The sequence below is a fragment of the Xylocopa sonorina genome, chromosome 9 (genome assembly GCF_050948175.1).
Source record: "Xylocopa sonorina isolate GNS202 chromosome 9, iyXylSono1_principal, whole genome shotgun sequence".
NCBI classification, from domain to species: Eukaryota; Metazoa; Arthropoda; class Insecta; order Hymenoptera; family Apidae; genus Xylocopa; species Xylocopa sonorina.
The window spans coordinates 5,310,241-5,596,078 of NC_135201.1; the positions used below are offsets into that span (position 1 = coordinate 5,310,241).

Here is a 285,838-nt window from a genome sequence, read left to right on the forward strand (position 1 = left end):
GCGTCCGCGCGTGTCCACGCGTCGAAAAGGGGTGCGCGGCCGAGCGAGGGGTGCGCCGTTCGTTTTCTCGTTCGGTTGCCAGTTGACCCAGTGCTCTCGTTATTTTCTCAGTCAGAATATTAAGTGGGTGTTGCAGCCACGTTTACGCAACGTCTGTGCCTCCGCAACCGTGAAAACGATCGCGTTACAAGGACCAAAGGGAGAATCTACCGGTCGCTTCGAAGTTCGGCTGTTACGAGGCAACATCCTGTGCGGCGGTTTCCTGGACGCTCGATAGATTTCGCGAATTAAATTTTAAGCCATCGTACACTCTCTCTGAACGAGAGATTCGTGCGCTTGTCATAAATTTCGTACGAGGGTCTTCGAGATTATCGTTTTTTAATTGTCTGAGAAACGGTCGCTTGGAATTTACAATATTATTGTTGACTTTCTTCTTTTTTAAAGATAATTGGTACACTTTAATCGTCGACAGTTCTGGAATTACATTATTCGCAGGGTTAGGTGTCAGAACAGTAATTGCCAAACCTCCACCATTTCCCTATTGTATTCATCAGGCTGATGCAATAAGGACGATTAATTATGAATTCACGTCGCCTATTTTTTCTTCGTAGGACTCCGCAATAGGCGTCCGAGGTTATAACAGAAATTAGCATCACCTCGGAGAAGAAACTACAGATTTTTGCGTGCCATTTTGAAACGAGAAATCTGACTCGCGTCGAATTCGATGCGCTGTAGCGAAGTCAATGGGTTGAGTGTTTGTCCAGGAAACAGGAAGTAACAAAGTGGTTCGTTACTTCCGATCGGCTGGCATACAGAACAGACGGAATGCCAGACGAGATCGAATCGTTCATTTGCATGCCGCCTGTTTCATCTTCCTACGAGCAGCCCCTCAATTTTCGACGCGCGTTCAGTGCCAATTACCGCCGGCTAATTGCTAGCCGCGAGCTTTTCGAGATCGACGTGGAAACGCCGCGGAATTACCCGTTCCATAAATTAGATAACGAACGACCCGTGTCGTTGCTTCTTCATTTTTTCTCTTTTTCTTTTATGCAATCGTCTCGCCTGTTGCGATGCAAAAAAATGTCAAACGTTTGCTTGCTTTCCAAAGTGTTTCCCGCGCGCAATCGTCCGCCATTGCGAGTAACAAGGCTCCCTTTGTGCCTCGCGTAATCGTATAATTGTTTACACGCGGAAAAACAGAGGGAAAGGGGCGAGGTGGAGGTGGATAGGTGTCGCTCTGAATTAAATTATCGTTAATTACATATCGGGGGCTGTTACAAAATCAGTGTAACATTCGTGGGAAGGTCTGTGCCTGGGTCTTTTAAGATCGAGAACAGCGAGGAACCGTGCCAACGTAGAGCAGCATCGTTTGCGTAGATAAAGGGAAATTTGTGGCTTCTTTTTGTTAAGAAATCAGATATTAAACCTTTCTTATACTGAGGGTGTTTACAATTACGATTCGTTTGATAGAAAAAGAATCTGTCATCGTTGCGTGTGTGCCTTGATATCTCAGCCGTACGACTGGTCCAACGCGAAATGGCGGGCGCGATCGCGCCGCTACGCCTCTGAGAACAGCGTCGACGCAAACACATTTCTGCTTCTTTTTTTTTCTTATTTTCAGGAAGCCAATCAAAACGAGACCATCCGTTTTTAATGGACACTTTCGTCAGACGGTTACTTTTATATCCCGACCGTTCACACGCTCAGCGATGCTCAGCCCCGCTCTAAGCTTTCGTAATTTCATAACCAGTTGACTTCCGAGGCATCTTTCCTGTCAGCCGCGTACAAAAGCGACATGAAAGTCTTTCTCACGTTTCTACCACTGTCGGCCGATTAAGCATTTAATTACGGATACCGCGGGGCCATAACGCGGTTCTCCATCGCGAATCGCCGCCAGGTTTCAGCAATCGACGGATCGCCCGCCGCCATTATGGTCCCCGCGCGCGGTCCCTGCAAACAAATCTCCTCGACACTTTTACGAGCCCGCATTCGGCCCCTGGCGTCCAATTACATTAATTGATATCTCGATTTTTATCCGCATCTCTCGCTACCTGCGCACCACGCGCACACAATCGAAGCCTGGCTATCTTTCGGTTACGTAACATGCTGACTGGCATCGCGCGGATTTTTTTTATTGTATCCAACAGTTACGCAAGCGATACAACATCAATCAGAACGAATCCTAGGAAGCGGCGTCTAATTTATCGCAGCCGTGCGTTATTATTGCAGATACGGGTCTCGTTTCGCGCGATTGTCGAGGCGGGACCAAGTTCCTCGTAGCCTCGTCCGGTGGCATCGTTGACCGGTTGTCCCGCGCCTCCCGAGCCGCATCGCAGTCAACCGCTTCGCTCTGTCCTACATTCTGCCACGCGACACCTGTTCAACGGCTAATTAACGACTACCTGGATCTGCATTGTGCAACAGCGCGAGAAACGCGTTGCTCCGCGATTTTCTCGTTCTCGCGAACGAAATCGATCGCACTGACCAGTAAGAAGATGAAATTGGGGATGGCCAGGGTTCTCCCTCTTTCAAATTTCGTATCGAGGACTACCATAACCAGGTCACATTACTTCTGGTTACGCAAACTGTATAAAGTTCGCTCGAGAAGAGTTGGAAGTGGTACCGCGACACCTCTCCATTTCGAGGCAGAAACGTCGGTTCGCCAAAAGCAGACTAGTCCGTCGAACGATCGAATCGACTCGAGCACACACTCGAGGCTCGCTCTGAATACACCAGAGCGCACGCTATCTGCACGGTTGCTTCAGATTTATCAAAAGGGTACGCGATAATGCGACACGGGCGGTACGCAGGCGTGCATCGTGGCGTCGCGGCGATGGCGGGCGGCTCGCGGCCCGTATTATCAGTCGACGGGTGCACGGAGCGAGCCGCGGACTGTCCCAGATTCCCGGCGGCACAACCAGGCCTCGATCGGCACCTAGATCGGTCCATCCTCAGAACGGTTTCGCGGTTGAACGAGCTCGGATCGGCCACTGGCGGCCGGCGTCCATGGCCGCGTTTCCGGGTGCCCAGCCGCGTCGCGATCGCCCGAGGGAGGCTCCTCTGAGTCCCGGTTGAACGCTGCGCCGGTGATGTCGACGCTTGTGCGCGCCAACCTCGTGCAGGTAAATAGAATCGGGTCTAACGAGAGGTCGATCGAGCATTCACGCGCGCCATTGTCGATTTCAGGGCGTCGCTGCGATATACGCGCAGCCAGCCACTTCCGTTCTATCTCGCGGCTTCGATGGCATTATCAGGGACAATAATACCTCGTTATCTACCGTAGTAATATTTGTCGCAGATAAGCGCGATATATTCCCCGATTACTCCTCTGTTTTCTCGAACGGAAAAATCGGTTTCGTCGGCTGATCTTGGCGGACGGTTCGTTCTTCGTGCACCGCGAGTCGATCGATCCTGTAGCCGTCGCCTCGCGACAAGTTCTTCTTCCGCGTTTTTCTCTCGCGTTTTCATCGACGACGCGAGCAGTATCTCGAGTGGAATCGTGGGAGATCGCGTGAGGAGACGATCGATCTGGAGATAGGAGGCAGGCTGGCCTGTTGTGATTGAATTAAAGAATCGTTAACGATCGAGGAGAGCGGACAGAGGTATGGTTCGAATTCCAACGGCGCGAGACACGCGTGACACGGGTATAATGGCTTCCGGTCAGACACCCATCCCACTGCCGCTTCCGGTACCGCTGTTACCCTCGCGTCAGCTCGCCACGGAAAGGGGATCGCCCTCTTTCTACGCTTGAAATTATAACCATCGCTCTGGTCGCTCTTGTTTCTTTTTTCTTTTTATTTTTTCACGTTGCAACGTTCGCGTATTTCGTAAGGAGCGTCGAGGAATTCGCTTCGTCGATAGATCGAGAAAGTTCGATATCCCGAGGCGTAACGGAAACGTCGGAAAACCGTAATAACGATCAGAGATTGGCCGCGGTTCCATTTCATCCTCAGACGATACCGTTATCGCGATTCCTGCGCCATTTTCCTCCTTTTGCGTGGATGTCGTTGCATCATCCTGGTGGATCCTCGCGATTTTATTGGATGCCTCGGACACCGTCGGTGAAACGTGCCCAGGAACTGGTTCGTGGGCTAGCTGGCTCGTTTCGGGACACCCGGTACGTGGACACGCGTGTTAACAGCTTTAGTATTGTACGCGGGTGTAATTGGACGACAGGTGTACGGACGCTGGGGGTATACAGGGTGTTCGAAAGTGAATTCGATTTACTTTTCAAATAGCAACATACTTTATCGTTTAAAAGATAATCGAATGCCTTTGTAATATTGTTATTTTCGGTTTGAAAAATTTTATGAATTTTGTCGTTCAAGGGTTTGCTGCATTTTTTATATTTCTCACAAATTTGCATTAAGAAGTGGTAAATTCTTTTCATTTCTGTTAATCTTCAAGGATTAATTATTCTGCAAATTAAAATCATTTCTGATAGAAGATCTTTCTCAATTCTTCTCGTATTCTCTCAAATCAAGAACAGCTGCAATTTCCCTAAAAATACACAAGTATCATCTCGATCACCGATCATCTCGTTCTCCAACGGCCTCCGTCATTCCAGCGTTAAAAAATTCGTCCCTGAAGAGGTTAACGGAAAGCTCGTTATCAGGTTTCATGAAAGAGAGACGATCGTACGCGGAGTAAAATTTCACGAATATCTTTCCGTCTCGAGCAGCTAGTCGCGACCTTCGTTCTTGAATTTCCTCCCCTCGCCGCGCGCCATATGCATTTTCGAAACGGTAACACGCTTTCGTATTCCCTCGTCGAAACGGGATGGCCACACCTGACGGAACGAGCGAGCCAGCGAACGAATTCATTAACGAGGAATCCCTTTTTCCACCTGACTATCGGTCACCTGACTCACTTCCGGTCGGGGGACGCGTCCGCGTCGACCGCGTCGCCGCATCCGTTTCGTGCGATCGAGTCCGCGGACAATGAACGAGCGTTTGTCCGCGAAATAGGGCAGGTGAAAACCGTGGGCCCGTGTTTCGGGTCCGCGTGGATCCGCGCCGCGGTTTTCTGGACTTGGAACGTAGTCGCGGACGAGGAACCGTCGTGGCGACCGCGCCGGGTCGGACGGAAGGCGAGCGCAAGGTGCAACACGTGCCGCAGCGACAGCTGTTTTCCGGTTCAAGTCGGGGGAACGTCAGCCGCGTTTTTTAATCCCGCGTGCTCTCGCGTGTAACGAGCCTGATAATAACGTTCGCGAGTCTTTGCGCTGCTCGTACGACGATTCGCGATTAGTGGATCGTTTCGTTTTGCTACTCGTGCGATTTCTTTCTTGGTAGATTTCAATTGCAATCCTTTATGGCTTTGATCTTCTCGATTTTACAGGTTGCTCTAAATGAATTTTTATATATTTTTAATTTGTATTTCGTGGGATTTGTTTCTTCGAGCACACTGATATATATACGTGTATATTTAATTTGTTTAATTATCATTATTCTATGTGAATAATATCAGTAATGAATTAATTGTCGTGTATCATTTATTAATATATTAATTATATATCGATTATTAATTCATAGGTAATTGATAACTAATGAAAATTATGATATGTTTAACGTGAGTGTAAATGTACCAGTGACCTCGAAGAATTTAGGTTCTTACGCGTTCTAAGTGAAAGTAAAGGGTTGCAAGCTGTACTAATCGATAAATTCAACATCCATACGATTAATAACATTCTCACACTGATCAATTTATACGAAATGAAGCTGTCACACGTGACAACTGTCGAATAGAGGATTGACATAAGAACGTAAACAACGACTGGTGTTCCGTGGTTCTACGAACGAGGGAACACCGAGGTACACGTTCGAGTCGGAGCAGGTAAGAAGGACCCCGAGGAGAGCGAGCAGGATCCACCGGAAAATCGCGATGGAGGACGAGGATTTCGGTTTCACGAAACGGCACGAAACGATCCTGAGAAACGCTAGCGACGAGCGAAACGATCGTAAAGAGCCGACGAAAATCGAGGCGGGTGGCTCCCCTTCCGCTTCCTCTTCAGCCACCGAGGACACTCGTTCCAGGCAAAAGGTTCCGTCTCCCGTAATTACGAAGCTGAAAATAATTCTTCGAGTCTAAATGAGAAAACAAAAGAGAAATGAGTATTCGTTGAAAAAAAAAAAATTTGCCTTTTCCAAGCGAAGGAGGGGTGAACGAATGTTTGTGTGAATTTGTCAGGCGGGGGAGACGAGCGAGCATAGATCGACGACGACTGCGCCGTTATCCGGGGCGACCACGGCCGGAAACGCCGTCCCTGAGCGGGCAGCGACCGCCTCTTCATCCTCTCCGGCTTCCTCAGTCGTTTCCAACCCGCCGAACATACCGAACGTGGTCGAGTACCACCTGAAAGTGAAGCCTGGACAAACACAGAGAACCTATCGAGTCGATAACAGTACTGTGAGTACCTGAGGACATCAACGACCTTCTTCAATTTCTCTTTTCTTCTTTTTTCTTTTCAAACTAAAATAAATTCTGAATTAATTTCAATTTAATTATCGAGGACACATCCATTGTTAATTTTCACGATTTGTTAATCAACTAGTACTGTGCTTGATTAAATTAGCAGAGCACAGCGTATAGAATATTCGAAGTTCGAGTGTGCGTGCACGTAGAAATAGAATTTTGTTGATCGCAGAGACAAGAGGCGGAGGAAATGAAGAAAGAGAAGAGTCCTGCGGCTTCCGGCGACAAGAAGAAGGACCTGGCGTCGAAGCTATCTCGTCTGTCCATCGACAATAACGTATTCGAGGGCTCCACGGATCTACCTCAAGTATTTCAGGTACATTTCCCTACGATTACCATAAAGACACCTTCACCTTGAAAGGAATCCCTCTTTTGGTCCCTACGAATAGTATCCAAGCCCTACGCGACGTGTTCTACTTTTTCACCCAACAACGACAGCGTTATCTAATCAAGTCCCAACCTTGCAGTGCATCGATACAATAATTCACTCAGTCTCTCTTCAGACAGTGAATTCAATTCGCGAACGGACACAAATTGAACGAAGCAGCGATTAGAACAGTCTCCTTAATCCTCCTCCTAATAAAACTTTAATCGTTCCCAGGCTGCTACGGTGCTCTTCTAAAGCGTTGTGTCGGGGGCCCAAGGTCCCAAGCGCGTTTAATTATTACCTGAACAGACCCGCGCGCGGGATACTGAAAAGGGGACCCTTTTTCAGGTGAAGTATCTAGGCTCCCACGACGCGAGGGGCCTCTGGGGCATCAAGCACACCAGAAGACCCGTCGATAACATGGTGGCCGCTGCGAAGGCCTTACCGACCAACACAATGCTTCCTCTGATCAAGCTGGTCGTCTCTCAGGAAGGCGTAGCCTTGCTGCCCATCGAGAAGAAGAAACAGGACCCCAACTGCGTTCGATTGTACGGCATCGAGACCATCTCGTACGGTGTGCAGGATCTCGTCTACACGAGGGTGTTCTCGATGATCGTGGTGCGCGAGACGGAGAACTTCCGGCGAGTCTCGCCCTTCGAGTGTCATGGGTTCGTCTGCGAGTCGAAGAACCACGCGAGACAGCTGACTTACGCGTTGGCCACTGCGTTCGATATTTACTCGAGGACTGTAAAGGCGCGAGACAAGATGGCAGAGATGGCGGGCAAGACTGCCAAGAAGAGGTTCGCTATAGATCTTAGGAGCCCAGAGGAGATCGAGGCTGATCTGGCAGCCGATTCTGAAGCTTAGTTCTTGCATTCGTGGTGGAGTAATCTCTTCAGGGACGTAGATTTTGTTACCCTGTCAAGGCTTTCGAGTTCATTTTAGTATTGTTTGCTTCGAAGGAAATGTGTGGACTGTTCATTGCGCAAATTAATTTGTATCTGTGGTATTTGGTTTGATTTTGAAGAACGTAACAGGGTCCATTTGAAAAGAAATTATTATTCTATCATGTAGAATTTAATTTAGAAATTAGTATTCTATCATGTTATTTTCTAAATATTTGTTTAGTAGACTTTTAATTTCAAAGACAATTTCGATTTACGAACAAGGCATACGGTGAGAGGCAAAAATAAGTATACACCATGAGACGTGAGATTTCTAGCGAATGCGTCGCGTGAATTGAAGATTGACCAAGTAGATACAAAGTATTATACATTTGGAATGCCATAAATACCGCTCGATCTCATTATCAGTATTGATGCGACAGAACTTCAGTTTTGTACGATGTGCACTCACTTTTGAGCCTTGCTGTAGACGCAGCCAGCATCCCTGAAGAGATGTACGAAGGATAAGTGACGCGCAGGATCATAGAAACGAAAAGACCTCTCCTTGGAGGACAATACAGGGTACACATATTGTCGAAGATACTTAATATATATTAATTCTAAATATAAGTTCACCTAAGACGATTTATCTTTTATATAAACACGTGGAATCGAAGTTTCTTAAGATTGTAAATGCCCATTTGCAAAATCGCGTTTACGATAATAACGAACCGATTCGCGATCGATAAATGTCTACGTATTAGTTTTTTTAATGACTATTCAAGTAATTGTAATTAATGGGAGGCCAGTGGCTGTCGAACGAGACGTAAATCGATATTCGCAGTTCTTCTTCTTTCGAACGATTACGTCGACTCGAGTAATTGAACCTCGAGGAGTCTTCTTACGAAATTGTTCTTTGGGCACTCGTGCCTGCACGACTGTTTGGTCGTTAATTATTTTATCGGCATTTACGAACGGAGGAATGGGCACCGCCTATCCACGATCCAATGGCTAGTTATCCAAAGATACCGAATAGAAGAGAAGCCAAAGATCGTCGTTCTGTTCCGACGATCTTTGTAGTTTCGTAAATATCATCCGAATTAAAGAAAAAGATGAAAAGAAAAAAAAAAGAAGAGATATTGGATTTATTTCTAGCCGCTTTCTCGTGTGCACGTGTGTGTTTTATTTTATTTTATTTTTTTTTCTGTTAATATTCAGTGGCGCGTTAGAACTAGTTGAGGTCTTGAGCAAAGTAGAGTTTCGAGGCCTCTCATTAGATATTTTTTTTAGATAGCATCGAGTGAAAACAAGTTAAAATTTGAAGTAATTTTTTTTTGAGAAAATCAAATTAGTGATTGTAGTCAATACCATCTTATAGCCTCGAACGACGCTAAAGAATTTGAATCTTATAAAGAATGAAGTGCACCAACCTGTTTGCAACGCAGTATTACGAACTTTTCCAGACTAGAGTTTGAATGTGAAATTCTTTAATGAGAAAATCGTAGAATTCGGATCTTGGTTTGTGCTCTGGGCCTCCTTTTGCTTGGGGGCCCTAAATATTTGCTCCAGTTGGCAATAGGATAACGCGCCACTCATTTTATGTATTCATACTTTGTTTTTCCAATGTACAGTAGCTTTCCCCTTCGAGTATTTTTATTTATTCTCGACTTACGTTCGCGACGAGTCGTAGGAACCAATATCGACACATATCAATTGTAAATAAACGATTAACACTTTAATAATTACGCGTAACGTTTAATTTGTAATTATATTAAGTTATTCTTCGTTGTTGGCTAAAAGTCCATCATTTAATCGCGCTATCGTATTCTCTGTTCTCGTTTTAGGCTTGGGACATTTGTGTAACTATTTCCCGCGTGTGAGCTCGCTTAATTTGAAATGTTTAATTAGCTGTACGAGTATCGTGAACAATAAATACTTTGCTGGCAATTCGTTTGGAAATTTTTCATTGTAGAAATTGCTATTGGAAAGAGAGTAGATTGTGTAAAAATATATTGCACGAATATCTGCTTTGTCTTATTTTGATTCAATGTGTTTTAATTAATTAATTTCATTGATCGATTTACGAGTTTATATTTTCAGAAATAATTGCAGATGCTTATGCAAATGAAGATATTATACATTTGTATCGCTAAGGTACTTGTTATTGGCTACTTTATTAGCTTTCATTGATCTTCATCTTTAATTCAGCTGGTTATTAACGCGTTTAATTGTATGTGCAGGTTTTCTACGGCACGTGGAAGACTTTACAATGTGAGGAAATTACTTTTAGAAGACGTTGCAATAAAGTAGCTGACATCAGGAATTATTGAGAATTACGACTGAACTGTTGGAGTTCCAGCAAAATTTGCAATTTAGCAATTAGTCAGAACGGGAAGGAATAAAGATTGCAGTGATTGCCATCAACTTTGCTATTGGAACACAGAAAAACTTCAAGAAATAATTTAATTAATATCTTATATTGTTTTATATTGTTATATCGTAATGTCGCGAAAATATTATAAATATTGAATAAACCTTTCATTATTATTAATTAGCTGTCTAATCAGACAGTTAATTCAAATTAAATAGGTTTAATTAGATACGTGGCGCCATCTCTGTGAAAAGTGCTCAAACTTGTCGCACAAAATTATCAATAGCGAAGTAAACTACTGAAGGACTGCTAGTACCATCTCTGCTGAAAGTAGTAAAACTAATACCAGACTACTTTTAGCGCTTCTTCAGAAGATGGCGATAGTAATTCTTAAGTAGTTTACTTCGCTGTCGATAATTATGTGCGACCAGTTTGGGCACTTTTTACAGAGATGGTGCCACAGGTTCTAAAGCAGAGTCGTTAACATCTGTCTCACTCTTTCCTATAGCTCTGTTATATATCTTTCTCTCTCTTACCTCTAAAGCGGCAGATATCATTTATCTTACCCTTTCTATTCAATGAAAATTAAGGAATTTCTTCATTTAATCAGTAGTACTCTATAATTCTGTAATTAAGATGAGAGAGAGAAGAAGAAAGAGGGAAAGAGAAGCGAAAACGAAGTTAGGAAGACAATAGATGTGTAATATATATTAATTTTGTATGGATAACTATGTAACGGTAAAACTTCAGTTTTATTGTAATTTATTGTACATTTTATTAGTTTTATTGTAATTTCCTGTATATTTCAGTAGGTTTGTAAATTTACATAAGTTTTAGTTATAAGATGTAGTGTAAATTAGTTTATAACAATAATTAGCAACAATTAGACTGTAAGACTACTCTGTACATTATTTATACCTAACAATTATGTATATTTCCGTATGTAAATTATTAAAAGGATACAATAAACGTTCAATCATTCTTAATTAATTGTTTAATCATTTAATAACCCGTCTAACAATCCTAGAAAGACCAATCCCAGTCCTTAAACGAGAAAAAACTCGTAAAACTCCACTCTGGACACAATTAAACCAAAATAAAGTTTAAATTTCCCGCGCTTTCTTTGGGATACCTCCTTGTATATCATATTCTCCTGATACAAAGTCCAAAAATCGGGATTTTTCAAGCAAAGTGTCGATTTCTGAAATTTGAATTTCCCGCGCTTTTTTTGGGATACCTCCTTGTATATCATATTCTCCTGATACAAAGTCCGAAAATCGGGATTTTTCAAGCAAAGTGTCGATTTCTGAAATTTGAATTTCCCGCGCTTTTTTCGGATACCTCCTCGCATATCATATTCTCCTGATACAGAGTCCGAAAATCGGGATTTCTCAAGCAAAGTGTCGATTTCTGAAATTTGAATTTCCCGCGCTTTTTTCGGATACCTCCTCGCATATCATATTCTCCTGATACAAAGTCGGATTTTCGAGATTTTGTTCGAAAAATTGGCAATGTATCAGGAGAACATGACGTCATAGGAGGTATCCGAACGTGCCACTTCTTGGAAATGACGTCATCAGAAATTCCTGGAATTCCGGCGATTCTTGGAAGTGACGTCATTTTCCAAGAATTGCCAGCTTACAGTGATTTTTCAATCGAGAACCCGATTTTCGGACTTTGTATCAGGAGAATATGATATGCGAGGAGGTATCCGAAAAAAGCGCGGGAAATTTAAATTTCAGAATTTCGCGCTTTGCTTGAGAAATCTCGATTTTTGGACTTTGTATCAGGAGAATATGATGTGCGAGGAGGTATTCGAAAAGAGCGCGGGAAATTCAAACATATTTTCCTGATACAAATTTTTATTCTCGCTGCTATCTTATTCTAATTTGTGAGAATGACAAGGAAAAGGGTTTGGAAGTGGACAGAATAAACGCGTAATGATGAAACTCATTGCATTCTATTTGAATAATGCATTTATTCAATAAAATTAATAAAATATACAATAAATTACAATGCATTTCTATTTTTATAGCGACGCATGCTTAAAATACATACGCCTGCACTTCCAACACTTATAACACACTTACAATACAATTATGAGATACACCATAAAACTATAATTACAATACTATATTTATAACATTTTTCACTTCTATCATTATAATCGAATATATTAATACAATGGGCTCTTGTGTAACTCGAAACATCGCTCTGAATATCTAAATTATACTACATCAACCGAATATTTAATCAATTATACAATTATTACTCGCAATAAATTATTTCTGAACATTCTCGACTCTTTTCCCACGATATTTCCAATGTCCAACTTCAAACTCCCGTCTCGTACGCAATTTCTACACTTTAATACAATTCTTTATCGCACAGTTAAACATTTATACATAAATTCATCAACTTTTGTCTCTCTCTCAACGTACACAGCCCATTTCTTCTCTCTCTCTCTAAAAAAAAAGGAAAAAAATGCAATCGAGTCGCGAGGAGTCGTCGATCACTGATTTCTTCTCTCTGACGACTTGTTCCTCGACGTCAGAATCCTCGACGTCCTCAATGGCGGTCTGTTCGAGATCGGTTCCGCTTCCGACTCGTTCGTCCCGTGCTCCATGTCGCTCTCTTCCTCCTCCACTTCCTTCCCGATCGCCTCGTTCAAATTGTAAAACTTCTCTGATTCCTCGCAGGGTATCGAGTTCTCCGTTTTCGTGCAGACGAACGTAGCCTGGCGACGCAACCAAGTTTCGCAGTTAATATATCACAAGAAAAAGAAAAAGAAAAGAGGAGAAGAGTTCTTACTTGATTGAACACCGTTTCTGAGGGACAAATGAAGCTCCACCTGGTAGAGCCCCTAGCTTGGGGCATGCAGACGTGGAAGATTTGACAGTCGTTCTCCATGTCGGCGTAGTAGCCGTAAATCCTGTCCTGGCAAGAGAAACTGTCGACGATGTCCTCTCTAATTAGCGTCGCGTTGTCAGGAAGCACCAGGCCGCCGGTTTTATTCTGCAATTCAGGAATAGTTAGCATTTTCTCGTGTAACAGTTAATGATCTGCAAGCTCTTGTACAAACACACAGACAATTCGTTAAACAAGACACAAGTAACAGCTTACGGATACATAAATTACAATAATATGTATATGCTTTTATTAAATGAAAAGCACGATAAAATATAAGAAGAATCGAAGAATCCGAAGAATCATTAGATCCAGCGTCGTAAAACTCTGTCGAGAGTTAGAAACGTAATGTAAGAAATTTCTAACTAATGCGGTGATTGAAGAATTAAATTGTTCCCAAGAAAATCGCGACGAAGATCACTTGGTAGCGCAGCGATCGCAGAGCGCTGGCGCGATTGATTTCTTCCCTCTCGAGCGAGGCGAAGAAGACGAACCTTGAACTCCGGAGCGGGCCTCCTGGTCTTGGGCTGCTGAGGGAAGCTCCAAACGATCGCGAAGACAGCGACGAGCGTCACGATCAGATAACTCTGTCGACACATGTCGATTGAATCGATGGAAGAAACGATGACGCGAGCAAAGAGTGGATGCAATCGTGTATTGTCTTCGAGGGTCCTGAGGAGACTGCTGTTTCGACCCGCAGAAGGGTGTTATATAGCGAGCTGCCCGTAAGGATCTTGAATATTGTATGAATGGCCAATTCTCGGTAGGCAGAAATTAGCAATTCCGTCACGTCTGGTCTGCCAATGACCATCCAGACGTCCACATCATCCTCGAAGGCCCGATGCAAATTTCCCCGTTGATGTGACGGGTAGATACGATCCCCGCGGCGAATTCATTCGTCCTGCGTACGCCAATATTCATCGTCGGGATCGATGGAGGCACAGCTCGCCTCGACTGCTATTCTAACCCATAACGCCATCAATTTTCTGCCCCTTCGACGATTCGTACGTCCAGCGATCGCGCGGTTCGTTCTCGGAAAATTTCAGGCTCGTCGTTAAACGCGAAGGCGTCGTCGTGGCGACGGCGTTTCCCGTAAGAAACCAGCCACGGCTGGTCTATGAATATCCTGGGGACGTGCCACTCGAAGGACGGATGCAAATGCCCGACGGAATCGAAAATAATCGCCCCACCAGCTGCCCACCTGGGATTTCGTTAGCTGATTAAGAAAAAGTTGGACGTAGCGCGGCCGCCAAGTAATTCTATAAATGAACATGGCGGAAGGATATTTCGACCGCCTCTTCTCACGAATTCCGATGATTTCGAGAGCGACACGGTGGTCTCGTTGGCTATGGTCCAATAAGGAGCCACGAAAAGAGGCTCGAGCTTGTCGAGGAACGCGGGCCTCACTCGTGAGGCCGCCTGAGGGACCGATTCCTCGAGTTCTGCATACTTAGCAGGCTCCATGGGGTCTCCCCGCCTGTTACGAAACTATGCCCGGTTCTGGTCATTGACCATGACGGATGGAAAACACGTATAATCCTAATGGATTCGTTCGTGCGCCTGGCTGAAGGATTTAACGAAGGCGAAGAATTGTGGTTGATTGAGGCGTTTTTACGGCCGCTGGATCAGCTTCTGGTCAACTCGAGGGTTGCAACTGTTTCCTTTTTTAAGAAATTTCTTGGTGCCTCTGTTTGAAGTGTTATAACTGTTTCTTCTTTTACGAGAAATGGACGATTTTATAATTCTTTTGATAAATTGAAGTATTACACGTGTTTCTTCTTCCCCTTCTTCTTTCTTTTACAGTACAACGTAATCTCTAAGTATTTTCACGATTTTTATCGTTTCTTTAATTTCTTCAACGAAAAATTTCATCAATTGTTAAACAGCGTGTCTAAACAGCTCCAGAGTACCGTAAAAGAAGATATGCACCCAAGAGTCCCCAAGAAAATCACTGTTCTTTAATACACACCAAGGGTTGAAAAAGAAGAAACGAGGAAAACGTCTGTGAGATGAAGAAAATCTGTTCCCCTGTTTATTAGTCGATCGCAATCTCGACAAGGTGAACAGCCGGATAGTGTCGATGGCTCGTTGGAAATTCCAATCGCATTTCCCTACGCACGGTTGCAAGGAATACGAAAGCCACGGCATCGCGGAGAAAGAAGGTCGTAAGTCGACTCTCGAGCTTTCTTGCTGGCGTCCATCGCGCGGTTCTTACTCACCGTCGATAAACTAACCACCTACCACGATCCCTCTTCTTCAAACAAATTTACAACCCCCACCATAAAACAATTCCTCTGCGCCACTCCCTCGTACGAGAACGAAAAATCCCACGGATTATTATCAAAATAATTTATTGCTTGTACATACATATCTTATATAACGCTGTTATTCATGGAGTTTGGTAGAAATGGAGCGTGAGAGGGAATAAATAAGGCGACAGGTACGCAAAGTGGACTTTGGTACGTGGATAGAATCTTGGATCGTACGCTTTGCGAAACCGGGAGGCAAGTACCGGTGGAACTGGACGCGATTTACTTCTCCTCCCGATAATTCGTATACTAAGCTGGCTTTAACAATAAATAATAAATAAATAATACGATATAAATATGAAGTTAGACGCGCGGGAGTCGCGCGACTTGCGTGTTAACCTGGATTAAATTCTCGTCGAAGCTAATCGATCGATTTCTCTAGCAATTATCTATAAGTACAGAGACCTGAGCAAAGAAAGAAATAAACACTCGATCGAATGATCGAGTCCCTGCGAATCGACTCGATCGCGTCAGTTCTTAGGAGTGTAAGCGGAATAAGCGAGATCCTGCGGAGAGTCGTTGGTCGATCGACCCCAGTAATTAGCCTCGTGGTCGTCGTGGTCGTAATGATGCTGGTGTTGAGCGTGCTCGTAGTAAATGACCTTCGACGGGGATTTCTTCAGGTCCAGCCAGAACTTGACAGCGTTCATGATGAAGCTGATGATGGCGATCACGAAGAACTTCACCTGGAAGTGGGTGGAGATCAGCTGAAGCAACAGGGTCAGCTTAGCTTTGAACAGCATCGCGAGACCCAGCAGCTTCTGCAGATGCTTCTTCTTCCTCCTCCCGAATTTGTTCGCACGACCCTCATCTGCAATTGAAATTTTGTTAGAAACTTTTTTTCGAGGTTCAATTTTAATTTTACGATAGATCTTCTGAGATTGAAGGTTCGTGAGAAATTGAGAAATGTGTTTTAATGAACATTGCGTTAAAATTATTATTGCAACGTTTGGTTTTTCTCTTAGTATTAAATCTATTTTGAAATTAAAGTTTTGTAAGGAAGTGAAGAAGGTTATTATTGTTGCAACGCTCAATATTTTATTCTACGATGCATTCTCTGTGATTGAATTTTCATAAAAAGAATGAAAGAGCTCATCTTTCAGTGGGACTTTCGTTGTATCGTTCAATTATTATTCTACACTGGATCTTCAGGAATTAAAGGTTGATAAAGGCTTGGAACAGGTTATCATTCACTGGAATGTTTCCTTGTATTTTGAACGTCAGGTTTCGTGGAATTCCCAACTGGAACCGTGAAGTATCGATCACTGACAGCGGGAGTCGAAGACATCGGTAACCACCGTTATCTATGATCCCGAAGACGATCTCGAAGCTCGTGTGGCACCGATTTTTCCTGTCGCCCTTCACCGCCACGTGGGTATATTAATGTGTGAATCGACACAGAAACTAGGGAAACTGTTGACGCGTTCTTTACCGCGAACTCACTCTCTTCCGTCGACTCGATGGCCGCGATTCCGTGGGCAGAATTCTCAGAATCGTACTAACCCAGGTTTACTCTTCAATCAGAATTTATTAAATTGCGTCCATGGGACTTTCATTCAATTACATTATTATTCAACTATCGCTAGGTTTAAATAAACTTCAGCTCTTTTCATCGCGAAATAAATCAACAGAAAAGCAGTGAGATTAAACACGAATCAGTCGTCAAACTAAAGGTGTCCACAGAATTCGATGTACTCATTAATTAGTCTTCACACTGAGAGACGTCAGCTAGAACAAGCATCGTGAGAAACAATCAGAGTAACATTCGGACAGAATGAGTCCATTGACCCAGAAACTTTCGACCGTATTTTCATTCCGATTACGACCGCCTGAAAAACCCAACGAGCCACGCGTCCTCGCGAGTGGACGCTAATTTCGTTGGTATTCGAAGGATACGAAAAAAAAAAATCAGAGCGAACTGCGCGATCGTACGACCGCCTCGAACGACCGGAAGGAAGATCGCCAGGACGATCCACGAAATTGTTCAATTTTCTAGCCGTGTGATTCGCTTGGGAAGATAACGATGGTAATGAGTCGCTGGTACCGTTAGAGTAAATTTGCCTGCGTCGCGTCATTAAATGGTGAGCAAACTGAGAGACGAGTGCCGGCGACAAATCGGATGTTGTACTTCTCCACTGATCGACGGTGACCTAGAGACACGTATTCGCTCGCGCGTCTTCTAACGTTCCTCGTGTTAACACGTGTACTTTGACAGGGACGTTAAACGGCCCGTGCAAATGTAATTAGTCCCCTTCGTAACCGATTCGTTGTCGAACGGGATGTTCGCGAAGGCGGGGGATACGATTCAAGCCTCGTTTCAATGTTTATGAAGTTACAGAGTGAATTAATGTTCGATTGTTATGTAATTTATATTTTAAGAACATGGATGATTTAAGGGATTAACTGAATTTTTATTTGCACGATCTGTCTTGTATTCGAAGCGCAATTTATATTTGATTAAAATTGAAAGGAAAGTGAGCAGGATAAATGTACTTTCGATTGAACTGCTCGATCAAGCTACAATTTACACATAATTAAGAGTAATGATTGAGAAAATTTGAAATCCACGTGGACACTGTAAATTATTGTTCAATTCAACGATCATTTACATTGTCGACTTGAATACGTCAATTTTTCCAATTGTTTCTTTTAATTAAGCGCAAAATTCAAGTTTACTTGAACGTTATTTTGCGTTGTTTACTTTCAGACTTTCAATTAAACGCACCAGCGTGATTTATCACTGAGAATACCAGCTATTTCTCCCTGCATACTTCGCGCGATCATTCTTTACTATAATTCGCCACGGTTTCCCTCTCTAGGATTCATAGAACTCGTTTGCTATTCCAAACAACACCGTTCGATTGTGGATTACAGAGGAAATTTCGAAAGCACCGAAAAAGCTGATTAACAGAATCTCGATTAGCAACTTTAAGGTCGGTAAAAGTTAGCCGACTTTTTTTTTTAACGGTGCTCGAGAAGAGGAAAGTTCACGGATGATTTTATCATGCGATCCACGTGCCAGCGAATCGATTAGAAATTCGAGCTATACCTTGTCACTTGACTCATCTGTTCCACCATTAATCGATTCTATCTCTCCGTCCAATTAGTCAATTCTAATAAACAAAAATAAGTAACGCAAAAGAAAATTCAATCGAAGCATAATTTGGATGTTACAAAATATGTGCAATTCGCAAAATCTAAAGAAAAGGAAAATACAATAGAATTAAACTATAATGTGGACATTACAAAAATCGACGAAAGAAAATACAAAAGTCAAAAAACCCCACGAGCCTTTAATCAATCTCACCAAACTCCAAATTACTCGCGATCAAGACTGGTACTTAAAAAAAAGAAACTAGAATAACGCTTACCAGTATCAGCGACCAGACTCTGATCAGCGGTACCAGAACTCTGAAGATCGTCAACAACCTCAGCAACGAAGTTCCCAGCCTGTTCAATGACCGCGCTCATGGGCGTCTCGCTCTTCTTCCCAGTCACCTGGACCTCGATCTGATCGATGCTTCTGGCCAGCCTCGTGCTCAGACACCCGACCGCGTCCTCGCCTAACACGCAATCGAGCAGACCCTCGTTCGCCTCGTTCGCCGCGACCGTTTCACCCTGCACGCGGATGGCGAGCCCCAACAGGAGGGTGGCGAACACTGTTATCCTCATGGCTGCTGGCTTCTCGTAAAAATTCTCGACACTGGCACTAACTGGCGGCGATCACTTGCGACCGTTCTACTACACCCTGACCTTCACCCTTCCGCGCGCTTATCCACGGACCGGCTGCGACCTTCCGCTTTTTATATCCTTGGACCGCGTGTCACGGGCACCAAGTGGTTGCGGATGGCGCGTGGTCGAACATATATGAGAGTCTAACCCCTTCCTCCTGGACTTCCGCCAATCAAGTTGGTCCTGTTTCAAGTTCAGGCCCGCACGGCCCATCCGCCCCACCGCCGGCTGTTTTCGTGGACACACGCGTCGATCGAGACGGGGCCTCTCCTTAAGGAATTCTGGCCGGCTCACGGGGCCGAGGCGCTCCCGTGAATGGGAAAGAATCTTTAGCGGATACGTACCGCCCGATGAGAACACGGATCTCTATGGAACGCCATTGATTCATCGCGCACTCGACTGAGCTGATTTGGTTTTAATTACTTTTACTTATCGCGTGAACTCTTTCTCTCTTTGTTTCTTCTTTCGTCGTCTCTTTGGTAGATTTGTTTTTTTATTTTTTTATTTTATTTGATGTTGCAAGGGAATTTTGGGGGTTTTGTTAAGGAATTTGGTATTAAGTGGGACACGAGGAGGGCCTGGCGTTTCGAAAGTTCGTCGATTAGAAAATCTGGAACTGGTCGTTTGTTTAATTAAAATCGGGACGCGTTTTCCGCCGAGCGAGGGGAATGAATGTTTTATGGAGGCGTCAGGGACGCTTCTTTCCACGGTTGCTGAAAAAAGAAGCGTAATCGGCCCTCCGGCTCGAGTTGGCACGCGCGTGAGTCACGTACGTGGACCGAGCACTGAAATTCCGCTTGGATGGTAATACAACCTAATTCCGGCTATCTTTATCGCCGGTTAAAGAATCGGTGGGACACGGAATCCCAGTGAAATCGTTACTTTCCAAACCGCCACGGGATCAAGAGCAACGCGGCCGATTTATCATTCCCCATAACGCGTCTGCTTTATTAAACTTTCGATTATCACGACTCACTGTCGCTGGACTGCATTTGGAGTACTATTAAACTGTTAAAAGAACGAGAGAAACGAGCCACAATTTCATTTCGATCAGCGTGATCTAACGTTTTGCATTTTAATGGTAACATAAATGGTGCACGCGTCAGGGAAGAGCAGCCATAAGTAAATTATGAATCATAATCCCGGATAAATTACTGCGAACTTCACCATTTCTTATAGACAGAGCATGTGGTTCGATTGATTGAATAATAGCGTTCGTTCCTAAATTAATCGATTATTAAAAATCTTTTTAAATGTCGTCTATAATATGACAGGTATAATTTAATAAATTTATTTAAAAATTGGAAACATTTTTGGAATTGAATTAACTCATTTCGTTTTATTTGTATTATGCAGTTTAATTAATTAAGATTTGTGACCCTTCAGGACCAGTTCCAAAGGAAGGAGTATCCCTCGAGCCGTTGGCTCCCGTTCACCGTAATGGCGCTTGGAACAAACGAAATATTGGGCTGATGACCGAACTCGTTCGACAGATACTTCACTCGTGTGTCGACACCGTTTTCATTCTTCGAACGATAGCTGCCATCCTTCCTGCCACTTTTATACCCATCCTCCTGATGCCCGTGAGAAGTGATCGTATAATTGAATCGATAATAAAGATCGTTCGCGATCTTTTCAACGGTTTTATCGTCCACGTGGGTGTAATTAAAACTTGGATCGATGGCTGGTTGTTTCTTCGCAAAATCTATCCTGTCTCTCACATTTACTTCAGCTGGACTCTTTCCTCTTTTTTCTGCGGATAAATCCTTCGAATCTTCGGGAATTTTGTTTCGTCCTTGCAATGGGACGTCTGTAAAATTTGGTCCTTTAAATTGCCTGAGAAGAACAACGGAGAATTTGATTGTTTACCATCTTTCTTCTTTTCTGTTTGAAGTTTCATCATCCTTTGCAACAATGGACTCGTAATTGGTTTGCGTTCCGTGGTTGTTACAGATGAAGAGGTCTCTGCAGATTTGTCCGCGACCTTGCAACCGCTGCAGGCCCTCGAGAGCGCTTCTACCAGTTTCTTCGCGACTTCCGGACGGTCCTTGAATATCTCCTGGGCATCCTTCACTTGAATTCGGTATATTTACCAATCAGGTGTAATAAAAATGGGGAATTAAATGGAAACGTGAACCATTTTGTAACACTGTTCTCTGTTAAATTTCGAACGAGCTCTGTGTAAAATTCTTGGATACAGGAAAAGATTTTTAACCCCCTTAAACACCTAAATTGCACCCTTTGAAATTAAAATAAAAATCATTGCAATTCCTCCACATATTATTTCATTACATTACTATTATTTCAAACTTGTAATCTGTCTAATTTTTTCACAAATTCCTATAGCAATCGAAGAAAGTTCCTTCGATACAAATAAATATATTTCAATTAATTCTGATTCGTCGATGAATAAATTAAACTATTCCACAGACTTACAGCTTTCTATTCGTCTATAGCTCATTCTGGTGATAATAAAATCGCCATTCTTGTCAGTCGCGTATTCCGTTTCGTGATAAACTCCATCCGCGGTTATGAATCCATACTCTCCCATGACGATTCCATCGGAATCTAATTAAATAACGAAGAAAAAGCAAATATCTGCACTCTTTCAATTCCTTCGTCTCTCCACGCGTACCTTTCTTCTCGTATCTGTGCTGGAAATCAACCACGTTGAACGAGAACTCGTAGGGCCTGTTCTCGTCGCTCGTTTCACCAGCCACAGCGAAATTCCAGAAAAGAATGGCCCAGAGAAAGCACGGAATCGTCGTCTGAAATAATCAGACGAGAGACACATACGCGTTACACCATCGTATCGCGATAATAATCCACAATTACGAGGAACTCGCTCACCATGGTGGCCATGTTCGCGAGGAACTCGCGTCTGGACGGTCGTAGGGTCGAACGAAGAAGACTCGAGAGCTTCTCGAGCGGTCGATGAAGACGCGGAGGAGCAACGAAAAAATTCAGCTCGTCGATCTATCAAAGGATTCATCGCGGTATTTATGCGTTGGTAGAATCTATGGAAGCGTGTATGATTGCTTTCGCGCGTCTGAATAATTATAGGACGACGGTCTGTAAATCTTTTACGGTTTGCCGGAGGGACGTTTGCTCGTCTACGATGCTTAGAGTCGTAAACGTGGTTGTTAAACTGTTCCTCTGCTTCTAACGTGGGTATGGCGCAAGACTACTTAGAATGACCATATCGAGGGAATTTCTTCGCGAGTGTCTGCGCAAACACTGCGTTTGTCCTCTCAATTAACGTGCATGCTCGTTCGATGAAATGTGAGCGCTTGTCTCGTTGCATTACGAGGTCGATGAAGACTGCTTGGGTATAGGTCATCTATGGTGGAAATCAGTGTTCGCGATGATGTAATATTCCTGGCTTATAATTTTCTCGCAGAGATCGGTGGATACCAGTTTCCTTAACAAATACGATCTTACAAACGTGTCATTTGCATCGACGCGTTAATAAATTACATTTTCGTTTCGTAGATTAGAGGTTCTGATCAAACACTGCTTGAGATATTGCTCGATCGTCGAGCATTATTTACTTAAGAAATTCTATTGCTTTATTCCAAGCACGTGTATATCTTTTTAATTTTGAGATTTCTTTAAAAACGAATAGATTGCGTGAAGAGTGGAGGAGTTTCGAATGCGTGGTTCGCGCCAACGCCATGGCGAACAGTCGAAGAGGATCGAATGCTTTCACGCTGGGCGAAGTTGATGACAGTGATTAGTCCGGGTTCTACTCCGATTTGCCGTGCGTATGCGTCGTGCATCGTGCATTTTGTAGTTTAGAAAACGGTATAGCGCCGCGATTCGTATGGCTGGCTGTCGATACTGGATCGATGGCGATCGCATACTAAACGAGCGAACGGAAGGTGGGTTTCTGGCACGTATACGCACCGCGAATATCGAGGCCTTGGTAAATACAATTCGACATTGACAGGACTTTCGTCACCGTGCCCCTAACATTGATCTATATCCGCCTCTAACGAGCCCTCCGCGTCACGCGACGCTGCGTTCGCCATTTTTCAACTGGAACGCGGCTGCAGTTGCACTTTGTTTGAAAACTAAATTAGATTCTATGATAAACTCCTGAAATTTTTTAAATCTAGTTTTAAATAATTCTGTGCTGTGTTCTGAACAATTTTTGAGTACGATAAATGTCGAACGATTGTTGCTTTCGATAGCGATTGTTGTTGATGAAAGTCTTTATTATAATATCGAGTTATCTTTTAATTTAAGTAAGAGAAGAATTCTGTATTACGCTCTAAAATATTTGTGGATGCAGTAAACACATACTTTAATTCTTTATGACTCTTTGAAATTAAAAAGAAATTGTTGCAATTTCTCCATATATAATTAGTTACGTTAGCGTTATTTCTGTCACTTGAAAATCGTAGCTTAAAAAATGCTTAGCATATACTTGCATCCCTTAAAATTAAAAATAACTAAAAGATACTATATCAAAATGGTAACTCGAGAGAGGTTGCAGAATTAAATCTTCAACTCTAACGACCTTAAATAATTCCTGACTAAATAATCTAACAATTATCGTCAGAGTTGACGATAAAATATCTCCAATAAATTCAGAACCGATCGCTGTTACGCGGCTCGTATAATCGATATGGTCAACGGTCCAGCTCTATGATTTCGAAAGTGACTAGACGCGGTCAAGTGTCGCCGAGGCATCCGCTTCGATCGCCGTTGAAACCGACGGGCGTCAACATCTCGATTTCGATTTCGACGTTGGACTAAACGGCTGAGAAAAGGGAAAACCAGCGCGCAGTCGATCGCCTCCGAATCTGGACCGAAATGCCGTTACGGCTGCCCCCAAGTAGGTCACTCCGGACATCTCGTTATTGGTCAGTTCACCGGACGTTCCGTTCGCCTCCGCTTCAAGGTTACAATGCGATCAAACGCCGCTTAATTACACGACTCAACTACTTCTCGGTATATTTACGCGTCTAACCATTACAATTCGTACAAAAGAAAAAATAAATCTTCTTCCAAAAGTTCAACTCGATTTTAAACGTGCGTTGTAAATTGAAATTGTAAAAAAAAAAGAAAAAGTTCGAAAGTGTTGTCGGTTGTTTGGTTTATCTTCCGAACCAACCCTCGTCGTCGTCTTCCGGTTGATGATAAGTGTGATAATAGTGCTCGTGATATTCTGGTTTGTGGATCAGCACCACTTCCGTTTTCTGAGAGCTCTTCAAGGTGTTGTACAGCATCACTGCCAGCGCGAGTTTTCCTACGAGGATGCTGCGGAGGAAGCTCATCTTCAGAGATGCGATGGTCCCTGGTAGCCACAATAACTGGCAAGTAAATAGGATATTTCAAATTAGCGGGCAGCATCGAATTTTGAATCAGAAATGTCGCGTGTAGAATGCAAACCTGTATCAATAGAGGAGCCATCATCATCGCTGTACCGATTCTCTGCAGGATTCCATTTTTGAATTTTAACCTTCCACTGCTCTGTCTCGCCAATTCGTTTCCTTAAAAATAGTGATACATTTGCGAGTCGTTGATATTAATTGTGTGCGCAGACACATTCTTTTAATTACCGTCCAGCAGAGACATCCTCAGCGTGATACTTGCTTCGTCGTTCGCGACGTACAGCGTAACCTCTCGAGAAATGTCGATCCTTAACGTCTCGTTTGAACCCACCTTCGCATCGTGTCCCGCGTCGACGATGTTTATTAACGCAATCGCAAAGCACAGACAGCAAAATATTGCTTCCAATTTACGCATGGTAGCTGGTAGAAAGCTGATCCTTAAATGTGAACGTCGACTCGTTAATCTCTGCCTTCTACAGTGATGTGCATATATATACTAATTCTAGAGATACCAAAATGCTCGAGATTACTAAGCAACATTCTTTTACGCAAATCTTACGATGCGTTTCTTCAAGCTTTCTCCTAATTTCCTACAAGAATATAACAACTTCCGTAAAACGTGATTTTCTTCGATTAACAGCAGTTAAGGGTTGTTAACCCTTCGCTCTCCTATCCCACATTTTATTTCGTCTTAAAAATGAACGCGCGTAAAAATTGGAGAATAAGGTTATTTGATAGAAACAGGAGTAAAGGGTTAACGAGACCACCACACGCGTAAAAATTGGAGAACAAGGTTATTTGATAGAAACAGGAGTAAAGGATTAACGCGACCACCACACGCGTACGTTTCCTCGCGTTTTCAGCTATCGTTTTATCGATGTCATGTTTGTGGGGGAGCGATTTTATAATTCCAACACTGGTCACCGTTACATACCAATTCCTGTGCACCAGATATGGTGTTAATCACGCGTCGTTACCTTATTCCCACTTCTCAGCGACAATTCGGATCGGTCGTAACATTCTTTCGCGATCCGCACCCGCGACACGGAGCGCAGTTTCGGTACGCGCGAGAGGAAAACGAGACCGCGTCCTCCTATCAATATTTCATTAGCGACGCGATAGAACGCGTGGTGCTCGCATTGAATCACCGCGGATACTGCCAGGAGATCGGTGCTACCGGAAGACAGGCATTTTCTTTCCTCGGCTACCCCACTGGAAAGCAGCGAACCGGGTCTCCGCAGTCTGTTGGGGCCGGCAGACGCGGTTGGCTGCTGATTCGCGTGAGCTCAGCTGACCTTGAAAGGCGGAAAATTCAATTTTGCCTCTCCACGATCGACGAGAATCCTCTCGTTTTCCTACTCGACTCATCGCGAGAGAACGAACGAAAGAAAAAAAATGTCCTCTATTCAAGACGATACATTAAGGAGAATCGAGTGGATAAAAAGAAAGAAAAAAAAAAACAGGATTTAATAAATACATTCTACGGTCGCGCGTACATACACATATGGTTTCGTGGATGAGGATAAGAGTAGTTTACATGATAAATTAAACTATTACTACGGTGTGAGGTATTCGTTGCTCCTTAAACGTAATCGTTAGCAATTTTGGTTTCGCGATTTGGTCGATCGTTTTCGAGATGCACCAGTCTTGCCCTTGAACACTTGAACGGTCCCTGCGTCGCTCCGTCTCGCTCGCGATCGTCTTCCGCGCGAGCCTCGAAGAAGGAACGATGATCGATCGCGAGGGACACGCGATAGCCTGGTTTCAGCTGCGGTCGTCGAAGGTGTAGCCTTTGCACGCGAGGAAGAGAGAGGAGTACTCTTTTTGCGGGTACTATCCTCTGTAGTAGTAGTGCTCTCCGGTGTCCTCTGGACCGCTGGGTGGCATCCAGCCGCCGTACGCTTGGCTGTGCGCCGTTGGTAGGCTGTTGTGAACGTGCACGTGGATCGGTTGAGCCGTTTGCTGCGCGCTCTGCTGCCAACCGGTCGAGAACTTGGCTATCAGGGTACCCACTTTGAGCATCAGCAGAGTGGCACCTGTGTGAAACGAAGTTTTTATCCCTCTCAGAACGAAAGAAATCGGATCGCAGGAAATACCAACGGCGAACCGATCCGTAAGACCGATCAACCGTGCAGAGGTATCGTCGATAAAGAGGTCGACGATTTTGTATGCACGCCGCGTACACTTTCAAAGCTGAACCGTTAGCCGTGTGGTACTTAGGAATTTTTGCTTACCGATCAGCAGTCCCTTTAACGAAATCACTGTCAATACGGCCAACATCGTCATCATCACTCCCATTTTGTACATCATCGGCATCAACATGAACTGGATCCGCTTGTGGCCGAACGTCCTGGCTTGTCTGCTCGTGGCCTCTAAACGTATCAGAATTTTCTGTTATCATCCTCGCCAATCGAGTTCAACCATTTTCTACTGAATTAAAACGATTAATAACGATTGTTCCATTCAAACCTTTCTAAACTATACAAACCCTGCGATAGTTATTAATTAATCGTGCGATCTAAAATTTAAAAAATCGCTTTTCATACTCACAAGTAGACATTGTTATTATTAATTCTTTAGAGAACGATAAACGACGATTTCACGTGAACTGTATGGTTAAAATTTACCTTGATCATCGCGAGGACCGTTGAGAAGCTCGTCGAGGAATCGTCTCAGCTCCAGAATGTCCGGATCGGCCGCTGCGTCCTTGGAAATCGGCAGCAGCTTGGTGACTTTGCCGCGCGCAACTTCATGCCGGTTCCCAGTAACGACGCCGCCACTCTCGGCGGCCGCGAGGATTGCGCTTTTTGGAAAACTAGTCGCGAGCAACGCGCACACCAGCGTCCAGCCAATCGTCCGCATTATCGAACCGGTTGCGATCACGTGATCCTCTTCATCGACACCGGGAGCGGTGCTCGCGAGCTGAATTTTCCCGACGCCCGTTCCGGACGATCGTTTCGAATGGTTCACTCGAGGCGGAGGACCAAGCGGGCCAGGAACCACGAATTGCGCACGCGGACGGTTGTTAATCGGTCTCGCACGAGCCGCGGTATGATTCAGCCGGAGAACCGCGACGCCGTTCAAACTACGAGGATCGAGCTGTGGTGCGCGCGGTAGATCTGCGCAGCGCGTCAAATTTCCTACTCGGCGCCGATTTCGTCGGACTACGGCGTCGTTGGAACACTTTTGGCGGCCGCCATTGTCTACTCGTCGCGTCCACGAACGTGCAGCGCCTTTTTTTCACGCAGTTTTGCACACGAGTCCCGATATTTATTCTCGTTGCTCGTACGAACGATCTATCCTTCCTTTTTTCCTTTTTTTTTTCTTCTTTTTAACGCAAGAATTTATTGTATGCAATTAGTCGGTACGAGAGATGGTATCAGAGCAGTGGTTCCTTTTAGTTGGAACCGTTTTTCGTATACGAATGGGTACATACAGCATGTCCCACTTTCTATATCACTGTCACGGTCACCGTCCCGCGATCACCCGTGCACATTCCTCGTTGTGAGTGGGACTGCTTGACCGTGGAATGGTTAGAGGGTCTCCGTGTCAGAGGCGTCGTGCGTCCATCTGTCGTCGTTATTCGAGCGCAGACGGAAAGCGAAGTAAAGTTGAGCGAGATTAAGCCAAGGGTGGTCCTCTGATGGAACCAAAGGTCCTCTGATGGACTCATTGGTCTTCTGATGGGACCCAGGAAACGGTAACTTTAGAGTCATGCTACTGTTTTTATATCGAAGAAGAGGAACGATGAGTCGACTCGATTTTCAAACCGCAACGAGTTCCTCCGCGTCGCAACGGTAGGATGACCTCTCGACGAGCCATTGCTCGATCGTTTGACCAGGCGAGGGAATCGATCGACGATTCAACGCTTGATTTTCCGAGCGTACGGATAATCGGATTGCATAACGTCTAGCTGGGATGCGTGACGCGTTTCGAGGCGCGAAACGAGCGAAAGCGACGTACCATCCATCGACGAGAGGAGTTGTGAACGCTGCTTTAAGCGCTGCTGGCCAGAGCTGGATGGATAAAAGGAAGAGAGGCGGTGTATACAGGTTTACAGCGAGTGAATCCGGCGTAATAGGAAGAGAGAAAGAGGAGCCGAAGATGGAAACGGAGGTGGCCATGTTGGAAAATAATACGCGTGGTAAAAATCGTTTACCCTTCCCGCGCCCTGTTGCCGTGTAGAGCTCTTCCCCTCCGCCTTGCCCTTGGTCCACGTCCGGTCTCGATTCGCTCAAGGACTAAAAATCCAACCCCTTGCCCAAGCCCAGAACCAGAAAGGCCGTATTAAAGATGTACTCGAGGCCTCGCTTCGGTTATATCCCGAGTCGTATCCTCCAGCCTCCGCGACTACTTCTCTCCCCTTGCTGCCTTTTTTGCCTGTCCTCGCGAGTCGAACGCACCGCAGTGCTATCCAAGCTCGATATCGCGGCCATTTGCTAAATTATTGCCTATCACTGTTGGTCCTTCTAAAGAACCGAGCGAAACGTTTCTAGTATCCAATATGGCGGAGGATATTAATGTATTCAGTATCAAGTACGAGTTTGGGTTTATAAAAGAAACTTTTAATTTCATGATACGATTCCTATTTTTTTGTGGAGACTTATATTGGAGGATAGATATACATTGCGACGTGGATCGATTGGAGAACAAGTCACCCTTGTATAAAAAGAGATTGGAAAGGTAAAGAAAGAATATTTTCTTCTTGAGAGATAGAGAAGAATATATTATGCAATATGCATCGTATAATGCGAACCAAGTAGCGTGTCATACGAGGTGCACCAGAATCGTAAGAATCTTGATTCCTCTTATCGATAACTGCGCCTCTCGTCGGAATTCTCCTATGTTCCTTAACCTGAACGAGTTTTTTTCTACCTCCTAACGTCTAACAGTTCCATAGCCGCGCGCATCGAACCGATCAACTCGTAGATCAGCACATCTCGAGTAGACGAGTATCAGAAATAGACAGTCGAGCGGGATGCTCGCGTTAAATCCCTCCGCCCGGCGTTATTTCCCGAGCACCACTGCCCCAAGGCTAATTGGCTCATTAACTGCCCGCGCGAAGAAGGAAAACCGTGTAGAGGCGTACCCGACCGGTGCGACTGGCTCGTATACTTGCTCGTATACTTGCTCGTAAAAGAAGCGTACGATTCAGCCTTGCGATCGAAACGTTAATAAACAATCGTCTGAAAAAGTACCCGCGACACCAGCCAGCCTCTCATGCGTGACCACGAATACTCTTCTTCTTCTTCTTCTTCTTCTCCTGCTCGCGAAGGTAGGCCTGGTTCAACGAAATGATTCTGCGAGCCTTTGTCCCAACGAGCGTGAAGGTAAATGCGTTTACACCCGTTAGACCGCGGACTCGATTCCCTCGTAACCCCGTGGGGGGGCCCCGCGAGACGTGGGGGACCAGCGTAAAAATGGAAATTCCCGGCAGTTGCCCATGGCTCGCACATCCTCGCCTTATCCCCCACGTCTCGTTGCACCGTGCACGTACACGCGTATCCTCCTCCGTTCTACGTACCGCGCGATGGTGTACGTACACGCCATACTTCCCCGCGGCTATGGCTGACCATAGGCCTGCTGAGAGGTGGCCGAGACATTCGCCTCTCGACCGCGACCATGAGAGCACCCAACCCGCGACGCCCACCGCTAACGAGTACCATCCGTATCTTCCCTTATTCGCTGCTCTGTTCGTCGCTGGTGCTGTTCGTTCTCATCGGTGCTGGCGAGCCGCGGAGTGTCCTGGACGATGAGAAGGGCCGGGTACCAGCCGGCGAGGCAGTCGTTTCGGTAAAAGATGGCGGGGCAGCTTCTGAGGCGCTGGACCAAGTGAGGAGGACGCTGGCGGATTCGCAGGGCTCTGAGTTGGAGAAGATCGTGTCTGAGGAGTCTGGAACGGAACAGGAGAAGGTCTCGTCCCAGAGACCGATCGTTGCTGGTCGAAGCGACGAGAAGGAGGACGCGTCGGGGTCCGATAAAGGATCCAGCGCGCGGAAGGAGGACGAGAAGAGGATCGATGTGGCGAACGCGGCTGAGGTGAGTGAGAGCAACGAGCCGTTGAAGGAGGACGACGAGGACGCTAGTGTGGCGAAGAAGCGACGGAGGAACGACGTGGCTCTCAATGGAAAGCCTGAGGACGAGAAGGAAGAGAGCTCGGTCGCGAAGGTCGACGAGGCGAAGGACCAAGGCATCAGACGGTTCGACGTTGGAGTAGACGCTGAAAATGTCCCCTCGGAGAGTGAAGGGACAGTTCGAACGCCTGGTAAAAAGGTCCACCAGTCCGTGGAAGATTTTCTTAAGTACTACAGGAAATCAGGCAAGATCGAGGACGATGATACCAGCAAGAGCGACGAGGATGTCTCGTCGAACGAAAGCTCGGAGTCCGAGGGAGACAAGATCCGATTCAGTTCGAAATCGAGGCTCAAGAGTTCCACGGTCTACTTGAACGCGGAGGAGAAGAAGATACCGAACGGAGAACAGCAGTCGATCGTCGAGGGGCAGATAAAGAAGCTGATATCGATCCGTGACGACGCGCTGGGCGCTCAAAAGTCGGACCAGGCGGACGAGGCCAAGCTGTTGGGCGTGAAACAGGAAGTCGGAGTAGACGACGTCGCCATTACGCAGGAGGAGGCGCAGATCGAGCGCAAAGACAAGGTAAACGACGTTACACCAGACCTTAGGCAATTATTATCGAGCGATGGTAGTTTTCTTGAGAAAGTCAAAGGTCAAGCCTCGTCTCTGCGTGAGCAGATTAGAAACAGAACAGAGCAGACTACGGAAGTTCTTCCGTGGTTCTCTAGACTTACGGAGAACCAATTGCTGGACACATTGGAGCAGTTAGTAGAGTCAAAGAAGCTGGAACCTTCAGACTCTCACACGAATGATTTCAAAGGGCTTGGATTAACCCAAATCCAGCTGCGGATAATCAAATGTGCCGAGCAATTGGTAGCCGTCAGAGATCGACAGTCGTTCATTGCCAATATCGTGGAGTGCATTCGTGGGCTCGACGTTCTTAATTGCGTGCGAGTCTTCGTCTGGCCTATTATCCTGCAAAATGTCCCAGCGTTGCTCAACTTACCCTTAGAGTTTAACTTGTTTCAGAGCGACAGGCAAAAATCGGCGAGGGCCCAAGACCTTCAGCTCAGACTCCTCACGCCGGACAACATGGTCTACAACATACTACAAGACGTTTTGCAGACGTACCCAAGCGAAGAGCAGCTGGTATCCTTTATCGACCCGAACGACGACACCCTGAAGAAGCTGCTGACCCCTGAGCAGCTGAACATCCTTCAGATGGTCGAGAAACTGTTGCCCCAGACTCTGCGCAAGGAGTACACCGACAGGATGTTCTCCTGCATCAGACGATACGAGTACTTCAGCTGCGTCAAATACTTCGCCTGGCCTCTGGTCAAGCAGTACTTCCCGGCGCTACCAGTGTTTCCGGATTACCAAAGCTGGTACCCAATCATCAACCTGCCCTCACCGTATCCGATCTTCCCGTACCCTGGCTTCTCTGAGGAATTAGGAGAAATATCAGAAGTGGTGGAGGCGGACGCGACTAGAACGAGGAAGCCCAGACCGGAAGTGATAATCTTCCAGGCCCTGCAGAACACGTTGAAGGAGCAACAGCCGCGCGTATCGACCTCGCCGTCGTATTTGGACCAATCGAGGGACACTTACGTCGCGTTGATACCGCAGGACCAACTGCTGACCATCAACATGGCTGAGCAATTGATCCCTGCACCGAACAGGCCAGAGTTCATCCAGAAGACCGTCAGGTGCATGAAGGAGTACAATTACGTAGCCTGCTTCAAGTACTCTGCCTGGCCTACCGTTAGACAGTTCATTCCCACTCTGCCAGACATTTCCAGCCTGTTACCAGACCTCCAGGTCCCTGGAGTGCCTGACATTGCCGCGTACGTTCCAAGGATACCGAATTATTCGAACCTGAAGTACTATTGGCCGGTAGACATCGCGGCTCAAGCGTCGAAAGGACCGTGCTCAGAGTTTCCCACTGTGGATGACATTCCAAAAAATTTGCGGACTTCGGACGAGATCGAGGTGAACATCTTGGACATACTGATGAAGGTGAGGAAGAACGTGGACCAGGTTAGAGAGACACCATCGTACGCGGAACGAGAGAACGCGATACCCGTGACGATATTCACCACCAGACAGATAGACATCCTGCGACTGGCGGAGTATCTGTTGGCACCTGCAGCTCGGCCAACTTTCATCGTTGATTTTCTAGATTATTTGCTAAAGGACAACAACTTCATCAACGCCGCCAGAGACGTGATATGGCCGACAGTTGCTAAATACGTGCCCAGTTTGCCAGAGTTCCCTCAAGTAAACTACACGGAGGATCGAGTCGACCTGACAAGTGTCGCGGATTCTCTGAAGAATACAGGTAACTCGATCAACTCCGCTGAATCAGTGCAGGAACGAGGCATCCCGGATGCAGTAAAGGAGAGAAAGGGGATTGCGATTGTTCAAGGCGAAGAGTCGCGAAATGGAGTCGCAAGCGTGCCACTGATCAGCGTAACAGGCACCAGATTCGTCCCAATATTCACAGACCTTCCTGAATCGGTGATCCTCAACATCCTCAGGTCTGTTCAATTGCAGTCGCTGAAGACCACTGAAGTCTACTCCTCGATCACGAAGAACCAACAATTCCTTGACCTGATCACTGAGCAGCAGGCTTATATCATAGGCATCGTGGACGTGTTGCTGCCAGAGAGCAGCAGGCCCCAGTTCGCCAACACGATGCTCGACTGTCTTCGCAAGAAGAACTTCCTGCTGTGCACCAGGGACGTGATCTGGCCGACGCTCACGCAGTACGTCCCCTGGCTGCCAAGCTTCCCTAATTTTGGTATCCTAGGTGTCGCATCTCCTGTTAACGCCAGCACTCTGGCAGCCGTTAATCAAACGCTGACTGAATCTAGCTCTGGTGCAGCGCAATTGTCTGAGACTGACGTGAAGACTGGGCAACATGGAGACACCACTGTAACCATAACTGACACCAGATTCTATCCAATTTACAACGAGCAACCAGAGACTGTTGTATTGAATATTCTCAAGGCCGTGCAACTTTCTATCCCAAGCTTGCCTGGACCACCAGCGCCAGCGAGGACGCAGGAGCTCTCTTCGTTGCTGTCGGAACAGCAGGTGAATATTCTGCAGACCGCGGAGAATTTGCTGCCCACTTCGATCAGAGCTGAGTACGTCAATCAAATTGGGCTCTGCGCCAAGGACAGGAACTTCTTGGACTGCCTCAGGGAAATAATTTGGCCTACGATCGCTAGGTATTACCCGTGGCTACCTAGTTTCCCGAATTTTGGCACTCTTCAGAATATACAGCGCATTCCAGTCGTTGTGAAGACTACACCGAACGATGGCAATGTTGTGATCATAAATGACGCGAGATTCCTGCCACTTTACAAAGAGTCACCAGAGATTGTCGTTTTGAATATCCTCAAGACTGCACAGCTTTCTATTCCAAATTTGTCTGGGCCACCAGCACCAGCTAGAATACAGGAGTTCTCTCCATCGCTGACGGAAGAGCAGGTGTATGTTCTGCAGGCTGCGGAGAACTTGCTGTCCTCTGCAGATAGGCCTGAGTACATCAATCAGCTTGCACTCTGCATCAAGGAGAGGAAGTTCTTGGATTGCCTCAGGGATATAATTTGGCCTCCCATTGCAAAGATTTACCCGTGGTTACCCAGTTTCCCGAAGTTTAACGGTATTCAAAATGCAGAAGGGGGTCTGATTCAGCTCCCTGGAGTTTCTCAACCTTCTGGAGGTCCTCAGCTTGTAGGCAGTTCTCAGCTTTCTGGATTATCCCAGCTGTCTGAAAGTTCTCAACTTTCTGGATCATCGCAGCTTTCTGGAAGTTCTCAACTTCCTGGAGGTGCTCAGCTTCCTGGGATTTTACAGCAGCCTGGAGCTCCTCTGCTTTCTGGAATTCCCCAAATTCCTGGATCTTCTCAGCTGTCTGGAAGCTCTCAGCTTTCTGGTTCATCTCAGCTGTCTGAAAATTCTCAGCTTTCTGGATCATCTCAGCTCTCTGGAAATTCTCAGCTATCTGGGTTATCTCAACCTTCTGGAATTTCTCAGCCCTCCGGAGGTCCTCAACTTACTGGAATTCCCCAAATTCCTGGAGGTTCTCAGCTTGCAGGCAGTTCTCAGCTTTCTGGATCATCCCAGCTGTCTGAAAGTTCTCAGCTTTCTGGATCATCGCAGCTTTCTGGGAGTTCTCAACTTTCTGGAGGTGCTCAGCTTCCTGGAATTTCACAGCAGTCTGGAGCTCCTCAGCTTTCTGGAATTTCTCAAATTCCTGGAGGTTCTCAGCTTACAGGCAATTCTCAACTTTCTGGATCATCTCAGCTCTCTGGAAATTCTCAGCTACCTGGATTATCTCAACCTTCTGGAATTTCCCAACCTTCTGGAGGTCCTCAACTTTCTGGAATTCCCCAAATTCCTGGAGGTTCTCAGCTTGCAGGCAGTTCTCAGCTTTCTGGATCATCCCAGCTATCTGAAAGTTCTCAACTTTCTGGATCGTCGCAGCTTTCTGGAACATCTCAGCTCTCTGGAAATTCTCAGCTACCTGGATTATCCCAACCTTCTGGAATTTCTCAGCCTTCCGGAGGTTCTCAACTTTCTGGAATTCCCCAAATTTCTGGAGGCTCTCAACTTTCTGGAATTTCCCAAATTCCTGGAGGTTCTCAGCTTGCAGGCAGTTCTCAGCTTTCTGGATCATCTCAGTTATCTGAAAGTTCTCAGCTTTCTGGATCATCTCAGCTGTCCGGATCGTCCCAACAGTCCGAGGGTTCTCAGCTTTCTGGATCGTCTCAGCTATCTGGAATTTCCCAGCTTCCCGGAGGTGCTCAACTCCCGGCAAGCTCTCAGCTTCCCGCGTCGTCTCAGCCATCCGAAGGTTCCCAGCTCTCTGGAAGTTCTCAGGTCTCTGGATCGTCTCAGCTATCGGCGAGTTCTCAAGTTTCCGCAAGTTCGCAGCTTTCTAGTAGCTCTCAACTCCTGGGAGCCGCTCAGCTTTCTGGCGCTGCCCAACTCGGCGGACTTCCTCAGCTCTCCGGCAGTCTTCAGTTCTCTGGTGCTTTGAAGCCGGTATCGAATCTTCCCCAACTGCCTCTGCAACTTGGCGGACTCGTAGCCCAGGCGTCCCAGAAACTACCGCCTCTTCTACGCTCTGAGGCTCAACAAAGCAAATCACTAGGAAGCACGTCGACAACACCGTCAGTAGGTGAATCCATGGTTAACTGAAACTAGCGTAAAACATCTGAACGTACAGCTAACCCGTTCGTTTTTCAGGTACCGAAGGGATCGTCCCAGGATACGCAGGGCAACCGCCAGGCATCCCCATAGACATCTCGAACGAGAGAGTCCAGGTACCAGAAAACGTTCAGCGGCAATCAAAACCCCAAACAGACACGAAATCGCCGACAGAACTCAAGACCAGAAAGCGTAGAAGTACCATGGACATTCTCAGCTCATACTACGACGCGGAAGACGCACCTGATATTTTAGAAACATCGTCATCAGCACCCCAAAGGTTCCCAAATATCACGGAATCGGAGTACCTTCAGCTGCTGATCAAACTCAAGGAGAACGCAAGACTCGCCAGCGCGAGTGTCTCGAAATCGCAGCAGTACATCGTGGACACTTTGAACTCGACCACGAGGAGCTCTCTGACAGCGGACCAGTACGAGATCCTGAAGATAATCCAGGACCTGGACGCCCAGCCGTCGAGCAAAGGGATCACGCAACAAGTGGTGCAGTGTATTCAGTCCCTCAGTTTCATCAGATGCCTGGGAATCTTCATTTGGCCGATCATCAGCAGTAATCTGCCCTCTCTACTTCCGTCGTTCCCGTCGCTACCATCGCTACCAAGCTTTGGCATCCTGGGACGCTCGTTGGACAGCGAGGACGGCCAGCTGCAGGACTTCTTCGGAATGTCGACGAGCGAGGTCGAGAAGGAGCTGCTGGAACGAAAGGCGACCATCGAGAGCTACTTGCTGGACTCGTACAGAAGACTAGCCGAGGACAAGTTTCAGATCGACGTGGGATACTTCAAGATCAAAGGCTACGGGAACAGCGAGCTGGGCATCAGTTTCTCTGGCTTCAGAGAGGCCAGAGGTGCCAAACTGAAGGACAACAAGAATCTCCCTAGCATATTAACGATCATAAGCGACATCATGGAGGAGGTTCTGGATCAGCGACCTCAAGGTGAACGGTCTAAGAAGGAGAAAGAGAAAGAGAAGAGAGAAAGAAGCATAGAAGACTCGAGAGAAACCGAGATCCAGTTCCTGAAGGACAGCGAGGAGTATGTGGACATAAAGAGGGCAATGAACGACGACGAGATAATCACGATGTTCTTAAACAAGATCAAATCGAACGACTCTGAAGCTGAGGACGGCAACGAGAGCTACTTCACTGCGGATGACGCTTACAACGCGTTTGGCGTTCTGTTTGGCACGAAACTGCACGACGTGGAGACGCTCCATCAACAGCTGCGAATCATGTCGAACGGTGGTTCGATGGACCGCACGAAGGAGGCGGACATGGCCTTGGAGACTCAGAAGGACCCAGAAGAGCTGAGAGTCTTGCCTCTGAAGAGCCGGGTGATGTACGACTTCGACACGGAATCGTACAGTGGTCGAGGCGAAGAGAAACAGCGAGAGAAACGAGCTAAGAAGGTCTTCGAGTCGTTCCTGGAGTTCCATCGAGGCAAGTATCTGAAGGACTCCGACGCGGAGAGCTTCGAGACTGTCGAGGAGAATAGGATCGTCGATGAGGAGCCTGAGAAGAACGCGAGGTCGAATCTGGTTCTCCAACTGCCTCGTCTGCACGACGAGATCGTGTCCAAGAAGATGACGAGCTTGATGACCGACTTGGGCAGAGGTTTCAAGACGAAGATAACGCAGATGATGCCAGGATTTGGTCTGATCTTGTCCTTCTTCCTGCAGATGGCGCTGGCTCACGCTAGAGCCGCTGCATCGATAGCTGGCATGATCAGTAACATTGCTCTAGGCTCCGCCATGGTCGGACTAGTTAGAGACTCTCTATTCGGCTCGAACAACCAATCGAAAATCAAATACGTCTACGATAACGATAAAACGGGGCCAGGAATCACCTGGCCTGCTCAATACGAATCTGGTTCTCATTATTATGGGTAACAATCGAATTCTATGTTCGATATATAAGTAGAAATGTTGTAAGCGTGTGGCGACAGCGCGATGCTCGAGTGGGATTTCGTTTTGTTTGGAAATGAGAGATTTAGAGGTGGGCATTGGCTCGCTCGTGAGCAGAAATGGGCGCAGTTTCGGTTAGTTTAATTGCTAATGAAGTCGCTTCAAGTGGGTCTCGTGGAATTAGTGGTTTTAATCTAATTAATGCGCCCAACTCTGTCTGGCGGCCATTTTCCACGCGCTAGCGCAGGCCTCCGGGGACGCTGATTACGATCGTATCTACCACGCTAGAATCGTAACTATTAATTGTAAGAGTTAAGACTTAAGCTTCATTGTTCTAGGGTTCGTCGTATTTCCACTTAAAGGCTGAATCACAATGAACGTTCCATTGGGCTAGCTTTAATTTTTCTTCCGTACATGCACGACGACGACGCTCGTCGATGCTCTTCTCAGTCTTCCTGGAAATGGATCCGCGTCTGAGAGCCAAAAAACGAACGAATAAAAATCCAATTGTATACGCGATCTTTCTTTTCTCTCTTTCTGTATTCTACAAGATGGCGTATATAATTAACCCTGCTTCGATTCGATACTTCAAAGACTCTTCTCTGACGATAAAAAAAAGGAAGCTTCCAATTGTTTTCTCGCGATCGAATTAAAATCGATACCGTTTTTGGCTCTCAGCCACGGAAATACTTATTCGCGTACACTTTTTTTTTATAGCACGGACTGCAGAGACTCGATTGTTAGTTAGAGAGAAAATGTAGCGCGGAATCAGCGAAAGGGTATCACGGTGGAGGGTAATAATTATTCCTTTCTTCGTTGCGCTGTCTTCTCATATCGATCTCTATGTAACCAGGGTGCTCAAAGGCAACGCGTACTATAAAACACATAGCTCGTAGGACTCTGTCAGCGATTCTTATTAATTACGTTTAACAGAAATAAACGCCTGGGAATCCTGTACGTGACGCTCGTTTCCTTCGCCCATCTGTCATGTTCTTGCGATTTTCAAACACAATTTTCCATTTAAATTAATTGTACTCGCGTGGAGCTTATTTTGGAAGAGTGGACAATCTTTTTTTGCGACAAATCGAGATCAGATGATGTTTAAGGGTTGATTGTGGTTGAGGATTCGTAAGATTCTCCTTGGTTCTTCATGCAGACTCCATTGTGTCTGTCTTATACTTTTATGAGTTATTCAAAATTAGATGGAAGTAGATCGTTTGATTTATCGTTATACAGTGACATTTGCAGTAATTTGTGAATAGCATGCAATCGTTTGTAAATATTTAATAGTTAATATTTTGAAAACAACGGGAAAGGTAAGTGATTTTTTAAATAATATTATACATTTTCAGACTATAAGTAAAATTTAAGAAAATAAACTATTCGAAATTGCTGGTAATCATAATTTTTCGCAAGATCAGAGAATTAAATTACGGTTCGTTACGTCGATAATATGTTCCACTTTCTTGCTCTTCTTTTTCCTTCAACGATTATCAACGATGACAATGAAAGAAACACATTCATTTTAAATATTCATAAGAATTTTATCCGTGTTCGCAACAAGCCATTAATTCAACGCCTGGCACGTGTCACATGCATATTTCATAAGCTAATTAGAAATAATCGTCTATTTACGCTCGTTTTTTCAAGTCAATTATCGACTACGACAAATAAAACCTAAAGACAGAAAAATTAATCTCTATGCGATTATTACTTTCGATTAACCATTGTGCAATGCTCCATAATTTTATCTTTTTTATTTAATAAACGTAAATGCGCTTCAAGCGCCGTGCAACTCGATTCACCTTCGTTTTTAATTGCAATCACGTTAGCAAAAGAGGCAGCACCGATGGCACTTCTTCTTTTTCCTCAGATTTCACGTAGTTCTCGTCTGTCACTTCCATGGAGTACGGTAATTCGTTTAAGTAGAACCTGATATATGAAAAATGATTAAATAATACCATGGAAATATTACAATTAGCACGATTTACCATTCGTTCGCGTGTTCGCAATCGACGTTCCCTTCGTCGCTGCAGACGCGCTCCCTTTGATCGAACAGCGTGTTGTTCGGACAAATCATGGGAAAACCTTTTCCAGATTCGTCGCAGGCGTGGAAAATTCGACAGTCGTAGTCCAAATCTGCGTACAAACCAACAGGTTTGCCCTCGCAAGAAAATCGGAACGTCAGGTTGTTGAAGAGATCGAAGTCGCTGGGCTCTCCTGAGAAATTCTCGTACGTCTCTAAACGATATCGATCCTGTCGAAGGAGATTTTCTTTTCAAGATTTTCTTCGATCATTGTGTCAAGAGAGTGCAACAATCATCTAAAGATTGAAGAATTGTTTTCAAACAGGAAAATTAAAATTGATAAAACGTCACATAGTAGGTCAATTAAAATATTTAAATATCAACTGCATAGAAATTAATTTTTTCTGAAGAAAATTAAGGAAGAAAACGCAGTTTGAAAAACAATTAGAAACCATAAACAATTTTTCTCAGATGATTATGAACAATTCATTTTATTTTGAATTTTAAATTAATTAGAAGATCTTACGATGTAACCCAAAGTTGGCGATGCGACGACAGAGATCAACAATCCTGCGAATAAGAATTTGAAATTCATTTTTTGTTTTTTAAGGAATTACAAGAATAAAGTTTACTCACGAGTCATTAGAAGTTGCTTGAACAGCGTTGTTAAGGAACGAATCATGCTTCGAAGAATTCCAGAAAGCACCGCCGAGACTTTTAACGATCTCAGAGCACCGATTCGACGCTCATCCGCGCGATAACTGCCTTTGAGATTGATTAAACTTCTGGTTCCCGGACAATGCCGTCCAGAGAGTGCTTGTCGACCTTAACGAGCGCGTAATCTCTCGAAAACCGTGACGGTTGACGGTGTTCCTCAATTATAGACTAAACGATCGCTAACCGGGATATCCGGTTGTTATTTTTACGAATCTCTAATCGCGATCGCTGTTGCTCGCGGTCGAGAAAATAATGTCCTCGTTCCACGCGTGGTTAAAATACGTGGACGCGCGATTTGCATAGTATAATGCACGCATGGCAGCCATTACGAGGCGATCGTTAGATCGCTCGAAACTCGCAGGACTGCTTTTGATTCATTGACAAATAATCTTGGCGCAGTTTGCCGATTAAATTGAATTCGATTAACATTTTTCGATCTACGTTTATTATTTACTGAATCCGTTTATCGTTAATCGTTGTTAGAACAGTTTTAGTAAAAGATAGATAATTGCAGGATGCAAAAGTGTAATTAACTGTAATGAATTCGAGATATTCAAGAATTATGGAAAACTGCGCGTGGACCGCGTGTACTTTTAGTTTTCATTATTATATATTATTTCTGATTATCAGTGCACCCACCCCCTATGAATGACACGATCGATATGAATCTTAATTGCGAAGTGTGAATGGAAATTGGAAATTTGTTTCTTCTGATTCCTGTTGCAATTTGAAAATTAAATTAAACTCGCAAAAAGTGCAGTTCAACGTTGAAAATAATTTCGCAAAAATCTAGAAACCTCCAGCGATGCGAAGCAGAGAGAAGACATGTCTTCTAGTTAAAGGTGCCCACTGTTTAACAGAAAAGCAGCACCCAACAGAAGGTGTGAAACAAGGACAGTAAATTGCGTGACAAGAACGGAGATTAGTACACCATCTTGAATTTATACTAGGTTCCGTTTCCGTTTCGGTTGCTTCACAGTTAACAGGGACGCAAACCTGGCGAGAAAGTCTGAAACGAGCATGGACGTTAAATTAATTCGAGGGAAGACAGTAACAGCTCGTTTCCTGATTAACGCCATCTATTGAACGTCTAATTTTCGACTGAAAATCGCGATTTTCCACCAGGAACGCAGAACGTCTGAGCAGGTCCTACAATTTCTACTTATGACGCCACAGAGAAGGAAGACGAAGAGAGAAAGAGAGGGAGAAAGAGAGAGAGAGAGAAAGGCAACGAGCTATCGATTCTTCTGCTTCTGCACTCTTGATACCCCCCACCAATTCGAGAAAATTATCCAATCACTGGCTCCCCAAATTGCCCAATTCGAAAGAAAATGAAAAAAATAAATCATATGTCCACAAAAATGCCAAGCAACTAATTCGCCATTAGTCACTTATTGCTTCAGAGAGCTGAAAATAATAGTCGTTCGTGACCCAGCAGACTTTCACCTCCGTTAACCAATCGCAGCGACCGTTTCAAACTTTCTTCTCTCGCTCGCGCGTTACTGTTATACAAAATTAAACACAGCTCCATTCGTGCGACTAAATACGATTTCACAATAGCGTTCAGTCGATGTTTTCCAAAATTATCGCGATAATTCCAACAATTATAAACAAGAAGGAGAAAGAGAAGAAAATCGTGTAGAGACCGATGAAGGAACCGAGTGACCATTTTGGATACGGTCCTGGGAGGCAATCAGCCAATCGAGTGCGACCGTGACGTCCACAGGCCGTAGAAATGTGCCTGTTCCCGTGGCCAGAGAGCCGTGAGTCCGCGAAAGGACAGCGCGTATCAACTGCCAATGAGGGAAGCCTCGAGAGGCCGCCTTTCTCTTCGGCTCCGTGCTCGCGGCTCAGTTTTCACGGCAGCCTCATCCAGGAACCACTCGCAGAGAATGCCTTGAGGACGGAAACGCGGTGATACGTGGTGCAGAAACACGCGAGACTCCCTTCTACTTGAAACGTAATCTCGTTCGCCGTCTCTTATTTTCGCGCGCGCGAAACGAACGTCGCTCGCATCGGCTCGACACTTGGTCGAATATGTGACTCGAGGACCCGTCGCTGAAAAGCGATCTCTGCTCGTGCTTTCGAAAGGGCCACCCGTGGACGGTAAGAAGGTACTTTTTCGTCTGTCGCCGCGATCGACGCCTCGAATTTGAACGATTTTCAACTCGAACGGAAATGGGAGCGCGTTGACGTTTCGCGCCGTTCCACGTGCGTCTCCCCGTCATCTGCTGTGCGGTGAGTGGTGACTTCAACGCATGGGTTGCGAGTAACTGCGTTGCGTTAGGGCGTTGCGCTGGTGATTTCAACTTTCCTCGCGATTTTTTTCTTTTTTTTTTGGTCGCGATCAGCCTTGGAATATTGACATGGATGTATTAGAAGATATTTCAAGATTTTTATAGGCGATGAGTATACTATTCGCTGCGTGAATGATTGAAAATCGATTGAAAATGTATAAAGTATGTTTGCAACAGAAATATTAAAGCGTTCATAAGGACAACCATACCTTATTTAAAACTGAAATATTTGCTGTACAAAATTTCATCGACCAAACTCGATAGAACATAGTATCGTCTCACTGATACCATAATTAAAAATATGCAAATTAATTTTCTAAACGAGGAAACGTTTGGAGTGTCCGTTTCTAACTGTCAAATGTGTTCGACAGTTAAGTCTCGACATATGGGCCTGTATAATTAATTAAATTACACGCTCGTGTTGTTTGGTACAAGGAAGAGCTGTCGAGTTTCGAGAAGGATCGCATTTTTTCTAACACCGCTCGCTGGAAAGTCGTAGCTACAAGGACAGCTGGTGAAACGAAACTATCCTTGAACTCGCTGCGACGCTGGAAGAAAGAATCGTAGAAATGCGCGAATAGACGCGATAGTTTTTCCATCGAACGCACGATTTATCGATGGACGAGAGAAAGAGAGAGGGTCTAACAATTGACGTTATTCGAGATAATTCGAGCTTTCCCCTGTCCCGCGGTTATAATAACAAATAATTATCCGCTCAGAAACTGGCGCACGGTTTATTGTATTTTCACCGCGCGTCAATTATTCCCCGCGAGATCTGGTGAACGGAAGCAGCTTCATTCTCACGAGATTTCCTCTTAATTATTCGCTGAATTTTCTCGAGTTAACGCCGCGATCGCGTAGCCTCCCTGAGCCTCTACGATTTCGCAGCGAAATATCAAATGTCGAATCGGCTGTGTTACATCATTGGAACCGGTGGTTAGATTTTTCCAGGCCGTTCGTCCACGGTGATTCGGTTCATTGCTTTCATCGCTGCAGCGGTAAGGTCGAAACAAGTGAAAGGACTGTTTTCGTTCGACTGCTTTGCATTGCCTCGACAGTTCGCGTTTCCTATTATACAACGCGCGGCTGCGTTTTCTGCGAGAAACGAAATTATTCAAATTACGTAATTTCATTTCGAAAAAATAAAATAGGAAACGTGGTAATAGCTCCATAGGTCGTTCGCAGAGATTCGAAACGAGCTGTGACGGTGGCCAGCCGTCGTGGAAGGCACGGTGTTGTGTTCCATGTTCCACGCGTTGCATAAACGGTCAGCGAAACTAGATCATCGCGCTTTTCTTTTTACCTCGCTCGTTGGATTACTGGATTACTGTAACTGTAATAGAGCATGGCTGTCCGTTCGTCAGGTCGCTGGGTTTCACCAGCGTGCAAGTTTCCTTCGGTTTCGATCGCGCTGCTGTCTCTCAGCCTCCACGCTTCGTTGACCTTCTTAAACAGCCCTGGTCGAAGCGATCATTAACGCATCGATCGAAATAAGGCACGTGCCTTAAAGTGTCCTCGTTGTGGCCCACGCTTTCCACCCGCGATCTAACGGTTCGTCGCTGTGATTCTGTGTGGGCAATCAAAGACGAAACACGTAGGAATCTTGTCGAAAAAATATCGATTCCATCATCGTCGAACGTTTCGTTTAATACGAGAAACGCTCAACTGTTGTACGAATTGTTTAAATCGTGTTTATCGGTGTCAGATGGCACTTTGATATCGCGCGAGCATGGATTCCTCGTTAGAGGAGGGAAGACGCGGTCGAGACGCGCATCGCGAGGCGTCGTTTCACTTTCCGTCAGGGAATGCAGACGCGATCACCTATTTCTCTCGTTCGCGAATTGTTCATCTCGCACGAGCTTCTTCCGGATGGTATCGCTCAGAGGATCGAAGTACAGTTGGGAAAAACTGTACTGAAAACGGTTAAATCGTGACTCGACGTGTTGCTTTTCGTTTCCTCTAGCCGAGGCGTATTATTTTTCGTAGATCGAGCTGGTTTCCCGTTTATCAACGACACTCGCAGGCGTGAATGTTCAAACGCTTCGTTTATCGAGGCGATCGATCGAATCAACCGTTATCTAATTAATTTTTGGAGTTCGTTTAATTAGTCGCTGCTGTGGAATCAGGTCGACGGGATTATTTATCGACGTTGAAAATGGTAGGAACAGGTAACAGCAACGAGGTCACTCGTCTTTTGACGGCTTCTTTGTCCGCGCTTCTAGGAGCAATGGTCGCCGCGATCCGCGAACGAATTAGTCGCGCCTCGACGTGACACGCGTCGCCCACGAGATTTCCGTTCATCGAAACGACGACGAACGCGTCACTCATCCCACGTGTTTACAACATCCATAACGATAAAATAGCGTGTAAATTCAGTTAAAGACGCGATTATGCTACGAGTAACCCTAACGAAAGCAGCCACTGGGAAACAGTGTTTCCATAGAGATCGACGATGCGTCACGGTCGTGGAAAACAAGGAAAATGGAAAGGCACGAAAACGCGGGCCGATCGACGGAAAATTTTAATTAGTCTTAATTTTAAGAAACGTGCAATCGCGACGCGAATCAACGCGGTGGAAACTTTCTCACGTTTCGCGATCGCCGCGCGAACAAACGCCGCGGTTACGACAGCGATGGTGACTAATAAATAGATGTTCCACGACTGGCACAATAATCGTTACCGTTTTTCGATGTGGAACAGAGAGCGTCTCTTGAAACGGGTCCATTGTTTCCGCTCCGCAGATGACACCGTTCCCGTTACTCTGGGCTCTGGTCCTACCAGCCGTCATGGCGGGCTACGTGCCCCCTGGACCACGGTTCAGGTGTCCAGCGGAGACCAAGTACATCTACCCCTGCGTCTGCGTCCGCGGTAGCGACAGGGGACTCTACGTCCGCTGCGAGAACACCAATTTGGCCAGCCTGAGCCTCGCGTTCTCCAATCTGGGCAACGAGGGCATGCCTATCGAGGAACTTGTTTTGTACAAGTGCAACATCGGTGAGTATGGGTTTCCTGTTCCGCGTGGAATCCGGCGAGCCGGGTTCGTTTTTTTATTACCTTGTACGCGTTAGAGTGGAGGTCGAAACGCGTGCTCGAACGAGGACACTGTTTTCTTCTTTTTTACGACGTTCAGGTGTTTCCTAGATTCTTTGTTAATTATTTTATTGTTCAATTCGACAGGAGAATTATCTTTTAATAACACTTGTCCAATGAATATCAAGTATTTCTGATATTATCGAGTTTAAGGGTTTTATTTAGTAGACGATGTTTGGTTGTTGATGTGTTTGATGTGTTTGGTTCGAAGGGCGGTTCTATGGTCCAGCGTTGTACCCCTTGGACGTACGAGTGATAAAGTTCATCGACACGCCATTGCGTCTGATCGAAGAGCACAGTTTTCTGGGTGTGAACAGGACCCTGCAGGAGCTGTACGTGATAAACAGCTCCCTGGAGAAGTTTCCGCATCAAGCGCTGCAGATTTTGGGGAACCTGAGTATCCTCAGCATCGCTGGCCACCGGATATCCGGCTTGCCAGCGGACAGCTTCGCTGAGAGCGCTGCAGCTGCGAAGATTGAAAAGCTAGAAATTAGCAATGGTACTCTATTCACTTGGAAAATTGATTTGAGAGCGGATTTGATTCTTAATTTTGTATCGCGTTATAGGAACGTTGGATTCGTTGCCAGTGGAAGCGCTGACGCCATTAAAGAAACTGAAACGACTGGACCTACACGAGAATAAAATCAAGGAGTTGAAGAGGAACCAATTTAAGGGTCTGAGGGACACCGAGTACGTCGATCTGTCTCACAATCTGATCAATAAACTCGATGGCACTCATTTGGCTGACTTGACTAAGATGGGCTGGTGTAACTTATCTCACAACGCCATTTCAGAGCTGAAGAGGTACAAACGATCACTCTAAGGGATCAAAAGTATCGTATAAACGATGGATGCTTCTTTGCAGGGGAACTTTCTCCAGGAATTCTTTGCTGAAAGTGCTCAATCTGAGTCACAATAAAATTAGGAAATTGGATTCGAATACGTTTCGTGGCATGCGTTTCTTGGTTAGATTATTCTTGAGCGACAACCAGATAAACGACGTTGGAAGAGGCACCTTTGGACCAATCACTAGAATAGGGACCATCGATCTAGCGAGAAACTTTATCAAGAAGATTGACTTTCAGATGTTCAATCAACTACAATTCGCTGAGGTACGATCGTTCCAACAAATCGCGATCAGACGCCATCTTTTCACTCAGTTCAGTGATCGTACTTTTCTTACAGCTGCTGGACGTGTCTGAAAATTTCGTGACAGTGATCGAGAAGCTGTCGTTCAAGGATCTGTACTTGGCGAAGGTCAATCTGTCCCACAATGAGATCTCGAAGATAGAGCCAGGAGCGTTCGAGAATTGCGTGAACATGACGGTCCTCGATCTAAGCTACAACAAGCTGGAGAACATCTCCAGGTACTCGTTCGACAGCAACACCTACGCCACAGAGCTTCAGCTGAGTTACAATCAATTCACAGCCCTTAATCAGGTATCGTCGAGGCCTTAATAAAAAGATTTGTAAATATTCCAAATTTTATACAACGTTCGCCATTCCTCAGGTACCACTGCACAACATGACAGGGTTGAAGATCCTAAACGTGTCGCACAATTTGCTGCACTCAGTGCCTCGTCAGACGTTCCCCAAGCTATACGAGCTACACACGATCGATCTATCGCACAACAATTTATCCGAGATCCACAACGCTGTCTTTCAAACGTTGTTCAGTCTACGTTTCTTAAACTTGTCGCACAACTCCCTGGAGAAGATCAAACCGTCCACGTTCGGTCCACTGCCTACGCTGCTGGAGCTGGACATGAGCTACAATCAGCTGAACGACATCGCTCGCGGCAGTTTGACCAGGCTGCCAAGTTGCAGGTGAGAAACGATTTGATAAAATCGTATACGAAAGTCCAGTTTCGAGACAGAGATGTAATCCGCGTGAATTTAAGGAGTTTGACCGTGAGGAACAATCGACTGACGAAGATCTTCCAGCTGCCTATATCCTTGGGCAGCTTGGATTTCTCTGAGAATCTGTTGGAGGACGTACCAACGACGGACCTGTGGCCCACGATGAACGCTCTGCTTTCTCTGGACCTTTCTGGGAATCGGTTGGGCGACAATCTCAAGTACGGCAGCTTCGAGAGCCTGCTCACCTTGAGGACTCTGAACCTGCGTTCGAATAACATGACGAGGCCGCCTTGGGAAGCTCTCAGCACTCTGACCAGCTTGCAGTACCTGAACATGCAGGTTGAGTCATCGTCTGAAACGTTGCGTCAACCCTTTGCACAGTTCGATGGCTTGGACCAGCGATACACTTCATCCTGAGAATGCAAAGGGTTGTCAGGGCTAAGAGAGCGAGTGTTTAACGCGCGAATATGGTCATTTCAGGATAATCAACTGACGAGTTTGGGCAAAGCCGCGTTTGGACGTCTTCCCATAGTGTTCGAGTTGAACTTGGCGAACAATCAGATACGGAACGTGAGCGCGCGCGCGTTTGAGGGGTTGTTGCAGCTGTTGACGCTGAATCTGACGAACAACAAGCTCAGTTATATTCCAAACGGAGCTTTCCAGGGTCTCGTTTCCTTGAGGACGTTAGACCTGTCCAGTAACATGTTGGAGAGGCTAGACAACAAGACTCACGGGCTTCTGGACGATTGTCTGTCCTTGGAGAGGATTAATCTTAGTCACAATAGGATCTCTTTTATCACGAGGAAGACTTTTCCTAACGATCCGTGGATCCCATATAGACTGAAGGAGATCGATCTCTCGTATAACACCATGCCTGTGTTGACGTACGAACTCACTGTGGGCACCAAGAAGATTCAATACTTGAATATCAGTCATAATAGTATTAACGAGGTTCGAAGATGTAAGCGTCTACCAAGATTGGATTAAATTTCGAATAATTTCGTTGTGTTTCGTTCTTTGATAATTGCTGTGGCAGAGCGTCGATGTTTACAGAATGTCTCGAGGTAAATGGTTTTTTTGCAGACGTGATTGGAAACTTGTCATCGATACAGACGCTGGACCTCTCGAACAACGAGATCGACGACCTCTCCGAACCGGACATCTTCGATCCTCCGACGAATCTGACTAATCTGTACCTGAGTCACAACCGACTGACTCATCTACCCTTGAACAAGATTTCGCCTCTGCCACGTTTGAAGCTCCTCGACGTGGAATTCAATATGATCTCCATGTTCGACGAGAAGTTCATGAAGCTGATAAATAACGGCACCAGAGTGCAGTTGTACGGTGAGAAAAGATCACCACGAACGATTATAGATATAATTAACTCTAACGAAGACGAATAAGACTACGAAATTGAATTGAAACAAAAATTAATGGTAAAGTGTGGTTCTTAGGAAACCCATTGCACTGTGATTGCTACGTGAGGCCCTTGAAGAGGTGGCTGAGCACTCACACAGAGATGCCAAAGGAGTGGACGAACGTTACCTGCGAGGGACCACACTTCCTTGCCCACAAACGCCTAGCGGAAGTAACGGAGGACCTCACAGGATGCGGTGAGAACGAGGTGAAGGAGTACGAAGAGTTCGACATCACTCCAGACGTGAAGTATCGAAATATCGAGTAGTAAGTAGATTTAAAAATCCACCTGTCAACAGCCATATTAATTTCGTTAGTTTCACTATCATCGAAATGCAATGGCCATCGTTTACAAGAAATCGAAATCATTGAATTAACCAGCCAACGATATCCCGTCGCGCCATTCACAATTTCTCTCCGCGTAAATTCTAATTCACAGCAACGAGGAGGACAAGACCTGGAAAGCGACTTGGTACGTGACCTCGCGCGAGGATATCGGCGATTTCTACATAGTGGTACGCGAATCCGGTAGCAGTAAGTCGGCCATCGAGAAAGACCTCGTCTACAGCGAGAGATCCTTCAAGATCCAGGACCCGCAAGACTCAAACACGAAATACGAGCTGTGCGTCCTCGCGAGGGACTCCGAGGGGAACGTGAAGCACTTCCGTAGCTCCCAGTGCAAGATTCTGGGCCAGCACGCGTTCGACTTCTCCTCGAGGTTCACGGCGAACCTGTTCCTGATCGTAATCGCCGTGTCATTCGGTGTACTGGCGTGACGGCGGAAGTGGAGGACGCCGCGACAGCGCGTATGGATCCTTCGCGCGACTCCGCTTCTTTGGTCCCCACGGTGAACCGCGTAAAGGATCGCATAAGCGATAATCGATGTCGCGGCGCGGATCCTGGCTGTATATAGTGTGTCGTGACAGTAGGCTTGGGCGTTGAGCGTCGTGTATTTATTATTGTAAAATATATATATATATGCTAGCGAACGATATGTGCCGTTGGCGTTTATTTCGTCTGGTCAGGATGCTGATTTCCGTGGCTGTGACCATCGATACGGTGATAGAGTACTCTGTGAATCGCATTTTTGTTCAATATTACGTTCACATTCCTTAACGTGATATTTCAACAGTAGAATTGTCGATAATTTGTGAATATCTATTAAAAATTCTTCCTAGAGAACGGAGTCTTTTTAAAAGAATATTCGACAGTCGAGCGACAGTTATAAAATGTATCGAAGAGGAAGAATACACAGAAGGAGAATAAAAGAAATGTTGAAAGGAGCTTATGTTAAACGGTATATCACATACGTAAAAAGCCACATTTTTTATACGCTGAACGTCGGCGAGGATCAAAGGAACTTAAATAAACAGTTGGTCCAGACCAGCGCACGGTGGTTTTAGGACATTTATCATCTTTCGCGTACAGCTGGTTCGTTACCACAATCTTTCCGCGACCTTTGACCAGACAGGATTTCTTTAGTACTGTTCTCTTCCTGTTTCACGTCGAACAGCAGAAGATTCCCTGCAAGGAGCATCGCAGAGCGACGAGAATTTTAAAATGCTAATCAACCAATATCCATCGGTATATCAAATGAAATATCAACGAATTACCCAATGGTACTCCGAATTAACAAGATATCCTGCTGCATGAATGATTAATAAAAAAAAAAAAGACAAAAAGGTAGTTTAAGCTAATTACCGATGTGAACATCCATCGACAGGATCCGAAAGGAAGGAGCGAGATAGACGGAGAATAGCGGCAAGTATAATAACTCGCGATCGTTAGGTGGCTGGGAGGTCGTGACGATTAACGGACAATTTGTCTTAATAACATTAGTCGGCTAATCCCACGGGCTGCCTCGCGTTGTCCCGCAGCTAATAAAGGCGCGCGCGTCTCGGCTTTCAGGGGCTGCTGAATGAGTTCTCAAGGAAGTCGTGCGTGCTCGCGATCCAAGCGTACTAACACGATTTCATTATATTCCGCGGTTTATAATTAGCATCCACGGTTATCCCGGAGGAAGAGGAACGCTCAAAGGCTTTCTAATGAGGCCGGGGTCCCGTGGAAGTTGTCGCTTCCGCGGATAGTTGCGAAGATTAAATGCCACCGGCGTCGATCGTCCGCGCGACAGATTTCAACCCCCTTTGACTTCCGATCGACGCGTCCGACGATCAACCTGCGCCCAGAGGCTGCGACGTCCGCTCGATCGCGGAAAAATTCGCCAGCTACAAAGGTACGTGCCTATCCTGTCTCGTTGACGATTAACGGGACCCTGGATCGACGTACGCGCGATGTGTTTCGATCATTATCGAGTCTGCGTGGAAAGAGAAGCGACTTTTTTTTCTACACCGCATACAGGTTTCTAAATTTGTTCAAAATCGAATATTCCAGACGAAGAAGAATATGACATTTAACTCATGTATAGTTTCGTGCAGTTGCAAATATACAGTGAAATTTGTTAGCGAATATGCAAGTCGATGAATTAAGAATATTGTCTCAATCCTTTAATTTCGTTCAGGTTTCATCCTCTGCCAAACGATCTCTCGAGACGCTATTAACCGCGAGAGGGGCACGAATCATCGATACGCGTAACCGGAAACGTAACAGCCTCGGAGGCATCTCTTTAATTATCGAAGTTTTGCGCGGCTGCTACCAGAGGCAGGGGCCCAATTAGCATCGGTCCGTGGCGGTCGTTAAACGAAGCCAAACCGATTTCTCGTCGCGCGAGCGTAATCGCAATCGAGCCGGCTCGCTCGTTACGAAATCCGCGGACACTTTCACCCGGAGGGGCCCCGGGGGTAGAACGTCGCCGGGCCCCGGGTACCGTACGAGCGTGCACGAGCGTTCACGAGCGTCGACGAGCGTCTGCGCGAGGGGCAGACATCCGTTTGTCTGGCCTCGGCCGGGCCTCTGTGGCCCCAAGGCTGTTTCGCCTGAATAAATTTATGCGACGAGCGGTCCCCTTCCTCCCGCTCGGAGCTAGACGAGCGTCCTCTCCCCCTGTTCCGTTCGCTCGCGACTGCTAATGCAATAATTAATTACCGATCAACGACCGTCCACCTATAAATCATCGATCCTCTCCCGCCAGCGGTGCAGCGCCCCGCGAGAACGTATTGATTTCCAATTACCTGTTCCGGCCCGCGGATCAGCGCCCGTGGGACCGCTGGTTGGTTTATAAATAGAATGAAAAAGGGCCCTGGGAGATCTGCGGCGGTAGATTTAGCGCTGTAAACAGACACGACCGGTCCAACGACAGCGGACGAGCTGGATTTGCATAGGTTCCACTTTGGGCACTGACTCACCGCGGATCCATGTAAGGCCCAGCCGCGAGTGTCTCGTTCGACCGCACGCCTACGGCGAGGCGACTGGCGTTTCTGCCTGCGAAAAAAGAATCGCCACGACCGCGCGGGTACCAGTTGGACGGTTTCCAGATACGCGGCTCGGCTCTCGTTGGGAACATAAACACGTCGCAGGTGAAATATTGGCCCGTTTATCGGGCCCAAAATGCGGAGCTCGTTAAGTCGACGGGCGAGCAGGATTCGTGGGAGGAGGATCCTTCGACGAGGATCGTTCTCATCGATCCCGCCGCGCCGATCGATCTACATACCAATCAGGACGAAACTGCTGCAGCCTCCGCAACACCCACTTTACATTCCCGCTGGACTCTCTCGAGATTGTCGAAAGGCGGTGCCGTGAAAGCGGGCTCGTTACTTGGACTTTCGAAAACCCCGCTTTTCTCGTAGCTGAAAAAGTACAAATTTCAATAACCATTGAGTCACTTAAAAAAGTAATTATCGTAGGAACAAAAATGAATATTGTTGTAGGAAATAGAATCCTGGATATGAATGATGAAAGAAACCTGTCAGTTCGAGCAAGCTTCCAACTGTTTATAGTTAAGGGCCTGATCCTCGCAGTTCGTACGAGTCCAAGAATAAAGAATAATTTATGCTGAAGAATTCTAAGAAATTTTTATTTCACACACTCATTTGCAATAGTTCCTCTAATCGCTATCTTTGAAAAAATCCCCGTGACTCATGCATTATTTTCTCCTGTAGCCAAGTTAGACCAAAATGGACGGCAGTTACCTCGACGCCTTTTAATTCCCGCTTAGATCGCCGGAACACAGATCCAGGGATCTGGCTGTGAAAAAAAAGGCTGGTATCAGCGACGAGGTGGGTACCTGCTGCATAATGTACAGGCGGACGGATCTCACGTGCGCGCCGTTAAAAAGATGTTGCCCCGTTCCGCGTCGACGTCCGGCTGCGCGGTCTGTGGGTCCGATACGTGCCGGTCCGTAGTTCGAACTCTCCCGCCAGTGGCGCGGGCCCGTCAGTGTCTCTCGCGTACTCGCACGGGGAACAACTCGAGCACGGTTGCGCCGCGGCGTCTCTCCCCGGTTTTCCTCACCGACAGGCCTCCGTTTTCGGGTGCACCATCGAAATTCGTGTACCCTGGAACCTTGTTCTAGCGAACGAACGACGAGCCATCCGAGAAAGTGCCAGAGAACCACCGTGCTGGGACCCCAACAACGGTGGACCCACGACGAGCGCGACAATCCTCATAAATGAGACATTTCCACGGCTAGATCGAAATCCACCGTCTCGTCCCTTTCTTCCCACCTTCCCTCCCCTCTCTCCCTACATTTCCCACCTGTCCTCGTCCTCCCGTGTCACCTTTTCCCCGTCGAATTCGCGCTCAGGACGTCCAGCGAGCGAGCGAACATGGAGACCGGATCCTGGCGGCTGGTGCTTTGCTGGATATGCGTCCTCGGGGCAACGCGAGCGAACGGTGAGCATGGTTTTATCGTATCGAACGCAGGTTCAGCTGCGTTCTGCCTGGGAAATGGGACGCGTCCCGAATTTTTCGTGCTACGCGAAACGTCACGTGGAGAGCGGATGGCGTGGCTCAAGGCCGACGGACGTTCACTCGCCTCGTCCATTTGCGCGGACGACCTCGCTGTTTCGATGCTCCCGTGGATCTCTCAGCGACTCGCGTTCTTTTCCTCCTCGTTGTACGTTCAGCGAGGCTACGCGGCCTGTTTCTCGCCCGGTGCAACGATTGGGGTGATGCCACTGTTCCCTCGCGAGGTTAACGGAAACGCGGCCGTGGTCGTGGCGCGATCTTAGTTTCAAAGAGGCGGAGGAACCGTCAGGTTTCTCCGTTTAGTAAGAAACCTCCGTCCTGGGTCCAGCTGTCGTAAGGGAGAAAGTGGCGGTGCGTTACGCAAGGATGCCAATAATCGCGAGAACGGAAAATTGCGTCACTCGGACAATGACGAGGTTCGATGAATCACGTGACCAGGCCCCTCGTTATTCATTCGAACAGCACGCGAACGCTGCTTGTCTTCGCGGCGAAAGCGAGGCGTTCGTGGATGCATCGGTAACGAATTAATTGTACCGCAATGGCCGCGAGGTCGCGGTTTGATTTAGTGGCGCGAGGGTTTTTTTGCGTAATCAAACGCGAGGCGAGTGGCTGTCGATTGCTTCCTGCCTGTAATACGTTTCTTAGCGTCGATCGCAAGGTTCGCAGAAGGGTTCAGAAGGTCTCGTAGGTCCGAGTTTCGTCGCCAACGCGACCAATCTGAGTCGAAACTGGCTACGCGAGGATTCCTTCGACCGCGCGAAAGAAAGGGAACGCGGGCAGGAAAGTGATTTTCCACGCTTCGCGTGGAAGCTCGCTCCGTGACTCCTTTCTGTCTCGAAAATCCACGAGTCCCGACGGACTCTCGAAGCCAGATCCAGAATGCTGGTCGCGCTGAAGGGTCTTAGGGACTCGTTCACCTTGCTGCTTGCATATGGAACGAGTCTACAGCGATTTAACGGGGGAAAGAAGCAGATACTGCCGTTTGTATTCCATTCTTCTGTCCTCGCTGCTCTCGAATTCGAGGCACGCGGTGGATCGAGGAAATGGAAGGTGAAATTCGACCCAACTGGAACGCTTTCGTCGCCGTGCATTTCGTTTCGGCTTCCTCGAGGATAATAGGCTGCTGGTCTTTTTATTTTCCCTTCGAAAATGGACGTGGGAGGAGTGCCGCGTTTCTTGGTCACGCCGTGGGAATAGAATTTGTAGTACAGTGTGCACTGCAAAGGGTTCCGGTAAAAATACAAACTGCGCGTCGTTACTTGAAACGAGGAAATCTGCGAAGAAACCGCCTCGACTCGCGGATTCAATATCCTCTCTTGTGGTCGACGGTTCGAAGTGGAAGGAAATGAAAACTTGAGGCAAGAAACGCGTTCGATCGCGGGCTAAATCGTGTTGCGCGATTAATCTGAAGTGGCTGGATAGCAGGCTGTGGCTAGATTAGATGGCGATCGTCGTGGTTTCCATCGTGGGATCGAAAATTGTCGAATCTCTCGTAGAATACAAAATTTTCTTTAACTGTATAAAACAGAACACTTTTATTTGCCACAAATCTCAACATCGACAAAAATCGCAACAAATGACTTTCGTAGGTTCACTTTGAGAACAGAAAACGATGAAGTAAAAATTACTGAAGGATAGTAACACGATTAATAACCAAATGAACAGTAATCACCTGCGTTTAATGTTAAATAGAAGAGAAAGAAGACCTCGCTGCGAAGTTTGCATTGTAATTCATGCGTTCGACGAACAGCGTCGTTAAGTACACATTGATGTAGTCCTATTGGCCGCCATTACGGTCCCGGCGATCGTTTAAGAGAAATAATTAGAATACGTACCGTGGATGGATCGGTGGCGTGGGCGTAGAAATGGAGAGCCTCGCTCGAAACACGGTGAATGGGTACAAATAAAGCGAGAAGAAAATTGAGAGGACACGGAGCTCGCAGCGACGTGCGTGCGACAGAGTCCGAGGTCGCGTCGCATTTAATTGCGAGGCGTCGCCTCGCGATCGACCGCTCACCTTGTATACGAAATGAGCGTTCGCGGAAAAGTGAATCACGTGGGTTGTCGCACGGAGTTCGAGTGAACCTCGCTTCTACAGAAATAAACATTCCCAACAAATATACATTTAAATAATTTCTTCAAACTATACATTTGCATGTAAATAATTTCTATACAAATATATACATAAATAATTACAATCAAAAGTATCATATCATAGATAAAACATATGCTCTCCATTTACAAAATTGTAATAAACATTAAAAAAAAATAATACAGTCTGGAGAAGCGGAGTTGAATCGAAATCGCAGGTGAAACAACGTAAGCAAAAATAAGATGAAACGAACACGGTGGTAGAGCATACTATCGTTTAACAAATGGCCGTTTCAAGCGCGGATAAACTGTTGATTAAAGCGGTGGTAACAGCCGTGGTGGACGCGCTGTACTCTAAGATTCGTCACAGGAAGGGCTCGCGGTACCGGTCGCGTAACATCCGGCGTGACAAACGCGTGGCATTTCTATCGAAAGGTAAAAGCAAACGTCGCGGGGAAGGGCGAGGAAAGGCGAAACGAGGGGTGCAGAGGATGGGATAACGCCGTGGCCCTGATGGAGGATGCTGAGAATGCGGGAAGGTGGAATGGGAATCGGTTGGCGGTAGTCAGAGTGGGAGTGAGGAATCGGCTGGGAGAGGCCATAGGAAAACCGGTTGCCAATCTGCACGGACGTTGGACATCGTCGAGGAGAGCGGTGGAAAGGCTAAAAAGAGCGGCACTCCGGTTTTCAGCAAATCGATCCGTCGTGCGATCGATTTTCATCGATTTTTACCTAAGACCACCGTGGACGAGCGTGTTAAACAAATGGGAATACGCATCTCGCATTTCATTTCGTTTCATTATCGTACAACCGTGTTAAATGGCGGTTGTCGATGGTTGTCGGAGAATTATCGCGATTTTTGCACGATCGATCCCAGCGGTTCACTTTTGCTTTTAAATTAGCATGGCGGATGAAACGAGCGGGAGAGGTACGCGCAAACACAGCTCTTCTGTAACGCGAGTGATTCGTTTCCAGTTGCTAATGAGGGTCCCTCAATTGGAAGCGTAAAAATATTCCCCGCGATCCTCGTCACCGATCCAGTTTGAAATTTAAACGAGCTCCAAGAATTCGAGATCGGACGCTCGATCGTCGATCTCCTTAGATGGTTCAGATGTCGATCGATCGATCATTCGACCGCTTCCTGCGGACTAATAGCTTTTATTAGACGGCGCTCGTGAAATCGAATTATTAATTTCTTTTTCCGCGCTGCTGATAAACGATCTTGAAAAAAAAAGATTGATCGTATCTCATAGAAACTGGAAATTTCAAACGAATCTGTTACACAACGATCGACGCATTTCTTATTCGAGATTACGTCGTCGATCGACGTCGTGTCCGCCTTTTTGGTGAACGTTTCAGGTTAGCGATCGACAGGAACATTTCTCCGCTTCTTTTCCAGCGGGAGAAGCGTAACTGGGTCTTGGCTGGAAGCTGGTTTCTCTCGAGGACTGTTGAAATTTACGGTTCGACGACGGAACCGTGGTTAACGCGCTTAGCTGCTCGCAGGGAACGATCACCAGGAGGATCGTGATCTTTGACACGGAATCGTTTACGTTTATGTCCACGTTGCACGTGTGACGGACCCGTTGATGGAACGACCGTGCCGTCCATTCTTCTCCCGTTCGCCTCTTCGGCACTGCGCGCCATACTGACCAGGGTTATCCCGTCGTAAATGTTATTCACCGCGGAAAGTTTTACTGGAAACCGGCCGTTAGATTCCTGAACACTCGAAGATACTCGTTAACGCTCCATCGCGCCTATTTGGAATTTATGCAATGCTCGTTTCAGCGAAAAGAATGAGAATTAGGTGTTCTTCGATCCTCAAGAGTAAAAAGAAATGGAACTGCTTTCGGCAAGAGACGCGCATAGAATAATTTAGAGAAAACAGGGGTTGTTTGATCTCGATACGAGTGGTTATCTATGGTTATCAACTCGTGGTTAATTCATTAGTCAGAATCTTCGAAGGATACCATCGGCGACCTCTCGATTTTGGCGGATTTCTTCGCCTCTGTGGTTCACGCGGCTGTCCCTCCGACCAAATATGGCGGATACCGGTCGGACCACTCGCGGTGTACGCGTGTCGTGTCACCGCGAATGCGTGGGCACGTTGTGCGTGTGGAGACGACGAACAGACAGGAGCACCCACGGGCGAATTCCTGTCTTTCGTCCCCTCGATACCGTATAAGCCCCACGAAGGTGAGGCTCCAGGCAAAAATCTCTCTCATCGGTACCTCGCCTCCGTTTTAGGCTGCGAGTATCTTCTTGCGAGACTGCGAAGCGACGATTGACACGTAAAGAACACGTTGACCTCCTACTTAAGTCGATCTTCTGTCCATGTTTCACGCCTCCATTAACCACAGCCTTATTAAGTCACAGTAGCTCGTCATTCTTCTAAATCTTTCGTAATTAACAGAAATATCGTTTCTTCAATGTCGATCACAATACGCAGGATATTGAAACGATTAGTAAATGGTAATTGAAACGTGATGTCGTCCTTCGATTGGACTGGACTCGCGTATTGCGAGATCAAAAAGGTCCATTAACCGCAGCCTTATCAAGTCACAAGTCGCTCGTCATTCTCCTAAATCTCTCGTAGTTAACAGAAATATCGTTTCTTCAATTTCGATTACAATACGCAGGATATTGAAACGATTAGTAAATGGTAATTGAAACGTGATGTCGTTCTTCGATTGGACTGGACTCGCGTACCGCGAGATTAAAAAGGTGTCGTTCAATGAGTTCAGTAGTTCAACTCCAAGGCTTCCTACTCAATGGATCTACGTAAGTCAATCAGTTTGATCTTGCGTCGCGTACAAATAGGCGATTTTCAAGAAAGTACCATTGGTCGCGTTTTTCTTCGCACCAGTACGCTTCCCTCAGTTTCGACCGCCATAAATTCGCCCCGTCGGCTGGTTCTCCTCGCTCCGCTGGAACAATCGCTTACCCTGTCGATCCGTCTCATTACCAGCGCTCGAGCCACCTCTGCAGACCGCCGCGACCGTTCGTTTTCGCGATTGATAATGACCGAACGAACGTGAGAGAGCACCACGAGCTCGCGTCTCGTTATTGGCTTGGTTCACGCACTCGTTCGAGTCATTAATCACTCCGCCGCCCCTCGTCGATGGTCCCCGTTATTTCCGAAAACCGACCAGTCATCCGTAATTCATCGAGCAGAGACGGTATTCCGATTGAGGTTGACAGTGGCCTCGAGCGAGCGACTCGAGCGAACGCGATTCGCTCCTCGACGCCAGGCTAACTCTGCTTCGTATTTTAACGTACCCTGAGCAGCGTGCAAATATCTTCCGGCTTCGATAGAAACCGATTCTCCCCCTGTATATAACGTCGCGTGTCCACTTGTTGCGTATCCTCGTCGTCGCGTATCACAGTTCCGTATCGCCGCGGATGGTAGCAGTCGCATCGTCGCGTATCAAAACGCGACACCGCGTTGATACGATTGAGGTATCGCGGAAGCCTTCGCGGAGAAACAAGCCGCGATCGCGAGTCGATAGTCTCACGGCGAGTTTTATCGTTTACTCGCAGAGACCAGAAACATTACGATCGGGGGAAACATTAATAAACCGATCCCGCGGGTTCGACCACGGCCCGCGAGGTGATCGTACGCGCGACTCGCGATGAAAATCGTGATTAATGAGGAATTAATGTTAACGAACGTGATAATTACGATGGTATTCGAGAGGAAGTGCCATAACGCGAATGGAATGGCCCCCGATCTTGATGTAATAAAACTGGAAACACAGGCGAAAGTCCTGCTCCGCGCGCGAGACGCCTCACAAAGCGAGGAGGGAGAAGAGAGAGAGAGAGAGAGAGAGAGAGAGAGAGAGAGAGAGAAAAAAAGGAAGCACGCGAGGATTTCCTCGATCAGATACGAGAGCGAGAACGGTATAAAAAGAGGCGACACAGGCTGTAAACTAACGGCAATGAAACGGCTGGTTAACCAAACTATCCTTTTCTTATCTTCGCCATCCAATTAATAAGGAATCGCGAGAGAACGATTATAACGGTCGTTAATGAGCCGCGTCCGTGCAAATTCACGACTCGTTGGACCACTGGGAACAATGTGTTGGCGCACACCGTGTGATGGATTGCGACGAGCCGGACGCGGTTACAAGCGTTACCGCTCGCGTAAAAACCGATCCGCGAGCCGATTGATTGAGAGAGAAGCCACGGCCTGTCTCGTTTGAATTTATTAGCGGGCAATTAGCCAGATTGCCGAGCGTGACGGTGCTCGTTCGCGCTGCGAGGATGGTCGCGGTGAATACTCGATGTTTTGACGACTTCCAAGCTTACGAGCGCCGCATTAGCCGCGATGCAAAAAGCCTGCCCCCGAGTGGCGCGCCATCGCGCGTTCCTCCGCGAGCGTTCGAGTCGCGGCTGAAACCCATGCACAGCTTTCCAGACGTAACATCGCTCGCGAGCATCCGCTCCTTTCGACTGGTAAATGTATCAGAAAATTCCGCTGTTCCGCCGCTGATATCAGCGGCTATAAATCCGCAGCGATTTAAACGGAGAAGAAATTTCGCATCCCTCTTCTGTGAGTCGTCTAACAAAATTGATGCGCTGAACAATCTCTTCTTTTCCAACAGACAAACCATTTTTTAACAAGAAGAGTTACTCTTTGTGCAAGTTTTACAAATAATTACTACCCTTGTCTCTCTTTGGCTGTTCTTAGAGTTGAACTCAATAACAACCCCTGAATTTTTCTAAAATCGCACAGATATGAACGTGTACTAATATTTAGAACACAGACTGTGCTTTATATTCTCGTCGAACAGCTATCGCGGATCGTAGAAAAGGGAAACGAACGAATGGCGGAGACGCGAGAGGTTAGGGACGTCGTAGAATCAACGAGGAAAGGACGAACTCGAGGAAACAATTAAATCCACCGATCAGATAAGTCCGCGAGTATCCTCTGGAAAATGTATTCCGTGCCGGGGTCGAGAGCACCACAAACTCTGGATAATAAAGCGGTGCCGGAAGTCGCTCGGAGATAGATCCAGCGCGATTCGATATCGCGACAATGACAGCGCGAGGAAGTCTCGTCGGACGACAAAGGATTATCCTGAACCGCGGAACAACGTTACAACGTTCCCATCTCGCGTGAAAGAGACTTATTACCATGACATTGCGCGCGCTAATACGATGTACGGTTTCATCGGGGCTCGATCCGTTTTCTCTTTCCACGGGCGAGCAACGGAGTAACAAAAAATAGCAGGAGAGAAGAGAAAAAAAAAAAAAAAAACACGAACAACGTGATCGTTCGTCGGAGATGAGATTCCGTTACGCGTCGGTGGTAATTAAGGAATCTCTGACCCTGTTGAAATCGCGATCGTCGAAAGAATGCCGCGGATGCCTCCCGATGAAAAATCGACGCCGCTCGTTACGTTTCGCGTGGGTATTATACAGAGTGGTGTTTCAGTGAGTTATGGAGCAGACAGGGAGATTTACTATGGAGATCCACGGAATATAAGAATACGCGTTTATCGTGGAAATTTATGTTGCGAATCATCAGTGTTCCGCTCGTGGTATGCATTAGGAAACTTGGTTGAAAATTCGATTTCCAGAGTCTCTCATCTCCCTAAAACAATTCACTGTACATCCTCTTACCCGATAGAAGTCAAGATGGTGTATTGCTATAAATTCTCTTGATACACGTGACAAGTAAAAGTGGAGGATTAGAGAATTAGAAGTATCGATTTCGAAGGTGCAACAATGGAAAAGCGAAACACGGAAACGTAACGACGCGTGTGAACGTCTTATGGTCTTATGCACCGGCGATCCGAGGCGTAAAATTGTTTAAATAATCGTGCGCGCCGCGGATCGGCGATTTAATCGCCCTACAGATTACCGAAAATGTGCATAACGGTAATCGCTGGGTACGCGCATAATTCGTGCACGGATCGCCGCCATGATAAATTATTCATTCTGCATTTGGCGCGCGCTGTTGCACCTTGCTCCTTGCGCCGCATGTGTTTCGTGACTGACCCTTGCCGGCGACCAATCCCCCGCTGTCATTTGCATCCTCGTAGCCTGGACAATTATTTCTTCGAATCGTGAAAACGAATCGACAGCTCCCTCCTTTATCTCTACTCGCGAGGCTCGCGCGGGAACCAGTCGGGTTTAATGCGATCTCGAAAACGATGTACGGGCCGGATACCGGTCCATCGAGGACCGCCTCGTTACCCTCCGCGTTTCTGCAGTTCGACCGCGTATCGATAAGGAACTCGTCTGTATTCCAGAGACACAATTTCCCTAGGATTTCTGTGATTCGAGCTGCCCGTGTCAGCATGTAGATGGCCGGCTTCTATATGCGACGCACGATCGATCGCTTCCGCGCAATCGATTACCAGCGTCATGGGTGAACAGCATCGGTGATGTAAACGATACACCTCGTACCACCGAATTCCAAGGGTAGCTCGATCTTCGTGGCGATCGTTTGCCCACGATTTGTTCGCATCCTTCCAGTGTGGATAGTAGAGCTGTTTACATGGTCCTCGCGATCGATTATGGGCAGCGTATACGAGGACATCTTAGAATCTGCACTTTCTGGGCTCTCTCCCTCGTATCACCGCCTGGATCTCTGGGTTTCTCTTCGTTTCTCCGTTGCGTTGGTTGCGAAACGAGTTCAGCAATCGTCTCGTACGATCCACTGGTTCATTTTTGTACCTTCGAAATCGCCAGAGCGATGTTTAGAAGCGAACTATCCCGTGTCGCGTAATAAACCGGCGCTCGGTTAATACCTCGGTCACGATGAGGGCACCACGCGTCCATTTACACCCGCCGCGACGCTTAAACGCGTCAGTCAGAGAGTCTCGCCCCGCAGCGTCGTTTTAACCACCAATACGAGGCAGAAAATAGCGAAACGCGTGGCTGGGATTCCACACCGTGGCCCTCTCTATTTCACGGCAATCTCGCAGCGGAATCTCGCCGGCGATTTATCGAATGATGAACTCCTTTGCATGCTCGATACGATTAAGGAGGAATCACTTAACGTTTCCACCGCCGTCGAGGCCGCCTGTTCATCTCGCGAACCGGTTTCTTACTTTCGGTTACGCAACGTTCAGCCAACATCGAAAGAAACCGTACTCGGATAAGGATCAGCGAGCTTCCAGGAGTCGAGCGTCATCGGAATTTCGTGCGAGCCGATATCGATCGGTTACGGTGAACGTTTAGGCGGTCCCTGTGTGTCGATACGAAGACGATCCCCTAACCCCCCCCTCGTTTACTCTGGTCCTATCGACGGAATCGAGGACCGCTAATGATCCACCGATGATCAGTGATTTACCGCTGGCAGCCCGTTGCATCGTCGTGGCCCGGTGCAAGGAACCGGAATGAAATCACCGTTAACCAGTCCGCTCCTCTTTTATCATTCTCGCGGTCAACCTGCCTCGCATCGATTACCAACTTTCGATCCTGTTACGCACCCGTTGCAACGCTAATCCCGGGGCCATCGACGCGGCGTCGTTTCGTTGGACCGTCTAAACACGCGAGGCTCCCACCTGGGTCTTTATTAAGTGGGATACTGGCGAACGATGCGATCTACGTGTGTTATATCGTTGACTTACTTCAGTATTTTGAGCGATGCTTCGTTTGAATATCGAGACACGTTGGATTTGGTAATTACGTGTGATTAGAGAGGCGAGGGTACTGAGAGAGGGCGCGGTGGCGCTCAGTTGATCTTGATGGAATATTTCAAAGCTAAATCAGCGGTGGTTTGGAATAACTGAATCGCACTTTTTTAGTCCTGGTGGAGCTGTCAAGCGGTGCGCTAATAGTTGGAGTCTATTGCTAGATAGTATGACATATGGTGCGGTTTAAACGGACGTTAATGCGCGCTCGCTCGACAGGTGCTCCTCAAGTCGTTTTTCACGCCAAAAAACGAAACCTCGTTATTCTCGATTTTCGTCTTATTTCGGCCCGCGGAGTTTAAGTTTCTCTTTTTTTTTCTCTATCTTTCTCTCTCTCTCTGTTTCTTCTTTTCCTTTTTTGCCGCCACTGCGCGAGCATCCCGTCGGATATGGCGGCCAGGAATTCTAATGGCGCTCGTTCGCTGGCATAGCCGCGGCGATATACCAGATATCGCAAGAAGTGCCTGGCGTCAAAAACGGCAGGCGTAAAAAGCGACAATGGCAGTCGCGATTGCCGACGGCAAGTAAGCGAGGGAAAAAGGACCGTTCGGAATCCTACGTTCAGATTACAGGCAGGACGGAATCTCGCGCGTCACAGCCCGCAAAAATCGCGGGGAAAGAATAGGAGACGGACTCAGCCAGATGCCATGTGCCGCCACTCGCCTACAATAGTTAATAGTTAAGCGGAAGTGGAAATTGCACGCTCGTCTTTTTCTGTCCCAACACTCGGTAAAACGCATAGACGCGCAACTGTTGCGTCGTCCTGCGGGAAAATGACTCGCGGTGACGCGTACAGATCGTCGAGTGACTGCTGTTCTATGTAAAAGTGCTTGAATTATACAGCAAGCGAGAGAGAGAGGGAGAGATAAGTGACGTTTGTATTAGTACGAGACGTTGGATCGCGAATGTGCGAATTTATTTGCATAACTGGGGAAACGTGGGCGGCTGTTTAATTAACGTTGCGCTTAACGGTGGTCGTGGTTACGCGGCTACACTTGCAGCTCTTTCGAAATTGTGGCAATTAATATCGCACGTTCTTTAATTACCAACCGATGTAACGCTTCGCGCGACCGATAAGGCTCCCTTTCCGTCGCGTCGATCCGCGAGACCGCTTCATTTCCAGGTCCCAGCCGTTGGGAACACGCTTAGCATCGGCTTAGCGGTCTAACTGTAATATCGAAAGCGTATCGATTTATCGAGCGATGTGCGCTATGCCTGGAAGCGGAAGTGGTAAAACGGAATGACTTAAAGGAACGACCGTGGCGTTATTCACCTGGCTGCGACGAACTCGATCGTGACGATCGTCTTTGGCGGACGCGGTGTCTCCGAAAACTGTCTCCGCGATTGCCGCAACGATCGACGGGGGGTGCTGCACCCCTGCTGGCTGTGTACCGTTCGATGCGATCGCTGTGCCGTATAACGATCGTTGTTAGTTCATCGTCACGATGCAGATCGTGGAACGACCGGTGTAACTGCGGTCTTGGATATCTAATCGACCCTAATTTACCATTCGACGAGAGTTCCTCGATATTTTTTTTCAGGAAGTTAACGTTTCTATTCGTACCATAAAACTGTGAAGACAACGACTCCTGCGCATCTGCATAAATTTAGTTTTAAGTATTTTTCCTTAAAAATATTTCCTTCTTACAATTAACTATCGGTACGCAGATTAATTAGCCATAATTGTGAATAACAATAGCAGAATTTACAAATTTGTTTCTTAAAAAAAAGAAGGAGAGGATGGTTGGATGGAAAAACGTCGAAGGATCGCGCAGGGGTTAATATCTCGTCGGCGAAATGAAACGACTCCGCTCTTAGCTGGTGGGTAAGCCTCTAATTGCAAGGCGCGATCGATTTCTCACGCGAGTTGCTCTACATCCACGCGAAAAGGATAACAGCGTGCAGAAAACACGCCCACGTGCACACGGGCTTCCTGCTCGGCTGATTTTCTTCGCTACCGACTATTTATCGACCAGTCATCGACTGGTTTAATTGCTGGCCGGTGAAATTTTCCTGGCCTCAATAGCTTCTCCGTATTTTACGAGGTTCACGATTAACAGGCTGCCCTTTTCGACCACGGCCACCTCGTTCCGGGTACAGTTAACACCGCATGGACGACGGAACGCGAATGTTAATGGCGCCGCACCGGATTTCCACCCTTCCGCGTCGCCGCGTGCCTTACGCGGGAAATGGGGTCGAATGCACCGTTCGTTGTTGGGAAATCCACGGCCACGTGACGGTACTGAAACGCCTCTAGCCGTCAGAGAAATTTCAATTAATCCTAGCCCTCAGGAATAATCGTGCGCGGATATGGTCGCACCGGTGTGGTCGTTGAACAATTTTAATAACGCTAAGCAAGGATATAAATTTAATTAAGGATATAATAACGTTAAAGAGGAATACATTGAACATCTCGAAGGCTAGAGAGCTCGCGTAGATAAAATCTGTGCGCCGTCAAAAATTATGGCATACTATAACGCATATATCCCATCTACATAATTGCACACTTTTAACGCATTAATTAGTTATCTCTCTTAACTCTTAACTCTTAACTACAGCGCAATTATAAAGGTTATTTTTGCTTGCACCTTAATTTGCTATTCATCAATTCTGAATCGCTGTTTAAAAATATCGTACAGTTCCCTGCGATCGAGGGCGACTTGGAACCGGAAGCTTCTTAACCCCCAAAACGGTTCACCTCACGCGAAGAAGGCATTCGAAGGAATATCCAGCTTTACTGTGGCTAGATCGACTATCAGCGATCTCGGACCACCAACGTCTAACATCTCGACGGATTAAATCTCGACGAATCGATCTCAGCCCCCGTTCCTCCTCAACGCTATTCATCCTCGATCCGCGAACGGTAGCAGCTCGCCCAACCTGACGCACGCCGCGGCGCAGACGACGCGTAATTACTCGCTCTCGCCTTAGCACACCTCCTGTAACGGCTCGAGATTATTGTAATTCCCCTCTACGATCGTACGTAGCGGTAATTTCCATCGATTCCTGCGTGCTCCCTGGCAATTTCGCGGGACAGTCGAAGAAAGGTGGCACGGCCGACAGAGACGGAGACCGGAAAAGGTGAAACCCTCCGGGGTAGGGGGTACCGCCGCGGATCCAGAGAAAAGCATTAGCGATGCATCGTACGTCTGCCATCGACAGTGAAACCGGTCACCGTTTCTCTTTCTTGGGCTCGCGTGTTGTCGACGGGAACACGAGGAATAAAAGCAGCGGTAGAGGGGAGGGCGAGGGGGGGCTGCTGCTCGCGAGCCTTGTTGCGGATCTACGAATCTGCCTTCGCGTATCATACACGTTATCCACGTCGGATCTCGAGTCGAAACAAAGATCTTCTATCGGCGATCGACGCGGGGGGATACCGGTTGCTGAGTCACGATCGGAGAGAATACGAGGTCAGAGTTGCTGGCTCTGTCGTCGGGCGGATTGGTCCCGAAGCGTGTGGAAAATCGTAACGATCGAGACGATGGGACGCTTGTTGCAATTAACCGGGGAAACGAGGTGAGACGCGTGAAAAGATGTTGCTGGTAGATATCCAGTTACAGATCGAAGTAAATGAAGAGATGAGAAGCTGGCTTCGTCGTTTGATTGACAAACGGATGTGCGAAGCGCAAAGAAAATTTGAATCGCCATCGTGGTTGCGATTAACGAGTGTCGTAGACGCGGATGCGTGACACGATATCATTGTGCGAGTGGAAAAATACATTGGGTGTATCACACTTTCGCAGATCGATCGTAAGTGTTGATCTTTTGAAGATACGAGGCAGAAGGGTGAGAAGGGGTGAGAGAACGAAGAGGAGGAAGTAAAACGCGGTGGTAAAAGGAGGTTGCAGAGGAGCGGAATTCTTAAAGAGCGTGGTGATGCGTGCTTCTCGGTTTTAACAGCGGAAAAGAGCGCAGGACGGGATCAGGGACCGGTGAGAGGGTGAGAATAACGAAGAGGAGAGGTACAAGGGTCACGTAGTCCCTCTTAGCGGCGTCAAGGAATCGTTCGTGGAACGGAGAACCAACGGCGTTCGGACGAAACGATTACCGGGTAACGAAAGCGGATCCCTATCGGCGGCATAAATTACGAAGACAATGGGCGCCGAGTGTCCGAACCGGAGGAACGCGCGAAAAAAAAAATAAATAAATAAAAATGCTCGCCCCTTCTTTGGAGGACCCTGAGCGAGGTTCAAGACAGAGGTGAAAAAAAAGCGGGGAAAAAACTGAAACAGGAAGTCGTTCGCGCGTCTGACAGCGAGGATAAATAAATGACATCTCGAACAACGTGGGAGAGAGGGAGAAAAAAGGACGGAGAAACGGGAGGTGCGGGATCTCTCGCGATGGGGACACTGTACGACGTTGCGAGGACGCTGATCAAAATGCGAATGAGACAGGGAGAGTGAGAGAGAAGGGTATAGAAGCAGCAGCGGAGGAATGGATAAGAGCGAAGAAAAGGAAGAAACGCGAACGATCCTCGACATGGCAGTCCGGCTGGGAATCTTCGAACCTGGTGCCCGGAGGAGGAGCGAGTAAAAGAAGCGCACCGGTGGTAGGGCAAAAACGTAACGGATGTCGAAAATGCAAAAAGGAGAGGAGAAGAAGAACGGGGCGGAAAGAAGGAGGAGAAGAAGAAGAGAAAGAAGAGAAGAAGAAGTTTAAGGTCACGGACCTCCGTTGAAAGATGGCTCGAGGATCGTACAGGTGGTTGCGCCGGTGCCTAGGGAGAATCGCTTTAAACTCGCTAATGGAAACGACCGCCAACCCTGGCTGCTATTTGAAAGTGACATAATGTGCAGTCACGTAATTTGCGCGTTAATCGCGAGCTGATGGACGCGCGGCAACCGTGAATAACCATGGGGACACGAGCTGCGCGGATAATGTTTCATCGTTCAGAGATGTCGCGCGTCGCGACGGGTCAGAGGTCAGGTCTGAACTGGAAACGGAAACGAGAGGAGACATCTTTCCTGATGGAAAATTGCGACGCGTCACGAGACCTTTCGAGAAAATTCCACGTTCAGACTTCGCAGTGGATGCTCGTTGCGTTATCGTGACGATCTGAAATGGTTGATGGTCGACGAATACGCGTCTACACTCGTTGCGTGTCCCTCTGTCGTATCATCGTTGCGTATCGATATGATCAGAGCGTTGCATCGTTTCGTATCATCCAGTCTGCGTTACCATGGAACGATGAAACGCGATACGTGGATGCGTTAGGGTATTCGTCAAACTTTCTCGAGGTCTGTTCTCCCTCGTCGCGGCGGATGGTACGTCGCGTTTCTTAACGGCGTGCTGCGCGCGTGACGATGATACTTTACCATGAGTTATTACTGGATCCACGTAGCTGACTATGAAGTGCACGCGCCACGTCCCGTAGAGATATCGCGCTTGTTGCCGAGATCAACGCCTGGAATTATGTACGAAACGACGTCCGCGATATTACTGGCGAAGTATACAAGGCTGCTGGGTGAAATCATTTACCACCGTTCCTCAGGCTTTGCAGAGTGAATTAACCGTGCACGTCCCAATTAAACACTTAGCCAACTGTTATTAATTCGATAGAAAGGCTGATCGTACTGTCAGTCCAATACAAGAAGTGAATACATGACCATGGAATGGATTAATCAGATTCAGACAGATATCGACATCTCTAATTAGAATTTCTTCATTTCTCGCTGTTTGGTAAAACGTTTCGAGCAATGTAAATGGATGATTTCAAGCCATTACGAGGACATTAGTCGCGAACGGTGAAAGTATCTATCGTCGAGTTCTGCGAATAAAGAGGGTCGTGCCTAGTGGTAAGTACGTCAGCGTTGGTCTCTTCAGCTGGTCGCTTTTCAAGGTCGGTACGTTTACTACTTTATGGGGCAATTACCGTGGTATACTGCAAGTTAGTTTGCGGCTACGTCGCCAATCCGCTTCTTCTTTCCCTCTGCGTCCATCGCTCGTGCTCTCTGGCTCCTCTCGCAATTCTATCTTCTCATCTACCGCAGCAATGTTGTACCATGGATATTCAATATCTGTCTTTGCCTCGTGGCTATTTACAGTCGTTCTCCGTTTAGCAATTAATTTCTTATCATCAATAACCAGTAAAAAGAGTTACGCGTTTGATAGCCAAGCGTGTTCCGATTCACACGATGTCGTCCAAATGTATGACACACGCGGTACACGTGATTACAATTAAGCGAGTATCTCGATACTTTTTAATGGCGATGTATATACGCTTGTCGTGTCCCAGAAGTAAACTCTGGTCTTCTGATTTCAGTCCAGAGCAAAGTGAGGTGCTCAGAGCAGTGGATGGAGGTTGACATCGTGAGGAGTAGCCCGCAGGCGAGGATATATCTGCAACAGATGAAGGACTTTCCAGGTAAAGATCGAGTTTTCATTGTCCGCTGAGCCATCCGCTCGAATACCCACGACGTAGAGTAAAGAAAGCGGTGAGCGATGAAGGTGCACGCGTACTTTGTTGCGCTGATACGTGTCTGCTTTTACAGACGAGGCCTGCAAACCTCAGTTGAGCAACGGCGTCGCCACGTTCCGATTGCCGCTCCTGGAACAGGACATGTTGCGATGCGGTATCACGAGAGTCGTTAACAAAGTCACGGTAGGGCATAATTACCAGTCTGATGGCCGATAAAATTGCGGAATAGCTACGACTTAAGGAACAATTAAAGTGATGAGTACCTCGAGTCTTGACCTAACCCTAGAGCTGCCGAGCTCTCTCGATTGGTCGTAAGAAATACGAGGGGGAGCGAAGCTAAACTCTTACTCCGCAGCGTTAATCCTAAAAAGATATCGTTTCTCAAAGAAATTTCTGTAAAATTTACATATCCTCGAGACGCGTGTGCAACTTGTCGCAAGTTGTATCGCAGCGTATCGAAATGCATTCCATTACGATACAAAATGGTACGCGATGATACGATAAGAGGATACGAATCGACAACAAATTTTATAGAACTTTCATTCGAGTAAGCTAGGATGCAATTTCCCAGTTGAGCGTTGCATTCGATTAAGGAGAGTCGGAATCGAGTCCGGTAACCCAAACGAAAGATACGAACGCGTCGATCTCTGTACTTACTCATTGCAAACGATAAGTCGTGGCGACTCTGCTCATTGTTTCCGCCCGATCGAGGATACCACGGGGCCCGTAGAAAATTACAGCGTGCATGTGTAATGATACACAGGGTCAGAAGGTGTATTTTCATCGAATAATAGTGGAGGAGCCAGCGGATTCCAGCAAGCACACGTTCACCGTGAAGTGTGTTATCACCGAAGTCGTCGTGAAACCAGCCATCTCGATCGCAACGAATCACACAGCGGTACGACGCAGCGTCCTGCCAGCAGGCTTTCAAGAGCCCGAGTGAGTTCATCTTCCATCTTAATATTCACTTTCCACGGTGGTACGCGTCGTCCGTGGCCCCAGCGTCAAGTTCATCCGGTAGGACGCGGCCCTCTATCATTCTATTGCGTGCTCGTTCGCGCGTTGACGTTTGTTTACGTTTACAGTTTCGCGTGGATTATCTGCAGGTAGAAATCGTGCCTCCTATACGACGCCAGGCGAATTACACGGGCGCGTTTCTAACAGCTGGCAAACGTGCCTAAGCGGCCGCGCGACCGTTGCGTATTCTCATCAAGGACAGCGTCCGTTAATAGACTTCGAGTAGTAATCATGCCCCGAGTAATGGATGGAATTCTATTCGAAACTTTCGTCCTCGCGTTGAATAGAGAATCGTCGACTGTTTTGTGAAACGATCGGAATTTCGAATCGACTCCTCTCTGTACAGAGTTAACGTTGGGGACGTTAACGCTTCAACTTTTTCGCAGATGTTGACTTAATAGTCACTTTGCAATCGAATAATTAAAGATTTTAAGAATTGAGCAATAATAATTTCATAGCTAATTCAGTCCTGCGGGTAAATGAAAATAGATCGAATCGATTTCTGTCTCCATCCATCCGTATCATGAATTTTACTCCACGATAATTTATAATAAGCGGCTGAAACTTTCCATGCTAGGGGTGCAGTGAAATAAGATGGTGTCTGGTCAGACAAGGCGATCGCTGCTGGCTCGCAACAAGCAATTAATCGCAATCGCCCTGACAGGTGGCAAAACTGATTAATCAAAAGGGGAAACGTTAGTCTCTCGGTCTGTAAAATGGAACGGAGCCACGGAAATAGTGGTGTACGCATAAGTGAACATCGCTGATATACTATTGACAAGCTGTTGCGTTCGTTCACCCTTTAATTGGAGCAAGACGAGCCGGCTCAGGTTCAGATTATATATTTCCAAATGGCTCGTTCAATGCAACCTACAATTTCGAAATAATTGCGGGGGAAACAGTATCAATTCATAGAAAACAGTAACGGTATGGGAACAAGGAGGCCAAGGCGTCCATACCACGGATAACAGGACGCTCTGTACGATAAAAAATAATTCGACTCGTTGCTTTTAACCTTTTTTCGGTCTTTCGATCGTTTTGGTCCTCTAGATTTTTTAAAACATGGCGGTTTCCCCTTCTGGAATGAAAAAATATCGTTTATTTCAGTTGATTCTTCGATAAGCTATAAATGAGTCATCATAGCCGTTAGTTATCGATGATAACCTATGTAATCAAGCGTTGAAGAACCTGAAACGTAATTTTAACCGCTCGCACGTGATTCCAACAAAATCTTCACCCCTTTTTCCCTTCGCTCGATAAAAGTCACTTCGCGGAGTCATTCGTATTCCACGCGTATTCTCTGTAAAACGTTCCAGCTGGCGCGCGACCATTCAAGGAGATCTTTTTGTTTGCCTCGAACATGTAAATGTCGCTTAAGAGACACTAACGACCATTACGAGGCGGCCTCGGCGTTTCTCAGCGTTAAACTGTCTGTATGAACCTCGTTTGAATAAACTTAGCCGACTCGGGACTTTTCTTACGTTTCGTCCTCGTAATCGCTTTCGATTCCCCTCGATCATTTACAATATACATACCTTGAAACGTGCTGAACTATCATTCAGAGCGATCGTCGATCCTTGACAGCCGAACAACTTCGAAATTTCATTCTACACCTTTAATAACCGCACAGGAGGATTCAATATTCGGTCGTTTTTAAAGGGATTATCGAATAAATTTTCCACGAGTCACAGTCGGAGGCCACTTCACTTTGCATACCAGCCGGACGGACGGCAGAAAACTCGCAACGTAATTTTAGCCAGCGAACGACGCGAATACGGCTGTCAGAGTTATCCTCTTCCTGTTTCCCGTCGACGAAAGTCACATCGCGAAACGGCATTCTTCCCAAGTACACTCTCCGCGACTCTCGCTGTCGTACCAAACGCGCGGCTAATTTTTGCCCGCTCCTCGGCCGGTCCCCGTTCCACGGCGTTAATTTATCGCCGCCAATCGATCGTGGCCCGTGCTCGTCTCCGTTCCGCGGATTCCTCGGATCGCCAAGCGTCGCCCCTCTCGGCCAGGAAACCGTAAAATCTTCATTGTCGAATTATCGCGCGGTATCTCGCGTGACTGATACAAACGTATCGAGCAACGGCGGTATGAAATTCTTTTCTCGATCCTGATCGCCGTTTCTGGTTCCGCGGAGCCGATTGGATTGCGCCTGGTATCGCTGTCAGCATCAATCGATTATCCGTAGGCGATCGAATAGTAAGAATGGCGGAGATTTCTCGAATGCCCCGCGATCTGTTGTCCATTCGAGCGCAGGTTACAGCAGAGGCGCAGAAGAAAAGACCGTCGCCGAACGGAACCTTCATCGCCGCCATTGCTTTGTTTCGCCTTCATCATCGTCGCCTGATTCCGGTACCGTTTCCAGCCGGCCGCGTACAATTTTTTTTCCCTTCCACCGCGGAAGCGGCGAGCGAGTCTCTGCGAACGCAGAAACGCGATTCAGGTCGTTGATAAGATTCGATGATCGTCGAAAGTAGCACGGGTCATGGTTCATCAGCAGTTCTCCACGTTCTTGCGTCCTGTAAACGGGTTAATGGTTACGTAGACAGTTGATTGTCCAGTGAATCATGTAGATTCGACTCGTGTCCGAGATGCCGTTTGTTCGCCGCTTTTTTCGCCACCTCAAATTGCACTCGCGGCATTCAAACAGCATCTAACAACCGTTTCACGACTCAATCGTGAATAATGCTTTTTTTTGCGCGCCCGCGCGCGAGCGAGGTGAAAAAGAAATTTAATGCGCCTCTTTCGCTTCCTGTAACAGGGTGATTGACATCAGAGGGGAGATCTCCGAGTCGGCACCAGTACCGATATTGGGGGTCGGCGTCAGGCAAGGTGAGAACCTCGTCACTGGAGAACTGAACGTCAGCCCAGGCACGCCTCTACAGATGGAGATATTCCTGGACAATGGCTCCGCGCCTGTATACGGGCTGCTGGTCACCTATATGTTGGTCACTGACACCAAATCGCAGGAGGAAACTATCATCATCAACGGGTAATTGGATTTCAACGCTGTTACGGTCTTTAAAGAATTGCTGTTATCAACAGTAATTATGCGAGTCGATCTGTACATCGCGTCGGAAGAAAGGGATTTTATTTGTTTCTTTTTTCGAAGCGATATAAACGCACGATTGAAACGGAAGAAGCTTCGAGGCCCGTAGTAGCTAAATTCTACATTTCAATATTTTTGTTCTTTTATCATCAGCTGTTCCGTGGACCCGTATCTGTTCGAGAACTTCAACACCGTGGACGGCGACTTCCTGACAGCGAAATTCCGAGCTTTCAAGTTCCCAGAAAGCACTTACGTTCAGTTTCGCGGTACCGTTAACGTCTGCTTGGACAAGTGCCAGGGGGTACGTCAATCCTCTCGTGACACACGCGCGCCACCATTAAACGGGCCTTGTTCCTCTTTGAACTCTCGCTGTTCGTAGCTCCGTTTCACTCACCGGATCGTTCCCCATATTTCAGATCGAGTGTAGCAACGGGCAAGTAGGATTCGGCAGAAAGAGGAGGGCCATCGAGGTTTCCAACAACGACAACAACAAGCTGTTCGAGGTGACCATGTCGGCCCTCATCAAAGTCGACTTCGAGAAGGACGCGGTGGTGGACAAAGGTAAATCGGTTGACGCGTTCTCGGCCCGGTTTCACCTTCGTTTAATGGCGATTCTATATTTCGCAGCTCTGTCGGAAATGTACATCAGAAGGGGCAAGAACAGGACAAGAGCCAGGGCGGTGATGGCGGAGGAAGTCAGAGAGCAGCCGTCTCCCACGACGATCAGGACGGAGGAGAGAGCTTTCATAGCGCAAGAAGTTAAGGAACAGTTCAAGTACAAGGTTACCGAGGCGGAGATGAACGGCTCGTCGTGTAGAACGGCGCTCCTGCCCTTTGTCCTCGTTCTTCTCTGCCTCTGCAGATTCCTGTAGGATCCGTACGTTGATGAACGATCGTTGGTTGTAAATAGGGAGCATCTTGAGAACCGGCGACGGACCGAACTTCTAGCCGGGTATATTAGTAGAATTTCCTTCCTCAATACACGGGAAGAAAGAACGACCGTGCGTTCATTTTGTGTGATATCGAATCAGTTAACCATCAAGCGTCCCTTCCGGTTAACATTGTCTGAGAGTTCTAGCGGCTTGGACGATGCTTCAGACAGTGTTAACAGGAAGTATCACGGATTATCGCGAAAGCCTAGAGGAAATACGATCGATCGGTCGAACGATTATAAGGGTCACTCTGTAAGGGAGAATATTCGCAATGCTTCGATTCTGGGTTCTAATTAATACGCGCTCGAAGGAACTTCTCCGCTCTGCGACCGCCGAATTTTCACTCATCCACGTTCTCGTAATCCGCATTGTTTCGCACATTACCCAAGCTGTAACGCTCGCGAGTAACCGCATAACAAATACAGCCGCTATACTGCCAGACGAAAATTGGCCTTTGCGAGCGGAGATCGCCGAAGAGACCTAGTCGCGCGGCGTGGTGTAACAAACGCGATGTGACTTGAGCAACCTAGACAATTCCGAGGCAATTAATCGCTGCTATAATCTCAATATAATTATAACGGAACGCGGAAAGTGTAAAATAACTCTTAATAAAGCAAGAGGGAACACGCGGAGACGCGTGCTCGTTTATTCGCCTCCGCGGCGAGGTGTCCCAGTTTTCATAGTCGCATAAGACGAATGAGAGAGAGAGAGAGAGGAGGCTAATAAAGACGCGCATGGAAACATACAAAATATCTATGTATCTGGAATGTTGAACAATCGTACGTGGCTGGTCGTATAAAAAAATATACCCTTTGGTTTCAAATAATATCAGATAACGAGCTTACAAGTATTGGCACATTAAGTTAGCCTCAGGTCACTAGTTGCAGTCCTTGAACAGAATCTTTACATCCGGAATACACCGAATTTCGTTTCTGGGATCGGTGCGTTTAATGCCGCGGACAAACTGAGGCCGAGGACCAGTCTGGTGTCGACTGGATCGATCACGCCGTCGTCCCAAAGTCTGCACAGAGAAAAATTGTTCGACAATTTAGACGCTGAAGCGTTTGCTAGAAGTTAAAACGTCGAGTTTTGTATACCTAGCACTGGAATAGTACGGACTGCCCTCCTTCTCGAACTTCTCTATAATCGGTCTCTTCAGCTTCTCCTCGTCTTCCACGGACCACTGCGAAAACGAAGAAAACTCGCGTCAGCCAAGAGACGAGATTGATCCGTGAAGTTTATACCTTTTTTCCATCGATTATACGTTGCCGCTTGGCAAGCTGCGCCATTACCTCGGCGGCTTGTTCCCCTCCCATCACCGATATTTTGGCGTTAGGCCACAAGTAGAGAAATCGCGGTGAAAAAGATCGACCGCACATACCTACGTCAAAATCAATCAACCTAAGCATGAGTACGAACGGTCATTTATTAAGCAAGAGGTACCGTAATATCCTGCTCCGTACGCGCCGCCGATCAGCACAGTAATTTTAGGCACTTGCGCGCAAGCGACGGCGGTCACCATTTTGGCACCATTTTTGGCGATGCCTCCGGCTTCCGCTTCCTTGCCCACCATGAATCCTGCAATTTCACGACGATCAAAAACGAGAACGCGACGGACTTCATCCCGACATGGGACCTACCGGTGATATTCTGCAAGAAAATTAACGGTATCTTCCTTTGAGCGCAGAGCTGCACGAAATGTGTACCCTTCAACGCGCTCTCCGAAAATAGCACACCATTGTTCGCGATTATTCCCACGGGGTACCCGTAGATTCTCGCGAATCCGGTGACCAACGTTTCCCCGTACTGCGCCTTGAACTCGCGAAACTTCGAGCCGTCCACGACCCTTGCGATCACTTCTCTAACGTCGAACGATCGCTTCAGGTTCGTGCCAACTATTCCGTAAATTTCGTCGACAGGGTGCACCGGTATTTCTATCTCCTTCTCTATGTTCACGTGCATGGGTCTTTGCCTGTTTAAGTCTTTCACTATCTGACGCGTTATGTACAACGCGTGGGTTTCGTCCGTGGCGTAGTGATCGGTTACACCGGAAGTCCTGAAATCACGCCGTCGCTGATTGGTAACGATAATCGAGAGGATCGTTGCGTTTCAATGTACTCGTTAATTACCGGCAATGCAGTTCAGCGCCACCTAATTCGTCCGCGGTAACGTCTTCGCCAGTCGCGGCTTTCACTAGGGGTGGACCAGCTAGAAAAATTGTGCCTTGATTCGCGACGATCACGCTCTCGTCGGCCATGCATGGTACGTACGCTCCTCCTGAATAAATTAGTTTTTTAAACAGCGTCGCGATCAGTTCGTGTCGTAACGAAAAGCGGCTCGAGTAGAGTTAACGAATCATAGCCAGACCTGCCGTGCAACTTCCCATTACCACTGCGATCTGCGCGATCCCCTTCGCGCTCATGATCGCCTGGTTGTAGAAGGCTCTACCGAAATGCATCTTATCCGGAAACACGTCATCCTGTCTCGTTAAATTAGCGCCACCGCTGTCTACCAAATATATACAAGGTAAGTGATTCTGGTCTGCGATTTCTTGGGCCCTCAAGTGTTTCTTCGCGGTGATCGGATAATAGACACCTCCCTTTACAGTCGCGTCGTTCGCGACTATTATGCACTCGGTTCTAATTTAACAATCCTGTTTTGTTTTCTTAATGCTTCACCCATTTCTAGACTTAAATGTAAGGAACACTTACCCAGCCACCCTACCGATACCAGTGATGATTCCACCGGCTGGCACGTCCTCTTCATCGTACAGCTTGTAACCGGCTAATTGGGAAAATTCGAGGAAAGGAGAGGTTGGGTCGAGAAGCATGTTAATTCGTTCTCTCGCCAAAAGTTTCCCCTTTTTTTTGTGTTTCTCTTTCGCCTTCTCCCCTCCGCCCTCGACGACCTTTTCTACTGTCTTTTTTAACGTGTCTACGAGGTTCTTCATTTGTATATAATTGTCCTAAAATGGTTTTTATCGAGCTCAGTACTCTTCTTCTGTCTTTTTAATTCGCTTCTACTATTAGATTATTTTGATGAAGTTCAATTAGAAATTGAACGCGTTAGTGTGCGTGGTATTCGAAACTCGCGCCGAAACGTTCGTCGCGCGCTGGCTGCGCTGTGGCACAGTGCGCCTCAGTCTATTTGAATAAAAAAGTTCAACTTATCGCGTTCGGATGATAAGAAATGAAGAGACAACGATGTATCGTAACCTTCGTTCATCACCTTCGAAGCAACAAGGCAATGCTCACCGAGAATCGAAAGCTTTATAAACTAACTTCAGGATTCTTCGTTTTATGAATGAAATGTGAGTACGTTAACTAATTCTAACCTTGTACACTGGCGAGGTAGTGTCTTGCGTTTTGCCGATAACAACAGCTTCATCGTGAAAGGTCCTGGCAATGTGTCGTATATGTTTTATTAAAAGATTCGCGTTCCTGAACATCGTTCGACGAACACTGTGCTGTTTCGTTCAACTTTCGCAAAATATTTACTACTATCAATCTACTACGGTCACTCGACACTTTACGCACACGCGTACGACAGCGCGACAATATATTCTACTTATTTCGAAATGCGTGTATTACACTGCCATCTGTACGAAATCATTCCTAATTAAGCATTGTATACATTTGCATTTTATACATAATTGCATCGAAGTAATTGCGATAGGGTATCTGCAAAAGGTCTCATAGGTTATGTCGCGCAAGATCAATGAATTATTGCGGTCAAAGATGAACAGAGATAATGGACATCGTGCATCTTTCTAATGCGAATCGAACAGAAGGTTGACGTCGTTCCCTATTTCAGAGACAGGATATTAAATCTTGCATTATTTCTCTTTTGTCACAAATATTAAGAGCATAATTAAATTCCGTATGTTTTTAATTAATGCTAAATTCAAACGATTTCTGTTCATTTTTCACTTCATAGATGTCGCTGTCGTTTACGTCTACCCGTTAGATGTCGCTGCGAATGCGCCGCTGCGTAGTGTACGTTTTGTGTTGCGTCGATGAGACGTGACATTTGGAAAGAAAGGGGAGTCTGCCAATATATTTTGATAATTGTGAACAAACAGTAAGCGTGCATTGATAGAGAAACGTAGTCGACGGTAATTACCAGAGAAGCAGAGAAGCTGAAGTAGTTTTAGGTTAAGTCCGAGAAAGATTTTCAAGCTTAAAAAATGCCGGACATGTCCAGTATATCCCATTATCCTTTAAAGGTAAATATTATTGGAATACCGTTACTTTTGTTTAATTTCTGATAAACGTATCCACGATGGAACCATTCGTTCGTTTCCACGAAGTTTAATTCATCGCACGTTATGTTTGTTACACTTTATTTTGCTTCCTTATCGCTTCCCCTTCGCGCGTTTGCGTACGAGTATTTCTGTCCGATATTATTAATGTGTTCGATTATGAGAACAGATGTCAGATAATCCTTTAAAATTCTAATTACGTCTTACGGAGGCTTCCATGTAGTTCTTTTGACGATGCATGCATTTCGATGGATAAAGTAGAATTATGTAAGGGTACGGCAATGAAACAGTTCCATAACTTGTTTGACAAGTTTCTCAAATTATCAGAGCGGTTTCTGCGTTACCACATGCGTGTCACATTTTTAAGAATCCATACCCTAGATACTTTAATTACATTCCATTCTAAGATCATCTTTTATGATCTTGTCGGATTTTTTCAGGTGATATTTGCAATTCATTTAGTCCTAGTAACATGGTAAGAATACATTATTTATTTATTTTATAATAATCTGTAATTTAGAGTTATTATAAAATAGTATAGCGTGTGGAATGTTACGTTTGTGTTACATAGTTTGAAAATGAATTTTTAGGGGTATTCAGGGATTCTGGTGCCCAAAGTCTGTAATGTTTTACAATTTTCTTTTCTTCGTTTGTTTATTGTGGGCTATTCACAATATCGAGTCAGACGAGCCTCTGCAATTTGTAAGCAATTAGTTCTGTGTCGGATACATATATTATACGTTGTTTAAGTGGCGGATGTTTGTAACAGAATATTATATATTTTAGGCACTTTTTATAAATGTACTTTCCATATTTTTTGACGTAGTAACATTAGCGGTCTACTTTCCGACAACGTGTAAGTTGGTGTTACTTATTATTGAACATAGAACTAACACCTAAAGCTCGATCAATTACATTTGATTAACCTCCTTACACAGAAGATGTATCTATCTGATCGCACGAACTTGTAGATACATCTGAGAAGTTTAGCGCTGCGATTATGATCATAAACATGATCGTACGTATCATCACAAGCGTATACCTTCTACGAATAGGCCAGGCAAGAGGTGGATGTTTAGCCACTATGTTTACTTCGAGTCCTGCAATGGGTCAGTAATACATTGGATACAGATCCATGTTTTGTAGGCCTGCATTGTTTCTTCAAAGTTATGCTTTAAGTAGGTGCATGAAATATTCTTTCAAGTATGTACATTTTATATTTTATAGATTGTCCTAAGATATTTGCAGCGGTATGCGCAACTGTAGTGCTTTGTGTGACGTAAATCATTGTGTGCGAACATTGTGAATTGTCCAGTGTGTTGTATTGTTTTCCTGTACACGTATACAACTGTGTTTGTAGTTTTATGTGTACTTCAAAGGGGCATGGACAGGCTTTTATGAACGTTTTTCTATTTTAGGCCTTGGTCGACAGGATTACGAGGACATATCTCATCCGATTCCACAAAACTCCGATTTCGCTCGAATTTAAGAACATGACACGATGTGCTTAAAATTCGTTACGTCGAAAGTTACGCGATAACATTGTTAACAAAAAAAAAAAAAAAAATCTTTCGTAACTCGTAAGAAGTACGCGCACGCATAATCAATACTCTTCGAATTAATTTTATTTATATATTTCAGAATCCTTAACAACGATACCGTTTCAAATGCAAAGTAGTGTTTTAATTTTATATTTGTATGTACATATAGAGGTAACACCAGAATCGAAACGCGACTATAAAAGGAACTACACGATTATATTATTGTAATAAAATTTAACCGAGTCTCTTACGCGTTTAGATCTATAGACTTTATTCTACGTAATTATTTGTACTTACAATATGTGAATAAAAACCTCCACTGCAATCGAACGCCCGAATTCCTTAGGTGTTTCACGGACCGTAAATTTGTTACTGTTATTATTATTATTACTATTAGTTGATTAAGGCTTATTTAATTGTAGCAGCTAACGAGAAACGATGACAATCGATAAACTAACATGTAGTTACGTTTTTGTTAAGGTGTTGAGACAATAAAGAACAATATTCAAAGCAGCCGCGTAGGCGATAGTAGCGCAAATCTACGAAGGAAGAGTGGCGCCACTGATGGACTATAAGAGCCGCGTCGGTGAGGCGGCGTGGTTCAGTAGTGTGCGTAACCGTTCCGGGAGGAGGGTGGCTCCACGCGCGGCCACACCGCGAAACCGTGCCCACTCGCTTCAACCACGGAGGTCCACTAGTTTTCTCGTCTCGTGAAAACATGGCGGCCAGCGACGACGAGCCGATGCATCTCTACGAGGTCTTTCAAAACTGCTTCAATAAGATCGCCAACAAGCATCCCGGTGAGTGGCCGCAGTTACGAAATAATCAATTACGAAGCCAGGGAGTCGCGAGAATCCTGTGCTGTGCGCGTGCCGTGTGAAAACAGAGCGACGGAGTCTTTTGTGTCCAGTGTCTCCTGTAAAACTACCATGCATTAAATCTGTCGAGCGTAGTTCCTGGTGGTTACTCTGTGCCGACGTATCGTCCCCGATGGGCTCAGGGAGACACGAGTGTTGTGCATCGCTCGATCGACCTTTCGACCGCGGCGAGGATCCGTGCCGGATGATTCTCTCGACTGACTCGCTTCGGTTCTGTGTTTTGGTTTGCCTGTCAGTGCTTTGGACAGTGCTGCCCCGTCGTAGTGAACTAACCCCCCTGGGAGAGATCAGTTCTTGCACTCTTTGTATCGCTATTATCGTTCTTTCCTTCATTTATGCCTCGAAACAGCGAGTATCCGTTCGAGTTACGTGCCAGACGCCAGAAATACGCAGTCGACATAACCTAGACACCAGGAGACTCGTCGCTCTGTCGGCCGCTGTCATATGCAACAGCGTCCACTCGTTGGAGGCACGTCGTAACGTGTTTCTCTGACGCGTTTAAGGGGCTGACATCGTACGCGTGGATCTCTGTAATCGTGAAACTATCGTTTCTTGGAGCATCGCCGTTCTCGCGACGTTACATTTTCAAAAGTTGGCTCACGATTGGGCAGGCCCTGATCCTGTACCACGTGTCCTCGCTTCGCCGCTGGAATCGTTAGAGGTTAATCGCTTGGATGTAATGTAAGAGACCATAAATTGGAGTCTTTTTCTTGGCAGACAGCTCCGGGAGGTCTCTCGAGGGTAGACTATCGTATTTTTTTCTTCCTTTACTTCTCTCTTCTCGTACACCTGCCCGAGAGGGAGGAAGACAGAGGGAAACAGTTCCTCGCGGAACGATGCACCTAAAGGGGGTTCTCAATTTCTTTTTTTCCGCCCGACTATTTCAGCACGTCACTTTCAGCACGTGTCCATGTTTGATTCAACCGCTGGCCAGCGAGATTATCGACTCTCGAGGGGCTGTTTTCGCGAACCACGCTCGCGGTCGAATATTCCTATCTGTTCTCAAAAAACGATGTTATCTAACACGGTGGCACTGTTGAGTTTTGATTTATCTGCGATAACGTTGCCGTGTGATAGTGGCGCGCAGCGGTGTCGCTCGACGGCAGCGAAATCATTTGAAAATCGTTGCTCAAAGGGAATTGTTAAGTCCGCTGTTTGCGCGTCGCTTCGGTTAGTTGGTCAACCGAGAGTTCTCGGGTGTTTGTTTAGCTTGAGGATGCTGTTTGGAAAACGTTGCCGCGACCAAATGCTCTCACTGCAGTCAGCGGAAAATATTTCGCGTCGTCGATCTACCCAGCGTATCCCAAACGGTTCGAGTTAATCGTTCCTCCTCTCTCGTTAAATTACGGCCACCGTTAGGTTAATGTATAATCGACGCACGCGGCCAGCTCGTGTTTAATCGAAGATTAGATATACGATTCGTCTGGGCGTCCTTATTGAGTTCTGCGCGGTGTAATTTCGAAAATATCACGTCGATTGTTTGGGGATCGATCGTCGTCTTACTCGGTTAGATTTCGTTGTTTGGATACGTGCGGTGTCAGGTTCGTTAAGCGTCAATTGTTCCGGCGAGCCGCTCGACCAATTGCCAATGGGCACGATTAATTCTTTCGGGCTTCTGTTTGGGCAACGTCCCCGTTTTGACGATCCACCGTTCCAGCAGAAACAGAGGAACATTTACAATACCGTATAATTATATAGGAAACATATCATTTTCTCTGTTACGCTTCACGTTCGAATTTATATTTGAAAAACAAAGGGAGCTTAGTTTGCTGTATCGATAGTTGTACTGTTTAGGTTACGCGTGTAGGTTCTAATGGTTAGAGCGTTCTTGCAAGTTAACGAGAAGCGGCGCAGCAGCCGCGTTCAGGTCGATTGTCCAAATTTCGAAGGGTCAGGGCGCGGTGTTTCAAGTGCAAGGGTATCTAAAAATACGCGAAACGGCGGCGTGCGAGCGCGTCAAAAATATTTCCTTCCATTTGGAAGAACCGCGCGCACACATCGCCGATTACGATGGCTATCTGTTAATGGAACGGGCCCCGTGCGTGTTCCAAAGTCTTTGGACGCGACAACGGGATGGGAGAACCATTCGTAATTGCACGTAACGCCGCGAAAACACGAGCGTAGATTTTAATGGCCGATTAGATCGGAAGTTACGAGACGGTGACTCACGAGTTAATCTATATGGAGCGGGGTTTGTTTTAGGAAATGTTCGCTGTTCATCATACGTTGTTTACACGGGCATAGAGTTTCCGCTGACGTTAATTATTCGCCTTTAATTATTAATACGTACGCGATGAAACATTAGGCCAGCTATCGCGTACGCGAGCTTGCATGTGCTTCGAAGCTTCTTCTTTATTCGCCGATTATTTTTATTAACCTATGATGCCATCGAAGCGATACGAATGTTGATTGAAAATTATTATTTACTCCATTTTAAATAATGATGTAGTCATTCAATCGTTAAAGTGATTATTTCTATAAAAATGATAAACTCGAGTGTTTCGATAGGGAAATTGAAAAAAAAAATTGAAAAACATAGTTAGTCACTTCGCTCAACGAGGAATGAAATTGTTATCGAGTCGTTCGATTAGTCGTCGGTTTAACCGACGACTTCGATCCTCAAGATTTTCGCTCGAAACAGGAGGCACGGAACAATTTCTCTCGGCCTTGTTACCGGAACATCGAACCGTCGATGGAACGAATTTGCTTCGGCCCGTAAACGATAGATACGCGGGGCTCGCAAGTATTACGAGGATTACCTCCTCGCAGGGAAACGTGGCTGATTCGATCTGACCCCAGAGCGCCATTTCTGAAACTCTCTCGTTCCCCTGAGCGAGAGTTTGAGCGAACAACCATAAACGAGCTCCAGACACAACACTCGTGACTTAACTCTCCTTCCTTTCTTCTCTGTTCATCTCCTCCAAGTCCCGTAATTTTCTCTCCTTTTTTCCTTCTTACCGTCTCTCCCTCCCCCCTCTCTCCCTTTCTCACTCTTTCTCTCTCTCTCGGAAGAATTATCGAGGGAGTGTCACCGTGATGCACCTGCCTCTTGCTCTCTCTCTCTTTCCCTCCTTGTTTCTCACTCCTACTATATCCTTCTCTTCCTACCGCCCTCTCCTTTGCTCACCCTTCCACCCTACCCCCTTTCTCCTGGCCGTCTTGTTTGCTGGTCGCACACGCGCCTCGCACACGACTTTTGGTATCGCAATTGCTCGTGTATGGAAATTCACATTGGTACTTCAACTGGGTAGATAGATGATTTCATATGACCCTGCACTGGGAACATATGGAGGATTCATCGAATTTATCCCATCGCGGCTGGTCGATATCTTAGCTGGTTGGTATCCAACGATTTTCTCTCGAAAGTCGACTACTGTCGTAATCAGTAACCATCGATCAACTCTTCGCTATGATAGTTCTATTAACTTTATCTACAATCTGTACGTCTATCTGCAAAGTACAAGAATTTAGAAACGAAGGGGTAAATGCAACAGAATATGCATCGCACGCTAAATTTATATTTAAAGGAACAAAGCGGCAAGACTGGAAAGATTTAATCCTAATAATGAGAGGTTCCACCCAGAACGTGCCCAAAGAGTTTCAATCAACCTCTATCATTGAAACGCTCAGTTCTCCGCACGCTCGACCGTTGCCTAGTTAACGAGCCATTCGAGAGCCAGCGCGATACTTCACGGACTCGAATCCCGGAAGCTCGCTCGCTCGCCGGTCGCTGAAGTAAATCAGAGGAACGTTCCGCCGTTTTCTGGTTCTGGCGGTGCGCGAGAGACTTTTCGATCCTCTCCTTAGGAAAGGCCAAGTCCAAAGTGCGTTTCACATACGGGCGCGCACACAAATCAAGGATGAGCATAATCTACATTTACTGCAGGGGCCCGATGAGCATCTGCTTCCACCCCTCTCTATCTCTCTCTCTCTCTCTCTCTCTCTCTTTCTCTCTCTCTCACGGCCTCGACCCCTCATCCCTCGACGCCCAACCGCCCGAATCCCTTTCTCCGCCGACGTGTAGCATCCTCCCACTGGTGCGCGCACATTCCCTCCGATCACGATCGTTTCTTCCTCGTCCGCGGTCCGCTCAGCCCGTTCACCCCGTCTCCGTCCCGCTCCTTCCATCTGGACGCGGATCAGCGTTTTACAATGCACGCGCGTGCAAACGGCCCAGTGTCGATAGGTCAGACGCGGCCGATCTCGTTATCGCCGGCCTTATTATTCACCGCGATCGTTCGGAAAAAATTCGATAATCGTTCCGTGCTCGACTTTTCAATTCGCCGCGATTTTTTTCCCCCCCTTCCTCGTCTCACCCTCGACACGCTCGTATTGCGTCTCTCGTTTCTGCGTTCTCTCTTTTTGAAATCTGCGTAGATATCCCTCTGCTAACCGTTGCGCGTTCTTACTTCCCCGTTATCTCTCGCTGCTGCGGATAAAAATATTGATAAAATGTTTAATGAGTTGCACGCTTTTGTATACGGCATGGCGTTGTAACACGCGCGCGATTACCAGCGCAAAATTCAATATGCAGCTGGATTTTTTCGACGTCGACGCGAACGTGCGTCTTTTCCATCGTCTAAGGTTAGAGATGACTAATACGGCGCGTTAACTCCCCGGCTCTTTTATACGTTATGCACGCTCGTTTCGCGTCCCCGTTCGAGAAACGATCCGCCGCTCGGAAGTCGCGCGGCGTCGATTTCACGGCTAAGCCCGGACGAGCGTAGAGATTTACTTGCCGGCGTCTAGCGGGGCTCTCGATGGCCTGGCAAAAGGGGGTTGGCGAAGTTACCGTGCGCGCGATGCGACTCGAATTCCTGACTAATGCAAGTCCCTCGTTACCGAACGCGCGCCGCCATTCGCCGCGCTCCCATTATGGTCGATATGAATTTGCCACAGCGTGAAACACCATCGTCCTGAAACTCCTCGTCTACCTCTCTCTCTCTCTCTCTCTCCTCGTGGACCCACGACAGACTACGCGCCAGCAGCTTCGTGTCTCCGCTCTTTCCGCTCTCGACTGGTCTTGCTAAATTCGCTGAAAGGAGCGGAGGTCCATTAGCAAAGTCAGTGGAAACTGGGTTACGGTGTAGAATTTTGGTAAATCGGGAAAGATCGTCGACGATCCGCGTCGTTTTGCGATTCCTGGGTTACGCTTTCTGCTAGCTCTGGAAAGACGAGTGTGTACACACTGTCCTAGAGAATCTCGTAGCAGTTGAACCGAAGGCACCACCCTATGGAGTACCATATCCTGCTATCCCCTCGTCTCAGTGGCGTAGACAGCGTCGTTCTCAACTTCCTTTCACGCGAGCGAGCTCGCGCGTTCGCCAGTCGTTTGTTTTACTACCCCTTGCGTTTCGTAGCGAAGAAGATCGTACGCGAGAGGGATCACGAGGAGGGAAAGGTCGATGGTGGATCGTTAAGCGCAGGAAGACACCGGTCACACCTGTAGCAGGTCGTCGACGTGCGCGATCGACAAAAAGCTGGGCTCGTCGAAGCCCAGGCATTTACACGCGTGCCACAAGTGCACGCAAGTGCGCACCGTTGGTGGCTCGGTACGGTGCCGACCTGCGCCACGCTCGGACCTAGACATCTGGCCAGATTTCGTCAAGTCCTGGCCCACGTGTGTACACGGATGCACACCTATATATATACACAGAGAAAGAGAGAGAGACGGGGTACACGCGACACCAGGGCAACGAACAAACGCGCGTTCGCCTCCTGGCGCCGGGCACCCGAAAAAGGGGGCCCTGATTTTTTGGCAGGTGCCACTGTCCTTCGACCAGTGTCACTTTCCAACGTTCAATGGCCCAAGCCCCTTCGAATGCGCAGGAATCTCGCGTGCAATTGGAAGCGAGATGCCACGGGTCAGACTTTTCACCGTCGAACTTCGCGCGCCCTCTAATCTCCCACTGATTCCTTCGTCCCATTCTTTTTCGCCCTCGTTCCTCCACGAGCTCGCTCGATAGAGAGCAATTTCGATGACCGATGGATACACCCTGTCTGGCCGTGCTCCCAGAGAAGTTGGGACGCGCGCGTGAGAACGCGTGCCTGCAGAAACGTGGAGGCGAAAATGGCGGCAGCCTCTCACCTGTTGAACGCCTACCCTCCGGCGATCCAGGAGATCCGCTTCTGCTCTGAGCCGCGGTCCTGCAACGGTGGTCCTCCCGTTTGGCACGGTGGTTCGCGTGAACCCGTGAATGAAAACCCGCGTTAAAGTTAGTCGCGCGAACTGGAACGGGTGGAAGAGGGACGGCGGGAAACCGGAGCACGTGTACGCCACGTGCCATGGGCGGCACGGGCACGCGCGCGCGCGCGCGCGTTCGCGCACACGCGCGCACCTTGGCGACTCTTTTCCTCCTGTTCCTCCTTTTTTCTCTCTCCACTTTTTCTGGTTTCGAGCACGATTTTACACGCGCCACCTCGTCCCTGTTTTCACCGGCCGAGGAATCACCGTCCGCGGACCTGTTCTCGCTTTTACTCGATCACGATCCGCCCGTTCACGCTCTCTTCTCGTTTCACCCGATACCGTACGAGGTTTTTTACCGTTCGCGAACCGCATCGAGGCTCGCATGCGTGACAAATTGGAATATTTTGGAGTGGCACGAGTGAGCTACCATCCGAGGAACGCTAGAACGAGATAGTCCAGTTGGAGAACCAGCTAGGAAACGTTCTGCGAAAGTACCGCGAAACTCGTTCGAGTCGGAATTCGAAGAAAGCCGATGTTGGACCAGAAGCTAGTACCATGGTGGACCGAAATTAACGATGTTTGGGAACCACTGGAGCCCCCGTGGTCTGCGCCACTGTCCTCCGGTGGGCCCCTTCTAGGGTAACACGAAGGGGGGCACTGACAGCGACAGCTGCCGCTGCTGCTGTTACATTCCCCTCTCTCTCCTTTCTCTCTGTCTCTCCTTTCCGCTGACCACGTCTCACCGCTTCGTCTCGGTCCCTTTAGCCGCAGCCGTAGCCCTCTTGGTCCCGCGGGGCCCGTTGGCACCACGGCATCCCCACCATGGGGCCCCATGGTCGCGTGGCAGCCAGCCTTCTCCTCTACAAAATACACCTTCGCTGTTTCGTTTACTCCCAAACGCCGCAACGGACTGTCTCTTCTTCCTTTTTCTTTTTTTTTTTTTCCTACTCTTCCTCTCTTCGCTTTCTGTCCCTCCCTTTATCCCTCGCCTCGTTTCTTCTCTCCCCCTTCCCGACGCGACGCTTCTTTTCGCCCTGGCTGCGAGCGTCACGCTCGAACCAGCCTCGCTCCTCTTTGCGAATCGACCGTTCGCCGTGGTCGATTCGATTTTTCGCGTTGATACGCACCGGTCACGATTGGCCCGGTGTTCTTCTCACCGGTGAATTTTTTCGCTCTTACTGCACTCTCTTGCGTCCCGGAAAGTAACGGTCCCGCGAACGCTCGCTGGACTCGTTGATCGTGGTCCTTGCTGGCGCTAGTAGATGTCGTCGGTCAGACGCACAAGATGATGTTCAAGGGCTGATATATGCATCCTCTATCTTAAGTAGGTTAATTTGGTTAGGTTCGAAATGTACGGTTGGGACGGGGTTCGCTCGAACCCGGATTTGCATCGGTCATTCTGCCTTCTGTTCGTGCCGACGCGGCTACGTCCGTGGGATTCGTGGATCCAGTACGCGTATAATGCCCTGCGGTTTTAGGGCCGGCGAACAAGGCGGGGTACTATACGTGGACGTATAGCGTGCACGCTCTTCCGATTATTCTCAGTCCACTGGTTCTACTGTGCGTCTGCTATCGAAATTCTGGTTCCGAAGGCGGTGCAGCTCGCGCGTTTAGGGGATGTAGAAGCGCGCGTACGTGTTCTTTCAAGTTCAACCGATTCTACGAACGCTAATCCTTTGTAGTACACGCGAAACACGTTCGTCGCGTAATTCGTATTGAAATTGTAGCGGCGAGGTGACGGAGGAACGAGGGAATCGCGACGGGGACGACGGGCTCGGTTGAGCACCAGTGGCTACCTGAGTTCTTTTTCACATTTTTTTCCTCTTTCTCCGCTGGTCTTCTATTCTTCCTCCCTCTGGCAGAGGTGTGTATACCCCCTCCACAATTGGGGTCGAGGGCCCCAAGGGTGGCAAACCTTCCTCCGCCTCCCCGTTTCCTATTCTCTACGAACCTCTCTTTTTTTTCTCTCTCTCTCCACCCCTCTCCACCAGCCGCTCGCCTGCCCCTCCTTCATTCTGTCGTGCTTACCTGTGAGAACCTGGAACACCCTTTTGGGTCGCGTGGCACCGTGCACCGGCACGGTACGCACGCGAATTCTCCCATAGAAACGGCTCGTTGGGGTGCGTGGGTCCGTACGGTGGCGGTCCACGCATCGGGTGCCTCGCAAATACGACGAAAAAATACGATGATCGCCAGAAGGAAAACTGATATCCGGACGATCACGCTTTGTGTCTAGTTTAATTCTTCAGATTTCGAGGTGCGCATTCTGTATTTCGTCGTTATAATTTATAAACCAGAGAAATGTCGATTACGAGGACTGACCAAAGTGCAAAATTTTCCAAAAGTTTGCAAATATTTCATTTTTCAGAGTTTTTAGAATTTCTCTTTTAATGTTTTATCTGGCTAACTCATGATGGACAGAATTTAGAATGAAAATTGCACAGTTCCTTGTGTCCGCCTTCGTATTTGCCTGTGGGAACCAAGAAGATCCTCTGTTATAAGTTTCACTGATCCCAGCCAGCGAGGTACCCACGCAGATCAGACGTCCGATCGTTTTTCAAATAAAAAAGAAAAAAAAAAGAAGAACTCCCAGTAAGATGAACGCAAGAATTCAGGATGAAAGTACAGATGCTGGGCCACGTTACGCACGTCCGATCGAGCGCGTGATCCTGTTTCTTAACACTCCCGATCGTCCCTAAATGTTGGAAACTGAACCGCTGGCCATATTGCAAGGACTCGTCCCGTTAATTAAGCCCACCTTCGTTAACCCCATTCACGGTGCCTAAACCGCATTTTTACCACCTGTTCTTCGACTTTACGTCGCGCCGGCAAATGGCCGAAATGGGAACAGGATGCTGACGCGCCTAGTGGTTTACGGCGGCGGATTAATGCGAACGATAAGTCGCTCGTATCGCGTGGTCCACGTAGACCTAAACGCTTGAACACGAAAACCCTTCTGGTTGCTCTTCTCTTTTTTTCCTTTTTTTTTTTCTCCCCCACTGCAGCGAAACGTAGATTCACCCTCTCGTCGGCCATTTTTGTTTTACACCCGCGCTCGTTTTTCGACGCTTGCCCGTCGCACGCGCTTTTTTACGAGATCGTCAACGCTGAAAGTGTCCAGCGTTTTCGCGGCGCGTAATATTTGCCCATATTTTCATCCCCTATTTTTTTCCGTTTTTTGTTTCCCCCCGACAGGGAACGATGTCGCCGCGATTTAATTGATCCGCAGAGTCAACGAGGGTGCCCGCGTTCGGGTGCCCTCGCAGCAACGCAACGCTCTGCAGAGGTACAGGTGTAATCCGCGTGCAGATTTTTCGGTATTAACGGACGGCAGGCGTGCTCGATTTGTCGCGCTCGTTGGAATCGATAAGTAAAGCGGAACGGCGGCCTGCGGATGGTTGTTCGCGAGGTAACAACACCGCGGCGAGGGGAAATAATTTTAGGTAATTCTAATTCGATGGTGTCCCGCTGATATACGACGCCGAGCGGAGGCTGACCACCGAATCGCGGTCGTGTCTCGCGCGCTGAAAATCGCTGGTCGGGAACGCGCCGCCCCCGCGGTTTTCGAGGTTGTGTCGCACATTTCGCTAGCTGTAATGCCGAATTGATGCCGGCCGAAATCCGTGTAGATGGTATCGCGGAGGCCAGTGGCCGGATGTACCGCGTAATTCTCCATCGACGCCGCGTAACCCTTTATCCGTTGCTGCTGTTGCACTTTCTCTTCTCAACAGAGGCAAATTCTTTCTTGCCTCCCTAGTATACACGATTTTTCATAAGTTATTTCTCGAATAATTCGCTCAGTATCCTAAACTAACCACCTGTATCGTTAGAATTCAGAATAAATCGACCAGAATCCCAACGAATTCCAAGTTCGAAGTTCGACAGACGATCCCAGTCGACTCACCCCTAGGCGCCGGATGTACCGCGTAATTCTCCATCGACGCCACGTAACCCTTTATCCGTTGCTGCTGTTGGACTTTCTCTTCTCAATAGAGACAAATTCTTTCTTGCCTCTCTGGTATACACGATTTTTCATAAGTTATTTCTCAAACAATTCGCTCAGTACTCTAAACTAATCACCTGTATCGTTAGAATTTGTAAAGAATCGACCAGAATCCCAACGAATTCCAAGTTCGAAGTTCGCCAGACGATCCCAGTCGACTCACCCCCAGGCGTACGCGCGTATTCGATCATCGCGCGAACGTAACCCGACCCCCCCGACTCGCTGAACGGAATTCCGCGTTACGGGCGTATCCGGTGGACCCGTGGAGCGATTCTTCATCGGGCGATACTCGGATAGAGGTGACGCCGGCAGGAGCCCGACGTAGAAGACGAACTAGTCGTGACACGGAGACCCGGTGCTCAACACTACGTCATAACGGTCGAGCTGGCTTGCACCGGCTCTGAGGATGACACGATGGACCATGGTTTAGCTTGTCCTTTGATGCATGATATTGCAGACTCGGTGGTGCACGCTTCGGCAAACATGTCACGAGCAAGCCGAAACTGTTAGGATTCATAGTTATCTCGGGCCGATCGTGGCCTGTAGCCGGACACTCGCCCTATCGTCCACGCACGGGCTATATACGTCCTCTCTCTATTATATCACGCGTATATAGAACTCCTTCTATACTGGCCTTTTCCTGCCCGGTTACCAAACCGTCCTGACTTTCCGCTCTTACCATTTCGATAACGGCCGCGATCGTTGTCCCCCTCGAGTCACCGAGTAAATTACTGCTTGGTATAATTAATAACGATATCTTTACTTAGACCTGTTGTTCAATAGTGGAACCAATCGTGGCTAGAGAGTGTTTCGATAATTGAATATGTCTGATGATAGAGAATGAGAAATTTTTATGGATGTTCCATCGCGAGTGGATGCTGAGGAGTTGGTTAGGGGATGACTATCGAGGACGACGGATTGAGATCAGTCGAAATTCATTCGTGTTGGTTTTCAAAGGCGGTAGATCCAGCAGGTCTTCATAAATTGTTGGCAACAGACGCGCACGTAGATCCACCAGGGTGGTACGTACCGTACGGGGTGCGCATTAATAACCGATGAGGCACCCGATGCGGCCACCGCGAGCAATGTTTATCTCGTTGTTTATTCCGCGTGCGTCCTCAGCCGCAACGCGGAAAACCGCGTACGTACAATTTGGATTCTTAACGCGATCGCGGTTTTGATTTATAAAGACGCGGCGGGAATTTATGTCCGTCCATTAATTTTGCATCGACCACGCTTGCCACGCGTTCCTACGCCCTAACGTCTTCTTGCGATCTTCCCTCGGCCCTCTCTTCCACCCCTTTCGTTGCCGCTGCGATGAGAATATTGCATGATTCTCTGGGATCGGTGCTCGATACTTCCTCTTGCGATCTTGAGTTAATTCTGATTCTATCAGGAAGCTATCGCTTTAAGAAACTTGTAAATTATCATTAAAGGATGTAATGTATGTTTATTTATATCAAAAGAATTGAAATGAAAAGTGTGGAAAAATGCGAAAACGTGATGTGAATGTGCTCAATTAATTATAAAAAGATTCATATGAAGAATGGTTGATTAGTCGGTTTATTACATAGTAGAATTAGACGAGGCAATGTTATTTAAGCCATCTTACAAGCATTTTCATTTCTGTTGCAGAAAAATTAGGCTTCCAGTCGCCGTATGGCCCCACGATGGACAACGGAATGGTGAGTCTTCATTTTTAACCCGTTACACCCAGCGTGGAACTCGAGCGCCAGAGTTTCGACCAGGATTCTCGAATCTTAAGGATAAAGCAGGATTACGCAAAAAACAGGAGCGCGATAATTATTGCAGTCGCGGAGGCAAATTTATCCGAGAAAAAGTAACTTCCCCTCTGTTCTCCTCCTCCGCGGCGCACCCTCGGCTCGCCCTCCGCGTAATCCGAAAAACTTTAGTCCGCGTAATATTTTTGGGAAGCGGTTCTCATCGTGTTTAAACGTCCCCCCTCTCGCTTGGCTTAGCCGCAAAGCCGGGATTTCATTTCTTTAGTTCCACGCGTAACAAGGACGCCTTCTTGGACGTTTTAATTCCACCCCCTCTGGCGAACCTTCGAATCGTTCCAGCTATTAAACGTGTATTCGTTTCACCGAAACGCTAGCCCCGTGGCTGCCCTCTCTTGTTTTCGGTGGAACTCGAAGAAACGTTCGTTCCATCGAGCGAAGATTAATCCGTGGAGAGCGACCCACGGAACTTTCATCCCCCCGCCGCGGAAGCAAGAATTACCCAATTTCGCGAGGGTTGAGCGTCGTCAACCTCTGGCTTTAATATCACTTACGCTCCCTCCCCTTCGTTCGCGACGATGTATTTATACGCGTATATATGCGCGTGCATGTACACGCCTATATATTAATATATACATTCCGCGGAGAAGAAAGACGGGGTGGGTCGGCGAGGATTCAGCGGGCGAGGATGAAAAGTTATCCCTGAGTGTGGATAAAGTCTCTCGTTATTTTCTTCTACCATGGTCGTGCTGCTTCTCTGTTTCTTTCACCCACCCTGCGTAGAACCTTCTTGGCTATTGTTAATTGGTTGGTCTTTTGAGAACCAATATGGCGGCTGAGGAGAGTCATCTTTGATCGTGTTAGAAACAAATCGATTCTCTGGATCTTTCGTAATTTTCAGTACAATGTACGTGTTCTTTTTTTCAGGAATACGTATATTTTAATTGTTGGTAATTTTTTCGATGAAAAATCGATATTTTATTTGAAAGTTACTGTAAATGTAATGCGATAATTTAGAAAAATTGCGTCAACGCAAGCGTTGGTCCTTGACGAGTCAAGTCGGAGATAACGTTCGCTGTTGTTTAACAGCCGGTCGAATTCATGAAGCGATAGCTAGTCAACCTTGCGCCCGTATTCATTAAGCCTCGCCACTTTTTAATCTCGAAACGCGGTTTAATTGTCGCGTACGGATGAGCTCTCTATCATCGCAAATTAGCGATGTCGCAGCCTTGAGAAGGGGGCCATCGCGGAAACGGTCGTTTCTCGTTCGCCTGTTTCTCATTCTTTTTTTTTTCTCCAACTTGGCGTGTTACATAAAAAGTGTGCGTACGATCGGCAAGGTTTCTACGAAGAAGCGGAGATAGCAGAGATTTTTTCACGGCGTCAGGCAGCAGTATCTAATCGGCAGTCGTTAAACCATGACTGATAAGAAGTATTGATTTTGACGGGTTTATTGGAGCCGCCTTCCATCGGCTTTTTTCGACTGCCTTCTTCCCCGTGTATCCGCCAACAATCGTGATCGATTGCGAATCGCCACGTTCGATGGAACACCTTTTATTCGCACCCCTTGCGCGACCCTCGACTTCTAAGTTGGCGTTTTCGTGTCAGTGCTCGAGTTACGAAGCTTGAGAACGTGTAAAGTTTTTGTATATGATTTAGATTACTAGCAAAATTAGAATATTACGGAAAATTGACGTCCACGCTTCATTAGATTGAAAAATTTCCAGAAAAATTTCGAGTAATCATTGGCAGAAGGTGTTTAATTCAAATCGTTTGATAACTGGAAACGGACTAATTCACGGAAAGTGTTATCTTTTTATCTGGGGCTGTATCTACGAAAACAGAGGAAATTCAGTTAAAGCGGGCGTTAAAGATTCAAATCAACTTGGTCGCAAACCCATTGTACATCAAAGTGGCCATTTTCTCTCGCCAAGTACTCGGAAAGGGTTCGAAACCTATCTCGTATAGGTTTAAGTCCACTTAAAAATATTGCTTCTCTCCTTTGCGAAGTATTCGCGAGAGCTGTTCGAGGCTTTGCAGTTAGATTTGTACTTTATATTTATACTTGATTTCATCGCTAATAATAGACAGATGTTTACTTTATATGCGGGCAGAAGTACAGCTCAATTGAACCGGTAGTTTTCGCGAGAACCTGCCACTGCTTTGGAAACTGTTTTTTTAGAAAAGCTGCCATTAAACTTGGCCAGTTTGAAGGCCAACGATGACGAACTTATGGAACTTGCTCTTAATCCTACCAAGTCATAAAGCGGTCCTCATTCATCCCTAAGGACCTTCAATCTTCGACAATTCCTCATACAATTACAAAACAATCGTATCAATATAAAACATATGTTACAAAATTAATTCCTAGTCACTGTAATTTAAAAAAATTGCTCGATACCCTAGCAGAGGGTGAAATATTCAAACAAGCAGGGTACAAACATATTATTTACCCGGAGACACTTATTGCACCCTTTAAAAAGGGGTGAAACCCTCGTGAAGAAGAGAAGATCCTCTACAAAACTGTGGATTAAAATAATATTGGCGCGTGGGTACCAAAGAAACGAGAGACGCTCGCGAGATGAATCCTTTGCAATTTCGATTTCCCTGAGAATTTTTGTTCACAGAAGGGTTGTGCACTTTGTTTAGTGAGAATAAGGAAGAAAATGTTGATTTTCCAGACGTATGGTGGAGGAACGTACGGTCCAACTGCGGGAGGGCCAGGCGGGGGGCCAGGTGGAGGCGGGGGTGGCGGTGGCGGTGCTGGAAGTGGCGGCGGCGGAGGTGTCGAGGGCGCCACTTACCCCCCGGACTCACCGTACTTCCCGTTCGGGAGCCGCGGCGTACCGCCCTCTGTGGGGACGCCCACCCCCGCTGCCAACCCTGCAGCACCCACCGGCACCAACGGAGCACGGTTACCAAACTCCACAGCTGGTCAGTTTTCTTTTTTTCATCCATCTCTACATTACAACTTCACGACCTCTCGTTGCGCGGACGCCTCTCAGGCGTCTCTGCGTCCTGCGAGCTCTTATTTTACCGTTTCTTTTCTTTCTTTGTACCACGGTGAAGGATTGTTGTTAAGTCGAGGCATCTCGTTGGATTGTTTCAGGCGCCGCGGTGGTGAAGAGGAAGAAGGACGTAAGTATCTTTTACTTCTTCAATATTGGATGGATCTTGTTTGTTTGCTGATAGCTTGTGAACTTGTTTGGCCGTCGCAAATATTTGTGAACGCCGCCGCTCTTATTATATCCGAACGGCGTTGATTATCGTTTGTAAACGGTGGTCCATTCTCTCGTGCCAACTTGTGTGCTTCTTCAATATTTTTTCGTATACAAATGTTCTGTAAACTCACGCTTGAAACGATAAATGAGACGCGTACAATCTTTCGAGATCGTCGGAAAAAGTGACGAGCGTCGAATGTGGCGGTAAATTTCGACAAACGCATCCATCCGTATTCGTCCCTACCCTAATTTGATTTAAATCACGAGAAAGGAACTGATATCGTGGTCGTTCATTTAGCAGGCCCTCGACGGAGCGGACGGCGAGGTCGTAACAACGCAACACTGGGTGAGTGACTCGAAAAAGATTCGATAAACGCATGCCAGTCGGTAGTAAATGTGTTTCCTATCCCCGACATCGGGATTCGATAATGGCTACGAATGTATCGGGACCATATGAGCTCAGCGGCGCGATTGATAAAAGCCACCGACGGAAAGACGATGGAATTAGGTTAGCCTCGTAAATTACACTTTTTTCCTACTCTCTACATCTCTCTCTCTTTCTCTCTCTCTTCTTCACCACTGTGGTTCCTCCGTGCGCGGCTCGGTGGAGGAGTCTCGCGCGATCTCAGGGACCGCTCATGATCGTAATCTTTACGAGCACAGTTATAGAGCATAATGATTTTACCAAGAGTCCAGCCAGGGATAGAACTCAGCCGATCTCCGCTCGTTTCCCTCCTCGTGAACTGTAATCCACGTTGGTCACACGCCCCCTCGTTTTTTATCCATCGAAACGGCCGCGATTTTTATCGCCCCCCAGGGTTCCTGGTTAATTTCTCCGGTTAATAAACCGCTGGTGTTAGGTGATCGATGGAAATTTTCAGTTACGATGTGAAATTTTTCGGCGATTCGCAGAGGCTGTCTGTGTATGTACGCGTATTACGTAGCTTTTGGAAGACAGGAGGGAAGGAGTAAGTGGAATATAATATCGATCGATAGGAGCACGTTAAATATTTGTCGTACGCGCTCGTGACTCTCCTTCGAGTGGTAAGGTAAAAGAGGTTGAAACAAATCGCCTCTCGATGATCAAATACACTCACGCACCTGTTTAAATTCTCCTTCCGTGCATCCGCTTAACTGATTTATTGGAGGATAAATCGGTGGATAGCCGAGGTTTATAATTTCGTTTCTCTTTCGCCGGATCCGGCGTACGGCCGCGTTATTTGCAGTCTATTCGATTCCAGGCACATCGCGGCTCGTCAATAAACTACCACTTCCGTGATTACCCGGCAAACAGGGGTAAATATGTCGACGGGGGTTCGGGAAAGGGTCGCGGCCGGTATTTTCGCACTCTCCCTCGGCGTCGATTATTTCCAATCGTTGAAAGACGTTGCCCATGATTCGCGAAAAAAACACCACGTCACTGACGATTAATTATCAGTGGATCTCTTGCTATTGTATTCGTCTTAATTAGTTTTTTTTGTATCAGCGGTGGATTCGTCGAACGGATCGAGTGGCTGAAAATTTGTGTCAGTTGTGTGGTGGGAATTTGGGGAACAGCGGTGATTAAAAAATATCTGAGTCACTCGGTGTTAGGGTTTTCGTGGAATTCCGTTCGATAAGGTCACCTCGATTCGAGGCTGATCGATAAGATTAAATATTACGATTGCCCGCCTTCGGTTTTGGCGCCGTCCGATTTAATCGTACGCTTCTTCATTAAAATTTCGCGCTTCTAACGCACCGTTTTGCATTTTTGTTTATTTTAGTTTTGTGTGCGAAGAACACACGGGAGAACAACAGAAGGTATTGATCGCTGAGTGTACACATTAGCGCTCTTGTAAATAGATTGTAGATAAATTGCGCAAAGACGCGTATCAATAATATCCATTTACATTGTAATTCAAACATCGTTCATCTTTCTCGCACTTAATTAGGAAAGAAAAGTAAATCTGACCTAGTTTTGCGCCACGCACGGCTGTTTATAAACCAGTGTCCAATTTTTCTACAATTTTTCTACTTCTACAAGCGTAGGATAATTAAAAAAAGAAAGAGAAAGATGCAGTCGTCATAATTCTAAGAAGGTACAATTTAAATCTAGCAACACGTTCGATCCTCTATTACACCTTCCTTACTTCACGTTCGCGAGTACAGTTTTAATTACACGATACGTTTCCTAAATTAAAAACCGATAGACCTTAATCACACGCCTCTGAACAGGTTCCAATAAATAGGAGATTCCAGTTCGTGTTGCGCGCGATAAAAACCGATCAGCATAATTATAATTACACAGACGGGGACGTTATCAGCTCGATCGCCGCCTCGATACTCCTCCAGCCGGAAATTGTACTAATTTTTCCATCGAATCAACGCGTCGAAGAGTGTCCGCTACCAATAAGAAAAGTAATTATCCTCGTCGAGGATCGTCCATTAAAATTACGCTGCGAAGACAACGTGTTCTCCGTTGGCTTTTGTACGGAGGAATCGGTTTATCGAGTAACGGGGCCGAAGCAATAATAAATAAACGGGTAGAGTCACGAGGAATAAATCCTCGATTATCCCACGGTGCAGATCGTCGTTAATCCAGCCGATACGGTGTGTCGCGCGAACCCTCGACCACCCCTAAGCCTGCTAATAATTTATTCAGCGCGCAGGACTACGCGATTACGTTTCTATTAGGATATGAGCGCTCTAGTGTCCTCGAGGGTGCCGTAACCCGTATTCCAGTTCGCCACCATTGGGAGTTTCACTTATCGTTACCACCGCCCCTACGCGATGTCCCTTCCATTTTTTTTTCCTTCCATCCGCAGGCCTCTCGACCGTGTCCGGCGGTGTGCTGGCTCGTAAGAAAACACGGACAGCCCTGCTTCCTTCTAAAAATATAAATATTGTCCTAATGGCTGGGAAACGGAACAGCTATGACACCCCTCGCGATGCTGTTCAAAATTATATCGCAGTGGTGGCACGTTTTTTTTTTTTCTTGCGTACAACGTAGAATTCTGTGGACGTTCTCTCGTTCTATTAAGCAGAGAGGGGAAGAACTAGTAGCTTCGTCCGTCGATTAGAAACGAGGCGAAGTTCCTTCAGTTCCACGGTTCGTTATCTGGACGGGTTTTCAGCCGCTCGTAGGCGATTTCGGTTGAGATCTGCCTCGTATCTTGGCGAGCGACCCGGTGGGAAGGCCTGTTTGTGTATAAGGGGGGTCACGGGTATCGGTAGGGACCATATGGTGTCGCGTGCTACGGTCGCCAGACCGTGGAGCCCTTCCACCGTGGCCACCGTGGCTCGCGCTATGGCTGCTTCGATGGCTTCCTCGCTAATTCGTGGCCTCGAGGAATTTTCGTGGCCGCCACGAAGAGACGAGGCTCCCGTATAAGTGGCACGCATTCGCGCGGACCGCTGCCCCGTCTGGACCACCTTGAACTCTCTCGATGGATCACGCCTGACCAGCACACGTCCCGACATCCCTTTACGGGCTTCTGTCTTCCACCTCGATGACGGACGCGACTCTTGGCTGGCGATCTGTCGCGTTACTTCGTCGCGTAATGTCGCGTCCAGTAAGAATGATACGATAACGTTCTCCAATTCGAGGAACGCATCGAAATAGTTCGGTACCAGCGTGAAATTGGTCGTCCTCGAGTTCTTCTTCAGGGAGAGAACCACTGCGCGGAAGTGGTGTTAGGGAGAAAGCTCGGTAAAATTGTTGGTCCTCGGTTGATAAAACAAATTGTTAAGTCAATAAAGCATTTAGTTCGTAAAACAAATTATATGTTCCCGTAATCTGCAACACGGTTCCCTTCTTTACGATATCGTGGTTGCTCGTGTTTCCAGAGTTCCAGGTTAGTTCGCTACTTTCTCTCTCGCAATTACGCGATACCCTGCGCCGGCAGTTGGGATTTTTAACTCGTTTCGAGCGTTAGTTTATTAATAGCGCCGCGAGATGCAATTATAACGAAACACTTGTCAATTGTACGGTAAGAAGCGTGGGGCGCGCGAATTGCCGCGAATTCGATGATTTATTACGGGTACACGTTCCGAAGATTAATTCCGTATTTTATGAAGAAAATTACGGTTCATTTAAATATATACATAGGGATTATAACGATCCGGCAAGGCAGCCAGGATTGGCTCTGAATTTTGATTGACGGATAAATTGGTATCGCAACTCGCGTCCATTTTACGACGTCGGCAAAGCAGGTGTTTTGCTCCGAGAAATTAAGCCACGTCCGATGTTCCGCTTTTAATTGCCTCGTAATATCTCCGGCGCCTCGCCGGTCTCACAGAGGCGGCCATTAACGCGAGCCTTTCGTAACGTCGAGAATTCCATCCCGCACGAGACGCAGGTCCGCGTGAAAATCCCCAGCGCGGTTACACACGGTCCCGTCGAGCAAGCAAGCAAGCCCCCAGGTACCATTCTCGGTGTTAGAAGCTAGTTCCGCGACACGGTCAATCGCTCGTGCAGGATAAACGAACCGGCTCGCGATTTTTCCGTGCCCTCGTCAAACAAAGTAGCAGCTTTACGGGCGATTTTCAATATTCATTTGTCCACGCTCGACGTTTATCGGCCACATAAACCCCGTTGTTCCATGAAACGCGAGCACGATCGCCCATGCGTCTCTCCTGCTCTCTCTCTCTCTGTCTCGCTAAGCGCTCGCCTCGAGCACTCTGGTGCCACTCTAGCGCTCGAAGCTTCTTTTGGGCGCAACGGGAACAGGTCCCGCCCGAAATGGGAACAGCGACGTCGTTTCGTTTCGCGAGAAGAGCGCCGTATCATTTATTTAATCGCGCGGCTCGTGCAACCTAACGATCGGTTCGATGGAACGAATCCCCGACTGGCAGTGGCCAGTGTCCAACCGGAGCCGCGTCTCCTATCCTTTGCCGGATTCCGCCGGGACTCATTATCAGTCGTGAACGCCCCGGACGATTTGAAATTATAGCCGCTCGTTCCCCGGTTCCGCGGGCAGAGCCGCGCGTTATTGTCTTCGATAAGCCTGGCTAATGGCACCGCCTAGGGGACGGAAGGACCCTTGGGCGCGCGAGTAGACCAGGGCCCTGGAAATCTGACGGTCGGACAGGGAGCAGCGGCGCTGTCTCGTCAACGAATCAATTATCTGCCGGAGGTGAGGCGGGGTGAGAGAGGGAGAAAGAAAGGAAAAAGGGAGGAAGGTCAGCGGCTCGAGGGGGACAGAGACGGTTTGCTAGAGACGTTGAACGTTGTTTGACGGGCACCTGTTGCTGGTAGCACACGAGCCAATGCCTCTTTGGCTCGCACTCTCTCTCTCTCTCTGTCTCTCTTGTTCTGGTTCCCTCGCCTCCCTCTTCGCGCTACTTTGGCCCCTTCCTTGGTCGACCGCGCGCTATTTTACCTCGTCGCACCTTTTGTTCGAGCCTGGCTCGTTCCGTCGCGAAACACGGTCGAAGAGCAGGGGCGACGCGGAGGGCCGTTCGAGTTGCGACGGAATTCCAACGGAAGTCGCTTGGAAATGGCCAGGGTGGATCGAGACGCGGCTCGAGACGTCTGTGCTTGGAGAATTTCCTGTAATTTATTAGAGATTAGTTGTTCTGTATCGTGCTATTATTGGACAGACACCATTGGGTGACGTAATGGGACGCAGACAGTGACGGTTTGAGAGACTAGCGATTTTTCGCGGTCTCTTCAACCTCGTAAACCTGCTGGACGTCGAACCAGTACCGATTACGCGGCTGCAAATGCACTTCGCGATTCCAACACTTATCTCGGCTGGTAAAGTGCTCGCTGAAGTTGGTATCCAGGAACCGCGATGCATTTAATTCCCTCGCGTCCCCTTTCGCAGCCCCCATTGTGTCCAGCCTCCCATTTTCGTGCTTTACTGGCCTGCCAGCCATTGTAAATCCGCGTATCCGGCTGAAACTTTCCGTTTCTTTACTTTCTCGCGCCGATCGAACTGGTTCTACCCCGTTCTTTTCGGGGCCGCCTCGTCCCTCCTCGTCTGCGCTTGGGGTGCGCGTGCCGTTGCCGTTGAGACTCCAATTTACCAACGTACAGATAAGTCTCTCATATTATATCGTACGCGTCGGTGAAATTTACTACCAAGATCAGCTTGCAATGGGTTTCTCCTTAGTCGCTGCAGGAAGGTATCGATGATGTAATATTACCAAGAGACCCAGTCGAACGAAACTTGGTCAGTACTTAGCTAACAAAAGATCCTTTCATCCCCCTCAACTTTCACAATCACTGGTCACTTCAAAATCTCTTTATCGCGTTCGATTACTGTACCACTGATACACCAAATTGGAGACTCTGACAAGTGTCTCGAAAACTTTCAACATCCACAACTCTGGAAGGAACCGTTTAGCATCCAATCAGTCGTTCAAGGTATATCAATTGAAACTACCCAAATTGACAAAGAGAAATGCCACGGCTTCCTCGAACGCTAGCAGGGAAGGGTTGAAGCGAGCAGTGGAAGTCAGTGGGCCAGGAGCGAGCAGAGAATAATGTCGCGACCCTTATCGTATTTATACCTTTCCTCGTCGATCTTTCTATCCCCTGCTCGCTCTCTCGCTTCCACCGCTACTCACCTACCCTGTTCTCCTCCCTCTTTCTCCGCGTATCCCTCTCTTGGTTGCCGTGCAAACTCGCCGCAGTGTACACAGAGTACACAGCACGGCGCAGCGCGGGTTTATGGAGTGAGTTGTCGACTTACAACGGGTAAACCACCCGTCGCCGGCTAGAGGGGAACGGGCACGATGGAGCGGTCGTGTCGGCGGGCGGTGGGCAGAGGGACGCGTCGAGGGGAGTTTGTATCGGCGTGGATAAAGCGGAGAGAGGATAGATATGATCTGCACACATATTTTCTGGTCTCGAACGTTGCACGGGAACGGAGAGCCCGCGTACGCACGCCCAGGCCATTGTTCCCGCGCAACGCCGCTTTAATTCGTTGCATCCAGTGCTCGTTAAACCGCGTTATTGGAACGGGGAACGATTTTCAGTCGCGACACGTCGATTAGTACTTGCCTGACTCGCGGATCGCCGCGCGCTGTTTCTCGTCGATCTTACAAAACAGGTCGCGTTCCGCCTTGGCAAGCGTCGCACGGCCGTGCCTGCGGATACCAAGATGGCGTCGCTAGAACCGTACACGCGCGGGGTTGATCGCGGTAGCTTTGCTATTCCTCTCGCGAATAATCATTCGTCGGTCGTTTTGTTCGCGAATTAATGCGTTCAAGCAAATACAGAACTGGTTTCACGTTTATTTTCGGTTATCGTTTAACGAGCATTTTTCATTTACTAAACCGAATGGCTGAAATGAAGTTTCGCTTGAAACAAATTCTCTTTTAAAAAGCGCAAGTGGCTGATTGCATCCGATTTCTTAGGGAGCTTTATATTGCTACGAGATCGCGGTTTATTATTTCAAGAGAGAAGCCGTTAAGATCCCGGGTACCACTTTAATCGGCGTTAACTTCCGCAATCTGCACCTCGCGGCTTCGAGTATATCGGCGATCCGTCGTTATCTTCGCGAGGAGTATTTAGAGCAAAGTTAATTTCAATAGGAAGGCGAGCTTTATCGGGGCGAGTCAGATTAGCAACGCGATGTACGCTGGGCGTGGAAGACACGTAACGTATAATATATCTGGCGTGCGATCGCCCGAAAATGCATGCGTGAGCGATAGTTTACGGTCATTGTGGGATTATCGCGATAAATTATTGGGTGTATCGCAACTGCGCCTATCGGTATGTCGATAGTATTAATTGGGTCGTCGAGATTATTACCAGGGAATGTATCAATAATAATTACCAGTGTACCGCGCCGCGAGCGACGATTTTCATCCAGATCGTATAATCGTACAATAAAACTCGCGCCCCCTCTCCTACGTGCAATTATAATTTCGCGTTAAAATGGACGCGTTCAAAACACCGCAGTTCCCGGCACGGTTGAAATTATTCCATTACGCGTCCTTTCGCGGTGCTCCTCTTTTTTACGAAACGAACAAAAGGAGGACGGGTGTAATTACACGGACGAGATGACGCGGTCCGCCCCGCGCGAAGGGTTGAAACGTTGGCCCATACGGCCGGTCCCATGGATGGTTGAGTCCTTCATGGCGTGTGCAGGATGCTCAACGATCCGCGTTCCTACCGTCGACGCACGAGATTAATCTATTACCTACGACCGGCAACGAAATTTCGAGTGGCCTCCGTATCTATCTCCGTGCACCCCCTCGGGCTGGGGGGTCACGTGGCGAGCCAGGGGGGTGTTTTCTACTCGAGTGGCCACTTCACGTGTATCCCGCGATCGTTTTCATGGGGGATTAACGACCGCGTTGAGAACCGCACGGCAATTAACATATCAATCGCGATAAATGGATTCGCCCCGCTTTTCGGACGATCGCGGCACAATGACTGGTCCCGGTTGCCCACGGTTCGCGCCGATGCCGGTGCCCGTGTGCACCTTTCACGCAAAAATAAACAGACCGCGTTGTCTGAATGGCTGCGAAACGGTTTTGTTACGTGGACAATTGCGTAATCCTCCCTCCTCGAGGTACCAGCGAGCCGCGAGGGTGGCGCTCGGGGACCTTCGCGTGCTTCTGCACGTGAAACCAGTCGCGCGTGCTTCGATACGCTTCCAGGATACTGGATCCTTCCGTTCTGTTTCTCTGTTCTCTTGCCTTTTTTTTTTTCTTCTTTCTTCCTTTCTTTCTTTCTATCGTTTAATCTTGCGACGAGGAGGACACCCTGTTCAGTCGCGTTAAAACAGTCGTGTACCATAATTCCGTGGAATACACGTGTACACAGGGTCGCGTGTGTGTGTTTGCTCTGCGTACGCGGCAGTGTTTGCACGGTGCGTACGGCGAGGGTGCGGGATGATACGAGCTAAATCGAGCACCACCCAAGTGTGCTTCATTTGTGGCGTACCGGGCTGTGAAATTCGGGGATGCTTCTTCGTCGCTGTCGACTGCCACCCTCGTCCTGCCTACGTTCTCGTCATCGTTTACCCCCAGGTTCGCGATGATTTGTCGACTGTGCGATGATGGGGGGTTACGATGCGCCAGGAATGCTTTTCTACGGATACACTGTAGTTAACGCGTTTCGAAGGCAATCGTTGGTAATTTTATTCCGAGCAGCGGAATTTTGGTGGCTGCGCGCGTTGAAGGGTTACCTGGAAAGGTGATCTCCTTCTTGAAAGAACGTGGAGCTGAGTAGGGCGTAGAGCTAACAAGAAAAGGGTGGAGACGTATGGACCCACTCGAAATAGAATTCCAGACTCTGCTGGATGACTGACTGACCGTTTCTGTAGAGAAGAGGGATATAGTTGCGCGCAAACACCCCCGCAGAGTAAATAACCCGAGTGCACCCAGTGGCAAGCTGAAATTGTATTAGTCTGTACGTGTTTCCGTTTCAGTTTCCACGTGCTCGCATTTTTATTCCTCTCTACCAATCCTTCGATAATTCCGCGACCCCGCGTCGCGCGTTCTGTCGTTATCTAACCTTGCTCCATTTCTCTGAAACTTAAGAATAAACTCGAAACACTCCCGCTAGACTTGAGAATTAAATAAATTCATATCTTAGACGAAGCAAAAAAAAAGAAAAAAGAAAAACAGTTGAATTCATTCGACGAAAAAGTGTCTCCTCCTGGGGCACCTGAGAATGCTAATCGCGTTCATCCACTCCATCATCCGCCGCGACGCGAGGAAAGGGATACCTTCTTTTTTTCTCCATCCCCACGGTTCCCGTTGGATGTTTAACGCGTGCATCGATTTATGGTAATTGTCGTCCGAACTTGGAGTCCCGTCGTCCTTTTTACACACCGCGCTCGAGATTGACCCTCCTCGAGGCCCTCGGGCGTGGATTTCACGCGCGCGTCCCACCCCCGTCGGCATCCCCGAAAACTATCGGCGCCCGTACAACGTCGGGGCTGATTAGAATTTTATTATCGCGAAGGAGGAGGAAGAGAAGAGAGTAAAAAAAAAAAAAGAAAAAAAAAGAAGAAGAAGGAAGGAAGCGGCGAAGAGGTTCACCGAAGGGTGGCATATGGCGTGACTCCTCCAGCTTTTGAAGTTTTCGGGGATGAAAGAGGCCGCCGTTCTCGAGTTTACTTGACTCCTGCCCCTCCCTCCGAGGATTCTCTTCCCCCTCGATCTCGTTTCTTTCCCTTCGTCCCTCCGCGCCCCTTCCTCCGCCCAGGGAACACCCCTACCTTGGTCCTCGCTCACGAAACGAGCTACAATCCCTACCCTCCCCGACCAAGTGGCTCGACTTGTCTTCCGAACTCTCGAAACGACTACCGCCCCGGGGAAAACGTTGGCCAAACATCCGCGTGAATCCTGCAGTTAGCCTAACTCGCCGCGGAAGTACCCTGGACACTCTCCGGGAAAGTTTCCACGGTGGACCTTTTCCACGACAGTCGCGATGATAATTCGCCCGGGCGAGCCTGCCTCCGCGAACTTGGCGATATTTCATCCCCGATTTTCCCTTCTATATATATATATACAGATTCGTGTAACGTATGGGGGGTGGGTTCCTTTCTTTTTCGGTTGGTATATTCCGTTTCCTACGCGTTTTTCCCCCCCATGGAAGCTTAAGGGTCCCATTTCAGCGGAGTGGTTTCCCGCTACGGAACTAATAGAAATTTCGAGGCACGGTACCTTTACGTATCGAGGTAATGTAGCCTAAGTACAGCCATATAAGATAACAGCGAGTGGGGTGCACCAGGATGGATAACACCGGTCTTCCTTCCACCGCTGCTCAGTCACCGCCGGATTCGGCTGTGTACAACTTTTCCCGGTTATTTATTGCGATCGACCCGCGTTCCTCGATCGACCTTCGACCACCCTCGTCTACTCACGCTTCCTCTTGGCCCCCAAAACATTTTCCTCTCACTTAGTCACTCGCTGTCTTACACTCCGTCCCGCGATGTTGCACTTTGTCTTCCACCAACGATACAGTACGAGCTAATTCGAGTATAAATAATTTAGATATGGACGCGATTGTCTTTTTTGCGAGAATTCGTTTCTGTCAACCAGAGAGAGCCGTCGACACCCGCGTAGAGCCGCGAATCCGCGTAGAACCGACGGAAGGAAAACCAAGGAAGGACCGATCAATTCCTGGGGAGGATATTTTGTAGTAGTTTGATATTTCTCATGAGTATCGACTATAGTTCGGTTAGGAACACTATAGCCCGGGATGGGTAGACTAAGCGGCGGAGGTTGGTACTAAATCTCACCCTAAAGCATCCCTACCGAGCCACCCCTAACTACGCTACTAGTGCTCCTGCCACCCCTCGTTCAGTGTCTCGCATTGGCGTAGCTATCGCCGGAAGGAGCATCCCTGTTCCGTCACCTCGCATCTCCAAAACGTTACTTCTGAACTTGTTCCGTCGAACCAGTGGAAACAGAGCGATGTCTCGTCTCGAGTGTACCACCCTGGATCGTTCGATTAATCATCGACGGGACTATAAAACGAAGCGCGTCGAGGACAGTTTGCAGAGTGACTGTCGAGGGGGACGTTCGCCTGGAACCGTCGATTTCCAATGCACCGATGAAAGAGCGTTCGCGAGCGTGTCCCGATGAAAATTCATCCGCGAACCGGAACACGATCGATAAGACGCTCGGCGGTTAGCTCGCGGGAGCCGCGCCGCGATAAAGAGAGTCGAAGGAAAATAGAATGGCGCGAGTGGCAAGGAGGCACGTCTCTCCTCCTCGATATGGTCGCTAGCTTTCGTCTCCTTTTTAGGACAACCAGCTTCGTATAACCGTAGATATTCCCGTGTTATGCGCACCTCTGCAGCGTTCGCGCGCGCGCGCGAATCTGTAGGGGATCAACGCGCGGCATGCGCTGGACACGTACATACATGCACGCGTCGTGCGCTGGCTCGTTGATCGAGATTCGTTAGGTCGATCTATATTTGGACGAATCGATCGCAGAGAGGGGGGCATACACCGCTAGAGCAGCCTCGATTAAGGCTAATCGGGATTAATCTCGCGGATCTCACAATGAGAGCCCGGTTGTTCTTTCTGAGTCCACGCTGGCCACTCGACCGGGCCGAATTAAAAAGAATTAATTAGAGAGATTAGATATCGGCTGGTAACGACCGTCCCTCGGCCAGCGGGGGAGCGAGCCGATTCTTTCGCGTGGCTATACACCCCGCGATACGCATAAATCTATCGAAAATTGACCCTTCGTTAGCGGCTTAATTAACAGCCGCCGGGTACGATGGAACGCGGAACGGGGCGATCGAGATTTATTCTCTCATTCAGCGGAGTTTTAAACGCGTGTACCATTGCGATTGTTTTTCCCGCGGACGATCGATCAATTATCGTTGAGAAGTGATAGAAAATTCCGCGGTCGGAAGACGCGAGACTCGTCGTTCGAAAAATTCCTCGCTGCCGTTTGGCAAGTCGCACGCTCGCTTTCGACTCTCGCTCGTACGATACGTTCAATTATTTGATACGATAAATGCCCAATAAAGCGGACGATTACCGCTCGATTGATATATTTTTTTTTTCGAGCTGGCGAGCAATTTCTATAACCAACGTCTGCAGCGCGATCGCGCACGGCTCCCTTTTCGATTCCGCCCGTAACAACCGTGCACAGTCGAGAGCCATTTTCTTCCCAAGACACACGGAGTCGTTTTCTGATCTCGATCTTCGCGGGTGGGAACGATCGAGGAGCTACGTTTCCCAGTATATACATCAGAGCAGCGACTCGCAAGAAAGGTCAGATTAAGCCTTTTTCGTAGCCACGGCTCCCTGGCAATCCCGTTTTCCATCGAGCTTACGCCAGTGGCGTCGCCCCCAACCCATCTCTATATACCGTCGCCCTGCAGTTAATGTGTTCCAGGGTGGAACCCTGTACCCACCCTCTCGGCTCCCCTGCCCCTCGGACCGCCCCCAATTTCAGCCCTCTTTCCACGTCTACCCTTACCGTTTCTCTCCCTCTTCTGGCTCTCTCTCTCTCTCACTCTCTCCCTGAAACCCACCCAACTCAGGATCTCGGGTTCGCCTCAACGAGAGAATATTTCTCTCTGTTACTCGTACGCTTCACCGTGTTTACTCTCCTCGTTCCTCCGCTCTCGTATTCCATTCTTTCTCCCTCTCTCTTTCTCTTTCTCTCTCCGTTCCTCGATGCTCCATTTCTCTTCCTCCTCGCCCCCCCCCCCGCTCGCGCTCTCTTTGTTTTAGAAATTAGAAGCGGATTACCGAATCCCCCTTTCAGCTGCGCTGTTATTAACTATTACCTTTTAGCCATTCACCCTCTCGCGCTCGAACGAGTTGTACCGGGAAATTAAATCACTTTTATGGAACTTTGCATTCGCGGCGATTCTTTCCGCGTGTAACGGCCCGTATAATGGCACCAGTTTTCAAGGACACAGGTTACGTGTCTTCAACCCCCGCGCGCTCTTCAATTCCAAGGGCGCAGCTCCGGTTTTACCAGCTCTCCAGTCGAATTAGAGATAAATTTCTGCAATATCCTCGCTACGAACGGTGTACGATTCTCGTGTCTGGCGTGTGCAACAGCCCACGGAACGAAGTCTACGAGGTCTCCGCGTCAACCCCTTAACCAGGGCCACGTCCAACGCCGCGTCGTTCAGTCCTCCAGCGTTATCCAACGAATCGGCCTTAATTACATAGATGAGCGAGTCCGGGAGGCTCGACTCGGCTACGCTCGTAATGGCACGAGGTACGGAGTTCCGTCTTCTTGCTGAGGATGGTTTTTGCCGGGTCCTCGCGAACACGCTCGACAAGGAGCATCAGCCGGCAACGACCGCGGTCTTGCGACCGTTTTTTCCACGGTGCCGAGAGGCCGGGGGACCACGCGACGGCGAAGAAAGAGAAGAGGCGTCCGGGTCGACGACTCTCCACCTTTCTTTCTCGTCTCCGTTCCTCTCCTCCTCGTTCGCGCGGCGCGTACTCGCACGTCCGCCCGTAGACACCGGAGAGCGCGCGGATGAACGGCGCGAGGAGCCGCAGTTTACACAGTTGGCCTGGCGAGGTTACCTAATTATTTGTTGCCAATGACGAAACGCCTCCTCCTCGCCTCGTCAGGTTATCGACGCTTGCCTTCTCCTCCTCCGCGTTCTCTCTGCCCTTTTCGCCGATGCTTTACCAAAGGTACGCCTCGTCGTCGTCGTGTAAATTTCCAAGTCGACGACGCGCGTTGCTTCTTTTTCCTTCACCTAACGTCGCGTCCCGGGTTAGGGGTCCCTCGAACGAGCAAGGTGGCTGGCTTCGAACGACGTCCAGGCACACAACGCACCGTACGCCGCGTTTCGTGATTTCGAGGTAGAACCGGTGGCGCGACAAGTACCTTGCGAGATTTACAGCGGTCATATTAATGCCAGCAAGTGCGCCGCGGGTGTCCAGGGAATCCCTGTTGCCCTCCGTCGTACAATTCTGGAGGTATCGGGCTACGTTCGTCCCTGGCGGGGCTGATATTGCTCGTTCGAGCGACTCTGAGCATCGTCTGAGTCGTCAACCGAATCAACCAATTCGAATTACGTAACCGTGTGTTTGAGACGTGGAACTGAAATCTGTTTAGATTCGACGCGGCTGGTGAAGAGTATTCTGACGTGGATAAAGGTTTCGTGTCATTGGTGATCGATCGAGAATCGACGTACGATTAGACGTTAAAGTAACGAATAATTTAACTGAATTGTATGTACGTTTATCGTAAACGTCAGCGCTAATGTCCCGTTGAAGAATTAAGGGTGGTACACCCTTAAGGAGCGACTCGATTGTGTTTAAACGCAGCGACGTTAATGGTACGCGAGCGTCGAAGGTGGTTCCAGGTTCACGAAATCCTATTATCACGAAACGAGATCCTCCTCGAGGACGCTCTCCCGCGGGTCAGGTACGAAGGTATCCCTAACTGTACATTGCTGGTGCTCCATTGTGCCCCCAGCCAATTTTCATTTCGGCTGGACGCACTGGTACCTGTCAGTTTTAATTATTTTACGACCGCGTGGTGTTCACGGTTTCTTTACACCTGACGACAACCACGTCTCCGCAAGAACGTCCCTCGTTTATTTTGACTTTCGCAGCCCCTTTATTGCCAACGGCCCACCCTTTTGTCCACACCGTTTACTGTTTTACCATCGAATCTTCTGCTCGAAAGAAAAAAAAAAAAAATAGCCATCACGCAGACACAGGTATACACTTTCGCCAGATGGTACCTGTCCCTCTAGTCTCGCCTCTCGATCATCGACTTAGTCGATCTACCCGCCGCGTTCGATCTTTATAATCAAAACGCTCGATCAAGCGCCAATGGGAGAGGTCTTAGCGACAATCGATGTCAATTCGTTTGGTTATCGCTGTCCGTACGATACGACGACGTCTCGTTCGAGGGTTAAAAGTCGTCCTCCAGTTTAAACAGCCCCGATATCGCTCGGTTTTGGCAACCAATTAACCCGCCACTGTTTCTCTCGCTCGCGATACACCGCGATACGCCGTCGAGACGTCGTTTCTTCTTCCTCCTGGCTTCTACGGCCCGGCAGGCCGTATCCGGATTTCAGTCGGGAAAACTGGAACTCTCGTTCGTCTGCCAACTGGGTTAGATTGGGTCGGGTGAGGTTAGGTAATTATACACCATCGGGCAGTCGCGTGGGTACGACACTAAAATTACTCACGAATTTCCAACTAACAAGCCCGCGCGCGGCCACGGCGCCACGGGACCCGTCTCGTTTGTCTTCCCGGACAGATTTTCCGAAACCGCGGCATCGTCGCGAGGCCTTCCTGCCCGCCCGGATAAAGATATTTTCGCCTAACAGATCGTTTAGCGGCACTTCAACGCGCGGAAACATCGCCAGCTAGCCGATGCAATTAATGCCCTCCTGGTTCCCACTCTCTGCCCTCGCCTCGTGCTCTCGCTTTTCGATCCGGCGCAGGCCAGACGATCTCTGGAATCTCTCATTAACGTTCAGCCGCGTACGAAACGCGAGATGTTTAAGTCGACGAGAGAAACATTTAAAAGCGTGTTCCCAGGCGACGACATCCGGGGTACGACGGCGCGGCCCCGTCCACGAAGGAAGCGGGATCCCACGAAAGGGGAAAGCGCGTCCCTTCAATGGAATAATCGTTCCGCGGTCGATCCTCGACGGTCTTTTACCTTCTCCCCTGTCCATACCCAAGCTGTGTGGACGAGTTTCGTTGCGTTTTCGCGTTCGTTGATCACTGCGTGCTCTCGTGTGGCCTTTTGTTCCGTGGAACGGTGCGCGGCACTTTCGTCGTGCGTGCTCGCAGCGAAGATAGCAACGCGAGCGTATCATCAGCTCTTTCTCTCTCTTGCTCTCTCTCTCCCTCTATTTCTCTCTCTATCTCGTTCACTCTCTCTCTCTCTCTTGCTCTTTCTCGCGGCTCTCTTTCCGACTCAACAAGTGGACCGATGTTTTCGCCGCGGTACATAGGCAACCGTAGGAGCCGGAGAGCCATCCACCCACACCCGTGGCATCGCTTGTCGTTGCTACACGAGTGCCGGCTTGTGTGGGCAAAAACGCTGGCCCTTCGCGCTAGGGGTTGCTTCCTGTGAGCCGAGAGAACCGGCGACGAGGCGAGGGGAGGTTAAACCGAAACACTGCAGGCCCGACCGCCGCACGCTACGCGGGGCAAGGAGAGGGCCGTACTCTCTCCGGGACCGGGAGAGAGGCCCGTGTCTAGCGACGGCCTCGAAATGCTTACAATTTCGCTTGAACTGCTCCCTTTTCGTTGGTTACTAGCGCAGAGTAGTCCTCTTGGGATTGTTCGAACGTATTCAAATCTGTTTAACCTTAAAACTATCGACGTTAGAACAAAATCCTCTTAACACAGTGCATTCTAATCCTTTTGATTGTATGGAGGCTTGCCATGTTGATTATTCGAGCATTAAAAATGTTGAGAATAATGAAAGTGCAGAGATGTGGATGAAATAGATTGTTATAGGTTATATTGTTTTTATTGCTGTATTTTCTGTCGCGTACCTTCTTTGAGAACAGTGTTCAATTCGCCAGTTTGTTCGATGATTCGATCGAAAGAAATTCAAATACCCATCGCTATCGCGCGCCGAGCGGTGAATGGTGGGGACTTGGTCGCAGTGGTGGGGACGCAGACTCGTACGGTAGGGGAGTGGTGGGGCGACAGCCGCCCCTCGGGAAGCGTCAGTCTCGTCGCGTAACCCGAACTGGAAGGAGCTTCGTGCGAATCCTGCTCGTCTTCTCGCTCCGTTCACCCCCTCCGTCTTCTTCCAATCGGCTTTTCTTTCTCGCGAACAGTCAAGTTTTGTGCACGGTCCAGTGTTACGATCCAGCGCGGACCTCTCAGTTAAACGCACGCATTATCGCGGACGATACGCGGACGGTGCGTCATCGGAGGTTGCGCTCGCTGGAGCTCCTCGAATCGGCTGTTAGACCGCCGTGATATTGTGATTCGACGTATCCACCTCAGTCTCTTCGACGAAACAGGTGTTCACGAACAGGAAACGAGTCGGATTCGCGAAACGCACGCGAACGATGGTGTGGAGGCGTGAATGCGGCTACGCGATGCGTCCTCGTGGCACGCGGCGTCGGTGACTCGAGTCCGTCGTATTCCCATCGAACGCGCGTAACCTCCACGCTCCACGACCGCTCGATGACTCTGTCGATGACCGTTATCAGTGTCTGAGAAAGATCCAGTGCGCGTGTTATGTTTGGTACTAGCTCTGCGTGCATCCTCACGACCGCCACGTTCGCCTCCATTGTTGTTGTGCTCTGAGAGCCATCCGTCGTACCCCGTGATGCGAGTTACTTGGTCGTCGCAACGCAGCGAACCTACGCAATTCAGGCCTCGATAGCGCGTACCCGACGCGGCACGCCACGAAGATATTGGCGGCGATCGGTTCGTCGGACGATGAGAGCGGCGAACAGCCTGTATCGAGACGCGATCGTCGCCGCGATTTGATACCGCTCACGCGACCGCCGGTACCACTGGTGAGGCTCCCTGTCACGGGGTGTTATTCGTCGGTACCCGCAGAATGCAGTCGAACACGATACTGCGCGACGTCGTTAACACGGAGAAGTTGATGGGAAACAACAACAATCTGAACAACAACGGGTCACCTGGCGCAGATATAATGTTCCAGATGGAGGACGATAGCCTGACGCAGCTCGGGAGCGTCTTTCAGTCGGCCTATCAGTCGATCGTCGGTGGTAGCGCTCAGGTAAGAAAGAGATCGACGTTGTCCGTTACTGGTATTCTCGTTGGTGCGCGTCTACGAGGGTGGTCGTACGTCCTTTGTGTCGCTTTAAACGATTATCCACCCCCCCGCCTGGGTCACGATCGCAGTCGGTTTTTGGACGGAAAGTTTTATCCCTCCGTTGCAGAGTTGGGAAAGAGTTTCGTCTTGCTCTCGTACGTCGGGGTGGTGGTCGTACGTATCCGTTTGGGGACTGGCGGACCGGATACGCCGGTTGGAAACGAGGTTCCTTTCAATCGGGAGGGGTTTTTCACGGTGCACGGGCTCGCCCCGCGGATCCGATTGTGCGTCGATTGAAAATAGGGGCACGTTTACGATTTTCTCTGTGTATCCGACGAAGCGTGCGGAGCACGCCGCTGACGTCAGGATTACGTCACGAACATGGCCGTCGTCACGTGGGCAGGCACGTCGGTTCTTCGCTCTTTTTGTGTCGGCACACTTCTCTCTTTTTTTCCTCTTCTGTCTCCCTCCCTCTCTCTCTCTCTCTCTTTCTACTCTTTGCATGCATCGAACGTTCGAAAATGTTCAATTTAACGCTGGATCGAGAGGTTATTACCAAATCGGGGTACGATGTAGGGAAACTGTTCCCGGGTTAAGTGGATCTCGCGTTGTATCGGAAATTAGCTCGGTCCTCTTGTTAAGGACAGTTCGTTGGTAAGAGGGATATTCCGGAATTGACGCGGTCCCGGGTGCGATTATCTCCGCCAAAGGCAGTCCGCGCAATAAGGCGTCTCTCGTGGAATATCAGAAACTTGGCGAGAAAGGGAGACGACTCGTCTATTTCGACTCGTATGGCGGCAGTGACTCATCATCATCCCTGCATTGTTTCGTTAAATGGAATTTCTATCTAATTTAAATGCGGCTTAGCCAGAAATAATGCGATTATGCGTTAGCTTATTCTGTTTGTTAATCTCCTTTGCACACCATTGTCACCCTGACGGCGAGCGAGGCGGAGGCAGAGAGCGGTCGCGAGTAAGCGAGCGAGGGAGATACAGAGAGAGAGAGAGAGAGAGTGAGAGAGGCGGCACCTCAATGTTCCCTGTGTACCCCCGCGCCCCTTTCCCTACCCCCTCGTCCCGTTTTGTACGGCACTGTACATTATTTCAGTACAGTCCGCGCGCACAGTCCGCTAGATCCTCTCCGGCTTATGGACTGGTCGCAGCGGTTCTCGTTTTCCAGTTGGAACTTTAATTTCCCCTTAATCGCGCCTACGGAAGTTCCGTCGTTCGATAAATCTTCTCGTAGCTCGCGGGACGTGTTTTAGTTGCCGCTCTAGACGCAACTGCGGCCCGCGTTCCAGTTCGCCTCTACCATCTCTCGCCTGTGTTCCCCTCGTTCGTTCGTTCGTTCATTCGTTCGTCTGTCCCTCGATTCTCCGGGATCTAGACGCGCTCGAATCTATCGAGACGACGCTGCACAAGGAGATACGCAAGCAAACGGAGCTGTTGCGCAACTATGGAGCGCGACAAAGAATTTCTGCCACCACGACCCGTTTTTCGCCTCTCTTTCGGCGCACGATCGACTTATTAGCGGCACAAAAGCCTGGCAATTAACAAAAGACGAACGTCACCGCAGGAGACAACAGGTTGCCCCTGGAGACCCTCTCGTCTCTACCTGAATGACGTTAGATCGACAGCTGCCGGTCCATTATTTCTGAAACTTTTGCAATAGCTGCTCCAATATTATTATAATAATATACTTTATCGCCTTCACCATTAAATTGGAAACGTGGAACGAGCGAAGTTCAGCGCGGGTAATACGCGTGCTCCGCGCGTTCATTCGAATTCTATGAAATGGTCGACGATGTTACGCGGGTGCGTTTATGATATTAAGAAAATGGATGGCGATGGAGTATTTTCTGTTGAGAATCGGCTGTCGAGATTTTTTTTTAGACACGATGGAACTTTAGAAACGAGATTTTCGATTGTCGACGGTATCGTATCGAAGTTGTTCGAACCTATCGCCTCATTATACCCACATGATTCAAATCGGAACAGAGTTTATCTCGTTTCGTTTCACCCGTTGGAAATCTGTTGCTCCAATTTAGATATTACAGCTGGATCATTAAATCTACTTACTGTTACACCGATAACCTTTTTCTACGAATAAATTAATTTGTTACGACCGTCGCCGTGTAGAACCGGTCTCTCCGATCGTATTTGTCGATTCTCAATCACGTATTTATTTCGAAAGTACTACATCTGCGAAAATAATTATTTATTATACCATGTTCGCAACAAGAATTTTAACATAATTTTTCAATTCCCCTAATTACAGCCGATAGTTTAACGATCGATAGTAATTATTTATACAGAAAATAATTAACCCACGCGATACAATCCGTACAATGTTATAGCGACACAATTTTCCGAAAGTATCGATTTTAATCTCCCATAATATCACCCTACGTGCACTCAGAATAACCAACAATTACCATCCACCTTTTACAAAAACGCAAAAATGACTAAATTACTCTAAACCCAGAAAACCGTACAGAAATCTATACTCTAGTCTCGTATTTGTCGACATAGGTTCGAGTTGGACGCAACAAGGAGGCGCAGATTTAACAGAGCGATAACAATGGCGCTCTGCCTATTTATTGGCGGGGAGCGTTTATCGGATACGCGAAGGGTCGCCTGGTCCCTACCCTCTTCCCCGGTTCGTCCCTACTTTTCAGCCCGCGATCTCGATTTCGAGCGTGTCCGGCGAAACCAGTTCTCGATCGAGCCGCGGCAAGGCGAACCATTTCCGGTCCTCGTGCGGTTCGTATCCGGCGCGCGGGCGCTCCGCTAAGCCGCCAGCAGCCCTCTCGTAACTTGCTCTCCGAGCACAAGCTTTTTCCACGCGCTTTGTCGGGCGTAAAAATCTTGGCCGAGTCATCCTCGGTGGTGGCCATTTAAAAATACGACGGGAGGGAAAAAGCGGCGCGCGTCCGTTATGAAAGCGTTATCTCCCTTTGGCCCGGACTTAATTAGCCGCTCCCCGCGCTCGCGTTTTCCCGCTGAAAGCGGAGTTGCAATTAAGCGTTCGAATTAGCGGCTCGCCGTAAGTGCCGTTTCGTAACCGGCGTTCCGCGGCTCCTCGCCTACTCGGACACTTTGGGCTCGGCTTTCTTTGCGTGGTCCCTCGTGGGCGGACCGTTGGGCGCTTGGACCAGATCGTCCGCGATGCTGTGATTCTGATGGACAGACGCGCTCGTTGCGCGCGATGCGTCGAAGCAGAGGACGTGTCGCATGGAATAATTGCTAAGACTTCATCGATTCCACGATAACAAATAAAACACCGAAGTGCAATTTTAATAATCTATCATAGAAAGCAAGGTGCTTCATGAGAAACTCTATTTCGTGGTCTTTCGGTTCTCGTACCTTGCATCTTCTTTGATGACAACCAAAATAATGCAATCGAGGTTAATAAATGACCAATGATACTTGTATTCACTACGATACACAAGAATTCTTCCACGTTGCGTCTCGGTTCTATTCTAACAAGATTGTTGGTTGTTCGACAAAGCGGTATTACAGAGGACACATCGCATGGAATAATTGTAAAGACTTCATCGATTGCACGATAACAAGTGACCCACCAAAGTTCAATTTTAATAATCCATAATAGAGAGCAAGGTGCTTCATCAGAAACTCTATTTTGTAGTCTTTTGGTTCTCATACTTTGCATCTTCTTTGATGACAAGCAAAAGAATGCAATGGAGGATAATAAACGACCAAAGACACTTGTATTCACTACGATAAACAAGAATTCTTCCACGTTGCGTCTCGATTCCATTCTACCAAGATTGTTGGTTCTTCGACAAAGCGATATTAACACTCACGAGTTCCTCCATCGTCGCGCGACTCGAAGGGTACACCGCGGGACCAGGTAGCGATGGGTGGTTACGTCCGTGCGCGGGGACAGGGTGTGAAAGGAGAGAATGAGAGAAACGCGAAAGCGAAAGTGCGCTGCTCGATGACGGTGGTCCTGGTGGCGTGCTCTCCCAGCGTGGTTCGATTAAAACGAAAATTCGAGACGGCCGCGCGATCGTGAAAGCTGGCCGCGCGGCCCAAGTCACGGTTTTACGAGCCTCGAAGCGCGTCAGAAAATCGGCGTCGTCCCTCTACGAACACGCGGGGGATTGAATGAAACCGATAGGAGGCCCCGTTACCTCGCCTCGTTTCACCTGTCTGTCGGACCGCTCGGTTAAACGACGGGGCCTCATCTCCAGTCTAGAATTTTATGCAAATCGGGACCGCGACGCGCATATGGCGGTCGTCGTTCGCGGCTGTCGAGGGTTGCTCGAGCTACGCGGTGCATATCGATCTCTCGAACGACGCTACGTTGGAACTGGTACCCTCGGAATCACGAGATCGACCCCGCGGACCAGCACTCCACGCGAGCCTCGCGATCGTCCAGTTTTCGATGGGTCGCGCATCGAGTGAGAGCCACTGGCGAGTACGCGAGGGCTAGGTTAAAAGCGGCAATGAATAGAATTGATATAAATGGGACAGCGACCTGGCTCCGGTCTCGAAGCTGATTGTTTTTTCTTTCCCCTGTGCTCGAATCGACCGACAAGTGCCACTTTATTACTGGGACCAGTTACGTTTCCGATGCTTTCGAACGCCGCTAACAAGGGACTTTCTTCCTCCTCGCTATATATATATACACACACACACGCGTCCCACCCTTTGTCGCCACGAGACACGTAATTGGGAACCATAAAAGTGCCTGGCCACCGAGCAATTATCAACTACCGACCACTGGACGAAGTGGACCACCGATTAGTCGGTACGACCCGCAGGAATTTCACGCGGAGGAGCAGCGTATCGGTGACCTTAGCTGGCGAGGGACGAAAAGCCAGGAGCCAAAGGGCCATCGAGAAACTCTCTCGCGGCACGGTTCCGGTTGATCGTCGCTGCCTCGTCTCGTAATCTATGGCTGGGATTAGCATTAGTACTTAGACGCGTATGTGTAACCCATATGATCGCCGCTTGTAGCTACATCTCCCTGGCGTTGCAGCGCGGTACCGAGGGGACCGTTCGTACACGGCTCGCACACGCGCCTCTCCCTCGGTCCACTCCAGAATTTGCGCCCGTGCAGACGTATACAGACGCGTAAATAGATACCCCCGTGGAATATATCCGCGGGTTGGTCCGCGCGCTCGCTCGCATAAGCGTAATTAGAGGCGCATGCACACGTAGAGAGAGGACCAGTGACCGGGGCTTGATGCGAATTCGCTCTCTCGCATGCCAGCCGCTCGCGCGACACTACGCTCCGCGTGTATCCCTCGCGCCTGGAGCCCCGCTAATAGCGGTATCCTAGGATATATCCATTCCTCGTAACCATTATCCCTCGGTTCTGTTTGCGCGGATACGTAACGCGGGTACAGCGTGGCTCGCATGCAACGCCTCACGCACGTGCTTCCGTGGACCGCCACCCCTCTCGCGATCGCCTGCTGGTACCGCGACGGGATCATTGGTTCTCTTTACGTTTCTATCGTATCGAGTCGCGTAGATGTAACGCGTTGTTATTTGTCGCTCTCTTTCTGTGTTTCTGAGTTTGTCTCGAGATCTTTCTCAAGGGGATGACGCGTGGATTGACGAGCGATAGGTTCGATTATAAATAGGTAATTGATGAAGGGTAGTGGCGGTGAAAACAGCGCGGAAAATCGCGTCGCTGGTTTCATTCTAATTGCCGTGTATGCTCGCGCTCACCTGTGTTTGGCCTCGTGCACGGTAACAAGCCTGACAAGATATACACCCAGTATACACCTATATCCCAGCCACTGCTATATGGATTTCGCACGTGCGCGCGCGGGTACCACATAGCCGGGGCGGCGTACCGGGGGCTTGACAGGAATGTGTGCGATACGTATATAAATGCCCACACCCGCATCCCCTCTGTGTATACAGTACCGCGCCTCGAGCCACTGTATAGACACCATATATACGTCTGATTATTAGTGTGTCACATACGCTTGATTTGGTAGCGGGCTTATAACAGCCGCCATAGCGCCGAGAGGCGCCAGCTGGATGTGTTTCGGAACGCGTCCTCCCTCTACGCCCTACCGCGGGTCCCTCGCCACGACCCTATCTCGTTCCACCCCGCGACATAGACGACGACGACGACGACGACGATGATGACGTTGATGACGACTACGCGACGCTTGGATGCCACGAGTTTAAGTCCTGGAAAAGCAATCGCGAGGCAACAAAGTTTGCACAGTCGCGATGGTAAATGGGCAATTTCGAGGCGGACGAGAGAGAGAGAGAGAGAGAGAGAGAGAGGTGCTCTTAAGACTCTTCGTCCACTGGTTTCATCTGCTTTGCGTGATTATCACGTGGTCGTTTAGGTGCGACTTTTCTCTTTGTCTTCCGGAGGTGCTAACGAACAACGGTTATTAGTATCGACGTTAGGCGTGTACCAGCGATTTGCTAATACGAGGCTAGTGGGCGTAGCCCGTACGCGACGGAATAGTCCAATAGTCCGATATACGTGTCCCTATGGTCGATTGTGTCTAGAAACGTCTCTGTATACCCGTTACGAGTGCCCGTTCCGGACAAAGGAGGCGGAGGACGCGATTCCCCCTTTATAATTGCACACTTTCATAGGCGGCGATCCACGGTTCTCTTCCCAAAGCCGTACGCGTTTCTCCGCCGCGTATCCGTCGAGTTTAACAGAGAGTCCCCTATAGATTATCGATTCGGACGGCGATTAGGCCTACGAGACTTTCGGACGAGTCCTCGAGCGATTCGAGGTTGGTTTTACAACAGCCGTGCTACCGTCGGTTCCCGAGAGAGCTTTCTAATATTTCCGTTGGAGCGTAACCGTGACTTAACGAGGAGGAACCAAGGGTGGGTAGCGCAGCGTGGAGGGAAAAAGGAGCGAGAGGAAGAAAAAACGAGGGACATTGGGTCCGTTTCGAGGCGAAAGAAAACGAAGGAAACATGGCGACTCCCGGGCCATATGGCGTTTACGGATACCCAAGCACCGTAAAACTTTCATGGACATAACCTGACCTCTCTCTCTCTCTCTTTCTTTCTCTCTTCCTACATCGCTCTGGCCCTCCCTCGTCTGCGAACAGGAGCCTTAATCAACAACCGTCAGGCCCTTAAAGGGCGAATGGTTTCGGTCTGAAGTCACGAAACGCTGGGCTATCCGCCCTAAGCTCCCTTCCACGGTTCGATCCTCAGCCACGTATCCTCGATCGCGATCATTTCCGCTTTCTTTCGCGCTCGAACTCGACGAGACAACCGTCCGCGCGCGCCAAGTCTGTATTACACCGTGGCGTGGAAATTGGGGCGCCGGTTATTAAACCCTTCAGTCATTTGTATCCGAAATTCCATACGGTATAATGCATGCGAGCCTGACACGGAATACCGATACACGCGTGTATACACACACACAGACACCGAGAACGGGCCTCACCTTCGACTCCAGGGATCGATCTGCACAGTGGTAGCTCGCGTAATCGCGCGATACGTGTAGAGGGTGGCCTGCACATGCACCCTGAGCGAATTCATGGTCTACGCGCGCTTGTAGCACCCTCGTAATACGTGTACGCTCGCGTGTATACTTAGCTGTATGTGTGTATGTGTGTGTGTGTGCTATGGTATGGCCAGTACGAGGCAAGCGGCTCCATAACGCGCAACACAAACGCGCGACGCACAAGGGTAAGTTGTCTTGGGGGTTGGCTAGGGCCTAGATTAGGTTGGCTCGAGCCAGTTCCGATTTCCGGCGAGATCTCCACGGTAGATCGTGCCTACTTCGGTGCCTGCTTCGAAGATTTCCGCAGTTGCGATCCTTCGTCGCATCGCGCACCCCATTCGCACCCTCTTTCCATCCGCGAACCGCTTTTTTGTAATTCGATTACAAAATTCATTTTTTATTCCTCGATGCGTTTGTCCAGACAAGAAACTGTACTCGCACGATGTTATACGACAGTTCGTATATCATAAATGTGTAATTTTTTCCCCGTTTATCGTTCTCTGGTACCGTTTAATGCGGCACTGTAAAATCGCCTGGCGAATAATTGAGAAACCAGTGGCCGTACGTGGCAGCGTCGTATCAGGTTCGGATTAGGGTTGCCTCGAGCCAGTTCCGATTTCCGTCGAGATCTCACGGTGTAGATGGTGCCTACCACGGTGCCAGCCTCCAGATCATATCCTGCTGATCCTTCGTCGAGTTTACCTTCCCTCGTTGCGCGCGATTCTTGCCATTGTTGCTCGCGCCGCCGCCTTTTCCACCCCGCCGGCAGAAGCCACCCCGCCGGCACATTCAGAAAACTTTCCTCGATTCCTTCCACCACCTCCGCCTCCCCCTTTCCCGCGCGATAGTCACGAAGGAAGTTTCGCTTTCGAAGATAGCCAGCTCAATTTCGCTCTTTATTCGCCAACGCGTATCTGCGATCTTCCCGCGGCTTACCACCTCGTTTGCCGCTCGAGCGTGCGCTTATCGCGGGGTAACCGCCTCCACCCCTCGTCCAGAGTCCTTCGAAACGGTTTCACCGTGCGTTTCGAAATGGAATCGGTTCCGGACCGTGCCCTCCTCTCGCGCTGGTACAATTTTACGCGTTAATGGCGGATTTTTACGGCTGCTCCGCTGACAAACGGCGCGTCGAACACGCGCGCTTACCAGCGTATCGTGGCCTCGCGTGTGACGTAATCGATATCAGCGGGATTACCGCGAAAAACGGTCGCAGATAAACGATAACTTAACCGCGTCGAGCGGCTGTAATCTCCGTCCGGGTGACCGTTCCGCGCTTACCACCTTCGTTGGTAGAAAAACGTCACCCGTTAAGGGAGTCGTTCGACTGGTGGATTGAAAGAGACACGTGTACGTCCCTCGCGAACCGCTTGATCGATTCGAATTAACTTATGGACGATACTCTCGCGCACGTCGTGAATTTCTAAACGGTCGGCCAGTAATCGTCCTCGACGGGGATGTTTTGTGCAGAAGCGTTCAACGGCGAAGCGTTCTCGTGCGCTCCCCTCGAGCGGACGTTCGCTCGAATTCGCAGTCCCGGCCAACTCGAGACCGCGTACCCGACGAAACACGTTGCTTTCCACGACGAAATTATTGACTGTTGCTATAAATACCCGGGCTAACGCTCACTATATCCATTTGCAAGAACCTTCGAACGCGAAGATCGCCCCGTCCGGACGATGTCCCTTCGAACGCGCTTTAATAGTCACTCGGTGCGATCGAATACTCGCGTCGATTAGCGGTGAGTAATGCGACGTGGAGCGATACGATAAGATATGGTAATAAGGGAGAAGCGAAACGAGGTTAATTAATGCGTAGCAGACGCGGTGCGCGGAATTTTCGTGAATTTTATTACACAGAAAGAGCAATCTTCAATTTACGTTATATAATTATATACGAATTAATTATTTTTTCTTCTTTTATATACGTATTGGATTTAGTTAAGTCTTGGATTCAGAGCTGGCATTATCTCTTAGATACTGATACAAAAGAAATTGACGGGACGTCGCACAGTTGCGCGTAGCGCAAGATTCACGGAGCTAGAACAGGATGAAACTGAAATTTCCCTCCTGGCACTTTTTCATCCGACGTGGTAGCCTGATCGTTCGCCGTGTAGTCGCCACGTAGATAGATTTCGTGCGAGCGGCGTCGAATCTGTTCTCACACGGTGTTATTTAAGCGACAAGACTCTGGGATTTTAATTCGAGACCCCGTGACCGGTCCTGAAATTCGATCCAAAATTACGAGGCTGGCCCAGGCGAGTTCCTTGCCCGGCCAGAAACACGAGAGTACTCCCGATGGTCCCCGGGGAATTATGGCCTCGACGGTCAGAACGATGGTTTCGCTACGCCAATGGGTGGGTCATTTCCTGAGTGTCGGGGTTCTTGCCAGTCTCTCCTCTCTCCTTCCTCCACTTTCTTCTTTTCCTTTCTCTCTCTCTCTCTCTCTCTAGCCTCGTTTTTTTTCTCTCTCCCTCTCTCTCTCTTTCTCTCTCGCCCTGCTCCCCATCCATCGTTTCTTCGTCTCCTCTGGCCTTTTTCCCCCATTTTTTTTCTCCTTCCACCCCTCCTTAACCGCACTTAACCATGACTACCTTCGTCTTCATCTATTCCCGACAGGGACCGTGGCTGCTGCGCGCTCGCTCGTCTCTCACGGGGAGGGAAAATTACAGTATGTAGAAGAGAGAGAATAAAAAAAAAAAGAGAAGCTCCGCGCGAAGGGGTGGAGGGGGAGAGAAATGTGACCCTCGTTCGCGGGTGAACAAAAAGTCCTCCGCTTCGGGGACCTCGATGATGTACACGGTCTAGACTGAAATGACTTTCCATCGCGGCGAACGGAACGGTTTTTTCGAGAGAGGGAATCAAGAGAGAGAGAGAGAGAGAAGCGGTGATACGCCTCGAAACCGACCAATATGTGGGTCTCCACGGCGAGAAGATAGCGTCGAAAAGTTGAGCGGAACGATGGCTGGATCGATAAGGCTCCTTGTGTTCTCCTCCTTTTTTTCCCTTCCCTCCCTCCCTCCCCCCTCTGGTTCGCTCTTTCTTCTTTTTCACACGTCGAACGCGCGGCGGAAATCAATTTCCCTCGCCGCGAGAACTTTCCAACGCGGATATCGCCGATGAATCCGCCATCCGCGTTTTTTTTTTCTTCCCTCCTCCTCCTCCTCCTCCTCCTTCCCCTTTTTTCCCGTTAGGCTCGCCCGAGATTAACGTAATAAGCCGTAGATATGGAAAACATTGCGAACATTCCAGACACGACGCCTCGATCTCTCTTTACACAGGTGCGCCTAATCTGAACTTCTTTTCAACTAGCGTCGATTAAATCGTGCAATCTTGTTGATAGCCGCGTCGGTCGAGAGCCACTCTCGCTCGCTCGTAATTCGCTCAGGCCAGTTTTCCGAATCCCCCTCGCCCCGCGCGCAGAACAAACGAGGAGGGTGAAGAAGAAATCGTAGGGAAAAGGAGGACGAAATAAAACCGCCTATGCTGTCCATCCACCCCCTTTTACACCCTCTCCCGCTCGAACTTGTCGAGTAATTACACGCAGTGGTAGATTTACGGACTTCCGGGCCCGCGAAAATTTCAGCCAGCCTTAATTTTTGCTCCCTGCTACCCCTGGCTATCGGGTCCCATCTCTGGCGGTGCCGCTGGAAAATCTGCTGGGCGATCTTCGGGCCCTAATCCCCTGGAGACCCTCGCCTCCTTGCACAACCTCGTTATTACTGTTCCGTGTGTAAAACAATGAGATTAGCACCGCTTCGAGAACCGGTCGCGCGCTTTTAAAACCCATAATCCTGCCTCCAGGGAGAGGGAGAGGACCTGTCGGAGGATCGCGCTACCGCCTGCAACCAGCCCCCTGTTCAACGTCTCCGTGCAGTCCCTCGTCTGCACGGTGCGTACCCGCGTTTTCACCCTCTCTACCTGTTCCTGTTTGATCCTCCTCGCTAGTGCTGTACGCGTTGCCAGAGTTTTCTGGAGCACACGTTCTTTCATTCGAGTGGTGGTAGAAGCGACTGCATTTTTGATAATGAAATTGAAGCGTTGTTCGTGGAGGCTTCGTTTTTTTTTCTATCTTTTAGAGTACGTAAGAAGTTGTATCTTTTATGTGGTGATTCTGTCGAAGAAAATTTCTTCATGTACTATTGCACCCTCCTAATTAAATGGAAGGTTCGAAGAGAGGTTTATGTTTGTCGTATTGGTTCTCGTTTCGACCCAAGATGGTGGTCGAACTTTAGACGCGGTTTTAGCTATCGTCTCGAGTAGCTGCGAAAAACTTGTTGCAGCCCACCCCCGTTTTCCCTTCGATACCAGCGAGATTTATGCTCGCGTGGACGTTTGGACGCGCACGGCTCTGCGCGTTGACAACGATGCAGGGCAGATACAGGCGCATGTGCGTGTGCATTCACACGTACTCGCTGTAACAGCGGCGACGCATGCGCTCGCGTCGTCCCGTAGCAGCTGTCCGCCAGGTGCGTGGCCCGTTCGACCAATCAGGGGCCTCCCCTTGACCGGGGGGTGCTCAACCTTCGTTGCCCTCGGTTACCTGCGCCCTTTTCCCGTCGTAGCTTCTTCTAACCTGCGACCAGCCATCGCCGCAGGATTCTATTCTCCGCGAACGAGTCTGCTCGCCTCCCTCGCCAGATATGCATGCGAAACGCCACCATTTTCCACGAGGACGCGCGCGTCACTCTCCTCGCCCCGCCGCGGATGGACGAAAAGGATTCGAACGCCGCGGTCTGGCGAAAGGTTTGAGTTTAACTGGCATCGCGGGCTGGATTAAATTCGATAGTAATCGCAATCTTTCGAGTAGCTTTCTTTTCCCCTGCAACAGTTCGCGTGAACGAAGCTTTGCTAGGTTTATTTTAGAGCATCGACTTTTTGGTATCAAAGATCGTTAACGTATTCGCGACTGGTAATGTGAATTCAGCGTCGCATCAAACTCCATTTCTAGTTACTGCTGGCGTGTATTCATGTTTTACGATCTTTGTTTCTGAATATGAAAACGTTGTTAAATTTCATATTTATAAGTTTGCGATAATCAGCTTCAGATGATGTTTCCTTAAAATCGAATCTCAGGATACGCTGCAAGCATCCTCCATCTTGTTACGCAAGCGAAGAACGTCACGGTAACCCATCTGTATCATTGAAAAAAGTAGAAAAAATCGGTCTGTATTGCTCAAATTTAATATCGCAGTAAACACGTCCACGTTTCTCTAATCCCAACAAACTTCTTCGCTACTATTAGAAAATCGCAACCCTCCATCTTTCTCTTCAACCGTTCACCACTAGCCAGTAGAAAGATGCTTAAAATTCATAGAGAATAATCCGCGAATAGTAAATAGGTCCACGTTTCTCTAATCCCAGCAAACTTCCTCGCTACAATTAGAAAATCGCAATCCTCCATCTTTCTCTTCAACCGTTTACCACTAGCCAGTGGACAGATACTTAAAATTCGTAGAGAAAATATATCAGTTGACGATGCGAACGGAGTTGACGACATCAGAAAGCACGCGGTACCAAAATGGGGTCGACTACCCGCGTGTCCCGAATCCGCGCAGCTGTACGAAAACGTTGGATTCCGCGCGCGTTTACCGGTCCACGTGGTTTCCGCGTTGCGAAACGAGAGACACGGGCGCTCCTAGCTCGCGAGCCAGCGAAAGAATCGGGAACGAACGAGCGATCCATTAAAGGCGATCGGCTTCAGCTGGCTAACTTTATCCGTGGCGAATTGTAACCGGGCCCCGACCGACAATGGACGACGCCGTGCGCGCTCCGTCTCATTGTCCGGGGCGGAACGTTCGAGGCTCGCCCTGCGCGCAGAGAGAAAGAGGGGCAGAAAAGAGCCGCGGCCACGAGCGAAGCTTTTGCCAGTCGAATTTTTCCGGCTACCAACTCCACCCGTGATCACTTATTGTGCGTCGTGGCTCGTTTCGTTGTTATTCGGCTGATCGGTTAGCCGTGTTCGACATAAAAGGGTACAAATGTTTAGCTGACGAAATCGCTTGCTTTTGATAGCCTGCGACTGGTTTCACCCGTTGTATTACCCTGCTCTGGTGGTCGCGTGACTTTGTCGCGCGATTCCAGTTATTTTCAGAACACTTTTTGTCCAGCCTTCGTCGTGGAAACAGAAAAATTGTACGATCGAGGATTTACCGCGTTTTTGTTTCCTTTTTTTTTCGTCACATGTTAATTCAGCGTGATTTATGGTTCGCGCAAGTTTCCTGGTATCTTAGCAGTTATTTGTAGCCTCGATCTGCCTCGTCTTTCGATCATAGGTTTTTCCGCGACGCTATATGCGTCCTATCCTAGCACCAGATTTACGTTTCTTGCGAGTCTCTCGTCTTGCTAGCTCGAACGCTCCTCGAACCATTTCATCGTAGTTCACAGAGAACGCTCGTGGTAGCTACGATCAACCCCCTCGCGGCAGGGTGCAAAGATCGCGACAAAATGCGAACAACGCGAATTAAAGTGAACCATGTTTGAAAAACGGTGTTCGAAACTTTTTGTGAGAGAAGATAGGACGCGGTCAGAGAGAAAGAGAGACGGTGAGAGATCGTAACGAGTACGCGAAGGGGATGAAGGCGGGAAGGAGAGCGCGCGGACCGTTTCTCCGTTTCTCGAACCACGGCGGAGAGCTAACCGTTTAGGGAAAACGTCGGCAGCCTTTGAGACGCCCGCGCAAGATTGTCGCTGATTTGCCGTGGAAATGTACTGCGCGCACGTGCACGCTCGGGCCCCTGGGACGATTGATGGCGACAGTGGAAAACAGAAAGGGTTAACCGGCGATAGAGGCCCGTGGAAGCCGGCCAGGAAGTGACATTTTCGTCGCCAGTCGAGGAAATGCAAATTGTGAGAACCGACGGTTACGAAACCCTTCTATGCGTCTCCACCTTTGTTCCACGCCAGTGCCGTACCCCATTACAGCTTACACGTATTTCATTAATAACAGAGACAGAGAAACTCTTTTCATCGTAATTACCACGCGTCTCTGAGTGGAGCTGTTCGGACACGTAGACGAGTAGACGCGTTAAAAATTGTTCGACGTGGTTTCCAGCGTTTGATATCGGACGCAGGAATAGCGAATAGGCCGTTTGTTCGTTGGACAATCGCGCTATTAATAATGCAGCCCCCCCTTCGCGGTGCAGATATAGATGCAATCGTCGAATATCCGCGTCTATCGGGCCCCGCACCGTGAAATCGGCTGGCTCCAACTATCAAACGATTAAACGTTTCGCGCATCGCCGGCCACGGTACCGAGATTAACGAGACGCTTTGATGCGTGCCAGTAATCATTAATTACACGCATTACGCGACGCTTACTGACCGCGCGCCGTCTCTTCTGCACGCGTCCACCGAGCGATCCTCAATCGCGTTAACCGTCCGCCTCGATGTACCAGGAAATGGAGTCGCCTTCAGCGATCGAGCGCGCTGGTCGCGACTGTGGGCCTCCCCCGTGCCATCCGCGTGATATTCCGTCCATTGCTCCACGTTGCACGCGCGTCGTTTCGATCGAGAGCCAATTACCAGGCGTTCTTGCGCGAGTTTTCCATCGACGGGAGTTTGAAACAGTTACGCCTGCGGAGGACGCGGCCGCAGAGCGTTTGCCAGGAGGATTTCCTGCGGGCCGCGCGAAACGGCGAATTATTCAACGAGCCTCCGTTTAATTGGCCCTTAATTAGTCCCCGATAATTTGCCAGGCGAATAACCAGGGCTCGGATGAAATCAGCCGATGAATTATTTATTGTCCCCCCCGTTAGATGGGTCAAGGGTACTCGGGAGAGTCTCCATCGCGCCCAGAACCCATTAGCTCGAGGAGGCTGTGCGATCGCAAGCTTCTCCTTCCCTCTGGCTTCCACTGGCCAGCGATCGTGTGCTCCTCTTTTTTCTTTTTTCTTTTCTTTTCTTTTCCTTCTTCTTCCTCCCTACCGCCCTCGACTTTCACTTTTCCATACTAATTGCGCGACACTCGGGACCGCTGTCTCCTCTTGGCGAGAAAGAGAGCGGTGTGCGAGCCTGTACTCTCCATTGCAGCTCGATCGTATCGATTCGAAGAAAGTTCCGTCGACGTCCGGTCGACGGTCCGTGAAATTCATCGCGAGAGAGAGAGAGAAAGAGAGAGAAAGATCCCCTTGGAGAGTCGGAGTCGTCGTAATTTCGGGGCATTTCGAGATCGACGGAATTCTTTGGTCGATCGCACGTGAAATCCCATCAGGATTTTCGTCGGTTGTCCTACGTACCGGGTGTCCCTCGAGGTTAGACGAGGGAACGGCGCGAGGCCGCCTCCGGGGGGGTTGCCAGTGACTACTTGACTGACAACCAATTATACGTCCCGGTTGGTAAGGCGGACGCCATTTATATCGGCCGAGCTGGCCAAGATCTACTTCGGTTAATCTTGACGAGGGGTTAGGAAACGTCTTAAGAAGGATTAGGTAGCGAACGGAAGGACAATCGGTGCACCGATCCCGTGGCTCGACGGATTCGAGTCGGACGTTCGCCTGTAACCGTGAAAAATGCGTTTGTTCCCTCGCGTCCCCTCTCAGCTGTTCGCGAGAATGTACGTGCTGTGTCTCTTTTCTTTTTTCTTTGGAACGTGGCGTAATTGATTTGGAAAATCCGCGTTGTATAATCGCGGCTGGCCGCGAGCTAGCGGCCGTACGTAATTTATTGCGCACGCGAGACGACTATATTTGTTAATCTATTAGTTGCCGCTGGGCAGGCGGTGAAAAATGTTACTATCGTTGTGTAGTAACCTCGCGATGACACGCGGGTCCGGGAAAAGAAACGCGGCGGTAATTAGTAACAGCGTGTAGACAGTGTCGTCAATTCTGAGAAACGCGGACCGTCATTTTTCTCGAAGACGCTCCCACCTCGCCGCTTCGAACGCTCGTATCTCCACTCGTCGACGGTGGAACGGCGCGCGAGAGGGCTTGGAGGGAAGAGGGCGAGGGAGAAAAATTGGATAACCTCGGGGCGGCGAGCAGATAAAGTTTGCTGGCCGTTTATTTTAATCAGAAGCTACCGATAGTCGTGGGTCACCGAGGAGCGCCATGTTGTCTGCTCGCTTATCGCCACCTCATTGGTCGTCGTGATTGACGTTCGACGAGGAAGAGTTTCGCTGACAACGACGACGACGATTAACCAGAGAAGAGAAGAAGAGAGAGAAAGAGAGAGAGAGAGAAACGAGGAACCTCTCGAAGCCTGGTCACGACCGCGATCCGTGATTTTTCCAAAGATTACGCGCTTCGAACCCCTGCGTCTCGATTGGTCCGTCCATTTCTCTCCCCATCGTCCACCTCTCACCCTCCTGTCCGTTGGCCAGTTTCCATTGTTCCAGAACAGCCATTTTCAAAGCATCCCGATCCTTCGATTAAATTTAATCGTCGAAAATATTGACCGCGATAAATTAAAATCTCTTTTGATCTGCACCGGATTTGGGGACGGCGACGATAACGCCGCGTGTGTGCGCGCGCGACAGCTCGCGCCGTGGTGAAAATGAAATTCGTTAAACGGCCGTGCTACGCCCTGTGTGTTTTTTTTTCTCCCTCCCCCCACCTCACAGTCGCTTTTTTTTCCTATGCGGCCACGCGAGAGCAATTTTTTTCCCCCGAGCGTTTGCGAATCGCGGTTTTTGAGATATGACCTCCGGGCGTGGGGACGCGGCGGCAAGAGCGAGCGAGAAGAACCGCGCGAGGGGGAAGATGCGTGGGAGGGACAGAGCGAGAGAGTTGAAAAATTCATTTGTCGCGACAGAATGAAATTTTCGATTTATCCTGCCGCGGATGTGTAGCCAGCGATTTTCGGCGCTGGGATACGCGCGTATATATCCGTACGCTCTGTATATACCGCGCCAGGGGGCGCGGGTGAAATTATTACATAATTGTTATTCACACCGGGCGTGGAAAATTAAAGCGGAATATCGCGTGGATAAAGCAGACGCGAGCCGACCGAAGTGGCCAATAACGAGGCGGTCACTCGTTGCCCCTGCCTATCGCTCGTAATTTTCGTATCCGCGCAAACATCATTTTTACCCCGTGAATACCCCCAGTGGTGCTCAACCTGATCGTATCCACCCCTGTTAATTTGCTGGCGAAACAAACAAAAAAAAAAAAAATCGAACCTGTCTGAAAGAGAACGAAACACCAACGAGCGTGCGCACGATTACGCGCGTTCCATCGCTTCGTGCGGTAATCGCGATAGAGCAGGGAAACGAGAAAAATCTCGAAGTCGCCTCGCGAGTCGTACGATTCCATCGGCGAGAACGTTGTTCTACATTGTGCGCGCGGCGAAGTGACGTTCCTCGTGCTCGACGTATCGCTGATAATTGTATATCATTACGACTAGGAGTGGATCTGGTTGGTTGGACAGGGACAGAGAGAATAATTGTAGTATTTAATTTAATACAAATTCCTGGCGGGTTCGCGTGCTGTTCGAGTTTGCCCGGAACCGATCGATCGGCCGCGCGTTCTCGCGATAAATCCCCGCGGAGTGCCGATAATAGGTTTCAAACTGGGTTCGTTCGCCTTCTTTTTTTCCCTCTCTTCTCTCTCTTTCTCTCTCCGTTCGTCGCGTCCACGGTCCGCGTGCATACCATTAGAGAGGCGGCCTCCTCTCGCGGGCCGCGGCTAATTGTAATTATTATTATCATCGGCGGAGAACAAAGTGCAGGTTCGCTCGCGGTGATCATCGTCATTATCTCTTTATCGTCTTCGAGGATCGCATTACCACTCTCGTTTACATCGGATTCGTGACCGTTCATTATTCTCCGCAGCGATAAGCATCTCCCTTATCGACTCCTGGTGGACGCCTGAAGGCACGTAGGCGTTCACCAGCCAGGAATTGAAATGCATTTTTCTCTGCTCTCGTACGATCTCGCGTACGAGAACGAACGACGTAGGGGTTGCATCGGGGGTGTCCTTGAATCGGGGTTGCGGAGGAACTGGCGCAGGATTCGAGTGCTGATTAGAAACGCCTGAATCGAGTCGATCGAATTTTGCGATCTGAGCACGGTTAATCGCTAATCACGCGAAGATTCGGAATTTAAATTAAGATTCTTGTCTGTTCTTTACGACTCCATTATCGAACCGTTTAGCGGTAGCCACAAGTGAGCCGATCGTAGCAACCGCTGGTTTTTCCAGATTTCAGATTAATTTCTAATAATCGAATCGGCTATTATTCTCCTTCTGCCGAGGGAATCGACAGGATCGCGATCGTAGAGGATTAACGAGCACGTCAGTGTGTTCGAGTCAAATATGTAATTTATCGATGAACGCGGTAGATTCAGATATTGTACAATCACCGAGTTAACATAATGGCAACCGTCGTCTCTATTTTATCTAACTATCCACGATTTAGAAACCGAGCGGTTTACAGATAAAATTGCTTGTAATAACCATTCCGCTATATTCGAGGAGCTACTTTATCGTACAGCTGTTTTAAGTTCCAATTTGCGGATTAGATAAAACAGCTGTGAAAGAAAAACGAGCGCTATCAACGTTTACAACAACTTTTCACTGGAGACTAGCCTGGTTATCGCGCATTAATATTTAACGCGCACGACCACCCGCGATATCCCGCGCAACAATACGCGAACACCCGTCGTCGAGCAGCGAAGAACGCAATCGGCCGCGGATCTGTAATTTCGCGCGCGCGAGCGATCGTACGCGCGGCGGTTTCGAGCGTCACCGTGCATCGTCGACCAAGTGGAAAACTCCATCGCCTCGATTTCAATTCCCTCCCCGCCGCGCGTTCAATGCTCTCTCTTTACTCTCCCTCGCGCACTCTTTACTCTCCCTGGCCTCGCAGCGGCGCGTGCACGCGCGCGCCAGGACCACCCTCGCGATTTACATATTTCGGCGTGCGTTTGACCGATAATAATGTTTCGTCCAGCGGCGAATGGCCGCCATTACGGAGACCGAGGCCGTCGACTTCTCGTCGTGTCACGCGCGCGGATAAAAATTCAACCGGATATCGCGGACGCGCAACGCCGATCGGGGGGGTGGGTCACCACCCGCCCTCCGATGGAACGCGAGGACGCCTTTGTCAGAGCGAATCGCGCCCTGCTCCGCACTGGGGAACGCGAACGCGTTACTTTTCATGCCACTGGTTCCCATTGATCATCGTTCACGTTGCCAGGGTACGCTGTCGATCCGATGGATCTCTCTTTCTCTCTTTCTCGGCTCTTCTAGCGGATTGATACCGGCGTTGGTGTTGCTTCACGGTGGTCTTTTGGTCCCTTTGGTTCCCCAGGACCATCGACACCGGTTGACTCTTATTTGCAATTCTGATCGCGGATCTTTCAGCACCGCCGCGATGCTCGTCGAGTTCATTTGTCGGGGTTAATCGATGGGAATTCGCTGGGATTTGGGGTTTTCGTTGCTCGGATTTTTGTGGGCTTTTATTCGTGCGATACGTGTATCTGGTTTATACGTAGGTGTTAAATATAATAAAAGAACATTTGTGTATTGTTCGATTAACTCTAGAATTAATTATGACACTTGACGGAAGGAATTCATTTCGTAACTAATTATGTACTTACCTGGATTTTAGATAATATCTAACGTTTGATAAAAGTAAGAAGTGCTCGTATAGAAGCCATTGGTCTTCGTATTCGTTTCATTTAACAAGATGCAAGGGGGGGTGAAGAGTGTCGCTGTTTAGGGGCGCGTAACCTCGCGAAACGCGAGGGGGGTGGAATAATAGAGACGCGGAGGGTGCTCGTTTCGGTTAAATATTTAAGGTAACAGAGCATTCCACTTCGGAGAGTAGGTGGCAGGACGCGAAGACGCCGCGGCGAAGACACTGCGGAGCATCCCTTGTCTTTATTCGTGAGATATCTCGCGGTGGTAAACGCGGGGGCGAAAGTCCAATCGCGGTTTTATTGGCTCTCTTAGAAACTGGCTTAAGTACGTTTCTGTGTCCCGTGGAAATTCGCCGAGCAAGGGAACGCCTTTCGAAAATTTCAACCCCCTACCTTCGACACCCTCCTCTGGTTCGCACATTTTTATCTTCTCTCGCTCTCTGAATTTTTCTTTTCCTCTCTTTCGTTCATCTATGGCTCGATTTGATCGACAAAAACTGCTATAATCACTTCGCCAAAGAGATAAAAATTTCTAAAAAAAATATCCACCCTCGAGCGCAGCGAAGGAATTCAATTAATTCCAGCGCGCATTGAAAAACTAATTTTTGATCGAGACGATGTCTCCTCGCGAGACCCAGCGAACCGTTAATGGACCCACTTTCCCCGCTGGTCGAATTAATCGAATCGATGGTGCTCCGGTAGTCGCGAAACAGTTGTCGTTTCGAGGGTCGTCGACGTTTCAAAAATGATATCCCACTCGATGGTACCGGGGTGTAATCGAAAAATTAGTGAAGCACCATCGACGGCTGGCGGACGGTCGTCGAAAAACGCACCCTCGATTACGCGAGCGGCAGAGAGGGAGGGTTACTTCGAGCACCCTCGCGGCCTCTCCTCGCCCCTCGCGCTCGATACTGCGAAACGTTTCCGTCGGTGGCCACAGTGCGCTCCTCTCAGCCATGTTTCCATTTCGCACTTTTCGCGGGACACCCTCTGCGCCCCTCGCACGCTCTGGGAAAAAATTCCCTCAACCTAATTTCCCTTGTTACGCTCTTGATTGACCTACACCGAGGAGGGAGACTCCACCGCCACCCCCTGCGGAACAAAAAGGAAGCGCGAACGAACTCTGCGCGTTTCTCGCGTAATTAATTATCCACTCTATATGGTAATTACTCGCGTCTTGCAGCGCATTGTGCGCAAGGGAAATATCGAAGCCAGGCGATGAAAAGAATGGAGAAGGCCTTCCTTCCTGTTTACGACCGCCTGCCTTCTTTTCGCGTCGCGCCTCAGCATCGTTAACTCCCGCGAAAATGCGCACGGGTTGCGATAGACTATTCCTTCGATGCAAATCCACCCCGCGGTTCCACGCAGCGGTCTATTACGCGTTGAGGGGGTAGGGAGGATCTATGGGGCCTGGAAACGCGGCTGCGTGGAAAAGAAATTATTTACTGCCGTGTTTATGCAAATATCGAACAGCCATGGCTGGTGGTTAGATGTATTATACAGGTATCTCTCGAATAGTACAATTAAAAATTGCAACTACCCTTAAGATCACACTTGGTATTCGAACTCTCTAATCCGTTCAAGAAGAAACAAATCAATCGTTGATTAAAAAACGATTACGTTTATAAAATGTTACCTTTTACGTATTCAAGTTTCATTTTTTTCAATTCAATGAATATTATGTTAATTTTGTACAATTGAAAATATGGATCTCGAGTTTCGAATCGCACGGAACGAATTAATCGTGTTATTCGAGGGATGCTTGCGTACACGTGACGGTGATTGAGATCACAGGGGGTGGCGGGTGGTCGTCGCGACGCGACTTTCCACCCGCTGAGATCCCCGTGTTTTTCCGCGTTATCTTCGATACGCCTCGGATTAATCGTTCAGCCAATTAACGGCCGCCAGGAAGTCGATAAAGACGACGAAGAGGTTCGCGGAAAATATTATCGCCGAGCGGATTGATCGCGCGGCTGACGCAGGTGTGGCCGCGAAGTCGCGCGTTCTAATTGTTCGTTATCATTTAATTAATCGTCGACACGAGTATTTGCCTCGTTCCACGGAGCGAAGGTTGGTTAGCTGAGATTCAGCGTCGAATGGAATCGGTTTCCTTGAATATTTCATGCATTGTTCGTAATTATGAGAGGGTCGAAAGGGCGGAGTGGGTTGTTCTTTGGAGCGAAGACGATGTTCATTTCAGAGAAACGGGTCGAGAATAAACGTTCATGCTACGAGATTTTAAGGTAGCGTTGTACTTGCCATTTTTAAATCATAATTCGAACGACAAATATAGATTACAGTGATAGCAATTAGAATCGAACGAGCAATGATTAACGATATTTCTCGATCCTTTTTCTATATGGAAGCGGTTTAACAGAGTCACTGAAACAGAGGAAAGAAGTGTTTCGCGAGGGAAATCGCGATCCATTGCGCGACGCTACCAACGTCGAACGACCAGAACGTCCAACGTTCTCCAATCCGCGAAATTGAACGCGAGATCGCAAGAATCGAACGAGCAACGAATAACGATATTTCTCGATCATTTCTCTATATGGAAGCGGTTCAACAGAGTCACTGAAACAAAGGAAAAAAGTGTTTCGCGAGGGAAATCGCGATCCATTGCGCGACGCTACCAACGTCGATCGACCAGAACGTCCAACGTTCTCCAATCCGCGAAATTGAACGCGAGGTCGCAAGAACTCGAGGCCTCTTTGGGTATCTCGAAGGATCTTTTAATCGCGACGAGACGAGGATCGCTGAGAACGGTGTCGCCGCGAGTTTTACGAGCGAAGCGAGCGCAATTTCCAGCGAAGCGTATCGATGTGCACGCGCGCGGTTTCTCGACATAGCCACGGGTTCGAGACGCGAAGAAAACGTTGACGATGGCGGGAGCAGAGGGTACGCTGGCAAGTCCGTGGCCTGCCGCGGCAACGATCGCGGAAGAACCGTGGCACGAACGGAAAAAGGGAGACGGGGAAAAGCCGTTACCTCAAATTACACGGCTCGTTTTATTATTTATCGCCGGCAATTTCTACTTCCACGAGGAGAGTCGCATCTCTCCGTGTCGGCGATCGAACCATGATTTGTGCGGCCGCCTCGCGAATTCGTCGTAGATCAATTGGCCTGCATAGATCACCCGTGTCTCTCCTCGCAATTTCCGCTAGGAGCTGGGGAAAAAAAGGTCTGGAAAAAATCGCGAGAGCCTGCGCAGGGTATCTCGCCTCCCGTCCCGTTCGACTCACTTTTCCTCGATTTTCTGGCTTCGCCTGTGCGCGATAGTGGAATTTGAAACACTTTGCGTCGTTTCGAATTTATATCGCATTTTGTGTTTGTCGATTTGTGTCTGGGAATTGAGACGTCTGGTGTGTCTAAAATTTTGTTCGTCTCGAAAGACTTGCTGTATGCTTCTTAATATTTTAGAAGTCTTTACAATTTGGGAATTTTATGTTTTGTGTTAACTATGTTGCTTGGGCAAAAGTAGGAAAAATTTCAAGTCGTGATTTGCTTAAATTCTCAAGATTTTCGGGACATCTAAGACTACTTGAAGATTTTCAAGATGTTGAAGAGTTCCAAGCTAAGCAAAACATTGAAGACTTTCAAGAACTCCAAGACAATCAACACTAAAGATTCCCAAGATGACCAACAGTATCAAGAACTCGAACTTCTCGCGTGAAACGCGAACATCCAAGCAAGACCATCGATCCCACAGACTCGTTAACGATTCCAATCGTATCGGATCCCATCGCTACCTACGATCGCCAAGAGAACCGTGACATTTCCAGCTCAAGAGGCGATACAGAGAAAAAGAGAGAGAGAGAGAGAGAGAGAAAAATAGAGAAAGGCTCGCCGTTAATTTTTCTCGAGCGCTCACCTTTTTTTTAATCCCAGCCATTGTGTGTCTCAAGGCTGCTGGCCACCGCGCAATTTTTCCTCCCCCTTCCGCACCCCCGCTGTCTTATACGCTTCCTGACATTTTCAGATATTCAATTACCGCGACACAAGAGATACGAGCGAACGGGGCCAGGGCTTGTGCCCGCAAAAATCTAATAAATCGCGCGCCGCCTCTAGTTCTAGCTCCCTTCCTCGACTATTTCGCGTGTACAGTGCGTGTACTCGCGTTTCTACCCCACGAGTGTATCACACGTACGCCACTGTATTATACGCACCCTTGTGTGCACGCGTATCGACGGATACGGTCGCTTTTGGAATGCTGCGTGCGGTTGATCGGCAAGAATCGCCATGGCTGAACGCGAGACGGCGGACAGAGAGGGTTGAAATCGATGGATCAATCCGCAGGGGCGAACGGGGTCGTCGAGACACTCGCAGGGTCGTAGCTCGCCCGTTCTTTCCGTCAGCAACCCTTCTGCTCTCGATTTACTTACCGCTCGTCGTTTCTTCCCTCTTCTATGCGCTCCCCTCGAGACGTTAGACGAACGCGCGTTCTTGTTTCCTGGCTATAGACCGAGGAACGACGCAACGAGTTGCGTAAGAAGTCGCAACGTTGTAATTTGCCGACTTCGCCGGGTCAGTCGAGGAGGCGAAGCGTTGCTTGGGAATAATTCATCCCTTCGCGTTTCTGCGGGAGAAACGAGGGGGTGGGCGGCGCGGTTCAATTTTTATCGAGCAACTCGGAAGCACGTGTAGAGGGTTGCTGGTTTGTTCAATCGCGGAGGCACAGCGACGGGAATTCTCCTTTTTTTTTTGCGAATTTATAACCGTTTATTTATTTCTCCCGGAAAAATGCAGCCGATTTTTCGCACTGTCAAGTCTGTTCACCTTTGCGTTCGCGTTTACGGTTTAATTATTGTCGCGTTTCCCCCCGAAATGCCTGTGTTTGAAATTATATTTCCGTTTTCACGCGATACCTTTATGTACAATCTCTAATTTTCGAATAATTCGAGTAATAAATATCCTGCGTTATTCACGATCGAGACTGTGATTTTAAAATCGACCAGAGAGAGAGAGAGAGAAACGCATTTTCGCGCTGTTATTCGCGCGATAAAAAATCTATCGCGCACAGTTCCTTCGTTGAACCCTCCTACGGCAACCTACGCCACCTCGAACGACTCTGGTGGCAATAAATATCGCGGTTAATTAGCAATTCCTAACGACATCTCGGTACCGCGAGATTCTCGCGCTTAATTGCTCGCGCGTATCGCGGGACGAGGGCCTGGGAGGACCTGGTGGTACCCAGCCGTAAGATATTTATCTGTTGCTCGCACGCGCCTCGTAAATTCGCGCCCCGTTGAACTTTTCTACCGCCTCGCCTCTTCTAATACACTTTGCGCGCGCCCCCGCGCGCGGCATCCGAGAAGACGGGGCGGTTTGCCAGCGACCGGAAAATAATACCCGCCGATGTCTGGAAAGATTCTCGGAGATCCGGGAACGGTACGCATCGCGGGTTTACTATCGGCGATCGATCCACCCGCGGGGATAAAGCTGTAAGCCGGAACCGTTCGAACCGCTCGCAACCCCCTCGCTCGCCCGCGCCCCTCCGTCACCAAGATGAAAACCAGTCACCGGGAGAAATGGAATTTCCTGGAAATCAGATTTGCCGTTTCACCCTGTCCATCTCTCCTCCCCTCCTCTCTTTTTCCTCTCGTTAGCTGACTCCTTTCGGTTCTTGGAATCTTGGGGGTAGTTTTGCGTTGGCGCAGGTCATCCTGCTACGCGTGGCGCGATTCGACGAGAATCGTTCGAATTGGGATTAGCAGAAGTTCATTTTATAATAGTGCAATGCTTTGTTTAGAATAGTTCGTTTGTTCCTGGGGGGATTAGAACTGTTTTAACCCTTGAAAACTGGGGTGAGGAGGATTCTTGCAGGTTCGTGAGAACGTGAACACACTTTTGGCATTTAAATTAATCGACTAGAGTTCATATCTAATTTGGAGATGTATATAATTATTCAGAAAATGTAAATCACAGTAAATTAGGTGTTCAGTGCGATATTTCACTTGACTAGGGAAAGACTCGATGCACTTGACGAGTAAACTCGCTGCGAGTTCACTTTCCGCGGGACCCGTTGCGTTCGTAAACCACCCCCGAAATAAAATTGCGTTTCGCGCGGCGCAGTTAAAACCTGTTCCCCTCGTGGCAGTTCCGGAAACCCTGCGGGTGCTGGCCAGGGACCGTTGGCGTAATTTGCAGCCGCGTTTGTACCCGTGAGTCGTACACAGGTTATCGGCGGACGAGCGTTTCACTGGCGGTGAAAAAAAGTCGCGCGCGCGCGCTCTGAGGGGGTGATAGCGAAATAGCCATTAATTACGAGCGCCGTAGCTGCTCTTCCAATTAGTTGGAAAAACCAGCTTCCGTTCCTCGACTCGTACTTCTTCCGCTCTCCGTTTCTCTCCGTTTCACGACGGGGCGAACGTGTAATTTATGAATCGGGCAACAAGCGCCGCGAAGAAGAATCGCGAGCGGAACGATGAGCAGCAGCAAACGACCTTTTAACCGCATCGACTTCTACCCCTCTCTTTAATTAACCCCTCAACGGGTAATTTTTTGTTTTACTCGCAAACCACGCTCTGACCCTCCCCCTTCGATCTCAAGTTTAAACAGACGTCGATTCGTTTAGACAACAATATACAATAATTTTTATAATTAAATACCAATTATTTGATCTTGTTTTATTTCACGTTTTGTTGCTACAGCGACGAATATACTCGTCGATGATCGTAAAAGAAAGATTTTTGAAGGTTCTCGTACCGAGTTCCTCGAGCAATCGCGTCGATGGAAGAAAAAGGCTGGTCCCCAGCGACGAAAGGATTACCGCCTGACGACGAGGACGCTTATTTTTGACACGGTGTATAATCTTCGCAACGGGGTGGTATGCGTTACTTTGTGATCGGCTTTGTGCCTCGTACCCTTCTCTGGAACGCGCCCTGCCACCCTCCGCTCGCCCCTATCCCCGGGACCAATCGAAATCCGCTTCCACGCGTATAATTCTATCGGTCGATCAAATAATTGAAACGCTTTAATGCCACTCTCTCCCTCTACGCCTCACTCTCTCTCTCTTTCTCTCGTCTCTTTTTCTTTTTTCTTCTTTTTTTTCTCCTCCCGTAACCAACCCTTGTATATCTTGGAGTGGCGGCGGCGGCGGCTCCGTGGCGCGACGTATCAATCACCGTGTCGGGGTTTTATGAACTTTGCAACGAACCGGCTACCGTGCGGAAAAATTCCGCCCCCGCGTTCTTTACAAATCGAATCGCTCTCGTTGGGTATTACCCCGGTCATAAAATGTATTTCCACGCGTCTAGCCAGCAACCAGGGGGTGGTAGCGCGCGTGGCACGCGCGTTTTCAATTAGGTTTTTTCCTTCGTTATTCCACGCCATTCGCTGGGCGTTTGTGCTTGCGCGTCAGAGTGGACTGTTTTTCGAACTTTGCATCGCACGAACTCGACTAGTCGGTATGTAAATGTTGTCGAATGATCTGGTTTCGTTTGAATCGTGAAATCGTCGGTTGTTTGAGATGTACAGAGTGGATGAAGAAGGAAATTAAGACGCAGGCTTCTTTTAAATCTAGTTAGAAAATAGAAATTATATATCCACGAAATTTCTTAATAATCGCGTGCACGAATCCTCAATTCAATCCAAGAAAAATGTAGACCTTAAATTTTTCAATTTCTGTACCAAGCAGAATCGCAGAATGTCGTGTTCCAACTGCCCACTCCCGCGCAGTCACGTAATTCACCCCCGCGGAACGTATTACCAACGCCAACAGCCGCGAACTCGATAACGACGGCGAATTATTCCAACTATTGCACCAAACCCCTCTCCCTTGGTTACGACACCCTCGAATTACCGTAGAATATCTGAAATTGTCTCAAACCGTTCTGAAAGTCTCTCGAAAGAACGGGACGGGGAAACACCCCCGGTACACGCGAGCCCCGTAGCGTGGATCCATTCGAAACAGTTCGCGCCAAAAGCAACGGGTGCCAGAGTGGGTGCAACCGCTTCCCCCATCGTTTCCAACGGAAAACGTTGCTACGTGTTGCTACACGGCGGCGAACGGAGGGCTCGGGGTGCGTGTTCGTTGGCTGTGTTTGTGCAGCAGAGCCAGAGCGAGGGGCGACGCGCGAGCCACGGCGGAGAGGGTGAGTCAGGGTGCCGGGTAGTCGAGGCATTATAGTGCCGCTACAAATCATAGGGCAGACCCCTGGCACGCACTGGTTCGTGTGCGTGCGTACGTGTACGCGGAACGGTGGAAGGGTCGCCTGACAGTGGGACGTTACACGGTCTGCGTGCTCTGTGTGGATCCCCGTCGGTGCAGGGGTGGCGCACCCCCGGAAACTGCCGCCCCACGAGGGGCATTCGGGATTGGTGTACACGTCGTTACTACGTGTCCCCCTTTCGCCCCCTTTTTCTCCGGCTCGCTCGACCGCTGCTGCCTTTCTCGCCCCTTCGCCCCGCTATTTTTTCTCCGCGAGTCTTGGTGCGCCTGGGTGCTTCTCGAATTTTCGGATCGCCTCTTCTTTTACACGCGTCTACATTCGTCCATCTGTTTTACTGAACTTAATCGTTGCTATCCATCTTGCTACGTTTTTGCACTCATTCTAGTTTCTTTATTATATATATAAATATGAGACGCTATACGAGTCGTTTTTTTTTTAATTGTTACGAGTCTACTTTTAGTTAATGGTAATTTTAGTAAGATGTAGATACTCTGTACATATGTTTGCAATCATACATTCGATTTTTTAATCGTCGCATAGGTGACGCGTGTAACAAGATTGCACCCCTTGCTCAACGCGTACGACACTACAGTAGCGATCATCAAAGATACCAGTAGTCTCTCACAATTTTTGCCAACTAATTAAGCCTCGTACGCCTCCAAAAAAAAAAAATTTCGTCTGCGGTTAAAAAGTTTGAAAGTCTAATTTCTGCCAACGATGGAAGTTACTGACAGTTGAGGCTCCCATTTCGTACGCGAGTACGGTAGCGGCGTGGAAATCGCGGCCCCCATCTAGATCGACCGATACGAGCCCGACAAATTTATGAAACAGCTGACCGTTATCACCGCGCGTAACAAATTCATACGCTCTCGGCCGCTCAGCGTTTAATTCCGCGGGCGGTGGAGTTAATTAAGCGGAGGCCGCGCTCGCCTAATGGATTCGCCGATGCGGCAAATAGCGCGGCGCGTTTCGACGGGCCCCGATCGGAAGAAAATTCGGACAGTGCGCGCGTGGACGTCGTAGATAAAGTTGGGGACCAAACGAAAAACTCTGTTCCCGTGTCCGAGGCTCTAAACGCCGCGTTAGTGGAGAGACTCGAAGGTCTCGGACAGTTTGATCAGTTTATTGGTACGCCAGCCGTACGGGACCGTAAAACTCGCGAAGATCAACAAGAAGACGAATTTATGGCGAGGAGAGCCGTGGAAAAAGCAGCCGCGGCACCTAAACCTCCCCTCTCCGTACTCTCCTTCCTATATCGGCCATGAAAATCGCTGGTGAGTCGAGGCGGTGCGAATTTTAACGCTCCCCCTCTCGATTTTCATCCCCAATTTCTTTTTTAATCCCATCCCCGTTCCGTTCGATTCAGTTTTTAATATCGAACGCGCGTCAAACTGCCGGTTTATTATGTCCTATATTCGTATATTAAATATAGTTCTACCTCGTTTTTGATGGTACAAGTTGAGGAAGTTGTAAAAATGGACACGGTTGGAAAGTTTCTTATATCGCGTTCGATTCGCGATGTCTGACGACGAACAAGTGGCTTCAATCAACAAACAGCTCGAACATACTATCCTGTCGACTTACCGAAAGTTACAAGTGTTAGTCATCAATTTATCATAAATCTAACCGGCTCCTCTGATCTCGTGTTTAATTTTACGGTGAGAGCCAGTGGGGAAATACTCGGTTGCACAACTCTCGTGTCTGTTAATTATTTTGCGGAGGCGGCGGCTGTGGCCCTCTATTTTTCCGTGTACGATTCAATTTTCCATGGAAGCGATGGTGTTCTCGAGGACGACGAATCTGAGAAACGTATCGTTTCGATCGTCGCCGGGGACGTGTACGAGGAAAACAAATGGCGACAGGGTGCTGCTCCGTGGAAGGACGCCCAGGGGTAACATAAAGCAATTTTATCCGTCCTTTGAGGAGCGTAATTTATACGAATCGAATAGTTTTAGGTGGCATTAGCCACGATCGAACCTAGAACAGGGAGATTATGATTCTAATTCGCGACTAAATCGATGGAGAGAAAACTGTTACTCGATTACTCGAGAGCCAGCGTGCGTCACAATTAATCCAAATAACCGAGGCTCGACTCCATTATTTAGTCGCCTAGCGAAAGATAAAGAAAAGTTATAACATTCCCGGGTAGCCCAAACCACGGAGCCAGAACAAACACGGTCTTAATTCGATAATACATTGCCCAGGGGTTCTCAATTCTCTCTCGCCTCTTCCCGCGGGAATATAATAATTACTTTCCGCTCTCGATAACGCTCACTCGTAAAGAAGCAAAGTAACCAGACCACCCCTCGGCTCCTCCGCCAATTCGCTCCCCTAAATTTAAAGGCCAGCCGAGGCTGTAATTATTTCTATCACTCGTTACTTACAATTAACCGGGAACTAATCCAAGAAGGGTGCGAAGGATATGAGAAGAGAAAGAGAAAAAAAGAAAGGGGGACGGAAGGAATATTGAATAAAAATTGAAAGCCACTGACTAGATTGGTAGACTTGTGGATTTAAGGGGACGTTCCCCAACTCCGTTGCGGCCGTGGCTACCTACTTTACCGACCGACCGCGAGTTATTAAATTTTTAATGCGTCCAACTTGGTACAGGGAGGTCTGACGAGATATCCTCTCCTCTTGCGAGCCCCTTTCAGACGCTCTGCTCGACGACTCCAACCCCCTACCACCGTCGAACGAGCGTCGGAGGGGTCGTCAGCGAGGAATTGAACGAGGGTGAGCGAGAAGGCCACCTTCGTGTTGTCTGTAGCAATAAATTTATGAATCGTTCCCAATTACACGGAGGCTCGTGGCCAATCGCGTTAACTCCCTCCACGGAGACGACAGGAAATCCACCCCTCGGCCTTTTTCCACGGCCACTTAACCGGCCTCGCGTAAACACGTCCCTGGGATCCGCAGGAGGAGATCAAAGAGACTTATTGCCGTCTATTCTGACGTCTTCTCGGGGATTTCGGGTGTTTAAGAAACGACAAGGGGGTGGAAAAGCTTAGAGATAGATTGTTTTTCCTCTCTCTCTCTCTCTCTCGATTCTCTCTAGGGAGTATTTCGTTGGTCGTTGTATTCCAGATTACAAACTCGTGACTCACGTAACTCGATAGACAGGAGATAGTTGGCTGATGACCGTGCGTTCTCATTAAACACTTGACGCGGTGTCAAGTGACACGGCTGTCAAGGATTGTTTGCGCGCACCTTTCGCGCGGATATTCCGACTATTTTAACGAACGATCGATCCTCGACTAAGTCTCGAGAAGATCCTGGCTAATCAATGCCACGTCCTCGCGTCGTTGTATCGTCCTCGATTGAACACCGCACTCGACGATCTTCGAAGAAGAGTACATCGCCCCACCCACGTGTCGACTACCTGAGAATCGACTACGCGAAAAATCACCCGTCTCGCGAGCTGCGTCACCCGTCAGCAAGAGTGTCGCACGACCAAGCGCAAAATTTCACGCGACAATCCCCGCGCGCTCTCCTCGCGATCAAAGTCGTTCCAATTCCGCGGCGGAACGAGGTCGACGGTTATTCAGAGCTTCCGTGAAAAGCGTCGAGGAGCGGGTTCTCTCTCTCTCTCTCTCTCTCTCTCTCTCTCTCTCTCTCTCTGACTGGCGTTTCGCGTACTCGCTGAACTCGCCAGCGACGCGCACACGATTGATAGGGCCCTGTGTGGGTGGCGAGAGGGTGGGTGGCGGTTTCAGGGGTTGATTTTCGAAAAGCGTGCCGCGAGTTGGCCGCGGTTTTAATCGCAGTTTAACGAGCCTTTGATGGAAACGCGCATCGCGTAATGGTTAATCTTCATTTGGCCGGGCGCGGGGATTTATTGTTCCCGACGATGATGGTACAAACCACTGTTAAATAACAATTACAACGGCTAGGAGGGAAACTGGGCGCCGAAACGGGCGTGTAACGTCAACCAGCGGTAATTTAACTGCCGCCTCCATAAACAATCGCAGCCAGGACCATAATTATTATTGTACAGCCCGGCCGGGGCCAGAGGAGCACATTGTATGCGCGCCACGCTGCGACAGTTAAATCGCCATCGTTAAATGTCCGGCTTTACGAGTGTCGTTGAATCGACGTTCTCTTCGTTATCGCCCGGCGTGGTGCTCCTCTCTCGCTCTTCGCCACCTCCGCTCTTATTCTGCATTCTTTTTGTCTCTGCTTTTCTTTTTTTTCTCTCTCTCTCTCTCTTTTGCTCCTCCTCCGTTATCGAGCTTGTGCGTCACGCGCCGCGGGTGGTGACTTCCGGTCGGCGTCCGTGAACCGCGGAAGCGTTCCGCGACTTTCGATTAACTGTGCCGCGCGTATCGAAAGCTGGGGGCTGACTTTGTTTCCTGGCAATTCACGTGATCCTTGGATCTATGCGAAACACGTGAGCTACGATCGTTCTCTGGTTTCGGTTACCTTGAGTTTACTAGCGTCTCCATTGCGAGAATTGATAACTGCAGACGTATCTGTAGCTTTTTACTCTTCGTGAAAATGATTCGTCGGTTAATTATACCACGCGTTTTTTTTTTTAAAGTCTCTGTACTAATTAAAATCCCTTCGCTTTGTTTCAGGTAAGTGAGATCGCCAGCACAGCCTCCATCTTTGCTCCTCGACTTCTCCGCGCGTCGACAGACCCGCCGCGGCTTCGTTCGCGCGGGAAAATTCGAACACGTAGGGACGAACGCGGGAAAAGGGGGTGGCGAGCGCGCGCGCGCGCGCGCGAGTGCCTCGAGGCGTTTACGAAAACGGTGGATGAAAGAATGGATTGATCTGCGCGCGTAGCGCGCAGAAGAGGGCGTCGAGGGAAAGGTAAATTCCGCGTGTGTACGGAGCGGTTTCGAGAGCCGCGAGCACGTGGGCAGCCGCTAACAATCATAAACAGGCGTGCTTAATTCATTCAACTTTCTAGCCACCGCGCCTACCCAACAGTCGGCCATTCCGTACCCGATGTTTTTCCCAGTCGCTCCGCCGCGGGAATGCGCTCGCTCGGTTCGCCGTTTTACCGCCGTTTCTTTATTCAGCTGCCACCGACCGATCCTGCGGCCCCCTCCCGCCCCCCTTCGCCTCGCCAGGCCGTGTAATATGCAGCCATTTCACGTGTTTACCCAACGGAATCATTAATCTTTGACCGCGCCTCGTGGAACGACCTGTAAATCTCGCCGCGGAAACGACACGACTCTGCGTCCTCGTCGACGCAATGGCCGCCCTCGGCTTCCACGGCAGTTTTATAGTTTCGCGCGCGTCGATATGGTATTTATACCGGGGCGCTCGTGACACAGGAAACGGCGGGGCGCGCATCTTTTGATACCCGCCCGGGGATCGTAGGCAACGACTAATTTATGCCGGTTCTGGACGCCTCTCGCGCCTCTTTTCCACCCGTTTTACGGTTTCCTTGGCAGGAATAGACGCTATTCGGTTCTCATCGCGGTACAGCCAGACTTGTTCGATACGATCGACTACTGCTCGCGCTCGCTTGTCGCGGAATATTTATCTTCGACGATCTTGGGATCGTATTTGGCGATAATTATAATCTTCAGCGTTTTGTTAATACCTTGTAGGGTATTTATCAAGGAAAGACGATTACAGATGTAATTATAAGTTCTTTACGCTTGAGATGTCATTTTAGAGATAGACGATGAGCAATTGAAACAATAGAAACTCTTTCGTTTCGCACATTTGTGGCAATAATTCTCTAAATTGGAAATATCGCTTTAGAAAAGTGTTGCGAGCCTTTTTTAGAATTTTTAATAAAGAGTAATACGTAGAGAGTAAGTGTCCCGCGTAAACTGAAGTATCTATTCGAACGCTCGCTCGAAAGCATCGCGTTCGATCGATCGGCTCGTATTCAGGAAGCATTGGTAATCGTCGGATCCCCGTGGATCGGTTAACGGTACCAGGGACACACGGCCGCGGAGGAACGCCTTCTAATTGTACCGGCTCGGCTTCCGGGGTGTCGCGCGCGGCGGTATCGGCGATTTTCAGGGCCGATCGCGGTCGAATTCACCGGGATCGTTGAACCGGTCGCGTGCTATTTTTTCTCCCGACTCGAGTGGACGGTCCGCGAGGTCTGCGCGGCGTTAGCCGTGGTCGCAGCCTGGCAATTATAGCGTCGGTGGTACGAACAGAGGCGCAGAAAGCGAGAGTGGCTGGCTCGAATAGCCAAACGGTTGCAGTTTTAATGGATCGCGCGGATCCTTGCACCGCTGGCGAATCAAAAGGCGAAATTCAATTTCTCAAAGGCCTCGCTGGAACCAAATATTATTCTGAAACGTTACTCTCGCTCCTCTTTGATATCGAACGGATCGACGGATCGATTATTATCGTCGAGATATTTGTATCTGGTTGGCGATTGTTGCGCGTTAATGATCCGAGGTTTGCGCAACCGGATGTCCCTCGAGCCTCTCGAAGGCTCGTCTCGATCGAAGACGGAAATCGAGCCAATTGGTTTCTAATTCGGTCGAATAAGGTCGAGAAAGGTGTTGCGCGTTTCAACGTGGTCGTTTTAGCGTTCCTCGTAGCCGCGGCCAGTTTCATTGGCACGTGTGGCCGGGCTCGCTCGATGGCGACAGGCAGTCTGGGCCAATTTACTCGTCGCTGATTAATTCTTTCGCCGGTCGAACGAAAGGAGAGCGCACCGTTAATCGATCGGTCCCGGTGGAACAACAGCTGAGATCGCCAAGATTCCTTTCCACGAGTCGAGAGGACCTCGTCCAGAGGTCGTCGAGCGTGTTGGCGTCCATGATCGGCACAAAAAAATGGAATTTAATTAGTGTAATTACTGCTGAGACTGCAGTTGAAATTGTTTAAATGCTTTCTAAATTCCTTTAAACTTGAGAGTCGATTGTGGAGTCAAACAAGGATTTTATTACTGTTATTGTTAGTAATATTTGGGGGGGATGGAAAAAGTAGGATGCGTCCATTTTATTGATATTTATGCCAAAGAAAATTACTCAGGTTACAGAGTACTCAGAAACGACTGTTACATTATAAATATACTCTGCAAGACAGATGTGCATCTCCTACTTGCACTATTTCCGATTAACATAATTTTACGTTACATTTGGACGTTGCACACTCTACATCAAAATTGGCAGACATTCCTCGTCTAATAATAGAGACAGTCACGTCTTATTTTATTCCGCCATTCTGCAATATCCACTTGTTTCGCCGAAAAGCAATTTCTGCTTTCTAATTTCAAATATAATGGAATCCAAGGAAACGATCTTCGATCAACATCTTACAAATTCAAATATTTGTTCCCAATAAAGACAGTCCAACCACCCCCGCAAAATTCCTGGACAAAAAAAAATTCCATCGCACGGTAGCGTTGGTTGATAAGAGAGAAATCAAGAGTACCGCGACGAAATTCATATCAGGGACCACGAACGCCCGAAACGTGGCGCTGTAAAAAACGCCACGCAAGGTTCGAACGTGGGACGGCGTTTTATCCGTAGAATCGGTGATTTCTTCAGCTGGTCGCGCTTTATCGCGAGTCCTCGACGAGCTGGCGAGGAAGAACGGTGCTACGCTGTCGACGGCGGCAGGCAGTCTGGCCAGTTCGCTCTTCAGCGGCTAGTCCACCTCTCTTGGCGGCGCGCGGACCGCCACCCTTCTCTCCTCTATCGCCTATTCGCGCGGCGTACGACCCGGCCCCGTCCTTGTCGCGCGCCTCTCAGGTACACGCGGATCGTACCTGCGCGTCGCCTCGTTCCTCTTCCAGGCCGTGGTCCTTTAAAACCGGTACAGTACGGATGGAAACCGCGGAGAACTTGCTCCGTACACGCCCTTCCTCCCTTGCGCTCCGCGTCCTCTTCATCGTAACACTGCACCGTGGGCGCTCGTCGCCACGCTTTCTATGGATTTCCTGTTCTCGTTCTTGCCGGGGCGATTCTTTCTCGACGATCTCGGACCGTGGAATCGCTCAGAGGAATTTGTATCGCGAGGCTTTCCGTTTTATCGTAGCTTCATCCTCGTTGATTTTTCATCCCCCTCTGATTGTTGTTATTATTATTACTCTTTGGAGATTGTTGTCTCATTAGAGTCGAATAAGTTGCAAGGATCTATGTTTTTATTAATTTCTTGATTGCAAATTTTTCAAGTTGCTTCTCGAGCGCTGAAGATTCAAATAAAATAGAACACGAGCTGTAATTGTTATCTAGACTTCGAGCAGGTTGTCAATTTGAATTTTCAGAACCTCGAATTTTCTATTCTTTATTGCTAAATTTCTCTGCTGAACGTGTCCCCAAAATCTTGTCTTTATCACAGCGTCACACGAGTGTGCTGAAGTGGTGTCCATATAGAGTTTCGCAAAGCTGCACGGTGGCTGTGCGCGGTTGAAGCGTCGATTTATCGCGGCTAGCTGGCGATTCGAAAGGGCACGTTGTCGCGAGCGGAGACGTCGACGGTTATCTGGGTGAAGGTGCGCGATTAGGCACCTTCGCGGGCGCTCGACTGCCGCGGTTGCCCAACGGCAACCATTCTGGAGCGCGTTGGCTGCTGCTCGGCTACGCATTCCCGCGACAAGCCTGAATCGTTCTCCACGCGAAAACCCGCGGACGATTTTCCACAAGCCGGCAGCCGATTACGTAAACCGCGCTGGGGAATTAAAACGCCGCGTTTTATCGTACGCTGTTATTCCATCAGCGATGGATGTTGAGCAATCGGACAAATAAGCGGGAACGTTCGAGATATCGCTTAATGATGGCGTTGGTTTATCAGGTGCTCGACCACAGGCTGCCACCAGGCGAACGGGTGTAACAAAATGGTCGTACGTTTTTAGTAGTCGTGTTGCAAGCGTTAAGTTCATTCAGTAACCCAATAATTGCCATCAATTTTTACTACACCCAGCGTATTATTACATCGCGATATTATTTCTGATAGAAAAAATTCAGAGCTGCGTATATGCCTGTCGAAAGGTTTTAACGAGACGAGGAACGAAAGGAAAGACAAGCTGAATGAAAAATTGAGAAACGCGCTGATTTGCGCGCAGGTTTTTTTAGTTTAATTACTAGAGGATTGACGGGCGTTGATAGATTTCGCTTCCTCCGTTCCGTCGATATTTGACAGGCTGCTTGGACTTGCACTGGCCTGTGCATTCGCTTTCCTACCTGTTGCACATCGGCCAGGCCAGTTTTTCCTCGGGTTTACCTACCCCCGGAAGCCACGGCCCGCTCCGTTCCGAGCTACCAGTCGTGCCCGCGTTTTTTACGATTCTCCAACGAATTCCTCGCGCGATCTTCTTCCAAACGTGTAATCCCGTCGAAAGAAATCCCAAAAGCATCTCCAATTAAATCGACAAACTTCTCGCTCGAAATAAAAACACAAAAATCGATCCAACATCTTAAAACGTACAATTTAACCCCTTCAGTTGGATCAATTTAATTTTTCAATTAAAACAACATAGTACGAGTGATCTATGTTTCATTGTTTTGTTCTTCGTTTCACTGTTTACGAGATCGATTTCCATATTTCCGAACGGAAACAGTATCGACGCGACCCAAAGAGAGGGTGTCCGAATCGACGGGAAGGATCGATCCGCGTAGCGCGCGCGGAAGTCGGGACAAAGAAGCCGATTCACCGACGGCGGCCTCCTTCCTAATCCTCACAAAGCGCCTCACGTCGCCACGAAGTCGAAGTTTACTTTTCGTGCTCAAACATAACTCGGTGCCTTTCGGAAGTCGAGGACGAGAGGGAGGGTGGGTGGGTTGCCGGGGGCGCCTTAAGGACGGTGGTAGGGAGGAGTTAAACACACATAATCCACCGTTTTCCGCCGTAACTCGTAACTCCCGCTCGTATTTTCTCTCCCGTTCCTCTCTCTTTCCGCGAGCCCTCCGCGCGCCCCGTCCTCCGCCACCCTGGATAGCAGCGTAGTCCCTCTCGAAGTCCCGCCGCACCGTGGATCAACTATTTCTGTAGCTGCGCGGCTCGCCAGGCCGCCGCTGAGCGATGCAACGATGCGCTCGCGTGGTAACGCGAGCACGGAAACCTCTGCCAGTCGAGCGTGGATCGAACGACGACCGATTTTTCCCGCCCCTCGATCGGCAACGTCCTCGCCAACGATTCGCACGCGAGTACGAAGAGGGGAGAGGTAGTCCTGAGGACCAGGCGCGACGATACGAACGATCGAAATCGCGTAGATCCGCTAGGGAGCGGAGGTGGTCGACCTCTGGCGAATAAAGAAAAATGAAACACCGCGGGAGGGGGAAGAAATAGGCGATTAAGATATCGCGATTAATGCCAGCAGGGAATGGGAGGGCAGATAGCCGCGGCAAACAACGCCCGCCTCCATGAATCAATATACACACTTCTCTTTTTGACGATGGCCAGCATCCTAGGGGCAGGAATAAATCTCCCCGCGGGTGCCGTTGTCCCTTTTCTTCTCCAAAACAGCGGAACGTTTCCGCGGTACCACCGCGGGTGGGGAAGAGACCGGGCACGGTGATACGCGCTCGCGACCGTGGCTGATCTTACTCGAACGACCACCCAGTCGCTCTCTCCGCGATCGTTCTAGGAATGCCTGTGTATCGTCGTTCGAGGTAACTCTATCCTTACGCTTATCTAGAAAACCGAGTGGACGAGGGGGACGAGATGTGTCTCGTTTTGCAGAGGTGGGGCGTCTCGATTTTATTGCACGATTTTTCAACGATTCCTGAATCGCGATGTGGTTATACCTTGAATCTTCTATGGAGTTAAGTTAGATCAACTTAGAGTCCGTTATTGTACATTTTATAGAGGTTAAGTTAGATTATCACAATTATAAGCACGAAATTAAGTTATTGGAAGTTTCTTGAATACTTTCGAGGGCTTCATGAATTTTTTTAATGCTTGCAATCTTGCGTAGAGATCGTAGAATTCTCTTGTGGATTTTGATAAAGTTTGAGAATGTTTGTATTTGAATTAATGTAGGACAATAGGTTTGGTACCATTGGTACAGAGCGTGGCGCGATCGTTCAAACGCGCTGGTTTTATCTACTGCGCGGCTGTCCCATTGGAAGTGGCTCTATCTACTGCCAGAGCTACTCATTGGTCAGCCACTGCCACGCGTCTGTCTCGGCCAGGACGGAATCACTGATCGCGTTCGCACATGTCCGACTGGATCCATTCTCTACTTAAATGTGGTTACGCGAGGATTAAGTAGCATATCCCCTTGTCGTCAGACATCGTAGACTCCTTTTTTCAGCTCGTTCTCCAATAGTTCCTGGTCTCTCTATTTTTATTCATACTCCTAAAAATCAAGAGAATCTTAAGCGTTTTTCTTCTTTCCACACACAACTAAAATATCGTCAGATGCTTAATTAACGACTCTATAATAATCGTTTAATCGCACAATATTCTCCTGAGGATCTTCTGTACACATCAGGAAAAAGGTATATAAATTCGTTAAAGAGAATTATCTCGCGAATGAATTTCTTTTTTAAATACGATAATATAGTAATAATCGAATATAGAGGGTGTCTCGCGCGAAGTAGACTGTCTACACTAATTTTTTTTTTAGAAGACACTCGAACAGCTGCGAAATGAAACGGAACGAATTTCGCGTTATCCTGTTGAGGAGGGCAGAGGAGCGGTCGTAAAACTGTTGTCGGCGGTGTCTCGAGAAACGGCGAGGCCCGCGGTGCAACGGACGCGCGGAAACGGGACGACGAGCACCACGGGCACGTTCTCGCGATCGTGGAGGGAGGCTGGACCCCAGGCTTCGCGCGCCGCGTAGCTCACCAGCCGTGTAACAAAACCAGTCGTCTCTCCACTGGCTGACCAGCTGCCAGTCTCAGCTCTTACCGTCTCTAATCCTCTCGCGATTGTTTTCGTCCGCGAGTTTTCCATCCTCGACACCGCGACTCGCGTCGATCGAGTGCGTCGAACGACACGAGCCATCCGTGTCCGCGAGTGCGTCAAAGAAACGTGGATCCTCGAGGACGGGCGTCGAAAATCTCTCGTGGATCGAGTTGAGGGGTCGTTTCTCAGTATTCATCGATCGAAGGTGAAGCAGGACCAGTCGATGAAACGACTCGTTTGGAAAAAAGTGAAAATCGTTCCGCGGACTGTTCCAAGGAACGCAGCGACGTGAAAGTCTCGGCGCGACCGCCTGTGCGAGCGCATTGTTCAAAAATAGCCGCGGCGGTTTCGACGAAAGTCTCGAGCGATTCGTGGAATCCGAATTAAGGGGTGTCTGGAGTTCTGCGCGCGAACTTTCCGCCGTTGATTAATGATTCCGCGAGCCCCGCGTCGCCTCTGACTCGCGGCGATCGCAGTTCCTGCGGCGATAAATTAAATCGAACTCGTTGGATCTCGAGAGAGAGAGAGAGAGAAAGAAAAGAACGAGTAGAGCCAGTGGAGGAAGCGTCGTGCTCCTCCTACGCGAGATTGTTTATCCTCGGACCTCTGCACAGAGCAGATAAAAATTTATCTCGCGATTTTGCGTAATTTCCTTCGACACTCTGCTCGTGGACGATCCGCATCGCGTAGAGAAACATTGAAACGCGGTCTAATCGAATCGAGACGGAGGATCCTTGTCGAGATGCGTCGATCCGTCGCGAGAGGCTCCTTCAGCGTGGCCAGGATTCGTGTCGAGGTGACCAGCGATCGCTCGAACCTCGTCTTCGATCCCTCCTCTAAATCGCAATGACCCGCGAGGAGGACCAAAATCCCACGGATCGAACCGTTGCGACAAGGGACGCTGCTGACCCGATTTCACGCGAACAGAAGGAACAGACGCGCCATGGATCGAAGCTTCAAGGACAACGCCGATTTCAAGATGAATCAGCAGAATTTCAAGCTGACCGATTTCGGGATCGAGAGGACCAACGGCCGCGCGATCGAACGCTGCAAGGCGAACTGCAGGTACGCTCGATTCGCGGCCGTCCAGCAGATGCAAATTAGGGTTGCCGGAAGAACGGACGGGTCGAGTCCTCTGCGAGGCGGCTGCGATCGTTCCCAGTTGCCCTCGAGCCACGGTGGCACTGTGACGCGCGACAGTCAACCGCGGTGCACCTCGAATCAATCGCAGAACACAGCCGTGGATCGATTCCAAGCCTCCAGCCCGAGCAATTTGGCCGGAAGTGGCTCGATGTTGCAGTCGAGCGTCGCCTCGGTACCATCGCCCGGCTATTGGAACCAGTACGGCGGTCAGGAGAGCGGGGTAAACGCATCTGAGAATTCACTCTTTTTCAGGGACCTTGTCTCGAGTGTGTCAATTTTGGGACGCTGAGTTACTTCACAGAAATATTTCACTTCTCTGCCAATTGCAATCTGCAATCACTGGACCTTTTCAGGCTTTCTGTGATATTAGAATGTAAAAAATTAATCTAATTGGACCGTATCGTCGAAATTATTAATTAGCTATCCGTAATATGGCACGAAATCGCAAATTGTATTCTTATTTTCAATGTTTTCTTAATTAATCGTTGGAACCAAACGTACAAATCTGTATGGATCTCGAGTTTCGAATGGCACGAAATCAGTTAACCGTGATAATCGAGGCATACCTGTACTATATTAATTGCAATTGTTCGTCTGTGTTAGCAATAGTTCATTCTGATTGTCTACTCGAATTGGTGTTAAGTGAATTTGAAAATAGACACTTGTGGAGAGTTCGCTCGATCGAGGATCGGTACGAATGCAGCATTCCAGTTCGCGCGGAGTGTGACAGTTTTATGATGGCCGACGAGGGGCCCGGTGACACAAGACGGGCCGATTAGTCCCACACTGTACAGGACCGGTTTAGTACTCGTACGTGACTTCGAGCCGGTTCGAATCTCTTATTGCACCACGCGCGCACATACCGTGCTCGCAGCGTGCACTTGCTCTCTGTCGTTCAGCCGCGTAGTCGAGCGTTTTCAAAGGGCCCGTTGATGTCACGCTGTTCCGTTCGAGGTTTCGAATATCCCCTGCTGGAACTCGCTGCCCTCTTTCCGTCTCTCCCTCTGCGTTTCGTAAACGAAACGCATCTGCAAATTCGACAGCTAGGTTGAGCGGTGGTTACCGGTGAACGCTAGGGGTGCGTTTTTTACTTGAGAATCTCTCGCGTGACTACGCGTGCATCGTTCTTTTCCTTCTAATTAATCGAGTCGTGGAACGCGAGTTGAGTCGAGCAGATAAACCTAGGTGATCGATATAGATAGAATAATGTAAGTTCGCAAATTTTTATTACCCCTTTCTTTGATAAATCTTCAGAGAAATGTAAAAGTTGGTTACCTTAAGGGTTGTAATCTCTAACATCGATGATAGCAGAGTAAATAATGAATTTTTCAAAATATTCTAAAATTTGCCATGCGTTAGAAAAACTAAAACCTCTTCTTAATGTTTGGAAAGAAATTCGCATCGCTCTCTTCGCGTGCTTTCTTCGCGCGAATTCCCAGATCATAGAAATTTGACTAAACCTCGCGTTTCGTGGGTGACGTTCGAATCACTTTCTCGAATGGTCCCGACGATCGTCGAGGGACAGCCCCGTGGCACTTTCGCGCAGCTATTATTAAAGAGGATTCGGAGGCGTACCTCGCGGCAGGAAACCGCCTCGCGGAGTCCGAGGCACAGCCAACCTGAGGCACTGCGGTTCGTATCTAACGTTCGCCACGTGGAGTCGTATTCACGACGCGTTTCGCTCGGCCAGCTAATTAGTATGTGCCGCGGCGGCACGTATTAGGCGGCGGTCACACTTGCATACGAAACGCGCGCACGCAGAACGGGGCGTCGCTCGCCAGAACCTTCTGACAAACGAAAAAGAGGGAAAAATAATGAGAAATTTCAGGAATCCTCCGCGTCCTCGCCTCGTTCGTTCCTTCAGGTTCTCCACGGTTCGATGGACTCTTTCGTACGCGACCAGTCGACTGTCTGAGTTAATTTGTAATCAAGTTACGAATCGAAGTATCTGTTAGAGAAATTGGAAAAATTCTGCTTTAAAAGTTTAAAGAAGCAAGTGTATCGTTTTTAGAGATGAATAATGGGATGGTTTCTGGTGGAATGACGAGAGTGGCATTACTGCGACGCTGGTGGTTAATTAGATTAATTGGTCCACGCGATCGTTAGAATGCGCGAGATTTATAATTCCTACGGTAGCCGCTTTCCTCTTTTCCTTGGCTCGGCTTCTCGACACCCGAGTTTTCCAGTAAATCGCTCGGACCGCCGATAGCGCCGCGAATAATCGCAAAAACACGACGGATTTATCGCCCTGGCAATTCCTCGAACATTAAAATCGTTCGAGTCGCGAATTGGTTCCCGGGAAAAGAGTCGTGACGCGCTCGAGTGCCGGAGAGGACGTAAAAATAATTGGAAGCGAGAACGCAAACGTAGTCCGCATCGATAAACCGCGATAACAGTGGAAGGGGGTTGAAACGTGGCGTGCATGAGGTACATTCTATTTTCTTCCAATCGAGATACCTTCAGTTTTACAATGTCACTTAAAAATCATGTCTTCAGCTTCCTTATTTAACCCCTAGTTACTACAATAATTCAAACGATGTAATTCTTACTATCTTTATATCCGTTTCGAGGTTAGATTCTCACTTTACAGTAAAAGAATTCACCAAAAATGAAACTCTTAGACGATCGAAACCGAGGTAACCTTCGCGCGGCTACCAAAATGGCGGAGGAACGATCACTGGCGGCTCGCATGGAGCACAGACTCGAAACAACGAAAAGCGGCGGCTCGCGGTAATAACTCCTCGGTGCGATTATGAAAAACGCGGTATACGAAACATTCTGGATCGGGCGTGGTGCACGTCCCACACGAGCGGTAGCAGACTCTCGCCTGTCTCTCGCCTTTCTATCCTCCGCGCGCGGCGTTCCAACCGCGGGGCCGTAATCGGAATCGGCATCTCTCGATTGTTTGAAGTCGCAGTCGTTGAAATATCCCCAGAGCGTTCCGCTTTTTCTTCCCCCTCCCGGTCTGTCAGCGTGGAAATTTGTCCCGCGAACCATCGTCGAACCTTTTAAAGCCGCGGCTGCGACGGAGGAGGGCATTGTTAGTCGACTCGGGGCTGTCGCTCGTTAATTATCGTTCGTAACAGCGGTATGAATTTTTCACGCGCGACGGAAACGTTCAACCGTCGTGCCGTGGGTGGGGAATACTCGACGGTTAAATTTAATGAATCGCGTGCCGCGGATCGACGCGGGGACGCATTTGCATCGGGCGAATTCTTCTTTCGCGACCAAGGACGCGCCGCGTTCGAGGAAATATAGTTGAGCGGTTCGTTAGCGCGCGGTTACAATTACGAAACGCTTTCTGGGAACGCCGCGGCGCGGAAAAACGCGAGATCTAGGCTAACCGTGTCTCTCCCGTAGCGACTCGCCAGCCACGGGAAATGATCTTCTTAAAGGGGGCCCGCGTCGACGATCCTCGTCGCGGGAATTCCATTCCTAGGCTGGTGTCCCCAGTTTTTACCCTTTTTTTCGAATCGACGATGCTTTGACACTGGAATGTTTAGGGTTTGAAAAAGAATCTTTCTTTTTCGTCGTATCCAATTAATTTAGATTGCTTTCTTTTAGAAGCTAGGTTTCACACGATGTGCATAGAAATTTTAGAAAAACACCTTTCAAATTTACATCTACAAAGTTATTAATTATAAGGACAACTATAAAGAACAGCTTGATCTCAATCAGTATCGACTACACGATTAAATAATCAGACCTCAAACGGATCAACAGAAACTGTAACAATAAACTGGCTACCAATCTATTCGAAGGTATCCCCAATATATGTACACAGGGACAGTCTCGACGAAACTATCGCGAAAGCGTAAAATTTTATCGGCGAACATTTGTCGGCGTCCCCCCCTTTAAGGGTGCCATTAGTAAACCGCTCGTAAATACGAAACGACCATCGTCAACAGCAAAAATCGAGCCGGCGGCAATAATTTTTTATCCATTCGGTCGTTCCACGAGCGGGAGAGCGAGCGGGGAATAAATTTTCGTCCACGGTAGCCGCGGCCAGCCGGAGAAAAGTTAAATAGGGGTGGAAGAGGACGGTGGACGGAGGAGAGGTTACCGCAGTGGGCGTGCGCTGGTACCAAAGCCACCCTGCGAGTCTCTGTCGGGAATCGCTTTATTTTTCCCGGAGAAACGATCCAGCCGCCCCTCTGCGCGGGTCCCGTGAAAAAGACGGTCCTCTCCTCTCCGTGGCGAACGGTGGAACGCGATAACCGATCGTTGGGTATTCCGCGCGCGCGGTGACACGAGAGGAAAGTTGCTGGGGCGCGCGGGCGGCCGCGCATCGACGAGCGAGCGGAACTGCTTGCCTCTTGTAATTCTGCACGGCCGTCGTCTTTTATGCAGACTTAAATCACATTCTCGAGGAATGACTCGACGAGGTGGAAGAGAGGAGAAACGCGAGCGTTCCCCGTTCGGATTCTACCGGGTGACACGAGCGTGCACACAGTTTCGACTGGTTCCACGTGTGTACACACGCTCGCTGTAAATGGTCTCTACAGTCAATCGAGCTGACTGTATCAACGAACAGCTCGCGCGCTCGATTCTCTCCTTCGATTTGATCCTTTTGTGGGAGGCTGACTTCGCGAGCTACCAGTCGCATTCTGACGGGGTGAGTCAACGACTGCTGCTCGATCGAAGAAAGAAAATTCTCGCGCGGGATCCTCTGGTTCGCGATTCGTCGATGAGGGTGTGGAAAAATCCGCGGCGAGCTCGAGGACAGTTTCGACGGGGCTGTGATTTATCGACGGCTTCGATCCGCGTGGATCGCGCGCTGGCCCGTGTTTCCGTGCCAAGCGCGAACTGATTTAGCATCCGCACCGAAAACGTCGCGGAGCCAGGCTCTGCCGTGTGTTGAGCCGGTTGTAACCTAAATTCGCGGCAGACGAGCTCCGCCGTGTCGTAGATCGACGCTGTCCTACGGTTGTACGCGCGTTGTTGCTCGTCCGAGGGTGACGATGGGTTCTACGAGCGACCCAATTTCCCGAGGCCAACCGTACAGACGCGTCGTCGCTCGGATCGGCTGGTTAAATCCTGATTTCCTATGATTTTGAAGGGGTTGGACCGCGGGGGCGAGGAATGGCTTACGAGCTACGAGTGGAACAATTGGGCGCCGTGTTGTTCGCGGAGCACGTAACTTGGCGCTGGGGCCACCTACGCGCTGTGTAATGTGGATTTAAGGTAATCCTGGTTCTACGTAATCTAGGCGTAGCACCACGGTAGACACTGTGTAACTTGAGGTCGTGATAACGGGCTGGCGACGTGTGTAAGTTGGATTTAGAGTCACCCTTGGCTGCCGCGCACTTTGGATGTAATTTGGGGAAGTCGAGTCTGTCTCGAATACTGCTCTTTCGAGGATCATATAGACATTTTTCTTTTCTAATAGATTAATTTACGTCTACGAAAAAATATTTAACGGTCTGCGTACGATGGTACACTGGTTTTATCGGATACCATTGTGACCATAAACTTAACAACAACAAAGTATTTAAAAATGGTGACTAATTGCGTGAACAGATAGAGTTGGTAGATTGCTTATCGAAGCACGGAAGTACACTTTTGAAATTCGATGGAGGGTAGGATCGAAGTACTTGAATCAACGTAATTTGGGTCGATAATTTATGCTAGTTATTGTATTTTTTCGTTGCTCTCGACAATGGTCGTGTGGTAATGTACGGTTTCTCGTGAACTTTTAAGTACGATTTATATAACCGAGCTTTTCTCGTAACGAACGGAAATCGGGGATCGAATAAACAACGCGAGCCACAAATTTATATCAACGTCTGGCTCGCGGCAATATCTTCGTCTTGTGTATACCAAGCTTATTTGCGATCAATCTTCTATTTGCAGCGGGATTATAAGCAAATGCTTTCGACGAGAGCGACTCTCGCATTCTGTTCCTCCATACTTTCCAATCTCGAACACCCTCGTACATTCCTCCACCCCATTGAGTTAGGCCAGACTAGATTAAAACTGCTACCAGACAATTTTCTGCAGACAATCAAAAATTGTTACAAACCGTTGCAAAACTCTCTCCTATCCATTTATCTATTTTTTAATATTCAAATTTGTGGATGCGTAAAAAAGAATGTCCTCAAAGAGGTTCGCCACTTGAGCGTGATTGATGAGACGCGCGCACGCGTTCGCCACGTGGTCCACGCGCGGCTCTCAGACCGTTCATCCCCAACTCAACCCCTCCACACACTATACATCCCACAGAACTCACCTCGAAACCTCTTAATTTCCCAACAAACAAACAAACAAAAAGTAAAAAAAAAAACGAGAATAAAATACAGCCAGTCTGGATCGAAGCTCGCAACTGGAATGCAAGGCGAAAGGACGCGTGTTAATCGATGCCTGGACGCGTCCCTCGGCTGAAAGCCGATCACGTACACCATATCAGCCAACTAATTGTTGATTATGCAGCCGTTTGTCTTTGGCTCTCGCTATATACGCTACGAGCCGATACGCCTAATAAATAATGGAGACGTCGCCGCGGACTCTCTCTCTAGCCTCTTTTCACGTCGCTGCGGCTGCTAGCCCGGGAGGGCACCCATTCGGAATTACATATGCACACCTGCGCTGTGTGTTACCAGCGTTGTAAACCGACGCGCGCCTTACGCCACCGCGCGCACCCCTCCCGTCCCCTGCTCGCTCGCCACCGGATCCTTCCATCCCGTGTAAACGGCCTTAAGCCTCTTACGTCAGGTTTCCACGAGTGTGTACGCCTGATAATTACCAATTAGCGGGGGCGGTCGGGTGCCGATTAAAACGGGAAGCCTCCGATCGCGGCCAAAGGGAGAAGAGCGTGCGGTGGGGCTGCTCGAGCGGAAGATTTACTCGCCGCTGCGAGTTCCAGGACTTACCACGATTTACTCTTTACGCGAGTGCGCGTTTGGTCCGCGTGGAGGCTGCGAGGGAATCTGTGCTCTATTTAAACGTGGACTAAAGAGATTTGGCGAAGGATACGGTTAGTTATCTGCTGTGTCCTGATGATGGGAGGAAGGGGTGATTTTTTAAATAGTAGAGTATTTACTCAACGATAAAATAATTTCTGTCTCTCTCTTTCTCTTGCGTATCAGAATATACAATTGATCCACGATGAAAAGTTGCACACTCGCAAGATTTCCATTCTCACTGTGTCTCGATAAAAGTCGCGAAGAAAGGGGTGGTTTTTTAGATAGTGGAGTATTTATTTCGCGATAAAATAATTTTTGTCTCTCTCTCTTTCTCTAGTGTATCAGAATGTACAATCGATCCACGATGAAAAGTTGCACGCCCGCAAGATTTGAAATTTTCACTGTGTCTCGATAAAAGTCGCGAAGAAAGGGGTAGTTTTTTAGACAGTGGAACATTTACTTAGCGATGAAGTAATTGTTGTCTCTCTCTTTCTCTTTAGTATACGAATATACAATTGATCCACGATGAAAAGTTGCACACCCGCAAGATTTCAATTCTCCCGCGAATCGCCGATCGACTGCCTAGCCCCGTAGGTGAAACAAGACCGACCGATCCATCGTGTTCTGTTTTCGCGTCAGCACAACGGCCGATCGGGTGTCGGATGGAATAACGTCCACTAATGAAATCTCAAATATTAGACGGCATCGTGTCTCGTGTTTTGCGTGGCCAATAGTAGAGACCACCCCCTCGCGTCGTACGTTTCTTTCGGCGATACGACACGATAATACCGATTCCGCGAAATCGGAGCCGGGGAGAGCCGCGGACAAGTACAGATTACCGCGCTCCCGTGCCACGAGGGGAGAGTAAAGTTCGATACACCGCGATATCAGCCTCGAATCGTGTTCTCTCGTCAACGCGCTCCGCTCTCGCGGCTGTCGTAACGCGACCAATTACTACAACCGACGTTCTCCCTCGGAATTACACGCGAAACGTCGACGCACAACGGTCGACGAGGCGAAAAAGCGAGAGCGAGAGAGAGAGAAGAGGCTAGCTGAATTTCTATTCGAGTCGTTCGAAATGGCACAACCGGAAGTCGTCCTGTGTCAGAACATGGCTATTCCATCTACGGGTATTTCCTTTATGGCCGTCGGTCCCGTCCGCCATGGGAAACTATCGGGACCCCGTCCTACACGGGGCTACGAAGGAGCATAAATTCTGAGAAAGATAATACGGGAACCGGCGTGGCGCTCTTCGAAGTTCCGTCGTGGTTCTCACATTATTTCGCTCGACGACGCGGCGTCAGGTGACCACGATGACAATCGACGTTAACCGTGGTTAACGAGAACTGCGTTCTTTTATTTTATTTTTTTTCCCTTCCTCGCTCGATCGAGAAAGAAGAAAAGGGAATGGTGCTCGAGGTGGAAACGAGTTCCCTTTTCTCTTCGCTCAGCTGCGGAAAAATGGCGCGTGTGCGTCAGTTTCGGTTGGCAAGTGGAATAGGCCTGCGTGACACGGGCAATTTGCCGCAGGAGCGGACGGCGATAGGGGTGCGTGCGGCTGTGGCTCGTTAGAAATTACGCGATACTCATCTGTGACACGTTGTTCGTTACACTTGAAGACCGTTGCGTCCTTCGCTAGTCGTTGGTAATCTGTTAGAACGAGCCTTTGCTACGACTCGTCGATTTTACACCTGATTCAGAAGAACGATCGCGAGCTAATATACGTTTGAGAATAGAGGAAAGTGGCCAGGTGTCTTTCTTCGAAATTTAATCGACTCGATAAGCAGATACGTTATCACGAGTATTATCTATTAACCAACTAACGGAAAAACACTTTCTTTTTTCACTTGATTTCTTTTCTTTCGAATTGCCCAGCATTTATGGGAAGCATCGATCGCGATGGATCGTTCTTGATCGATCTAATCGCATGCAGGTAGAACGGTGACTGTGAAATGCGCGATGAGTGTGCGGCAACGACGCCAGGGAGGATTCTCACGGGTAAAAGGATACACCTGCTTTCGTCTGTTAGACGCTCGAGACGAAATAACGTCGCAGCAATTAATAAGGGGGCGATCGACGTGGCATCGCACTGGGAATGCTGGCTCTCCGCTCGCGTAATCCTCTCTTCCGCCTCTGAATTCATTTCCGCTCACGTGTAGTCGACCGGAGAACGATCGAGCCGCTACGAAGATGTTAATCGATCATCGCGTTGAATATTTTTGTTGCCGTCCGCCCATGGAACTGGGATTCCTTCACTGTTTTTCTTTTCACGAAGTAAATCCCTCGAACACGTATCGCACGTTGAATCTCGTCTAATTTTTGTTCAATTTTTAGTCATTTCCCAGCACGAAAATATTTTATTTGAAATCTTTCACGAATTTCTCGTCTCGACTAGGCTGGTTCGATCTCAAACCCATCGCTACCACCGATCATCTCTCGCTTGCTGCGTGCCCTTGTTCCAAGTCGCGAAAACAGTCGTGAGAACGTGAGACGGACGTCACGTGCTCAATTTTCCAAAGACGTCACGTAACACGCGTAGCTTCGCTCGCAGAAGCGACCCTTCCGTCCTATTTCAAACCTTCGGGAGCTAATTTCCCTGACAGAGACGTTTCCCGTCCCCGTCCGACCCTCCGCCGTCCTTTTCCCACCGCGAGCCCACGGACAAGAGAGCTAAATCAATGTAGGACATTTATATTGGCTGGAAATCGCTGACTCTCCTTGGCCACCGCGGCGGGACACCCACCAGGACATATTAAGATTTCTGATCGGGCTCAGCCGTCCGGCGGACATTTTTATTATTGCGTGTCCACCGCGAGGATCGCCGCCAGCCGAGGAATAAAACGTGAATTATTGGCCACGCGGTGTCTCCTTTGCTCTGCGCCCTCTGCTCGAGTTCGAATACACCTTCTTCACGCCTCTATGCTCGACCCTCCATTTTGGTACCCGCGGGCCAGCAGAGTTGGTTCGTCCAACTTCCGTCGCTCTGAATAAAATTTCTAAATATTATGAAGGCGAGTGATTTGTTTCTCGTGGTATCACGCGATCGTTTTTAGAGATTCTATAAATATATTTTTGGGTGTTTCAGACTTATTTGCAATAACGTTAATCTTGCTAGTCGAACACGTATATCCACTTCAAGCTTTTCTTTTCGAATTTTCCTCGCAACATTCGACTTCAGACAGGATCGTATGTTAAAATAGAGGTCTCGATAAGTATCGCAGAATTTTTTTCGATTTTTTTGAGAGGCTAGAATACCTGGTAGAAAAAGTGATGGCAAATGTCGATATCGATGGTCGTTTATTGCGCGCAGGTTAAATCTCGAGGAGGACGAACACGGGAAAGAACAGTCGATTAGTTTCGAGCGTGTTCTCGAAAGATTGAGGACCGACTGGAAGAAGATCAGATGCAGCGTGTACGCGCGGAAGGCAACGATGTCAGAGCAATTCATTTAAATTAATAGGTCCAGAGGGCGAGCGTTTATCGCGCGATTAGCGGTGGCATTTTTTCCCCCCTCCTGTCCCCACCCCGAGTGGGTGTTCGTATTTGTACGACCGTTATCGACTGCTGTCACGATAAACCCGACACTTTTATCGCGTACAATTACGTACACCCCCGTTCCTCCCTCGCGCGAGTATCACAGATACGCTCGCGTTTTCAACGCTACCGAAGATCTTTTGTTCTTACGATGATCACCATGATTTTGCATCATCGTCCTTATCTCGAGAGGCGTAATACGAAGTGAGAGATATAAAGTGAGAAGATGGACACGTTTCTCCACTCGCCACGTTCAATATTCCACAAATTATCGCGGGTACTTGCAATCATGCAAATTCGTCTAACGAACGAACTGAGAATTGTTGATAACCCGCGCCATCAAACGGACGGATCCACACGCGTTTTAACTTCTAACGGAGAATCCTGTCTCCTTATTGGCCTACGTGGACCCCACTACCAGCACGGTCAATCGGCGCGGTGACGCGCACAACCAGCCGGCTCGCAGTCTCGTGTCACCCTTCGCGTGGTCTGCGTCGAATTTCTCCAACTGGTATCGCGTTCGTCATATTTATAGTGTCGACTCGGTCATCAATTCCTGCGAACTATACAGTGCTGATTTAAAACAAAATCGAACAGCCTCGTATCATTCTTCACAAGAAATAGTGTCAGTGCAAGAAGTCGAAGGGGTAGTTTTGCAAGATTCGAGATCCTGTCGAGAAGACTTGTCTTCTAGCTACCAGAATCGTTCGACGTTTTCGCTCAGATCGAGCCGCAGGACGCGAGGCATCCTCGCGTTAACCGAGACTCGACTACCCCTTTCCGTCGTCGGCTGGCAGCAGCAGAGGGTGGCGGAGGACGAACGAAAGAGGAGAGAGGCGGAGACAAAAGTTTTCGTCGGTGCGGTGGGAAGGCGTGGAATATTTGAATATATATCACGGTGAAATTGGGACGAGGGTATGCTGCCGTGGATCTCTCCTGCGCCACTTTCAACCCCCGTGCACGCCACCGCTGGCGGAACGCCGACCCCCCGCTCTGTCGCGGTTATGTTGTCCCACCACGCGATCTGACTTGCTCCCGAGAGGCTGTCCCTGTCCCCGTCGACGATATGTTTGTCTGTCCTGCTGACTACGGTGGTTATAGAATGGTAAGAGCTGGGAACGGTGGTTCTTCGTCGTCTTACCACGCGACCACCCCCCCCCCCGGTTTTTCTACCCTCGACGACGTTGCGCCACTTCGATGGAAGTCGTTCGAGATGCTTTCTCGATTGTGCTCGTATTTGTTCGCTCGAAACGTTCTTTTGGTATCTCTGGATTGGTTTGTTGGATTTTTTAGCTGCGAGCAGAATTTTCACACGCGCAGCTTCATTTGGGAAATAAAGTATTTTAAATAATTCACTTTAGCAACGTGGAGCTGGTATTTTCTTGCTGTTTGATTTAAAATATATTTCGAACCGACCGTGGACTACGCTACGTGCATTATAAACATCGAGCAAGTTGACACAAGTGCGCGTTGTGTGTTTGAAGAGTGAAATTTAAGATTCACTACGTTTGAATCTACAGGACTTAACTCGAGGAGTAGTCGAGTTACTTGATAATTTCTGTGTTCATTTATTAAGGCCAGAGTGCGTAGTATAAATTCGATGCGCAAAAATGTAACATATTAGAGTTTAATTACGAAGATAATATAGATGTGTCTATAAAAATTATAAGTTAAAACAATTTTTTATTGGACATAATCCAATGAAATAAGTGAAACTGCCATTTATTTAGCCATTTATTTCTACCTACGTTTTACATATATAGCATAAAAATCTGTGTTACGACCCAGTAATTCAATCATCCGAGGCGGAGACCGGAACAAGCAGTAGATAAACAAATTTTGGCAGACGCTTCAGTTACTTCGAAACTTATTTCCCAGTCACAACGTCCACCACCTCTAATTCAGTACTCGTTTTCCAATAATCACTTTAATTGCTCTTTCTGTTGCAGTATGGCTCGGATGAATTCGGTCAGGACTCTCCGAGATACACCTCGCCCAAGGGTGCGACACTCTACGCAGATCCTTACTATATCGGTAAGTCACAGCAACATTTCACCATTTAATTGTATCAAACACACATCAGCCTCGTCGTTTGACAAGATTTCTCTTCCTCATTTCGAAGAATTCCGCGATTAATAATCGCATGGCGGATTTCCATTTTTCCCCATTGAAAGGAACTAAAGACACCCCCCGTTCGTCGAGTTGAAAACTGGGACGTAGGCGACTTTTTCTATCCCCAACTTCTCGCTGTAACCCATAAAACAGTGCCTCCGCCGGATAAATTATTCATCTACGCGAACTAAATCCGATTACATTTTCCGCTCAACGCTTGAATCTCAATAATTGATAGAATAGTACGCTCGTGTGTTTAAAGAGAGGCTAGGTTCCGCGTAAGCGCGCGCGTTCACGATGAGGTTCGAGGCAGTGGAACGCGGAGCGTGTGCTAACCAACGTGGAAGAGGGAGAGGCAGGGGGGGCCCTGGCAGCGGTCGTTGAAACACAGAGGAGGCGAAACAGAACGTTAACTCGCGGCGTAGTACAACTGCAGAAAAGTGTTACGAACAAAAAGGAGAAGTCGTTCCCTCCTCATTATCCGTGTTCTCTTAAAGCGCCTGGGCCTATCGATCGCGAGTCGAAAATCTAGGCCGCGCGTTACCGGCTGAACCGTCGAGCCGGTTCCGTTCGATCGGTTCCCCCATGTTGGAGAACCGATCAGCCGCCTCTCTGTCCTCACGGTCAACGTGCGCGCACGTCGATCGAGCCTCGATCAAAACCGCGCGCGCGGCTCCTGTGTCCGCGCTGAATCGCGTAACGATTCGAGCGAACGATAAAAGGGACTTTACGATCGCAGTAATATTCAACTGTTTAACGCGCGCTCGTAAACTTCGCCGCTCTGCCTGTCGCGCGTAAAAACAATAACAATCCTCTCGTTATTTGTTCGCGCGCACGGGGCGGCGAGCCGTTGAATATTCCCGGATTCGACGGAGGGGAGGAAAAAAAAAAAAAAGTGGGAAGCCGCGTCGACGCGTTCTGCCCGATCCAGCGGATAAATTTCGTTATCGTTCGCTCGCTTGTTCCTATTGTACGACGATATCGTTTAATCGCGTCGCTGGAACCGACGCCTCCGTGATATTTCGCGGCGCTCTCTCGTTATTCCGTTGTTCCTTGCGATTCGTTTCGCGGCTGAGGATGTTGGAGTCCGAGGTGGAGCAGACAGTGAGAAGGGATGATTTTTTTGAGGCGTTGGAAATTTATACGTGGACGTTGAATACATTTTGTTGGTTCGATGAGTAGGGGTGGTGATTTACTTCTTTAATACGGAGGAAAGAATAATAAGTATTCTTTGAGGAATTCTATTTTTGGCTCGAAGCGATATCTTGCGATTTTAACGTACACTGTATGTCTGCGATTTACGTACACGCGTTGATTTCGAATATTTCAATTTCTTTCATGAATGTTTATGGGAAATTCCTGGTTTGCCGAATCTCTTCCGTTCATAGAATTAAGTTACAGGAATATATTCTTGTTTGTCGACGTGACTCTGGGATCTTGGAAGAGAGCAATTTTTCTAACAATTTAACCGGAACATATATGATTCACTTAGACTAACAGCACAGAGTTGACTCAACGAAATTAAAAATAAAGCTCGCACTCAAAATTATTATTCCCTCGAATCTTCCTAAATCACGTCCTCTCTTTCCTCCTTCAAGTCTCGTTTAAAGTAATATCTCCTACAAATTTCCTAACCTCGTTGAACTAAGTATCGACTCTGAAACGCTCAAATTGAACGCTACCAAAATGGCCGCTTCCGCTTTCCATTAACCCTTTGCAGTCCTGTACCAACATGTTTAATTTATTTACTGCAACTTTTTTATACCTTAAATTATCTTAAAATAATGATTAAATTCATTGAAAATGAGTTGGACTTGCTCGAACGGTCTCTAAAAAACCTCAGAACCGCAAAGGGTTAGAACTCGTTCCCCTGGTCGAGAATCTTCTAGGCAGATTTCCAAGAGGAGTGTTCAGGGAAAGGAGCAGCAGCGAGACGGACGGATTACTGTGGCGGTAAATCAATAAGATCGGTAAAGTTCTCGAGTAAAGTTGTTATTAAAGATCAGAGGGTAAGGAGGCTCGTTGGCCGGCTTCTCGAATACGTTCTCGGCTCGTGACACCCGGTAAGCGAGCGGAATACCTTATAAATGGCGGAGGGTCGACGAGGGTGGGTCGAAAAAGTTTTATCAGACATCGAATGTCGGTAGTTGGTCGGAACGGACGAGTAGTTTGGCTTAGTTTCGGTTCCACGCCACCCCGCACCACCGTCGTCTGGGGTGGAAACCCAGGCCACGGAATTATATCAAGTAAAAGTATCAAGAAATACGCTCCCGAAGCTTATTGCTGTTGTTTTCAACTGAAATAATAGCCCTAACCGACGTACTGCCTATTGCTTCCTATACTAGGCGTCCAGAGCGAACCTGGAAGCCCTGTACTGGGTGTGTCGAAAGTTTCGCGCGATCAATTAGTATTTGCGATACGTGCATCGTTATCTTGTTGCAAGAGTCACCAGTTTCCAATTTTATCTCGCACTTCGAGTTCATTTCTTAACCCTTTGCGCTCGAGAGATGTTTTTCAATCGCCACTGCGTTTCAACTCGATTTGAAGTTTTTCTGAAGCCCTACAGAAATGGATTTCAGAAGCAAAATTAATTCGAATTGTTCGAATACTCTTATAAGTTTGCGTTCGAATTTTTCACGTTTTCATTCGCGTTAAAATCACAAGATAATTCAATCAGATATTAGAATCATTTTATCGAACAAGTCGTCGAGCACGAGGAGTTAGAAAAACCGCGGTGCAATTACAGGGACCACCCGGTGTAGTCGAATCGATCGGACGGTTATCGCAAACGGCGAGCCGAAATTCCCTCGGATCGTCGTACTATCAGAACGACGGTGGAAGTGGTTTTTATCGCATCGATTTCCAGCCGGTACGACGTTCGAGGTTAATGTCGAACGGGGGTGTAATTCAGAGGAGTCTTTCGCGGCGCGTACGTGTCTTTTAACGCCGCTGGCCGAGGTGCATTGTTCGAGCACGTGCGCGACGTTCCCCGGTCAGTGAACGCCACGTGCTACTATTTGTTGCTCCGTCGTCGAGAGCACGCAAATGCGAACGACCCGTTGGGAGACTGAGCAGCAGCGTTACGAGGCGTTGTAACGCTGGTCGAAAAGCAGACGACGAGCAAAACTGAGACCGCCTCGAAGGTATCGGACGTGTTTTCAGTGGCTAATCCTGTTTCTTTCTCTGTTCTAGATGGGAACGCCGCGGGAACGGGTCCTGGAGACCCATGGACCGGAGGTGGCGGCGGCGTTCAGCCCCCGTACAGCGGATACGCACCCCCTCACCTGGCCCAACCAGCCTACCCTATGCACCTACCCCACGACCCCATGGTAAGCGACTCTTTTCTATCCTTTCTGTCATTTGTACGCGCGCCACCCCTCGTTTCACCCCGCACTGTGATCAATCACCCCCGTGACTCCACTTGGTTCCTACGAGCTTGACACCCCTCTGTAGGTGACTTCCGTGGAAAAATTCTATCGTTGCGGGAGCAGCTGGCTGGTTTATGTTGTTTTGGCTGGATTTAATCCTTCCTTACTGGTTTAGCTGTCGTATAACTCTTTGAGTTTCGTTCTCTTTTTTCTGTTTTGTTTTAGGTAAACGAATTTTCGTGCTGGATATCATGTGTCACTTTGTAGTTAGGAATTTAACAGTATAATGTTGTATATTAAATAAATACTAGGAGGGCACTTTGAAGATATCCAGAATCGCTCGAGTTAACTAACGTTCTCCTTCTGATCATCGATCTCCTCGCGATCCTCTCGACGGCCATCCCCAAGGTGGTTGAGAGACACTGTTGACAGTGCTCCGTGTACTCGTAGCAACGTCAAATGACTCACAGCTGTCTATATATAGAACGACCCTCCCGCTACTCGGTGTTTCTAGTCAAGTGCAGCCTTCGTTTGATTTACGCCGTTCATGGTTACCACGAAATCCTCCGGTTCGCGGCACCCCCGGTCCTCCCTCCGCGTTCCTTCGTCCAGACCAGCCATCGAAGCCATTCGACGCACCTCTTCACCTCCGCTATCTCTAATTGGTCTCGCGTCGCGCGCAAACAGTCGAGGAAATACTAAAAAAAAAAAAAGAGAAATACCCCAACGAATCGTCGTATACCCTTTGCGAACCCCTCGATCGAACGATCGCAGAGGGTGCGCCCTTGAAATCGGAACGCGCGTTACGTGGATGGACGGTCCAAGAGGGACGCGGAACCGTCGCAGACAACGATGGCCACGGTCGAAAGGTTAAACATTTACGATCCTGACGGTTTAACGAGCCGGTGCTTCCGAGAAGCTGCGTCCACCCTGGCGAACGCTTCCCGTCCGTGGCGTCTCGCGGCGATGCTGCGAGATAGCCGAGTGGCCAGGACGGTGTGCTCCGCGGTTAGTTATCGCCTCGTTCGTTCGTTCGTAAAGCGAACAATTAACGGCGCTGGCCGGCCGTGAAATCGAGCCACCCGACGCGAAAACCCCTTTCTAATTTGTTGATAAATACTCTCGGCCCGCTCGACCGGAGACGACCGAGTAAAATTAGACGTTTTACGAGCGAGCTTCAGTAGGTGCGAGCGACGGATACACGCCACTAAGCGTATCCAATATCAAAGACGTTTTGCTCTCCTCGATTATGAATTTGCGGATAGAGGCATTCTTGAGGCGGTGCTGGTGTCCTCGATCAGACTGGGGGACGGACCATTCCTCGTGATCCGTTCGATCGTCGCTGGCGAACTCTTCGTTGGTTGCTACTTCGCGTCTTAGCTCGATGTCTGTACTCGTATCCCTCTTACAAGAATTTCACTGAAGTCTTAATACCCTGTAGTATCTTACAAAAGATATATCCGCACTGTGTAGGAATCTGTGGCGTTGAAAAAGAGATACTTTAAACGAAGAAATATTTCTTAATACCAAAATACGGTTGTTTAATCCCACGAGCCATACTTGCAGCCCAAATTACGACCCTCCCTCCAATAAAATACAAATTATAGGTACAACATCACAGAGGAACAGAATAAATATAGTGTAATGTCGTAAGAAGTAAGATGCTTGCTTTCTGTGTGTAAATTTATTGCAAAAAAAAATATAAAATTATATAACAAATAAGTACAATGTAACAGTGAATAATTAGTAAAAATTTTTTGAAATTTTCACAGGCGTACTCGGCCATGTCGCCGAACGGAGAACCGGCGGCGCCGATTCTGGGCTCGGCGGTGACCAGCGCGGCCTCACTGCCACCGATGTCGACATTCCGGGGTAGCGGCGCAGTTGCGGCGAACGGCGGCACCGGTGCACCATCCCCGGCGTCGTTGCAATATAGTCATAGTCCTGGTGCGCCGACCACCGCGCCCTCCGCACCGAACCCACCGCCCACGACGAACCCCCAGCAGCCCGCCACGGGGGACAACCTCGGAAAAACGCTTGCGTCTGTAGTGAGCACCCGGGTAAATATCATCGAGCATCATCGTACTCCCCTTTTACGACCCCGTTTCACCTTTGTTCCGATCGAGAATCTGTTTTAACGCCACTTTGGTATCGTTCGCCAGCAGATTTACCCCACGGACCAATCAGTATCGAGTTACAGCAGCAACCCATCGACGCCGGTCAGTTCGCCACCCCCGTTGACGGGGTCTGCGCCAGGCTGGGCACCGGGTGCCGCGCCAGTCTCGCCTCACTTCACGGCGGACCCCAACCGTGGAACCATTCACATGGTATGCATCAAAGCTTCGCTGTTGACGGTTTCTAATTGGTCCCCTTTCGACGTACTTATTTACCATCGATACGGCCATCGTTCGCGACGAGAGGATCTCGAATCGGATGGGATGCGTAGATCGTGTGCGCCTCTCTCGTTGGGACAGCGATGGCCGCGTCTCTGAACGCAGACACGCTTGGTCCACGCCATTTCGGTCCGCTTTAGATATAGGTCAAGGACGTTTGTAACGGAAACTACTATTCTCGTGCTCGTTCATTCTTTTTTTTTTATATAATATATATAGATATGAATATATTCTTTTTTTGATCGTCTGCACTGTGGGCGACTCGTTAAGAGGCAGCCCTCGTTACACGCACCGACTTTGTTTCTGCTCGGGGGAGGATCGGAAATGGTTCAAAGAGAGGTCGAACGGGGGCAACGCGACTTAGTTTAATTCCGTCTGCACTTGGGACTCGCACCAAAGTAGCATGCACTCGGCGCACCGAACGTATACGTCTCGTGCGTTCTCCAGGCTGCAGACCGCTCTGTCGCACACTACTCCTCCCCCCGTTCAGTCATTCAAGTCGATCATCGTACCGTCATTTTAAGTGTTTTTTATTTTTCTCTTTTATTCACCATTTTTTTCTTTCTCTCTCTCTTTGTTTTTTTTTCTTTTTTTTTTTACCACCCTTGTTTGTTGTGAACGTTGTGTTGACTTGGTTGTTCTCTTTTTTTTTTTTGGTTTTGTTGTTGCGTTGGTGTTGTGTGTGAAGCCGGCGCCTGAACAGCAGAGGCTAGACGATGCCATCGGCTTCCTTCGCGACCACGCCGAGGTGAGGATTGCCGATTTTTAGTTCTTTTCTCTCTTTCTTTTCTCTCTCTCTTTCTCTCTCCCTTCCACCCAGCCGCCCCTCACTCTTGTTTGTTCTTGTTTCTGATCCTCCCACTCACACCCCGTTCGTAACACCACTTTGCGCATGAACTCTCGCCGAGACACGGAGCTACGTGCGAACAGACACACAGCGATCTCGATGTTTGCTCGGGCGATCTTTTGATCACCGAATTAACCGATTCTTCTTGCGCACTAATCGACTTCTAACCGAACGACGTTAATTCTCCCGTCGCGAGACGAATATTTTCGATCGATCGACGACGAAACTGACGCGGCGGGAGAATTAACGGCATGCTGTATTCCTCTCACTCTACTCTGGTCTCCGTCAGCTTTCAAACAGAATCCCACCTGCCACACACGCTTTCTACCGTCTCAGAACTGTCACCAGCGTCAAAGATACTCGAACGAAAGTATTATTCAAGTAACTGCATCTTCGACACTTGTGCCTTTGAGAATGTCGAGGAGTTTGGTCGAAGACAGCCGTGTAATCGAGTCGCATTTCGGATATTCTGTTGGTACAGGGTACGCGGATGGAGGAGCGACTGGACGACGCCATAAACGTGTTGAGGAACCACGCGGAGAGCCAACTGGGCCTCCACCTGGGTCCCGTTGGTCCACACGGTCCCATCTACTCCCACACATCACCACCTCAGTTGGATCATCTGGTAAGGCTTCGATTAATTCGCTTACAATTTCTATAAACAAAAATTCAGCTCGACTGAACAACCCTCTTTTCTCCGCAGACGAGTCCTCACCCCGCGGTAGCAGTGACGCAACCTCAAGGCTCTTACACCGGTCTCACGCCCACACCTGACACCGACGGATCCATCAAAATCGAAAGGTTACCTGTGACAAATGCCAGTAAGCATCAAACACCTTTTTCCACCCAGATTTCTGTCATCTCTTTTTTTTTTTTTAGCTTTCGACGGCTTCGTGGAACAGAGAGAATTCAATCGGAGAAAAGTCTATCCGTTAATGACGAGCGTCGACGAGCACCTTGACAATTGCTAATGGCTGCGTTTCTATTCCCAGCGTCGCATCATCGAGCAAACACTTTTTCCCGTGAGCAACGAGCACACGGGACAGAAAGGAAAGAAAACGCGAAAAAAAAGATACTAGAGGCGAAGCGGTTCCCAGGTGTTCCACGGCAGAGTTAGAGCCCGATAAGGAAACGTTAGATAAATCACTGCGAAGCGGCTGCTATACCGCATCTCGTGCCTTTATTATTCTCGGAGACCTCCGTTGCTCTTCGTTTCCCTTTCTGTCACGCGTGTGTCCTCCTCTCACCGCGTAATCCTTCTCCAAGCGGCTGGCTAATGGAATGCACAAGTTTTCCGATGGACCCTCCGCGAGCGCCAGCCACCGTCCTGCTCTTGGCCGATGGCAGCCATTTTTGGCGATCGGAATTCAGAGCGTACGATTCTCTCCTCCTGCTATAGCCAGGAATCTCTTCGACCCCGTCCCGATCACCTTCGTTTTTCACTCTCCGACGAAGTAGAACGTCGGCTACGCTTTCCAAGTTTCGTCAACGGCTGAGTTGCTCGCGTTTCGATCGTCTTATTAGAGAAAAATGTAAACGTAGGCTTTTGTTCGCAATCGGGAGACTGATTTATCTCCTCGAGCCGGTGACTTTCGTTCGAACGCACCTTTTACACGCGTGCGCGAGTCGCCGAGCGAATTGTCAGCCGGGTAAAAGCATTTAAGGAGATAGAAGTTGAATCAGGGAGACCGCGAACCGCTTCCTGCTCGTAATTGGACAGTTTTCACGGTCCCGTGACTAAGCAGCCTACCCAAAGCTCGAGGATAATATCGAGATCTCGTTATCGCCGTTTTCGGACGAAGGTCGCTCTTCCGGGTGAGCTCTGGCTGTATTTTTCTTCTGTTCTTTTTTCACCGTTCTTCGTTCTCGCTAATCGTCGGAGGAGGTCCTTAATGGGATCCGTTTCCTGGAAAGCCAAACGTTGTCAGTCATTGTCGAAGACTGGCTGAACTTGGAGAGACTTATCTCGTCGCTCGAACATTTCACAAGCTTCTTCTCGATTCTTCTGCTTCTGGGAAATTTCACGACTCGATGAAAGAAACGAGAAGGGGTAATCTCTCTGTTCCACGAACGGCCGCTCGATTGACCACAACAATGGACGTCTTACGGAAATGTTAAATGGCGGTATTAATAATGAACAGAATACGTCTCTTTAGAAAAGAGAAAGGATCCGCCGGATAGTAGCGGCGGCGAGACGAAGCCATCGAGCAGCGAGCTGGCGGCGGCAGGCGTGATTGGCGCGGCCACGGTCAACTCTACGTCTCAGGGAAAAGGGACGAAGAGATCGCGCAGATAGTAAGTATATCTTGGATGTGTATACGCTCGTCCCTGGGATTGAGGCGCGACGATTACGAATACGTAGTAAACGACAGTAGTGAAACGCTCAGCTAAATAGAGGCAGTCGAACGCGACCCCCATTTCGTTGGAGCACGGCGTTACCACGTCGACTGTACCTTCGCGTTTCGAACGAAACGGCGCAAGTGAGCGCGTTCTCCCCAGTGGAGCCGTCGTTAATACGAAATTTTGCTCGACGTGGTAACGCCCAGCGCAAGCTGTTTAGCAACCGTGCACTGCAGATTTTTAACTAATCGATTGTATTCAAACAACCGTTGTTCGAGCGCTGACGAAGACTGCGACGATCCCAGCACCAAAGCGGTGCGCGAGAAGGAACGTCGCCAGGCCAACAACGTGCGTGAAAGGTTAGTGAACACACGCAGTAAGCATCCTCCCCCGTTGTAACTCTCTAAGAAACGCACCTGGGGCAAACCCGTCCGATTCGCCCCAGGCCCTCCTTCATGCATGCACCCGTTGAATAGCGCGACGATAACGGATGAGAGCTCGCCAGCATGCTACGCGTGTACCTTCTCAACGAGACACGAGGCCCGTATTCTAGCGTGACGATTAAAATGTTTCTGGTTAAGGACAGAGGAATGAATACGCGAGGCCAGGCGAACAACGAGATCGGCCATGGTGCTCGCCTCCCCAATCAGTTTCATTTTAATTCATCCGCGATTCGGTCCCCGCAGGCATGCTACAATCTCGTTTTTAGAAAACAATTATTATGGACACGTTACAGAGACGAGATACCGGAGAGTACTTCGTCTGATCATCCTTTATCGACTCTCCCACGACGCGTTCTAAAACGGCCTCCCGCGCGACTCCATTGAGAAAGCGGCAAGCGGCCATCCTTTTGTGTATAATGTACAGATTCGTTTATTTCAGAATCGGCATCCATCGAAGATCATCTCTCTCCATCCTCCTCCATTGTTAGAGTTCACGTCCGGCACCTCGCACGCGTCCACCCAGTAGCTCACGCTCCCTCCTCCCCCCACCTTCGTCGTCATCGATCATCAAATTCTAGGTTCTAGGTAACAGCACGAACCCAGCTCTGCGCGTTCTAGATCCACGTCTGTCCGCGAACTTTGTTCGCCGTGCTTGCCACGGTTTTGCTCTCTGTGCAAAGAATACGGGCCCTCGAGGACGGGAACCTGATTTTCTGTCCGTAACCACAACTCGATCAGCCTAGCCACTGCGTGTGTTCCGAGCCGAGGGACGAGAGTACCGGCCTTCGTCCCGCGGTTTTTTTTTTTTGTCTTCTTTAACTGCGTCGATTCGAGAAAGAGAGAGAGAGAGAGAGAGAGAGAGAAAGAGAGAGAAACGAGACGGTTTCACTGCTGTCGTGTCGCACCCCTCGGTCCTGGTTTACCGCGTCGCCCACGTCAGGTGATTAATCGAGTATTGTTATTGCGCAACTGTTGTTCGAGCGCCGAGGACGAGGATGACGATCCCGACGTAAAGGCGCAAAGGGAGAAAGAGAGGCGGCAGGCGAACAATGCCAGGGAAAGGTAAGAGGGAATGCACGGAGGCGTGCAGTGAATCCATCCGCGTGAGGACCCACACCATCTCACCCCCTACCCCCCTCTCCCCCGCCTTTTAAATCGCGTCGAGCGATACTCGAGGAGTGTTTTTGGCCCGTATTCTATGTATACGCGTGACAATGAGGCGGATCGAACCGATTTCGCGTATCGAGATCTCGTGCTATTATGTAGAAAGAATTTTCTGTCGACGAGCGAGCGGGTGTGTCCGAAACACGCAACGGGAAGCCTTCTTCCTATCGCGAAAGAGACGACACCCGAAGGAGCGTCCGTAGTATCTCGTTTGACCCGTGTTTGCATCTTTAGGATACGCATCAGAGACATCAACGAGGCTCTGAAGGAACTCGGTAGAATGTGTATGACGCACCTGAAGACGGACAAGCCTCAGACGAAGTTGGGCATCCTCAACATGGCCGTCGAAGTGATCATGACGCTGGAACAGCAAGTTAGAGGTACGGTTTGTTCAAGCGTGGAAAGAGAAGCGGAGGGATGACGAGTTTTTTTTCAAGCTGAGGCTTTATTTTGTTTGTGATCGCAGAAAGAAACCTTAATCCAAAGGCAGCGTGCTTGAAGAGGAGGGAGGAGGAGAAAGCGGAAGACGGACCTAAACTACCCGGTCATCTAGCGGCGCACATAGCTCACCCACACCCTCACCCCCACGCGCATTCTCAGCCACCTTTCTCCGCGATGCCTGTAAATATTCCTTCTTAGATTATACTCTCAATGCAATTTACATCGCTGCCCATAAGGAAGCTGTTAATTATTCTGAGATAATATTAGAGAAACACCACTAGATAGAAGTAGCTTCAGGAATATTATAAAAGTAAAACAGCGATCGACAGATAATTCGGTTCGAACGGAAAGTATGCTAACGTGGAGAAATGATTCGTTTCAGGGCCCACCGCCGCCACTCCAACACAATCCATCGCAGCCACAGTAGCAGCGGCTCAGCGGCGGTATGATCCTGTGTTAAAGGGGTAGATACGGCTTAAAATTGTCATAGAATCGTGGAAGTTTCGCAGGACTCGAACATACAGATAGGATATTTCCCGGCCGTGCCAGTTGTACGAGCAAAAACTTGAGGATATTACGCGGCGTATGGTCGGGGTCTACGCCACGAACGTAATACAGGCTACGTTCAACGGAGGTCTGGGACGCCTGGTCGCTTGCGAGCGTTGTTGTTCAAAGGATGCTGCGTTCGCGTAACGCAGAACGCTCTGTTGTGTATCGTGTGGTCCTAGTGCAAGCGAAATACCCGGTAATATCCATGATTTTCCCTAGTGACTCTGATAGACGCGTACGGGGAACTGGATAGAAGGAGTGAGAGATTGAGATGAAGAGAGAGAGAGAGAGAGAGAGAGAGAGAGAGAGAGAGAGAGAGAGAGAGAGAGAAGAATTCTGTATGTCGATGCGAACGTTATAGAAAGAAAGAGAAAACGAGCGGGTGCTATCAAGAGGCATCTACCCCCTTCCACTCCCCGCGCGCGCGCGAAGGCGGCTTGAAATTATTTTTATAAATAGCGAGAAGACACAAAGGAATATAGTTCCTCTCTTTCGAGATGTAAGAAGCGTGTAGTGCGATCGAGATTTTATTGAAACGATCGATCCCTGCTACCCGGTACAACCCCGACTCTTGTTGAAGTTGCCCACTATATATATAATGTTGCGAACGCGGTGTTCCTCGGCCATTTAAAACAAATCTAGTAGTAACTATTTTACAAAGTTTTAATTGAACAGTAATATATGAATATCGTCAATCAGACACACGACCGCTTCCTGACAGCTCTGACTACGATCAGACTGCTTCTCGTTATCGATCGTCTGGGGAACTATGATCCATCACTGTTTCTTCACCAGCACCAATACGCCATGATTCTGTACGACACTCGGTGGTCACATTTTACTTCTTCAAGAGCGGTCGTTCCGACCGCATTAACCATCTTCGACTGGACATAACTCGTCTAGCCGACAAGTCTTCGTGTAAACTTTATTCGCGTGGCCCTATTTAGACAACATCTGCCTCCACAAAAAAACCACGCCAGACACTGAACAAAGGTATCAAAATCTTCAAGAAAATTGTCGAGTCTTCATTTCAGGAGGTACATTGATCTCTCGTCCTGCTCTTAATTGGTGAGCGCTCCTTTATTGCATCCTTCGCGGATCCATATTTACAACGAAACGTCCTCCTCTTCTTGGGCGAGAGAAACCATGTTCTCGTCTTTATCTCCCGTGGATCGTCGATAACCTCTTATCTAAATGTAGTGCGCGATCAAAGTTTGCGCGGACCAACATAGCTACCGCAAAAGTGGAATCAGACGTGTATTCTTTCCGTCTCGTTGCAGAGAAGAAAAGAGGTATCAAACGAAGAAAAAGAATTGTGTCTTCCGTTGCATCCGGTTCCATGTGACTGCAAATTATTCTGCGCACACTTCTCATCTCTAACGCGTTCCTGTTCTTCGCCTTTTCCTCCTTTTTCTTTTTCTTTTCAAGATAATGTTCGCGGCATCAGAATTAAAAGTAACAGCGTGGTTGTAGGAGTTATCTCGATTGGGCTGGGCAAAATTCGCGTCGATATTCGTAGGGGCGTCTCGCGACGCTCTTGATCTTAAATCGAGTCGATCTCGATAGTATATCTACAGCCAGTTTTCACGGCTATTTTATTTTTTTCTTCGCTCGTTCGCGCAATGGTGGCCTCTGCGACTCAAAGAGGACAGAGGGCCAAGAGGAAGTAATCGTAGACCAAATTGATAGACGATAACGTGATAGAGGGGTGCGACAAGGGTAGGGAGAGCGTGTAGAAAATGTCTTTTTGTATTCTAAGACCGTGCAGCACACTTTTGATATGTCATTGGAAAAACATCTAGCTGCACGGTAAACGTGATATGTTTCGAGACAGAGCACGACTAGTCGTGCACAGTCGTTCGCGGAGACGGAAATAAATTATAGTAATAAATAATAATAATAACAATAATAGTCATCATAATCATCATCACATTGGTGACGGCAATAACAATAATATTAATAATTAATAACAATAATATTAATAATAATAATCGTAATAAGGTAATTGATTAGACGCACGTTGCTACTGTATATATACAATTACGCGCGAGATATGTTCGAATTTTCTCTGTATTCGTTCTCTAGGTGATCTATTCGTTTCTTCATTTCTTCATTCTTTTCGTTTCACTCCACTCCTTCTCTTGCATCGTTCACCTTTTACATACTGTCTTTTCATTAATACCATCCGCGTATCACCATGTTAATCAACCCTATCGTCCATTCTTACCTAACCTTACGGAGAAACGACTCCATTGTGTTTGCATCGTTCTGCAGCAACCTGTTCCATCCCCCTTTTTATCAATCGTCATCCCAACACCTCATAAATCTCGTTCGTACGCGTAAGTACAGAAAATTTACCGTAACGAACCTCGCGCGATCTCGATTCACGCTGAACGCTCGCGAAACGATCGTCGATCCTCTTCTCTGTGCAACTTATCCGCCGCCGATCGCCGAGGACCATCGCGAGAAACGGGCAAACGCTGCCCTGCATGGCCTTCGATTCCCTCGTTTGCACGAGCTACGAATAATGTGAAAGTGTACCAATCGAGAGTCCACAGCTGGAGAAAGAGGTTAAGCTCGAATCGTGGTGGCGCAACGGAAACTGCGCGAATGACGAGGCTGGCAGCGCGCATGCCCCTTTCTCGCCACGATCTTCCTCGACTACCGGCGGTCATTTCTCTCGTCGTTTCGCAGTGTTTAGTCTACGGTTCGGCTGGAATTATCGTGTTCTGCAGTGTGTCTCGATAATAGCGCATACAAAAAAGCAGAGAAGAAATATTGTTGCGAGCATCGAGTATAAAGAATCATGGCTAATTGGCGTTGATGAAGGAACAGTGATGGATCGTGGTTCACCAGGCGACCCGTAACGAGTAGCTGTTAGATCATAGTCGAAGATGCGAGGAAGCGGTCGTGTGTCTGATTGCTGCGATATTTGTATATTATTATTCGATTAAAGCTTTGCAAAGTAGTTAGTACCAGATTTCTTTTAAATAGCCGAGGAACAGCTGATTCGTGGCATTGATGTCAGACGTGAGGCGGTTCGCAGGAGATAAAGACGAAAACCATGCATACACAGATGCCGTCACGCACTTATAACCGCGATGGTAATCATGTAAAATAATAACGACAATAAATAGCTCGTAAGCCCGTCTAAGCTAGGCACACCTGTCGATAGTCTTAGATAGTCAAAATGAAAAGGCGAGAGGCGAAGAGAGAAAGAGAGAGAGTGGCCAGCTCGGTTCCAATTGAAATTGGCGATCGCGAGAAAAGAAGAAAACAAGGCGACAAAAAAAGAAGAAAAAAAAGAATTCTCCGCGCTTTACATTCGATATTTTCATTTTTCGACTCTCCGCGACGCGTGTACATTGGTTTCCAGTTTCTCGAGCCTTTTCTCTTTCTTTTGAGCGCGTGTCTAATCTGCGAGATCTCTTTGTTGATGCGAGCGTCGATCGACGGACGATCGCGTTCGAACGTTTCGGTTCCCGCCACCGCGAATTTCAAAGTTACGCCCGCCATTGGAGGAACTTGGAGACTCGCGGTACGAAGCAACGATCGACGCGATCGATCGCGAGCCGCTCGTTGCGTTAAGCGATTGATAAAACGGAAAACGAGGAAAAAAGGAAAAAAATGGCGTTTCGTTCGAAGCTCGAAGATAAGAAGCTGGTAGGGTTCATTAATTAATAATAATCGCGCGGTCGAACGGCAACGCTGATGACTGCCCCCCGTTTGCCCAGGACACGATCGTCGACGAGTGAAGAATCACACCGTGTATATTAGATCTAACGAACATTATTGTATAATATGTAATTAATGAAAGAGTGTACGTAGGCCTGGCCTGGCTAATTCGCGTGACACCCGGGCCTTAAGGGGATGATCGGGCGATCCTTTCAACAATGCATACGATTGTTGAGCAAAAATCAGACGCGATTTCTAATTAACATCAATGAAGCACGAGCTGAATATTATACATATATTGAAAAAGAGAGAGAGAGCGAGAGAGAGAGATAGACGGAGAGTGTTTGTATGCGTGTACATGCGTGCATGAGTGTGAGAAAGGAAGAGGGTGAGAGAGATCAAGGGAGAAAAAGGATAAAGAGAGTGTGCGTCGAGAGCATATCGTTTGAGAAAGAAAAAAAATTGTATAATTATCACTAGTAATATTATTATCACTAATAATATAATAAATGTGCCATTTTTTCCATAATCACGGTGTTGTGCCTGTCTGCGGCTTGTTCTCTTTCGTTTGTATTTATCTAACATTTTTCTTTTTTTTTTTTTTTGCACTTCCGCCATTTCGCTTGACGCGCATAGATTTTTTTTTCTTTCTCACTCGGGCTTCCGTTTGTACATTACACGCTCCCAGTATTAGACGATACACGAACCATCAGAAAGTTTTACTAGTTTCTTTTTTGTCATTTTTAACGTATTCTTTTTTTTTTCTTTTTTTTTCTTATTTAAGTGCGTCTCGTTTTAAGTTTTTGTTAATCAGCCGCCTACTTATACGTAGATACGAGAACATATACATAGTGTAGATACGTTTAGACGTTAAGGTATACTTTTTAATCGTCGGAGGGTACCGTCTACGATACTGTATTCGTCCCGGATCATTTTTAACCATTCTGCTGTAAAGCCTATAGAGATCGTCGACCTGCAAAGGTTTGTAATACAGATTTTCAACGTTTTCAGGAAGCATACGTTCCAATGATCTTTCTTTCTTCTTTGTTTTTATTTCAACGATACCTTCACAATAACCACGCACCGTTTTATGAGAACAATTATTTCCCTTAACATGGAATCTATACATTTTATGTTTTAAATATTTTAATCAACTGTAGCGTCGTTTATCGATGTTACAGATGAAGCCTCCACATTAAGATACGTTCGAGTTAACGTGACTTACTAATTATTTATAGCGGCACAATTGTTCACTAACGTATTCGACATCCCCGTCGCGCGAACCCTATCGAGTTGGTTTTTAATAGCGAAAATTTGTACCGTAAATTATGCGTTTTAGCTTCGAAAGTGACGACACGTCGACTAAGATAATCGATAAGAAACGCTTTTAATAGCAGTCCTCACCAAGTACAAAGTACAAACCGAGCGATCCTAACGCAACTGAAGTACGTGCGTCCGTAGAACTGGAATCGACGTCTGAAGATCGATAATTAGCGTTGAAATTAAAATATCGCCATCACAAACACGCTGATTTCCATTCGCACGGAGACACCATAAGCGAGGCTCGGATCGCACCTCGCGAACGTCGTTGCACAGCCAATAAAAAAAAGTCGTATTCTTCCCTTGCGACGATCACCGCGCGGCCACTCTCAAATCGTGGAAAGTTTCTTCTTCAGCAACCAATAGGCGATTATCCTGAAGATCAAGAAGTTGCAAAATATCGCGGCCACGTCCACCCAGTACTTGCCCTCCGTTATCGAGAACTCCGACATCAACGTCTCCGGCACCCTGTAGTGGCAGTAGTCTTTCGAGCAGGGTAACTTCTCGCGACCGAAACCGTAAATGGCTAGGACCAACGCGTCCAGCGAGTACCTGTAGAAGCTCAGGTAGCTGACGTAGTAGAGTATGCTGGGCATGTACTTAAAAAGGGCGAAGAAACCAGCCAGCAACAACAGCGCGCATATCGTAATGGCGCCGCAGAACGTCCCGTTTACCGGGTTGAGCGTGATGCCGATCATAAAGCCGAGGCTCTCCGAGAGAAGCGCGACCAGGATGGCTATGAACGTGCACATGAAGAATCTATTCATGTCCATAGGCTGTCGACTGAGAAAATACGCTGGCGAACTGTAGGCGAAGGCGAATAGTACCTGCAGTGGTATGGTGGCTATCAACGAGGCTATGTAGTAGGTCCTTAGCTGGTACCAGTTGTTGAACCTCTCCTTCCTCAACGTTGGGAACTCGGAGGGAAACTTGAGCACCGCTGGCATCAGGCTGGTGTAGGACAGGTATACGCAGGTGACCAGCAAAAATCCAACGTTGCTGATGGTCTTGTTGCCCTCCTGGCTACAGCCAGAGAACAGTAACCCTAACAAGGCACCCATTGACAGATGAATGATCACTTTCAAATAGATCACCGTCCAATCCCTGAACACCTGAGTCATGCAACGATTCAGCAACACGAAGAACCTCTCGAACTCGGACGGCGCCTGGATCAGCACGGTCGCCTTCGCTCTGTTCTCGCAATTGGCCGACTCCGCGTTCGTCGTTTGCTGCGTGTCCCGCCGCCAACATTTCTCCTTGTTGCTGGCCAAAGAGACCAGCCGATCGCTGAAGTTCCCGTACTCGTTGCTCACCACCTCGATCATGAAGTCAGCCGGATTGTGGTACTTGGGACAGTGCAGGCCAACGCTGGCGAAGTAGCTGATCGTGTTCAACGTGGCGCCCTCGTACATGCACATACCGTCCGCCAGGAGGTACACGTTGTCGAACATCTCGTAGAGGACGGCGCTAGGCTGATGGATCGTGCAGACGATGGTCCTGCCAGCCTTCGCCAGGCTCTGCAGCAGTCTGATACACTGGTAAGAGGACAGAGAGTCGAGGCCAGTGGTTGGCTCGTCGAAGAACATCACTGGCGGATTGTCCACTAGCTCCAACGCTATGCTCAATCTCTTCTTCTGTCCACCGCTCAAGTCCTTGCACGCAGTGTTCTTCGCCTTGATCAGGTCAAGGTTCTCCAGCACGTCGTCAATCAGCATCGCCTTCGCCTTTCGACTCAGACCGCCGATCTTCAAATTGGTCGCCATCCACATGGCCTCCAGCACGGTGAACAGAGGGTGCAGCCTGTCTTCTTGCTGAATGTAACACGACTGCTTCCTGTACTCGTTCCATGTGTGCTCGCCGTCCTCGCCAACGTACTCGATCTGCCCCTTCCAGTTGTTCTGCTCGAAACCAGTGAGGATGTTCAACAGCGTAGATTTGCCAGCACCGGACGGTCCCATGATGGCCGTCAGCTCGCCGGACTTGAACATGCCGCTGACGCCCTTGAGGATCTGCTTCGTTGGACCCCAGAGACCCGACCTGACCTCGTACGTCACGTCGTTGAATTTGATGTCGATCGTCTGAGCCCTCGGCAGGGCCAGCAGCACCACTCTGTGATACATCGCGATCACCGAGCCGTCTGGATCCGTCTAGACGGGGACCCTCTCTCCCCTCTTAGCCTCTGTTAGTCCAGTACCAATACAAGGCGCGCGTTATCTAGCCGCTAGCTCCAAACGGGGTCAGCCGTTCGTCGCGAAGGAGTTTCATCGATTCTCGTGAACTTTGAGCCACGTGCTTCACTGGGCAGCCTGCGATCCGATGGACAGCGGGATGTCAATAGGTAACCGTTTTTCCTTATTGTTTGGTCCCTTATCTCTAGGTGGTTGGCAAATAGAATAATTTAACATCGTCTGGGGTCCTCGAATTAGCTCTAAGGGGTTGCAACCCTCGAAGGGTTACTTTAACTGTACCATCGAGACTCACGTTTCGATCACTGTCAGGTGATTCCTCGAACGGTGCTTTTAAGGGGTGTTACGCATTTTCAAGGTTTCGATTTCCGTCCACTGGTCCCGCGGCGAAGTTAGCGAGCAAAGCGAACGTCGAGGACGAAGACGAGACTCTGGGACATTTGTAGTCGGTACCAGGCTTCGTTCTTCGTTCTGTTGCCTGTCGAGGGGTTTCGACGACCTGCGACAGAGAATTAGAGGGTGTCGTGACAATTTAATAGAACAATCCGAGAGATCGATGGTCGTTTTTCTGTTAGCTGTCCGACGTGCTTGATCGATAACGGCACGCCAATTTTCACGGCTATTTACGCTCATTATGTTGGAACGAGTGTTATGCAATTCTATGGTTTTAATGTAATTGTATGCCGCACGAGGAAAAGATAGACGCGCGTTGACTGCCCTCCGTGTATTAATGGCAGATAGAATCGCATGTACATTTTATTAACATTCCATTTATCGGCCGTGGTTTCTTTTTGCTCGGTTTTCTTCACACACTTCCCGGGTAATTCTCATTAATCTCGTTATTCTTTGGCTGGGCGTCGCGTACCCGGCTTATCAACCACTTGGCTTGTTCCCTGAATAACAGCTCGCTCAATTCCACCGCTTGTTTAGTTAGACGCGACGTTAGATAAAAAGTACAAGGACAAACGCAAGTTTTGTATATTTTTAACGAATCTTTATCGCGCGATATAAGTTGACATTATCCAGCAACATTTACTGGTGAATCCTACCATGCGGATATAAACATAATTATAGAGCGGAGTGCGTTCTTTCTTTGATTCCAATGGATGAAAAAACTCATAAGTCACCTCTTTTTCCTGGTCTTCTCTCTTTCTAAACAAGGAACGTGATATAAATATTATTTTCTATGAGCAAGAAAGAGTAATTGTACAATTTAACGCAAGATCTTATATGATTATATATAATTATAAATGGAGACGATAAAAAATGATCATTGATTTAGATGACTCATAATTAACATGGAAATATAGTTTTGCTTGCATACTTCGCATAAAAGACGTTAACTGTAATCGTTTTTTTATTTTACTTTTTTGAGTTACCAGTTAATTCAGTACTAATCGCTAAAGGATCATTATAATGCGAACGTTGTAATGTGATCATATCACGGTTAGATAATGTAGCCTTAACAGTCATCCTGGAAATTTTTTGACTATTAAAACGCGTATACATGAATTAATCTTCGAACATGCAAGATATTACGTTCTTCATTATATAAGGGTATTCGTCAGGCAAACTATCATTGAAATCTTAGTTTCCCGTTAATTCTTGTTCTATCTTGCCAATATTTCCAGTGCTGCCTTTCATTAGCGCTTTTTCTGGTTTCTACTCCTAATTTCCCCACTCTTCTCGATCCATTTTACAAACAGTTATTACCACAAGAATTGTTTTCACTTCTCTCTTTCTTTTTGTCATGGATTCGCCTCGTAAATAAATACTGCTGTGGTATTCCTGTGTTGTGGGGAATTTCGTGATTTATTACGTCTTGAACGCATGCTAATACCATCACGAGTGACTCTCTTCGCATAGAAATTTCGAATCGTCAATTTATTTCTTCTTTTTCTCGTTACAAGTATTTTCGTAGGAATTATAATCGTGCAATTGGACGAAACTCGCCTGTTAAACGATCAACTGGATCTCAAAAGTTATTGTCGTCTCATAGAATCTTATTCTATTTGTAGATATTTATTTTTCCTCCAACTTGAGGCTGTAATTTATCTTAACATCATTAATTACTTGCACGGTAAGCATTTGCGTCATGTGCAAGTGATACGATTGTAAGCCTGACATTTCAAAGCGAATGTGACACTGTAATATTTTTTCGTGATTAATTAATGTTGTTGGCTCATCGGAATGAGATACTAATGGAAAGCAAAAAAACTGTACCTGAAGGTAGGAAGTGGTTTTTAGATCGGTTCCTTGTAAGTAAGATCACAATCATACACACACGCACTTTTCTAACGTTCAGAATAGATTATGAGTCGATTTTGTGCACACGATAGGATCAAATTAAAGCTAACTAACTAAGTAGACGTTATTTTTTCCAATCTTTGTTAGCTTTTTGCTCGATACACAATTTCTAGCAAATAGCGAACAAACAGTTTGATGGTCACATAATCATAGCTGATGATATTTTTTCGTATATTTCCATCGACTTCTACTTAGGAATTTATGGAGTATCTGTAATAAGTACTTCCACTCGAAAGGTACTGCAGCGTTATCGATTTCGTAAATGAATATATTAAATCTTTGAATTGCAAATTTTAATTACATGTCTGTTCGTAGAAACGTACTATGTAACATTAAGAGGAAAAAACTCAGGAAAATGTTGAAAACCGATCAGTTATCGTGCTATTAATGTCAATCTTATTAATATCGCGTAAGTAACGTGTCGATGGAACAGAAGTTTTAGCTCGAGAAGTGTCTCCTTTCTTTTCTCGCTCGTACGATATTCAACATTCGAAAACATTTACTGGGACATTCAGTATATAATTTCTCGAGACAGCGAGGTACGAATACTTTGTTATCGTTACGTGAATTTGAGTTTTCAATCAGATCCTTTTGCTTTCGTGCAAACATTAGAAGGCTGTAGTTTTGCATTCTTCTCTTCGTAAATTGTTGCTCTAATCTACGCGTACGGTGCACAATTTTCTAGAGATTCAGAAAACTGGTTTTTCGAAGAAATAAGACCAAACGAAATTCGAATACCGTAACAGTGTTAATTGTAGAGGGTCATTAGTGCCGCTTTTTGAACACTGAAATCAGAATTCATCGCTGCTCATCTCTCGTAGTTTTCTCATCTCGTTCACCTACTTTTCCATTCCATTTTTATTTTATTTTGTTTCACGCAATGACTTTCATGAAAATCAGATCATCGAATTCTTCATTCGTTTACTGTCTAAGAAATTCCATAGCCAAAAGGAAGACCCCGACCATTTACTTAATTCGAATTTATTATAGCTTGAATATAACTCGATGCATCGATACAATCTCACTAATTAGCATTGATCGATGGACTAACATTTGTTCGAAACATTTCCTCGTCAGATTAACGGGTAGGTCAAAAATATAGCCATCGTCGAAACGAACACCCTGTATGCGCAATTGCAGAGTACAATTGAATCGCATGTCGGAAGAGACCTAAACTAAAGTTAGTATAAGCAATAGATGACGTAACAAGGATATAAACTATGCACTGCGGACTGGCCTTGGGGATTTAAAAAAAGATTACATCGATGTAATCGCAGAGAGATTGCATTAAAGAAATAATTTAATGAGACACGAAGTTGAAAGTACTTATCCTGTTATACGATTAAATCTTGTAACTTGATAGAAATATTATTAACTACCTGAAAAAGCGTATGCCTCACTAATCGATTTAATGATCTCGAGGTATAGTATCGTGGTATAGTAACAATATTTATTTAACAAATTGCAGACGCCAGCCATTGCCCGATCTTACTTGCGCACGCTATCGTATTTTTAGTATAATACATATATAATACCAAAACAGTAACATATATACATACAATACCAAAAATACGACATACTTCGCAACTAAGGTCGCAATTATACGCACATGAACACATTTCTAATGTTCAGAACCGGTTTATAGGTCGATTTTGTGCGTACGAGTCGATGGGATTGGGGATTTAACTTTTCAAATTAAACTGAACAACTCATTTAATAAAAGTTATTAAATAACTGAAAAATCCTACATGAACTATGTTTACTTGTTGTTATTCGAATAGTTATTGGGCTTAGGGTCGAGCTGTTTCGCGGACGAAGTTCGAACCGGAAGTGTTTGCCAGAGTTCGCCAGATCTCCCACATAAAGCAGGAGCAAGGCCACCGCGAGGTTTTAGCCGGTAGGAATCCAGCATACCCTTGACAGTACCCAGAGCTCAAGGTATCCACGAGGATTTCCCCATGAAAGAGAGAAAAAAAAGGTGATCACGGTTCAAGAACTTCAGAAATGGACAAAATTCCCTTGAACACTACGATCTCGCTGCACTGGCATGTTATACAAGTAACGTTCGCTAATTATAAACTGCATTATACCTTGACACCGCGAGGTACGAGATTATGGAAATGAACAATAATGGTAACAGTAATGGTTACATGAGCAGTTGCAGATGAGGTCAATGTTTATGCGAATCAGAGCACACGTGTATCTCGTCTAATTAACAACGATTAAAACAACACGTCCGATCTTGCCAAGGAAAACACAATGCAATGGCGATTCAGCTATTTTTCTTCTCTCAATTTTTTCGCATGTCCATAGTGTAACACTAAAAAATAATATTAAAAGTATTGCGCTTACGTAATTACGTATATACTCGAATAAATAGCATCAATCGTTGGTTGCGATGGAGTAAGTAAAGTCACTCAGGTCGTCGACCTTGATAACGTATCCGAAAGTTATGAAAATCCGTGATATGCTCCGTGTTCTATCCAAGTATTCAAATTATCTTCGTACGTACAATTAAAAGAGACGCTCATAATCGAAGAAATTCGATTTCCTACTATTTCAGCTGGAATCTAATCGATCTTTTCGCACAACCATTCATTCGGATCGTTCTCTCACGCGTTGCGAAAGGGATCAATTAACATTGAACTACACGCCATGTTATGCTCGAATTAAAAGCAACCGCGTATTTCGATCACACGAATTTTCTCGACCAAGCACTATTTGATCGGAAAAAATCTTATCCCTATGTAGGCCATCGCGTCCACGCGTTCTCTGAATGGAACGAAGTCCATTTTTCACACCGATGATTTACAAACACAGCGATCGCAGGCTCGTGAAATTGTTTTCATTCGTCCTTATTAGGCATGCGTTCTCGCGCTCGTTAATTCCTCGACGCTCGAAAAATACTTCCGTTACAGTGATAAAAACGTGATTTTATGAATGAACTCGCCGCAGTTCCTCGTCCAGTGACCATCAAACGAGTCGTAAAAATTGTCGAACAAGACCCTCCGCACTCTTGACGATTATCATCTCGAGACGCCTTGAAATCTCAATTAAAAACACCTCGAAGCAACCCACGCACGCGTGGGCTCCGGAACAAATACTTGTACAAGAGTAAACAATCCGACAAGCCACTGTAGATAGAATACGGAGTTAGATATCGTAAATAGGACTCATCTGAATCGATATCTCCAGGCGCGAGGGCACACTCGTTCCAAGAAAATGTAATCCGGACGCGGTTCCAGTCTAAAAACCGATACGGCTATTTACAGCACCGACGATCCACTCACTCGTGTCACAGACGGATCCCAGATGACCGCTCGTCAGACGCGGGAACTGGATCGAGCTCTTTCATAGATCGCTAGATGGTCCCTCTTCTCTTGTGTCATTCGAAACTCGTCCTGGAAGATCCGTCGCGATAATTTACCACCGGACGACTTCTCGTGTCACACGGAACAGTCGAAGTGACGGTCCCGTTGGCCAACGCGAGTGACGGACGCGACGCTGCGCGCAGATCCCGCGCGTGAATCAGTTCGAAGTAAGCGCACGGACGGGAATGGAGACCGGTGGCGCGAGCGATCACAGAAAATCACGGCCGCGACGAGGCGTTCCTCGCCAGTCGCCCTTCTGGACGCGCTACTCCCACCGTGCGCCACAGTCGTGCACCCTGCGAAACCTGCTCTGCTTTCGCGCGGTATCGCACTGCTTTTTTCGACGGCGAATCGCGATGCCCGCCTCAAACGATTGTCCCCAGCATTTCACCCTTGCCAGCTGCGTGGACTGAACGCCGCGCGTAATTCCAGCCGACGAACCTCTCCGTTCCATCACTCGCGTGGCGGTTCTACTCGAGCTGGTCTCCAAGTTTACGCAGTTTTAAATAGAGTCGGTGTTCTGTCTCAATATTTTGCCGCAACGCAAACAGCGTCACGTTTCTCTTCGTTTGCTTAGGCGAAGGCTACAACTACTTTGTAGCGACGAGACGCGGCGCGTGTACCGTATTTTATAACTTGGATTCCCGGTTCGAACGGAGCCGCGAGGGAAGCCGCGTTGTAACGCGTTTCGAAACTCGAATGGAAGGTTTCGTTCGCGAGGTGCGTGGCTTGCGACGTGCAGCGTTGAATTTTGAATTATGAACATGGAAACTCTGGTACCTGAGGAACTTGTAAGGAGTTCGGAAGGTCGCAAGTTTCATAGATCGAAGGGAATAGCCAGGGTCAAGGACAGGTTACGAGGACACGGGTTGAAAGTAACTAGGGAGGATAATATTTAGGGTATATAACTGTTCAAGATGAATCGATATTTACAAAGGGTAATGGTCATAACTCGCGAAGTAGCGCGCTGGCTGGCATTCGATATTGGAGGCGTAGCGTATTCTCATTTCTATGGGGGCAAAGAACACCGCGTTCGCTCTTTCGAGGAATAGTTCGTATCTACACTAGCTACGTGAAACGTACTAAAGAAATTGCTTAGCACTCCCGCTTCAGAAGTGAGAAAACCAACGCTCGTTTGAACGAAGATAACGGTATTTTGCGAAGGTATCGAAATACTCGTCGATATGCTGACAAAAATGTATTGCGTTGACCGAATCTTATTTGAATAAAGTCGTTGTAATTAGGAGTGATTAGGAATTAAGGTGGCAACGATTAAATGTGATTTATTTCTTTGGAGAAGAATCGTTCGCAGCTGCATAAGATCACGCGTCACTGCTTATAGATTGTAACGTCGCAGACCCTGCAAAAAAGATTGAGACATGCTAATTTTTACCCCGATATCCGGCGTGCTCTATTGTTCACAGCCAACTATGTGCATCATATATGTATAATGACACGAGGTTCAGACAGGAAATTCTGAATATGTTAATAACGATTATTATTTAAGCAACGTCTGTTTATTTCGTTTTTGATTTGTTTACAGCTTGCGATCGATCGATACGTTTATAAATCGTGCTACACCAATCTAAACTCCGTAACACATTTCGCTGACATTTGACACAAGTAGGAAAACAATATTAATATATAAACGATTTATAAATGCATGGAGCGTACATAAAACGCGCGTAACATTCGTGGAAGGAAAAAGTTCCTTGTCTCTATAGTTTCTTGCTGGAATACAAAAAAAAAGGAGCAGAAAAATATCGGTTTGTTTCAGCTCGCAACTTTTATACGCGTAACATTTCGAAGGAAGTGATTGACAATAGCACTTAAAACCGCACTATGGCGGCACCGTCTAAGAACTATGTTTCGATGTTAATTAATTCTTGATCACCGCGATACGCGAAATTATTATTATGATGCGTTTTGTCCCCTGGCTTCGACGTGTGTTCAACGAAAAAAAAAAAACTGGAAAATCATTTCGATCACCTCTGCGATACGTCACCAGCCGTAATGATAGTAATTAAGATGGACGCAGCGCCCGTTCGTCATATTTTCCCATCGATCAACAGCAAAAAATGCAATAAATCGTTAATTACCCTTCTCCATTGAAACCATTCGACTGTGGCGGATCGTGGCACCCGGTGAATCTGTACAAAGCTTCGCATGTGCATCTGATTATTGTTATTACAGTTTTTATTCAACTGTCGTAAACGAGAACGTAAACTTTTGATCTGTCACGTTTCCGTCATTGAAATCGGGTCGTTTATGAATGTTACGGCACGAAACGAAAGGTTAAAGTTCAAACCGAACAAACGTGTGTGATTATGGCTCATCGACTCCCCCTACATGAAGGCACGATGACGTATGCGAATAATTGTTCCGTCCTGATGGCTGTGACACGTCATTCCCCGTTTTGCACCCCGCCAAATTGGACACCCGTTACGTAAGAATCGCCAGTGTTGTTTTACAACATTAGGATCGGCCCGTGGGAAATTAATGAGACACGCGCGTAGACGCGCGTCGTCTCGCGGAACAAAAGCAACGACCACAGCCTTGGCAAAGCGATGAAAAGTTTTGCATTTTTTAATTTACATTCACGGATACACTCGGATGAATCTTAGATAACGATCTTGACGATAACGAAAATATATGTCCCCGCTTTGGAGGAAGGATAATCGAGTCTTTAAATTTCGGAATCCACCTCACGCATAATCAAAGTCAACGCGCTGCCAAATCTCACATATCATGTATTCATTTTCGTATTTAACAATTCTGTGCAACACGACGCAGTATTAGCTCGAGTCGATTGTCAACATTTTACGTATCTTGTAGTTTTATTATATTTTGTTTTATTTTTTGTATCATCAGTGGAATTAATCGCGTTGAGCGGAACACGCGAGCAGTTGCCGAACGGGCGAGATTCTCGTTCGCCTCGATCGTTTCAACGTGTAAGTGATTTAATTGTCCTTGTCAGCGATTAAGTCAATTAAATGGCCACGTGCAAATTACGCGACCATTACAACTAAGTGTGCGATAAAAATATATATTATTAGACACTTTACGTGCGATCGTACAGAGTTTAACGATACATACAGATACGTACGTGGAATGCGATACGCGTATTCGTCTGATGTGTGGATTCCTCCTTACACGGGTCGCTGTTTCATACAATCATCGTTAAATTCTGTGTCCTGGTCGCGATATTCAAGGCTCGCCTCGAACCGGTTGCGTTTCTGTCCAAGGTTTGTCAGGCAGCGTATGGATCGTGTTATTGTGAAGATATAAAAAAAAAAGTGTCTATAAATGCATACCGCGTTTTTGTTTCAAGCACTAACGCGCCCGCTCAGAGTCATTAAATTAATACATTTCTCTAATTTTTTGCTAATTCACATTGATGAAATTAGTATGTACAACTATCGGCGCGAATTACGTAAATTTGGTCTCAAGAATGTATAAGAGAAAAAAAAGGTGGAGCCGTCGACGCGATGCTTATTCGAAAAGCATTTATCGCACTTTGCTCTCGAGACGATGCGAATCGGTGCACTTCGATCGACAATGGCTCGAACCTCGCGTTCACACGCCCGTAATCCAGTTATCACGGTGCAGATGATATCTGCTGAAAAAATAGGATTTTCCACGATTGATAACGTGGAACGTGGCTAATAGTTTCTATCGTTCGACGAGAACTAGTCCGTTACAACAGCTGGAACAGGATCACCTTCGTCGAGTGAAAAAAAGAATTGGTATTGAACGATTTCGTACAACGCTGTCAATTAATCATTATAGACGGCCGTCTAATCATTTTTATCCTGCGAACGCTCTCTACGTCGTTGGCTTGCAAAACGTCTGTATCGTTGTATGTGATCAACCTTTATCTGGAGCTTTATCATGAAAGCAAACACGGCGTATCGGTAAGGTTAGAAAAATGTGCGAACCGCGGATACTAATTCCGTCCATTTAATGTTAATCAATCAAATTCAGCAGTGTGTCGGATGTTTATACGAATATAATTGAAATTGCCGCAGATTGTGCGTGTTATTGAGCTCGAGCCAAGCAATATATTCATGCAAATTCCCTATTAGCATGAATGATGAATTGTAAACGATGGAAATAAGTGGATGAACTTCCACCGTAATTCTATTACAATCGACCTAATTGTATAAATTAATTTGTCCGCTCGTACATTCAATTTCGTCCGAGCGACTCACAGGTGTATCGTTTAACCGTTTCGAGACCCCAAGAGCACGGATGGTCCTCCTCGGATCCTCTGTTGGCGTTCGAAATAACAGATCGCCACTATCGAATCTAAAAATCGTTTCGCGACTCATCTCGTCCCTTCTCTAACGAGAGATTTGACCGGAAGATGCGAACGAGAACCAAGCGCAAACGCGTTTGCGATCTCGAGCGCTCTTTCAAACTCTGTTCGACCACCGCGCGTGGAGAACGCACGCGAGGACAGTTCGCGGACGGGCCTCGAAGGTCCTCCAACCGCGCGCGTTCTGCCTCCGCATTATTATTTCCACTTCGTGGCAGTAAAACGCGAATCTCTACGACACGAGCGAAGTCGCGTATCACGCGTGCCCCGCGTTCAACGTTCCCTGATCGTTCACGAGCGGAATGAAGATCGGAGTTTCCTGGTAGCCCGTGCGTTCGCCAAACAGTTTTCAAGTCGTTCGTTTGAGACGTGCAGCCGCAGGTTACGCGGCGATCATACGAGCCTCGCGAGCTGCACGCGAGCTACACGTGGGATAGTCGAAGAGGAGTTACACGGCAGATGACGGAAGTCGTCGTAAATTAAGCGGTTCTCCCAGGAATAGAAATTCGCTCCGTTGGAGAACCGACGAGAGGCGGACATCGATGAACGCGTGACACATTTACACGTTCCATGTTTTAAATCGTAAACCACGCGCTGATGGGCAGGGGGAGGAGGAGGAAATGGACGCGAACATGGTTTTATAGTATTTTACGTAATCGCCTGCTTGTAATGGAACGAGACAATTGTTTTCCTTATTTTTAGACGCTCGTGGTATCGTTCGAGAGACAAAGATGCTCGTTGTAACTCGTTTCTTCGAACGGCGGCCTAGATTGTTGTATCTTTCGATGCACGCGTCGGTGCGAGTTATCGTGCACCGCGGACAGAAGTATTATTCGCTTGCACTCCTAGCGACGGGTCGTTAGTTGCAGTTGGGGTACTTTCGTTTCGATATTGTTGCAACTGTACTAATCGACGTTAATTATCCTTTATGGAAAATAACGTAGAGAAGTCAACGGCTGTCACAATTGCACCATAATTATTATTTTAGTACCTGGAACACTGAGTGTTCGTTTGGTCCTTTAAAAAATATTGTACGCATAATAATAATACTTTTTTTTAGACTTTTTCATATTGCTCTTCAGACGAGGTTCTGCAATTTGCCTTTCTGATGGATCACTTCATAAAAACAAAGTGTTACAATTTTTTTAATTGATCTTTACAATCATCGAATAAGTTCTCCAAGAGTAAGGTCGTTGTCAGATGAAATTCTCGACCTCGAAACTTGTAATAATGTTAGCTCATGGCTTTGACATTTGCGAATATTTATAGACACGCTTGTCGAAGATGCGATCAGACGCTTGACAAGATGGAATCTCGGGAAAAGCCCCTCTGGAAAAAATCCTTAGCGCCGCTCTCGAGCTCGATGAACGTACAAATACATAACACGTTCCATCTAAACGATGTGCATTACTCGATTAGAAAAATTCACTTGGAGCTTCCTCGTTTGAAGGACATATGATAAATGCAGTCAATTAATTCCTGATATCATATCGACTCCCCTTCCAGGCGTCATTCTTTCGTTCCATCGATGTGTCGTTGAATAATGGCGATAAGCTGCTTTTATGTCTTACGCGTCGACGCTTCTGTTCGATTTCCTCTATTTCGACATCGAGCGCGGCGAGATCCCCATCCCTCGAGGCGAGCTACGCTTTCGATAACACGAAAATCGAACAGCGTTTCAGTCTTCGTCCGTCGATACAAGAGAGATCGATGGGACCTGTCGTAAGGAGACGATACGAGTTTGAATAGAAACATTTTTAAAAATGAATCTCGCAATTAATTGCTTAACTTCGCGATGCAATTATTACGCAGCTGAATGCCGCGCATCCGTGACGTACATCGTGGTTCAATCGAGTTAATTATCGGGAAAAAGAAACGACAGAAGAGACTAGGAAAACGTGTATTTTGTTTTTTTTTCTGACGTAGCGAGTACCTTGAACGTTTCTTCTCGAGTGGTGTCGCGACCCTAAACCCGCACCCGCCATTGACATCAATGCCTACGCGATCGACGATAGACGTCCGTGTCTTCATTGCGAAATCTTCGTAAGTAACGCAAGATCATCCCTTCGTGTGATATTTAAGTGAATTTTATTCGAACGTAGGAGGAGTCGACGCGTTCGTTTTAATAGAAGACGCTGTAACTTGGCTTCTTGAACTGCGAGACGTAACGCTGGGAACGTCACAGTAAATAAAGCTGATGAGCAAATAACACTTTTAAGTGCGTATCGTACGTAGGAATCAGTGCAAGGTAGAGAAACCGCCGATGTTTATGTCGTGGGCAGAGATGACGACGCAGATGTAACTAGCCTGAAACTAAACAAGTTTTAGTGTACTTGGCATTAACACTACGCATCAAACACACTTAGTGTGGACATAATAACTCCATAAAATCTCGACATTCTTATCGACCGTCATTTTTTTTACCATGATAATATAGGAATACGTTTTGCAATGTAAAGTAACTCACTGCTTTATATATAACTTCTTATAGAAAAAAATTATTCACTGTTGATACGTATACGTATACAAGATAGACGTTACTGAAACGGTTTAGTAGGCTATAAAGGCAAGAGTTAAATTTGAATTTCTAATTTAACTCTCTATTTTTCGAGTTTTTTTTTTTTATTGTCCAATTAGCAGCGAGAATAAAATTATAGTGGAGATGCGGATGCGCTGTTCAAAAAAATTAATGTCTGTGGAATGAAGAAACGCGAGTGTGACATTAAGATTTTATTTAACAGAAATGCGAAGGATCAGTCTCTATTGTTCGATTGGTAGATAAAGCATATTGAAGTATTGGAGGGAGTACTTGTTCATTTTCAAGAGCAGCCCAATGTGCGTCCTCGTCTGCTGTTTTTTCGTCCTCCGTCGGTGGAGGCCAGACGGCATTCCCAAGTCGTTGTATAATTTTTTTCCACTAAACATTCGCGTTAAAAACACTTTAGATTGCACGATGAAAATATCAGAATGCGTTAAGCGATTAAAAATACAATTTTGGTTTCGGTTGAATTCATTTGCGAATGTGAAAAATAAATTTGCGAGGAACGCAAATTTGCATCGGAGCGCAAAATGATAAACGAAGGAATGGTAATTACTTTTTAAAATATTTTATCGTTGCACTAGAATTTTCTTTGACATTTCAGTCTAATCGCGATTCTACATCTTAATATATGTTAATTACAAGGAAGCAATTGTCTGGAATAGAACAAGCTTTCGAGGACTTTCGCGCATGGGTGTAAAAGCAGAAGTTTCGCTCTTTGAAACGAGCTCAAATACAGCATTTCACGATGTCTTTTCGTGAAGTTACATTAACTCACAGATGGACATTTTCTTAGTAAAAATCGAACGATTCTTTAATTATTTCGAAACTGTGTGCTTTGGTATCTGAGGGGTGATGGAAGTAATTATATTTGCACAAAATTATTATGTAAGGTTATTAATAGAGCATCAATCAGCATCTGTACGCATATGACAACAGAGTGCTTAATTTAAGCATTATCTGAAAAAAGAATAGCGTAAAAACGACATTTGAATTTCAAAATACATGCATCAGCTAATGGATCAATAAGAAATGCTAATAAGAATTAATCTCAAAATAAAAAAATGCTTGTAAATTTTAGGAATGAATAATGTGAACATAATAAAATATGTTTTTGAGAGATCTCGTACGTGCACAAGAATGTTCAAAGTCTCAAACTGTAATGATCATGATTCAATTCATGAATTCATGAAAATTCTATCTGCGTGTTTGCTCGCGCAGATTTGCTCGCGTATCAGTTACAAATTTTCCAGCAAACAATTATATTAAAAAGCTGACAAAACACGCGAAGCAGATGCCAATTTATGACTACGCGTACCGGATATTGAGCCTACACGAAAAAATTGTAGGACGGAACGCCCATCATCCACTTCCTCAATAGATAAGCCAGCTTCGAAGACTTTTGGTAACAGGAAGTTACGCTTTCTCTGTCGGTAAGTAATATTCCCAGCACTGATTCGAAGGATGCAATACCACTTGTAAATTGCATGTGAAATTATGCAGTCGTATGCTCACATTTCGAAGTGCTGTTAATTAAGTTATTGAGAAATTGTTTTAGGGGACAGGAAGAAATCCCATAGAATATCTGACAATCAGATATTATGCAAAATACCTGGATTTCTTTGAAGAACACGTATCGAAGCAGCGTAGAACAGGAATATAGAAGATTTAGTACCGTTGGATTGGAGATACATCTTTTGGCTGTTACTTGGAATGTGGATGCTGACAAATTTTATGAAAATATAGATTTAACACCGTTGGATCAAAGATACATCTTTTGGCTGTTATTTGGAATGAGGATGTTGAAATCAATTTTACAGTCGACTGAGGGATTAAAAACTGGGAGGCTGCGAAAGGAGGAACAGTCATCAGCTTCTCAGCTTGAAGAAAGAGCTTCAAGAAATGATTGTGGCAGATATTATACATTAATATCGTCAAATTACATAAGTTTTAGTTATAAGATGCAATGTAGATTACTTTATAACAATAATTTATAACAATTAGACTGTAGGATTATTCTGTACATTATTTATACCCAATTATATATATTTCCATTTGTAAATTATCAAAAGGATACAATAAACGTTCAACCATTCTTAATTAATTGTTTAATCAATTAATAACCTGTCTAACAATCCTAGATAGACCAATCCCAGTCCTTAAACGAGAAAAACTCGTAAATATCTACACTGCACCCAGAAGTTTAAATTTCCCGCTCTTTTTTCGGATACCTCCTCGCATATCATATTCTCCTGATACAAAGTCCGAAAATCGGATTCTCGATTGAGAAATCACTGTAAGCTGGCAATTCCTGGAAAATGACGTCACTTCCAAGAATCGCCGAAATTCCAGGAATTCTCGATGACGTCATTTCCAAGAAATGGCAAAACTCGGATACCTCCTATGACGTCATGTTCTCCTGATACATTGCCGATTTTTCGAACAAGATCTCGAAAATCTGACTTTGTATCAGGAGAACATAAGTAGTGAGGAGGTATGCGTGCCACTTCCAGGAAAATGACGTCACTTCCAAGAATCGCCGAAATTCCAGGAATTCTTGATGACGTCATTTCCAAGAAGTGGCAAAAGTCGGATACCTCCTATGACGTCATGTTCTCCTGATACATTGCCGATTTTTCAAACAAAATCTTGAAAATCTGACTTTGTATCAGGAGAATATAAGTAGTGAGGAGGTATGCGTGCCACTTCCAGGAAAATGACGTCACTTCCAAGAATCGCCGAAATTCCTGGAATTCTCGATGACGTCATTTCCAAGAAGTGGCAAAACTCGGATACCTCCTATGACGTCATGTTCTCCTGATACATTGCCGATTTTTCAAACAAAATCTTGAAAATCTGACTTTGTATCAGGAGAATATAAGTAGTGAGGAGGTATGCGTGCCACTTCTAGGAAAATGACGTCACTTCCAAGAATCGCCGAAATTCCAGGAATTCTCGATGACGTCATTTCCAAGAAGTGGCAAAAGTCGGATACCTCCTATGACGTCATGTTCTCCTGATACATTGCCGATTTTTCGAACAAAATCTTGAAAATCTGACTTTGTATCAGGAGAACATAAGTAGTGAGGAGGTATGCGTGCCACTTCTAGGAAAATGACGTCACTTCCAAGAATCGCCGAAATTCCAGGAATTCTCGATGACGTCATTTCCAAGAAGTGGCAAAACTCGGATACCTCCTATGACGTCATGTTCTCCTGATACATTGCCGATTTTTCGAACAAAATCTCGAAAATCTGACTTTGTATCAGGAGAATATAAGTAGTGAGGAGGTATGCGTGCCACTTCTAGGAAAATGACGTCACTTCCAGGAAACGCCGAAATTCCTGGAATTCTCGATGACGTCATTTCCAAGAAGTGGCAAAACTCGGATACCTCCTATGACGTCATGTTCTCCTGATACATTGCCGATTTTTCGAACAAAATCTCGAAAATCTGACTTTGTATCAGGAGAACATAAGTAGTGAGGAGGTATGCGTGCCACTTCTAGGAAAATGACGTCACTTCCAAGAATCGCCGAAATTCCAGGAATTCTCGATGACGTCATTTCCAAGAAGTGGCAAAACTCGGATACCTCCTATGACGTCATGTTCTCCTGATACAAAGTCGGATTTTCGAGATTTTGTTCGAAAAATTGGAAATGTATCAGGAGAACATGACGTCATAGGAGGTATCCGAAAACGCCACTTCTTGGAAATGACGTCATCAAGAATTCCTGGAATTTTGGGGATTCTTGGAAGTGACGTCATTTTCCTAGAAGTGGCACGCATACCTCCTCACTACTTATATTCTCCTGATACATTTCCAATTTTTCGATAAAAATCCCGATTTTTCGACTTTGTAACAGGAGAACATGATGTGCGAGGAGGTATCCGAAAAAAGCGCGGGAAATTCAAATATATTTTCCTGATACAAATTTTCATTCTAACTGCTATCTTATTCTAATTTGTGAGAATGACAAGGAAAAGTGGTCGGAGGTGGACAGAATAAGCGGATAATGATGAAACTCATTGCGTTCTTTTTAAACAATGCATTTATTCATTAGAATTAATAATATATACAATAATTATCAATGCAATTCTATTTTTATAGCCATGCATACTTGAAGTACATACGCGTGCACTTCTGACACTTATAACACACTTACAATACAATACTTTATGAGATGCACCGTTAAACTATAATTACAATACTATATTTATAACATTTTTTATTTTTATCATTATAATCGAGTATATTAAAAAAGGGTACTGGAACGCGTTGGATATGCAGATTCCTATTGCGACCTTCTTTTCCGGCATCTGGTAAACGTCTCCATCGAAGGATTTGTAATTTCCAAACTACAGAAGTCCACTTTTATCGAGGGTTGATAATTCAGTTACAAATTTCAGCGGGTGTCCAAAAAGTCACGTCGAAACTGCTGGTACCTTCTATTCTTCTTCCACTTGCATAAAACTTGTGCTATTTCACATGTCCAAATTCTCGCTGAAACATTTTAAATCAGACTGTAATTAATCTTCCAAACGTCCTCTGTTCTACATTACTACTTTGCACCCCTGATCACAATTATTATACTGCTGGCAATTATAAAATTCTAATTACTCTAGCCTCTCAACAACGATATAGATCTGACAGTAGAAATAATTTTACCATGGCTGGGGAGAGAATCAACCCCCTCGGTAATGACTTCATTCCACCAGTCTTAAGAAGAAGAATTTATCGATCCTGGCATTTTCTTTCTTCTCACCCTTAAAGCTGGAACCTCAGACTGTCTACGGGGTGGAGGTGGTCGTAGACGGAATTAAAGATGGCGGTACTTTTTCCATTGTTCCTTCCTTCACCCACTCCCATCGCTTTTAGCCTTCTCAGGGGGGTTGCTCGGTCTGGTGGGGCGAAAAATGGCTGGAAATATTTTCGATGTCTATCCACGTGGGGGGTGAGTACCCTCAGCCATTTCTGGAGCTGTTCGAAGCCCTGAACGATGGCAGTGGACGGTCAAAATGTCCGCCGCTGCATCTCAGAAATAAAAACTACTTTCTCGTTTCTGTAATTATGAATAAAATGATCTCATCTCAGTTTAAATGATTAATTATTAATTCTTAATGCTTCTCGTTATTATTGATCGTCTAAGGGTAAACGCAATGATATTGAGAATCCAGAAAAATTGACCTACATATTAAAATTAATAATTAATTGAATGATACTAAAGATTATTCGAAAGTCTACGTCTCAAATATCCTTTACATTCAATTTCCATTCATCTCTACTATTTTAATATACTGAATTCTATTTAATAATGTACAAACACTATATCCTACGTCGATCACGACCAAATACAAAACTAAATTCCATTCCACCCATGTACGAAGTGTATACAAAAATCCAACAGAAGCAATCTGTTCCTTTCTCGTGGAATCTCGCCAAACGACTATCACGAGTACTCCAACAGTCACCCAGAAATCATCCCCTCTAAATCCACCCATTCATCGTTCCACATCCACGAACAAAACTCTCAGAGAAACAACAAATTACTAAGAAAAAGATAAAGAAAAAGATGATACACCACGACTACCAATTCGTCCACAAAATTATACTAAAAGTCACGCAGCTCGCCCAGACACCTCAGAGCCACCCCTCCTCGTCGAGGTCGCTAATCCATCAGCGAACAGTTTCTTTCTACGACTGCACCCCGTATTGACCGAGAGCAACATCATACCGTTTTTGCTCGAACGTATCCGGGGCCGAGAAAACGCACGGCTTTGTTTTTATTGCCAGGAGCCGCTTGTAGCGGAAATAGAGAGGCCCACCGTCCCGAGGGGGTGGATGGGCGGTAGACGGTCTGCGAGGAAAAGCAAACGAGGCTCCCTCGCCACGGAGGGATGGGTGGAGGCCAGTAACGCGAATGGTATGCAAGAAATCGCGAGTCGTTCCACCGTTTCACCTCTTTTTCGTTTTCCCTCCCACAAAAACTCGCCAGGTATACACACGTACGCGTATAGACACACATATCTATGTAGAAACGTACAAAGAGCTTTGGACGATCGAATCTATCTGCAGGAGCGCCCCATTCGAAGGAGCCACGGCTCCGCGTTTCCACCTGGCCTGGTACGATTAATTACGGGTATCGCGATTAGAACGCATTTAATTACTGCGAAACAGACTTACAAATTGCCGGGAAAATTCGCAGCAACAACTGCCTCCGTGGCGGAGATCCGACCACTCGCTGGGAGCCATCGATACGATTAATTATGGCCGGCTAAGTGCTCGAGTTCTAATTAAACGGGCGTCCGGGAAGACGGGGTGGTCGCGTTCAACGTGGACCCCGTTGAACGCGTTTGACGAGTATGATAAACGCTGACCAGTTGCTATGGAGTTGGGACCAGTCGCGAGGATCTTTCCAGGGCGAGGGTTGAATGTTGCCAGCTGTCAGTCGCCCCTCTTTCCCTGCGCGTTTGCTTGCCCTCGATAAGATCTGGATACTTTCTTGTTTCGCAGTCGAATGGTACTTTTGGTTGTAATTCAACTGAACAAAGTGGAATTTATTGATATCCAATCGTTTTTATTTTATTTGAGGGCTTTTGGATTATTTTAGTTATGTAATTAGAGGCAAGGTTAGTGTTAGATGAATCTGGATTTAATCTTATTCGAAGCACTGTGATTTTTGAGGTATCATTTCAAATGTTTGGCACAAAATTATCATTCAACGCATCAAATTTTCATTTGCATAATAACGTCACAGTGCTCTGAATAAAATTAAAGCCAGGATCGCCGCATATTAATTCAACCCTGACACCAGATAATTCGATTCACCGACGAGCCTCTGTATTCCAATAAAATAAAAACGATTAAACATTTTAAGCCACCAATAATCATCTATAAAATGAAATTACATATACTGCAACATTTCACTACAATTTATAAAAAAAAAAACTGATGAATTTTAACGCGTACAGTATTTTCTATTTGCCAATTAATTTGACCAATTTACACACCCCTGTCTCTATCGCAGCACGAGAGAGAAAGACAGAGAGAGAGAGAGAAAGAGAAAAATGCAGAAATTCCGCAAAGAGATACGAAACACAATTGCAGAGGTATTCGAGCATCAAAAGCGAGCGAGTGCGCCAGCTATTCGGGGGTAGTTTATCGATTCGATCGCGCCGCAATTAGTTCTCCGTTTGTCGTTAAATTCTATTCGGCAACGTGGCGGCGATTCGCTTATTTAACCAACGATTAATCGCCACCGAAACGACGACGACGACGGGCGGCCAGAGGGACACCGTCACGTTGGAGAACCGCTCGGGTACCAACGTGTCGACGCGCACCACCGTTCGGCTGTCGATCGAAATAGTTTTTCAATTTTCACGGACGATTGGCCACCCCGCGTGGCGCAATTTTCCCGTCGCTTGGCTTTTCGATTATCCGTCGACGCTCACGGAGAGCAACCCCCGCCCACCCTCGTCAGCCCCTGATCCGAGAAATAACGCGTCCGCCCGCCAAAATGCCGCGATCCGTCTTTCCAGCCCCCGATTGCGCCGATTTGCGACAGCAAATGAGCCTTTCGTTGATTCATCGCGTCGACGTACCGCGTGTCGCTCGTCTGCACCACGAAATCGTGTCTGCGCCGCGATTCGATGCTTCGTGGCGTCTTGTCGATGACGACGATCGTTCTGGAGACGTTGAAGACATTTTTTTGCTCATTGAAACTCCTTGCTGTAGCGTTTCACTTGGAAGAATTCAGGTGTGAGCGATACGCAGAAATGTTCGCGAAAGAAGCCCAAGATTTATTATATATATATTATTTATTGTATTGTTGTACTTGATCTAGGATTAAGATCACTAGTTCGACTCGTGAGTACTCACGTTTCGCCTGAAATTCTCATCACGAGTCAGACTCGTTAAAATACAGCAAGGGGTTAATGGTAGAGGGTGGCGAAGATGTTTGAATGGTTTAAATGGTTGTCTTATTGTACAGATTGCTGGATTGTTTCCACGAGTTTTCGAGGATTTTGGTCTCTTTTGAGGATTTTCTGAAAGGGATGGAGAGAAGACACGGGGGCGAGGGACACGGTGGATGAGTTATGACGCTGTGAGGGAGGCGAGTGGCTGAAACGTATCGTCTGCTTTTATCTGTTCGACAAGATTTAAAACAACTCTACAGAAAGAAAGAGTTACAACTGAATACCGAATTTACTTCCGTGTTCCTCAGAAATGTACCATTTGGAAAATTAATTGTTCTAGAAAATCAACGAACGACGAGAAAAATTTCGAAGGCACTGTCCCAAACAACTGACAACCCTTCGATAATATCAGAAAAAAGCAAAACAAATTCGAACGCAGCGATAAAAATTATTTCTCGCGGGAGAGACTGTTAACTCCTCGGTGAGAGGTTAGTAGGGCAGAAGGGGTTGTTACTAGGGGTTGCGGTACGGAAGAGAACGGGTTGAAAACTCGCGTATCGTAAAACAGGTTCCGGACACCCGGAAGCCCTTTGGTCAGTGTTTTTTCATGCATCCCTAACCCCATCGTCAGGGTTGTACAAAACGAGAGATTTCACCCTCCCCTGACTCTTGCTGCCAGCAGAGTATTGCCTTTCGTTAATTCAACGCGAACGAACTTTAAAGCGAACGAATAAGAAGAGACGCGACTGTGTATCAATATAAATGAAAAACGAAAAATAGGGGGGAGGGGAGGGGATGAAACGAGCGCCTGAAGGGACGGAGAAAATTTCCAGGCGTCACGTCGGAGGACATTCTTAATTAAAGAAAAGTCGGGGATCATTAAACGCAGAAATCACCCCCACCGCGAGCGTGGGATGGCATGCTGATGCCGTTGATCGCGGGACACTAAAAACTCCGCTGGCTTTAAGCGCCGTTCGGCTCTTTTACGCGCTTCTAAAAAGTGCCGGCAGGTCGATAAAGGGTGGCCCTGGTGGGCGCCCTCGTAAACTCGGTGAAAAGACTGGGTGCTAGGGTCCAGTCGTAAAAAGATCGAGCCGAGAGGCATCTGGAAATCTTTAGAGCCACTTTTTACGCATCGAGTGTGTCCGTTCTCTCGTCTCCGCCCACCATTAATCGAATTATTAAACAACATTAACATTACAATCTATCAGGAGTAAGTTAAAGGTATCTTAAATAACCAATATCTGACGTACAGTGGAATTGCACGATCGTCCGAAGTAATTACGACGCACGGAGTATAAATAATCGAACGGCTCTGATTAATCACTAATTACTTGGAATTTGGATGGAGAGATAAATATAACTGGGTAGAAAGCGAGAGAGGCAGAGGCTGAATGGAAACTCACCCCTTTAAAAACAGCTAAGAAGAAGAGGGAGAAAGAGAGAGACTCCCCTCCAACGAGGTCATCCCCTCCGTTCTTTCGCTTATTTCCCAGGTTTTTCCTCGTTTCGCGTAGGCGAGGAGTAAGGAAGGGGTGGCTCGCTGTGTGTTGGCTTTGAAAGCGAGGGGGTTGGCGGGCGAGGACGGGGCGCGAAAGAAGAAGGAGCCAAGGGTGCCCTCCTTGTCGGACACCTTCGCCCACTCCACTATTTCAGATAAGAATAAAGTAAACGGCGAATCGGGTTGCCCGAGGGGTGGCTGCAGTTACGGCCGTGCCGGGGTTGACGGCGACGGGGGTGGGTGATGGTTCTCCGAGTGGGCCGTATCAAAGGGGTGAAGCAAAAAGTACGACGATCGATGCTACCGGCCACACGGAACACAATGAAGACGCTGCGCTTTACTTTTCCTTCTTCTCGACCCTCCAACAGAGTTATGGGGGTGGTCTTTAAGAAATTCGAAGGGTTGCAGAGCACTGAGTAACATACTCGGTGATCTGCCGCGTAGATATTGCAGTTACGTTCCATTTTTAATGCTTGCTGGATGCGATGAAGATATTTGTATGAGTGTATATATATTATATATGGCGAGACAATTGTATCGTGATGGAACTTCGATCATCTGAATTTTATTATGTTTCCAAATATATTTTGTAGCAGTTTCCGCTGTTACGAAGGCTCCATTGTATTTTTTGCTTATTTGTTCGGCTACGAGTACGAGCCTTTTGATGTCCAATACAGACATACCAACAGAGGCATTGAATTACAAGAATTACCGCGGTTACAATAAGTTTTCCCTATGAATAGAATTATTGTTAGCGGCAGCTGAAATAGAGGTTATATATAGAGGAAATTGATGTTATACATAGACACGATAATGGAACGGAATCTATTGATAGAGACTAATTCGATGAGTGGTACACTTATAAGTGTTTCTACGAAGAAACCATTGTTATCAAAAACGAGATATAGATAGAGAAAGATACTCGTTATAATTAATAGAAATCTCATAAGCAGAGAAAGAGAGGAGGACAGTATTTGTGCCGTCAACGAATCCAAATCGAAAAACCAGAGACAGGAATAGAAAATCATTTAGTATGAAATATATTGCACATGTTACGTATAGTATACATAATTTATAACATACATAACACGTGCATCGTGTGTTATACTAAATGAGTTTTTAATCTCGTCTATGGTTCTCGTTTATTGTGACCTCCATACGTTGTCCCAGAAGTACACACCTAGTTCGTACGTAGTCGCACTTCCTCGAGGAGCACGACGAAGCACCCTACCTCGCCAAAGGTCGAAACACAAGTGACACGCGGTCTCAGCCGTGGCGTAACAGAAACCCACCCCGTCGTTCCTTCGCACGAACCAGCGATCCAACAAATTCTAAACTCGCACGAGTCCGTCGAACGTGTGAATCGAAAGAAAAGCCAAGAGACACCAAAACCACCCCCAAGACTGTCCATCGCGAGTAATAGCCTCGCGCGAACAATATTTCCTCCTCGAGAAGTTCGTGTTTTAATACCCGGTTCCAAGTTCCCTACAATTTTCCCCGGTGTTAACTGAAAAACGACGATCGTTACCGGTTTTTTCGCCGCCCCTGCCGGCTCCGGCTGTCTTCGTAGCCGTGGCTCCGTCGTAATAGAGGCGGACGGGGGCGGGCGGGATGAATTTCCTAATTAAAACTCGCGGGAAACTATTTAAAACTTAAAAAGGAACGAGGCTAGACCCAAAGCAACCCCGGGCCCCATTATCGCTCTCGCCACGAGCAACTTTGGCAAATTATAAATTTCATCGGGCTCGGGCGCAACCCCTGCCCGCCCTCGGACAGGGTGGTAACACTCTTGTAACTTCTTTTTATTTTTCTTGCCCGCCATTCTGCAGTTTCCTTTCAGTCGACGCTCGAGGAGCAGAGCCTGTCTCCTAGCTGGATTTCCCGGTACAAATTGCAATTACTGGCAGCCCGTTTCGTCCGTACTCGCCTTACTCTCCAACCCCTTCGTGCACAAATTAAATAGAAAAATGTACTTCTACAACGAGGAACAGAATTAATATCGATACTGAGGATCGAGATGAACGAACCAACAATAGAAACAGTCATAATAATTACAATTGAATAATAAACACGCACATTTACAATCTATACGAAGGAGCTTTAACTTTATTATATTACCCCAGTTCTCCTCGTCAAGAGGAAAAAAGGACAGTTTCAATGTTCCTTCACTTAAAACGTTCCACTTTCCAGCACGGAGCGCGCGAGATCGAGAGAGGGTGGTAAATTAGCGAGAGGAACGAGGAGGACCCCGTTGGGAGGGGTGAATTCGCGAAAAACTCGCAGCGGGCGTAATTAATCGTATGAAGGGTTTGCGTTCCAACGGTTCGTTTCACCAGCGCCCGGAGGAACGACGCCCCCATCCCTCCCAGGTTCACCTCGATCCTTCTTTTTATCCAACGGAACGCAACTCGAGCGAGTCTTACTTTAACTGCCTGCAACGGCGCCGAGCAATTAGGCGTCTTTTAAGCCGGGTCATAGATTTTTCCGCGTACCTGCAGCCACGGTTAAAGCGGCCGGAGAATTCGAGGGCCGTTTACAAGCCACTTGATGCATGCTGCCCCGGGGCGCACTTCATTTCCCAGCTCCCTTCTACCTCTCCCGCAGGCACCTACGAATGTACTCGCAGGCTGTTTACCGCGAGTTAATTACCACGGAAATTTCGTATCGTCGTTCAGCGGTGAGGAAGTGCGCTGGATTTTTGATACGGTTGCGTTTAGGGGTGGGTTTCTCGCGGGCACAAAAGGCCACCGCTTTATCGGCATTAGAAACTATCGAGACTGCCATCTAGGGTAGTTTCAGAGAACGTTTCGTGTCCTTTCTCGTTCGTGGATTAGAAGGAAAATTGTCTTGCGAGAAACGTGCTGGTAAGGGATGAAAGACAGAGGGCGGCAGGATTAATGATTCCGACGGAAAAACTGGAGATACAGTTTTCATCCCTCTGAGAATCTTGCGAAATTTTCACCCCAGAATGGCGATTATCTATCCTCCTTTTATTTAGAAAAATAATTACTGTTCCATTTCTACGTACACTCATTTAACTCGTTAACTTCCTAAACATCTGCAAAGTTATTTCTACTCACACACATATAATTTAAATCTTCTAATACCACATAAACTAATGAATTATTTATTTATCAAATAACTACGAGAAAACTAGTATTTGCGTCAGATACTTTACATTTTTCAAAGTTAACTATACTGTCATATATGTACAACGGTATAACCCACTGAAGTAATTGAAATTATCTCTACATATACATCAAAACTACCCCTTTTCACATCAAACAGTACTTCATAAACTTAACGAAACTGATTAACGACAATCAAAAGTGGAGGCAAACCAGGGGGTGAAAAACATAATTCAAAGCGACGCCGTCGACGTAGCCCGAGTTCAGGGTCTGGAAATTCGCAGCAGGCCCGAGGGTGCTCGCGAGGGGCCCTTTGAATAAATAAAATCGGCCGCGGATCGATGACCAGCCCGCGTTTCGGCTCGCGCAAAAGTGTGTCCACCCTGCCGATGCGGAGAGCCGGTGTGCCTAAACGTCGCGCGCCCAGCAGCGCTAATGAACTTTATAATTATCGCGACAGACAGGCCGGCAACACGCTAGCGGATTACATCGTGTCAAACGAATCGCGGCAAATGAAACGATTACCAGCCCTGGCCGAGGGACGTATGCGCCGCGATCGGCTGCGAAATTAATCGGCCGATCGCGTTCCCTGGCGGTCACTGTTTGCTTCGACTCAATCATCCCCCGTTATCGATCCTCCTCTGTGAGGCCTGAAATAAACGCGCCACCGAAACAAACTCTGCTCTGTTTCTTCCTTATTCCTTTCACGTTTTCGATTCTCGTTGATCAACCATCGCTACATCGTGTGGTTCGCTTGTATATTTTTTATATTAACTAGTGAGCCCTACGATCTTCCTATTTTCGTTTTTTGTTTTTAAATACAGTATTGTAGTTGGGACAGAAATGGTGTGCATGTGTGTAGAACAGTTCTGTAAGTGTGTAACAGTTTGCAAGTGAGCGACAAGGATGAATGTTAGAAAATTAAAGTTATATAAGTTTTATTAATGCGAAAGATCGTGGGGTGGAACACCCTCTTTTCAGATGTTACAAGACACTCCAGCGCTCTTTTAGAACAAAAATTCATCGCCTACTAAATTCCAGCTTTTCGTTCCTAAAACTTCAGATTCCTAAAATATTTCTCTCTAAACAAACTTTTTAATACACCAGAAACATATCATCTTAATTAACAAAAGAAGTGATTAACCACAAGTAACCGAAACAAAAACACCCGAGATTCTATTTCTATATAAATATCGGAACGCAAAATATTTTCTCCTCTGGTTAAATCAATTATTCATCCTCGGATCGGACAATTTCGATAAGTCGCTCGACTTTTCGGTAACGCGGTATCGAGCAGATCGTTAAGCCGATGATGGCCGGTAATTATAATAAAATTATTCGGGAACGTGATTCGACGCCGGCTACGAATTTGCGTGGGGAATTAAATACGCGCAATTATACGGTCCCCGTGTCGGGGTTAATTATTCAGTCGATCGGCTAATTAATTTTTGTAAGCGTCTCCGGGCGGCCACCCTCTCCCACCCCCCGATTGCAATTCGATACGCGTGCATCGGCGGGTCCGATAATCCATTTTCGCTGGCCTGTTCCCGCGTATCACCATGAAATTAAATGGCTGCTAACGAGCCCGATAAAAAGTCGACGACCTAATTTCGACGATCGCGGCATCGTTTCACGGCCCCCCAACGTTCATTCCGCGATTTATCGAGCGCAAACACCGCGCGGCGATGTGCTCGCGCGTAATCAACTGGGCCCGTCCTCCGCGAACGGGTTAACACGCTTTTGTTCGTAAAAAGTGATTTTAATTCACTTTTCACGCCGCTCCACTTTCACCTTCCCCCCAGGGAATTTTCCCGTTTTAACGAATATTTATGTTTATACGCTTCCGCGTCCCTCTCTCGTTCCTCGTCCCTCCGCATCGAGCACGCGAGAGCGCGGTGAATATCAATTCCAGTTACCTGTTGGTTTAACGAACTTGTTTGCGAACTGTTGAACAGATTAAAGAGAAAATACTCTCGAACGATTTAAAAAAAAGCAACCTCGAACCGCAAATATGGAAAACAACAAGGGCGGTAACCTCGAGAATTCGTAGGGCAGAAATTCGCTCAAAGTCTGCGGAAGCGTTCCCAAAGGAGGCTCGAGGGTTCGGTGGCAGGAAGGGTTCTCGGATCTTTTTCCGTAAAAGCGAAAGCTTGCGGGTCAGTTTAGAGGGGTAAAACTGCGTTTAGAGTTTCCCGTCGAAGGGATGCCAAAGTGGGATGCGCGGCGAGGAGCACGAGGGCGACCATCGCTCTAAGGGGCCACCTAAAAATCCCCACCAACCACCCTCCCTTCGCCCTCCCTCCGCATCCTTTCGTCCTTTCTCTTTCGCCACGGCGAGTCGGTCTTTTTTCACCCTCGTCCGCCGTCCCGTTCTGCTTACCGCTCGGTCTCTAAGCACGGCTAATTCAAAATGGCGTCGCAGCCCCTATATCATTCGCAGCCCTCGCCCCGCGCCGACCACCCTTGCGCCCTCCTGCCGCCGCTACGATCCTCGACCCTAGCCGTGGCACCGCGTCAGGGGTGGGGCCACCGAACTATGGCGCCCCGTACACCCTCCTACCCTCTCCAACCCCCTACTCTTACCTCTCGCTGGCACCCCTAGATCCTGACGCTCTCCGCGTCTCCCAACTCGGGACCAACAAATTGAAATCCCGCATTTTCCACGAGCCTAAGCCTCGCCTAGCCTAGCTTCCCGTCTGCTCCGCGAGCGATCTCTCGCGGGGCTTCCTGTTAACCCCTCTGCTCGATACGACGCGCTGCCGTTACGTCGACGATTTTGGTTTTCGTATCGAAGGTAGAGGAACAAATGCTCGTGCGACGTTGTAAATTTGTTGGAGGTTGGGCTACCTTCGAAGGTATTTGAAGATTGATTTATGGAACCTTTGGATCTCTTTAGATGTACGAATTTTAATCTTGGAGTTGCGTACTACTCTGTAATTGGTACTCATTAGTTGATCAGGAATGGGTATTTTTGAGTGGCAAAATTGTTCGACTTTATTATTAGAAACTACTCGAATTAAGTCTTCTATGAAAATAGAAGGAACCAAATCTACCAGGCTACATCATAAAATGATGTACATATACCATATACGACACAAACGAAAGGACTAAGACCAATTTAACTAGAGATAACAGAATATCCAATAATTACACAACTATTAAACCTTCCACTTTAACTCCACCAAATAAAATACACTAAAACCAACAAGCAATTCCAATTCAATAATCAAGAGTGACAAACAATCTTATTACACAAAGTTCTCCAACTACTACCCAAACAATCTCTTAAAAAAAAATGAAACACATCGCAAAGAACCCGTGAAAACTTCTACAATAAATACTTATCCCCTCGTTCCTCGAGTTCCACCATTGTTTCTCCGTTTCTTTCATCCCCCGCGAGAAAACGGCGCGGATCCGTTGGAATCCTGGACAGGCAGCGGCATAGAATTTTCACGCGAGCCGTGTTCGTTGATCGTCCGACTGAAAGCAGGAAGTGCGAGGGCGGTTGCAGCGTCGAGGGTGGCGAAAGAGGGTGCAAGGGGGCCGTCGTCGGGCGGCGGCGTCGGCGGTGGTGTTTGGTGTGTCGGAATGCGAATTCGGACATCCTGGCCGCGGAGGAAGCGGGGCTGTTCGACGGGCGGGGGGAGGGCGCCGCGTACGTCCCGCAAATTTCGACGACCGCTGAGATTTCGCTCTGTCCTGTCCATATAATCACCGTGCTCCGAATTCCACCGGCGAGATAGTTAGGGCACTTGTGGCGTCCATGCGCCACTTTCCCACTTTCTTCCGTTTTCGCCCGGTTTTTCCCCGATTTGCCGCCAGGCCTCGTCGCGTCGATGGCGAAATTGCACGGAAGCCGTCGCGTGATCGTCGCTCGTCGCAAAACCGCATAATCGAGAGAGAGAGAGAAAGAGAAAGGGAGAGAGAGAGAGAGAGAAGCCCCTCTCCCTCGCCGTTAGATGACGGATGCCACGACGAGGCCTCGGACCGGGTGATGGCATCCGGGAAAAATACGGCAGGTACGGTCTGGCGCGTTGCACCGTCGTCGTGGAATGCACCAGCGATTCGATGATTCGATGATTAACACCGTGGGTATGCGTTACACGATCGGAACGTGGACAGGTTTTGGGCGAAATGACGGCGGAGCATTTTTCAGTCACCATTCAGCGTGCTGATTGGAAGGTGACAGATGGTGTTTCGGTATTTTCATCCCTTAATGACGAAACGAAGTATGTACGCGTGGTTTGTGTTGATAGAGCTTTATTGAAATCGAGATTGAGAAATTATTTTTGAAGTGTTAAATTTATGAGACTTTGAAGCGAAGATAGAAATGGCAAACTTTTGTTTAAGATAATACCTTGCCTTATCCAAGATGTCTTCGAAAGTTCCCACAATTTGCAAAGAAACAGCAACCATTTAACCATTTTGCGAACGACAAAAATAAAAATACTTTTGAAACACGAGATAATCGCGCGATTTAAATATTCTTTCGAGAGATTACGAAGCGTTCCATATTCGATCCTGATTAAATCGACTCGAACCGATCTAAATGGACTACGATGGCACAAATCACGTTTCATGTCCGAATGATATCGCCTTGAAACAATGGCGCGGTGAGAGGAACCGGAAACCGAGCGAGAACGTGGAAGAAATTACGCGAATTTTTCCACGGCTCGCGTCCAACTGACATCGCCCTTATTTTTCGCCCCTGTTCATTCCTTGATCCCAGCCGCTCCCTCCTCGTCGCCAACCCCTTCTTCCAGCCGCTGCGGATTTTTACGATTCTGCGCGTGGAAAAATCGCCTTTTTCCAAGGTCGGAGCCTGCGCAACGTCGCTGTCCTTTCAAGGCCTTTTCTCGCACCCTCTTTTTAAAAACTTCCGTGGAGAGAGAGAGAGAGAAAGAGGGATGAATGAAGGGTCGAATGGTAGACCAGAGAATGTCCACTGACCTAGAATCCGCGGACCTTATATTTGTTACGGGAACCTGACGGCTGATTCGTTAAGGAGGATCGAATTTCGAAGAAAATCAACAGAAATTCTCCTCCGACGCGGAAGTTCTGTTTAAACTCGAGTTGGTTCTTCGTACGTTGGCGCAGGTAAATCTCATAGACGGGCTACCGAACTTGGCGAACGTTTACTGTCAGAAGTTTGGCTATTGCTTTGGATAACAATGAGCCCTGATGAAACGTAACACGTTCAACATTGTCACCCTGCGCCGTACTTCAGAAATCGATAAATATCTACAAGAACAGCGATCTTCAATGTACCTTCACTGCGTCGTAACTTTTACTATTAACCCTCTACGACAAAAACGATGCCTAAACAGAAACACTCCGTAAACCAAATGAAAATATCAAACCTCCACGCATCTCAGTCGCTCTGGTAACAATGCTCGAGTGCATTTCTACGTAAAATCTACCGCAAAAGGTACATTAAAATTTTCCACCGTTCCTGTACAACCATCAGAAGTGAATAAATCCAACGAGAGCCTGAGGATCCTCGAGTGATCGTCGAATCTCGAGGCGTAGCGCGGAAGCGGGCAACTATTATTCAAGAAGACCAGTCGAGGAGTCGTGGCCGGGTAGGGAGTATCGGATAAGGGTGCCTTGGTCCGGACGAAGTCTAAAGGAATAGCTCGAAGGGGGTTCGGAATCGAGGCTCGCGAGCGCCATAAATTCAGCGCTCGTTCCGAAATTCTCTCGCAGAGCGACGCGCGTGCACGTAGGACGCGAGGGAAAACGATGGCGCTGGAGAAAGAGAGACGCGTCGACACGGTGGCTCGAGGGGGTGGAGGGTTGGCGGTGGATGTTAGGCGGTGGATAGACGCGTACGGACGCACACGTGCAAAGAGGGTCGAACATATAAATTCGCTCCGCGGAATAAGGATCGGCCCCTTTCAGACGTCGGCCGGGTGGCGTTGTGGCGTAAGGGGGTGGCGTGAGTTCTAGCCGGGGGTAGGTCGAGGCGGAGGTAGGAGGGTGAGTGCCACCTTCTTGGATCAATAAATGATTTAACATTCACAAAATGGCGGGTGAGCCCCCGGGCGGGGGCGGAGAAATAATATAATCTACCTTAGAACTCTCTCTGGCGAGGCTCCCTCTCCACCCCCTACCCTCGTGGTATATCGCCGTTACCAGGGGTCGACGGGGGAGTGGTAAGGCAAGACGCGAAGGGGGCTAGAACCGCGGTGGATGGGCGCGTCCCCCTTTTCCGACTACCATCCGGGACACCCCCGCGCCCGTTACCGCCACCCACCCCCTATCCACCCGACGTCGTCGTCAGCAGACTCGAAACCCTGAGAACTACGGCAATACCCTGCCGTTTCTGCTCGCAACGGCTCTACCAGCTAGGAGAGAGAGGGAGAGAGAGAGAGAGAGAGGCCGTCGGACGGAGAGCCTTGGAAGACTCCGATCGGTGAATTTTGACTTTTCGCGTTCCCGGAATAGTTGCCAGCAGGGACTACTCTAGCGTGTCCACTGTCATTGGGAACCAAGGGGCGAGGATATATTTCGAGAGATTTATTATTAGAGGCGAATGAAATTCGAAGATTGTTTCGACGTCGATTCGTAGCGGAGTTTGGAAAATTTTAGCTGATGAAATGCTGATACGAACGCTTAGTTATTTTTCTGAAGAAATTTGTAGATCGTCGTATGTGTTGGAAAATATGATCAAGCACTGAAGAGAATTTAATTTCTAGATGATCTTTTCGTAGGAAAATTGAAAAATTTCAGTTCTCATGATACTAAGCGATACTGTAAATCGAGATCCAATGAAAGAAAGAAATTGGACGGGTTTTACTGAGAAGAAAATATTCTGCGAAAGGTGCGATTGAAAGGCGTTAACATCTTCGTATTGATCTTGAACTGGCCGCGTTACACCGTGGCATAAAAGGCGAAGTGGATTTTAAGAGGGCTGGTATCGGTGCCCGGGCTACGGAGCGGGCGGACGCGCGAGATCCCTAAATATTAAGGGGGCATTAATGTGGTCGGCCATTTTGCAGGGCCACCGAGTTGCGCGTACGCGAGCCTTCTCCAGCGAGTATTATTATATTATAAGGGGGTGCCGGAGCGCCTCCCAAGATTATGGAAATCGCGATGGATATTACGGGAAGGCGGTGGCGAGCCTGGAAAGGGAGCGGAAAGGAACGCGCGGCCCAACCCACCCCTATCACCGCTGACACTGAGCTCCTCCGAAATTACGAGCTGAACTTAACCGTTCCTCGTGGCATGTAATACCGCAATTTATCATAGAAACCACCGGAAGAACCAACAAAATGTAACGAAATCACAAACGCCACTATTTTTAATAAAAAAACCACTAATCACTCCTTCACAGAGTGAAAGAGTAATTCTCGCACTTCCAAATCTGATACAAATTCCTCTTACAATTCTTCCTAGAACATTATCGTCTACGCTGTCTCGAAGGGGTTAAAATATTTCTAACATCAAGAAATTCAACTCGCAAAGACTACGAGGCACAATCTTGTACCGTAAACCGAATTCTCGAGCGTGGTGATTTTTAACGAACGACTGGTCGCATCAATCCTCTCGCGCGAAGATGGAGAACATTTAAGAAACAAAGTCGAGCAACGGTGGTAAGCGGGAGGGCAGAGATTCGTACAGGCGGCTGGCTGTGTCACATATCTTCATTAAGGGGGTGGTAACCGGCACGGCGGGAGGGTACTTAGTTCGCGGAGGGTGGCACGGGGGTTTGGGTGGCGCGGGAAGGAGGCAGTAACTACCGGCAGTAGAACCAGCTTCGGAGTTCCTCCAAGTTTGTTGTGTGAGAAAACAGGGACTGATTTGAATTTATATTACTTGGCCTCCCCTCTGAATACGGCGCTGGCTAAGGAAATTTCCATATATCTGAGAAAGCCCAGGCGAGAGCCGAGTCTCCGACGCGAAATGAATACCGGTGGTAAACTCGAATTTTGAACGTCGTCGAACTCCGCCGCGAATCACCAGCCGCGTCCATCGACAACCGCGCGCTCGCCCTCCGCGTCGCACCAGTTCCGTGGCGACCGTCAGAAAGTGTGTCGCTGGCTAAACGAGATAAGAAAACCAGTTTCCATCGTTCGAGTTCGAGACAAGGGGATAAATTGTCGCGGAGAACACGCGTGGACGAGTCTCGATGAATCGACAAGTCGGTCCAACCGCTGGGCGTGGACGAAGAAGAGGAGAGCGGCTCGTTTAATTCACTCACCACCCCTTAATTCTCACTTAACCTGCGGGGTTTTTACGCTAAATTTTCGCTGGTCTCACCCTTGTTACCGCAACGCGGGGTTAGGTGGCCTGCTACGCGTTTAAACACTTTTTAAACGTCCCGTATATTTGTACCACCATCCTCAGCCACCCCCTCACGCGCGCGCGCGTTCTGTTCCGTTTCGTTTCGTTCCTGCTACCCAGACTCGTTTCCTCTTTTTGCTCGCAGCCTTCTCGCGCTCACCGCACACCGGCACGAGAAACAATTAAAACGTCGAAACGAGGGTCCGACTGTTCCACGGCGGAGCGTGTTTTCGCACCACCGTACTCTGCCGCGCTTCGCCCACCCACCTCGCACCCTCTCGGTTACATAATCCGGAACGAGAAAGAAGGTGTCTACCGGGCGGCTCTCCATTTTGCACGGATTCCCTCGTCCCTTTCCTTCGCGCCGCGCGAGTATCGCGGAAAATGATTTAATTCTCGCACGTCCAGTCGCATTACCGCGGATCGATTAACCTTCCCTTCGACTCGACGCAGTCCGGCGCAAATATTTTCCGAGACTGTCTGACAGCCTTCCGGTCTATACCTTCGTCGTAGGATGTGTCATTGCGGTACGACACTTTGCTCGCGTGATTATTCAAATTTAGTTTTTCCTCGCGAGGAACTGCGATGGACGTATACGTTTATCTTGAGAATCGTTTTATCAATTTACGCCCACTATCCGAATCTTTATACTCTAATTAATAAAGCCGCGAAGTTGGAATTTTTGCGCAAGTAGTACCACGTGTTCGCGAAATATTTTTCAGTGTCTTTTGCACAACACTGTTGCATCATTCGCAACGAAACGAGTAAATCTATGCCTCTTGCAGTCGTGCACCTTAATGGCGATCGTGATCGATTATAATTGCAATTGATCAACGACACTGTTCGCACAGTCGATTGTTGCTTGTTTACTTTTTACTCGACGACCCGATAGATGCTGAATCGCGATGTTTCCTCGGCCAGAAACGATACGACACTGTCAAGTTTCATATCTGAGATCGGCGTACGTCTCGCTCACGAAGATAAACCTGTTGGACACCCGTCACTGACCAGTCACGTGAGAATCGCTACGCGGTGGCCCCGATGAGCATTGTGAAAACAGATTCGCTTTCCGTGGCCCATGAATGTGGGACAGCTCCGGCGGAATTCCCACAGGACTGGTCCTGGTAACCTGTTATCGTTGTTTCTACTTGCGCGCTCCGCAAATAGATACTGACCAGTCGTTCACTGGTCAAGTTGGTCCGTCAACCTTCCAAGACGGCGTCCCTCCGCGTGTTGCTCGCTGGTACTGGGAACCATTTGCGAAATTATGGTACTCGTTTGTTCTCAAATCTGCCTCCTTAATTTTTCCATCTAAATTTTGTTTATTATTATTATTATCGTACCATGGAGGAGATGAATAAAAATGGAACGTTTAGAATTAGTATAACATAATTAGAATTAATATTTAGACTGTATGGTTCATTTTTGACTAAGTCAGATAATATATATCATTATGTATAGTCAGATAGATTTTGATTGTGAGAAATGCAATGTTTGCAGTAAGAAAGTTAATAGAAATTTAAAGAGAGGTAAACTAAGGGATTTAGCGTCACATTTGAGTGTGAAATAGATTATGAAAGTATGAATAGGAGAATGTATGGAAAGATGCCTTGAAATTTCATTGTGCGATGCGTTATGATAGAAAGAAGAGGAAACACGCGTTAGGATAACATCTGATGCATCGAAATTGAATTATCAACGCATTATTATAAACCGAAATCGAGTGCAGAAAGAGGGGTTGAAGATGAGGTTCGTGTCCCGCAACACAGCCATTTTCCGACGGCGCGCGAGCGTCGCGACGCCCACGCAAGACATCGTCGAGACTAGAAATATCCTGGTTGTCGCAAGAATAATCCAGACGCGTGTGACCCCCTCGAATAAATATTCTCCGCACATATTTCGTAGTAACAATAAAGAAAATTTCGACCGAAAATTTGCATAGCGAAACACCCAGCTCCTCTTTTTTTTCTTTTTCTTCGAGCTCGTCGTTTAAATTAAAATTAATTAAAAGACCTTGGGCACTCCGCGATTGTCCTCGAGGCTTTTTCATCGTCGCGAGCGTGAATCGCGATTGGCAGCGGGCCTCGTGTACAGCGTCGGGGACAACGGTGCGTCCACAAAGGCCGACAATGCTCATTGTCGTGGCCCGCGGGAGAAACTTAAGTTCTCAAAGGCGACAAGTGTACAATTAAGTCGTTAGGGGGACTTCCGGGAACTTGGACCGTGCAAGTTTTCGCACGAGAATGGACCTAAGCGGCCGTTAAACGGTTTGCAAATTGCAATTTCGCCGCTCTTCCGCGTCCACCGGTTGGATTGATCGCCGGGCCCGTTTCCTCCGCTTCCGTTCTGCAGGCCAAGCGTCGCCTCGATAGGGGTGTCGTTCCTTTCCAATTTTCTTACAACAAATAAACCATCGAAAACCCACTACTTTCTTCTTACTGTTCAACATAAAATAATACACATTTCCGTATTTCTATTTTCTACAGGGGTAAATTAAAACCTTGCTACAACCTTTGCTCTATTCCTCGTTCACTTAAATTTCGATCGATTAAATGAACGTCAACGACCGCCTGAGAGATCGAACCAGAACTAACCATCGAAAGAATATTACATAATGTCATATATTCCCACTCAGTGCTCGTCTAAATAAAATACCTTCGACGACTTTCGTCTCGAACGAGTATACGCCAAGAAATTGGTCCTGAAAATTGTTACCAGCGGAAAGCAACCCCTTCGAATTCGTCCGCCACTATCAACGTGCGCGCGAATTCTTTCGATACACCTCTCGACGGCCCCTGTCGAGATCGAGCGGGTTCGAGAGGGTGTCTGGCTATCGACACGGGCATCGCGAGGGAGTACAGACGCGCTCGTCGGTTGGTAAGACCGACAAAGAGACCGGCGAAGGTCGAAACTCGCCTCGACTCGGTTCGCCGTTCGTTCGATTCGATATTCATCTCGAGATTGAATTCAATTTCCCCGTAGGTATCCCGCCGCCGTCGGTGTCGCAGCGCGTCGGGAATCGCGAGTCATTGGACGAGGGGGTGAGTGCCGGCTGGGGCGAGAGTACAGCGAGAAAGGTAGACGCGGATCTGCCGCTAGGTCGAGGGGGAGGGTGGCGGTGGTGGAGGAGGATGACTGGAGGAGCTGGAAAATAGGAAGGTGAAAGGGTGGGCTGCAGGGTGCAGCATTGAAAACCACCACCTACCGCCGCCTCGCCATCTCTAAGAGGAGATAAAACGAGCCGTGCACAGAGGCAGAGCCCTTGCGCCGCTACCCCGCGAACGACACCCCCGTTCCGTCGTTTCTCACCCTCCACACCCCCGGTTGGTACCGCTCAGGCAGCTCTCCTCCCAGCCTCCTCGCCAACAGCCAACTCTCTCACGATGCCAGAAGGTACTACGCCGTCTCGAGAAACTCTCGTGGAGGGCGGCGAGGGGCGGGCGACGGGGGGGTTGGGAACTGTTTTCCACTCGGTCTTACTGTACTAACTGTACCTAACCTACGCTCGTATCATTAATTATCTAAATTGAAGCTGCCACGGCGCACCCGAGTGTCTTACATCGAAATTCTCAAAGGAACGCTCCGCCACCCCCGTCGACCCTCCTAGGGTTCTACGTGTATCTGGGAAAATGGCGGATGCTCGCGGGGAGAGTACCGTAAGGTTTCATCTTTGCGTCGTTTCGACCGTCCGACGAGATGGATAGTTTCAATTAATATACCCAGTTCGAGACGCGGTCGCCTCGAGTTCCTTGCACGGGGACATACAAAAAGACGAATACTGATGGAAGACAGACGCGAACTCCTGGAATCGTCTTCTTCAAACCGATACACGATAGACAATTAAATAAAGTATTCGTGTCCCCATAAAAATTTTCTCAGTATTACTGCTGTACGTTCTACTTTGAAACGAAACTCGTTAAATTTTCTGGATGGCTTCGCCGCTAGACACCTCCTGGCGGCTCGAGGGTGGACGAAGAAGGGAGGGCGGGCGGAGTAAAGACGGGGTTTCTCAGGTCGTCTCATATCGACGTATTTTAGGCGTTTTCCCCGGGATCGTCTTGCCTGAACCTAGACGGAGGGTCGTGTGTGCCGGTGTGCATGTGCGCGTGCACGCTCGTGAGAGAGCGCGCGCGGATCTCCCTCTTGCAAGCCCCTGGAGCCTCCCCCCGTCCTCTCTCTCTCTCTCTCTTGCTCGCTCGCTCGCAACGATCTCCCCTGCACCCTCGCTTCTGCCCTCTCAACCCTCGACTTTCCCGCGACTAGTGAGTAACGATTTTCCTCCATCTTACCCCGATTCCGGAACACACCCTTGGGGCACCGTCCCACCCTCCTCCACGCCACCCCTTCCTCCGTGCAGCGCCGTCAACCCCTTTCCACCGTCGCCATCCCTGATTCCTGCAAGCTGCTGCTCCCACGTGAACCGAATTCGAATGAAACCGAACGAACGATCGCTCTACGTGAACGACACTCTTTCAGATGGCTAGATAAATCGCAGTTGGACTTCTCCAGTTTTTACTTCTGTACTAGAGATTTATATATCGCTCGTAATATATATTCGTGTATTTAAGCATCAAAGTTATAGTGTATTATGTTATGCTTTGGGAACTTTAGAAACCCGTGGAATTGTAGAAAATAATTCTTTTAAGTTTGAAGCAGTTATTGGACAGTCTATTGGACAATTCAATCAAATACCAAAAGCTAAAGTTATAATATTTAGTTCGAATGGAGATACGAAGTTAGTATAGTATATTTACGTTATTATTATAGAAATGAAACTTGGTAAGAGAAACGTGTAAAGTATTATTCTTTTTTTTTATAAAACAAACTTGATACGCTTTGAATTTGGAATTCAGATACGTTTGTCCAAGCCGCGTTTAATTATTACGCGACTCGAGGAGATGCAATTTAGGTTCTCCGGTAATCCCTGGAATGCACCATCGAGTGGGAGTGGTGGATAGTTGACGGAGCGTACCGCGGAGGGCAGAGTCAGATTTTTCGCAGCACCGCGCGCACGTTTCCATGGAAAGTTTTTGCCCGCTCAGCACCTGGCCGCGGCTAGCAGTGGAAGGGTGGAACGCGAGGAAAAAACGGGGATTCGTCGACGGAAAACGAAAAGTCACACCCACTGGGTCGCGGAGACATCGATGCAGGGTGCAAGGATATTCTTTTCACCCCGCACCTTTTTTTCCGTGCGAGCATCCACCTCTACAACCGTTCACCACCCTGTCTGTAATCTCTACAACTATCTAATAATCGCCAATCTTCGCTGTACACGTATATACTGCTCGCGCAAAAAGTCACGATTGAAAGTAAATGAAATTATGAAAAGAAAAATATTAAAAAACGAGTTGATCATATGGACACTTAAACTATTGGCAATATATAATAAAATATTGATATAATATAAATATCTCCAGAGTTCTAATTTTCCCTAATTCTTCACCAACTTCTCCACCATTCTCTCCATAAATGATATTAGATTTATAGTTTCTTTGGATACAAAGAAGTTCATCAATATTTCAAATGTTCACGCGTTCAAAAACATCCTCCTTTACCTTTTTTTACTTCAAGATCCAAGCGCAGGGGGTTGTACACTTTCCAACCGGAATCGAAGGCACACGCGGGGCTGGGGAATAATTCAGAGCCCGTCTCGAGACACGCTCGAAGCCGGGCTGCTAAGTAAATACGCAGCTACGTCATCGCTGATGCGTCTACAACCCCGGCTTAGCGGCTCCTTTTCCAGGTCCCGTGAACGGGTGGTACGGGGGCGCGCGAAGGAGAAACAACGGCTGCTGAAGGAGGGGCGCACGGCGGCGGATGACGCTTCAGCAATGAAAATCAGACGCGTCTCTGCTGATTACACGAGACGAGCCTCGCGGGTGGTGTTGTCTTGCCAGTTACGCTGAAACGTTCCCATCGTGTTCCCCAAGTTCCATCGTGTTTGGTCTTGCCGCATTTTCGTACGCCGTTGGATAGACGGTAACGCGGTGTTCGCCGCGATTGGGCCACGGGAGACTTCTGAAGGAGTATGTGTAGTATGTCTGGAAAATGTTAAAAGTTTAAAACGGTTCCTCAAAAATGGCTTTATTGCTGCGCATACCCTAAACCGTGCTAGCCGTTTGTAGCGAAAGGTCTTCTATTGTACCATACTGCTAGCCGCTACACTTCGAACACTCGCGAGAGATCGCTCAGCCGAGCGTTCTGCCTCGTCTTTCGTCAGCTTTTTACGCGTACTTCGCAAATTTCTCTTTTAATTACGATAAACATGTTTATTAATGTACGACAGCATTGCAGGAACGTTTGGTCGATTTTTTAAAACGCAACTTATGAATTGTCAATTGAATTTTAACCCTGCACGATCTTTGACACGATTTCGTTCTCGTTCCTTCAGAAGAAACGAATGTTGTGATAAAATTTAAGAAACTTTCGAAAAAAACTATAAACGATTAATGCAACGAACGTGCTGCAAAATTAGAGCGTACTACGATGAAGCGAATCCCAGAGATCAGGACCAATTAATTCTTTCAACGATCGACGGAAGCCCCGATCAGCGGGTACTTGTAAAACGCATAATCAGATGCAAATGGAGCCGCTGGTTCCTGGGGCGGCCATATGCAGGGGAACGAAGAGCGGGTGTTCCCAAGACAGTGGGTGGTTTTAGTAACGAGTCGGAGGCATCGAGGAATGCGCGACGTAGCTCGGGAAAGAGACAGCCAGAGGAAGAGAGGGGTGGGTTAGCGGGCGGGGAACGAAGACGAGGAGACAGACAACTTCCCCCTTCCGTCGAGCGGTATCTTAAGTCTTACAGGGTGGTTTGGTACGCCTGACAAGCGACGTTAATGTATGTATGAGATCCAAGAGAACGCGGAACTCGGTACCCCAGCCATCGTCGTTTCATCCGACCCCTACCGCCCTCTCCTTTCACCAGCCACCCCGTGGGGGGGCATCGTACACCCCCTTGGCCCGTCCTTCCAACGTTCTCCCGCCGCCCTATCCATCCGTACACGCGCCTTTGGGTTTCTAAGGGAGACTGCACAATGAAACGAGAAACATGAGAGCGGATAGCCGAGATCTACCACCTAGGAGCGGGCTCAGGAGCCCACCCCTCGTCAGACGGCGCGTACACTCGTTCGTCGAAGACGAATAACCCGGCGAAGGCGCGCTAAAGCCGGGCAGAGGCCCCGTTTCCTGGAAGGAATCCACCCCCATTTGAATGACAAAGTGACGCAACGCGTTGGATGCGTCTGCCGTAATCAGAAATGACATACCACAGCCGTGCTGCCCTTTGCTGGGAATTCGTCCGCAACCCCCGAACGAAGAACGGACGCCTTATCAGATGATTTATGCAATCCCTGCTGGCGCTGATTTTGGGTAATATAGAAGACGGAGCGTCTAAGAAGCGGCTCTGATTTCTGTTTGCCACTGGTAAACTCTGTTCCCGCGCCCTTTGTTCAATGGACGATTCTCCCAGTCTAGAATGCTACCGAACTGTGCCACGCAAAGAAACTAACCGCGTCTAATTACATCGATCCCTACGATAAACTAAGTTCCATCCACTAGATTATAAAATACAAAAACAGAGCAAGAGGATCGAATTCTCTCGCTGGTGTAAAATTATTTACACGCGATCTCTTTTCTCAGACTAACAACTTGACTCGAGAGGCAAGAATTCAACGTCGCCAGGAAGATTTCCGGTCCGCTTCGCTCGCGAAAGAATTCTCGCGATTCCTCCACTTTCTCTGTGCCGCCATTCGAGACGGCGACTCGGAATCCCGCGACAGAAGAGATTCGAGAGCCGATCGAGGGACGGGCACGTCAGACTCGAGACGAAGGAGCATCGGTACACTGCGAAGGGTGTTTGCAGGACGTCGAGGTGGGGTTGCCAAAGGGGGAGGATAGTGGGTAGCAAAGGGTGGCCAGGGTTTACAGTACAGCATAATATAAGGGTAGTTTGTGTTGGAATAGCTAGTGGTAGTGAGCTCAGCGCGTGTATCCCCCTTCGTCGTCACCCGCCGCCCCCCCAAGACGGCCTGGCGGGGCTTCTGATTGGTCGACATTATTCAAAATGGCGTCTTCGCCACATAAGATCCGTTTTATTAGCATACCGGGAAAGGAGACGTCGCCCGTTCTCCTAATGACTCGCGAAAAATCGAACAACCCTGAATCGTTCCCACGCTGGCCGCCTTTCGATCGCCCGCCAGCCACCCTCTTGCAGAGCGTCGCGGGTCCTACGATCTATCGACGATTCCGCGGCATCGACGCTGACCTTGAGGCGGCTGGTAGAAGCGTCTGGCCTGGCTTCACGCGGACAACACTTTCCAGAGGCGGGTTTTAAGCCACCTCGAACCAGCGCGGCTCGAAGGTGGGGTGGCGCCGGAGGCAGGGGATCATAATGTTGGATCCCAGGAGCCTTGGATGTTCAGAGGGAAACTTTCATTACTATACCGGGGCTATATATTTATCGCTATGTACTCGGTGCCTAGGCGCCGAGCGCGGTCGGCTGGGTAACGTAAATCCTATATTAGCGTCCTCTGTCTGAAGTCCGTTGCAAGGAAATTTCGTTACGTTCTACTTCCTCGTATCATCAATTACGCCAAGGCGGAATTAAATTGGAATCCCCTAGGCGCGTCCGCTGCGAGCAATCCTCCCAAGTATTCACCGCTCGTCGATAAAGGGAGAACTTGCGCGTACCTCCGGTTCTACGCGAGCTTCTGTGCCTCCCTTTTAGGAGAGGATCTTCGTGAGCGTGGCGCGGTAAGAATCGGCCAAGAATCGAGCCACGGGTGTCGGACAAGCGGCCCCTAATTGGGCGAACGTGGGATTTATCGAGAGAGGCCAGCAACAGAGTGGGTTCCGCGGAACCGGTCGCTCGACGTGTCCTCGAAGGACGAGGCGGTTCTGGTTCGACTGGACTTGGGCGATTTCGTTATTATTACGCGCACTGTCGCGGTCTCGACGAGACCTTTCCTTTAAGGTGGCGGACCACCTTGGGGCGAAACCTGTTCGACGTCGCCCCAAATTGCCTTCGCCTCGTGCCTTACGGGAATCGCGCGAAAACTGATCGAAACAAGTTTATCGAGATACGGAGGGGGTCGAACGGAGGGGCTTCGTGGGAAAACACGTCGACGAAAGTTAATTAAAATACGAATCCTGAAGCGGTCGCGTGAAAAACAAGATTCGAGAGCGCGAATAATCAATTGAACACCAATTGAGTAATATAAATTTCAATATCAAGTATCTTATTTGAGAATAAGGAATATACTCGTTGTCTTAATGAATCGAGGAGTACCTTCGCTGGTGCTCGTAAAGAATTTTTTTAACGTTACACAAACACTGTCTGGCGATGAAACTCAGTGTCCACGAGCGTGTTTAGAATCTACCAACGATAGAATAATTTCTCGCGGATAGAAAAACCGGGGACCTCCCCGAGGGAAAGTTCGAGGAGTGACAGATCGACGGAACCAGTAATACTGGTAAAGGAGTTTCTAGGAAGCACACGGCACTTTCCCACCGCTGACCAGTGGTCAAGCAACACCGGAGACCCTTGAACTGGCACGTACCAACCGATACCAGGCGAATACGGAGAAACAGTTGCCCCAGGTATCGAGCTACCACCAAGCGAACCGGTGAGATTATTCCGTGGATAAGGGGTGAAATAACAGGATCTGCAAGATTCCCTATTCCTCGACCCTTCCTCGAAACTTCTTTCAGATCATGCGAACACTATCCACGCGTATAATTCAATAGCGATGCGGGAACAAGTAAATAAACTGGAATAAACTGGTTTTGGAAAGTTCGACGTGTGAGAAGCGAGGTTGGCGATCTTCCATCGATCTTGGCTTGGTTGCAACGCGACCAGACAACGCGACGGATTGTCAGTGCCGAGTTGCAGCCCGAAAATCCTATTCGGACGTTGGCGAAGTTCGAGACGAGCGCGCTGGCCGGGACGGCGAACTCTAATTACCGTAATTAATCCCGTTTAACTCCGTAAATCGGATTTTTCGGTTAGGAGTACGGGTCCCCTTGTCGAGCGGCGGCCCATCCTCGACTGACGCCGGCTGGACATCGTGGAACATCTCCGAGACAATTAGCGAAGATGGAACGACCGCAGGAAACGTTGATGAAGACGGTTTCCTCAAGATTGCCCGGGTGTCTCCTCGGCTGACCCCTTTGTTTGTCAGCACGCATTCGCGGCACTGCGAGGACAGCCGGGAGCGGGAATTAAGAAACACGGAACTCTGATTCGAGAGGGAGAAATTGTCTAAATTTGAACGGACTTAAACGAGTGGAGAAATTACAAGAGTTCGAAGAAGAGATTTTAATTACGGATAACAATGGTGGTTGCAGGTTTTGTTCGTTTGGTAAAGTTTCTTGGGGAAATTAGAACACAGTTCGTGTAGTAAATAGATTGAAACTATACTCGATATTTAACGAAACGGATACGCGTAAATTTCTAACCCTCTCTGATAAATATTCAACTAATCCAATATTGAGAGAAGCAACATTTCAACTGAATAGAAATGGTAATTCCGTGGCCTTAGAATAACAACGTAACTAGCTCGAATCTTGGAATTTAGAAAACTGTAATCACCAGAATTCCCACTAGAACAATTCCCATCTATCCTTCATGAAACCCTAAAAATCCAACTCTCATCGAACGACCATTACGTTTTCATACTCCAACTCCGCTTCAAGTACACTTCCTTCTCTCGCAGCAGTTCTCGCCCAAAGAACGCGCCGTCAAAGAGGCGGCCACAAAATCATCCGTCCCCGCCGCCTTAATTAACGCCGGAAGTGGTGTAACCGTTCGAACTATCGTGGATAAAAACCGCGGCAGCGATTTGCCGCGCAGCGGGGCAGCAGTTCGCAAGTTCGATTAGGGGCAAGATCGGTGGGGCGTCGCGGCGTTCGAGCTATTCGGGGCACGGCTTCCACCAAGACACCGATTCTTCCTACGACACCGTCATAATCCATCTCCCGTGGAACTACTTCGCTAACTACCTCCACAGACCCGCCCGGGGTTGGGTTCTTTCGAGCTCGAGGACGATCACGCCGGGGCGCTGCGCCTCGCCGTTGCCTGAGCGTGTTGCGGAGGCGGCTGAGAAGGGTGGCGAGGCGGCTGGGGTGGGTTACGTGAGACGACGGGTAGCTGCTTTCGGGGCACATTAACGTCAATTTCCATCCAGGCTCTCGAGAACTTACTTCCAGTCCAAGTTGCTCGCAACCGTGGCAGCCCTGAAGTCTGCCGGTTCCGCGGCGGAACGCTGTGGGGCGAGGGGTGCTCTGGGCGCCCCCCCCCCCCCTCTTCACCCCTGGCATTATTAATGTTGCGAGACACGGGATGGAGCGACGGAGAACGCGGGACCGCGTCCCGGATAAGACGGATTTAGGAAGAGAGGCGCGCTAAGGCGCGGTAAGAGCGGCGAAGGGTGGATCCCGAGGTCTGAAGGAACCTCGCGGCGCCCCGACGCTGCAAGCCGCGAGCAACCCTGCCGCGTCGCTCCTCGCGGGACCACCTCTGCCTGTCCTTTAGTCCTTGCTAATTGTCTCGGGGATGGCTCCTCTCCTCAGGCAAATGCGCGCGTTTCCGGTTCGCTGAGGCTGACGAACCGCGCGCGCTCGTAATCACCGGGTACCTTGGACGGGTTCGCTCGTTCATTCTCGCGATCGAGAAGATTCAGCTTACCAGTGGAAGTAAACTTATTTACTTTTGCTGTTAAATATCCATTCATAAAGCATAGAAAAAGAAGATTCTAAGACTGGAACGATGAAAGGTTGGAATTAGTGTGATAGGGAGAACGATGTCTACCCAACGACAAACGAAGCTGGTTTCAGCTAGGAAGAATTATAAAGAATTCGAAAGATAGAGTTGGAATTATACGATTAACACGGGTCCTGCGGAAGATGAGACCAACGGTTTCGAAAAGAGAACGACACCCCCAGCTAAATCCAACGTATCCTCCTCCTCGGTTCCTCTGCTCTACTTATTTCGACCACCGCGGGCTAACCCGAATTTCGGTTCTGAATTAAGTTGATTAACCGTCCGCGGGAATTAGAGATGATTATCCGTGATTGGAGCGACCCTCGGCGAAGGGACTCGAGTTTCCCCTGAAAAATGGGGTTACGGCTTCTAACCGTCCCGGGGCGGCGTCCCGTTTCTTGAATTAAGACCGTCGGATACCGAGAGAGCCTCGGGTGGCTTCTCTGGGCTACATAAATTTCGCGTGGGAACCGGATTACCCTGGTAATTGCGTAATCGGGTAAAATATCGTCTTTCGCGTGCATCGAGGGCCGCGGAATCGAAGGGCGGAAAGGGTCTCGAGGGCCGTGCGGAAGTAAAGAGGCTCGGGGGCGCACGTTAGGAGCAGGCAGGGTGGCAGGGCTGGCCCACCCTCCGTACCGGGGGGTTCTAACTTATCGATTTCTCAGCCGCTCCTTTCGCGCGCGGCGGCGGCCGCTCCGGATGTGCCATTGGCCCCTTAAAGGTTCGCGAAAACCGAAGAAAAGCGGGCGCGGAGCCAATGGCCGTGCCGGTCGCACGTCGTCGCCTTTTTCCCGGCGATTTTTCCACGGCCAGGCAGCCGGCGAATCGCGGCCGCGCAAAATCGCGCTGCCTGGCAGCGATTGGCGGGCAGCCAGCGTCTTGGCGCCGCCCTCGAGAGGAACAACCCGGGGAAAACAGAGCTCTCGCGCCGCGTCGAGGACCGCGCGCTTCCTCTCTTTCCCTCTCACTCTTTCGTCCGCCTCTGCGGTGGCGGAGTTCGTTTTCTCTCGCTTCCGTCCCGGTTTCTTCTCCGTTCCCTCTTCGTCGGCCACCTGGCGGCGGATGCCCACCCTCCCCACGCTGGCCCAGGACAGAAACCGCGCCGTCGTTTCCCGCGCGTCTTTCCTCTCTTTCTCACGATCGTTTCACTCTCCGTTTCACCCTGGTCTTCCGCGATCCTCCGCATTCGCAGCCTCCTTCTTTCCCTCCGTGCGCGCCGCACCCCTCCGCCCCTCCACCTCGACCGCCTTCGTTTCAACCCTCCGCCAGCAGCCACTGCGCGCTTTCTCCCGTTCGTAGGTGCACCGTTGGCTTTCGTTCTCTTCCCACGCGGTTCGTTTGCTCCGTTTCCTTCTTGTTCCACGGGCCGGATCCGAGGGGTGCAACGAGGGACGCGCGAGGGGCGGTGGGACCGTCGAGGCGTGGAGGAACGGAAGAGGAGAGGAAGAGGGCGAACTGCTTCAGCCAGCGGCACGACGTCGCTTCCTCAGATATTAGATTTTACAAGGAGCGTGCTGGGATTTTCGAGGGGTCGCGGGGAGGGCGCACGGCCAACGTCGGCTCGTACACAGCCACCGTCGGGGGTGGGATAAATATTAATTACGTTCCTAAGGGTTGCCCGCGGCCACCGGCCGTTATATTTCCCGGTTGTATCGGTGTGCGAGCCGGTCTTAGCTCCCACGAATCTGCGGGATTACCTTGCTCGGTTGCTTTCTTATTGATCATCCTCCTCGAGCTCCTTCGCGCTGGGAAACCGGCTACGGGGATGGCGGCCAACCTTTTAACGCGATCGTGTTTTCCATCTGGTTTCGATTCGTCGAGGTAGGGACGGTCGTTGACTGGATCTAAAAATAATGAAATTGTTATTAGTTGGGTCCCTCGTTTTGTAATCATAAGTTGTGTCAAAGTAAAATTTTTATCTAGCACTTACTGGCTATCCATGAGTCTGCTTTAATGTAGTAAATGTGATGGACGACTTTTACGTGTATGGTCACTGAAAACATTGTCGAAGATGCGAAGAAAGTTATGATAATAATAACACTTGTTTTGTAAATTTTTGTTAGAAGTATTGATTATTTGTTAACGATATTGCAGTCTACCCTTAGCTGCTTGAGAAAGTGGACTTTCACGTGACATCTCGATTTCACACGCGATCACCCCATCTGAAACAAAAGATATTCGAGTCAGTCTTAACCTAAGATTATAATATGCATTAATTATACATATCACTGTTGTTGCAAACAAATTTCTCTTATTATTATTTAACGTCGTTCACTGCAACACGATCTCAGCCAACCAAATAAAGTTAGCGACATCAGAAACAAACGAACCACGTTCTCGAGCAGAGAGTTGATACTCGTAAGTAGTAGAGCATCACGTATGGTCAGGCGTCCTTTCAATTGTAGAAGAGCGTTCCGTCAGCCTCGTCGAGTGACGTTTATCAGAGACGGAACGAAAAAAGGAAAAGAAGAACACTCGATACGAGCCCGTTCGAGGGACAAAAAGTGGCCGCGTCGTTCGATCGAGTACCACGGCTGCTTCATTATCTCTCCTCCCCGTTAAATTGATTCTCATTATTAAACACGGCTTGAATTGGCCGCGAAAGTTTTTCAATTTCCCTGCCACTGTCTCCGGCCGTAAATTGCATTGATAAATTACACAATGCCTCTACTAGGGAGAAAGCAGGGCTCGAAGACACCTACCCCGGCGTCTAGACGCGTTTATACACTTTGGATGAGACGAAAATTTCATTTGCGACCGGGGCGAGCGTCGTCCTCAGACAGGGAACGCGAGACCACCTATTTCAGATCTGAAATTGCTCGATTCACCATTCACGGGATATATTCCAGCGTAAAAATCGCGGTCCCATCAATTCTGAGGCTGTCTACCATTTATTCGGGTATTTTTTTCCAAATCGATTACTCTCTTTTATCGCCTCTGTCGCGCTCGATCGGTTTTTAATCACAATCGACATCGGAGGGAGATCCGATTATGCCACTCGTCGACGCCCGTGGCGTTTGATAGTTGACCCATCAAATCTGCGGGTAATTATACGAGCCGATGGCGGTCGAAACGGAATGATCTCGTGTTATGCGTGGCCGGTGATCGCACTCGATTATCCGCGGAGCAGACACCCGTTCCGTGGGTAACCAAGCGGGCAAGGGTAGTTCGTCGACAGTGCCGCGGAGAAGGGAAAACCGTAAGGGTTGCTGGTTCGAAACTGGGCTGAGGCAGTCGGTGCTGCCGCGTATTGGCGGCGTCTGTAATTAATCGCTGGGGGTAACTCGAGGAACGCTGTTAAATTCAATTGTTTGCAACAAACAGAGTTAAATAAACACGCCTCCATTTTTTCTCTTTTCCATTGAATTTTACTCGGTTATTTTCAAAACCAGCATCAGTAGCATTTTGTTAGATTTGCGTTAATAAAGTTTAGAATAGAGACAACATGATAGACACGCAAACTATGGTATCGTTAACATAATCGTTAGCAACAATCAGAAAATGATTTACTTTGACGCTAAGCTGACGATTTCTTTAGAGAGATAGTGCCAGATAATAAAGCGTAAGATTTGTGGTATTTAAAAATATCGTCTATTAATATTTCCATAATTGAATGAATAGTTAATCAAATCGAACAAAATATTATAAATTTCATCGGACGAAGAATTCTAAAATTTGACACGGATGAAGATTCAGTCGTGGAATCTTGAAACCGCTCGAAATATGACAGCTCCCCGAATTATTCGAGAGCGTAAAACGGGGACATCGCTTTAAGATCGATCGATCCAAGGAGCCGGCAGCCGAACGCAACGCGTTATACCAATTGAACTTCGTCATTAACCACAAACAGCGTGCTTAGGCGGCGGTGATTCCCCACTGATCCGATCGGAGCGTCAGCGCTCCGTTCCTCCGGACAATGATTCCAACCCCTTGGGACGGTACGCGTAGGTTGATGCCCCATCTTCGTTCACCCTATTGATCTCCCATTCGTACGTCCGTGCTCGACCGATTGACCGACATTCGATCGTCAATCGACGCGTGTCTCGATCGATCGTGGCTCGCGACGATCGCCAAAACATCCCTCGAGATGCACCCTCTTCTCTCACCCTCTTCTCGCATCGTTTTTTTTTCAATCGGATTTTCGTTCCACAGAGGATGTTCAGGGTTCGAATTCTCCGTGTAAACGTAAACTCTGTCTGGGTTCGTAGAAAAATCAACCCCCAAATATACAACTTGGGTACACGAAGCGGGGACACGTGGATGCGGAGGCGGTAATTAGTAGCGCTGTTTGATTTGGACGCTGAGGAAGACTCGGGACTGCTGATTGGTTGCTGCAGTCGGTAGTCTGCGTCTCTTGGCTTTCGAAGGAAAGAACAGCCCCGGGCTTTTCCCTCTAGGACGCCACGCGAGACGAGGAGACGCGGGTAACGCGACCTAAGAGCCGGCGGAGTCGTCGAGATTCGTGCGAGGCGCGGGTCTCGAGGCGAGATGGGAAACAGCGACGTTCGAATTAGACGCTCGCGGATCCCGAGGATGCACAAAGCTGGCCCGCGAGCTGTCTTTCTGGATTGCGATCGTAACGCGGAATATTAAACGTTTCCTCTGCTTTTTTTTTAACGCACTGAACTCGATGATACGAACGTACTACTTCTTTCATACTCTTTTGGATCAATGACATAAGAGAAGAAAATCGTCATGGATCATCGATTGTCTAGTTCACTAAAAAGCACTGACTTTGAATACTTACAATATAATTTGTCCTACTAGCTTTTTAAATTTAAAGAGGAAGAAATAGAAGCAATTTTACAACTAAACTAGAGGGTCGATAACGCTGTCGCTCGTATAAAAGCTCGAAAAGGTATCTAAAAAAAATAACGGCTCGAGAGAGAGCTGAACAAGAGGCAGAGGGTTAAATTTGTAATTTGTTCCAACAGAAAGTAACCCGGGCGTAAGTGATCCGCGAGCGAAAAGAAGGGGTTGAACCGTTGCACGGCAGCCTTTATTTCCACCTTGAGGGGAACCAGTTTTGGGACAACGACGCTAACGAGCTGTACTCCCTCTCCCTCCTCGCATTTTTCGCCCTCTCGCGCGTATTTACCCTGCCGCGAGGCGGATTTCCCGCAGAAAGATTGTTAGGGGGTTAGGTGGGGGTGGCAGCGTGGATGAAGACAGCGGAAGAGGATGGAAAAGCGAAAGGAAAGGAAGGCGTCGGGGCGAGGGAGAGGGTGCAGGATGTAAGACGAAGGAGGCGTGGCCTCGGCATTGATCCAGAACCCCCACTACCGTGCTTAAAAGTACGGCCCTGGTTGCTCGGTTCCGTGCTCACCCCCGTGTCGACCTCCTGTAAGAAACCGGCAAGAAATGAATATTCATGAGCCACCGGCTTCGCCGTCTCTACCTTCTTGATTCGAGCGGAGCCAGCGGGGAAAAAACCGGGTTATTCCATCGAGGGTGACACGGGGACGAAGTTTATTCAACTCCCTCGCTGCGTCAAACGTTTACTTGTCCCACTTTATTCTTTCTTCCACCCCCTCTTTTTAAATACAACTACAAATCTTCGAGATCGTGGAATAGAGCTTCTTCTTGTTTTCGCATTGTTTCTTTCGATCTCTAGGTTGTTGTGTGTAATTGTTTATTTTATCTGATTGTATTTGCGAGCGAGTTTACTTGTCCCACTTTATTCTTTCTTCCACCCCCTCTTTTTAAATACAACTGCAAATCTTCGAGATTGTGGAATAGAACTTCTTCTTGTTTTCGCATTGTTTCTTTCGATTTTTAGGTTGTTGTGTGTAATTGTTTGTTTTATTTGATTGTATTTGCTGGTAATAAAGAACGATGGAATAATATATCCTCGGAGGGGGAAAGTTGGATCTGATTAACTGCGTCGAACATCGATCAGCGTGGAATTCAGGGAACCGGTACCGCTGGAAATATCCAGCCTCGGATGCGTTTGGATTAATTATAGCTATCCTATTTCTATTTACAGTCGCAGGATATTGCTTTATCTAATTATCGACGTGAACCATAAGGGAAGGGAAAGTGGCGTTGCCAATGGTGGAGGTTCGTTCACCGGTATTCCACCACTGGCTGAAGCGAGTCATTTTATAGAAGAATTTCTATCGTTTCGTAATTGCTAGCTGGCGATCCTGTCAGCAATTCCTTTGGGATTCTTATCATACACCATTTAATATTCTCTCATCAAGAAGTTTCCTTCTTTTACGAGCTCTGAGCTTCGCGTTAAGAAACTATTCGATGAGATTGCAATGCATCGTTCTTACGAACTAAAGTCGCATAGAAAATGTTTCTTTTATTAACAATAAGGGATGCTGTGGGTGTTGCATATATTTAAAAAAATTGCAAGCATCACTCTGACATATCCTTCTTATATTAATATCTTTAAATCCCCTTAGATCTTAGATTGTTCGATCACGCGAAAATAAATTCGCACACGTGTACATATTACTAAAAATCATCACCGTCGCTACAGCTCGTTAACGGCTAACTCAGACATCACCTAAATTCGCAGTAACATCTTCACGCTCGCGTTACACTATCGATATTCACATTTTTACAAATCACGCAGACAAAAGTGAACACGCGAATTCCTCAGCGTTCGTCTCGATGAGACGATCGACCGCAAGGGTTGCACCGGTGGCATTCCTCCGGCTGAACCGTACGAGCAAAGTCGAACGTCCCGATTTTCAGCTGGATCGCGGGGCGAGCGTTATTTTATCCAATTTCGGGGATGCTCGCGATAGACAAAGAGGGAACGAGAGGGCGCGCGACCAGGGTGGCGGAGGGTGGCACGACGGCTGGTGGATTGGTTGCCGGCTACGACGTTCCCAGAGTACACTGGGAGTTTGTTCTAACTTGCAGTCGGTGCCAGTTCTCCTCAAACAGGATAGATTATATTCCAGGTCTCTCCATTTCGTTCCCGCCTAGCACGCGAATCGCTCGCGCGCACCGATTGCTCCTGTTTGCTCGATCCGACTGCACTTAACTGCCGCCATTTCGCTGATTGTGAAAAATCCCGGCGGCCGCGAACACTGCTCGAAAGGGATTGTCGTTGTTCCGACAATTTCAACGTCGATTCGCGTTTGCGATTGAAGACAGACTCGACAGGGTTAAAACTGGATCGTCCCTTTCAATTACGAGGAAGTTATTGTGTCAGGACCGTATGGAGAATAATAATTATTATTATTGCTTCAGCATGTTGTACGGTAAAGCAATTTCTACGAAGTACGACGTTTTTCTGGGTTAATATATATATATTAGAATCGCAGGAATGCAAATAACAACCGCGTTCGCATAATCTTCTGACAAACAACTAATTCGCGAATACTTGGAGAAATTGTCAAATGTCGGGCGTCAAGTCCGTAGGAGTTATTTTGATTGCGCGAACCGTGCAACTATTCTCTTCTCTACTTCTCAGTTTCGCGAAATTTCAGTTCGCTTCGAAATCATTTCCGCTGGAATCGACTAAAAATGTTCGAGCGAACAGCCATCGTGCCCTCCAGAATTTTCTAACTAGAACGCAACAATTTCGAGCTCGCTCAGCTATCCTTCGAGGACGAGATCCTCGAGGGTCGAAAGAGAGAGACTCGCACGCCCCTTCGCGATTTAATTCACTTTGATCGCGAGAGAGCCGCGACGTATAACGAAGACCTCGAGCTTCAGCTGCGAGAGATATAGGATTAACTGGGTCTTCGACGCGACACATCGGCTCGCGGTGCACTCTACCGGAAGCGCTGTCCCAGCGATCGTCAAGCCACCCGTAGCCACGAATTTTTCCGATCCGCTTCCACCCGGCTGGCCGGACGAGAGCGTCCTGGATGCCGCCCGTGGAAAGAAAGGGTTGCAGATTATACTTCGGTGCAGCGTGAGGCGGGCCTTTGTCGGTTCCGTTCGAGGAAACACCATTAAAACGGAATTATCGAAGATTGACTCGCGTGCTGTGGTCAAAGTAGTCTGCAACATCAAATTAAAATGTCAGCTCACAGGTTAATTACGGTCACTTTAAGGGCCCTTTGAACCCTGGTACGCGTTAGAGGGTGATTATATACACGTGGCCCGGCTGGAGGGGGAGGAGGGGGTCGGGTGGATGTTCCCAAGTAGGATATTAATATCGATACGGATGCAGTTTTCCGCAGCGGCGTCTTTAAACCGCCGCGACCATTCTCCAGCTGCTACCCCCGACTGGTAAACTGCATTCACGGGGTCCTTTAAAATATTTAGAGGGATCTAGTCCAGGGGCAGGGGCTGGTGGAGGACTAGGCGGAGAAGGTGTGTAGGTGGTGGAAGGAGAGACTCATCCAAGTTGGCAACTTTCGGTCGTATTAGCTTTTGTATATATATTACCTCATTTGCGAGAGGAAAGCTTATACTTCTACCCCCTGTAGACACTGTACAGATATATCTGCGGCCACCCTGCCGTCGCCCGTTTTACAATATACTCGTGCACGTGCCCCGGCTGTACTCCGTCGTCGCGGCCTGTCCGCCATCGCGATCCTCGAGAACGTCCTGAAACCTTTTTTCTACCAAGATCCGGAGACGCGCGACACCATTGGAGATTCCGTCGATGGATTCGTTGACGGGCACCGGTGGCGTCTATCAAAGACACCCTCAAAGGTGTCTTTACAACCCCCAAAGAGAGAGTGAATGAGAGTGAGAGAGAGAGAGAGAGAGAGAGAGAAGGTGGTAAGTTTCCAAGCGACCGATTTGGAGAAAAATCAGGAGACGGGTTGGTAAATGACGCGAGAAAAGCAACGAAGGGTGTACCGATCCGGTGCATCGGGCAAGTATTGGCCGGCTGTCAGATGGTAGGCGGCTAGGCAGAGGGCTAGGTAAAGGGAGAAGGTACCTACGAGCGGAGGTTAGGTCGGAATATAGTTTAAGCTAGACGAATGGGCCGGTGGGTGGCTGTGGAGGCAGAAGAGTGAGCCGAGGCGGGTAGTTTTGCCTGGGTACCACCGCTCCACCTCGCCCAGCCACCCCCTTCCGCCCATCCCCTCCAAAGCTATCCCGCCGCCCAACCCCTCTAGTTACTACTCCGCCACCTTCTCCACCTCCTCGACGACGCCATACCCTCGTTCATAATATCCTGCACGTCAGACTTTGAAAACTCCAACAATTTCCTCCTGCCGCCTGGTTGGAGAGCCGAAAGAGGAGAAGGAAAGGGGGGCTGAGAGGGGAGGCGGCAGGCGGGGGAGGTGGGCGACGTAGCCGGGGCTCGGGAGGGTGGGTTTTCTACCCGCTACGCGGGAGAGATGGTTCCGTGCTGGTGGATGCTGGCGCTGGCTCGTCGTACTCCTCGTCGTCCTCCTCGTCGTCCTCCTCGTCGACGTCGTCGTCGTCGTAGCCGTCGTCGTCGTCGTCGTTCGTGGTGGTAGTGGCGGTAGTGGTGGCGAACCGACGCTACGAGGGAGACGAGTTTCGAGTTTATATAAAGTTCGGGCCACATCAATAATTATAAGTAGAGAGCCGAGGCAAGATGGCGCGCCCGACTGGCAAACCCCCCATCCCATCACGTGCCAACCGAGTCATTATTCAAACCATCTCTTACTTCCTCTTGTTTCCTCCTCTGTATCGTCCTACGGCCGCCTCTTGCCGGGCCGGATGATCGACGTGTCTCCGGCCGGGTGATCGAGGATCGATCTCCTCGCGACGGAGCCAGCCACGTTTTAGGGGCGCGCGGCGTGGTTACGTGGTTTCGCCGCGTTAAATCCGAACCGCGGGATTTGGGACACGTGCTGGGCTGAAATATCGTCCAATTATCACGCTGACGCGTCGATATCTTTTATTTCCCTTTCTAATTAAAATTGCCAAGGTCTCCTCGGAACGACGTGTCACTTAGCTGGGCTGATGAACGCCTGTCGCGCGACGGATAATCAGAAAATTAAAGATCCCCCTCGAAGCGAAGCGTTAGGTTCTCGCTTCGACTCCTACCCTTAACCCTACTCCCATTGGAATTAGGTTCACCCGGTTCCAGGGACATTGTCTAAACTCTCGAAGTTTTGCCACCCTGTTGGAGAACGTCAAGGTCGCTAGTCTGGACTATCGAAGGCCAACGTGTACTACCCTCTGCACTCGCGATCGCGAATGTTCGATTGTTTCCTGCTCGATGGACATAGTTGCGTCGAGAACAATTTTCACAGAGGTGTTTAAGGAAGTAAATTGTTTGGAATGAGGTAAATCACGACGCGTGCACGCTCGCGATATCGTTTCGCAGGGGGTTTATAAAGGTTTAACGAATCTGAGAATTATTAAGGGCACTAAAAACACTCGAGGGGAAGGCGATAGGAGAATGCTCGGTTTCCTGCAAAGATGACGGTTGATTAATGTTGGGGGTAGTTTCTTACTCACCCCCAGCGGTTCGGGATACTCGGTTACAATGGCGGCCGCCACCTTAGATAACGCGCAGAATTAATATCGCGCGTGGTGCGAGTCGGCCATGGTTCCACCCTGTTCAATTTATAATTTTAAACATCCCCCTCACCGCTCGAGGTACAGTCGGGGGAGATAATAAATATCTGAAGATCATTTTCCGCGCACCAAGAAATGCTGGAGATTTAACTGGACGGTAAAAAGAAGAACGAAATACAACCAATGAAAATCAGTAGTACGAGTCGCTGCTAGTCGGACAGAATGACTAATAAACTGGTCGTTTGTATTGTCACTACTTCTACCGATACGCCAAGAAACAATACGAGTCGTACAAACAATAAGGAGAACAATAATGACCAATAATGTAGATTAAACTGGAACACCAGTAGAACGAATCGTTATTAATCAGACAACGTGAGTAATTGGAAGAAGACACTCATATCGTCTCTAATATTTATAGAAAACGATAGAAACTGTATAAACGACACCAATGAAGAATGACAAGATCGATGAAACATTGCTGACAGTAGAACGAGTCGAACATTAGTCGGACAAAGTGAAACGCCCCGCAACGAGCAACCTTCGCGCGAGCTTTTTCCGCTGGTCTCGTATCAAACGGACGCTCCCAGAAGACCTTGGCAAACAGAAGTATCGGTAGCTCCGTTTGCACGGTCGAGAGGAAATTTTTGAGAGGCGGTCCGTCGTCGACGAGTTGTCCGCCACTTTCGACGCCAAAGGGCGTCCGGCTAGCCCAGCCGCATAGATACACAGCGGTCCACCGGCCGGGGGATCGGTTCGAATCTGTCCCTAACGTAGTTTCCAGTTGAAACGCAGATCTGGTGTTGCCCTAACTCGACTGGGGAAACTCAGAAATCTAATGCCAGGAGGACACACACAGGCCGCGCCAGCCAGCCCGACGTTAACTTTTAATGCACGGGATTAGTGGCGCGGGTGCACGCGGGGGCCGCACCCCCGAAACTTTGCGCTAATTTGTTCGTCTATTAATCTCGTACTTCCGACAACCGGTCGTGTCCCGGCTCACCGTGAAAAAGAACTCGCCGTTCGCCGACTCAAAATACAGCTCCACTTTCAATTTCCGCGTATCCGAGAAAAACCACCGTTCCATTTCCATTTTCAACCCGTTGGTCGGACAGAGAGTGGATAAAAGGGGTGGACGAGGAAAAATGTTGCAGGTGAACCTGCGCGAACGCAATCACGGTAAAATCAGGGATAATCGCCCGTGCCGTGGAGAAATCTGGGTCGAATGGGACGGTGTAAAAAGAGAAGAAAATTGGGGTGGAGGTGGAGGTAGGGTTGAAAAAAGGAGGAGAAGAGAGTGGCTCGCGTGTAACCGGCGCCGCAGCGGGCACGAGAGGCCGAGGGTGGAGGGTCCGCGCTCAATTTACCGGCCGCGGAAAAAAGGAACGCGGCAAAAGACGGGAAACAGCTTAACGGGGTTAAAACCACCCCTTCGGGAGCCCCGGAGGTAGGAGGTAAAAAAGCTAAGCGGCGTTTTATAGACCCAACAAGCGGCCCGCGTATACCGAGCCGGGTGCCAACCCCGTTTTTACACCCTCGTTGGAAATTAGAGGCTTTTTGTGCTAAATATACCCACCCACCGTCCGCCCACCCTCTTCCTTCCTCCTCGTCTCCTCTCTTCCGGACCCGGGTACGCGCACGCCACCAGTGAGTCTCATATTAATTTCAACTCGACGCGAATCCGGCCACGCCGCAAATTACTCCGCCGACACTCTTTTTAATTGTCTCCTAGTGAAAGACTGGCTTCATCGACGACACCGTGGAGGGTGGCTTTTTTACTGGCCCTCGCGGTTGCTTTTTATTCTCGCCACCCTTTCTCGCGGCTCGATTGTATTTGCGAAAGAATGCGCACGATGACGCTCGAAATCTGCGAGTGATTTGCGATTAACGGGGGAGGAAGGGAATTAATGGCGCGATCTCGCAGGTGGATTCGAACGGTTCTTGAACGGCGTTGAGAATTTCTGGGGAACGAGAAACGGAAGGATACACAGAAGGGGGGCGTTTGAGAATCTCCTCGAGGCGGTTTAAGTGAAAATAAAACGGTCGAGCTGCCGGGCAAGAGGGTGTGAAACGAGGGTGGCGTTCATCTCACATAAATTAGCCCGCGAGAGTAAAATGCAAAACATTCGTTCAAACCGCAGTTCAACACGGACGAGATTGGTCACGTTGCGGCTTTGTCCGTCCGAATTCGCTCGGGGGTGAGCACCATCCCTCCCCTGTCGCGTCTCTTCACCCGCGAACGCATGAATTTCAAGATTTCAAGCGTCCCACGTCTTCTCCCTTTTACCATCGAAGGGCTGAATAAAACTGAATGAAAAACGATCGTGTCTTCCACGATTATCTTTAAACCCTTCCACTACTGTAAACATATATATGTGCATCTTACAAAAATGAAATCCATCAGCTGTAATAAAATCAATTCTTAATTTGTACCCGTGTCTTTAGTCGATGTCGAATGAATTTCATATCTTCTCGCGTGTACTCTTGATTCTTGACTCAATTATTTTGTAATTTGTATACTTGTTGTATACAGAGTAATTTAAAAGAAATAATTTTCAAAGAAACTGTTGTTAGATGCGATGTAAACGATAATAATAAATTGTACAAGCGACACGAATCGTCCAGGAACGAAAAATTTCGATCGAGAATCGTAACCACATCTACAACCCCCAGAGTACAGATACCGTGGTATTAATGTCCCCGACCATTTCGAGTAATTGTGGTCCGACAAGACAGGCGCCATCCAAGGTGAAATCTCCGCCGGAGGTCGTGACCATTGCCGTGGCTCATCCGCTCGAAGAAGCCGTAAACGCGGATGGCAGTCGACGCGCGGCGTCCTTAACGGGGCCATTTTTAGCTAGTCGCTATCAGGCGATTACTGCGGTTAGGAGACGCAATACCCATGGGCTCCATCGAAGATGCAACTAGCTGAAAATTCATGGGTCGCACGAAGGAATCGAATATCGGCGTTGCATCGGAACCGATGTATCTTTGGCCCCCGTTATTCCCTCGAGGGTGTGTGTATGTGTACGGCGGGTGGGCGAAGGGGGTCGAAGGGGTGGTGGGTCGAAACGGTGGGACGGCGAGAGCTGCCACGGCTGCTACTCTCTCGAAGAGGCGAGACGACGTTTCTCTAGGCGGTCGAATGGGTGTACCGGTATGGGGAGGTGTGTGGGCCCTGATAGCGCCCGATTCCAGCAACGACTACGAGGTTATAGGTACGGGAAAGGTGCACCAGAAGAGGAGGACGAACATCCAAGAGGGCGAGAAGGGTGGAGGAGGCGAGCCGGCGAAGAGACAGCGGAGAAGGAGGAAGGTTCTAGGTGGTAGCTGAGCTGGCTCTCTATCTATCTATCGCCCTCTCTCTCTCTCTCTTTCCACCGGCTCTCTCCTCTCAGCCCTGCCGCTTCTGGCTTTCGAGGCAATATAACTCGAAAATGGTGGCTGGCTTGCGAGTGCCGTTATCATTTCTTAGCCCGGTATCAGCCCGCCCTCCCGGTTATTACTGCACCCCCGGGGCTACGCCATGGACTCTTAGATAAGCCACCCACCGCGAAGGTGTATTGTCTGTTTCACCTACCCCCTCGCCTTTCTATAGGTTCGCCGTCTCCTTCGCGCCAACCCTTCTTGCACATCCTTTCGCCCGTCCAACCCCATCCGCCTGGCTCTTTCCGTACGCCTCTCGCTGCAGTACTTCTATTCCCATCCTCGTGCCACTCTCTCCAGCCACTTCCGACACTCGGGAGATGTATAGAATTGTTTGAGAATCGCCCGAAGCGCCGCGAGATTACTTGGGAAAACGGATATGTCGTTCGCCCAACGCCGTCCGATAGCTACGAAAACGACGTCTATCGATTCTTCCGTCGGTCCGCTGGTAGGCAGACCCCACGTTCGAGACGCTTCGCCAGTGGGACACTCTGGCGATGCTGTCTTCTTTCGATGGTTTTCTCAGCATAAATCGCTCGATGATGACCCGTGGAAGGTTTCTCGCGTGACTGCGCGCGATGCCACGCTCTCGAGCGTTCTTCGAGAGGAAGTTCGTGCAGTTCGTCCTTCTTGCGTTTGGCGCGAGGCTGAGGAGATTCTTTGAATTTTGATCGTTGGAGATGAACGAGATGCGGTAGACATTCTGTTTTGATTGAATGATACTCGTTAAGTTAATTTTAGAAATCGATACATAATTTCGTATAATTTTTGTATTTTTATAAATAATAACATGCGAATAATGATCTGATGCAGAGGAAGTGTCTTTTATACGTTACAGATGAAAGTAAACGAGGAAAACAGAGCGTCGAATCGGACTGTATACACAACTGCGAAGGGTTAATGGTTCTCCAGTCTACTGAGATTCAAGATACCAAGAATTCTGATTAACCTTTAGAGAACCGCTACTAGATTTGTTCCAGAAACTAATATACACGTGTATACACGATCTAACACAAATTCGTTGTCCAGACTCGAACCATCGTGCAATAAGAAGAAGCAAAAATTCGAAAACTGTCCAGTTTCGAGAACGTAGCGACTGTACAAATTTTCGCAAATGATCTTTGAAACATTTCCAACGATTAGGACCAGCGTTACCATCCATCGAAACGTGTGAAACTTTTCATTAACGTTACTCAGAGAGTTAACGAGAAGTAGACGATAAAAACCGTTCGTACATCCGTTCTCCAACATTTTTCGCTGCTTTTTGGTCCGCAAAGACGTATCGAGAGATTCCTGGCTCTCGTTCGACCAACAAGTGAGGCTGCAGCGGGCGAAGCGTGAACCCGCGAACGCGTGCGAAGAAAGGATACTCCCCATGGGCGTTCGAGGACGAAAACGCGGGAGGCGGCTTCGAGAGTGCGAACGATTCCAAATGAGGTCGGGCCGACTGACTGATGACGTCATTACTGTCAGGCTTAATGAAAATTTCCGGAAAGTTACCGCTCGCCTCGACTGCTGACGCCATGTTACCTTCGCCGTGGTAGCACAGAAGGCGATGCCATGTGTACGTGTGTCTACCCCAAGCCTGTGTGCGTCTGTAACAGGGGGTGGGGTGGGGGGTGGTTCAGGGTGGCATAGAAAGAGAGAGGAAGAGGAAGGGGCGGTAGGTGGGTGGGTGGTTGGCGTTCGCGAGCGAACGAGAAATTTTACGAGAATTTCCGAGACTAATTTCTCCGGCGCTTTGCGCTCGAGGCAGGCGGGCGTCGTTAATTTCTGACGTTAATTGCTAAACCTGAAGTTTCTAGAAATTTCCTGGGCGCCCCTAACCTCGCTTCCACCCAGCCCCGGTTTATCCTCCTCGTTTTGCCCTCTCTATCCCTCTCTCTTTCTCTTTCTCTCTCTCTCTCTCGTCAGCTACTACTTCTATCTGTATACGCGGGGCGCGGATCCGTCGAGGCTGGAGTATCCTCTTTCCGCCGCGCGCGACTGCTTCGCCCGGTTTTCTGATATGAAGATTAAGCATCGTTTATTCAGTCGTGTAGGCGGTCCTCGCGTCGTCCTCCTTCACGAGGCCGTCGAGGACGCGGTCATCCGGCTGGTCCGCGCGCCTTTCGTTCCTGAAAAATTGACGAACCTGCGTGTGTCCCGCGGCGAAACGTTCTTGTGCGATTAACGAGAGGTAGGATGGAGAAAGTAGCGACGCGGGAGGGTGAAATCGGTGACCCGTCGCCTTCGAGAATGAATTCTTCACGAGGCTCGTTTGCTGCTTAACTAGAACCAGGACGATAAACACAACCCCTTTGAAATTTTCGTCGCGAATAAACGCGCACCGTGGGAAGGGTTGCGCGTCGACAGCCAGCGGTCGACTTTCCAGCGAAGACGAGAAAAAGTAGTCGAACCGCGCCGCGAGAAGATATACAGAGCAGGTAACCGCAACAAGAGCCTTTGGTCAATCCTTGAAGCATTGGAACGGGTGATCGTGGGGAGTAGAACGGAAAGGGTTACGTCCCCTAGTCGGAAGCGTGTAGCAACGATATAGGCAGGATGGGTGGAGGGCGGTAGAAGGCGCGGGGCTCGAATTCGTCGCGATAAAAGGGCGAACGTGGGAGCGAGAGAGTCGGTTGTTCCTTGCGCCCTCGCTTAGTTGTTTAGTTTTCCGCCATCTTTGTTCGCGCTTAGACGAAACGGGGGTGCGGCGGGAGGAGGAGCGGGTGCTGCAGGAGGAGCAGAAGGGAAAGGAGCGGGTTAATAGCGGGCTCCAGCGGTTCTGCAGCCCCGTCGAGGGTTTCCGTCGAGGGAAGAAGAGCGAGAGAAAGAGAGAGAGAGAGAGAGAGAGAGAAAGATCGTAGCGGGTGATGGCGGGAGGCCAGGGTGAAAGGGGTTGCGAGCGCGTTGAACGGAGCGAGCCGAACGCTTCTAGGATAGATGGGAGGAAGGAGAGAGGCGAGCAAGTCGGACGGAGTAACAGGCAGAAATAGCAAAAGACAGATATGAACCGTGGGGGGTGAAAGGCGAAGAGGGAAAGAGACTTTACTTACTTACACCCTCGCCGGGGCTCTCTGCCCGTGGCGAGACGGAACGATGCGGCGCTCGACGCGGGGGAAAAGGAACGACGAAGGTAGGTATTTCCCGTAGCGCGCGCGCAAAAGGCACCGTAACGATTTTCTGCTCCTTCGAAGGAATATGAAAGGCGATATTTGCGCGAACCCCAGGACCAGAACGCGCTCGTCGAGCGAGAGCGAGGACGGGGTGGGTTGGCGGCGGTGCGCCACGAACAGGGATGGAAGACACGCCGAGCTGTCTTCCTCTCTTCTACGCCCCGTCGTCTGTATCCGCAGCCAGCTCTCTCCTTTCCCGTTCGACGATGGAAACCGAGGAGAGGCTGGGTCGCCCTGGCAAATACCACTCGGGTGGGATTTAAGGGATGAAAAGGGGCAGGAAGCCTTCTTTGCTGCCTCCGGCAGAGAGAGCTCTTTGATGTCACTCGACCTGCCGCCTAATTTTCACTCCGGCTCGGCGACCTACTCGAAAGACGCGCGAAAAATTATTAATGCCCCCTTCAAGGTGATTATTAATGCGAGAATTGAACGCGACGAAAGTTCCCGGGGCGTTGCGTCGGAAATTTATCCGCACTCCTGCGCCTGATCTAGGGAAACTCGAATAATTTAATCGTTCGATCGACTTTTCTCGAAAGAAACGTGAAATAATTGTCGCGAACGAACGTACGACAACAACGATGCGAATTACGAAGAAATTGCAATTTTTTATGATTGCACACTTAAACAGGACCGAACTGAATCCTCCCTTGCCACGTTGTTTTATAGCAACGATAAAATTCAGAACAATACAGAAGCATCAAGTGATCGTAACATGTTGGTAGCGGCGTTCAACCCTGAAATCGAACGAAACTTTAGCACCAAACGTACCTCCATCAAAAATTACCAACATTCTACTGTTAAGCAAAAAACCAGTGGAAACGTGTCGCGATAGTCGGACACTCTCGACGCTCGACGCGATCCAAGTGTTTCTCACGACGTTACCAAGCATTCCCTCAACGCAAGACGATGATCGTACGTTCGAGTTCGAAAAATAAGGCGAGAACCAGGCGAATTCCGCGTGTCGTTCGAGACAAGAGCGCGTCGCGGATGGCGTTCGGAAGAAGAGACGGGGAAGAAGGTTGCGGGCGGTGGAATGGGTGTCGAGGGTGGTCGTGGATGGTGGCGAAGAAGAGGTGCGCCCGGGTGGAAGCTCCCTCATTCCCGGCTGGAGACTTAGAGTTGGTAATTAAATACAAGGAACCTTGCTTCGCCTCGTCTCGCACGGAGTCAGCCGGTGCCCGCCGTCTCTTTCGCTCCCTGGCCCGTGTCTTCTTGCATCCCCCTCCGGTATGCCCGGAATACAGAGAGGGTTGTATTTAATTCGAGACTTCATTCGATTTACTTCGAGTCGCGGATTAGGCGCTGTCGAACTTCGAGCAAACGACCGACTGACGCCATCTCAACGATTGCCGGGGCACGCCGACCGACATCTGTTATGGTGGGTCCCTCGACTCCTCCCGCGACGCCCACCCCCTGCCCTTTGAATCACGAAATCATCCGAAACTGCCCTCCCAACTGCTTTAGAAATTATATCTAAATATGCTTCACACAGTTCGTAATGTTTACCGCGTTATCCATGGTACAACAATTAATCCTCTTTTCGCACGTTTACAGTATATAACACTGTTCGAAATTATTCAATAATTTCTTGAAATCAAATGAAGTACTTTTCATCAAAAACTATATGAGATCCATATGCATCTATCTAGATATAATTATTTCATCGAAGAACTAGATGAAGATCAAGAAGAACAATGAAAACAAGCGAAAACAAGAACGCACGGAGTAGCAAACAGTATGCAGGCTACTCGTAGCAAGGATCCAGGTGGTGATAAATCGATCGGCCCAATGGAATGGAATCGTACGTCGGGACCAGGCGTTTCTTTTCATAAATCAATTTCTCGATCAACCGGTGAGACATATACGCGCATAGTCGTGCCATTATTGGCAATAACAGTGTTACGGCAGCCCATCCATCCACCGAGAGGCTTCTCTCTCTATCTCTCTCTCTCTCTCTCTCTCTCTCTTCGTCTAGTAGCCCTCTCTATCTTCAACCGGTGTGCCGGCTCTCCGCGGCAGTCGTCTCGCTCTCTCGTGGCGAAACTCAATTCCCCAGGCCGCGCTGAACGGAGAGGGTGCGCGCACACTTTGCTTGCTCCCGCTACACAAGACGAAATTTCGTTCCCGCCCGCGCCCATCCTGTGCCCGGTAATTGTGCACGTGAAGCAACCTGAAACCTGCATTTGCCCTGTAGGTTCGCAAAGGAGCCCCGCCGCCCCCGCCTGCCCCCCCAAAGACGCCGTCGTTTCTGTCGGGGTAACTTCGCCGCGAGGAAAAACCGCGTCTCCCTCGTTTTCTCTGCCAAGCGAGTTCGCGGTATTAAGTAACAGGTGGATGAGAATGAGAGAGAGAAATAGAGAGAGAGGGAGAGAGAGAGAGTGGATCGTTAACCCTTTGCAACCTTATTTTTTCACCTCTCGATCGTTCATCCATCGATGCGAGTAGTTCCAAGAAACGAAATGGTACCAAACATTGACAAAAGGATCTTTGGTACTTGAATCAGAAAAAATTTCCAAAATGGAGTCGATTATATTGTTCATTCTAAGAGATACGTCGAGTCGATGGCTCCACTGCCAACGCATAGTTCTTACAAAGCTTATTTCACCCCTTTCGCACGTCAAAGGGTGCCATCTCGGCAAGGAAGCCAAAGCAGGCTCATAGCAGAGAAAAATATAAGCGACAGCTTCGGAATTACGGTATACTCGGCACTCGAAAGCGTTCAGGGAACCGTGGAGCGTGTTAGACGCGGGATCGTCGGAAAGGGCAAGAAGCTCGCGGCGTCGAAGCTGAGCCGCGCGGAAAGAACGTTCCTGGCAAAGGACCGGGGACCGTTCCGGTTCCCGTTCGAGGGCGGAAGAAGCGGCGGCGGGCGAGGGATCGAAAGGTGGCGGCGGCGCGCCGGGGAAGCCAAGGAAAGGAAAACAGCGGACGTAGCCAAACAGAGCCGCTAACGTCGTTGGGAACTTGAGCGGGGACCCGGCACAATAAGACGGCTCAATGAAAAGCGTCCTTTACTGCGGCTGCACCGTGAATGCTTATATGCCGTGTTCTCCTCCGCGCTCGCCTCTCTCTTTCCCTCCGGAACCGGATCCGGCTGTTTCGTTCTGGTGTCTCACTCTCTCTCTCTCTCTCTCTCCCTCTCTTTCCTTCTCGCACTCACCCTTTCTCTCCCTCTGCGCTTCGCCGTGGCCCGTCGTTTCGTCGTCGCTATTTGCGCGATATCTCGCTCGTTGGGCGCCGGCTCAGCCAATGAAAGCGCGCGGAGGCGAGCTTTTACGGCGTTCTTACGGTATGGCGGGGACCGCAGTAGGGGTGCGCGGAGGGGCGGACAGGGGGTGCCGCTGCCTCCGCAACGTTCTTATTGTTTCAGCCACTCGAGCCACCCGCCCGACCCTACCAAACCCACCCAACCCACCAGCACCCCCTCGCGCACCCTCGCCCCGCCGACCAACCCCCTCGTAGCCTCGCAGCGCAACCACCTTCCCGGGTACCACTCCACGAGTTTACTCCCTCTTCACGGGGCGCGCAGAGGCGGCGGCACTGTGCTTAGAATTTTAATGGACCGGCTTAGAAATTGTTGGCGGAATTAGATTTTAGGACGAGATTAGGCGGGGCTGGCACACGAAATTACTGGCAAGGAGCGCGGGAAGAGAAAACGGAGCCGGGGGGTGGTTGGGACGGGCGCGCGGGTTCCTCGCGCGAAAGAGGCCTCCGCTCTGAATTTATGCCATTGTGGAAAGAGCACGCGGCTCTTCCCGTGAATCTCGGCTCGCCTCGTTGAGCCTCGAGCAAAGGGGCGAGAGGGTGGCCTCGAAGGCTGGCGGTCCGAATTTTATGATCGACCTTGGCGTAGGCCTCGCGCCCTTTGCCGCGAGGGGTGCTATCCCTCGCGAGCCTTGAGTACCCCAGGATTTTCCTACGGCCTGGTGCTGGCAATTGGATTTCTGTGGAAATCCTAATTAACGAAGAACGATGGAGACGTCGCTTTGCGCGTTGCGTCTTAAGCTTCACGGGGTGTCTTAAAGGTAACCCAAAAGTATAGTTTACTATCAGGTGCACCAGGGTGCATCGTGTGATGGACCGGATAATTGACAATTGCACGATGGTTCTCGTGAAGTGAGACTTCCGTGCTTCTTAAAAACGAAAGAATTCGACTTTATCGTACACCATCCCTCCATCATCCGTGAAAAATCCAAACACTGTTCGATGGAAGGGTACATTGACTTCGACAAAGAGGGATGAAGAAGAACAAATTCGAATCCGCGCGAGCAACAGAGAAGAGAGACGCGAAGAGTCGACCACCCTCGCAAATCTCAGCCGTCCTTCGATACCCTTTTCCGGTCCTCCATCGTGCCGCGCGTAGAGAACGGTAAGACGCGAGCGGGACGGAGGAGGCGCAAATATAGGGTGGGTCGAGCCCCGGTGGTGTTTGAGTTTGAAATTACGAAGCGAGAGAATTTATATGCCCGTGCCGGCTGTTCTTGCGCGGCGCGCGGTACAAGTTTCATTTATTTAAGGCAACTTGTACAAAAGCGGCGCGCGGTGGGGCGAACCCCTTGAGAAGGATGGGCGAGCGGCTGAACGGGGTTTCGCTCGGCTGTCGCGCGAGGCGGCGGCTTTCTTCCGCGCCTCGCCGTCTGAAACCGTCGACTTGCCATGGGAATTTGAGTGGTCGCACGCCTTATGCCGGTGTCAGCCACGGGGTCAACCCGTATTTCACCCTCGGTGTCGGGAAAATTTCGTCGAGAGCGCGTCTCGAGCGTGGCGAAGACAAGGTAAGCGTTCACGATGATTTAACATTTTTCCTGGACTTTAAAATGTTTTTTTTCAAACAGCAATTAAAGTGTCGATTAATGAGATCGACTAACTGAGATTTATATTAGAGATGGTTAGGTGGTTTTGGGTTTTTGCTGGAAACCACAGTTACCATATCGTTATAGTGGGACGATATGTGTAGAGAATTATTTTTTTGCATCTGAAAATTAATTAATTATAGCAAAACATCGAGCTTTATATAAGACGAGAAGAAAGTAGAGCGACCCACCTACTTTCTTAAGCTGAAATCTCATTTCAGTTGCTTAAAGCATCGCCTAAGGAACTCGAAGTTAATTAGCCTCTGCACACATACGATCGTAAACTATCGACGCGGGAGGGTAGTTTATTGCGATACTCGGAGGATTCCAGGGAAACGTCGAAGATACAACGAATGAGCCGTGCCAAGCACCGAGTCCCTCTAGAAACAGCGAAAACCTAACCGAACGAGAACCTATAACAATCCATTTCCCTGATAAACAGCGAAAATAAAAAAAAATCATTCCCAAACTCGCGAGGAAGCGCAGAAATCCGTACGATCGAACGATTGACCCAGAAGAACGACGTGATTCCGTGGGACGGCGATGGAAAAGGTCGAATACAACAGCATCGATGTCAGGAGAAAATTGGGGGTGGGTGTTCGGATCTTCTTACTTTGAGGCAGTTGCGCGTGGAAGCAACGACGTGCCCCGAAGTTCCTCGAGGTATCTGGTACCAGGCTCTCGTACCCCCGGCTCCTCCATTTCAACGGAATTCTCTCTCTGCCTCCCTCCGTGCCCGTCCTAGCCTGCAGCCCGTGTCCTCTGCCTCGGTGGCTTTGTCTGCAACTTCAGAGCCGGGGTGTTTCGCGATTATAATTTAACGACGCCGGCAACGAAGAGAAGTTGGCCCCAGAAATCAATGCGCAGCGCCGAGACAAAAGCCAGCGACGACAGAAAGTCGGAGAGAGAATGAGGCCCGGGACAGGAGAGACAGAGAGAGAGAGAGTGAGAGCAAGAGAGAAGAGGACGAGGATGAGCGAGAGAGAACGAAGACAGGGCGCGGGAGGACTGTTTTGAGAGAATATAAGGGAGCCTCGAAAGGGAGGACGGGGATGCTTCGAATGTCTGGATCGAATGTGTACGAGCTGGTTCTAAGTATCCTTCGCCGCGGGACAGGTCGCGAGGCTCGCCCTGTAACTCGAAGAATACGTGGCACAAGATTCTCTTTCGACATTCTTTCGACTCTTGTCCACTGTTCGAAGCCAATCAGACATAGAGAACAAGAGACTGACAAAGAAACGAGTGCGTTCGACAAGAAATCGTGTGACACAGTCATCTAATTGATTCGTCGACACTCGAGAAATACAGAGATAGGGGTGCATTCGAAAGAAATCGAGGTCAATGAACGTATGATGGTTGAATATTGAAGGCAGCAAAGGAAAGAGAAAGGGAAACGTTCGAATGGCATATGGAAAGAAATTGTGACCCGTGAACGGTCGTGGTACCGCAGCACCCTCTCTTGATCTGGCGCGCGACAGACCACCCCCTCCGATTCCTGAACGACGCAGGCACAGACGCCAGACATTTGCGGCGGGTATTAAGAAATCTCTGCGGACGTTTGGCGGTCGGCCAGCATTCCCGGCGAATTAAAATACCGTGCCGGACGCGCGGGGTATCTCGCATTGCCGAGGTTTTCCTCGCTGCCGCAAAAGTGCCGAACGATTTGTCTTCCGAAGGGGGAAGCCGCGCGTCGATGAGAGAAAAAAGGGAACTAGGAGAAGAAGCCACCCCTTTTGTTGTCTATAGACTGACACAGAACTACTGTAATTATTTTCTCATTGATGACCAATGCTATTCCACGTTTCTTTTGCACCTCGATGTTAATTACCAATAACAGAACATCTAAACCATAAAATGTTCTCATACAATAGAGATATAAGTGACCTCGAATAAGAATCTCACCAAAAATCAGACTTTTCTCTGCTTCAAAAATTGAAGATTGTAATTGACTGCGTTAAATACAATATAAGATTGAGAATAATTGTTTCTAATGGACTGTTAACAACATCCCAATGTTACTATTGTGGAATACAGAGTAATGAAGCCACGACTGATCAACTGAACACGTATTTTCCACGAATGACTCACTAAACGGTTGCGATGATATTCTTCGAAACCTGTCAGTGCTCACGCTTAACCCTTTCGCCTTTGCCACTCTGAATACCACCTCGAACAGCGCTACAGTAGCAAGGAATATAATCATTGGTGTTCGCGTTTAAGAGGTATTGCCGATAAACGCGTAGAAAGAGGGAATTATCGCGGTTGGTGACAGACGCAGAAACGTCGTTGAACGAGTGAGCCGAGGGAGGCTGGCGCGAGCGTTAAGGAAACGGCATAGACAGTTTTCAAGGTACAACGGGGGTACCTGACAGTCACGGACTGGAGGCGTTTGCAGAGGCGCGCGCGTACCCCGCCGCGGCGACGCGGCGTGTACAAAGTCGTAGCTCGCGGCCCTTTCATTTGTAAACGAAATTACAGAATAAGGCTGGCGAGGAGGAGCTGGAGGGCTGAAGAAAGATAGAGGGAATAGAGAGGTACGGCGTCAGCATCGAGGCGGGTTATGCGACGTAGCTGCAAAGCGCGGCGGAGGAGGCGGTGGGTGTAGGAAAGGGGTGGCGCGGAAGAGCCTGCTAGAAAAGCGGTGGAAGGGCGGACAGAAGGGGGTGGATTTTACTCCAGAGCAAACGGCTCAAAGGAAATTAAGGAGCATTCACTCTGCGAGATGCTCCTACGGAGAAATATCTTCCCTATGAAGAGAGGCGCGACGAGATGGAGAGAGCAGGGTGAAAGGGAGACGGGGATATAGTCGAGAGCTACGAACTGCTTTCGAATACTGGAGAATCCACGATGAATCTCTTTCGTAGGCAAAGGGCAAGACTTCTCCCGTAGCTTCGTCGATGACAAAAGAGGCGCCCAACGAGGGGGCGACCCAAACCTATCACCAAGACGCGACTCGTTTCTGAATAAAATCATCGATGAACCGTCTTGAACGCCAGAGAGTTCGCACGGGCGACGAGGGTGAATAATTTACGGCGGAACGGTGTGTGACGCGGGTTCGCGGCGACGCTGCGATTTGTCACGAAAACGGAGCCCACCGGTTTCAGAGATTTTCGGGACGCGCAATTCCTGCCTCGTAGGAAAAGCAATAAAGGCGGCACGGGAGGGTGAATCCCCGATGAAGCTTCAAGCAGGCAAAGCGGCATGCTTGAGAGCACTCCAGAAGCACCATTGCCCTCATCCTGTTTTTCATCCCTTATTTTGCCAGCGGGGGTAGAAGAGGGTCGGTAAGACGGGGGTGGCAGTATGGCCGCTTTACTCTCCGGGACTCCGCCCTCGAGTGGCTTCTCCCTCGAAAGGGGAGAGGAACTTGGAAAACCTGACTATCCTACAGGGTAGTACAAAGTACGTACTTACGGCGTAACGCGGATACGGGACGAACTACCGTGGGATGGGCGGCTGTTCTAGGGGGGATGGGTGAAAGGGTAGGTGGGAAACGTCGTTCCGTGCGTGGCATCTAGCAACCGTTTACGTGCCACGTTCATTTTTATCGCATCGCCAACTGCGACGCGCGCCACATTGACCGACACGTTTAACGATGGGGGCGAGTCGCGTTTCCCCTCTTCTGGAGAGAAGCAACCATAACTACCAGAGAATACCAATAGTTGCGATAATAAAGATATCAACGTGAATCGACTTCGTCCTTTTCACACTGCTACTGAAGCTCTGCTACTATCTTTGCCTTTAGGGAACATCGTAATTTCGACAGAAGAGTATCAACTTCAGTTTTCTTGGAATTAAATGCAGCAACATTCTACGACTATTTAATACTTAATCAATAAATTGAATAAGGATGAAGCTAAGTTCAACTATGGATATTATACTACTTAGTTGAAGAAGAAACTACGAAAGTGTTACATTAGAAAATGAACGAGAATTATGATCGATCGGGGGTGTAAATCGAGAAACGTTGTATCGTGATACCTTGGCTGTTTAAATCCTGATCAGCAAACTCGAGGAGTCCAAGGAACACCAACTGGCACCGTCGATCACGGTGCAGAATCGTAAACTGACCAGAGGCCGGGTACGCATCCGGGAACTGGTCATTCCTGGTGCCCCACTCTTCCTGTTTTCCCCCTAAGTGACCGGTGAGGTCCTCGCATATGTGGGAAAGAAAACCAGTTCCCGTCCCGGATAGCGGGCCAAGTAAGATGGACAATCGACTGGAGGTCAATCTGACTTGGACACGAGGAGCAGTGAAAGAAGAAAAAAAAAGGGAAAGAAGCGAAGGAGACAAGACGTAAACCTGTTCTGGGTCAGTCTCTGGCCCTTCTGACCCAGAGAAGGGACTCGAACTCTTGCCCTCCCCCCTTTCACCTTAAATCTGACCGCTTCTGTCCTCACGCCAACGGTGGGAAAGTGTTACCTTCGATTCTCAAATTTTACTTGTTACATTTTGAAATTTCCAGAATGGAACTACACTCGACCCCCTTATAAGTCGATATCTCGAAGATACGATGGAAGTACTGACGACAACTCTATCTAATAAATCAAGTTTCACTTACATGAAACTAAAACTGCTATATAAACTATGAGTATTTATACAGACTTAAATTGTTACAAACACACCTATAAAATTTCATTCCTTAAATATCATAATGTCCACTTGCTTGCAGATATTTTACATATCTCTGCATTTCGTAAGTAATTACACTCTCAACTCCAATTCGCATTAAAATACACGAACACAGTCCGCTGTGGAACCTACGATACGCGTCGAATAAAAATTCCGCTCGCGCAAAGTTAAGCGTCGAGCTTCCATTCAATTACCACTCGCGGAAAATCACGCGACACTCGAGGAAAGCAGAAAATCCGGAGTATCCGAGGAATCTCCCACCGTTGCTCCAGTATGCCGTCGATTTACCTCGCGAACATTCGCGTCCAGCGTCCAGGTTGTCGCGAGAAATTTTTTACAGAACCTAGTCGTGGTCTAATTTTCTTTGGCGCGCGCGAGACGCGCGCCAAAGGGGACGAGAGACTCGGACCGGATTTGCAGCCGGACAGTTGGGACCAGTTTCGAGGATTCGATGGCGCCTATTCGTGGGCACCGCGCGCGTCTAGCTCGACCAGTTTTCAAATATTTCCTGGGACAGGACAATGTCCAGAGCGGAGGCAGATGCGGCGGCCGATGAAAGAGCCCGCGGTCCCCGAACGAAATTTACTTTTTGATTCAAATGTCTGCCGACGAAAAGGATTTATCGCGGCCCTGTCGTTATCGAGGGTGTCCCCTTCTCCGCCTCTCTCCTTTCTCTCGACGAAACGCGGCCCCGTTTCTCGTTTCATCGCGTTTCGAAAACCGCCTGCCACTCGATGGGGTAAAAACGAGAAAAAAGTCAGGGGTTGATTCGCGCGCGATGCGTGCCGGTGGCACGTCCGCGAAAATAATGGAGAATTCCCGCGTAGTTTCCGCGCGCCGATACGCCGGAAGGTAATGACGGCTGCGCCGGCAACGTTCATTAAGAAACTTTAATTAAGTTCCATCAAGTTCGAGCGAAACGACGGGCGAATAAGAAGTCCTTCTCGCGTTAAAATCGACGTCGGTTGGTGGTGCTGGAGTACCCGCAGCCTTTGGAGCTAATTATTTCCTCGCGACGAACAGGCAACGATTTTCAGAGGAAGTGCGTGATTTTTTCTCAACGTTGACGTGGATTACTTGGAACATTACAGAAAATAAAGAATTCTATCATGCAAGAATATTCTTTTTTAACAGACAGTGCATAAAAAATTCCATTCATCAGCAGATGCACGATCGAGTACTGTTAATTGCTCGACGCGGAGGCTGGCACGGGAAGGGGTGCGCGCAGGAGAGAGAAATGAAAATAGAGGAACCATCCAGCGTGACCAGTGGTCAGCGGTGTTCCTCTTTTCTTCGTGGCGGTCATTAGCCCAGCGGTGCCGATGCGACAATGCGTCGAAGTCTCTCGCGTGCGGTCAGTTGATCATTAATAAGCAATTATTCGACGGCTCGTTAGATCGCGCGTACGCGTAAGATCGGTACAAAAGGGGTGGACGTATGTCTGGGTTGCAGCGGGAGAAAGGGAGAGGAACGCATGTGCCGGTCAACGTTCGAGGCACGCGATGCACACGTCCGACTTGTGTGTGCCTTTCTATTAGAGCGCCGATCGCCCCAAGGCATCGGCACCCCTTCGTCCAGTCCTTCCACCGAGCTGCCACTGAACTAGTTCCTGGCCATTGGTCACTCCGACTGTGATTAATACCGAAGACTATTAATCCATCGAGGCTGGCGATCGTTGGATCTTGCCGAATGTTATGAGAGCGCGTCGCGGCCTGTTACGACGCGATTTATCGACGAAAATCAAAGATACCCTGAACACTGTTGGAAGCTACGAATCTCGTCGTACATAAACTGCATTTTCTTTAAAAAAAAAAAAAGACAAGAATTGAAATAGAACATTTTGATCATCTTCAAACACAGCCATTGACACGCATATGTACGTTTTAATATCTCCAGAAATGAAACTCGCACCACAATAATTGACCATGTATTTTTCATTTAGAATAACTTTCATCGAAGAATTAATTACGAATAGCTGGTGAATCGTGAGCGAGTCAGTGGCACGAGATTCCTCGAGTTTCTTCAAGAGCAACCCCTTCTCGACGGAAAAATAGTAGAAGAGAGTCCCCACGGTTAGCGAGTGAACGACGCCAGTCGAGATTCTTCGAATACGCGAAGACTGGATAAAGAAAACGGGGGTGAGCGAAAGGGGTTGCGGAGGATGGTTTGATGATGCAAGGTAAGAGAGGATAATATTCCAGGACAGAGAGCATAGCGAAGAGGCCGAGGGTGGGATAGAGAGACGCGGGCCAGCAGTGGGCGCATGCGGATGGTAGTCGCGAGCATATAAGTAAAGTTTGTTCGCAACTTATAATAGGGACGTCCCCCCTCGCGTCACGGGAAGGATGAGGTAGCAAGGTTCGAGGGTGGGTTACTCTCTCGCAGACGAACTTGCACGGTAATAGACCGTGCAGGTGCAATCTACGGTAGCAGGCAAATTGCAAAGAGGACTAGCGCAGCCAGGACGTGGTTATCGATGCTTTGTGTGCGGCCCTCTGTTGCGCCTCTGCCTGGCTCTTGTCTCTACGTGCGTCGTTACATATACCTGAGAACAACCCCGCTGATAACGAACGCCCCTACGAAAATATCATCCGACCATGGCCTCGCCATCCCTCGCGTCTGCTACAAAAAAAAAGGAACAACGAAGCGAACGAAGACGTCTTGGAATGTCTGGACAGACTCTGGTTTCAGCGTGTGCGTCGTTAGATAGCATTTGTTCTATCGCTTTACACAGCTTCGTGGAGAAAATTAAGTAGTTGCGATATTGTGATCCATAGTGGAATTAATTTTTATTCTTCGTACGACGAAGTTTGCTCTAATTAAGTACCAGAAAGGAAGCGAAATTGTTAATTGGAATGTTTGAAAATGGAAAATGTGCGGTTGATAAAATGTGAAAGATACAGAGAGCAGCTACGAGAGTAAAATCGACACTGTGGACAGTGTCAAATTCGTAACGAAATTATCTGGAAGATCATCTAGACTCGAAAGGGTGACGCCCTCCGCTCGAGGGTCCCCTTTAGGGCCAGGCCCACGAGGGCACCAAGGCGGGGCCAGTGGCACCCTTGAAAGCTTGGACAGGGGGGTTGGAAACATGGTCAGCGCCCAGGAAGAATTTTTTCTACACGATGAAACCTTCGTTAACTCATACCAACCCTTAATACACACACCCACAAGCAGCCGTAAATTTTCTGCTGGGTGTTAAACATCTAACAATTTCCATATATGTATATAAATATATATGTATTTACAAATTTTATGTAGTATAATAGACGCAATAAAAAATGAGAAACTACGAAAAAACGCAAGATTTCATTTGCAGTTCGCTTACGGAATTTTGCAGGTGCACATCCACACTCCACTCGCGCGTGGAGGGAGCGTGGCGTTAGAAAACTTTCGTTAACACGGTCGATAGGAAAAAAAAATGGAAAGGTTTCGGCCCTGTTCACTGCAGAGGACGGGATGATAGAATTCTAGACGGTAATGCAGAATCGCAAAGTTTCCTACGGGACCAGCAGATGTCGGGACCAACCCCTCAAAAAAAAGCAAGGGGTGAAAGCAAGGGGTGAATTTTTTAGGGTGTACCTTACGCTACCCTAAAAACTGGACCTCTCGTAAAAAACACTCGTACCCTAACTTCTACATCCTAAACACTTGTATCCTTATTTAGCGACATTTTCCACCCCTAACGACCACCCCAATAGCAATTGCAACGAAAGTTACCACTTGGAGAAAGTACAATTATCATTTTCAGAGATAGAAACGAATTTGTTCAGTTTCTATCACAAACAGTTGTTCGAATAGCGACTGATATCAAAGTTCATAGTTAGAAATGAATCATTTAAACACCCTTCGCAATTGGAGAACGTTTAAACATTTTAGTTTCCACAGAATTTAAGATAAAAATTGCATTATTATCTCGACGAAGGTATTTAAAGTCACTCTAGAGAGATCGCACCAGTTGGTATTCCGACTGCGATGAGTCGATAAAGATTTGGCGACGAAGGAATTTTTAAGAACCGATTAGAATGGTCGCTGACCAAACGATGAAGTCGTGCCATCGACAGACGCTCGAGGAGGCTGCAGGAACAGAACCTCCACCCTCTGGCAATTACTGGGAACCCTCGGTAGGGCCGTCGAATTCTTCGGTTCGCTCGTCCGTCCATCCCCCTGGCGCGTAGGAATTATTAAAATCCAGATTGAGACGAGAGCGATCGCACGCGGAAATCCCGCGAAACAAAACCGAGGGAAGGTCGCTCGGCTTCGCTAATCGCGGTAATCTGTCCGAGTGGAGAGGTCTTCCAGCCGATTCACGAGGGGGTGCGTTTTCTTTTCGAGCTGAGAGGAGACGCTGACGATAACTACCCACTTGCGAGACAATGGCAGTTCGCCTTCGACCCCAACGTTTGGTTTCCATCCTCGAGATTCGTTCTATTAAAAGAGAAACGAAAAAAATCCAGAAACTTCTATATTTCTCTATATTTATCCATCGTGATACAAGATCGTGATTACAAGATCAGAGTCACTTGGTTTCTCTCTTAGAATGGAAACGTTCGTCGAGCAAACGAGAACAAGGAGGACTGTATCACGATTAATCGTGGTCGAAAGAACTATCGACAGAAGGAGACTGACTCGCCCCTCTTTTTTTCAGCCCCTAACAAATAGCCAGGCTGGCTGCAAGAACGGATGATCCGGTAATTAATTCGCGCTGGGAAGGATTCGCAGCCAGATTCCCGCGGAAAGCAGCACGGCCGGCTATCCTGGCCAGGTTTCCCTGTTTCAAGGGCGCGCGCTCGTCGAACCCGGTGGCCAGGCGGCTGGAAAGGGCAACAAAAGGAGAGAATACCCCGGGCAGCTCGCTCGCGCAGTTATAAAACGCTTGTTACTGGCGCTGGCTCTCGCAATGTTTAATAATTACAACGGTTGTAGGTGGTAGGGCGGCGGGGGGTTAAGGAGGGAGCCGTTCGAGGGAGAAAGAAACCGGCAGGAACGGGCGAAGCTAAGGAAGCAACGACCAAAGGGTGGCTGAAAAGCAGGACGAAAGGAACGGACGGCGTGGCGTGGGTGGGCAGAGCGAAGCGAGGAGGCTGTCTGGACGAGCGACGAAGAGCGCACGGCGCTATGAGAGAGATAGAGACGAGGTACGATGGAACGAGAAAGAGAAAGAGAGAGAGAGAGAGAGAGAGTGAGCTGGGTCGAGGGAGAGACCTTCGTAGACGTTGGAGGTTGGAGGTGTGCGAAGAAGGTTCGTGGAAGAGGCAACGGTAACGGGGTGCAAGAGCGAGACGTCGGCCTGGACGAGGAAAGAAGACGATCCACGGGGCTGTTGGGATCTCTCCTGGTGCTCTCTCGCGCGCACCAGGGAAGGAAAAAGGGGGGAAAATAAATTGAAAGCAAAATTGTACTCGCACAAGAAAATGGAATTATTCCTCGACGCTGTTCCAGCGAGATACGAAGAAAAAGAAGGGTGGCGGCACCGGGAGGCGGGAGAGCTGAAGGAGAAGCCGAGCTAAGAGAAAGAGAGAGGCAGAGAAACAGAGAGAGAGAGAGAGAGAGAAAGAGAGGAGGGTAAGGTTGTCCGAGATGGATTCGAGGCTCCATTGTGCTCGCAGGAAGAACCGGAAGAGGAGGTGAGGCGGAGGTGGTGTAGCTGGTAGGCAGTCGAGGCCGGCTAAGAGGGTGGCGGAGGGTGAGGGCCAGCGTTGCGAGGTGGGAAACCGGAGGAGATCCGTTGGGGGGAGAGCAGGAGGAACCGACCGTGTTTTGAGAAATTTTCGCTCGCAAGAAAAAAGTAAACTTTGATCCAGCGCGGCGCTCTGTTCATACATACCCTTGGGTAACCGTTACAGTTTGCGATCCAGCGTTTGCTTCTAACCGTTCTGAATTAAACATACTGCCGTACGATAACGTGTTAATTAATCCAGTTGTAATGGTACGATCCTCGCGTCGATGGTGCTCGAAGTTTCAGAAGCACGTAACCACGTAGCGCAAGCCCTGTTGCTGGTCAAACCTGACAGCTTAGTCGAGAAAACGCGCGAAAAATCAGCGCCTGGTTCCAAGTTCCGCGTTCTAAAAAATACGCGTCGAAAGACAAAGCTCGAGTTTCCTGAAACGCGAGGAACGAAAGAAGAAAACAAAGAGGCGAAGATGAGGCAAGGGGAGCGCAAGTTCGCGTGGCGTTTCCGGGGCAGCGGAACCAGCGAATTCGCGGAAGGTTCGCGAGGTTTACATCTTGCTCTCGCAACGAAATTACAAGTCCCCGGAGCGGGGCAAATGAAATTTGTATCGCTCGCTGGAAAAGAGTGGCGGCGCGGGTAGCCGGTTGGCAGGGTGGCGCGAGAGACGAGGAGGGGGTGGTGCCGCGCGCGAGCCCGCGTCCATTCTTCGAGGTCTTGCCGGGACACCGAGCTGGGACGCGAGCCCTAACTAAGTTCCGCCGATAATGGCAATTAACGGAAAACACACGACTGGGATAATGATATTCCCACGCGCGCGTACGCCAGCTCGGTGTGCGCGCGTCTGCCTTCGTTCCGACGTATACAAACGCGCCGGTTAAAGAGGATGCGGCACCGTAGGGTTGCGTGGCCCGACGGCGGCGGCGGGAGGGTGGTTTCCTGTGTACGCGCGAGCCTACCACCCAATAAGGTCGCCCGCTGTTGGTCTTTTGAACGCGACCTCTGTACAGCCTCGCTTCGTACGTTAGGTATCTATCTATCCATCTATTTATTGGAAGGCAGAATGGAAGGTGGTGGGATGGGGTGGGTGGAGGATGCTAGAGGTACTTAGGTCCTCTCAGCATTGCTAATTACCCAACGATACTGCCTCCGTGCACGCGCGCCCGTGTGTGTACGCGTACCAGCAGGCCAGCCACCCCTTTGCACACCCCCCTCGCCACGATCGACCGTGGCGAACATCTAGCTTTCGTTCACGCGGAAAAATACGGCGCGCAGCCTACGTTTTCGCGTGGCTCTTTCAGGGAGAGCACCGCGGAGGCCAGCGCAGAGAGACGTCCGAGAACGCTTCGGTGGTCGGGTTGAAAGGAGCGCCGTTTCTGAACGAGCGTGCTCGTTTTCCTTTTTTTTTTCTTTTAGCTTCTGCTTCTTTTTTTATTCTTCTCTCCCGCGTTTTCGTTTTTCCGCGATTGAAATCGCGGATAGACTGCAGGGTAAAATTAACCCTCTAAGCGGAATTTTGAGGCTGTAGAACGTTGGTATAAATAACTCGCTTGGGACCGTTACAATGGTACAGTGTACAGCATTGTGATACGATTAGCATCGTAGCTGTCGAGTCACATGGTGTTGCATACGACGATTCCCATTTGGCGATGAACACCGTTGATTGATCGATGTCACGTAACGAATAAAGTGCGCGATTGTCCCGTGATGCACGCGTTTATGTACCTTGAAACCGAGCCAACAGCGTGGCCTTGAACGTAACGTAGAAAACGGGCAGCTAGCCGGGAACTTGCGTTACAGTTTTGCACAGCTATATACGTAGATAAAGAGTGAATGGACACGTCCGAATCTCTGGAATGCAGCCGCTATTGTCCAAGTGGCACAAACTTAAAGGCAGCAGACGTTCAACGTCCTGCCACATCAGTAAATTTCAAACTTCATCTATAAAATATCTTAAATCATCCAATCCACCGGTTGTCCCCAAACTACGCGTACACGTTTTCACCAGGAGAGAGGGAGACAGAAAGAGAGACACGACGAGCCAACAGAGGTAATCGCTTCGCCACGGTCGCAGCCGACGCGATCGAGAAGGAAGCACGCGGCGGGCGTCACGGTGGGACATTAATATTTTCGCGAAGATAGTTGCCGTGGTGAACACTCACGATTCTCTCGAGTGAGAGGGTTGGATAGTCGCACGGTGTGCTGAGAAGCGATCCGAGATGGTGGACAACGGAGGGCGGCGAGAGAAGGGTGCGCGGCGGAGCGAGTAAGACGGAGCGTCGAGAGGCAAGAACGAAAACCGCAGGGGTAGGAATCCCTTAAAACATTCGTGCAGCTTCCATCTTGCCGATATTATTGACGTTTTTTGCCACCCCTATTTTTCCACCCCCCGAAACCTCCCTCCACCCGCCACCCATCGTCACGGTGGGGTTGACGGGGTGAAGGGGGGGGTGGTTTCAGGGACGAAGAAGAAGGAGGACGAGGGAGAGCGGGTGGGTTGCTAGCTCGAACGAAATGGGGGGGTGCGAGGGTGGCTGGCGCGGACGGGTAAGCGGGGCGACGGGGAGGAGTTGGCAGGGAGGAAGTAAGACGGCTCTTATTCGCGCGGGGTTTTTAGAATACTTTATTGACTGAGCCTTCGTGGAACGAGGGGTGGCTGGGCGAGGGTGGCCGGTTGGGTGGGCTGGTGGTGCTCTGTTGGAGGAGAGCGGTTTAGGCGGGGGGCGGGCGGGCCGCTTCTCGAACGAAGGATGAGAAACGAGAGAAAAACATTAGGAAAGTCCGCGTGCCAGACGAGGACGGGCGCGAAGAGAAAGCGTGAAAGGAAAGGGATAGAGAGATGAAGAGAGAGAGAGAGAGAAAGAGAGAGAAAGAGAGAGAAGGAGGGTGGTAACCAGCGAGTTGGCTCGCTCTCGTTTTTGAATTTAAATACCAGAGCGTAGGAGAGAGCCGGAGACCTCACCCTGGTCCCCAGGAGCCCCTGGCAGCCGGAAAACCCCCGTGACTCTGACACTGTCTTTGCGAGAAATTAATGAAGCGAAGTGGGTACCATGGCCGAGATGCCGGGAGCAGAGAGCCTTTCCTTGATCTCTTTCTTCCTCTTTCTACCGATTCCTCTTTATTCCGGTGCCTCCGCCGTCGACTTCGCGTGCGCCCCGCTGCGCCACCCCTCGCCTTGTTTTTTGATCTTCGCGAAACTCGCGTTGTCAAGCAGCGAGGGGGGAGGGAAGTGGAACTCTTTGCGTTCGGTCGTAGCCAAGGGGGAGGAGGACGCGTCCGACGTGAAACGAGCCGGAACTTTGACCCACCGATTCGTCCTTTTCGCGTACCGACGAATAAATCCACCTCCTGCCACTTTGCATCTTTGATCAGGCATGTCCGCGTCAGATTGTGCGCGACTTCCGCTTCTTTGAAGCTGACACTAGGAGCGTCGTTTGGGGGGATGTCCAGCGAAGGAGATCGAGCTGCTCGATGCCTCCTTCGAATTCTTGCGGGACGTTCAACTTTTACTCGCGCGTAGACATCGTCCAAGTGGACGGAGGCAGTAATGCACGTATTTGTAGAAAGTTTGCATGGCAAAAGGTTCGATGTAAGGAATGGGGCGCGTGTATACAAGGGAAGGGGCGTGTTACACGAATTGTTCGAAATCGGGAGGGGATCGAATTCGTACGGCGTAATGAGTGCTTGGCCCAGGATTTGGGCCATATGTCGAATGACCCTTACCGTTGACCTGGTAGCCTTCGTCCGAAACGGCTCGTTTGGTAGTTTCAATGGGATCTCGGTAGAGTCCTGGATACAATTCTACCCCTTCTATCATTCTATCTCGTGTTTAATGTCCTACAAGCATTTAGCAAATGTTTAATACTCTTTTCGAGCATCGTTTTGTTTAATATAACAATGTTGGGGTGAAACGAAATGAATTGTTGCATGATATGATCGCATACAGAAAAGTGAGGTGCTTATAATCTTGCAACTACCTCTAAAATTTTCTCGAACCCAATATATACATTATTTACACAAAAAGCAAACCAGCCACAAGTTACATCCACCTCCTATCTAACGCGTAATCAAACATAATCTGCAATACTAAATACCTTCCTTTACTAAATCCTTTTTAATCACTCGCCACATAGAAAGCGAAGAAGTAGCTGAATTCTATCCCCGATATTACCCATTTTTATCGTGCCGCAGCTATAGAAACCGACATCCGCCGCAGCGTCCACGTCCTGAGACCGATCCAACCTCAATCTAACTTCGATCGAAACCAAGGAACGTGAACGAGGTTGGGAGGGCACCCTCGTTAAAAACGCGAGGTAAATTTTGATGCGCACCGTCGTTCCCTAGGACGTCGGTCCACGAGCTATCACGGAGAAGGGAAAAAGGCCCGAAGGAGCGACGAGGGGTTGGCCGAAACGAAGGATGACCCCATCTCTTGACGGGCAGGCCGAGAAGGAAAACTTTCTAATCGAGAATTATGAAAGTTATTTGCTACGTCGGGGGTGCCGCGAGGATGGTTCGACGCGGAGGGTGGTCGATGGACCGCGGTGGCAGCGGAGGGTGGACCAGGCGAAAGAAGAAGGACGCGGCTGCGAGAGGGTGGCGGCGCGGAGAGAGCACGGAATCGGAAAAAAGGAAGGAACGCCCAAGGCAAATCGGTAATTTCGTTCTGCGCGTGCGGCTATGATATTTCCAACCGTTTGGCCCCTTCTTCGTCGTCCCCCCTTTCGCCTCCCGCCCCACCGGAGAAAGTAGTCAGGCTCTCCGTAGCTCTGCAAAAGACAAGGGCGGCCGGGTGCCGAGCGGGGCGGAAGGTGCCCGCCGCGGGGTAACGGGGATGCAAATTAAAATCCTCGCCGTTTTCCCGTTTCTTATTTTCCGCGGTGGTTCTCAACTAGACCGCCGCTGCCGCTCGTTACACACGAGTGTACCGACGAATCGCTGTACACGCGCCCCGTCACAAATCACAATCTCTGCCGGCGGTGTTTCGCGTTGTAGCTACCAGCTTCGTGGCCACGCTAGCTACAGTGCAAACAGTGCGCTCTGATCTTGGAAATACTGTTCCTCGCGAATTCGTCATGCATAGATAGTTTGACTAACTCTCTAGTGCGCAGGAAAGTTCGCGCTTCACATTCGAGGCCTCTTATTTAAAGATCCGATTAATGTCCCTTGAAAAACTATAATATATAGAAACACAATTTGCCAAGTATATAGAAAACATTGCGAACTTTGTAGCTACTAGATTACTCGAACGTAATCTCTTCTAATACGATGCAATAAATCCTGTTGATCTTGAGACGCTATGATCTTCGTATGTCCACTGATCTACCCATACAATGTGACGTTCGACCATTGGAAAGTGGTTTCAGCGCCAAAATCCAGCACATTGAACACTGGCTAGCCAAAGGAAAGGGAGTAAACGTGACATGGCCGCGACGACACCCCCGATGAGACGCGGAGTTCATCGTAGCGTGCTCCCGAGGAATCGGATAGAGACAACGCGATCGTCATCCCGGAACAACAGTTGCATTTGACAACCTCGCCGGGCTCGCGGACTAAGACAGATTAAGTATTTTAAATTGAACAGAGGAAGGAGAGGTTCCGTGGCCGAGAAGGCCGTCTAAAAGGGGGGCTGAAAGGGGGGTGGAGGGTGGTAGGTGGGGGGACGAAAGGATGGTGAACGATGGGGGGAGGTAAGGGTGGCCTCAGTCGTTGGTAGTCGGGGGCTTTTTCCCTCCTTATCTGCTTCTCTCTTCGTTCTCTCCTGGCCGGAGGGAGTTCAGTTTTTATAATAAAAGACCGTAATTAATGCCGCCCTCCTTCTACCACCGCCGGCAGCCCCGTCCTTCTTACCTACCCCTCTCTTCCCGCCGCCCTCCCGCGATCCTTTCTCTCCGTTGCGTTCTCTGTCCGATTCTCCGTTAACGTTGAGAGAGAGAAGGGGGGAGGGGGTGGCACCAGAACCGCCCTAAGCTTCGCTTTTTTCCTTCTTCCCTCCATTTTTTCCCGTTTTTCCCTCGAATCGAAGCAGCTCTCGACCGCTTTCGAGTCTCCTTTCACCGACGGAAACTACCCGGGGAAACGTTTATCGCCGCGGGGGTTGTTTTATTTTTCAGACGGCCTCGACTCTCGCGGGAACTCGGTATCGGGGCTAAAAGATTCGGGGTCATCGTTTGTTCGCTATCGAGGAGTCATTAAGCAAATTGCTCGTTAGGGGGTGGGGTCGCGGGTCAAAGCAGAGGGCGGCGGCGGGTCTCTGTGAAAGCGATTTCGTTTCCCGCGCGCCACGGACACAACGTCCTCGTCCACTGTCTCTCCTCGCGGCACCTCCTCTGGAGATTCCTCGAGTTTCCAACTGGGCTCCTCCGTCGACGGGAATTAATGCCTCGATCCGCGCGACGCGTCTCGCCCGGCGATTTATCGCGCGATCGATCGCTCGTGAAACGTTCGATGGACACGCGTAACCCCGTTAACCGTGCCCCGAACTTCGGATCAACTCGTGTCCTCCTTTCTTCGACAGACTCTCTAACTCTCGACACAGATTATCCGATAATCAGAACGAAGATGAAATATTTCTGCATCACACTAAATACGGATCTGACAAATATCTAAGACTTTAGGTGCACACGTGGGTTCCCCTGACATTCCGCAGACCACAACGAGGTTAACTTATGCTACCCAGGACGCAATTAAATTAAGTTTTCAAACGTTTGAACCCATGAAAAAGAGAGCTCACTGTACGAACCATTCGCGTTTCACTTAGAGAAGCTAGTAGACACGTGAACTCAGAGCATTCCACGTGCAACGTACCCGCGAAGGTGTTCTCGAAGGAGCACCCGGTCCACGAAGCGAGTAACACGTGTCGCGGCGTACATCGATCGCAGAACGCGCGTTTACCTGAAGCAACGCCGGTTGCACCCGGTCCCAGTGACCGTTAAACGTCCGAAAAATCCCGAGGGCTCGCCCGAGAACCGGTTCCGGAATTTTTACGGGGTCATCCGGTCGCCCGTCAGAGGGGAGGTCATCTCTCATTGAGGTCAGAGCCTCCCCTTTGCGAGGCAGGCCCGGGCATCTGGTCATCGGGAATTAAAAAGTGCGAAAAAACTAACCTGACCAGTTCTCAGGGGCCCCCTTGGCACACGTGGACAGTTCTCTCTCTCTCTCTCTCGCAAGGGTTATGCTAATGCGTGAAGGGCCGTTTGGAAGCTGTCCCTCTCTGTCTTTCTCGCTCTCGCCATCGTTCCATCGCTGACCTCCCTTTCTCTCTCTCTCTTTCGCCTCGTCTTCTCCCCTACCTCCTCGACGCTTCCACAAAAGCGACGCACGCCAGGTAGGGTCACTTTTGAGGAACGGGTTTCCGGATTTTTTCGCCGTCGATCAAAGGGTCCGTTGGCAAGGGTGGGGGGAGGTAGCTCTGGCCAGCGCGATCACCGCCACGAAACCGAGTTAGACGGTTTGCTGGACACGCACGCACAACCGCTTCTCGATCGTCTGCGAATCTGCAGTTTCGCTCGATCGTGATTCGTTTCGAGGACCGTGACCAAGTTTTCGGGGTTCTGTGTACGTTTTAGAGTCGAGTTACGCGGATTGGTGACGCTGGGTTGGACGCGAGGTTGTTTCGATTACAAACGTTGATATCGAGAATAGTGGAGGAGAGTGAAAGGGGTTGCAAGGTAGGGTGTGCACATCAGTGGTCCATTAAATGGTGAATCGTGCGTCTCATGAGACGATAGATGTTTCTTAAGGTCCCTGAAAAAAGTTGTCGAAATTTGGTAACTCTAGAGTTATGGACGATAACTTGAATCGCGTTGACGCGAGAAAGAAAAATTTGTATCCTACGAAAGTTGAATGAGAGACGCGACCAAGTTCCACGCACGATCGACATTAAAGTTTCGAGCAAGCAGGAGCTACTGCTCAGCTTTAAGCGTCCTTTGGTATCGTCTTGACTCCAACGTGTCACTTCGAACCTTTGTCACCGAGATTTCGAACAATAAAAATAACGTTCCACTTGCTCTTTCGAGATTCTCTTGTAGCAGCGATAAAATAGAAGCAACGAGAGCGTAGATACAAAATTTAAAGAGAATCGAATGAATTTGTAAAAGTCAGAAACGCGAACCGAGTCGATCGATCGTCCCTTTTTCTCAGCCCTCGACAGACCCCTGTTTAGCGCGCGATTTTCTCCGATCAGAATCGGGAAGCCGTAACGAAGGATTTTTCCCCGTTTGAGCGAGCGATTAAAACGAAATTAAAACTGCAAGTTTCGCGAAAGCTTCGTTAATCTCCAAGTAAAACGAAAGGGTCCGGCTCGCGTCGGCTCGATACCGAGTATCGCGTTGGGGGTGAGAACCAAGACCGTTCGATTCATAATCGTCAACTGCTTTTTCCATCTCGCCGCTGGAAGCTGGCTGAAAACGGAATAAGCTAAGCAAGCAACAATGAAGTATAGCCAGAAACTTTACTACACAGCTTACACTAACGCGTGTTCCCGTAAGACTAAACAGATCCCACGGAAACAAACTAAGGTCAAACTCTAGGAACTAAATCGCTATCGCGCCTAGATACACGCAGAAACCAAAAAGGATCCATCCGCTAGGAATCTTTGACGCGCCCCAATTAAAAATATTTCATAAATCACCAACGACGATTAATTGCTTTTTCATTTATGCAGTCTGGTCTCTGCGAGAATTAAGGAACGAACCAACGGAAACTTTCGTTTCAAGCTGGTTACTCGATTCCCTGGAAGAAGAACGAAAGAGAGAAAGAGAGAGAGAGAGAGAGAGAAAGGAAGCGAGGGTGGGGGCGAAAAATGGAAAGAAGAATAAAAGGAATCCTGGTGCGCCACGGCCATTTTACTTCGGAGTTTCTTTTTCCGGGCAATCCCCTCGTCGACTGGCTGGCAGTGGTCCGCAATGGCGAAAGGGGATGGAAGAAAACTCGAGGGGGACGGAAGGGTGGCTGAATTGGACGGGGGTGGTTTTTCTGACGTCAACCCACCCTCGTCGCTCGGTCTGCCCGCCTCACCCTTCGTTTTCGGTCGGAATGAAAGACGAATAACATGGCCGATAGCTCGCTGGATACTTACAATGCGAGCGGCGGGGTCCAGCCAGCGGCGACTCGGCTCGTAAAAAGTGTGAGAACGCTCGTAGGAGCACCGTTGATGGCCCGGTTGATAAACGAAAAGACGATGCTTCATCGCGATAGAATAAATTGCTCGTTTCTTACCTCGTTTCGACCGTTTGCTGTATCGATCCCTCGAGACGTCGCGTCCAGGCGAACGGGAGTATCTCTGTAGCGTTTCAACAAATTTCTTTTTTCATGCTTTCTCTGTTTTACACTTGCATTGATACTTTGCACAGGCTTCGACATTTTCCAGTTAGATATTGGAGGATACTTGAATATAACGCTTCGTTCGACTTTGACGATATCCGACATTATTTCCTGGTTCAAAAATATTCTTAATTTGTATAATCGAATCGATGTACAGAAGGGAGTGAACGATCTGACGAAGAATGGCGAGAGGACTACGAAAGAGAAGAATGTGAGCATTAAATCGATGGAACGAATTTCTTTTTCGAATACGAGAAACAGCTGTAACAACACCCGAAAACTGTTACTCGATCGTGCAAACAACCGAAAATCGAATTCAGAGTCTTTCCGCGAGCGAGCAAAGTACGAAACCAAGTTTCCATATTGAGTTTCCGATTAGAGGAGCCCTGCCCCGAGATTTGCTCGCAGTAACATCGTTACCGTTTAATTTCCCGATGGTTATACCTCGCGTGCTCCGATCGCGCGAACAATCGTCAACGGTTTTCGCGGATTTTCACGCACGAGCGGCTTGCGAGGGACGAGGGCTGAGAGAAAAGTGAAGCGACCGTCAAAGTTCCATTTGGAGACAGTGAAATCGAGCGCGACCCGTGTACGCACGGAGCGACGGTGTGTTTTTTGCCAGCGGATAAGGGGATAATTAAAGTTGGAAACAGCACGTTGCATATCGACGCGAAGAAACGGGCCGGGGTTTGAACGAAGGGGATGAATCTCGGCCCTGGAGAGAGGGACGCTTTTTGTCACTTGAAATATGTTGAGCGAGGGGTGCGCCCGGCCGTCGCGGGGGCGAAGAATGATAAAATGGCGTCACAGGGACAAAGGGTCTTAAGATTTTTACCCCACCCCCACCCAACAACTTCATGCCACCCCTTTTGTCCAGCTTCTTTTATTAGACGCCGAGTCAACCGCTGGTCGATCGACGATCTCGCCTCAGGAGGATCGGTCCTTGTGACCTTCGCGATTTACGTAAATTATTGCACGTAATCTTAACTCTTTCGTACCATCGTACACATACCTTTTCATACTGCACGCATAAAATAAAAGAAGTTCCTCTGGACTAATCTAAGGGTAGTTAAAATTCAAGAACCTCTTCGTGTTCTCCCAAAATCGCAGCTGATTTTCGATGGACTGATCGACGAGTACTCTGTAAAAATAAACGTACTTCGTTAAACCAAACATTGGCTAGAAATTCATCAAAGGTTTATCCTCCTGCTCGTCCGCGACAACGCGCAGCGTCCACCGATCTCTCCTTCCCGTTCGCGGATACTTTCCAACGATTCCATCCAGCAGGTTCTTTCTCGAACTCGAAACGATCGAGACGAACGACAACCGTTTCTCCTGGTCGGTGTTTTCGCTTTGCATCTTAACGCTGTATTTATACGCGACGCCGGGGCTCGCTTCGGGGTTTTTGCCGGGCTTTCGCGAAGCTCCTCAAGTACCGCACTTTCTCTGGTCCCCCCCCTGCCTGCACCCTCTCACTCTCTTCCGTCCCGAGAAAATCTTTCGCGGCACGAAGAAGGAACAAAAGAACGTAGACCCCGGATGATTTGCCGGATCGCGGAGGCGTAGGAGGGCCCGGGACAGGGGCGCGAAGAGGGTCGTCGAAGGAACGAGGGTAAAAGAAGCGGGGACGGGGCGGAGGGGGCGGTAGATACCAGTCTCGCCAGTCTTCGAAGGGGTTGTATTTTAAGATTCACCCTCGACTATCTCTACCGCTTTATCGGCGAGGGGATGGATTTTTCCTTCGTGCCAGCCGCCCGTAGAAAGGGACGCGATGCACACCTCGATTACGCTACTCGACGCAATCCAACGGAGTTTATTTATTCCCGTGGATTTTCCGCGTTTATTAATTCAATTCCATCCGCGTACCGTGTCTCTGGCAACTCTAAACAGTTATATTTACGAGCTCACGTCGTTCGCGAAGACGGAGATGAAAGAATCGCGTCTCGATTGTTGATGATACTTGCTTTACAGTGGAATGAGACAGTACTTGATCAGAGGCCAGCGATTCTTTCGTGAACGTATTTCGTTTTCAGGTAGATTGTAGTCTATAGTTGTTTCGAGATCAACGAGAGGATGATCGCGGGTAAATTGGGCTTTATGCTTACGTGAAATGGCTGAGGGTGCGTTTGTGTGCTCGCAGAGGCGTTCGAAAAATGGTGAAGGGCCCTGAAGGTTCGAAGGTGGCCGCGTGGAGTATCGGTCAAACATTTGCCAACTTCTTCGAGAAGCACTTTGTCTTACGAGCACCCTCGACTCTGGAAGCCACTTTGGCACAATTCAGGAGCGACGCGAGGTCAGTTCGAGGGGCGCAACGAGGCTCGACTGCCGCGAAACACATGCCGTAACACTCGTGTAAGCGGCAGGCACGCGGCGGGACGGTGTCCTTCGAATGTTGATGTCATTATCGCGCGTCAGAGATTAGACGATTCACCATTCCGCGACTATGTACCAAGAGAGTAAATAAAACCGAAAAGTGAAACAAATTCGCTGTCTCTCGTGTGTCTTCTCTAATTTCTTAAATCACCCTTAAACGTTCCCAAATAAATTTCCAATTCCCCACCAGCAGCTACAGCGACCTCCACTGCGAAAGTTAAGTTATTCACGGGACACAGAATTTTTTGCGACACCTAATTACTTCCAACGATCAAATGGAATACTCGTACAACAGCAGATTCATTTGCGTGGCTCTAATATAAGCTGCATTTAGGAACACTGCGGCGCATATAAAACATAGCAGTAATGGACGTAAGCGTCCGTTCTGTTTTGCTCCGCGAATTTAAACGCGCTCGGAAAGCAATGGAAACAGCTGTACATACGAAGAGAGCTCTTCGTTGTACCAAACCGTAGTTCTCATTTAAATGATTCTAGCCATAAGATTATCAAGCTCTCAATAACATTAACAAAAACCATCCACTGTCCTACAACTCCTTCTAGAAAAAAATCTAAATTCTCCTTCAATCGAATTACTTGAAAAAATATTCAGAGAAAACCTCCAGTCTGTCCACCCAGCTCCACACAGAATCTACTCTCTGTATCCGTCGTCCTCGTCGTCGACCACCAAATACGCCAGGAAAAGTTTCGCGGCATCGTTCTAGGAATCATGCTCCAGTCGACGCTCGGCCAGCACCGAAGAAGAACACTTTCGTATTTTTATTGATTTGCCTCGTAAGGGGTAGTTAAGGGGCGCCAACCACCAGTCTTACCCCCACCCAACGGTCCAGCGCACCAGCGCGCCCCTTTTTCCGAGAGGCCGAGGGGGATGAATTCTCCTTACCTCCCTCCTGGTTCTTTTCCTTTCAAGCCCCCACCAGGAGGGGAGAGCAGGGGGTGACGCGAGGGGATGAGAGCGGCTCTTTCTCCTTGCCGCTCGGCTCCTCCGACGGACGCCGTTAAAGAAAAGTACCCTGGCCGCGGAAAAAAGGAGAAGAAGAACGCGGTGCGGATGAACGTTTCCTCCTTTCCCTCGTCGCGGACGTCTCGCGTTTCTCTTTCTCTCTCTCTCTCTTTTTCTCTCTGGCGGCCGATGGCCCGTGGAAATTTCGCCTCGCGAGAAGAAACGCGGCCGCTCGAATTGCCTGGGCGGTGAAAAGATCTCGCGGTCCACCGGGGCTCTCTGACGGGGCGGGCGAGAAAAGTGAAAAGTTCTCCGCGGGTCTCGTTGGTCGACGGCCGCGGGAAAAGAAACGCGGGAGAAAAAGAGGGAGGGAGAGAGAGCTGCAGCTGGGGGTGGATCGCGGGGGATGGGGTCGAGAGAAGTTTTACCGCGGTTTCTCGCCCCGTGGAAAAACTTCGAGGCAAGATTTCATTTCGCCGGGACAACTGCAGGTTTCCCCCCACGGAGTTTCAATCTAATGGGATTTGCGTTCTCGCTGTTTCCTTTTTCGCCCGGCGAACTGAATTGAAAAAAAAAGGAAAGAGGAGAACAGTTGGTCCGTGTATTTAACGTTATTTCTGCGAGCTAATGGGATCTTATTAGAGGGAACGGTAATTGGCGAGATGCAAGGGTAATCCTTTAATGCATCGCCAACACTGATAAATATTGTATAAATGTATAAACAACCGCGGTGTGATTATGAATACCATTCTGCAAATAAATTGATCTCGCGTCTACTAAATCCTGACACCGTACTCTATTTCTCCTATGTTATTTCACTGCTGCATCCATTTAATCATTACTTTGCGCAAGTTTAATTCTTGCAAAACGGTTAATTTGTAGTATTGAGAGGGAATGGCAGTACTCGTTTTAACCAAGAGCTATATAATTTATCATAACAGCAATCCGTTTTCCAACCAATACAAGCAATGATAAAAAGAGTGTCTTGCATTTCCAAATAAAAAATGAATAGCACAATGGCTATCTCCTTCGACGTCTGAGCGATAAAGGGGATGTTCTGTTTCGACGTTCGATGGAACAGCGTCAAGCAGGACAAGCGTCCGCCTCGAATTTAATTTACAGGTCAAGAATCAACATCGTCGATAAGAATGGATTCACGTGTCTCGCGCCAAGGGTCGTCGAAGAAAATGTAGGACCGTCTCGGTGACGCTAATTACACAACGAGCATCCCGGCTCGTTTTCACTGCACGCTAATTAACTCTTCACGCCGTGTAAAGTCCTCGGGCTGAAAAACCGACCCGTCGAAGGGACAGAGAGAGAGAAAGAGAGAAAGAGAGAGAGAGAGAACGATGGAACCGGGCAAGGGTCGGAGCTGGAAAGAAAAAAAGAAGAAACTATGCGGAGCAATTTGCGGAACGCGAAAGAAAAAGTACGCCGTCCATCTCTCACCCTCTCGCTCTCTTTCATCCTCCTCTCTTTCATCTCCTCTTTTTTCCCCGTTGCCCCGTGTAAAGCGAACGGGGCAGCAGTTTATGACCTCTAATTAAGTGAAAAAGCGTCGAGCAAGTGGCCACTCCGGTCTGCGGTGGATGAATAGGACACCGATGCGAAAGCGGAACGGGGGGATAATGGGTGCACCTGTAGAAAAAGAGAGGAGAAAAAAAACGAGCAGTGGAAAGGGAGAAAGCGAGGAGAGAGAGAGAGAGAGAGGGAGAGGAGGAAAAAGAAAAACAGAAGCGGGGGTGGAACGCGAGGGAGGAGAAAAAACTGCGCCGCTCTGTGGGCCACCACCTGTTAGAAAAAAGTACCCTCCCGTGGAGGATCACGCGCTGGGGGATGGGAGAGGGAAAAAAACGAGAGTCAGGAACGAGCGCGCGCGCGCGCGAGCACGCACACACGAACAGGAAACACGTGGGACCGCTCTGGGGTGGCGAAGCGTGCCACGTGCCGACAGTCCACGAACGAACACAGACTAATTACCCTCCACCGAAGGGTGAAAGGGTGCCTCCACTTTTTTTTTTCCTTACGTGGACCGCGTTTTTCTTTTACGATTTTTTTCTCCCGTGTGATCTTGCAAGCTTTTCATAGAGATTCTATTGAACGGCGAAAGGGTGGTTCTTTTTTGTTTCTCACGGTCTTGGAAATTGATCTTTCTTTAGAGGAGAGCTCAAGATATTTGCACAGTACTGTGGTTCGTTTAAAGAGGCATGAAAGAGCGCGCAACTTTGAAGATTGAACGCATCACACTTTGCCGTTCGAGCAGAAAAATGTTACACACCCGCGTACTCTTTTTAGTGCGGCTTTCCGTACTTTCGCGAACGAGACGTCGGTGGTTTCGTGGGCTGTAAAAAATTCAAGCGACGTTTTACTAACGCAGCTGGTTTCTAATTCGTCCGGCTATTAAACGCTTTCCATTAAAGCGAAGTTGCCATCGTCGAGGATAAAAACTGCGGAAAGAAAGGCTGGAAGATAAAGGGATGGACCTGCACTTCGCCAGTAAGGAGGGTAAAACACGAGCGGTCGTAAAGCTCCGCGGGAATTGGATGATAAATTTAAAATACTGTTAAAACGTCCCTAATGAAATTTGCACGGTGGATAAGTTCGAATTTTTCCATATAAATTCTTTCAACCTTACAAAAAAGGGGCGAAGAATTTTAAAGAGGATCACCTTACTCTGAATAAATATTTTCTGCCATCAGGAAATAAACAGCAATTTCTATGGAAAATTTTATTTAAGAAGCAGAGCCTGGACAGGAACCCACAAGGGTAGAACGACCCTCCTGTTGCCATCTGTCGCAAGGGTGGTGCACTTCGTAGTCGCAAGGCGACTTCACACGAGCAGCGAATCCTCATTTTTCCAACCCCTAACTTTAAACCAAGACAGCATGGAAACCACGAGATCTCTTAAGATTATTCCAAACATTCTACAACTAATGCACTTCTATATTGATATTAATCTAAGTGCAGCAACCTAATTCCAAATATATTTCCCTCTAAATTATGAAATTCTCTGAAGAACGCAGAACACAACTAGTTGTGGAAGACTGAGGAGTTAAGGTCGCGTATGAAACCAATGAACAGTGCATCGAAGCCACCCCTTCTCCAACAACCTTCTCCAACTACCGATACACTAAATTCGCGTGTATCTAGCCGACGATGAAGACCAGCGTATCCAAAAAACAAATATCTCGTCTGAAACACATTTCTACCCCTATATTCGAACATCAGTCGAAGCACCCTTTCCTGATCGACAAAGACAGCAGAGTCCAACGGCATAGAGCCTTACAACGTTTGCTGTCTACTGTCCAGGGAGCATCCTTGGAGCAAGGGAGAGTCACCAGGACTCCGATCGTGGCTCCTCGACTGAAACATCCCCGTCGCGGGACGCGAAACAAAGGGGTGAGCCGCTCGCCCTCGCGGTGGCGCGCGAAATAAGCGTCGCGACGTTAAATCTTCATGGAAGTCTGGGAGACCGCGTTAATGTTCGGCTAACCATGTAAAACCGTACTTACTTATCTCGTGGAAAACAGTCCCAGGCCGGGCCGCGGGGTACAGGGCTGACAGGAGCGCGAAAAGAGAGGTGGGGCGGACGCGGTGGGTGCTCCGTTGTAGCGTTTGCTTTTTAACGAAAATTAACGGCCGCGAACCGAGATTCTGCAGATGCTCCGCGTAATCTAATAGCGAGGGGGAAGTTACCGTTGGGCCAAGACACGCGGGGGGTTGGTTCGCCCGTGGCTTTTTCTAATTTATTATATCGCCCTCGCAGCACGGACCCCGCCCTGGCCCCGCTCGCCCCCTCGCCAGATTCCACCTACGCGCTGGCAAGTTATTTCCACGGTATTACGTCTCGCCGGGTAAAGCTCGACCGCCTGGGCGAACTTCCGCGAAAACTCGCGAAAGGGGCGTCGATTGGGCGCCCAGGGGCCAGGTGAGCCTGCTCGTTTCGAGGAGGTGGAAAAATTTAATCGATACACGGTTGACAAGGGTGCGAGTGAGAATAATTGATTCCGAGATGGGGCCGTCATTCTGCGAGCACAGGAATACGCTCGTTTCATTTTCCGGCTGATTTCGGTACGTGTTTAAAGGTATTTTAATATCGCTGTATCGAACGCGCGTCGAAGCTGCGCTTGACGTACCTTTGCCGTGGAATTGGATTTTTGTCATTCATCCTCCGCGTTTCAAAAACTCTAATACAGTTACCAGTATTAATAACGTTAATCTTAATATATAGCCACGTATTGTTCTGGTTAAAACGACACCCACAGAGTATATTAATCCTTCTTAATTTTATTAGCTTCGAAACCTCTGCCACTCCAGTACCATTCATCAATCCAGGCTAAATTTAAATTCCTCTGCTAGACTCTTTATCGCTCTCCTCGATAAGTACCCCCTTCTCTGCGATTCTGACGAACCACAATTAAAAGCGCAGAGTGCATCTTCTTTAACGTCAAACACAAATCGAGACGGAGGCTGAAACTCGGGGTGTCCGTTTAAGTACGGTTTATACGAATCGAGTTAATTCAATCAGCGAGCGAACGGCAACGAAATTAAGCAAAAATCCCATTCGCCCCCACGGCGGTGGTTCCGTTGCTCGCATTCGGGGAATTGTATCAAATTGTACCGCCGGTTCTTTCTGGCTGGCGAAACAGAGCCACGAGCGTTAAGGGAGACCCTTTTTGTCCGGCGCCGAGGAAGACAGTATGTTTTCACTTAAAGGGCGGTTTAGCCGACGATATACCCGACGCCCACGGAGACGCGGCGTGTCCCAGGCAATTTTTCACTTGGCCCGCGAGCCCCAGAACGGACGTCGCCGGACCACTTCATAAAATTACTTTATTACTCGTCCGGCCCTTGCGGTGGACCCCGGTTTCCCTTACGCGGGGCCATTTTTTACCGCGACATATGTCGACGAGGGTGTTCGCCCTCCGAGCAGAGAGTCCCGTGGCCAGCGCGTACGCTTTTTCCTCGATCAGCTCTGCTTTCCTCCCTCGCCTCCTTTTGGCGATCGTCCATTCGTCAATTTTGGCTTCACAATTTTTTTACTCGTTTAGCAATCTTATCTTCTTTCGTTACGAAATCCACTTGCGACGATTGGAGAAACTGTGGAAAGGGTAGTGTGGGGGATTGTGTAACTCGATGATTGGTGATTATGGTTGTTATATTTGTGGGAGGGATTAATTTCGAGAGAAAGAAGAGGAGTTTTTCTTAGGGCTAGATCGACGAGGGCAATACCCAGCGAACGGTGGATGTAATTAAAGTTACGAGAGAGAACGCGGGAACATTATGGTGGTGCCGAGCACGGTGATTCGATCGATAACAACGCATCCCTACGGATGAACAGGCTATTGTTGATGAAATTATCAACGAACCGCAGCGTCACGAGTGACTTGACAAATGAACTGCAAGTTTGCTGACGCTTTCGACTATTATACCGAACCGCGGGGATTTATAACGAGTACAATGTTGCTCTCAGAAAAAGTGTTTGTACGGTGTCTCTTAAAGAATAGGACGACTCTGTGGCGATGGGTGGGTCGTTTTATCGTGGAAGTTTCGTCGTTTAATCGTGTCCCAAGATTGCATAGTGCGAGTAGCAGCCTTCTGTAATGTATCCACGCAGCAAACCGACCTACGACACACTTCCCGCGACGTACACCAATCTAGCCGAGTAGCAAGACGCCGCGGAGACGTAATTTCATTGCATCCAGTCCAATGATACGTTCCAGTGATGGCCTCGGTGTTATGCACGCTGACATCCACTCGTCGCGCCTACGCTCACCCTCTTCGACGTTCGAGGGCTCTTCAACGATCTTTTTCCTTCTTTTCGCTTCGATTTTTCCGACTCAAGATTTAAACCACGAAACAATAACAATCTCTCTCATACCTCTGGGCTCTTCGAACCTTATAAGAATTTCCATGAATTGTCAAAGAAATGAAACACTCGACGTTCGAAGGCCTTCCAAAGATTCTTTTCTACTTTTTCTTCGATTTTTCTGAAGCAAGATTTAAACCACGAAGCAATGATGATCTCTCGCCATGTTTCTAGGTTCTTCGATCTTTATAAAAACTTCGACGAATCGTCAAAGAAATGAAACACTCGGATAACGCATTACGCGACGTTTCATTTCGTTCGTTTAATCGAGCTCACTCGCGAGTGAAAATTGAATTTGTTCGACGAATCAAGAATCGTACTACGATTGAAAAAAAATCCAGATACGCTGAGAATCGTGGCTGGTGAGAGAGTGCGAGGGCGATCCAGGCAGGGTGATATAAATCCAAGAACGGTGGGTGGGGCACGTTCGCCCGGTGAGCAGGGTGGATTCTCACGTTTTAAGCACGCCTTGCAGACAAAGTTGGCGACTTAGCTGAACATTTTTCGGGGTTATCTTAATCTCGCCGGGATTAGGTGGCTGCGAGGTCTATGGAGAGGAGCGAATACACGCGCGCGGAGCGAGGGGGGTGGGCTGGCGTCGGTGGTAGCGCAGGGAGGAGGACAAACGTGAGTGCAACCCCTCCGGTTGCACACCAGAGAGCCTCGGCTGCTGCACTTGCACGCTCGCCAGCGTGTGCGCCGCGCGTTATTGTGTACGTTTCCGCACGAAAAGTTCGCCGCCGCCGCGGATGCGGGAACTTCATCGCGCTGCCCTTTCCGAAATCCGCCGCCGGAACTTCGCGCGGAGTCCTCGACGAGCGTGAGATAAATATCTGGCTGCGCGAGGATTCTCATCGATAGATTTATCGTCGAACATTTAAAGACTACTACGAAAAAAGATTTAAAAGTCTTCTAGAATGGTCGTATCGAATAAAGAGTTCTGATAAATTCTCGTTGAAATAAATACTGATCTCCGTATAATGCGAAGGGGTTGAAAAACCGATACGTGAAACATTGATACGATAAAAAAAGAAACCCCTTCGAGAGGACACCCCCCTCTGGACACTGTCGCGCGAACAGCCCTCGTAATTGAAAATCCATGGCACGAGGGGTCGAGATCGAACGTCATCTTCTTTTCCTGGCGACGATGGAAAGTGAAAAAGAAACACGTTGAGGTAAAGAGCAGGATGAGGGGGAGGGTGGGTGGTTTTGCGAGGGTATACACGGCAAAGTCCTGTATCCTCTCGTTGGCGGCTTGCGGTTTGAAGCAACAACCTCCTTCCCTTTTCGTGCCACGAACCCACACCCCCGCTCGACGAGCGAATGAGCACCGGCAGAAGGGGGTGGAGTGTGTAGGTGCGGGTGGCCGCTCGTTATTTTTATTGGCCGCGTTTATCGGAGGGCTCGCCAGGGTCGAGTGAAAGAGATGGGACGGGGGGAGAAGAAAAAAAGAGGAGAACGGAAAAAATATGCGAAGCGGGCGAGAAAAAACGGGGCGTCGAGTGAGTCGATCCGGTGATTTTTTTTTTTTCCCGCCCTGATTTCACGGGGGATGAGCGGATTTCACGCCGAGGGGCGAGAACGGGCCAAGCCTTTTTTTTTTGCGGCTTTTCAGACAATCACTGAAACGGATCAGCATCGACTTTTTTTCACCTGCATTCCTGTCGAGAGGATCATATTGTACATGTGTACTTTTCCATCTATTTTTCGTTCTATTTTATTGTACGAATTTTCTCGCATTCACGCGGATCAAGTTCTCCAATTTTGCGACAGAGAAGTGAAACACTGTTAAACCATTGTTTTACAAAATACTATATATAGAATAAAGGATGCTTCCTCCTGCAAAAGCAATTATTCGATTGCTTGGTCAGCAGCTGCCTCTCGATGACTACTTAAATACCCCTAGCCATTCTCAAATTTAGTCACACAATTATAATTTTACTCACAACGAATTATCACACATGTGAATTATTATTCCCACCACAGCTAGAAACGAGGATAGATCATAAGAATCCCATCGTGCGCTTGTAAAGTCCCAACGAAGGTACCAGTCCGAGGAAAGAAGGGTTGTAGAGGCCATCTTGCCACGGACGAAGGATCGCGGGGTTTTTCCGGTAGCTTTCCTGACCATTTTCCGTGGACTGTGCGGAAACGGTAAATAATGCGGACGCTCTCGTCGTCCCGAAGGGGCGGCAAAGAAGGGGGACGTGGCTCTCCTCTAGGCCACGGGGAAACGGCCGCGAGACGGGGGTTGGCGAGGCAGAGAGGGTGGTAGCGGAACGAGCTGGAGATTTTGCGCGCAGAGTTATAGTGAAACTTTCGAGCATTTATTTCACGAATCTGCATACTACGTCCGCCGTCGTCGTGGCTGCCTAGCGCGAAGAGGCTACCCGGTGGGGCGCACCGAGACGAGTGTCCTCGACTTGGTAAGTACATGCACCGACTGGAGGTGGTCTCGTGTGTTTTGCCCGGCGTCCAGAAAGGGGTTGCGAGAGACGACCGACTTTGTGACTCCAATCACGTCTCGGGTGGTGTGACTGCCAACTGTTTCCCAGCGATCGCGTTGATTTGCGACTC

The 285,838-nt window shown here is 48.3% G+C and overlaps 13 protein-coding genes and 1 pseudogene across 26 annotated transcripts; 6 read left to right on the forward strand and 8 right to left on the reverse strand.

Moving 5' to 3' along the window:
- The first annotated feature begins 5,878 nt into the window (after window positions 1-5,878).
- LOC143427727 (uncharacterized) lies at window positions 5,879-7,720 on the forward strand. Its single transcript, XM_076902134.1, has 4 exons — window positions 5,879-6,042; window positions 6,190-6,408; window positions 6,647-6,790; window positions 7,190-7,720. The coding sequence occupies exons 1-4, from the start codon at window positions 5,884-5,886 to the stop codon at window positions 7,706-7,708; spliced, it is 1,041 nt and encodes a 346-aa protein (XP_076758249.1). The 5' UTR covers window positions 5,879-5,883; the 3' UTR covers window positions 7,709-7,720.
- Window positions 7,721-12,608: 4,888 nt separating this feature from the next.
- On the reverse strand, window positions 12,609-13,608 carry LOC143427203 (U-scoloptoxin(01)-Er1a). Its single transcript, XM_076901133.1, has 3 exons — window positions 13,498-13,608; window positions 12,908-13,111; window positions 12,609-12,833 (listed from the first exon to the last, which is right to left on the reverse strand). Exons 1-3 carry the CDS (start codon window positions 13,600-13,602, stop codon window positions 12,609-12,611), a joined length of 534 nt encoding a protein of 177 aa, XP_076757248.1. The 5' UTR covers window positions 13,603-13,608.
- A 2,174-nt stretch (window positions 13,609-15,782) lies between these two features.
- On the reverse strand, window positions 15,783-18,984 carry LOC143427126 (uncharacterized). Its single transcript, XM_076901036.1, has 2 exons — window positions 18,684-18,984; window positions 15,783-16,123 (listed from the first exon to the last, which is right to left on the reverse strand). Exons 1-2 carry the CDS (start codon window positions 18,982-18,984, stop codon window positions 15,783-15,785), a joined length of 642 nt encoding a protein of 213 aa, XP_076757151.1.
- A 1,389-nt stretch (window positions 18,985-20,373) lies between these two features.
- LOC143427063 (uncharacterized) lies at window positions 20,374-22,043 on the reverse strand. Its single transcript, XM_076900891.1, has 5 exons — window positions 21,895-22,043; window positions 21,680-21,812; window positions 21,481-21,612; window positions 20,892-21,117; window positions 20,374-20,781 (listed from the first exon to the last, which is right to left on the reverse strand). The coding sequence occupies exons 1-5, from the start codon at window positions 21,904-21,906 to the stop codon at window positions 20,427-20,429; spliced, it is 858 nt and encodes a 285-aa protein (XP_076757006.1). The 5' UTR covers window positions 21,907-22,043; the 3' UTR covers window positions 20,374-20,426.
- A 2,094-nt stretch (window positions 22,044-24,137) lies between these two features.
- LOC143427287 (uncharacterized) lies at window positions 24,138-24,798 on the reverse strand. The gene is made up of 3 exons (XM_076901261.1): window positions 24,612-24,798; window positions 24,442-24,542; window positions 24,138-24,362 (listed from the first exon to the last, which is right to left on the reverse strand). The coding sequence occupies exons 1-3, from the start codon at window positions 24,796-24,798 to the stop codon at window positions 24,147-24,149; spliced, it is 504 nt and encodes a 167-aa protein (XP_076757376.1). The 3' UTR covers window positions 24,138-24,146.
- Window positions 24,799-26,181: 1,383 nt separating this feature from the next.
- Window positions 26,182-26,751, reverse strand: LOC143427102 (uncharacterized). The gene is made up of 2 exons (XM_076901001.1): window positions 26,618-26,751; window positions 26,182-26,419 (listed from the first exon to the last, which is right to left on the reverse strand). The coding sequence occupies exons 1-2, from the start codon at window positions 26,703-26,705 to the stop codon at window positions 26,217-26,219; spliced, it is 291 nt and encodes a 96-aa protein (XP_076757116.1). The 5' UTR covers window positions 26,706-26,751; the 3' UTR covers window positions 26,182-26,216.
- A 3,254-nt stretch (window positions 26,752-30,005) lies between these two features.
- LOC143427204 (uncharacterized) lies at window positions 30,006-37,582 on the forward strand. The gene is made up of 2 exons (XM_076901134.1): window positions 30,006-35,649; window positions 35,718-37,582. The coding sequence occupies exons 1-2, from the start codon at window positions 30,006-30,008 to the stop codon at window positions 37,580-37,582; spliced, it is 7,509 nt and encodes a 2,502-aa protein (XP_076757249.1).
- A 1,796-nt stretch (window positions 37,583-39,378) lies between these two features.
- Window positions 39,379-40,603, reverse strand: LOC143427730 (uncharacterized). Its single transcript, XM_076902137.1, has 4 exons — window positions 40,261-40,603; window positions 40,151-40,194; window positions 39,589-39,854; window positions 39,379-39,529 (listed from the first exon to the last, which is right to left on the reverse strand). The coding sequence occupies exons 1-4, from the start codon at window positions 40,304-40,306 to the stop codon at window positions 39,421-39,423; spliced, it is 465 nt and encodes a 154-aa protein (XP_076758252.1). The 5' UTR covers window positions 40,307-40,603; the 3' UTR covers window positions 39,379-39,420.
- Window positions 40,604-45,379: 4,776 nt separating this feature from the next.
- Window positions 45,380-49,809, forward strand: Conv (insulin like growth factor binding protein acid labile subunit convoluted). Its single transcript, XM_076902091.1, has 11 exons — window positions 45,380-45,632; window positions 45,940-46,227; window positions 46,295-46,532; window positions 46,594-46,840; window positions 46,914-47,168; window positions 47,239-47,555; window positions 47,630-47,927; window positions 48,069-48,549; window positions 48,672-48,935; window positions 49,046-49,274; window positions 49,447-49,809. Exons 1-11 carry the CDS (start codon window positions 45,380-45,382, stop codon window positions 49,781-49,783), a joined length of 3,207 nt encoding a protein of 1,068 aa, XP_076758206.1. The 3' UTR covers window positions 49,784-49,809.
- Window positions 49,810-53,473: 3,664 nt separating this feature from the next.
- Qsm (Zona pelucida superfamily protein qsm) lies at window positions 53,474-75,661 on the forward strand. The gene is made up of 8 exons (XM_076902132.1): window positions 53,474-53,795; window positions 69,870-69,971; window positions 70,099-70,208; window positions 70,789-70,964; window positions 73,810-74,040; window positions 74,251-74,398; window positions 74,514-74,658; window positions 74,725-75,661. The coding sequence occupies exons 1-8, from the start codon at window positions 53,729-53,731 to the stop codon at window positions 74,967-74,969; spliced, it is 1,224 nt and encodes a 407-aa protein (XP_076758247.1). The 5' UTR covers window positions 53,474-53,728; the 3' UTR covers window positions 74,970-75,661.
- A 105-nt stretch (window positions 75,662-75,766) lies between these two features.
- Window positions 75,767-78,588, reverse strand: Mccc2 (methylcrotonyl-CoA carboxylase subunit 2). Its single transcript, XM_076902126.1, has 9 exons — window positions 78,364-78,588; window positions 77,741-77,994; window positions 77,397-77,668; window positions 77,159-77,306; window positions 76,670-77,085; window positions 76,473-76,607; window positions 76,274-76,410; window positions 76,127-76,212; window positions 75,767-76,050 (listed from the first exon to the last, which is right to left on the reverse strand). The coding sequence occupies exons 1-9, from the start codon at window positions 78,475-78,477 to the stop codon at window positions 75,933-75,935; spliced, it is 1,680 nt and encodes a 559-aa protein (XP_076758241.1). The 5' UTR covers window positions 78,478-78,588; the 3' UTR covers window positions 75,767-75,932.
- LOC143427731 (uncharacterized) lies at window positions 78,185-80,902 on the forward strand. 2 transcript variants are annotated; one of them, XM_076902139.1, is made up of 6 exons: window positions 78,185-78,339; window positions 79,731-79,765; window positions 79,881-79,992; window positions 80,077-80,146; window positions 80,262-80,399; window positions 80,709-80,902. In XM_076902139.1, exons 3-6 carry the CDS (start codon window positions 79,915-79,917, stop codon window positions 80,777-80,779), a joined length of 357 nt encoding a protein of 118 aa, XP_076758254.1. In that variant the 5' UTR covers window positions 78,185-78,339; window positions 79,731-79,765; window positions 79,881-79,914; the 3' UTR covers window positions 80,780-80,902. The 2 variants fall into 2 exon arrangements, with proteins under 2 accessions (XP_076758254.1, XP_076758253.1); XM_076902138.1 differs by lacking the exon at window positions 79,731-79,765.
- On the forward strand, window positions 78,941-180,274 carry LOC143427719 (protein daughterless-like). Of its 13 annotated transcripts, none has more exons than XM_076902119.1 (18): window positions 78,941-79,254; window positions 81,312-81,631; window positions 93,535-93,584; window positions 96,320-96,572; window positions 96,748-96,776; window positions 97,158-97,205; window positions 168,552-168,636; window positions 171,907-172,043; window positions 173,855-174,142; window positions 174,245-174,409; window positions 175,164-175,223; window positions 175,804-175,947; window positions 176,026-176,143; window positions 177,464-177,617; window positions 177,932-178,021; window positions 179,504-179,649; window positions 179,736-179,890; window positions 180,093-180,274. In XM_076902119.1, the coding sequence occupies exons 2-18, from the start codon at window positions 81,550-81,552 to the stop codon at window positions 180,135-180,137; spliced, it is 2,049 nt and encodes a 682-aa protein (XP_076758234.1). In that variant the 5' UTR covers window positions 78,941-79,254; window positions 81,312-81,549; the 3' UTR covers window positions 180,138-180,274. The 13 variants fall into 13 exon arrangements, with proteins under 13 accessions (XP_076758234.1, XP_076758232.1, XP_076758228.1 ...); XM_076902117.1 differs by having other exon boundaries at window positions 175,164-175,222; window positions 175,794-175,947; window positions 177,935-178,021; XM_076902113.1 differs by lacking the exon at window positions 177,932-178,021 and adding an exon at window positions 179,078-179,167 and having other exon boundaries at window positions 175,164-175,222; window positions 175,794-175,947.
- Window positions 180,275-185,503: 5,229 nt separating this feature from the next.
- On the reverse strand, window positions 185,504-187,413 carry LOC143426972 (ATP-binding cassette sub-family G member 1 pseudogene; annotated as a pseudogene).
- Window positions 187,414-285,838: the final 98,425 nt, after the last annotated feature.

Excerpts from the sequence above, each read along its gene's own strand:
- LOC143427727 (XM_076902134.1), top strand. The coding sequence starts at position 5,884 with ATGGAGGACGAGGATTTCGGTTTCACGAAACGGCACGAAACGATCCTG. Across the intron at positions 6,043-6,189 it reads ACACTCGTTCCAGGCAAAAG|GCGGGGGAGACGAGCGAGCA; the intron begins GTTCCGTCTCCC and ends TGAATTTGTCAG. Across the intron at positions 6,791-7,189 it reads ATCTACCTCAAGTATTTCAG|GTGAAGTATCTAGGCTCCCA; the intron begins GTACATTTCCCT and ends ACCCTTTTTCAG.
- LOC143427203 (XM_076901133.1), bottom strand. The coding sequence starts at position 13,602 with ATGTGTCGACAGAGTTATCTGATCGTGACGCTCGTCGCTGTCTTCGCG. Across the intron at positions 13,112-13,497 it reads GGCCCGCTCCGGAGTTCAAG|AATAAAACCGGCGGCCTGGT; the intron begins GTTCGTCTTCTT and ends CCTGAATTGCAG. Across the intron at positions 12,834-12,907 it reads CAGAAACGGTGTTCAATCAA|GCTACGTTCGTCTGCACGAA; the intron begins GTAAGAACTCTT and ends TTGCGTCGCCAG.
- LOC143427126 (XM_076901036.1), bottom strand. The coding sequence starts at position 18,984 with ATGAGGATAACAGTGTTCGCCACCCTCCTGTTGGGGCTCGCCATCCGC. Across the intron at positions 16,124-18,683 it reads GAGTCTGGTCGCTGATACTG|ATGAGGGTCGTGCGAACAAA; the intron begins GTAAGCGTTATT and ends TTTCAATTGCAG.
- LOC143427063 (XM_076900891.1), bottom strand. Across the intron at positions 21,613-21,679 it reads GCACAGATACGAGAAGAAAG|ATTCCGATGGAATCGTCATG; the intron begins GTACGCGTGGAG and ends TTATTTAATTAG. Across the intron at positions 20,782-20,891 it reads AAACAATCAAATTCTCCGTT|TCCAGCTGAAGTAAATGTGA; the intron begins GTTCTTCTCAGG and ends AAGAGGAAAGAG.
- LOC143427287 (XM_076901261.1), bottom strand. The coding sequence starts at position 24,798 with ATGCGTAAATTGGAAGCAATATTTTGCTGTCTGTGCTTTGCGATTGCG. Across the intron at positions 24,543-24,611 it reads GAGGATGTCTCTGCTGGACG|GAAACGAATTGGCGAGACAG; the intron begins GTAATTAAAAGA and ends ACTATTTTTAAG. Across the intron at positions 24,363-24,441 it reads TGGCTCCTCTATTGATACAG|TTATTGTGGCTACCAGGGAC; the intron begins GTTTGCATTCTA and ends TTTACTTGCCAG.
- LOC143427102 (XM_076901001.1), bottom strand. The coding sequence starts at position 26,705 with ATGTTGATGCCGATGATGTACAAAATGGGAGTGATGATGACGATGTTG. Across the intron at positions 26,420-26,617 it reads GTTAAAGGGACTGCTGATCG|GTGCCACTCTGCTGATGCTC; the intron begins GTAAGCAAAAAT and ends CGTTTCACACAG.
- LOC143427204 (XM_076901134.1), top strand. The coding sequence starts at position 30,006 with ATGAGAGCACCCAACCCGCGACGCCCACCGCTAACGAGTACCATCCGT. Across the intron at positions 35,650-35,717 it reads GTCGACAACACCGTCAGTAG|GTACCGAAGGGATCGTCCCA; the intron begins GTGAATCCATGG and ends TTCGTTTTTCAG.
- LOC143427730 (XM_076902137.1), bottom strand. The coding sequence starts at position 40,306 with ATGATTCGTTCCTTAACAACGCTGTTCAAGCAACTTCTAATGACTC. Across the intron at positions 39,855-40,150 it reads CGCCAACTTTGGGTTACATC|GATCGATATCGTTTAGAGAC; the intron begins GTAAGATCTTCT and ends CTCCTTCGACAG. Across the intron at positions 39,530-39,588 it reads TGCGAACACGCGAACGAATG|GTTCTACTTAAACGAATTAC; the intron begins GTAAATCGTGCT and ends TTCATATATCAG.
- Conv (XM_076902091.1), top strand. The coding sequence starts at position 45,380 with ATGACACCGTTCCCGTTACTCTGGGCTCTGGTCCTACCAGCCGTCATG. Across the intron at positions 47,928-48,068 it reads TGCAGTACCTGAACATGCAG|GATAATCAACTGACGAGTTT; the intron begins GTTGAGTCATCG and ends TGGTCATTTCAG. Across the intron at positions 48,550-48,671 it reads TATTAACGAGGTTCGAAGAT|ACGTGATTGGAAACTTGTCA; the intron begins GTAAGCGTCTAC and ends GTTTTTTTGCAG.
- Qsm (XM_076902132.1), top strand. The coding sequence starts at position 53,729 with ATGGAGACCGGATCCTGGCGGCTGGTGCTTTGCTGGATATGCGTCCTC. Across the intron at positions 69,972-70,098 it reads ACAGATGAAGGACTTTCCAG|ACGAGGCCTGCAAACCTCAG; the intron begins GTAAAGATCGAG and ends CTGCTTTTACAG. Across the intron at positions 70,965-73,809 it reads GCAGGCTTTCAAGAGCCCGA|GGTGATTGACATCAGAGGGG; the intron begins GTGAGTTCATCT and ends TTCCTGTAACAG.
- LOC143427731 (XM_076902138.1), top strand. Across the intron at positions 79,993-80,076 it reads CAGACGAGCCTCTGCAATTT|GCACTTTTTATAAATGTACT; the intron begins GTAAGCAATTAG and ends TATATATTTTAG. Across the intron at positions 80,400-80,708 it reads TACTTCGAGTCCTGCAATGG|GCCTTGGTCGACAGGATTAC; the intron begins GTCAGTAATACA and ends TTTCTATTTTAG.
- Mccc2 (XM_076902126.1), bottom strand. The coding sequence starts at position 78,477 with ATGTTCAGGAACGCGAATCTTTTAATAAAACATATACGACACATTGCC. Across the intron at positions 77,995-78,363 it reads CTACCTCGCCAGTGTACAAG|GACAATTATATACAAATGAA; the intron begins GTTAGAATTAGT and ends AAACCATTTTAG. Across the intron at positions 76,608-76,669 it reads TTTCTTGCAGAATATCACCG|GATTCATGGTGGGCAAGGAA; the intron begins GTAGGTCCCATG and ends GTGAAATTGCAG.
- LOC143427719 (XM_076902113.1), top strand. The coding sequence starts at position 81,550 with ATGGCGGCCAGCGACGACGAGCCGATGCATCTCTACGAGGTCTTTCAA. Across the intron at positions 96,777-97,157 it reads TGGTGAAGAGGAAGAAGGAC|CAGGCCCTCGACGGAGCGGA; the intron begins GTAAGTATCTTT and ends TCGTTCATTTAG. Across the intron at positions 175,948-176,025 it reads CACCTCAGTTGGATCATCTG|ACGAGTCCTCACCCCGCGGT; the intron begins GTAAGGCTTCGA and ends TTTTCTCCGCAG.